This window comes from Sceloporus occidentalis, unplaced genomic scaffold (genome assembly GCF_023333645.1).
Source record: "Sceloporus occidentalis isolate IW3139 unplaced genomic scaffold, rSceOcc1.0.p SCAF_79, whole genome shotgun sequence".
Lineage (NCBI taxonomy): Eukaryota > Metazoa > Chordata > Lepidosauria > Squamata > Phrynosomatidae > Sceloporus > Sceloporus occidentalis.
The window spans coordinates 2,979,588-3,267,945 of NW_028317059.1; the positions used below are offsets into that span (position 1 = coordinate 2,979,588).

General features: G+C 38.1%; 15 protein-coding genes and 3 non-coding genes across 19 annotated transcripts; 11 read left to right on the plus strand and 7 right to left on the minus strand.

Annotated features, from left to right (window-relative positions):
• Window positions 1-4,911: 4,911 nt before the first annotated feature.
• LOC149285435 (matrix Gla protein-like) lies at window positions 4,912-7,868 on the minus strand. Its single transcript, XM_089495308.1, has 4 exons — window positions 7,808-7,868; window positions 6,197-6,232; window positions 5,597-5,669; window positions 4,912-5,053 (listed from the first exon to the last, which is right to left on the minus strand). The coding sequence occupies exons 1-4, from the start codon at window positions 7,866-7,868 to the stop codon at window positions 4,912-4,914; spliced, it is 312 nt and encodes a 103-aa protein (XP_089351434.1).
• Window positions 7,869-21,135: 13,267 nt separating this feature from the next.
• On the minus strand, window positions 21,136-31,339 carry LOC149285436 (endoplasmic reticulum resident protein 27-like). Its single transcript, XM_089495367.1, has 7 exons — window positions 31,240-31,339; window positions 27,132-27,223; window positions 26,875-27,012; window positions 26,279-26,395; window positions 24,522-24,647; window positions 23,397-23,594; window positions 21,136-21,177 (listed from the first exon to the last, which is right to left on the minus strand). Exons 1-7 carry the CDS (start codon window positions 31,337-31,339, stop codon window positions 21,136-21,138), a joined length of 813 nt encoding a protein of 270 aa, XP_089351493.1.
• A 1,839-nt stretch (window positions 31,340-33,178) lies between these two features.
• LOC149285437 (rho GDP-dissociation inhibitor 2-like) lies at window positions 33,179-35,812 on the minus strand. Its single transcript, XM_089495403.1, has 5 exons — window positions 35,632-35,812; window positions 35,091-35,174; window positions 33,904-33,980; window positions 33,710-33,773; window positions 33,179-33,378 (listed from the first exon to the last, which is right to left on the minus strand). The coding sequence occupies exons 1-5, from the start codon at window positions 35,810-35,812 to the stop codon at window positions 33,179-33,181; spliced, it is 606 nt and encodes a 201-aa protein (XP_089351529.1).
• An 11,057-nt stretch (window positions 35,813-46,869) lies between these two features.
• LOC149285438 (retinal cone rhodopsin-sensitive cGMP 3',5'-cyclic phosphodiesterase subunit gamma) lies at window positions 46,870-48,702 on the plus strand. The gene is made up of 3 exons (XM_089495409.1): window positions 46,870-47,015; window positions 47,739-47,779; window positions 48,626-48,702. The coding sequence occupies exons 1-3, from the start codon at window positions 46,870-46,872 to the stop codon at window positions 48,700-48,702; spliced, it is 264 nt and encodes an 87-aa protein (XP_089351535.1).
• Window positions 48,703-63,864: 15,162 nt separating this feature from the next.
• Window positions 63,865-80,502, minus strand: LOC149285439 (extracellular calcium-sensing receptor-like). The gene is made up of 10 exons (XM_089495368.1): window positions 80,300-80,502; window positions 78,297-78,591; window positions 76,591-77,418; window positions 75,507-75,734; window positions 75,020-75,159; window positions 74,668-74,791; window positions 73,337-73,828; window positions 64,908-65,135; window positions 64,660-64,783; window positions 63,865-63,887 (listed from the first exon to the last, which is right to left on the minus strand). The coding sequence occupies exons 1-10, from the start codon at window positions 80,500-80,502 to the stop codon at window positions 63,865-63,867; spliced, it is 2,685 nt and encodes an 894-aa protein (XP_089351494.1).
• Window positions 80,503-82,757: 2,255 nt separating this feature from the next.
• On the plus strand, window positions 82,758-82,830 carry TRNAR-CCG (transfer RNA arginine (anticodon CCG)). The gene has a single exon. It is a non-coding gene; the product is annotated as a tRNA-Arg (tRNA).
• Window positions 82,831-84,037: 1,207 nt separating this feature from the next.
• On the plus strand, window positions 84,038-84,110 carry TRNAW-CCA (transfer RNA tryptophan (anticodon CCA)). The gene has a single exon. It is a non-coding gene; the product is annotated as a tRNA-Trp (tRNA).
• Window positions 84,111-85,270: 1,160 nt separating this feature from the next.
• On the plus strand, window positions 85,271-90,464 carry LOC149285442 (olfactory receptor 5I1-like). The gene is made up of 2 exons (XM_089495370.1): window positions 85,271-85,357; window positions 89,487-90,464. The coding sequence occupies exons 1-2, from the start codon at window positions 85,271-85,273 to the stop codon at window positions 90,462-90,464; spliced, it is 1,065 nt and encodes a 354-aa protein (XP_089351496.1).
• Window positions 90,465-91,817: 1,353 nt separating this feature from the next.
• On the plus strand, window positions 91,818-91,896 carry TRNAR-CCG (transfer RNA arginine (anticodon CCG)). Its single transcript has one exon. It is a non-coding gene; the product is annotated as a tRNA-Arg (tRNA).
• Window positions 91,897-94,301: 2,405 nt separating this feature from the next.
• On the minus strand, window positions 94,302-126,351 carry LOC149285444 (inter-alpha-trypsin inhibitor heavy chain H3-like). Its single transcript, XM_089495371.1, has 20 exons — window positions 126,211-126,351; window positions 115,735-115,901; window positions 114,547-114,651; window positions 113,131-113,293; window positions 112,234-112,344; window positions 112,021-112,149; window positions 111,670-111,786; window positions 110,081-110,249; window positions 109,269-109,394; window positions 108,325-108,506; window positions 106,002-106,141; window positions 104,377-104,531; window positions 102,786-102,884; window positions 100,263-100,292; window positions 99,560-99,592; window positions 98,093-98,131; window positions 96,260-96,379; window positions 95,870-95,995; window positions 94,742-94,823; window positions 94,302-94,449 (listed from the first exon to the last, which is right to left on the minus strand). The coding sequence occupies exons 1-20, from the start codon at window positions 126,349-126,351 to the stop codon at window positions 94,302-94,304; spliced, it is 2,382 nt and encodes a 793-aa protein (XP_089351497.1).
• An 818-nt stretch (window positions 126,352-127,169) lies between these two features.
• On the plus strand, window positions 127,170-147,641 carry LOC149285445 (fibulin-2-like). Its single transcript, XM_089495372.1, has 13 exons — window positions 127,170-128,598; window positions 133,978-134,083; window positions 140,025-140,154; window positions 140,452-140,638; window positions 141,269-141,403; window positions 142,357-142,491; window positions 143,064-143,207; window positions 143,906-144,034; window positions 144,252-144,377; window positions 144,826-144,942; window positions 145,843-145,971; window positions 147,011-147,134; window positions 147,284-147,641. Exons 1-13 carry the CDS (start codon window positions 127,170-127,172, stop codon window positions 147,639-147,641), a joined length of 3,249 nt encoding a protein of 1,082 aa, XP_089351498.1.
• A 4,199-nt stretch (window positions 147,642-151,840) lies between these two features.
• Window positions 151,841-156,498, plus strand: LOC149285446 (BLOC-1-related complex subunit 6-like). The gene is made up of 4 exons (XM_089495373.1): window positions 151,841-151,871; window positions 152,618-152,772; window positions 155,166-155,249; window positions 156,373-156,498. The coding sequence occupies exons 1-4, from the start codon at window positions 151,841-151,843 to the stop codon at window positions 156,496-156,498; spliced, it is 396 nt and encodes a 131-aa protein (XP_089351499.1).
• A 1,883-nt stretch (window positions 156,499-158,381) lies between these two features.
• Window positions 158,382-164,853, minus strand: LOC149285447 (putative protein BRICK1-A). Its single transcript, XM_089495431.1, has 3 exons — window positions 164,736-164,853; window positions 162,660-162,742; window positions 158,382-158,408 (listed from the first exon to the last, which is right to left on the minus strand). Exons 1-3 carry the CDS (start codon window positions 164,851-164,853, stop codon window positions 158,382-158,384), a joined length of 228 nt encoding a protein of 75 aa, XP_089351557.1.
• Window positions 164,854-167,230: 2,377 nt separating this feature from the next.
• Window positions 167,231-177,960, minus strand: LOC149285448 (5-aminolevulinate synthase, non-specific, mitochondrial-like). Of its 2 annotated transcripts, XM_089495396.1 has the most exons (11): window positions 177,760-177,960; window positions 176,390-176,416; window positions 173,877-174,072; window positions 172,495-172,638; window positions 171,836-172,058; window positions 170,997-171,181; window positions 169,915-170,094; window positions 169,242-169,406; window positions 168,589-168,857; window positions 168,093-168,255; window positions 167,231-167,391 (listed from the first exon to the last, which is right to left on the minus strand). In XM_089495396.1, exons 1-11 carry the CDS (start codon window positions 177,958-177,960, stop codon window positions 167,231-167,233), a joined length of 1,914 nt encoding a protein of 637 aa, XP_089351522.1. The 2 variants fall into 2 exon arrangements, with proteins under 2 accessions (XP_089351522.1, XP_089351523.1); XM_089495397.1 differs by lacking the exon at window positions 176,390-176,416 and having other exon boundaries at window positions 173,877-174,051.
• A 20,660-nt stretch (window positions 177,961-198,620) lies between these two features.
• On the plus strand, window positions 198,621-213,382 carry LOC149285449 (POC1 centriolar protein homolog A-like). The gene is made up of 11 exons (XM_089495374.1): window positions 198,621-198,635; window positions 200,683-200,767; window positions 200,881-201,052; window positions 201,969-202,148; window positions 204,206-204,313; window positions 204,596-204,711; window positions 206,709-206,842; window positions 209,284-209,352; window positions 211,736-211,888; window positions 212,054-212,242; window positions 213,269-213,382. The coding sequence occupies exons 1-11, from the start codon at window positions 198,621-198,623 to the stop codon at window positions 213,380-213,382; spliced, it is 1,335 nt and encodes a 444-aa protein (XP_089351500.1).
• A 12,402-nt stretch (window positions 213,383-225,784) lies between these two features.
• LOC149285450 (dual specificity protein phosphatase 7-like) lies at window positions 225,785-236,026 on the plus strand. The gene is made up of 3 exons (XM_089495375.1): window positions 225,785-226,148; window positions 231,850-232,278; window positions 235,689-236,026. Exons 1-3 carry the CDS (start codon window positions 225,785-225,787, stop codon window positions 236,024-236,026), a joined length of 1,131 nt encoding a protein of 376 aa, XP_089351501.1.
• An 8,743-nt stretch (window positions 236,027-244,769) lies between these two features.
• LOC149285451 (large ribosomal subunit protein eL29) lies at window positions 244,770-247,046 on the plus strand. The gene is made up of 4 exons (XM_089495448.1): window positions 244,770-244,785; window positions 245,589-245,633; window positions 245,919-245,983; window positions 246,905-247,046. Exons 2-4 carry the CDS (start codon window positions 245,597-245,599, stop codon window positions 246,992-246,994), a joined length of 192 nt encoding a protein of 63 aa, XP_089351574.1. The 5' UTR covers window positions 244,770-244,785; window positions 245,589-245,596; the 3' UTR covers window positions 246,995-247,046.
• Window positions 247,047-252,120: 5,074 nt separating this feature from the next.
• On the plus strand, window positions 252,121-261,563 carry LOC149285452 (troponin C, slow skeletal and cardiac muscles-like). The gene is made up of 6 exons (XM_089495311.1): window positions 252,121-252,144; window positions 258,084-258,114; window positions 259,298-259,444; window positions 259,860-259,974; window positions 260,508-260,644; window positions 261,490-261,563. Exons 1-6 carry the CDS (start codon window positions 252,121-252,123, stop codon window positions 261,519-261,521), a joined length of 486 nt encoding a protein of 161 aa, XP_089351437.1. The 3' UTR covers window positions 261,522-261,563.
• Window positions 261,564-288,358: the final 26,795 nt, after the last annotated feature.

Here is a 288,358-nt window from a genome sequence, read left to right on the forward strand (position 1 = left end):
GGACAAATAATCATACAGCCATGCAGTTACTGCGCAGATCATATTTGGTTTTTAAACTGGTAATTTACTGTACAAATATAGCTTGGATAAATATATTTGTCAAGGATATGTTTTTAAATTCCCAAGAGATAGGCACATATCCACTTATGTTTCACTTTGCCCGCTAGTGACTGCATACTGCAACCATGCCTGTAGTTTGTCAGCATCTGGCCTTAAAGCACCAAGGCCAGTTTTTCCATTCCAATACAGTAGGGGTAATCAGTGTTCATTTCTTAAACCAAAGACGCCAGCAAAGTCTTCACAGCACTTCTGCATCACCAATCCCATGGACCTTCGATTATATCAGACGCCGCATATTGTCAAAAATAATAAGTAGTAAAAATGACTTCGTACATTTAGTGTGCATTACCTACATACTTATTCTTTTAGTAAAAAAAAGCTTTCTTTTTAAAGAATGGATTATCAGGCTTAATACAACATGAGAGTCATCTCTAGCAGTAGAAATGTTTTTGGTAATGTAATTAATTCATACCTTAGTGTTTTAGACTTTTTAAACTGTCAAAACTGACTTACATTTACATGAAAACATTATTATTAGATTCCTTTGTGCGATCTAGTGTGTTGCACTTTATTGCCACATGGTGGCGCAATGTATACACTAGACAGCTGGTCATTGTATAGTCTGGAGCATTCTTGTTCTCAAATCACTTGTAATGGTGAAACGCAAGAAAAACACACCTTCTTTTAATTTGATGGCCACTTGTGTCTTCTTATTGGAATTACCATAAAAACTGCACAATTTTGTCTACATTCTGGAAACTATTACAGGAAGTCCAATAAGTGACGGGCACACATTTTAAAAAAAATGTATGCTAAATTATACTGGAACCTATGGATTTCTATACGAAGCCCAGTGTTGTTTATGGGCTAGTTGGCCACAACATAATAAATAGACTGCTGTCCCACATAACTAAATAAATAAAATATTTATTTTAAGTAAATGTATAACAAAACTTAACTTTTTTAATTATATTATTTAAACTAACTTTTTTAATTATATACACAGTTGCAAACACATAGGCTCTAGGTTTTTTTTTTTGGTGAATGTGATGGTGACAGTCCATGGCAGTACTTTTGTGCTAATGCACAATATCACGTATAACACAGCGGAGGTATGTTTGCACATAGCAAGATGGCAACAGTTACAGAAACAAATAAAATACATATTCCATAATAGTATACGCACTCACGCCGACTCTAATATTGAATTGTTTTAATTGAAAAGATATGAAGATATATGATATATGAAAATGTAACAGCGACTCAATCTGCTTATAAAAATGCACTTGAGGTTGAGCCGGGGCTCTGCAAATGGGCTGCTTTGCCACTTCTAAAATCTACCCCCCCGATGGCTAAAAGGATTATTTATGACTTTGTAGTGTCCCCGAGCTCCTGTTATTGTAGCAGTTTCAGTCAAAAGAGTAGGCAGCACGATTGGCAAACGATTGATCATATTCAAGGAACCTACCTTCCTTAACAAAACAGTAGACGGAGAGCAACAGCAACGAGAGGATGATGAAAATCTTCATTTTTTAAAGTTATGCTTGTGTAATTCAGCCGCGGCTTTCAGATTTTTTGCTGTATTTCACCTGTTCCCGTTGCACGGCTTCGGCTCCTCTTATATTACGCATTATTGCATAACAGCTTTTATTCTGCCCTCATACTGCCAACATTCTTTGTACATCAGCTCATTTTTGGATGGGATATTTCAGGTCCTACTCTTTCCACACTCCTTTGCTAGTTCATAAGATCGGTGTTGTCGTAGGATTTGTTTTTCTATTACGCCTGTTTTCCAGAAAGACAAAAAGTATGCTGTGTTTAGGACACATAAAAATGAACAAGCAAGTTATATTATTTAACAAAGGAGGCGGGGTAATAATTAAAGGGGAATAATCACATTTCAATACATTTAACCCCTAAGGACGTAGCGGTACGTCCATTAAAGCATCTCAAGAATCCTCTATGGACATACCGGTACGTCCTGACCTTCTTGACATCCTGGGCTCCCCTCTGACAGCAGAAGCCAGCATCGCTGGCTTTCTGCCTCCCGATCTCCTGTAACAGCTGCCGGCGCGAATGCCAGAAAACTGTTACGCATCACTGCTGACGTCACCCGGAAGGTCATTGGAGGACAGGATATCCCCTGCAGGGTCTGTCTAGACCCTGCTGGGATATCAGATCGCTTCGATGAGGCACTGATCACAGATACTTTGATCTCTATGCAAGTCTGTGGGCACTTGCATGGTGATCACAGTATGATCGGTGCAGGGGGATCATGGTTTCTCACTCTTCTCACATGCTGAAACACAAACCAACACATGAAAAACACACAAAAAAGAAAAAAGTGTTAAAATAATACAATAAATAATAATAAACAATAAAGTGAGCTAAGTGATGTCATTGTGACATCACTGGCATTTATAACATGTTCAAGAGGTCTCTAAGAGGACCTCTAACCATACTGCACTCATAACAGTGCAATTGTTTTTAAAAAAATACAAAAATATCAAAAATTAAAAAATATAAAAATGCCCACGTACACAATTACACATCCATGCTCACACTCACAATTACACAACCATGTTCACACACATACAACTACACATCTATGCTCACACATATACAATTACACATCCATGCTGACATCCATTTATACATACAAACAAACAACCCCCACCCGCGCTTACTTCTCACCGGTCCTGCAGCCTTGTTTTCACCACAAAGTCACGTGACGTAGCATGACCCCAATATGCTCCTGTCTCCTCGAGCCGCTTCAAAATAGAGAGGGCAATTCCTTCCTGGAGCGGTGCATGTCTGAAGGGCCCTTTCTAAACTATTTTGAATTGGAACAATAGGTCACAGCTGCGAATGATTTATGTAGTGATTTTATAGGTATGTTAGCCTTGTTTTTAGTGAGGCAATCAATACAAAGTTAGGTTTTATACCTATTGGATTTGTTATAGGGAGTCCAATCATTCTGTACTTTGATTGTACTTTATCCTGGGTTTTGGTTACCCACATAGTTTTATTGGATCTCATGTTGATACTATTTTGATAATGTATCTCAAGGCCGATTTGAGATAGCAGGGTTTCTACTATTTGCATATTTCCCATTTAACATGTTAACACAATTAAGCATTAGAATGTAGGATTTGGAAAAGTGGAACATCTTGGCTCCCTTATATAAAGCAGTAGCTTTTTATTTTACTTGTTACATTTAATGTATTTCTTTTTTGGACTATATATATATATATAGTTCCCTCCAAATACATTTAGTTTAAAAAATGTTATTCTGCAAGAGGAATAAGTACTCCATTGTTAAAAATTTCTCAAGATAACTGAAAACAATGATAATGTTTACTTTGAAATGTGCTTAGATTTCTAATGTTTCCCAGAAATATTTGTATGCACTTCAGCTATTTATATCCGTATTGGCCACCTGCTCTCAACCACAAGGTTAAAATCTGGTCAAGGGTTTGCATATAAAAGAGGTTGTATTTTCCATTACATCCCAGGGACAGCATTTGATTACTGCTGTGAGTGGAATTTTAGACGTACTTTTCATGGTATCTACCAATATTTCTGCTTTCTGTCGGCATATGTTTATGTTGTATCTCATTATGCGCATCGCCATCAAGTACAGTATGCATATATGGAAACTTCCCAGGGTAGGCAACTTGGAGCTCTCCTTGGTGCTCTCTTCTTGAGCTCTCTTCTTGGGCAATGACATTGTATAGGTGAGATTAGCCCTAACAAGCCATTTGTGGAAGAGACTTAGATGTCAAGTTGAAGGAGTGGGCAGGGAATGGGCATGGCCAAACACTACCTCTATGCCCTGAGAAAGGTGAAAGTGACACAGAGAGCCGGGGAAGTAGATACGACGAGATCCAGCAGATTCACCTCTCTGCACTCGATTCACCTCCGTGAACAGATGACAAAGCAATAAGATGGACCATTTTGCCAAAAGTTTGAAGACAATTGGTTACCATTTTATTTGTTAGGAGGATAGAAAATGATGTCCAATATATACAGATCCCGTGATGTATGTGTAATGAATATGTTATTGGTCAAAATAGTTTTAGAAGAATAGCAAGTACACTTTGAACAAGATACCTAATGGGTATTAGGTAGATAGGCTTTCAGCCTTCATCTTGCATGTGTGCTGGCATGTACATTTTCTCTTGATTTTTGTACACTTGTGCCCTGTTTCAAATATATTCTGTGCTGGCCATTATTTTATTTTTGCATTATAGGGGTATTTGGACTTCTTTTTTTAAGGGGAGGAAATTCCTACTTGGTTTGAATTGCCACCGTTAAAGGTGATTCCAACATATCACAATATTAGTGGTCATTGGGGTAGGCAGGCCACATTGATGGATGGTTTCTGTTCAGTATTGGCTTAGTTTGGCTATATTTAAATTATTTACTACCAGCAATGCTAGAACAACTGCAAGAAGAATGCTGGAACAACAAGAACACCACAAGAATGCCATACAAGAACACCATTTCTATTGCCATCCTATTGGCTAAATTTTTTGGTTTGTTTGTTAACGAGTACCATTATTTATATAACACTTATTTCATTAGGTAGAAAAGCAGCCTTTTTATTTCTCAAAATAGAACTAGCCAAGAATTAACTTACACAATGTGATATCAAAGGAACATATAAAATAAATGTAACCGATTTTTCTGCCAAAACGGTCTTTCTTTGGCATCTGACATTACAGCGACATGCAGAAAGCTCAACAAACAAAAGAAAGTGCAGATACTTCATTCAAAGATACAAAGACTCTCAGCAAGTTTCAGCTCAAATACTGAGGTCTTGTTTTCTGGAGGGATTCTTAATAGTATTTATTTTTCCCCATTACGCTGTCCAAAATATCTCTTGTATGCAGCAGTGAATCCATATCGCATTGCGTAACGTTCACAGGGATCATAATCCTCACAGGTCTCACGCTGACGTTCCCGGGGGCTCTTGGCACGCTCACGGATTCTATAAAAGTTAAAAAAGAATGGATCAATGTTACTATATCTGGTATCTCAAAAGTAAAGTTATTTAAGGCAATCGGGCCCATTTAAGTCAAAAGGGAATGCAGTGCATCGTCTGACCACATGAGGCTGCTGGTGTACAACAGTATATGTAAATACTCATTCGAAACAAGGAGCCATTTTGCAATCTGTTGCCATCCGGCGTGGAAAGTTTTTTTTGATGTTTGCTTTAGAATTTTTGATAATATTATTTTTGGAGTGGGACCTTTCTTTGGGCCAAAAATGAAGACTGACGGCTTTGCTTGACAATGCCAGATGGCCTCTGAAAAGTATTTTTTTAAATCATTTTGTTATCGAATTGAACCCCTTGATATCCACCTCTCCTTTCCCAGAGAACATGTGATTGGAGGGTTCTAGGGAACAAATATATATCAATTAGAGAAATGTTCCCTAAAAATGTTGACACCTGGTCACCCTAACATGTTAGCAAGTATGCCTATGCGCTGATTACATTGTGCTAATATGGCACCTGAAAAATGTACTTTACCTTTCATTCATACGTATGTTTCGGTACTGTGAATTCATAAATGAGTTGGCATTTCTTGGGTTAACGAAAGGGTCTAGAAATATAAAAATTAAATTATGAAATTATCAAAACAATGTTTCTTATCTTTTAAGTTGTAAGTTAAGAAAAAAATACTTGCTTTCTAAGTTAATTTATAACAATCTAATATATATATATATATATATATATACACACACACACACACTATAGCTTCAGAATACTCATTACAAATGACTCAGCAGATACTGTTATATGGCCATATATTGCTTAGCCCGCTACTATGTCAAGTTACCCTAAGTTTGACAAACCCTATCTAATTCTTCATGCCAAATATTGCTTTCCATGGAGCTAAATGGTATTTAGAATGGTATTCACTGGGTATGCGCTGAATTCTTGCTTTGTTTTGTTTACTAAATCAAATGAAAAAGTATAGGATTTAGAAAAGTTGCACTACCACTTAAATATGATATGGTGGCTAAGAATATAACTATTGCATGAGTTTTTTTCATGAATGTTATGTTACGCACGTGCTTGTCTTATGGTACTAAATGGTTAACAAGTCTACCCAATATGTTATCTTACCGTATCGTTCATAAGACTCGTGACTCTCATATGAATCTGAAAAAAAGATAATTAGAAACAATAAAGCAACAAAGCAGGCATTGGTCAAAAGGTAGTCAAGTATTAGATGCAACAGCATTTACTCCATGATTGGATGATTCTCTTGTAATCAGAAGGCTCCTGGTATGGCATGGGAACGATGGATCTCCAAAGCATTTTTTTGGCAAAGGATATTAAGTTTGTCCGTTTACCACCATTTTTACCTTTTTTACACCTACCTAACCCAAGCCATGTTTACTTTGTGAGAAGCTCGACCTCCCCCAGCCCAGCCCTACCTTGCGTCTCAATGTAGAGTAGGACATCTAGGACAACATACCCGGGACATTCCAGATATAAATGTAAGCCTTTAGCACCCATGTAGTAATATGTGATTCCAATAAGCCGTTGGGTAGAAATCTCTAATAGCTCTCAAGCTGTTGTTAAACTATAACATTTTCATGATGCTTGGACTTTTATTTCCACAACAGACTGGGAGATGTTTGACTGTCTATGAATGAAACACTCCAAACATCTTAAAATAACATGTAAACTGTGAACGCCTATACAAAATTCTTCACCAATACAAATTAGTCGAATAATACGTTTCCTAGACACAAATTCTGTCACAAAATTGTTGCTGTTTTAAAGAAAATTTTGGTTCACGCCCGTAGAAGTATATTGTGACATAACATATCGACCCTATTACTTGGAGAATGTGCCTTGGGGCGTAATACATCTCTAGAAGTGGCTGCTGTAAACCGAACTATGTGTGAATAGCAAATAAGCCAGGCCAGTATTGCAATAACACTCCAAAGTTTATTTTCCTTTCATCTTAGATTTCATATATTTAGTAAGTAAGTAAAATCCCAACCTGAGCTAGAATTTGTTCTTGATCTGATAAATTTTGTGAAAGCTAAATCTTAAGACTTTAGATGCAGTGAACCATTATGGTCAATAAAATCCTATTACTTTGACTCAAAAAAGAAAAAAAATATTTTTTACTTATTTATTTGTTAAATGGAACTACATGGTATATGTGCGAGAAGTGCTATATAAGTGTTCCTGACTTTAAATAATGCTGGTGTATTTCCCTGTATTGCCTTTTGCCCATTAATAGAATTAATAAAGTGACACTGGTATAAATAGTGAACTGTTAATTTACTAAACCTGTGAGTTAAGGAAACTCCAAGTTTTGTGCTCAAGAGCTTATGAAAAATCTGCTTCTTTAATCTCTTCAAAAAAATTAATAATTGTCACAACATTAGTATGAATAATACAATTTGACCCTGTTCTGTAATGTGTAGCTTAGTAAGCATTTTATTATTTTGTAATACAAAACAATTCAGGAAAAAAAACACAAATTTTTTCATATATTTTGGGTATATTTAAATGTTTAGATATGTTTTAAGATGTGTAAAATCAATCCATGAAATGTCTATCTATGTATTTCTCTAAATATATGCATGTATGAGTAGGTTATAGTAGGAGAGCATCTCACCACGTACATAATAAAACATTAATATGATATATAAACTTATGTAATAATACCCATATCCAAACTAAAAGTCGGTCACTATAAAAAAGTTGTCATACCGTATGCAAGGGTCACCACGACTGCCAAGGCCAGGAGTACAAGAATTTGAAGAGCCTTCATTGTGTCTTCTTGCCTAGCTGTGTTCTTGTGTATCGCTTTGCTGTCAGAGAAAATAGTTTCAGCTGAGGAGTTGAATAGCTACAATGTATAAGAGAGCAGTGTTTATTAGTAGTGCCCACAGTTGGGATGGGAGGCACCGGGATTCCAAAGAGGTATGTGTTGGCACCGCTCACTCAAACCAAACAGGGCATAGGTGGGGGCATAGGTGGGTCATATAACGCAATAGGGAGAGAAGAAGCAGATGTCTTATAGACAAAAGAAAAAATGGACCTTGCTTTGCAAGAATTAGTCTCACAGCTCTCAAACTTGGCAACGTCTAATATATTTTCCATAATATATTGAACACCTATATGTGACAGACACTGCTGATTTATCCTAAGCTTTTTTTCAGTTTGTGGAAATGATCATTTTTCCACCTTAATGCTAATTAGAACTTTTTGTAGGATATTATATAGCTATACAGAGGTTTATTTGGAAAATGGCATGCCTTATATCCATCGTCAACAATCTAAATGTTCCTGTTATCTAGATGAAACTATAGGGGTCAGCCCCATAGGCGCTTTACACTTTATCACTTTATTGGGTTTCTATAGTGCTCAGCAACTGTCAGTTGGCCCATTGAGAAGATGAATCTCCTATTTATACTATGGAGGACTTTGCTGACCACTATAGTATATTTTACATATAACCTAACGTGGAACCCTGAGACATTGCATCATTCCCCATTGCTCAAAGAACACAGATCAATGCAGTATGGTAGATCTGGGGGCAGCTAGTAGTATTGCCCTTGATCAAGCATAGGTAGAAACCCCCATAAAGACATCACTGTTCTGCATCATGTTATTGAAATAGGCTTGTATTTTAAATGCAAATATCCCTGAATTCCTGGTTATTTATTTTCATCAAATGATCTAATGCCTTTCTGCATGCATTTGTCTAGATAACCCACAGTATTAGACTGGATCTCCTGTTTCCGTATAGGAAATTACACTTGGATTGCATTAGAAGACTTGCCTTTGGCTAAATCTAACTGAATCCAACTGGTCTCCAGTTTCTTTTACAGTTTGTGAGCTGGACTCATCTAGATTTGAGCAAAGCAGTATCCTTCCAGATGTTTGCTATTGAGATTCAATGCTTTGGAAGATTCAGTACAATTAACTTGCCTTATTGAACAAAATTGTGGATGTAACATACACTACACACATAGTTGTTTTAATTATATATTCTAAACACATAGTATATATCTGAATTAGTAAACATTAAAATGGCTCTGACTTTCAAGGTAGATCTACAGAATTGATGATTATTTCCCAAACTCCTAATATAGTATCTCTTATTTAAGCCACAATAGGAGTGCTAGAAAATACATGTTTTATGTACATTGAGCAGAAAGATACACTATTTATTGCCCCAAATAATACAGCTAGTCATATGTAAAAATCATCAAAAAAACTAGCCCTGCATTAGGCAGGATTCTGTTATCTGTGATATACTCAACATTGATTTGAAATTATAAATTTGCTAAAAAAATTGAGATTTTCAGATCAATACTGCATTTATTACTTATAATCAATTTTTAATTTCAAACCGAAACCTCTAAAGAAAATCAGAGATTATTTAATGAGCACTTCACATGTATTAGAGATTGTCATATTATACTCACCAAGTAGTCGGTGTCTTCACCTGTGTCACTGGTGAGGAGGTCTGGATGTAAAGTAGGTTGACATCCCTATTTATTCATCCAGACTTTTTCCACTCCTTCTCTTGACCTCCCCTTCATCAGCTTTGTTCCCTGGTCTTAACACATCATTTCCCATAGCAGGAAATCACAAACCACGCAGAAGCATGGACAACACATGGTCTCATTGGCTTCAGACCAGCAATATGATGTAAGGACAATGTAAATGGGAACCTAATTTCTAATGGAAGAAAGGAATTGTTGCCAGTAATACCTGATTAGATGCAAAGCCTCAAACAAGAGTGTTGGTTATCAATGAAACAATGTTGTATCTTTTAAATACCATACTATTGTACATAATCAATGAAACCGACACTGATGACAGACGACTGGATTAAAACTTAATGTGGAGTGGATTCCTACATGGTAAGGTTACCTAAGAATTCAAATCTACCTGGGCAAATTTGATTTCACATGTAAACATATTTGGAGTTTTGGTGATATTTGGCGTAAAGGGTGAGGGATTGCCTTGTATGGCATCCAACCCCGGTTGGACTCATCAGTTTGCACACAATGGGAGATATAACAAAGGGAGGAATTACTTAATGCTATGGGGTAATCATGGACATTTTGAATTAAGATGGCTGCGTATAATGCGGATTTCAAATATATACACATTCCTTATTTTAATATGTATGCAATATTACATGCATTTGTTTTGTGAGCTGAACTGTAAAATGTGGGATGTGGAAAGTGACAGATATCGTTTGTGGAAGTGTCACTGCTAGAAAATGAATTCTGGCCGTACTTTTAAAATGAAATAAACGCCCTCGCTGTACTACTTTTGGGAGTAGTAGGGATCATAGGGGCATCCTCTGATCTCCCCTGACTGGCGTCGGGCTAGGCAGGTAAGGTAGGTGGGTGGTTGTGTGCCTGGCTCACCTCCAACCCCACTCCACCTCTAATCATGCCACCAACGTAGATGCCCCAATTGAGACACCTGAAATGTTTGGGGGGGGTATGCTAGTAGCGTATATACAATATAGGGTATATGTAGAGTTTATGCAATATACCTAGCACATACAGAGCCTTGTAAATTATATTTATAGCATGTTATCGATTGTAAATCAGCTCTAGGAGATATAAAGATGTCTTTTTGGCACTGAATCTTTGAAAGGTTAATACTCCATACACAAGATATGACTCATACATTTTTCATATTGCACTGTGAGTAAAACAAGAAAAAGAATCACAAGACTTGAGGGAGGCTTGCATTTTTAACACAGGGATGTCTAGATGGAAATAATGTAATATCCTTTTGCTGTTTTGATTTCTTTGACGATTCAATTATTTTCATAAAATCTGTCACTTTTCCCAAATCCTACCCTTACACACAGTATAGTATACTAAATAAACACATGTGATGGTATTTCCATATTTAAATAAACAATATATATTTTGGGGGTTCCTGTTTTCTGAATCTACATGCTTATTCCTCCCAAAGATAAATAGACACATTTGCCAACAGTCATGGATTTGCCAGGACAGTCACGTGTTTGGGTCCTGTCCAGGCAAATCTGAGTCTGTCGGGACAAAAAAATAAGTGCCAATGCACTACCATAGGTAGCATTGTATTTAAACTGTGTAGGCAATGTGGGCCAATCCTTACAATGCAAAACCCAATAAATGCCATATTATCATATAGTGACAATGGATGCTAAATTATACAGGTACAATACTTTAGATTTTGCAGATATGACATTGTATTACTCTATTTTTTTACCACTTTACCAACATGATATTGTATTATTTGTTACCACTGTAGAATGATTAATCTTCGAAACTGATTAATTCCTCTTAAACTTATTTAGACATAACTGTATTTAAAACTGCATGTGATATATATTTACCGAGCAGGGGAAGCAATTTGCTGTGGTGCTTATCACTTCCTGTTAAACTGTGTTCAGGAAATGCTCTGAAGAGCAAGTGCAAAGGAAAATCATCCATCTAAGATCATGAAAAAAAAAATATTTAGCAAATTTAATTTTGTACAGTTATCCTGGAAAATCTAGTATTTTTTATTTCCAATTTAGTAAACATTAAGTCGTATTTTGTTTGGTTTATTGTTTGAGAACGATCTCTTCAAGAGACACAAGACATCTATAACATCAATAAGCTATAAATATAAGTAAGTTAAGGTTGATGTTAATAAAAAAAACCATTATTGACTCATCACCCTCTTTCCATGCTCCTCCACTGAGGAAAAACATGCCCACGGGTCTTTAGCCGTGACTCAAACATCCGTATCTCTGACTTGAAGAGAAGTTTACACTGCCTTCCATCCAATTCTGGCACAGTCCCTGGTTCCTGAAGGTCACAGACGGCATTCAAACAGAGAGAGTTGTTTATAACCCAGTTCAAGTCGCTCCTCCACCACCCTCTCTTCTTGGATCAGAATATTGAGGTGGAAGTTGCAGATGGAACAAATTAGAAGCAATACGAAAAAAATCTGTTTACCTTGTCTAATGAACGCATGAAACGCAGATAGGTAGGCGGTCTGTTTTCATACTAGGGCAGGACGTTTGCACACAAAGGGACTTTATGCAAAAATTAAAGAGAAATAATCATGATGTAAAAATATTTAGCGGATCTGATGTACTTCTTGTACTTGCCTCAGGAGAGAACATTGTGGCTTATATTTTTAACATATTTTAATGCCTATTTTTTTCTCTCTTTTTTTACACTGTTGTCCCATTCCCCCTTGTACCCAAAAGAAAAAAAATCTCTTATTAATTAAAATAAAAACTTATATAATTTGGTATGATTTGTGTGTACATAATTAAAACAAATAATATGTTTAAAAGGATATATATAAATAATTTATACTTTGCTAACAATATATAAGAAAGTAAACATATATAAGTAAGAAACAAATAAACAGATTTAAGGCTTAGTTCCATGAACAAGTCAAAAGTATACCATGCACATCCACATACCTCTAAGGGTGGCCGAATTGGGACACTCATGTTGAGGGTGAGGGTAATTGCTATCTCCTCTAGGTTTTCTGTGGGTTTCTGAACAGGATTTGCCATTTGCGTGTTGTGCTTTGTGTTGTTCTAGACTTTTATTCGTTAAGGGAACCTTGCTGTGATATCAGATAGTAGGGAGAACATGGAATAAAGCCTGTGATGCCAGAGGCAGAGAACATAATGTTCAGCAGTGCCAGTACCCGCATCGTGACTTGGACTCTGGTTCCAGGTCCACCGTTTGCATGCCTAGTAATTGTATCACAATTTACAAAGAATAGGACGGAAACGGGACTCATGTTCTACTTACTGGTTGTTCCCACTAATATATGTTGGCAACTATGATCTATCTTAAAGAAGCATTTCTGCCATCATATCGGCTTTAATAAATATAATATCCGAGCGTCACTTCTTACACTTTTTTGTTTGCTTGCAAATAAAGTGCTCCTATTGATTTCAATGGCAACGCTTTCCTACCAATGATTGGCTGCTTTAAGCAATAAACTGGACCTTTAAGACTGGTTCATGTTCATCCTTAAGAAATCTTTCCCTTGTGTACAAGCATCCTATATGGAAAATAAACAGATATTATGTTGCTAAATCTTTGGCATGCTTACAAAAATATTGTGCAATCTACTTTCATGAGTCCATATACCAAATCGAAAAACGTACAGCCTTTAACCACATGAAAGTAAAAGGACATGATGCCAATATTTTTTAATGTTATGCTGTGGGAGAAGAGAAGGAATTTACTGTACAAATGTTCCATGACCTGAAGGCTGGATCCAAGCCAGAGCCGAGGCATGCTAGATGAGCGACATTTTAACGAGAGAATTGGTTCCAGCCTTATCCTCCGTTTCCTAGAGTTTTGTAACCTGTTGTGTAATCAGTGCACTTAAAATTATCAATAACACCTTGTAATTCAGGCTAGAAAATAATATTGCATTAAGTTTATGTAGTAGATTAAATTATAACTGCAGTTTATAAAACATACATTTGCTCAAACTGAATGGATCACCTGTATGCCCGGAGTAAACCTCTCCTAATCCCCCTACTGCTTCTCTGTGAAAGAGTCTTATGGTAGCCCTTATGAAATGGGAGCATAGCCAAAACTGGCTAAGCAATACAGCTGTCCGAAAACATGTCTGTAATACATTTAAAAGGATAGGGGTTAATTTGCCGGTTCCACTGGGCTGTCCTGTTTGAAGAACTTGGGCTACTACTAGAAGCTTTCATATTTATTGGTTTTATATGTGTGCATTTTTTGCATTTTTGTCATTGTACTAGCAGAATACTTGGGTTGAGTAGAGCTGCATGAGCCAGTGCAGGCTTAAGCCTAACATATTCTTGCCAAAAATGAAGGCAACCTGAGCTAAGCTGGCTAGAATGCTTTTTCACATGCATGATGGAGTACATATTTTCTGCCCTTTGTGAAGTTGCTTTTGGGGAATTTATACATGATCAAGCCAGTATCTTATTGCCCGTTCAATGTACAATACCCTCTTGCTGTACTCTAGGTGCGATCTTTTTCCATAGACTTTAGTTTTGTGATGGCTTGTTGGCTAGTATTAGGGTATGGTTTTGTACCCAGAGGCTCAACCACTTGGGAAAAGACACAGCTGTCCAATAGATTGCAAGTCGAGGCAACCTCTGGGACAGGCTTAGCTAGTAGTCCCATCCTCACTCTGTGCCCTCCTAGGGCAACATGAGTTTAATTGAGATTACTGTCGGTTTAAATATAGAAACATGGAATTCAACATCAGATTATAACCATTCGGCCCATCTAGTCAGCCTAACTATGCAGTACTGCTGACGACAAAAAGGTTATAAAGGCCACCTGATACTTAAGACAGACATAAAATTGTCGGTTTCTAAATATTTTTCTGCATGGTATTTTTGTCTTTACAGAAATTCCAGGTAATTTTTTTTTACCCTTCTAAGAATTATTTGTTCTCACCACAAATATTTTTGAACTATATTTTATATTTGCAGAATTACTGGCTGTACTCCTTTTGACCTTAACTTATTTATGTGTTAAAATAATTTAATTTCTCAAATAACCATGTTTTAGACCATAATGACAGGTGTCAAAAGTCTCCAGGAATCCAAAATGTACTTGCTTCACTGGTGTACAAAGGGTTAAAATGTCTCAATTTGTGAACAGAATCTATAACAGCAAAAAATAACCAATGTACATGAACCATTTGTTTTTAAAATAAATTAAAATTAGCGAATGGCTGTTTTTATACTGTTATATACTCATAACATATTTGCGACTTTAGCCCATGCCATTATATAACCTATTCACCATGACCATTAGATATGTGCAAATAGGCCAAAAATGTTTCAAATGAATTTTCCGGTTTGTTTTTGGCCCATTTGTTTTCAGACAATGAATTCTGTTTCCTGCTCTCTCAGACTCTCACTCTTCACAATCTCATTTTAATTCTCTCATGCTCTCCAAATGTCTCCCTACCTTCTCTGCCGACCACTTCTGCTTCCAATCTGGGAGAGGACGTCACCTGAAGCTCCACCATTTTGACGGATATTCACACAAGGTTATCTTAGGGCATACTGGTGGAGCTTCCAGTGACGTCCTCTACCCTGACCCTTCAATCAGGGAAGATGATGTCACCGGAAGCTCCGCCATCTTGGCAGAAGTTCCATGGGAGGTTATGTTTGCAGAGATAAGGACGAAGAGAGAGAAGAATAATAAGATAAAGAACAAAGTACGCGAGACGTAGAAGCATAGCTGCAAGATACCGAAACTGAGCTGTGAGACACGGAAGTGGTCGGCAGAGAAGGTAGGGAGACATTCAGAGAGTGTGAGTGAAAGAGCCTGTGAATGTCGGAAGAAATGTCTTAGCCTTTTGCTTTGTTTTTATCCATTTCATGGGGGGGGGGGGTCTGGCCTTATTTTCAGAGATTTGTACAAATTGATAAAATCTGCAAATTTCATTACATTTGGAACTCTTATGAATCCGAATGCACAAGTCTAATGGCCACCGTACACATTTTGCAGCCCTTTTTTGGGGGGTTACAGGTAGATGGCACAGCCTTAGTGCTTAATACCACTCAATACATTTCTAGGGCTTCAGGACGCTAGGTTCTAACATTATAACCTGGCAATGTCCAATCTGGTGGGAAGCAGATGAAGAATGATCTATGTCCTGGTGAAGTTACATGGAGATTCTGCAGTATCCCTCCATACATGTGCAAGGAGGATATCACAAAAATGTAAAGCTGTCATATATATTAAAGTACATATGATCATTAGAGTGTTCATTTAATTTCTAGTGCATTACAGCAATGATTCAAAATAATGTATATGGCTCTGTTACAAATGTTAGATAACATTGCTCTTCTGTTCTGCAGTGAATGTAAGGAAAGTATCACGCACCTGGAAACTTTTAATAGGAAGAAATTAACAGATGCAGAATACAAATATGCCAAATAATAGACAGTGTTAATTGCCAGACTTTAAATCTGTTCCATGCACATTCTTTAACACATGGCTTTTGTTATTCAAAGTGCACAGTCCATGTTTAGTTCTATTGTTAAATCTGTACACGATGCTACAGAGTGTCACAGAAATGATACAGGGAGTCTGCCACCCATATGTTTAATAGAAACACATTGTGTTGTGTAAGGGTCTGCCGCATAAATTTGCTGACATACACGGAATTGAATGTTTCTTTCTGTTCTATTATAAGAGTAAACTTTTCCATTAAATGTTTCCATTTGCCTAACTTTATGGCTCTTTCCTCGAGGGTTCCCATCCTCATTTCATTGGAAAGATAAGTGTCTGTTTGTAATAAAACAGATGATCTAATCCATGACTATGTGATGGGAATTTATAAAACTTAATGGTACGCAGAGACCCCATATATTTATAAATAATATAGTATATTGCAATATAGGCACACGGAAAAAGACAGGCTATCATTATATCACATGACATGTTTAATTAAACATTCCCTGAACAAAATAAATGTGGCAAAATTTGGCATGATTAATGGATTGCCCAACCAATATCTTCTGTCTTAATGCCCCTCAGGTGACTAATAGATTGTAAACTCAGAGGAGCAGGGTATTCTCTTCTGTACCAGTACTTCTTGGTACTATGGAAGTATCAAATCATGTAATTATCATTTTTTATAAGGTTTCATAATTCAGCTACACATGGAAGTCCTGTTCTAATGTGATATTTTAGTGCTTTGAGTGTTTTATTCTACAGTGTGGGTAGAAGAGCACCTATAGACCCAGAGTTGGTATAGGTCCTATAATTTGAAACATTGCCATTAGGTTTCCTTTGAAATGATAATGAGAAGAGACATTGATGAATATCTTACTAATATGAACAACTTGCTATTGAATGCTGTAATATATCCCTAATGGTGTATTCTCTAGTCTAGTTAAACAAGTTGTCAAAAACCTGTGCCACCCGAAAAGTTCCATGAAAAATGTATCATGGATACATAATTCATGGATTATATGGATCATATTTTACAAGCTAAAAAGCTTTAACATTTTCTGTAGTTGGGATATGTAGCTTAGAAGAGCCACCTTTAACATGGTTGGGACCTCTCCCGCACATGGAGCTCTGGCAGTCAGATGACCAGATGTCCCGAATTATTTCTTTGCTCCCAGTTCCTCAAAGTACAGAATCTCCTTCACAACCACAAAAGCCTCATCCAGCAAAGCAATTTATTTATTGAATACCACTCTTACATTATACATTAGAAATAGAGAATTGAAAAAAATAACATAGGACTTTAGATGACTAAGGACACTTTAAGGCTAGCAGCTGCTAAATGACGTGCATGCTGTCACTGGCTGATAGACGAGTCCACATGCTACATTTGTATACTTTTACCAGTTCTTTTACACTGAAATATTTTTTTTTAAATTATACTGAAATCCCTAGATAAAAAGACAGTAATTAAAGGGTTATGAAAGGGAATCTATATCAATAAGATATTGTTTGATCCCTTTCGCATGGAATTGCAAAATCATCCCATGAAATAATGGGTGTTTTTAAAAAACTTGTATACAGACTATTGGCAGAATGTACAGTCCGACCAACGGCAGGCAGAGGTGGAGGGACCTCAGGGCATATGAACCAACAGGAAGGGAAAAAAAGAGGTATTTTGTTTTTTTCCTCTTCTTACCACACTGAAATCCAGCTAAACGAATAATTGATAACATGTTTACAGATGGCTCTTGTGTTACAAAAATTAAGACCGTTTAAAAGCTCATGCACATTTTTGCAATACACAATCCTGTTATGTAATAACCTAACTGAAGCAATTTGCAATTTATTAGGATAATTTATTGAGGTTATTTAAGATGCTTGGGAAAAACAGATATTAAAACATGGAAACTACGGACAGCAAAGGGTATAGTGTACCATTTTTTAACTGATGAGCGGCCCCAGGTGTCCGCCGCTAGAGGAGCGGGATCTCCCTCTAACCGGTTTAAAGTCAACCTAGGGAGCGGGGGGTCTGTTAATGCTCCCTTGCGATGCTGTTAATGCTCCTGCTCCCTTGCGATGCGCTCGGCAACTGCTGCTGTGCGTAGGGATTTAAGGTCATATTCCGGCGCACACTACCAAAGCCGCGTCCAGCGCCTTCCGCGCTCATTGCACCAGAAGGAAACAGAAGAAGAAGAGCCAAGAGGAAGAATGAAGAGGAGGAGGAGGAAAAGGAGCTGTAGCGGCAAAAGTGACAGTGACAGAGGAAAGGTAGGAAAACATTCAGTGAGAGTGGATTAGTAAATGTGGATTAGTAAGTGTGTGAGAGTGATGGGAGTTATGATGTAGCATGTACCATTGCCAATGTCTTGTTCATTATATAATTATGGGAGTTATGCTCTGAAGTACATCATAACTCCCATTACTATATACTATGCCAGACATTACATGAATATGCGTACGAGTATATGAATGAGTGAATGAAGGTTTGTGAATGAGTGTGATAGCATGGATGTGTAAGTCTGTGCGGGTGAATATCATGGCATAGGGAGGCTGTAATCACACTCCTATCATACCCAGGGAGATCACAATCTCCCTCTAACCGGCCCAACATTAGGGAGCACGAGGTCTGTCACTTTAGACCTCCGCTTCAGTGCTTCCTAATCACTACACGCCGGCAATATCCGGCGTATAGTAATGAGAGAGCACGGAAGCCAAGGTCTGAGGTGACACACCCCGCACTCCCACAAAAGGATGGAAAAGGATAGAAGATGAGAAAGGTAAGAGATGGGGAGAAATGGGTGTATGTGTATGGGCAGTGTGTGTGTAAGAGCAGTGTAGGTATTTGTGTGTTTGTAAGCTGGTGTGTGTGTGTGTGTGTAAAGGCAGGGGTGTGTAAGGGCAGTGAATATGTATATGTGTGAGTATGGACAGGCTTGTGTAAGGGCAGTATATATGGACAGGCATATGTATATGTGTGTAAAGGCAGCGTGTGTGGGCACGTGTGTGTAAGGCCAGTGTATGTGTATATGTGTGTATAATAGCAGTGTGAGTATGTGTTTATCAGCAGGTGTTTTGAAAAGGCAGTGTGTAAGGGCAGTGTATGTATATATGTGTGTGTGTGTGTGTAAAGGCAGCATGTATGGACAGTCATGTGTAAGGGCAGTGTATGTGTATATATGTGTTTATGGGCAGGTATTTGTAAAGGCAGAGTGTAAGGGCAGTCTTGCGTAAGGGCAGTGTCAATAAAATAACCTCTGTAAAAAAAATAGGGGCACAATAGACCTTTGCCTCGGGAGCAAAAGGAGCTAGCTATAGCGCTGCTCACAGTAACCTGGCAGTGCGAGAGCCTGTCACTCTGTCTCTGTACTTAATTGCAAACTATAAAGAAAAGCTTTTGAGAGTTTTCCTTTTGAAACTTTTTTCAAGTATTATGTTAATCCAATAAAAAATGTGTCATTGCATTCTGCAGTACTCTGGTATTTTTTACATCTTATTGATATATAATTAGTTTTTTCAGTGGCATGACTTAATGGTGGAACTTATTAGTGCCCCTCAGTTTTGACTGTGGTACCTTATATATGCCCCCCCCCATATATATTGTTCCTAGAGTCGCAACTGGCATTAGTGCACAACACAAGTGAGATAACTAAGATGTACATTTTTGTAACACCCTCCCTAGTTATAAGACTACATAAGGAATGGGGGTCCAGGACATTACAGGCAGGTGTTACATGACATGGGAAGACATGGTAATGTGGACCTGATACACAATGTCAAGTGCACTCCAGCTACCTGAATCAATGCATCCTAGTATGTTAAGAACATTTTCATTCATGACATTAAATATAATATATCTATATTTTGCAGAATTTAGTTTTTGTAACAACAACTTAAGCTTTTTCCAGCAGTAATAGGCTGGTAAACCATGATGGTTAAGACCACATCCCCTTGAGAAGGCAGATAGTTTAACAACTTTATAATTAGTGTGTGCCCAGCCACAATTTGGGCATATTAGCAAATAGGTCAGAGTCAACAGGGATTCAAATAAGAATTCTTGAAAAATGGTTTTGACCCCTATTTCTCTCTTAGTTCCTGTGGTCATTGGATTTTCTTGTTTCCTACAAATAATGCATCTAACTTAATGGTTCAAATGTGTATTTTTAGGCAGTTATTTTTATACAATACTTTTTTAATATCCTCAGATTTTAAGGACAAAAACATTAACAGACGAGGGTAGTAATACATTGGATAGCAGGGAATGAGGTGATTAATGAGGTAGTTATGAAGTACACAGATCAAGTATATTTTATCATTTACATAAAAATTCTTAAAAGAAATAGGAGTTTTTAGAGGTGACAAATGGGTCAATGTGAAGGAACTGAAGGGAATAGGAAAATAGTTCCAGAAATGTTTTACTAGCGAAATGTGACTGTATCCAGATACCAGGATTCGAAATGGAACCAAAACACGTGGTGTCCAGCCACATCTGCAACCAAGGGCAATATTTGTGACCTCATGTGACCGAGAAAAAGCAGCAAGTGTTAAATGTTTTAGGAGAGATGAACCAAATCCGATTATACATCACAGCTTTTGGCACTAAACGAATGGTTTATAGAACCACAAGAGAAGCCGTGGAGACCTTTTGTAGATCCGCATTGAACTAACACATTCTATCAATAAGCATTTACAAACTCTTTCATTTTACCTCTGGGCTTGGAGTTGAAAACTAATGATTCCTTTGTATAAATTGTAACAAAATCCCAACTAATGCACATAACTGATCAATAAATAGGTTGATCCATGTTTTTTGAGACTGCCTTTATGGATATAAAAGAGTTGACCCTAAAAATGTGCTTCATAGGCTTGCCAAAAAAGTGCTGTTAGACAAAAGAGCCTTTCCACCACTTCTGTATGATGAATTTATTATGGGGGGAATCCCACTACCATCCAATGCATATTAGATATCATTAGTAAACACTGGAGAGACATTTAGGTAAAATAAAATTGTATTTTAATACTGTATACACAATAGATATTTAAAATTTCCAAATGGATTAAAGGCACGGAATTGAACAATTTTAATAAATGTTACAGTTCTGTTTTTACATCATCTTGTTCTGATTCTTCTTCCTGAAAGCAATAAATATTAAAAAATAATTATAATTCATGTATTTGTATATTTCAGATGTAATTACATTGGAAATTATATATATTGTGTTAGGCAGAAATGTTGAATGCAAAGTTTCCTAATTGTTCATTTATATGCAATACATGTAAATGTTCGATTAAGCATTAGATAAATTCTTTGAAAACCGTATGATTTTATGTATATAGTAAATCCATTTAGTTTTTCATATAGAAAAAAACAAAATAAGGATATTCTTTATGTCAGAGATAATGCCAAAGATGTTACAAAAAGTTTCCAGGATCTACTTCCATGACCACAAGAGATGGTGAGTAATTTAGGTTCTTACAAACCCTGAGTTTTAGCCTAGATCTAATCTTTTAGCCTAGTCTAGACAGATTAGAGGTGGGCTATCAAGCCAGTGGGATGAAACGAGCAAAGCTAGGCAAGCCAGACGTTTAAGGAAAGACCTCACAAGTGTCTATCCTAATTCTCGCACACATTAAAGTCCTAAAAATAGCAGGGTTCTGAGCTGATTCACCCAGCTATTAGAGAAGTCCATTTATCTTATAATTATAAAAGGCTGCGTGATGAGCTCCTATAAACTGATATTTGGTTTACACTGCCAAGGCAGTATTGGCGATGGCCAGACAGCCCTGGCACAATTAAGAAACATAAAAAGTACAGCAAAATGCGTGGTTTCCGAATTTAGTGAAACCCATAAAATAATCAAAATAGTGGTGATTGTTCAATATGTGCTAATGCCTTTATAGGCATATTGTTTAACAATGAACTTAACATTCTTCACATGTACCTATCACACTTACTCCCTCTTCCAAATCTCCTACACTCCTTTTGCTTGTATCTCTAGCTAATTATTATTGCCAAAAACATGTTATTCTTGTGTACAAGCCAAACCTCCCTGCAGTTCCTGTCTAAGTTTATCTGCCAAGATGTTTTGGTCTTATATCTTGACCTCTACTTTTGAACAAAGGAATCTGAATGTCTGGAAGGGTAGCATAAAGAAGGATTTACTTTTCACGCCAGAGATGGATAAAGCACAATTAACCTTTCACTGCAGAGGTACAACTAACTGCATGCCTTCTGTGCTAATTCAATAATGAGTGGGTTGCACGAGATTTGATCTCATTAAACATGTTTTATTATGAGCCAAACCCTGTTAAGCATCTTCAACATCTTTCAAGGACTAAATGGCATATTCCCAGCCTCTACAACCTAGTATAGACACCATGCTAGTTGAGTAGAGAGAGTTTACAAAGTCCCCCCTCATTGTTCCTCCACACGGTGCACGTATGCAAAGAGAGGACCTGTCTTCTGATGGACAAAACTGCAATCAGATCACAACTGAATACATTTCCCAAGAGAAAGTCCCAAACACCAGCTTCAACACATTTTTTGGGAGGGCATCACTGGTGTTAACCCCTAGAGTCCACTAGAAAGCATGAGCCTAACGATAACCTAAGTGATGGGAATAGACAAGATCTTTTAAAACTATTGACTTTGTCCCCAGACTACCCACATGCCACATGGGCATACTTACTGCATGATTATTGATTAATGGAGGAGAGAAACCAAACTTATGCTTAAGTAACAGACACAGTAGACTAGTGATGGGTCCAGTGCCAAAGCTTCTAGCTGGGTAATGAGGAGGGTCGGACTATGGATAATGAGCAGGGGAAGCACTGACATTACTCATGGTGCACATTTACTGGGATCTGTGGTGGACAATTTAATCATGTTTTGTGGTCCTTCACAAACCTTGCCGCGGACACGGTGTCTATTCCTGATAACGAGATTGACCTGGCAATTAAAGGCCAGAGGCCAGCTAATGTTGTGAGTGCAGCCGACAGCTAAATATGACAGGCCACATGTTTTATGCTCGTGTAGGGTGTGGCCACCCAAATCTAGCCAGTGGCCACACAGCGCAGAACCCAATGTGTATCGAGCAATGAGCTTTCGCCTGGTGTGCCAGTCCAGACCTGGTAATTATGCAGTATATGCTTTCATCTCATAATCAAAAATAGAATTTATTCAACAATAGGTGAGGAAGGTAAAACACAAAGAACAGAACCTATAAACATGAAATGCATTGACAGCAGCACCATATATTACAGCTGAAATGTACAGTGGTTGTAATGTGATGGTCCCTCCATAATATGTCCTTCATCATCATTTAAAGTGAAATAATTTACTAGATACTTACAGTGCTTTCCCCAGACAAGAACCCAAGGCAAAATGTTTTCAAGTTTTCAGCCGTGAAATCATTGTTTGTCATAAGTCTTTTGACATCAGTTTCAGTGTTGTAAATTGCAACTTTGGGAAGGTCACTTGTTTTGAGTTGAAAATAACCCATAACTTTCTCATTACCCCTCAAAGCAACATTCACTTTCACAAACAGGACCTGAAAAGAAAAGCAGTTAATTTCTTAGAAATAGTAAAATAGAGGGATTTATTTGAAACTAAACTACACTTAGGACATTCTTAGAAGCATCAGAACCCGTTAGCGTTCAGAAAGGTGCATGAAAAACATTGTGGGGAAGAATAAAAATGCAAAAAAAAAAGGAATTGATGAAGCTGGACAAAGGACAATACATTTTGGGCTGTGTTAAAAAAAAATAAACCAAAAAATTAAAATAGTCAACAAATGGAAATTGAAAAGAAAATCATAAACCAAGGTGAAATGTCCAAATGCAATAGTCCAAAATGAACCGTAAGATAAAGTCCATAAATATTGGGATAATTACAGTTATCCTTGACTAAAGCTGGGGAAGCATCATCTATATTCATGTAAAAACATAAATTCATACATCCAAGATATAAATTATAGTGAAAAGGGTTTCTAAAACATGACAAGCCTTTGACGGATCTGTGCACAATGACAAAGTTGTCAGGCAACGATCTTGGGGCACATTCCCAACTCCGTAGAACTACCTTAAGTTCATCATTGGAAACGAGATATTTATCATAAAGGAGGTAACACTCCTTTATTTCACGTCATTTTTCCTATTATAGCATAAAATTGATCATGTGTACAGGCTAGTGACCAAATGCTGAGTGGAAATCCAGTGACATTGGTAGAATTTTTATTGTTTGATAATTTCATTGTCTTTAATTAATCTTAATTCTATTGGAACGCAGTACAACATTTTAAGTGTTTCAGAGTTAGAGGTTTTGCGTCTCTGTCCGTTTGCGAGTTTAGTCCATTGTTATTTTCTATGGCATCATAAGAAATTCAAATAGTTGTTTCCGTTAAAATTTTAGCTTTATCTCTATCTAAACTATCGGTAAATTGTTTCATTTTTGGAGAATAGGACTTGTCCTGGCTCACCTTCCCTTTTAGTTCCTTGGCTGCATCCTGGAATTCCTTCAAAACCTCATCTTCTTTCTCCATTTTTTTATCTACAAACAGAAGCAGATGGACTTGAACTTTGCTCCCCATTATTCCAACCGCTGTCTGAATAGAAACAACATAAAAAGACATGGTGAGAATAATGGAAATGTTAAGACGATTGTTATAGAAAATAAAATGTAGAAGCTTTTCACTGCTCTGATTGATATTGACAAATGTTTTAAAGGGATCTATATCGCAATTTCAATATGCTTAAAGGGGTCCAGTGTTTTATTAAAGTGAATTATAAGAAATGTAAAATTGCCATTTGGTGCCTTGGATGGTGAACCGAGGTTCACTTTCAGTCTCATATCTTATGCAACTCTGGGGTTTATTCATTAAAATGAGAGTTTGTAGGATACTTGTGATTTTAGCTCCCTCACTTTATTATTAAATACTAAGGGCCTTCACTGGCAAGTTCTCCAGCTAGAAGGGCTGACTTGTCCCTATATGATTTATAGTTCAATTTGTGGGGGGACTCATTTACTATACATCATACAGGGCCAGCCAAGCTCTTCCGGCACCAGAAGATCACTGAGGTTGGACATTCATAGCATATATGGAAGTCATGGAGCTGAAACCACAGATCTCCTGTCTACCATGTATCCCTTTAGTGAAAAGACCCCTTTTTTTGACACCCCTTTTTTCTGCTAGGCATTATCTTAGCCTATCAGGTGCACTAGAAGTTAAACTCAATATGGGGCAGGAAGTAGTAGGACTGTAAGATATTAAAACAACATGGGCAATTTTAACACAAATGCACAAAATATGGCTTTTTAAAAAAAAGAAAAAAAAAACTAAATCCCATAGTAAGTAAAGGTGTAGCGCAACAGACATTGAGTACAGTGCTTTATCACTACAAAGCGTTGTTAATAAATGTATACTTTTTACGATTGTGTTTAATTATATTAAAAGAAATCCACAGCTCTCTTTCCTAGTTTATAAATTATTTTCTGTAAATCTGCCAGCTGAGTATTATTACCCTGCCCCATATAACCCCTGGTCAAGTTCTAGTAATTTACTTGCTATTTCAGGCTGCAAGAAGGAAGTGGACAGAGCCGCCTTTTCCTACCGAGCTGTTGAAACTTGGTATAAGAAAAATATATAATATCTTTTTCTTTAGCTTAAAAAGTATCTGTCGTTTTTTAACATTTTTAAATTGGTCGTATTAAAATTATCACTGCATATAAATGTTTAATCTTAATTATTCATTATTTTTTTCTTTTCTAAGTATTATTGCAGTTGAACTTGAAAAAGAGAGATATTTTAATATATCATCATATCGGGGAACTTCCTAGGGTCGGCTTTCTGGAGAGCTCCCTTTTCTGGTGGGGGGGGTAGCTTAGTTATGGGTCTAGGAAGCCTTTAGTGGGGGAAGTGGTCAGGGAGTAGGAAGAAGGTGGACAGGAAGTGGGCATGGTCAAAAGTTACTTCCCAGAGAAAGAAGAAACTGACCAAAGACCCCAAAAATCACCCAAAGACTCCGGGTCACACCTGGAGAGTTACCAAGTATGTACCTGGTAAAATGTACAAAACATAGCAGATATTTTGTTAACTATATGCAATTTGCAAATATAATTGTTTTTCTTGTTTTTTTTTTTCCATCATTTACCCACTTTAACCTTTAGAACATAATTAGTATAAATATACTGTATGTTTTCACATTATTTATTGCAAGACAAACTTAAGAAACTCACCACTGCGTTGTATGGTGTCACCCATCTCAGCTCATTTATAGACAGAAAACGGTAGAGTTTAGCAGTATCAATCTCTGGGTAATCTTTTAATATTAAGTCATCTCTAACACTGTCCACCTGTAGTCAACACGGAAAAATCGTATGTTTGAAAGACTTTACCAGAAATAACATATCAAACAGTGGCAAGCTGGTTGTCTTCAACCTGGGGAATGGACAATCAAATGCCCCAGAAATATGGGGATCAACAACCCAATCTGTTAAACATTAGCATTACCCGGTGGACAGCATCATATAGAGGAAGCACAGAATGTTACTAAGAGTTTAATTATTAATCTGAGAACATAAATTGTTGAGCACCACATGAGATGGCAAACCATGTTCAACCCTGTTCAATGTAGGTTGAAACTCCAAGATTTTAATTGGGATGCTTTAATTATAATAAGTTGATTTTATTTGTATTGGTTAGTAGTAAAACCTTATAATTACTTAATGTATCTGCTTGCATATGGTATTCACTGCCTGACATCCCAAGTTCAAATTCTGATATTTTTTCTTTTCAGAAATGTCAAAAACACAGAACCCAGTATCTAATTTACCTGTCGGAAAAGAGACACCGAACTGCTCTCGATTTTGAAGTGTTTTAAAACGTCTTTGCTGGTGCTTATTCCAAATTCCCATTCTGGATGATTCTTAACAAGAGCTTTAAAGTATTCTACTTCGGGTTCCTCTAGATCCTGTAAATACAGTATTGACAAATTTAAATAAATATCAATATCATAGAGGGTTACACTGAATTGTTGCAATATTTAAGATGAAATAATGAAGCCTCATGCAATGATCAATTATGTTGTACCTTAAAAAAAGCAACCACGGCAAACTCATTAGAATCAATAAATGCTTCAGCAACAGAGATGTCATTGAGTGTTCTGGGCTCTCTGATAAATTCTGTAAGAGAGATTAAGGTAGACAATTATTAATGCATATCATGGATTATCATGGATTATGTATATATATATATATATATGTATATATATATATATATACATATATATGGAATAATATTAAATTGTCTATCAGTTGAAAAAGTTACTATTCAGCAGTAGTTTTTGGTCCATTTAAATTAAATGCTGTTCTAAAACCAGCTCTTCTGATAATGTATCTTTATTATTTAATGTTCAGTATTTAGGTATGTTACTTAAATTTATATTTTCCAGCCTGGTTATTCACAGGAGGCATGGACATTTCATACAAATTTTCCATCATTATCATAGTCTTCGAGTGAAGATTACGTTGATATTCTACTGTAAGGACAAGTTGGAGTATGCTTTCTGAGCTGCACTTTGTCTTTACCTCTATAATTTGTTTAGAATCAGGCACCTCCTCTGTAAAGCAAGTAACATGAATAGTCTTAAGGTCCCTTAAGGAAATCTCAATATGCTGTACTTAGGTATAAGAAGTATGATCGTCTAGAATAAGCTTACCACAAGGTGAAGCTGCAGCTCCAGAGTTCCAGGGTATCACCCCCCCTTCATGGTCCCATTTTCACACCACAACTTATAATAGCCATTTAGTGGCAGGAAGATGGTCCCCATAGGGAGGGAAGAGTCATGTTAAACCCCACGGAACTTAAGCATGAGTCAGAGCTGGTTGTTGGTGAGTATAGCGCGCATGTACTTTGTTAAGTAGGTGGTGTGTTCAGGCAAATGATGAACCCTACTGTGCATTTGCAAAGGAAATTTAAAGGCTTTCAAGTATTATATGATGGCCGACATGTCTGTTTAAAATGGGTGTTGTTTTGACCCAAAGTTGTAAAAAGGATAGACATGGACAGATATCTGCAAAACAAATACATTTTAATGAGTTTAGTGAGGTTTTTTTTAATGAGTACTCTGTGTGTGGCAGATAAATGGGATCCTTGTTATGGAAATACACATGTTATTCTAAGTATTATTAAAGTGATAACCAATTAGCTTGGTCTATACCCATGAGTGGCATTTTTGCCCCCAGCTGTATAATCACCCCTTTCAGTTATTGTTGCCACAAACTGTAATTAACAAAGCAAGCAGAAATCGTATTTGGCTCCCTCTGGAATCCACAGCGCTGTCCCATTCATCTGAATAATGATTACAATTATTTTGCAGGTTTCACTAGGGACATACTGTAACAGATCTGTTTATTCTGCCACCTGATGCTCTCATCACAGGGATTAGTGATGTAAAGAGAACACCTGAGTTCTAAGTATCCAATGAAGTTGCAAGTTCACATTGAAAATTAGAAAAAGGTTAGCACACACTGTATATATAATCAGTTTTTAAGTCACCCCAAAAGAAAACATGTCCAATTATACATACGCAGGAAAATGAAATAAAAATAAGAATAATCTTGTGCTTACTGAGAATAATTTTTACTAGCAATTTGACACCTACTGCCCCAAAATAAATGTGAGACTTATGGACACTGTTCTTTGCATGAAAACATTACAAAACATTTAATACATTGTGATATGTTTTGATTAGTGTAAACATATCTGGGAATTTATCAAGTGCAACCTGGAGTCTCCAGGTGAAGCTCTGCTTCACTGGAACCTCGGGTTAGTTTCTTCAATCTTTGGGCAGAGAAAAGGCATTTGTAACCAGGTTCCACCCACTTTCTGCTTACTCTCCACCCACTACTCCCTACCCCCACACATGACTAGCCCCACACCTCCAGAAGGTAAATCCTGAAGAGTTTCCAGGTGTGTGTGTATAAAGCAGTGTACTTTGTTGGCCTAGAAGTGCCACTGGTTATAGGGGACAGGCAGGCTATTCTCTTCTAGCGCAAGTCTCTATGTTTGGCATTTACATGATGTCATATCCATGTGTAGTACAAGATTCAGCCACAAGAGGGAGCAAATTTAGAGATATATGTATTTTCAGAAAATTGACTCTTTAGTACACCAGGATTAAAAAAAACTGACCATGTTAAAGGGATATAGTTTTTGTTGTAACTGGCTATAAAATATTTAACTTTAATAACTATATATATTTTTGAAACTTATATCTAATAATATAGACAGCTAGCAGGTCTCATAAAGTTCACAAAAGCAAACTACCATCTAACAACAAATATATTATTATGCTAGTTTAACTAGAAACAAAGTGTAGTATACTATTTAGATACCATTTTAGCCATGTGTTTATTTTTAGCCAATCCTCTAGATTGTAAGCTTGTTTGAGCAGGGCCCTCCTCACCTGTTGTCTCTGTTAGTCAATTTGTTATGTTACATGGTACTTGTTATGTCTTGTCTAGCCATTGTGCAGTGCTACGGAATTTGATGATGCTATATAAAGCAATAAATAATAAAAATAATAATTCCCAGCAAGGTTTTAAAAAAAAAGATTTTATCACAATAGCAACCAATAGAATGTTCATGCTGATTGGGTCATTCCATTGGTTGCTATATACCTTGTACCACAATTGCGTTAAACCTTAAAACAATTCTTTTCCCGTCCTACATTTTTATTTTAAATACAACTAACACTAGGACCAGCCACAGCATCAAGAGATCAACAAAATAGACAAATGTACACAGGTAAACCATCCCGTATATTAGAAACAGCTGAAGCAAAGTATAAAGTAACACCTCAGTAAGGGCTGGCACCTTCTAGCCTGGTGGGGGAGGGTAAAGCCACATGGCCCCATCAACCCCTTGGCTCTCTCAGTTACAGACTGGCACACATTTGCACACATACTCTTATACTTACACCCTCATGCCAACATACACAGTAACGCTAACACACATATACTTATACTAACACACACATACATGCTGTTCCAATACTGTAGCTAGTTTAAATCACACATGACCTGGTAACATTTGATAATAAGTTTTGATTAGCATTTTACACCTTTATCATTTCCAATAATGAATATGCCTTAAGGTACTGTTGCCCATAAAACATCAATTGTACTCTCTAGTATGCAAAAACACTTAACAGGTCTATCAGATCCATCCATTCCTCTGAAGGTTTAATCACACAAAACCAACACAAACTTTCTAATGCCAGCTTTTGTGTTACATGCCAATTAAGTGTCCTGTAATTATGAATCAAAATTATACATGATTAAAGAATTATTTCTAAGAAGGGTTTTGAAAACCGTTCCCGGGGGACCCAGTATATTGTGTTGGGCTACTGTGAACACCTCCACAGTAACCACTATTCTTTGCAACCACTACAGCTTCAGACTTCAGTTCATAAGACATGTATGACATATCTGAGGTCTACCACCCTTAGTGAAAACTGAAAACTATTTTTAGAATTCTTTAATTAATGGGTATTATGTTTATTTTAATTATCTTTAAAAGCCAGAGTAATTGTTCATTTATTCAGGGCCAACAGTTCATTGTTTGTCTTTTTATTTTGAACACATTGTTCTCATTTATATATAATTTGCATTGAATTACAAGAAGAACAAATTACATAAAGAGCAACTTGCTGACCTGTAACTCAAGGCTTTTGTCAAGGCAATTGAAAATGTCCAGGAGAATTTCAATGACATTTCTTAAGTCATAACTTAAGCTAATTACAGTGCTTCTGTTTCTAAATACAGTGCCTATTGATTGTACTTAGCTAGTGTAGGATACTGCCACCTTTATTATGATAGAAAGCTCAACAAAATTCTGGAACATATGGTTTGATATTAAATAGTATGTCTGAGTTTAGTATATCCATACAAGTTTTTGACATGCTTTGGTAACAATGCACAAACTTTGATGTTTGTACCAGTCTACTTACGTTTGATCCATACATTTGAAAGGTCACAAATCCACCTTTTCCAAAGGATTAGTTAATTGTAACTTTCCCATTTCTTATTAGTAGCTTTTTTTCTGATTGGCAAACCTTAATATCGTGAAGTTAATGACGCATTCATTTTCTATTTTTTAATTTAGAACCATAACTTTTTCTCTGTGTATGTCTTACCAGTGGTGATGGTAGTGTTTCCCACTTGCTCCCCTGATGAAGTCTTCAAAAGAAACATAAGCAGGAAAAAGGTTGAAGACCGTGCCATTATTTTGTCCATCTGATCTTCTGGAAACTAAGCTGAGCAGTGACTCACACATAAAAAGAACCTAATGCAGCGGGTTATTCGAACAAAAGTGAGAGAGGCCCTGAAGTATGGGAAAGCTCCATCTGCTCTAGATGACTTTGACCTCTATGATGCCAAATATAGGGAGATGCTGATAAAAGCCTTTTCAAAGCTGAGTAAAACTATGAATGGAAATGGTTGTTCTTTTCTCTCCTTTTTAAAATAAATACTAATATATATATATATATATATATATATATATATATATATATAATATTACTCTATTAGAAGCCCTTCTTGGTTTTCTTTTATCACACTGTCTTCAATTTAAGTAAATTAATAACCACTTAGATATTATAGTAAAGATTTATGTAAAGTGGTAAAAATTGAGACCTAATGTGTATAAGTTCCATCTCTTAGCTCTATACAAGAATTGGCTAAGGGGCTAGTTTTAAAGGTATTTGTAAGTTCCAAACCTATTCAGATTTGTTAGCAATAGCTTATGGCTTGAGACAATTCCTATTTTTGTAAAGTAAATAAATAATTGCAAATAAAATGCCATATTTATTTCTGATTTATCTCATGTGAGATATATCCATACCGGGAACTTCTAGGCTCCGGTCACTCGGAGCCCCCCCATTGCGGGATGCGGCCAGAACTACCCGCTGATGTAGCGGGCATTCCCGCCAGCGTCAGTGAATGTTCCCACTGATCTTGTGGGGCACACTATCATTTAAGGAGGAATAGGGCAGGGAGTGTCAGGACTCACCTATGACCCAGAGGATTCAGGCGTCAACCTGGGGAACCAGAGAAGCGTCGCTTCACCCGGGTCTCTGGGCGAAACGCAGAGAGTTCCCGCGTATGTATATATCTCCTTTGTTGCTAAGCAGTAAAGATTGTACTAGCATTGAAAGAAGTTTGAGTGCATGAATGCACAGTAGCACATTTTCCCACGTCATACTGAAACAAGTTAATAACATAGATTTTCATGTATATTTAGGGGGTGCCATGTAAGGTAAGTAGACTGGCTAAATTTCAGGCATGCCAATTATTTCTGTAACAGTAATTTGTTTATTAATGCCCACTTCAGAGACTTAATTAGAACCAATGTATTTTAATGAAATATCAATGCTAAAATAGCAACACAACATAAGTTTCCTATTTTTCCATGAAGATAAAGCAGAAACTGTGTTTCAAAACCCAATGTTTTATGTTCTTCTGATATTGTTATACAGGTTTATGCATACATATGTGCATGTATATGTTATGTGAATATTGTTTAAGCCACACCGATAGGAAGTTGTAGAATGTTACCACTTTTAATTCTGAAATGTCTTCTCATGTGCTATTAATATGTCTGTAAAAAGTAATACATTCAAAATCCAAAACATTTATTATATTAAAATCAGCATAGAATATATTATTCTTTTGTATTACAGATGGTATATACACATACTTAGAAACCCCCTTGGGTTGGCTGCCTACAGCCTTTATCTTCTGTTGGTGCGGTTGCACTTAGGGGTGTCATACAGGGTCAGGCTAGCTCTAACTAGGATTTAAAGGGATGGCAATTGGGCACAACCAAATACCTCTCCCCTGACGAAAGATTGAAGATAATACCTATGAGCCCCAAAGAAACAGCTCTTGACCCGAAAAGTCCAGATAAAACCTGGTGAGTTCTCAAGTATGTGTATACAATGCAGTTAATTGAAAACACAGTAAGCTCTGAGGTTAGGTTTTTTACAAGCAAGCACGATATTCATTTTGGGTTCCACAATACATAGGCAATAAACCACATCTAGGGATTTGGATTGTATCTTTAGAAAAGAGGGTTTATTCATTCCACTCCTTTCGAATGGACAGGTTCCATTCCCAAGTTAGATGATTATGATTGTCATCATCAGTAAAGAACGACTTATTATGGTAGGTTCCTCGAGCTAGCATGCCTTTTGGTGCCTCCTCCATGGGGGTTAAAAACTCATATTCTTCTGTTCTTGGTCCATAACTGCCCACCATAAATGTAGCTTTGGCAACTGTACAAGACAAACAAAGTTGGTTATCAGAGTGGACTTTTGTTGATTGCTCTGCCAAGGTGTATATGTATGGTAGTGTTAAATGGTTCACTTTTGGGTTTAGCCCAACTAGAACAGCCACGCTTAACAGAATATTATTAAATGAGATACTTGAATCACTTGTTTAGGTACTAAAAGACAGCCTAGCATAGAATGATATGATAACCCAGACGTGGCTTTTGGCATGGCCATTTCCTGGCTTTATCAATGTAGGGATACATAAACTCTGGCAATGGCATATTTATCAGTCCTGTTTAAGCATTTATTTGAATCTGAACAAGATAAAGGTTACCTTTTACTCCTGTTCTGTATGTGTGCTGTACATACTTTAATCCAGAAACGATCTCTTTGTTCACCTATAATAAATGAAAGCATAAAAATGTGTATATGTTAACTGGGATGGTTAAAGTAACTCTAGTTAGTGATACATTTTTAATATTTTCTCAGTGAGGAAGGAGCTCACAGAGTTCCACACATACAACTCACTTTAAAGTGGATTTTCACCCTGTATTCAACACCTTCTTTCAAAACGAATGTCTCCTTCTTTAAGTTTGTCAAGTCTCCTAATGAATAAAAGAATGGATTTTTTATTATTGAAAATTAGCAATTGTACAAGTTCTGTAATATATATATATATATATATATATATATTTAGAGTAAATAAGTGTTCAGTGTGGATATATTACGTTATTCGAGATAATGTTACTTTGTTCCAATTAATTCCTGTATTTGAGTTATCTTGTACAATAGTTTAGAATTCACATTTTCATTATACCGTACTAAGTAATTGTTGGTGCTTTCAGTGTAAGACGAGACCTGCCCATGACCCGTAGTTCATTCCAACCGCTTTTGGGTGCTGGTGCCAGGGAGTGCATATACATTTAACCAGAATCACTGCCCTTGGCAGAAGAGTGAATTTTTTCCTCATGTTTCCATCTGTTTCTGTTTTACCAAAAAATTGCCATGGGGTACACTGAATGGACCTCATGCCCTATACCTGGGGTACTTAAAGACGAGGGGTAGGTATTTTATTTATTATTATTATAATTGCTCTTGTTAAACTTCTCCTATACAACATAGAGTATGGAAGATACGGGCATGAGAGTGCTACATGAGTGATGAGGAGGATGGAAGGTGAGGGGGTCATACGTATGGCCTATGTCTCCTGAGAGGACAAATTATAAACCTTCTGCGCACAGGGCAAGGGAATATGGAGGACTTTTCTGTCCCTCCGTGGTTAGTAGGGGACCTCCTTTTTAAAAGCTTTTTATTTTTTCTTATTTTCAATGTTTTTTTAAATAAAATATTACTATTCTATTAACTGGGAAGGTAAAGAAACATTCATCTTTCCTCCTCAAGAACACTCCATATTTACATACTGGGTAAATTAAGTCATATATATTTTTTTTTGTTTTTAAGTCTCTTCAACTCTACTGTGCTGCAGTCAGGTTTGTGCAGGTTGACTATAGTTTGAGTCAGCCTAAATGTGAGCTGAAGTGGTGAACGAGTGCGACTGCAAACTCACATTCACTTATTTTTTGTAAATAAACCCAATAGTTGATGAGAGGATAATGAGCAAGGGACTGCGTAGATAAAAGTTTAAGAGTGGTAATCAAGCTGAAGCTGATACCAGAAGGTCCAGAACAGCGTTGTTCACATGGTTGGACACATACCAGTAAGGTCCATTGTAATTGGTCCCGGTGCGGTTTCACAAGCCAGTGTAAGACGGGTTACAGTCACATTTGGGGCATTTGGATCTGAAAAAGTAAAAAAAAACTTGCATTACTAAAAGAAAGCCACCACCTGGTGGATTAATCGAGCTCAGTTATCTGGATAGTCTTAAAACAATATAGCCTATTTCATAATAGGTCACATAAGCCCACTGGAAATTCAGAACAATCCAACACACATTTAACCATTACATACACATGTCACTGGTTAATTGCCGCTCACCACATTGCAGATACACATGTAGATGTATATTTCCTATTGATAATGTTGTTGAACAGCTGGTCAAGCTAGCTGTGGCTCAAACTGGACTTGCGCCTAGCGCCTGGCTCATCCTTGTTCATAAAGGATGGAGGAGTGCAAGCTTTCCCTTAGTATCAATGGCTTTACGCTCCCCTTATAGTCCAACAATTTGGGACAAAGTGCAAAGTAACAGCGTTTAGAGCATCTGTCCTGTCCACACTGGGAGTTATAGGCCATCCATACCTAATACCACTGGTCCATCTCCCAGCAATGATTTTTTATACTTGGCTAAACTCTCATCATCCTTGTCAAGCTCCTGAATTTCTTGTAGTGACTTTTGTGGTGGTGGTTTGTAATTCAATTTTCCATCCAATTCATCTTCATCGTCCTCAAGGTCATGAGCGACAGGGTGATCTTCTGTCATTTTTACCTGCAATAATAAAGGGAAACAAATGTGGTTAACCTCAGTGAGCTCCACATATAAGATGGACTTGTTGTATAGTTAATGTGGTGAACAAACAAAGGGACATTGCAAAAATAAACTCAACTAAGTATGATTGGAGTTGTAGTTTAAGTTCACAGCAGCTGGAATCCCATAAGAACCGTATCCCAAAAAGGATTTTGCAGCACATGTTGGAGGTGGTAGATAAAATAAACTCCCTGAGGACTACTAGAGTGCAGTCATTTCTGTTAAATATTCATGCTCATTAATTCTAGGTAATCTTCTAAAATCTCTTTAAAGGTGAGTGACGAATCAGCTCTACAGGCTTCAGTAAATAGACAGCTGGATATGTCAATATGGGATTTAAATAAAAATTAACACCTCTCTGGAATAGTCAGTGTTTCCATTTTAATGGGAAAAGGAAAGCAATTTAGTTTACTCAATTTTTTGTTACATTTTTCTAAAATCTGTAGCTTCAGCTGTGTATATGATCCAGCAGGAAGCAAGTGCACCGTCTCAATGCGTTTTGGACTAAGCACATAAGGTAATGGCAATATCAATGCTTTGTTGCAACGTGAGCAGAACCAAATTCCACCATATTTAACAAAGGCAACCAAATTAAGGATTGGTTTATGAATCTAACAAAGGCTAGTGGTTGCTATCTACCATACCTAATCCTCACATTGCATGTATTTGTATAGCGCCAGCAGATTCTGTATCACTGTTACAATAGGGGACAGTGAAAATAAGAAGTTAAGACATATTGGAAGGAGAAGGGGGCACTGCTCTTGTGAATTTAGAGTCTCTCAGCATGCTGAGCCCCATCTTGTTCTGGTTATAAAAGTGAGGGAACAGCTGGTTGTCAATGTTCAAGGAGATTACCACCAATGGAAGATTTAAATGTTACTAAAACTCTGGAATGGAGCATTATGTAGGGGTATCTTTTGATAACATGCATTTAAGCACTATCTCTTCTGCCCCCTCTGGATGCCTATACTGGCCAGGATGCGGTGGCCTCCTTACAAACTGGATTTCCCAGCTATGCTCAAGATGTATAATCATGGAGAAATGTTAGAACAAGAGGTCTTAATCTAAAACTAGAGGGTCAGAAGCTTAGATGGGAAGCTTACTGGGAAGATAAATAGACTCAGAGTAGAAGTAGTAGATGACAACACAGTGAGGGAATTTAAACATGCATGGGATAGGCATAAAGTTATCCTGAGCCTAAGACAAGAGCAAAGACTGATTAAGATCTAGGTTTTTGCCAAATGAATAGGCTTGATGGGCCCAATATTTTTTATATGTTGCTAAATTCTATCTTTTAATAGTGTTATTATAAATTATACAACTGTCAGGGCTGTCAGAAAAAGGCCAACTGACAATTATTGCAGTTATAGGCAGCTAAAACAGCAGAAGGTCGCCTCTTCCTGTTCTAGAGCCATGGTTTATCAGAACTGCACAGAAATACCATATATGGTAATGCTTAGTCAGGAACTTACTGAAGAGCTTTCTAACCCGAATCCAAAATCTCAAACAAGTTAATATTTTGCATAAAAAAAACAAGTTTGACAACTTTCACCCAATAACAGATGATGTTTGTGGCAGCCAAGAAGCAAAATGTTCTACATCTACACTATGTAGCCCTCACCTTGCAGAACAGATGTACAGCTTACACGCATAAAAATATTATGTTTCCATTTAGTATAAGGGGAACACAAAACATTGCAATAATTCCTGCCAATATTGCATGTCGATAATATCAAAAGTGGCAGAGAATAGCCACGCCATCAAGCTTGGCCTCGTGAGCTGTGACTGTTGAGTACTTAGTTCTGGCATTTAGCTAGAGATCATCCTATTAGTGGATCATGAGCAAATGTGATTAGATAAGAATTACCCAGCATAGCCTGAATATCTCCACAGTACATCCTGCTTTCAAAATAGCAGGGTGCAAATTATTGTAATAACCTCTAGCACCAGATCCGCATTCTGTTTGGGGCTAAGAGTGAGCACCGGACTTCGTATGTTAGACCTCCACCTTGGGACATTTTTCAGGTTAACATACAAAATATGAATTATTAAACATTACAATATTTTACTGTTCCTGGAAAAAACATTTATGAGAAATATGAACTTCAATAGAAGCAAAATCAAGATTCAAGTTATACTGCCCAAGAGCTATGATTCTCGACGATGGTATTTCTGTATGAAACACAACACTATTCTATTGCATGTATGCATGCATACTTTTTTAAATGCTAACAGGTGTATTTAGAGCTTTGCAGAATATAATTATAATCGTATAATTCTGTGCATAAACCCATTAGTAATTTAGGTCCTTCACGCGAAGAGTAGTTTTCTCTATTAACTTTGTATATCGGACTAGGATTTCAACCTTTTCTAAGAAAACAACAAAAAAGGGACAACTATTCTGCCAACATGCATTTATCATTTATTACTACTGCATGTTTTACTTAAGTCTCGATAAAATTGTGTATTGGGTTGTAAGTCCATTAATTACTCTAAAACCCCACTAATGACATGACTTGGATATTATTGTTGTACTTAGTCAGAGATATTATTCCTTCCCCTCACGTTATAATGTGCCAGAAATGATTAAGGCACAGTAAGTATACTAATGAAAAAGGTCAATGGCTTATTGTGGTTGGCACACGGTCTTCCACGAGATTTAATATAATACATCACATCTACATTTGTTTTTCTTAAAAATGAAATGACTAAATATAACAGCTTTTGCCATTATTTCTGCCTCTTCCCAAATTGCTGCCAAGATGCCAACTCCACTTTAGAATACAATGTGTTGATCCAGCACCATATGACGCAAGATCTGAGATCTGCATATAGTTGTGTTATAATCCAGACTCAATGATGGTGATCCAAAATATATCATTGCTTAGCCAACACACCAAGCAGAGTCCTGCGTTTTAGTGATAGGATCTGTCGTCTTACGCACTCAGCCTTAAAGATTAGTGCCACAAACACGAATATTTCACATTGTGCCACACTACTGCGACCATTAACTATTTCCTACCAGAACGTATGTAAATCGCTAGCAATTTTTGGGATAAAAGGACATTTACTCACCAAGCTCTGGTCAGTGCCTTTCTGTGCAGAAGAGACCTTCCTTTAATCTTTTTAGTTTGTCTGTCAGTTGAAAAGGGGAAGGAAACTGTTTAAGCAAACAACCCTAGTTCTCTCTCAAAACCACTTCAACAGGAAGTTCTTAGCATTTGCTACCAGTTCTGCTAAAGAATTTCAACAGACTTATCTTCTGTTCCAAGATATAATGGCAGATAAATAATACTGATACATTGTGCTTCAGTACAATAAAGCCTGAGGGGATTAACCCTTGTGCGTTGCTGGAGTCATTGTTGATAATATTAATAAGAAAAATAGATATTATTATTATTTATTGTTTTATATAGCGTCATCAAATTCTGTAGCACTGTACAATGGGTAGACGTGACATAACAAGGGCCATATTGGCCCAAGAGGAATTGGAATTTTTAGGTAATGCCATTTATTGACCAGGAAGGAAAAATGTAGAGTCAAACTTTTGGGACTTCAGAGGTCTGTTCTACATTCCAGCTAAGAAGAGACATCTAAGGTCCCTAAAGCTTAGGTAAGTCTTCAACGTTTTATGTTTTCATCCAGAAGGTGTCAACTTTGATTTAGGACACAAGATTTGATATGATTATAACTTTACCTGGGGCTAACTAGGCACCGGCTACACGGGGTCATCCCTTTTCAGGATGTCAATGGGTTGGCCTGCTGGCATTAATGGGCGAGCCTGCTGATGGGAGTGGGCTAGCCCAATGATGTTGCAGGCAATGCTAGCCCTCATATGCATTTTACATGTATGGGGTAGGAAGGGAAATGGGCGAGGAGTGGGGCATGCCTAAATGCCACTCCTGCAACATTTTTGGCAGAGACCCAGAGACCGTGCCTCCGGGTAAAACCAGGAAAGTCCCCAGGTGTGATTAGAACATTATAATTTGCTCCACAGAATTTCACAGAAAAAACAATGGCAGCTGTAGTCTTGGTTATGCATGTGTTGTGGGCCAAGTCAATTTTACTCTGTAAAATCTGGTACGTATTCTGGCCTAGCCAGACTAGCGTCCAAAGGGGAGTCATCTTCTGTGCAATTTTGGTGCCTAATGGGCTGGTTTGCGAGATCTCAGTTCACTATTTTACCTGGCCAATTATCCTACCATAGCTGGCAAAGCCTCTGTAGTACTGTTTATCTAAAACGCATGTGCTTCTGAGAGAACATTTTGATATGTTGTCATATCCCGGCACTCAGTATGGAGGATCAAAAAGTAGAGAGGCACTGACTTGGGTCAGGCCTAGACACCACGACAAACGAAAACACCACTGTGTCACCAGCAGTAGTGACAGATGTTATGAATACATTTGTTAAAACCTGTTAGAAGGACAGGTAACATAACAATGTTCTGGTACTGAACTGATGTACATTTTAGTCTTGCTCAAATATTTTTTAATAATCCCATACCCTGGAAATCTGAAGTTTAATTTTTAAGGACTGACCAAACAGGAATCGCTTCCTTTTTGAATGCTTGTATAAAATTAACATGAAATTATTTTAGATAATATAGAAAAGCATGTGTGCTGTAATATCTCTCCAAGGAGCTAAAACACCAAGGAGTTATTTTAAATGGCTCCACACTGCCATGTCTAACTAGCTACATGTGGACCTTTGCACATGTTGAGATTTCTGCTTTTCATTGGAATTGGAACTGTCACATTTGAGCAAAAGCTAAACTGCACACTGAAACCCATACATTGCGTGTTATTATTTATTTCCTGACAAAGGCATTGTCAGTGGATTTCATGTAGATTGTTGTCAACTTCCCATAATCCCTCAGTGAAACCTTTCTGAGTTGGGCCTGGAGTTTCGAGGTGAAGCATTGCTCTTCAGATCTCCACGCCACTCTTCTTTTCTCTGGGGCCTTGCCCATTCCCTGCCCAAGTCTCCTCCCACTTCCAACCCATTTAATGCTATCTGGCTTAAGCCACTCCCTTTTCACCAGCTATTCACCTGGAATATTTAGCAAACTACACATCTAGGGCAAGATGGCCACATACAGTACTCAAGAAAATATTTTTCTATTAGCACAAGAAGAGAGTAGTACTATACTAATTATAGGTGTAAGAATTATAATCAGGGATAACCCGCAATTATGTATTTTACATGATATGTTTAAAATGCTATTCTGGTAAAAAAAAAAAAGTGGTACAACCAGCATAGCAACCAGCATCCTGGTCCCTTGTTACATATTTATATCAGATTTAATTTGTGAAACTTATTAGAAACACATGACAGAATGTATTCAAACACAAATTTTTCTCAGTGGATGGACACTTTTTTAATACATTTGCTAGTAGTAGCTTTATCGAGCAGTTGCTGCTAATTCTAAACTTCAAATTACTTCCGGCTTGATAAAGTGTGCTTTCTGAGAGGGCTGTATAAAGGAAATGTGTAGTACTTATAGCCATGTATGCATTACATACAGGAAGTATATGTTACAAAATCATTGTACCGATTAGTATTCTTAGTTAATACAAAGCTTACGATAATATTATGTAGATATTTACTGTGAATATTCAAGATTTTGGGGTTAAAGACAAAAATAGTATTAAGCGGATGCATTTCAGCTTTCAATTGATATTTTGCACTGTAAAAAAAAACTTATGCAATGTTATTATGGTTTAATACTATGGGAAGTCAGAAATTGATCAAGTTCTTTCAAAAAGCTTTCTAAGAAGCAAAATATTCACACAATATAATTTTTGAAACATGAAGATAACAGCCGCTCGGCTAAATTTATATCTACAAAGTTTACATAAGCAGAAGCCAACATAAGTTGGTTGTTTGTGATCACTTATACCTGCACTTCATTGGTTGATGGCAAACAAGCCCACTGCTGGCGACCAATAGAGTCGCCCATACAGACTTTTAAAATCCTGGTGCCGCAACTTGGCCGGGGGAGACCCGCTCCAAGAGTTAAAGTTCCGTACAAGCGACCAATAGAGTCGCTCGTACAGACCTTTAACTCTTGGAGCGGGGAAACCATGGTCTCCCCAGGCCAAAGTTCCGCAGTCAGGAGTTAAAGAGCCGTGCGAGCGAATCTTTTTGTCGCCTGCAGGGGCCTCCGCTCCCGTTAACCCCTGCAATGCTGCGATGCATAAGGTAAGCCTTATGGTACTTTATATAAAGTACCTGGCAGGAGTGGTGGGCTTATGAGGGCCCCACTTGTGATCTTACAATCTATGGCAGTTGTAGGGGTAATTAAAACAAAAGGAGGGGGGGGAGAGGGAGTAGTAGCTCTTGTAGCAATAATTATGGCTAAGTGGTTTTAGTATAAATTAAATGATCAAAGGGGCGGGTTAGTGCTTGGCTTCAGATGGGAAGCTACAAGAGGCGAAAATAGGGAGATGAATAAGAGAAGATAGTTTGGCTTTAAGCGTCAGGTTATAGCTGAAGGTGGCCACGGGAGGAGGGGAACATTTGAGATTTGACTTGAAGCCAGTACAATCTTGTTGCAACATGTCGTGTCAGTAGGGTTTCCTGTGTGTGCACTAGCAGACAGTTATTTAACTGTAATTTTTTGATTGGTTATTACATTTTAGCATTTTGAACCATATGTTTTTGTGAGTTGTATCAGTGTGTCCGTGAGGTCATCAATATTGTCATAAAGAACCACAACAAATATAATTTCCCATACTACAGCTTTTACATTTTCAATGTCCATGTTGTTTGATGTATGAATGTTAGAGTGAGATTCCATGTATAAGTGTGTTAGAATAAGGGTGTATGTGTGTGTAAAATGGAGGGTGGATTAGCATGAGTGTATATGTGTATTCAAGTGTGTAAGAGTGTGTGTAAATACATGAGTATTTCAGTAACCGGAGGGACAAGGGGCCAATAGGGCCACTTGGGTTTATCTGTCCCCTGGGCTAGTAAGCATATTATAACAAAGATTGCACAGAATAAATGTGGAATAAGGAATATGTAGTGTTAATGTAATGGAAGAAGTAACAAGCAGAATTTCTGCGTCTAAAATTCCATCATACAAAATCTACTCATTTTCTTCCAATCATTTTCTTCTTGTCTTTAATGTCAACTGTGTCATGTCATTCAGATGAATTGGAAAGAAACAACTGCAGAGTTTTTTCTGCTAACACTTAAAGGGACATTCCAGACATCAAATGTACTTTAATCTATATGACAGTTGCGTGGCCCCTTCCATTTTTCATGCTGTCCATTTTGCACAAATGGACAATCCCCCATATGCATTTCCCCCTTTCGGAACGCTTTGTGGTGCAAGAGATATGTTCAGCTTAACACATCTTTCTGCATGTGATATACTTACCACCAGTCAGCTCCGGCGCTGGCTCGACAAACACTGCAGAAAGGGGTCTGTTCAGACCCCAGTGTACATTTGCAACAAGTGCACCCACTTATTTCAATGGGAACGCTTTCCTGTCACTGATTAGCTTTTGGTGACAAATGTTGGACCATGGAGGTGAGGGCACCTGCTTAAATAGGTTTTTTTGAAATAAATTTGGAATACAAACAATGAATCTTATATACAACATGAAAACATAATAAGTAGAGGTGGGCATAGCAAGCTGTGGCTCTACTCAAGCTGGAGTCTAAAATCCAAGCAAGAATCATACACTTGATATTAAGGATCCATGTACAAGCCAAATCCACACAAGTTTGCAGGCCAAACAATAAATGTGTAATGGTTATTATCTACCATCATGTTAATTTGTTACATAGTTCCATAGCTTTCCCTTGTCCATGATGGAGCCTGTGAACAAAGGCAGGAAGTTACATTTTAAATGTATTTTGATTTGTAATAAAATAATATAATATAAATTATGGTAACCAAAGGAACAAAGAGACAATTTAAAATTAACAACAACATTACCACATGTCAAGACATATTGGGACAGAAGGAGAAGGACAGCCCCAGTCTACTGGATAAACAATCATGTCATTTATGTTCTTTTTACAGTAGGACATGTGCCATTCCTCTTAAATAGCAGCAACAAGTTGTGTACATGTCTGTTAGAGACTTGACATTGCTAAGTCTGTTAATTGATTATATTAGGTAATCCTCTGCAAAGCAGATTAAAAGTTCCAGAGTATTTCAGTGGGATCAACCTTCAACATAATGTGACAAACCCACTGGAGAGTCGTGTCAGATCTTTCGACGCCTGCTCTTGTGAGTATGCCAACAGCAAAAATATTTATAAACTAAACATCAAATATCACACCAGATCACATTTATGATAACTTACTATTAACACTCTACTGTAGGTACAAACCCAGATTCCATGAGAGTTTATAGGGACTGAGGAGGCTACACAGACAACATGTCATCTGATGATCAGCATTAACATTAACAGACAGATTAAGGACCTGCACCTTTTGACACCGCTACAGAATTTTCAAATATTCCTGCTTTTTCTTGAAAAATCTGATGATGTGGTAGATATCTGAATGGTAAGGAAGATAATTTGCTTTGGTATCAATACTGGAAAAGTATGCATAGACAGCGGAAGACTGTTAAATGCCCGTGGCTTAAGGATTTGGGGACACCGCCAGAAGTCCACTAATAGCCAATGTTTTGTCTACCATAGACTGCACTTTTAGCAGCAGTTGCTCCATAACTGGATATTTTTACACACTTTTCATGGGCTACCTGTTCAGTATTTCCTAGGGAGTACTGGCTTTACGGGACTGTATTGTGTGCAACGGGTCTGTAGGCAATTGTGTTTATGGCTGTTGTACTGTATAGCCACTTGGACCGATATTGCTAGCCATCCCCTGTACGTAATGCACCTGATTTGGTGGCACATTACTGTATGGGCCAGAACGCACAACCAGCATATTTTCACTACACAGGTTTGAAGCTAGGCAATTTCTTCGGTCATCCTCCCATGTTAAATATTTTACAACTGGCTTCTTTTAATTGGTTGAAATTGAATTTTTTTGAACAGTTAAAAATAACTAGTGTCAATATGTCAAAGTGTATTGTGTAGAATGTGCTACAGAACAGATGGAGTTGGAAGGAAAAGGCAGAATAATCCACTCGCCAATCAGATTTCTACTGTAGCTAGAAACACAACTCTACATCAGATATCAGATACATCAGATCTATACATTCCTGTAAAAAAAGGTTGAAAATTAATAATGACTATCCAAATGTGAATAATAGGATTTACTGTATAGTCCAACAATAACTTCTGAGCTACAGGTCTTGACCCTGGATTTACTCAGCCTAATAGGCAATAGAAGGTCTTCTGATTCATAAGTGCAAAAGTTATCCTCCTATACCTAATACTGAGCATGTAGCGGGATTACATGGTTAAAATTATCCAGCAAATCCAAAACCCTTCTGACCTCTTGATTAAAAAGATGCAATGTACTGATTGAATGTAATATGACAAAAGCTTTAATTAGCGAGAGTGGGAATTAACTGAATCCAAGTTTATATTTTCTACTCACAAAGGTTATGGTTGTATAATGTAGGTGGAAAGTAGTTTCTTCAGAACTTACATTTTCAAGTTTTAACACCAGAAAGATTTGGTGCTTCTCATGAGCAAGCTGCACAATACAGTTGTTTGAACCAATTTAAAGTATACAATTATAAACAAACTAATAATCAGAGCAAAAATAATAACAAAATGAATAATAGTAATAGCAGAAAAAGAGCCTGGGGATTTTCTCCCTGTGGTTCCAGATCATTGGACCATAGGCACTCTTAAAACGACACTCAAAAATCCATCAAGCAATAATGTAAATGGAGTATCCAGAGGAAACATTAAATGTTGGATCCAATTAAAAGAGCCATCTGCTCATTTTAAACTAATCTGGATAAGCACCGTATAATGTTGGTTGCCGAGTACTGGTCTCTTAAGTGATTTATTAGGCTTTAAAAAACAGTATCTGCAGTTTCATAGGGTGCTAAATGATGCATTGAAATGTTACAATAAGTTGTTCTTTTTTAACCTTGTTACCTAATGCTTGAAGGGTTGTATCTGTTTTGGGACCATTAAACATTGTCCCCTCTGTAAAGAAAGAATGATTCCTTGATATAGTTAATTTTCATTTTCGATATCCCTCAACATTTCGCTATAAAACAGATATAAGGAAAACACATGGTGGCAGGTGATTTCTCATTCTAATATAAACAGGAGCAATTAAAGGGACAATAGTTTTGCTGCTTGTATTGCTTGTTTAACCCCTTAAGGCCAATGGGCAGTCCCTAAACCCATTGAAAACAATGCATTTTGAGCCCGTACATGTACGGGCTTTGTCATTAAGGGGTTAAAAGCGTAAAATGTTTGTTTCTACTGCTTGCTGCTACAAGTTTAATAATAATGGCGCAGTGACGCCTAGTGTCTAAAAGAGAAAATGCACTTTTAAAGGTTTACGGTTACATTTCAGAGTCAGCCCTGCATAATGCATAGTCCAGTAGTTTAGGGGACTTTCATGAATCCGCACTGGTTTAACCACTAGAGATCTCCTATCAGTGATCTCTCTTTTAACTAGCCCATTAAGTAGTGGTGTTACTGAAAGCCCGAGGCTCACTGTTATGCAGCTGAAGGGCTGCTGCCTTCCTTGACCTGTCACCCTAGGCCAAGGTCCAGTTAGCCTAGGTCACGATACATCACTGTATATGGTGGGTCTAAGCTTTAAGGGTCATATATTAAAATGTTATGGGCCAATACCACAGAGCTTATGTAGCAGAAGAATTAATGAGCGAGGGGTCCTGTAATGGTACAAAAATGCTTTACATAATAATGTGTATATAGGAAATTATATTTTTAAACTATGTTTTAATTTTCAATTGTCGTGGTTCATGTTGGAAGGCGAATATATTTTGAAATCTGCTGTACATTTGGCCTATTTGCATTCCTTGAGCATTATGTATTTCTTCTGCTCTATAGATATTTACATTTCCCACAGAAGAGTTGATTTGGTGATGAATTCTAGCTCTCCAGCATCCAGTGCGCTGGCTCCTATTAATACCCAGGGGGGGCCCACCACTCCTCGAAAAGGACCCCCTAAATTTAAGCAAAGACAGACACGTCAATTTAAGAGCAAGCCACCAAAAAAGGGAGTGAAGGGGTAAGTTTTTTTTAAGAATAAATCACTGTCCTATTGTTGCATATTATTTTTGATTGGTTTAGGCAGGCTTTGTAAGGCTGGGTAACAAGAAGGCCATAGGCCCCAAAACAATCTCAATTTTCAGGTTAACTAAGATATTAAACCGATTGACAAACTAAAATCACATGTTATATGTAGTGCTAACTAAATAATCTAGTACACTTTAACCACTTCATGACAAGGCTATTTCCCACCGTAAAGACCATTTTTTGCTATTCTATTCATATATTTAACCATAGTTTCCTTTTTTGTGTTTAGTCTGCCGAAACACATTATATATGAATAATATATTGGGGAAAAAAAGAGACAAATTGTATGTACAGCTCATATGTACATTTCTGTAAAATACTACTTACTATTATAATCCCAGTTTTGCTCAGGACCTCCTAAAGTCACAAATAAGAATGTATCAAGGACTTTTTAGGCTCTGTCACAGAGGAGTTAACTCTGTGTGGTCTTGTGAGGCATCCAGATGTCTCATAATTACTTACAATGGCAACCTTCAGGTGGGTAGATGAAATGAATTTATAAGAAAATACAAGATCTACATTTCTTTAATTCTGTCCTACATCACTATATACAAGACAATATTCAATGCTCACAATATATTTTTGGAACATGCTTCTAAATGTTTGCTTTTAGTCTGAGGCACTTTTCAGGATTATTCCAAATGTTACATTCCAGGTTTGGCGATGATATCCCAGGAATGGAAGGACTTGGAACAGGTAAGGAACCTTGGACCACTTTGTACACTATATCACCCTCAATCCCTTTAATATGTCACCTCTAGGGACACATTGCCTATCCCAATTCAGTGTACATTTATATATTTCATTATCACTGTGAAAAACAGTCTCTGATCATCTTTGAGTGAAACTGTGGTATAAATTCTTACAAAACCATGTTTGGAAATGCACAGATAGATGAGCATACATGTAGACCCCCTATCTTTTTTTAATACTGTTGATTGTTTATGAAACCAGGAAAAAAACAAACATAAAATATGTTAATAGTAACATATAATAAATGTATTTACGAAAAGTAAGTGTAACTTCACCTTCAATTCGTAATACGTCTTTAATAAATATGTGTGACCTTGTTCAGAATGGTGAAGAAGAATCATTATAATAGGCCACCTCGCACTGTAAATGTACATACCTAATACAGTGACATTATTAATATAGCGTAGTCATCCTGGTAAAAGTTAGCTGACCAACTCCTGTACCCTATTAGTTTCATCAAGATCATGAGTGGAAGAGCTATCAACCTTGCAATGTTCTACAATATCCGAGAATACGATACTGTGCAATAATGCTGAACTAGTCTGTACCAATCGCTGATTAAATCACATAGGATGGGGTAATCCATACATGGAAAGCTATTGGAGAGTAGGCACAAATGTAAGGAATTATCCTATATATATATATATATATATATATATATATATATATATATATATAGATATAGATAAGATAGTGGGTTGGGCACAGATATCGAATTCAAAGCCTAACGGCTAACGAATAGGTATTTACATTTTTCTCTTTTAATAAAATGTTGTTGTCGTTTTTCAGACATTACTGTAATCTGTCCATGGGAGGCATTCAATCACCTAGAACTACATGAGCTGGCCCAGTTTGGAATCATCTAGGAACAGGAGCTGAATCTTCTTCCATGTCATACCAATTGTTTAACATCTCTTAGAGTGTCTCAATGTTATGTTGGTGACAATGAACCAAGTATTATGTTATATACGGTATTTAATACTAGTATTCTTGTATACATGATATTTATCTGGATGCAAAGCTCTTTGGAGTGAGAGTTGTATTAGTCGGATCATGGTATAAAGAGAAAAGCGCCAGATCTTCCTTGGGAATAATAAGAATAGCTGTGCATGTCACTTAGTTTTTGAGAAATTGATGATCCTTAAAAGATGATCATGTTTTCTAGCCTTGTTTTCCTGATGAAGTACCCACTCAGTTTATTAATGTAGATTTGTAAATTATTGTTGTTGTCTTGTAATTATTTGTAAATGTTCTTACATGTACTAGGCTAAAAATGAATGTGCCATGTTCGTAAAGGGCACTTTTTTGTTAAGATCAAAATGTGTGTAGTTCCAATGAAAACCAACAGAATGTTTCTCCTGGCTGGTCCATATTTAGACCTTTGTCATAAAACCGCTATTCATAATTGACTTGCGCACAGGGTCTAAAATCATTTAGTTCCTTTCGTATCAGGGGCTTTTTTTTAAATTGGAAAATAATTGAATAGTCCAAAAACACATCTCTCTGTCCCCAGTCCTGCCTGTGCCACCTGCACCCACCCCATGTCTTGTATCCGCCTCCCCCCAACCTGCTTACTTAACTTCTCCAGACGTTTTCTTACCTCCTCTGATTTGATTGGCTGATACCGACAGGGAGGGGAGGTCAGTATGTGATGCAATGTCTTGCTGTATAGAAACAAACCTAGGACAAAAGGGCAGGGGCATGCAGTATAATATAATCCTTGCTTGTGTGTAGAGGTAAATGAATGCACAGCCTTCCTTACAGACACTGAAATGCTTAATTGTTATTTGCATATTAATTATCCTCCTCTTTAGATTTTTACTTTTATTTAATTTAACAAAGTTTTACTTAATGTAAGGACTTACTTTAACAAGAGGGTGGTGGATATGTTGAACGGCCTCATAGAAGAACTAATTTGACATCCACAAAACCTCTGACATTTTTATTTTTATTTACCTCATCTTTGCACCTCTGTGATATAATTTGGTGTTTTGGTTGAGATTTTGAAATATATTATTAAAAGTTTATTTTTAGGGTTATCTGTAATATGATTTTTTTTCAGTATAGATTCCTCTGGAATTGTCATGGTTAACTATAGCCTTTTTTTCTTTTGAACCCTGTCCTTGATTTTTTCCTGTGGGGTTTCAATTTACTAATACTTGATAAGCTGCACCTGCTAGGCTTATTGGGCTTTTAATGGTTAACATGTGTACCCACTTTGAACCTTCACCATATTTTCTGGGAATGCTGCCAAAAAAGCTAATTATAGCTTGTTAAGCATGGATGACCACAAAGGAACATCTTGTAATTACTGGCAACTGTCCCTGAAAATGTGTGAGCAGGAGAAATGACTTATCTATAGCAGGCAAACGAATGAACAAATTTAACGAAATTTCAGAGGTTTTGCCATTCATTTTTGTCAGTTTTGTAGGGATCGCAATCGTGTTCCAAGATTTGTACGAATGTACAAAACATGCAATTTTCATTAAAACTCATGTGCATACGAATCCAATTGCATAAGTCTAAATTCATAATTATGGCCCAGTGTATTTTGTGTTTTCATTTTTAGAAACTAATAATGTGAATTATTACAATTGCGTTTATTTGTATATACTGTTTATTGAGTGATAACTGTTATATGTTGTTTGTAGTAAATATTAAAGTTTGTTTAAGTACACTTGAACTTCGATGCTCCTTGGATTTTAAAAAGACAACCATTGTAAGAAATGAACAAGTGACAAAATACAAAATAAACTCTTGTCTTACGGAATACAGCCAATGATCCATACTCCTTCGATTTTGTGTGTGACTTTTTAGCATTTTTAATAGCAAAAAAAAAAATATTTCCAGCACAAACTGTATTTTTCTGCAGCTTGGGAACAACATTAAAAAGGTTAAAAGGACATTTCCAAACAAGTCCATCATTCTACAGTGAGAAAGATTATTCAAAAGAGGTAAACACTCAAGACAGCTGCCAATCTTCCCAAGAGTGGACGTTCCCTCAGATTCACCCCAAGGTCAGACTGTGCAATGCTCAGAGAGATCGCCCAAGAGTTACATCTCAGACTCTACAGGCCTCAGTTAGCATGTTAAATGTTAAAGTTAATGAATGGAATTATTTCCCATTATAGTGGCGATGGAAATTTGAGGGACTAGTCTTGCCAACAAGAGGGTTAGATTTCAATGTGATAGGATGAGCAGGGTGCAGGCCATTAATTATTTATCCTCCCCTTTGCACCCTGGTGTTGCACCGTTTGCAACTAAATGTTTGTTTTAGGTGTTCTCATGTGCTTGGAGTTGTTAATAAATTAGCTTATGCACTTTCTTGGCATCAGTGGAATCGCTGGACCGGTAGGCGTTTTCAGGTAGTCTTGCTGAAACTTCAGGGCAATGTGGTGTGCCCCAGGGTGTCCCTGGTGGAGTATTTGTGGTCATGACCAGCATGACCTCTTTGCTCATTCAGAAGGACGGTACCACATACCATTTTTAGCAGTGTTTAGGAAATGTTTGGTGGCCCTGGGCCTCCTGTGTGGAGAATATGGGACTCATTCTTTTAGGATAGGGGCAGCCACTGAAGCAGCTAGGTGAGGCCTGGGGGATTGATATCTGGACCCCAGATGTACGGGAAGGGGTAGAGAGAGCGGTGTCTGTGTTGGGGGTCAATAATCGACTAGTGGTTGCACGTGTGTTGCATATGTATATTGCCTGTGGCGGTTCAGCATGTGCCAGGGTTGGTTAAGCCCTTGGATAAGCATTGGTTGCTTTATATTAAAAAGGTGATGCAATATGATGATAAGTTATTCTAATGATATGCTAATTATTAATTTACAAAGTTTGGGTGTTTATAATGACAAATTCGTTTGGCTTGTTACGTCAAGAGTCAATTATTTTAGAGAAGAAATAAAATGTTAATCTAAAATGACGGGTCTCTGGTGTTATTTTTACATTAATGAGGTCCTTAGACAATTTCCTCAAATATTAGGCTATACAGATTATAGTAAGGTTAACTAAAATGTTGATTTTAATAAAGGAAAGGGGCAAGAATATCAGGCAGCCACTGTTTTGCTTGTATTATTATAATTATATAATAGAAAATATATAAAGTGTTGCGCAAAAAAAATAAATATTAAAATTATATAACAACCATGTGAATAATTTTCACCAAAAGATATATATATATATATATATATATATATATATATATATGATCCACCAAAAGATGTGAACACAGTGTATAATCCACCAAAAAATAATTAAAGTATATACTTATATTTCCAATTGTGTATATCTGACGTCAGGGCCGGCCTTAGGGGTGTGCGACCTGTGCGGCCGCACAGGGCGCCATGGTAGCAGGGGCGCCTGCCCGGCACTTAAATTAAAGCATCGGGTTTGTTTTGTTTTGTTTTTTTTTAAACTTTATTTAACATCATTCATGTTAAATAAAGTTTAAAAAAAACCAAAAAAAACATGATGCTTTAATCTAAGTCCCGGGCAGGGGCGCCCCTTACTCTCCGTGACTCCATCGCGGTGCCGGCATCTCATGTTGAGCGCCGGACTATTCCGACGCTCAACATGAAGTGCCGGCAGAGCGAGAAGACGGATGCCTCCCTCTCTCACCACAGGACTCCGGCAACAAGGTAAGTGAGGGGGGGTGTAGTTTGAAGGGGCAGAGGGGGGGGGTAGTTTGAAGGGGCAGAGGGGGGTAGTTTGAAGGTGAAGGGGGGGTGTAGTTTGAAGGGGCAGGGGGGGTGTAGTTTGAAGGGGCAGGGGGGGTGTAGTTTGAAGGGGCAGAGGGGGGGTATAGTTTGAAGGGGCAGAGGGGAGGTGTAGTTTGAAGGGGCAGGGGGGGGGTAGTTTGAAAGGGCAGAGGGGAGGGGTAGTTTGAGGGGGGGTAGTTTGAAGGGGCAGACGGGGGTCGTTTGAAGGGACAGAGGGGGGGTGTAGTTTAAAGGGGCAGAAGGGGGGTGTAGTTTGAAGGGGCAGAGGGGGGGTGTAGTTTGAAGGGGCAGAGGGGGGGTGTAGTTTGAAGGAGCAGAGGGGAGGTGTAGTTTGAAGGGGCAGAGGGGGGGTAGTTTGAAGGGGCAGAGGGGAGGGGTAGTTTGAGGGGGGTAGTTTGAGGGGACAGACGGGGGTAGTTGTCCGCACAGGGCGCCACAACGCCTAAGGCCGGCTCTGTCTGACGTTTTGTAATAAATATGTGTTTAGAGTTCCCCACAGGATAATATCACACTCACGTGTAGCATATCAGCTTGCTCAGACTAAATCAGGCATAGAGGGATTCCTTCTCTGGAATATCTCTCCTCCGTTTGCATATTTCAACTGGTTTCCGATCCGTATGTTGAGAAACTAAATACTGGCGGAGAGGTGAGATGTATGGTGCAGAAGATTTATCGTATAGCAAAGTGCAATGTGGTATCCTTACAGAAATATTCGTAGGAGTATATCTTGTTTCTCCAGCCTTACAACTGATTACAGTCCCTCGGAAATTTCTTTCCTAGATCTTTCAATTTACATTAATAATTCGGAACTTTGCACTAAAACACACTTTAAGAAAGTAGATGTAAATAGCTATGTTTTATTTAATAGGGGACATTACAGTCCATGGTTAACTGGCATTCCAAAGGGGGAGTTGATAAGAGTTAGACGCAACTGCACAGATGAGGATATATTTCAAGAACAGGCCAATAAGATAAAAAATTATTTCCTTCAGAAAGAATATCCACATAGTTTATTAGAAAAAACTCTGGAGGAGATATTTAGAATAGAACAAAGGGATTTATTACAACCAAAAATGGGGTTGATAAACAATAGGGAAGATATACCCCTAGTTTTCAACTATGATAAGTGTCATCAAGATCTTAAAAAAATAATAAAACGACATTGGCCCCTCTTACTAAGGGATAATGATCTGCAACAGCTACTTCCGGAAAAGCCCAAAGTCACTTTTAGAGGTGCACCTAATTTGGATTGCGAGTTGACCTCCAGTTACACCCGGCAAATAACAGTGGTAATCAACACTTTTTGAATAGTCAAAATGTTTTTTTTAAACGTGGCCGTTGTACCCCATGTCATGACACAGGTTCTAGGAGCAATGGGGCAGTGACCAGCTTTAACTCCAGTATTACAGGAAGAGAATATGATATCAAACACATGATAACATGTTATACTAAAAGAGTTATTTATTTATTACAATGTCCCTGCGGGTTGCAGTACGTTGGTAGGACTATTTGTCCACTCCATAAGAGACTGGACGAACATGTCAGGGCAATTAGAACAGGGAAGGAAAACCATTCTGTACCATTGCACTTTAAAGAACATCATGATAGTGATCCAAAACACCTTACCTTTATGGGGATCCAAATAGTTAGTAGAGATTGTAGAGGAGGTGATTTTGAGAAAAAAAATAGGTCAGGTGGAAATGAAATGGGTATTCAACCTTAAAACCCTGGCCCCAAGAGGTCTGAATCAAGACTTTGATCTATTCAATTTTTTAGATTAGCTTTTTAGATCGATTGGTTAATTAATTGATTAAATTGATTAATTTTAATTAAAAAACTTTTTTTTAAATAAATTAATTTTTTATTAATAAATAAACTTTTTAATAAATTTTTTTTTATATATATATATTTCTTTTTTTGTATATTCCTTTATTGATTTAATATTGGTAATAAAGATGTATATTTATTGTATATTTATGTGATACGTGTGTGATACGATTGGTGAGTGAATGGATATTAGATTCTATCCAATAAGATAGGTATAATCAATGTGATCTAAGCCATTGACTTCATTTAGTAGAGGTTACTGGAGTTCAGAATTGTTTTTGCAGAAGGAGAATAATCAGGAACAAGTGACTTAAAATCATATCATGAGCACTGAGAAAAACAACTGAGTGCACATGATTACACGAGGTGATCACGCGCTAGATTCTTCTAGAAGGTTGTGCTGCGGCTGCGCCAGCATGATAGTTATAACTGCGCAGAATCGGAAGTAGATATGGAGCAAAGCTTTTATATATATAATAGGGGGATTTCCAGAAGGAGTTGGGACTTACCGAAGGTTAAGCAGACGTGCTAACAGTGGTTTTCCCGGTTCCTCCTGCACAATCGTGATTGAAGTCCCCCGATTGAGGAGTGATGCTACGATATCCGGTGATGTATTGATGCTTACTCATAATCGATATGCTTAACATGCTCATGATACTATTTTAATGCCTATGTAACTAAGAAATATTGCTATAATAAAGAACTGATTTGTTTTACCTCAAACTGTCTCAGTATGCCTAACTAGTATGTTAGTGAGCGAGCTGCAGTCATAATATCGAGCAGGTAACACAATTTGTTATATATTTATTGTGCAATTGCCACTTATTTGAGATCATGTATAATACACTTCATATGTATTTATTGTGCAATTATTATTATATAAGAAAGTTAAACCCTAATGAAGCAACGTGTCCAGCAGATCCCACTGGTCTCCCTGTTCTATAAGTTAAATGATAAAACAGGGAGACCAATGGTATCTGCCGGACAAGTTATCAGACAAGTTACGGCACCAGGAGTTTAAAATTCTGTACGAGCGACCCTATTGGTTGATGGCAGACGAGCCCTCTGCTGACGACCAATAGAGTTGCTCATACGGACATTTAAACTCCTGGCGCCAGAGCTGCTGCGGTACGCGTTAACCCCGTATTAACCCCTTAACAGGAACAGACGAATATTCGCGGAATACAGTTACATCCAACTCTTAAATGTTAAAAGTAATTTAAAAAAAATAACTTTGGTATGCTAAAAGTTATAAAAGTCCTTTGAAAGTCCACTTTCTAATGGCATCCAAATATTGGTTGCTTTAACAGTAACTATATATATGATTGTATTCTATAACACAATAACCATTGTATAAACGGTAAAAACTAGTCATGTAATGTGTGTTATTAGATGAAAGGATATTTGAACTTTGTACGCACTGTTCAGGTTGTAATTGCTGCAATCACAAAACCTATCAGTTATGAACTCATTCCCTATGTTCTGTGAAGTTAAACATCTCAGAGGACAAAGGGAATTTCCCAGCACAAAGAGATCAGTAAACAAAAGAACGAGGGATTGTGAAATGTTTTCCATGATCTGAATAAGGTAATTCCTGTAAATGTTACAATGAGGAGTCTGTTTTACTGCAGGGGAAACATAGATGGGTCAAGTGGTTCTTATCTCCAGTTTCTGTGTTTAGTAACAAATGTTACTTAACCTAATGAAGCAGCACAATATTCCTGGTACTGTTTTCTATAGTTGCCATTATGAAGATCCAGGTTGAGTATCCATTATCCAAAATACCTGGGACCAGAAGGATAAGGGATAATTTCGAATAACGGATCTGTCTTCCCAACTCGCGTCCGCTTTGTTGTTCAGGATTCTCCAGATGACTTTATTTAGAATGGGTAGCGGAAGTGCTCTGGGGAAGCACAAACAATGGACTGGAAGTGCTCTAGGATCACGGAGAGAAGCCTGAACGATGGCGTGGCCAGCAGAGAGAATCCGAAAAACAGGTGGGAAAAAGATCTACTGACTACAGGGGAGGTCAGACACCTCTTTCTTGTACCCTCTCAGTCTTGAATAACCCTTATCTGAATTTCCCTTATTTGAAAAAAATGGATGATTTGAGATTTTTGGATAAGGGATACTCACTGGATTTTTTTAGCAGCTAGAAACTATGTACAGTGTGGCTTACGCATGCCAGGAGAAAAAAAGGCTAGGGGAGACTGGGAAGGCAATATATATTCCAGCATTTAGAACATAGTTACATAGTAAATAAGGTTGAAAAAAGACCTAAGTCCATCAAGTTTAACCCTTCTACCTAACCTTCCTACTCTTGATCCAAAAGAAGGCAAAGAAACCTTAATAAGCTACATTGAATTCTGCCATCAGGGGGAAAAAAAATCATCTTGACTCCAAAAGGCAATTGGATTTCTCCTTGAATCATGAAGCTCTAAAATATTAATGTTATTCTATGTATATCCCTGTATGGCATGCCTTTCTAAAAAATATCCAGACCCCTTTTGAAGGCATCTCTTGTATTTGATAACACCACCTCCCTTGGCAGTGAATTTCATACCTTTATTGTCCTTACTGTAAAGAATCCCTTCCTTTGTTGTCTATGAAATATCCGCTCTTCCAGTATCAGAGGGTGACCTCTTGCTCTTTGTACATTTCTGTTAATGTACGTCACTGAAAGAGCTCTTTATATCGGCCCTGCATATATTTATATAATGTGATCATATCCCCTCTAAGACAGGTGTTTTTCTAGTATCATTTTAACTTTTTTAGTCTCTTCATAACTATTATCTTCAAATCCCCTTCTTAATTTTGTAGCCTTCCTTTACACTTTTTTCTAGTTCCATAATGTCCTTTTTAAGGACCGGTGCCCAGAATTGTACCGCATATTCAAGGTGAGGTCTTACCATTGACCCTGTACAGAGGCAAGATGATATCCTCCTCCCGTGAATCAATACCCTGTTTTATGCATGCCAAAATTGTCCCTTTTTGGCCCTTGCAGCTGCTTGCTGGCATTGCACACTTTTGCCAAGTCTGTTGTCTACCATTTTTTCTAAGTCCTTATTGGTAGTTTCCCCCCGGGATATTCCATTCATAGGGTAGGCTGCATTGTTATTATTTTTACCATAATGCATAACTTTGCATTTATCTATGTTGAATCTCATCTGACACTTCCCGCCCAGTCCCCAACTCTGTCTAAATCCTCCTGCAAAGAAGAACCACAATGCTTTTGCAGCAGCTATTTTGCTGCCAGGTCTGATGTACATTCAAATGCACACGTTACTTTTTCTAATGAAAGAATTCAGAATTGAGTCCTGTCTGTAGTCTGATCCGGATTGGCTATTTGGTAAACTGGGCAAATGTATGGTGAGCTGGTCTGGTGTGTTGATATGCACATTTAAAGTACCAGAGCTGCTTTTCTTCCCTAGTCTGGCCTTGTCTATAGGTATATGTGCCAACGGGTTATGGGTCATGCATTTAGCTGTAGTTTAAAATTTCATTTTTACCTAAAAACCGGGGTGATATATTTCATTAAGAGCAACAGCTGCATTCCCCCATTCGCATTTTATAGTCTCAATCATGGGACTGCAAAGCGGTAAGCAGGTTCCACAATGCAGGTCTTTTCTTGGGACCCATCGTGCTGGGCATGAAGGTAAAGGGTGGGATTGTTGCAGGAAAATAGAGTGCGTACAACCCTGGGGAGAGAAGTAGGTCTCCACCAGAAAGGGGTGGGGAGTGGCCCACCTTTCCAGACTAGAATGTTGAGAGGTATGGGGTTGGGAGGTTACTATGTGGGTTGGAGGAATATTTTAACCTGTGGGGTGCTGCAAGGTTGGCTTTGTATATGTATGGGGCATGTTCTATGGGGCTATAGATCATGAGGATACTGGGAGAGTGGGACAGGCTCTATTTTGTACTTTCCCAAAAAATTGAGGATGTCACAAAAAGTAGGACACTAACAATTGTTACATTCCTGGCAAATCAGAATTGCTCATAACTAAGCTAAATGGTAACATTTTTTAGACATTGTGTATATTGTACCAATTTGTCTAGACCCGTTCCCATGTTGACTACAATTAGTTACATTACAGCTTTAACCCATATTACCATTATTATAATAAATAGAATGAAACAGCTCTTTTCATAAAAAAATATACTGGGCTATTATTTAAAAACAAATAAATAATAACCGAATACCTTATGCTGATACTGTCTGTTTAAAATATTTTACCAGCAATACATGTGAAAACTTTTTTCATATTTAATGAAGCAAAGGTGCCCTTGACTGGAATTAAGTTTGACCCAAAAATATGTTTTTCTGTCAACACTAAAAGAAAGGAAGGCGTGGAGTGTGCTTGCCGTTATTTTCCAGTGCAAACAAAAGCAGGCAGACGGAGGCTTTATAAAGAAGCATTAGAACCAGAAAGGCAGAATACAAGCAGATAAGCAGCAGTAGTAGCTGAAACATATCCCGCGCACTCAAGATGAAAGCATTTGTTGTCGTACTTATTATTGGAGCGTTCATCATCCAAGGTTAGTATATTATTCTGGGTATAGGGGTAAAATTATGATAAATGACATTATTGAAGTCCCTTCAACTTCATGTAACAGAGAGTTCCTCATTAAACCTAGTCCTAGTAATACAACCCTTAGTCTCTGTCTCATCCTGATTTTCTTTCTGTCTTTCTTTACTATTTATTTATACAGCGCAGTTTTTTTATATAATATTTATAGTGTTGTTTCTGTAGTTTTTTTCCCTATAAAGTTCTACAGTTGAACAGAAACTCTAATCCAAAATACATCACTGAAATTCTTTTTGGTGTTGAATCTTTGAGATAATTACATATGCACTGGAGAAATGCTAATGAGAAATGCTATGTAATTAGGTACTAGGCAGTCCATATACTAGGGACCATATATTTTACATATTTTATTGTAAGTTTTAACCCAATTTCTCCTTATTTTACTTTCATTTTCATGGCTGTTAGGGTTCTATAGTGATCAACCAACAAGGGGGGGGGGTCATCAGAGATCCCAGCAGGGTCTGGATAGATCATATGGGATCTCTACTTACCCCTTTAAGCGAGTTCAAGCCCACGTTCTGAGTGCTGTTATGCTTAATCAAGGACCTTAAAAAGCTTAAAGGCATTTCCTAATGTCATGAAGGGGTTAAGGCAATGGTTAAAGATAAACATATATTTAAACATGTATTTATTTTTACAGCTGATGCGCTGAAATGCTGGCAGTCATCATGCACTGGATCCGGCCCTTGTTCAGCAAGAAGAACACAAACATGTAGTGGAGCCGCAAACCGGTGCTTTGTTATGCTGAAAAGTTCACCAATCTGTAAGTACAATCATAAATTATCCCCACTGTGCCGTATTATGGCTTATACACGTCATTATCAAAGAGTGGCTCCGTCTGATGCAATATTCCAACCTGAAGTGTCACCTGGGCTTTCCATTTCTTCCGGGCTGTCTCATGATGCCTTGTCCAACAGCTTGGCTGTAAAAGAGTCCAATAACAACAACAGTCCAACAGCTTGGCTGTACTTTACATTTTACATTCACCATTTACAAAATAGTTGTACATCTGTGCTAATTAACACAAGAAAAAGCTGCCCGAGCAAAAGCTGTGTTTTAACTATATAAATAGTTTTGTTTACAATATACAATTTAGATCAAATAGTTATCGGAACCATTATTTATGTTTTTTCTCTCTCCCTCCTAGTAATATTCACTCGCGGATGTGCCACTGAAGCCAATTGTCAAACAATGAGAATCTTTGAACCCTCCACTCGGTGTTGTTCATCTGATTTGTGCAACTAATGCATATGACTATATGGAATATAGCAACATGTCTTCTATATACTCTACATTTCTTTTTTTAGGATAATAAAATGTGTTAAAAGGGAAATCTAAATGTAAAAATGAACACTTGCCTTACTTTTCGATTATCCTTTATATCACTGATGTAGCCAAAATTGGACATGTATATAAAAAGCTAGAAATGTCAGGATACTCGACGATAATGTTTTTGAGAATTGATAGGTCATTATCATGTTTATCATGTTATTATATGTTTGATTTATTTGCAGTGCAGCGACAGATTCTTATAAGATGCAACAACATTGTAATATTTAGCTTAATAATTCCCCAGTTGTTTAGAATATAAAACACAGGGAATGTTGGCATGTAATAATTGGTATTACAGAATATTTTATAATTAGTCAATTTCATATTATATCTTTGAAGAAAAAAGGCCACTTTCTGGAGAAATGTTTTTGCACAAAGAGGAAACTCTTTTTAATATACAGCCAAGAAGAAATTGCACTTTAAATGTATTGCATTGTTTGTGGAGCTGATTTGTGTTTCATACTGTTCCAATAAATCACTCATGTGATTTTTATGTGCCATTTCTTGAATGTACTTATTGTAGAGCTAATAAAATCCTGTTTGATCTAATGAAGTCACTTTCCCTATAAACCATCATAGAGTGTTCCATGGGCTGGTTTATTTGAGGCAGTATTATATGATGTGTTTGTCTATGCGACTGGGATAAGACAACAGTGTTGAAATTCACATATCACAAATATGTAATATTATTATTAGAATGTGTTAACAACAATGACAACAACATGTTCATTTATGCTGAGTTACTTCCATATCTTAATTTTTTCATCAAACTTCTTATTTGACTGTATTGGAATCTCAAGACAGTTGAGCAACATTGGTTGTACCAAGGACATAGTATTATACTACATACTATTAATGGTCATTGTCCATAGGGTTGTCTACGATAACATCACGCAACCACAAGTCAAAGGTACATAAAAATATCAAGTTAACCCCTCCTCTCAGGGATCATGTAGAGTACGCAAATATTTGTCAAGTTAAGGGTTAACACAACTAACCAGATTTGACTTTATTTGCATGCTCTCGAGAGCTAACAATTCCAATACAACTCACAGATTTACTAACTGATTTTAAGTTTTGCATGTTTTAGGCAAAACCCAGTTTGATGTGAATGCCCCCCACAATACACATCAACCAAGGAAGGGCCGACAATTACCCTCCTGTTTTCCCAATCCTTGAGGTGGGACAGAGGGTAATTAAAGAAACCTGAAGGGGTACATTGTCCTATCTCCCATAGCATCTGATATCTAGCAATTGTTTCCTGTTTAAAACCATGTTATTTGAAAGAATAAAAATATGCAAGGTCATTTGCTCCACTGGTATAACATTCTGTTTCTAAATTCTAATTGAAACCTAAGGCCTTGAGAGACTGTTAATTATTTTTTCATTTTTTTAAGGTTAACCTGCTTTAGTCAGCCTTTTTTGTAGACTTGTCCATTCAGATTTGTACAAATTTTAATTAAATTGTCAAAGGAAGGCAAACCTCAACAAAGCAGAGAGCTCTGATTTTTCATTTGCATTATGTATTTTTCAATCTCTCACTCACTCTTATTCTTTCACACATTCTCTCACAATCCCTCATACTCATTCACTTTCCTTCTCAATAAACTTTCCTGAAGCTATTTGAGGCTCCCTGAAGCAACTGAGAAATACCCAATCGAGTAGCAATTACGTAAATAATATCTTAATAAGTGACACCAGAATGTTTGGCGGCACAAGCTTCCACCAGTGAGCTGTTCAGCTGTTTTGGAAAGTTTCTCTGCCACGGGAGTTATAGGCTTTAGTATCCCACTGTGTTATGACTCCACATTGTGGATCGAACCTTGCCCCTCCAAAGATGGCCCAACCATGACTTTAGCTAAGATGGTCTTCCTTTTTCATGGTAGGTCTGAATGTGATTGCTCTCGATTTCCTGTCATTTAAACCAAATGAGGAGTTTGCCTTAAAGAACAAACAACAAAATATCTAATTTGTGCAAATATTTTAACCCCTTTTGTACTCAATCACATTAGATTATTTTTATAAACAAATGTTTGTTTCTTTAGATACTTTAATAGTACTATATTAAGGCAAACGTGTGTCATTTCATGCAGATTCTATCCTTTGTTGGTTTAGTTACTTTTTTCACATTGTGAATTCCCAGCAGAGAGAGATCTGCAAACATAAAAGTGAGATAGGGTTTCAAAGTATTTCCAGCAACTATCACAAGCAGAGGTCAGTGTTCAAGAATCTAAATCAATGTTCAACTTACCCAGTCTGTATACCACAGCGACAGCCTCTACCAGATAAGGATAATATCATTAATTAATCTTTATTTACTAAATATTTAATTTTAATATTGTATTATATTAGGTGTGTATGTCACTTTATCGTCCTGTATATCCGGAAATGTAGGGCAAAGCAGATAATAAAGCTAAACTAAAAAAAGTTTTTTTTTAATTAAAAAGGACGCTGATATTGAAAAAAAATAAAAAATAAGGATTATGCATTAAAAGAGAGAGTCCGGTGCAACTCCAAATAAATAAGTACTCCAATCACCATGCGTCATCTATGCGTGTATAAAAGTCTGGTTAATTCTTCAGTTGATGGGACCTTACATCTTTTTTTCTATGTTGGCTCAATACAATTTATCTTCTTTGATTAAAATTGATCATTTTTTCTTTAAAACAAAATCTGCTGTTTGCTAATGAATAGGTTTAATAAAAGGGATTGTTTAAAGAAAAGGATTGATAGAATACAAAAAAATTATAGTGTTGCAGAGTTTGAAAATAAGAAAAAAGGAAAGATGACAACCGCAGTAAATTACATTCCCAATACAGGCATCTAGTAGGAAGAAGGAGAAGGTTGAAAGAAGAAACAAACAAATCTCCAGACTAAGAACGGGAAAGGTAGGACAATTAAACGTTTATTCAGGCCAGTTCCCTCAAGCAACTTCACCTGGAAGGATAGTTTAGAGGAAGCCAGCCTGCTGCTGGTCTTCTGCATTTGCTTCCAGCATGTTATGGTTGATATTCATGCATGAGTGTATCCAACCCAATTAAATGTATCTTTAAATAATGACAAGTCAATTTTGTGAGTCACTAGATATAATCTTAATAAATGATTAGCTCATTTGGAATATTCCCAGGTATGATTATTGTGATAGCTAAAGCTCCCATATAGCCTAACATACTGTAAAAAAACAGATTGGATCCTTCATTGCACTCTGCCATCATAATATCTGATGTGGCCCTTGTGTTTAGCTCAGGGAAAGGAGGAGATATTGCAAGCCAAAGCAAACAGATGACAAACTGCAAGAACGGACAACAATAGATTATAATCATTGAGACCTTGGAATCAAAATGTTTGCCCATAGCTCCAGGTTTGGTGGACTTGAAGATCAAAATGACTGTAGTAGTTTTGGCCAGCATCCCTGAGACCACTATGGAAAAAGTTAACCCAAAAATAGTTTGACGCAATAAGCAAGTGATGGGCACAGGATAACCTATAAATATGAGAGCTGAAAGAAAACAAGCAGTAAGGGATATCAAGATCATATAACTGATGTTTCGGTTGTTGGCTTTCACTACTGGGGTTTCTGAGTATTTCCTGAAAATACACAAAACCAACAGAGTAATCAAGGAGAATGTTACAGAAGCTGCAGCTATAGCCATGCCCATGGTATCTTCATAAGACAAGAACTCAATCATCTTCAGTAGGCAGCCATCTTGATTTTTGTTGGGCCACTGGTCTTCAGGGCATTTTAAACAAATGGTTGCATCTAGAATAAGTAAAAAAACAACCCAAACTAATAATTCTGACAACTATCATTAGTGTAGTGACAGAATTAACAAACAATATACCTCAGGATCATCATATTCCAAAGGTTGTCAAGGAACCCCTAAGTATGGCTTAATATAACTATACATTAACTGTAATAAAGGAGAAGCGCTAATACAATTATGCTAATGTGGCTAACATTTAACGATTAACTTTAAATGACAATTAGAAAACTATTATTAGTATTAGCTTACACAAACACACAAGAGAGGGCTGGCAACTTTCATTGCTGAGGGCAAGCCAAGCTACATGGCCCAGTAATAATGCTGCCCAAAACACATTTACCAGGCAACGTCGTGCCCACTACTATGAACCACATTTACAGAGAGAAAACGTACAGAACGGATCCATTCATTCATTATCTGAAGGCCTGGTTGTTCTGGTTGCTATTTGTAGAATTACGACTGAAACATATCAAAAGGTTTTGACCCAAAACCTCTAAATCAGAGCAGCTCCGGGGTTACTTGCTCCATGCTCCCCTTGACAGCCCCCTTGTGCATGCACAGTTTAAGGGCCTAGGGTTTTCGTGGATGCTGCTTACCAGTCTCATTGGTGATTTCCCCAGCTGAACAGGGAACACACTGGAAGCAGCACACTGGCTCCCCCTTAATGGAGATTTTTCGATATCCTGGTCGACAACTTTCACTGCAGACTGATTTGGGCATCTACAAATTAGAAAAGTAGAAAAGGAGTAGGATTTCTCACATTCAAACATCCATTGCACACCAGAAACTGTTCTTTATCATATTTACTTCACTGAAAATCTAAAAAAATCACTAGTTAACCGACCTGTGTATGTTCTTGATTCCAAATTATAAACGTAATATCCAGACTGATCTGTTCACTTATTGTTGCTTGAGAATCATATTTCCCCACTTTTTTGAGCTGATATGTATTATCAGGAAATATCTGCAGATTCATTAAATCAAACATTGCTGGAATTTCCCCCATATCATTGAAGAATATATCATCTCCAGACTGGGTCTTGAAGTTCACATTTCTCAGATGCCAATAAATCTGTAAATATAAGAAATCTTGATCAGCATTTCTAGTATGTCTAGTATGTTACTTCTGAGGGACCATGTAGGAACAGATCTCTTAATCATTGTTATGATGCATGGGACACAAGATGGGGGACAGAGAGATAGAACGAGAGAGATAGAACAAGAGAGATAGAGAAAGAACGAGAGAAAAAGAACAAGAGAGATAGAGAAAGAACGAGAGAGATAGAACGAGAGATAGCGAGATAGCGAGAAAGAGAGAGAGAGAGAGAGAGAGAGAGAGAAAGGTTGATATACATTTGTACCTCCCAGGGCAATATTTTTTCTTTTGTACACATCCTGGAATCACAAAATGATTTGTCATTCCTATAGTCCAGTAGATCATGAAGTGCATAGGCAAACGCATATACTGCAAGATATGCCTGGAAGGTATAACTTAAATCCTCCAGTTCAAACAAAAGTTACCATGCCAGCTAGTTCTTCTTCCCCGGTGCATTCTTTTTTATTTCTGGTGGTTTGCACTTTTGAAGTTGAGTCATTTTTATACAACTCACAATCAAAAGCCATCTCCCAAAAATATTTTACAAATATGTCATTATGGTATTTTGTTGGATGAAGAGACTGGAGGTAATTGTCAAACCCAGGCAAAGTCTCGCTATGTAGGACCATCCCAATGGAGCCATTTAATAGCTGGGAGGAACTTCCTGAAAATACCCCTGGAATAAAGGTAAAACCGAGTGTGTATATCCAGATTTTCCCCTTCTTCCCTAGGACAGACATCATCTCCAGAAGTGGTTTCATGTGCATTTCTTCACAATAGACAACAACTGCAACAGCTGTAGAATTGCTAATTATGTCAACTACCCTTTTAATCCTTTTAGGAGAATATCGAAAATGTATTTTCTCCAAGAACGCAACACATCCATCATTTTTAGCAATCTCTTCTTTTAAGTGTTGACCAGCTAATTCTCCTAAATCATCATCTCTTGTCAAAATGCCAACCCATGTCCATCCAAGGTGTTTCAATAATTAGGATATTGCTTTGTCTTGTATATTCTCACTGGGTACAGTTCTCAAAAAAGAGGGAAATTGGTGTCTATCACTCAAAGTTGGATCAAATGCGCCAAAACTTATCTGAAATGAACATTAAAACAATCAACGTATTTATTGATTTTAATTGTTTCTTATCGTACAACTTTCTAAAATTGCTTTATGAGATTTTTTATATATAAAAATGTAATTTGCACATTTAAACAAATTGTCAAAACAGCATCTGAATAATAATGACTTACCGAATTGAGAACACTTCTACTGAAGAAGCCAATTGGCGAAACGCGTTTGGAAGGACTCATTTGAACTTTATTTATTCCAGAACCAGTGGTTTGTTCACATCTACGCAGTGATGCACTTTGGGTGCTTGGACTTAATGTAAGTTCTCTCCTTTTTTTGCTGGTCAGATTGATTTATATATATATATACTTCTACACTATTGTATATCCATATTTATTATTAAAGACATTATTATATTTTATTTTAGGTGTTTTTTTTCCTTTTATATATCTGCGCCCCATAATTTCTGTGTTTATCTGAATAACAACACTGATTTCAGATTTTTCAAATGTTTTGTCTACAGACAACCATAATTAATCTCTAAATAGAGTAGAGATCCTTCAATAGCTGCCTGGTATTTATCATATATTATCTAATTAACTATTTAAGAATGCTAAATAATTAATCTACAACTTTGCCACTACAACTATATTTTTGGAATATCAAGTTCAAGATATTCAAAAGAAAGACAATCAAATTTTAATATTATCATTTTTTTAAGGAAAGTCACCAGTTACAACTTTTACTATAAATTTCTCTTATGATAGCGTTTAAGCCAATTCAACCCTATCAGTAGGTACTGGAAGGTGTTAAAGCAGTATTGTTTTAATTAAATAATATGCTTATTCCCAGGCGTAATTTTGTCATATTCCTAAATAAATAATTCTATTTACATTTTTCCTAAGTACTTAACACTTAACATTTAACTTAAGTTCCACTTAAAAAGTTAATATGAACATTTATGTTTACATTTCCTTACTCTTTTCCATGTTAATTATATATTTCTTACCTGTGGGTAATTGCAAAGACTAACCAACCTAGCAATTGGAATAGATAAAGTTGACATGGAGTCTCCTACAATCCCAACAAAGAATGGCTCCTTCCAACTTTCCTTTGATGTATAAGTCGGTTCATGCTTTTCCCATAAAAGCATCATCGTTGCTTGAATAGCTCTGGACTCAGAAACACAGGAGTCAAATATATCAAAGCCCAAGGTCAAATTTGGCAAAATGTTAATATTCTGATTATTTCCTCAATTGCAAATATGATCCCCAGCACATCTCTGTAGTATCTGGTAAGAAAACTATAGAACCTTTGGTTAGAAGTGTTTTACAAAAGCAGAAATACTTTCTATGAAATGTTGAACACATTTATAATTATTTAATAATTCATTCTGTCCAACTTTGGATGTAGAAGTAACCCATTACTTTGGTAATTGACTTTCTAAGCCACTGTATTGGCTCGTCACTTTTAATTTCTTTCTTTCTGGCACAATAAATTGCATTTCCATTGTTTGATACAAGTTGGGTTGAATTATTTGTTTCCCCATAACAATGTCAATTGATAGCCACATCAGTTTTGACCAGTTATAAACATCCTAATGGAATAATGGACTCTGCTATCAAAGTTTTTTTTTCTAAATTACATATTATATTATTAATTATATTATATATTTTTTCACATAAATGACATAGATACATGCATTTTCTGCATTGTATGCTATTTCAAATGAATTATTCCTGTAAGAATTATAGCTCAGATATGAATTAAAAAAATGTATTGTAATTGTACATTTATCTTTAGAAAATAGGGTAAAGACAAATAATTAAAATAATAACCAATATCAGTTTGTAATCATACAATAAATTACATGAAAATGATAAATTATTAGGTTGAAAATGTAAGAATCTTCTGCGTTTTTGGTAGAATTGACTTACTCAGAGAGTAAAGTATTTCTATGGTGTTTCTGTAAGTTATTTGTGTTTTGATTGCCAGAATAAAATTTCAGCTGGGGCAATTGGGGCATTTTTATATCTTTTCATAAGTATTTCTGCTGGAATCAAGTTATTATTACTAACCTACCTTAACTGTATCAAATACAATGATTTTTAAACGTATAAATAAATTTTTCAGTATATAGTTTTAAAAAAGGAAATGTAACATATACAACTGTTTTGCTTTGATGGCAAAGTTGTATTTGTCTTCTACAAATATTTTATTCACCTTACCCCTCACAGGTGGCCGCCGGTGGTTTTTGAAGGTAGGTTACATAGGGTTGAAAAATCGTAGAATGAATTAAAGTGATTATTCCAATCACAATATCTCCTTCCTTTGAAAAAGAGTCTATGTTTTGTTTTTCCAGACGACACCCCGTTTGTGTAGACTCCTGGACAACAGCTATAAGTGCAAGGAACACAAGTACTTATGGTAATTTCATTTGGAGATCTTCGAATCTATCATGTATCATAAAGGTCATGCTTCTATAGTTAAAAAAGAATATTAAGATCTCCTAATCTTCTAAATATTTGAGAAGTGCATGGTGGTGGATGGAATCAAAGCATCTTGGAGCATGAATGTTGAGTATTTATAAATGTTGTATAGATAAGATTCAATAGGCTGGAGGATGGATTTGTGGCAACATAATTGAGGGCCATTTAGAAGGATGATTACAGACAATTAGTTTAATTATTTCAAAATGATTTTAAAAAACTATTTTAACCCTTGGGGGATAACTATTGGGAAATATTCTAACAAAGAACATCATTTATTTCCACCGCTGTGCTAATTTTGAGGGTATCATAGGTCACTTTAACAGAATTATGCCATGAGACAATACCATTCTATGTGAAGCGAGCATTAACCACAACTGGAGATGACTAGTCCTAGGAGATAAGGCCTGTGTAGATTTAATCGTCTGACATGATAATTGGCCTTCCTTCTTATGGGCTGAAAATTAAAACAAATTGTGAAACAACAGGCATTGGGATTAGATTTGTGGATTTAGAGCCTGTATGAACATATTCTATTATTTCTCCTGATAAATGGAAAGGTGCATGGTTCATAACTTGAGTTGGGCATATCAGAAAGGTCTGATATAGAAAAAACAGAGTCACCTTAAAGGACAAAAGGGGGCATTGCTCTTACCCTTGTCTCACTAGTACCCACCCACCACACCTGCTGCTCTAGGCCAGAATACACGACTGTTATTATTTTATATTGTAATCAGGAGGCCCAAATATACATCCAAGACAGGGGCATAACTAGAAGCCTCAGGGCCCCGGTGCGAGAATCTGTTAAGTGGCCCCCCAACCCAATCTATCCCCTTCTCTCACTATCTACCTCTCCCCCCTTCTCACTATCTACCCTCTCCCCCCTTCTCACTATCTACCCTCTTCCCTTTCTCACTATATACCCTCTCCCTACCCCCTTCTCAATATCTACCCTCTCCCTACTCCCCTTTGTAGGTCACTTACCGGGCAGTCCTGTGGTGGGGGCGCAAGGCCTCTGTCTCGCTGCGCACGGCTTCACTGCTGAGCGCCGACACCCAAGACAGACTCAAGCTCCTAACACTGCAGTCGGGGCAGCGCTGAGGCAGGTGGCGGCGGCTGCAAAGGAGACAGAAGGGCGCTGAGCGGTTGCTGAAAATGACCGCTCGGCACCCCTTGAGCCCCCCTGACTGGCAGAACTTCAGGGCCCGGTCGCAGTCACTGCCACTGATCCAAGATGTCCTTAACTTTTGTTAAAGGGAGACTCCAACAATCATATGCTCTTTAATGTATTTGATAGCTAGGAAGTCCCTTTTGGTCCATTTGTTTTCAAATAATTAATTACAATTTCTGCCATTTCTGTTTGGATGAAATTTGGAAGGCTTTTTCCATTTGGAAATAAAATTTGTTGTCTCTTACCCTTACTCATGCTCTTTCATGCTCTCTCCCACTCTCTCACGTTATTATAATAGGTATAACTGAACATGAATATATAATATACACAACTGAAATAACACTAAAATATGTTAAGATATACTGGTACAGAAGGAGAAGAAGGTCTTGAAAACAGGCAGATTTACATGTTACTATTATTATAACTGCATAAACCATATATTGCAGGTATGCTGCTAATGAGATCCCTTGTGAAATCCCCCATCGTCAGTATTTTGATATCCAAATCCCATAGCCTCATGAATATACACATGTGACTGTCCCATCTATTGTATAAATAAATAAAACCTCCTATCTTCCAAACTCTTGTTACTTCCAGCCTAACGTATTTTAGTTACAAATTATATTCAGTTTCATACATATAACTACATAAATATATATAAATATGTAAGTTCCAGCATTAATATTTCAAGTTTCTGTGTGATTTCAGCGTGTATGATTTTCATTGTTTTCCTCACCAGCACAAAGGTAAAGTTTTTCAATAATGATTATATTGTGATGTCATAATATGGTTTTGCACACAGTCACGCTGCTAAATGAGTACAAGTCTACAAGCTCAAAACATACATCCAATGTGTAAAAGACATTGCAATTATTGCCTACTATGTCACATATTACATTTTATTATTATTATTTATTGTTTTATATAGCGCCATCAAATTCCATAGCTCTGTACAATGGGTGGACAGGACATAACAAGTAGTATATAACATAACAATTTCACTTACAGAGGCAACAGGTGAATGGCATTAAAAATTTGAATTATTTGTAAAACAACCATACTATACTGTTTTAAACAAAACATCAGACAATAGTTCTATTGTTACATCAGACAATAGTTCTTTTGCCTCATCTGCTTCTCTCTTTTTTTCCTACCTACTATAGGAACTCAAACCTTAGTTCATCCTTTCTCTCCTTATGTTCTTTGGTGGCAAGTTAACTGCTAAATGGACATGAGAAATGTACAAAATGAAACTATGGATAATGCTTTTGTTCTTTTGGGAATTATAGATTTTCCACATCTTCAAAGCACACTCTTCGCTGTCCTTCTGATTGTTTACATCATGACAATGCTTGGGAATTTTGCCATCACTTGGATTGTGGTCACCAACTCTCATCTTCACAATCCTATGTTCACTTTCATCTGCAATCTGGCTTTGTTAGAAATGAGCTTTATTTCGGTAACAGTTCCTAAAATGTTAACTGATTATATAACAAAGAACCAATTGATTTCCTTTTATGGTTGCTTTTTGCAGATATATTTTCTCCATTTCTTTGGTTCCATTGAATGTTTTATACTGTGTTTTATGGCCTTCGATAGACTTGTTGCTATATGTCATCCTCTTCAGTATTCTGCATTTATGAGTCAATCATTTTGTCATGGAATGATAACCTTGAGCTTGATTATGGCATTCACGGATGCTGTTCTACACACTGCGCTGACCTCGCGAATACATTTTTGTGGGGCTAACAAAGTCTTGAACTTTTTTTGTGATGTTCCTCCTCTTTTAGTGATTTCTTGTTCCGATACCACTGTGAATGAAGTGATACTTAAATCTGCTGGGGCTATTGTAGGACTTAGCACTGCACTAATCACAGTACTATCTTATGCCTGTGTCATCACCACCATTTGTTCCATCAAGGCCACTAAAGGAAAATGGAAACCCTTTTCAACTTGTTCATCACATATTGCTGTGCTCACTCTTTTTTATGGATCTGGATTATCCACATATATTTTCCAGAGTTCTAGTACATACACGAGGGGCGGTCATATAATATCTTTGTGCTACAGTGTTATGACACCATTTCTTAATCCGATAATATACAGTCTAAGAAATAAGAAAATAAATCAGGCTATGGCAAAATCTGTTAAAATTATTATATTATTTCTAAGAGGCCAGGGTTGAAAAAAAAGGTGGAACATATATTTTATTTAATATATATTTTATTTAATTTTATGCAACAGTCATCAAATTTTTGTATCTATGTTACTGAAACAGAAAAAGGGGCACATCTACTGTTTACTCATTCTTTCACCAGCCCCCTGGAAAGGGCAACTGCATACATACAGCAGGGGGTCCCAAACACCCCATTTATTTTTATCCCAAGTACTTCTCTGGTTCCATGGGTGCTGTTGAATGATTGAAATAGAGGTACAAAGAATCTGAAGTAACCATGAAAGACATAAACTTCACTGTGTTAGGTTATACCATTTGATTTGCAGTCGTAACTGGCTTGCATGGGATTTCCCTGGGCCAAACGATCAGCATGACCTTAAATTTAAACTTTAACAAAAAAACACAAAGTGACCAACAACTAACAACAGAATCAACTGCAAATCAAGGCCCTAAAAATCTGTTGACTGGAGATGACTTTTAAAAGTAAGTACTATAAAACATTTTGTTCCACTGTTTATAGTAAACTGTTACCTATTTGTGATCTTCATTTAAAAAAAATGGCAATATCGTTGAATTATGGTATTCAAAGTGCTATTTTAATTATTATTTCTTAGGTTAATAGTAATTGTACATCAGATAATCGAAAAATAATGTTTAACGTATTTATTATGATAAGTATGGAGATACAATCAGCAGTTTTATATAATTCTATTCATTGTAAACTAAAATATTTTTAAATAAAAAAGGCCAGCAATCTTATCGAATCAATACATTTATCACTTTCTACCAATCGAATTTGTTTTCGATGTTAAGAATTCTCTAGTGTTCATATGAGGTCTAAGAATGATAATATGACACTTGGGTGCAAAAATACAGCAGAGGAGACCAAAGCTGGATGATAGTATTGCAAAAATTTCTACTGCGACCATATATTTGCCCTTAGTACTGACATAGGCTGGGATGAAGGATACCCAAACACTTGTAAAAACCAGCATGCTAAATGTGATAAATTTTGTCTCATTGAAACCATCAGGCAAATTCCTAGCCAAAAAAGCAACTACTAGAGTTAAAAATGCTAAAAAACCCAAGAAGCTCAGCATTATATAAAAAAATATTACTGAACCATCCGTACACTCTACTGTTATCTTGTCCCTGGATGCTTTCAAGTTAAGTTCTGGAGATGAAGGGTATATAATTACCCAAAAGGTACAAATCAGGCATTGGATAGTGGAACCAAAAACAATAATAGAATTGGGGATTGAAGATCCAACCCATTTTCTAAGTGAACTATTAGGCTTGGTAGCACTGAAGGCAATAACCACCGTGATAGTCTTGGCAAAAATTGAAGATACGCAGAGCGAAAATATAGTACCAAAGATAGCTTGACGGATGAGGCAGGTTATTGGTAACGGTCGTCCAATGAATAAAAACGAACAAAGGAAGCAGAGCAGAAGAGCCACCAGGAGTAAGTAACTTAGACTTCTGTTGTTGGCTTTCACCAGTGGGGTATCACGAAACCGAATAAAGATACAGAGCACAGAAATGGTGAGCACAGAACATGCTCCAGTGACACCAGACAACGCCATACCCAGCGGTTCTTCATATGACAGAAACTCAATTAATTTAGGGATGCATTTTACTCGATTCACATTGGACCACTGGTCATCTGGACACCTCACACAGTCAGTTGTATCTAAGTAAACAAGAGGATTTTTTTTAAACATATCATTTAGCATTCTATAAGCAGCAACATGATTTTCAATCTGTAAATGCCCATTAGGAAAGCTGTTATGTAAAAATAAATATATAAATAAATAAATAAATATTTTGAGACATAATAGATAAACTATTTCAATGCTATGTACCAATACATTTTAATGTGGGAATTAGAATTAGGAAGCTTTTTTTAATTTAATTTTAATTTATTTTTTATACACTGCTATTTTTATACACATCTATCCTACAGTATGGTGATAGAGGGAGGGGATAGTCTCATGATGGATGTTGTGGCTCTCCTTTTCTATAGCCCATCCCAATGAGTAGGGTATGGGGTGCAGGAGGTCATGGGTGGCTCTTATGTATTAAAGGATACTTTATTACCCCCCCCCCCGCATCACTGTGCGTGGCAAAGGGGAAGAAAAACAGTGATTATTGCCCTCCACCTGGTTAAAAGGGGGTTCTGGGGATCAGATGTATTGACTATTTGCAAGTAGCCACATTGTAATTGTATGATTCCCCCAGTAAAATACTGAATTAATACTAGTTTATCCATACTAAAAAACTATGTTGAGATTATCATATGCATGATAATAAATGCAATGCAAATACAGAGGCGCTCATTTTTGTGTTGACTTAATAGAGGATTCGTGTTCAGAAAATTGTTTTTTTACAGCAACAAGTAAAATGTGGTGTTCACAGCTAAAAACAAGTTGTTGTTTTTTCTGTTGTTCAGAGAAAAGGCTGGAAGTAATTTAGAATTATAACCATTACTTTTAACATATACAAATTGATGTAGGGAAAATCTTTTTGGAGACAAAAAGGAATGTTTTTACTTATAAAGCATGATGTATTATACAACAAGTTGGACGCTCACTGAACACACCTGTCTGATTGGAAATTTCTCCATCTGAACATGGAATACAATCATAGCAGCAAAAGGGTTCACCTTCACGTGGTGCTTTTCTGTAACCTGGAGGACAGCTGACAGAACACATGGAGGTCGGGACCTAAAAAAATATTAGTTTTCAGTTATAACAATGGACTTTCACTGCATAGTTTAAGTTAGAAAAAAAAAAGATTTCTTTAAACAAAAGTTGTTTTCTTTTGCCTCCTTTTCTTCTTGCTTTAAACAAAGCTGTAACTAGAGATCTCAGCGTTTGGGAACCAGTCAGTCGTTGCACCCTATTCTGATCTTGTTTCTACTTTTGTAATCAGAGTGAAGAACAGGGCATTACCTTTCTGTGACTGGAGCAGCTGTCCATCTTGCCCCATAGAAGTTACAGCCGCTTAGAAACCATAGTCCTCCACCTCCAAGAATATCATGAGATGGAGAAGCAAATGCATAATGCATATAAAATAGCCGCCAACTAATGAACTTATTAACAATAACATTCCAAAAAGAATATGATTCTTAGAAGGAACAAGAAACCAATCATTGGCTGTCTTCCAAAAGGTTGAGGAAGTTTACGTGCCCCTTTAAATTTAAATGTTCTAATACGTTCACAGTTATGACAGGTAGATTGTAATACAGATTGTCACAAAGAAATACGAACAAGCGGGACCTCTCGCTACGTTTCACCCATTAAAATCCAGATGTCTGATACATTGGCAATATGCCCAAGCTTAAGTTGCTGCTAACTTAGAGAATGTAAAGTATAGCTTAGCTACAAAATAAATACATAGTTATATATTTTAGTGGTTTATAGTGTGATGGTATCATACCTGTGTGTATTTTTCACCCCATAATATGACATTTTCACTTAATAAGAGTTTCTTTCCATTGGGTCCCCAGTCATCAAAGATTCCAATTTTCACCAGGCCACCTTTCATATCACCCGACACTTGCCAGTTCAAAACATCATAAAGTCCCTTAAGTTCACCTTTTTCATCAAAAGCCACCCTTTCTCCTGCTGTGGTCATGAGATTTACATGTTTAATGTAATAGAAAAGCTTAAAGGGAAAATTGGAGAAAGCACAGTATTAGAGAAATATTATATACAACTATAATCTAATACAATAAAAAAGTCTTTGTAATCAGAGGCTCATATTTCATAGCTAACCAATTGAGTGTTCCTACTACATTTACCCTATATGTGCTTTTAATAAATATGTTTCAATGGATTCAAATTAATCTCCAAACCACCCGTCTTAAGAAGATTTTTATGTAACAATGACATAAATGTGTTTCAGCTCGTTGGTGGGAAGTTTCAGTTTTGCGGCCAACCTAATAATTAGAAAATTAAATAATAGAAATGCTTCTTGTTGCTCTCAATGCCCTTTGGATAAATATTTTTTTCCAGAGCGCTCAATATTTTAAGATTTTTTTCTGACATCATTTTAGGATAATTTCAAGGAAAAGTAAACAAGAGATAAGAAAAAAAACATGGCAGAAAAAGGCAAAAGCAAGAATGCCTAGTATATTAAATGCCCCACATCCATGGAAAATATAGTAGATGCTGATCATAAATCAGTTGACATCATCTGTTGTTGGAAGTTGACATTCTAGGATTAAGTAATAAGGCAGAAAGAAGAAGGTCCTTAGTAATATACCAGAAACAATATATGACAGGGCAGGAGTATAAATATGGTAGCAAAATTTCATTTTTTTTATTTTTTCCACAGTTCTTTCCACTTTCAGTTTATGATATTTTAATCCTCCTCACTGCGACATTGAATGGAACTTTCCATCCAGCTATCCAGACCATTTGTTTCACTAATTAGTACCCAGAACATATTTCCTCATAACAGATATTCATACCCACATGGTACACGTTCCACAAATTGGGAACTAAATACAATTACATACCTGCCAGGGGTGAAAGTTGTCAATGTCTGCACATGTGCCATTAAAAAATGGCCCTTTTCCTGGTTCACAGAACATCATATCATGTATAGCATGTGCCACGGCATACATTGCATTGTACACGGAAACTGCTAGTCGGAAATTTGTTGTATCATACACAGAGCTATCAAGTTTCCTTAACTCTTCTTCGCCAGTACAAATGGATCCATGGGAGGAAGTATTGCTGACTGTATTATTTTCAGTCCATTTACAACCAAATACATGTCCCCAAAACTCCTTTATAAAAATGTCATTGGGGTATTTAGAAGGATGGATGCTGTATAGGAAATCTCTGAAGCCTGGGATATCTGAACTGTACTTTGCAAGACCTATAGTTCCATTTAGGGTTGCCCATAAATCTTTTTGGGAAAACACAGCTGATGGAAGCCAACTTCCAACAGCAATCCATACTTTTCCCAATATTTTCTCGGCAGTGACCGCTTGCAATAAAGCAATTAACTCTGTTGCATAGGCATACAATACAATGACATTGGCTGTTGATTTCTTTATAACACGGACAATATCTTCCACATTAGATTTACTTGGTATAGTGAATAATGTTTTGGCAAATGCAACACATATACTATTTTTTGCCATCTCTGCTTTCAATTTCTGACTGCCTTGATCTCCATAGTCGTTACTGGAGGATACAATGCCCACCCAGGACCAATTAAAATGTTTAATCATCTCAACAACAGCAACAGGTTGGGAGTCAACAGTACCCACGGTTCTCACAAAGGATGGAAATTGGGTTTTGTCAGCGAGGGAAGGTAGAGCTGATGCATAGCTGATCTACAGAACATGACATAATCAAATATTAAAAACATATGATACGTAATGTGAAATGTAGAAACATAGATCAAAGTATTTGTATCCTTCTTGTATTCGTAATCGGTCACCACGTTAGTTGCAAGAAAGACAACCATTAGCCATTTTTTCTTAGTCATATACATTTCACATGTTGGCAAGCTTATGTAAAATACTACCCTTCAGTTGTAGAATTTTGAAGCTTACAAAAGGGGATCATTTTACTTGATCAATCAATTTCATTGATGCCACCTGTGGTGTAATCTGCTTAAATAGAAACATAGAATGTTTCAGCAGATAAGTACCATTCGACCCATCTAGTCTTCCCAATAATATAATTCTTAGAAGATTTATATTATAGGAATAATAAGAATGCTGCCTGAAAAGGTCATACCGGCTTCATCACAGAAAAAAAACATATTCTGGACAATACCTAACTGACACATGTCACAGAGTGCATTTTGAGAGGATTCATAGGGTCCAAATATTTACTATATGACCAAAGGATGGGAAGATGTTTTTCTTCCAAAGTCAACAGAATTGTCCTCTTTTGATATTGCGAAATTTGACATTGCTTTCTGAAATACATCAGACGTACGCATTTAAAAGCTTTAGTTAGCAGACAATCATGTCACCAACAAAAAACTTGCTATTATTTACTAGATTTACTAGATAAAAAAAAACATATATTGTAGCATCTTAACATACCACACCTTCAAGCAAACAAAACATTACTTATTATATGTGTGACTTAATTATATAAATATTATATATTATATTATATCGTTTGACTGAATACGTATTTGCAAATATGTCTGAGAAAACATTGGTTTGGTTGCTTCTTTTATTTTTTTGCATCCTACCTGTGGGAACAAGGTGAGCCCAAGAATTCTTGCTATAGCAATGGAACCAGATGAAGGGGAATCGCCAACTACCGCAGCCCTCTTTGGTGGTACTGACTTACAGATGTAATTTGGGACCTTTGTTTGCTTGCCAGACAGGTAGCTCATGGCGCTTTCTATTGCAGCAGCATCTGAGTAACAGGAGTCATAAACTTCAAATCCTAGAGTAACGTTTGGTATTAGAAGTGAGCTTGCAGTTATTTCCTCAATTGCAAAAAGCATGGCAAGGACATATTGGTATTTCTCTGTGTAAAACCTGGGGAGAGAAATTTTACCGTAATACAGTTATAATAACAAATGGCTGACACATATAGCAGCCACAACAAATATAACGATTTTGTCTATATATTTATTTAGAAACCATTCAGCCCATCTAGTGAAGTGAATGTGCTCAAGGAGTGGATGCTCAATGATGACATATGCAAAACTATCAAAACTAATCACACCCTCATCCCTCTCTGGTTGAGCCTTTGGGTTTGTTTGACCACCTGGACTTGGTAGATGTTCAAAAAAGCGCTACACTAGCAATAGGTAGAATTCTTCGCCAAAAACAGCCACGTCCCATTGTGGTTGCATCCCCCTTTGGGTTTGTGTGGCCATAATGGGGGCGCTAAAGTCAGGAAATAATTACACTAAATGGAGTTGATCTAAATGCATTGAAAACACACAAAGCTCAGCCAACTGGCTCATATTATCATATTACTGACTAGTGACTGCTTGTAAAGGTTCAACAAATAGAAGAAGCAATCTCCAAGGGGGGGTCCTTATCTGTACAATGATAGTAAATAAAAGGAGACACATCTAAAAGGTAAAACCCTTGAAAGTAAGAAATGACATTTAAGCAAAAAGTCTAGTGAAAGAACCCGTTTGAAGCTGGATCTAAGAAGCCATCTTTCTGCATGGTTAAGGACATTTAGTATGGCTATTTTCCTGATGTAAAGACTCAGACTTTAATCATTCCGTGGTCTTCACTTAGATTCAGGTTACCTTTCTGCCTACCCCATGTATGTTTCAATTTCCATAATGTAGTACTGAGTACAGCTTTTAATGGGAGGCTTTTCCATTGATCTCCCACCCTATGTTTATGAATTGTCTGTATAAATACTTCACTTGCACTTGTCCCTCATGGAGTTGCCCCACACTGGGTCAAGATGTTATCTCACTTGATAAATTGAGTCAATTAATCAATGATGCTGTGCTATTCATTTAAAACCATCATGAATTTCTATACAACAAAAATACACATCATATATAAAGTGTTATGAAGTGTAACCTTGTGGTAGATAAGCCAGAGTTATTCAGAAACTGAATTTCAACTGTATTAGTTTGATTAGTCTTCTTTTAATAAAGTTTATTGGCTTAGTAAAGGTCCAACGTTTTGGCTCTCAATGAGCCTTTCTCAAGAATCATGAATGCTTACCACTATTACAAAATGAACAATATGAACAATAAAAGATTAAAAACAAAACACCTTATGCCAATTTTTTAGTTGTCTCTTTCTTCTCTGCTTCCTCTTGTATTTCCTTAGCGTTTGTGTTATTTTATCTTCATGTTGTACTCAGATCCATGTCCCGGAATAGTTTGAATACTCACATCAGCCTTTCATGTCTCTTTATCCTCCCATTGCGTTCTTTCATCTTTATTTAAATTATATTATATTATATATAATATATAATTATATTTAAATTACCCTCCTCTGCATAGATTTATCTAACTCTGTTTCTTCTATTTTCTCTTTTCCTCTTTACTTTTTTTTTTCCATCTTTTTCTATTTCTCCATCACACCACCCATCCTCTTTCCTTCTTTGAGAATCTGGCATTCCTTATTGCATTTGTTTGTTTTTTTCTGTACCTTTCTTCCCTCTTATATTCTAGTCTCTCGCCACCCTTTCTTTCACTCACTGTTTTCCATAAAGCATGTGTATTTACATTTTACTTGAATTACATATAAAATAACCACTTACTTTTCACATTTTATCCTTGGAGGTTTCTCGTTTAAAGTCAATTTCTGTTTTACAGTTTTCTCGTGTACAGGAATGAGTCCTCCTATGACAATATCTCCTTCTTTAACATAAGCAGGTAGAGGAAAGCCATGATGCTCACACATTAAAAAAGCATTCGAAACTTGAACCGCTGTAAGTAGTAGTCGCACTGTAGCAAGGATCATTCTCTAGGAGAAATGATTCAGAGAAGGGTGAGATAAATCATCAAAGCTCCTATTGAAATACAGTAAATGTACACTAATAAAAAGGTGGATACATGCTGATACCTATTCTAATCAGATCTGGGTTAAATAATATTGTTATGACATCATTTAACAATATGGCAGCATTTAAAATGTAAAATATTTTTTTCCTATATAGAATGGATGTAAAAGAGTATCATATGTTTCAGGTGATAGACACTTACCTGTTTATGAGAGATGCACTAATGAGAATGAGAAAAATGGCTCTTTTTTCTACTAGAAATAATAGTTTGTATTTTGGTTGCTTTATATACCACTGTTAACCCTGTGATATTCTTAGGAACACCCTACAATTAAAACAATTTTACCTTTGACAAGATGGGTTCAAAAAAACACTGCAATTGGTTTAATATCAGGGCATGATAATAATAGGGTAAGAGGCTGATGAAATGGGTGAACAGGAAAGATAATTATAAAGTTAAATATAACCTTTTGTCTAAAGGGAAAAAGACTAGCAATTTGTTCCATAATAATAATTAAAAGTGCAGATATACTGGTGTTATGGGTGGAAATGTGTGGTAATTCCTCACAACCCAGAAAATAGGACTGTTGACTAATTTATGAAATCGTATAAAATATATATGTGCAATGTACATCTTGATATATTTCTTATGTAAATACTTTTTTTGCATAAATCATATGTGCAAAGTAAATCTTGATCTATTTCTTATGTAAAGAGAGGGGGAAATCAAAACACAGCATGTGTCAGGGCCGGTGGCTTAATGGATAAGGCATCAGCTTCAGGAGTTGGGGATTGTGGGTCCAAGTCCAACCTGGGTCAGTTCATTTTCAGCATCTTGAAGAACCAGCATGATTTGTCAGATTCATGGCTTATGTACTGGTCTTACCCAAAGACAAACTACATTGTTAAAATAGGGATGCTGTTGTCAATGTCTTTTTAAAAAATGATTGCCATATTAATATAAATAATGAACAAGTCTTTTTAGATAAGAGTCCATCGTTATCAAAGGTTGACCATCTGCACCCATATTAGTCAGCGGTCAAGCCATCCCCACCAAGAAAATCAATTTAGAAAAAGTGTTTTGTTCAAAATAAAACATTTATGAAATATAGAAAATTTGCTATGTTTACAAAAAATAGCACAGACAGTCAGGCCTGGTGGCCAAATGGATAAGGCATCAGCCTCTGGAGCTGCGCATTGTGGGTCCAAGTCCCACCTGGGTTGGTTTGTTTTCAGCATCTTGTCAGATTCATGGCTTACATACTGGTCTTACCCAAAGACAAACTACATTGTGAAAATTATGATTCCGTTGTCAATGTCTATTTAACAAATGGTTGTCATCTTAATATAGTTAATGAACAATTACTCTTTTAAGAGAAGAGTCCATCATTATCAAACGTCATCTGCATCCATCTTAGTCAACCATGCACACCAACAAAATCAATCTTGAAAGTTTTGTTCAAAATAAAATATTTAAGAAATACCATATTTGCCCGAATATAGGCCACACTTTTTCCCCCCACTTTAAGTCTTTAAAGTGGGGGTGCGGCCTATATTCGGGGTTTGACGCAGGAATGCGCAATTCGTAACGGCCGACGCCCGGGACATGCAGTTCCGGGCGCGGAGTAAGCAGCAGGGTTAGGATACAGATCCCCCGCAGCGCTGCAGGGGACCTGCATCCTACTCTCCGATAAGCTGAGACAGCCTCCCCTGTCAGCACGTTCCACAGGGGGGAGTGCCGGCATGGGAGATTATCGTTCACCGGCTGCGGCGATGCGCGTAAACAACCTCCGCTGCCGGCACATCTGCAAGATGTGCTTTAAAAATCTCCCTTGCCGGGACATCCCATGGGGGGAGTGCCAGCAAAGGAGATTGTTAAAGCATATTGCATAGATGTCCCCCGCCAGCACCGCAAGACACCCGGGAGTCTGCAAGGGTAAGTCTAAGGGGGGGCACATCTTGGGGCAGAGTGGCAGCATATCTCGGGGGAGGGCAGAGTGGCAGCATATCTCGGGGGGGGCAGAGTGGCAGCATATCTCCCGGAGGGGGGCAGAGTGGCAGCATATCTGGGTTAGCAGATTCTATTACACTAAGAATAAAAAACTTTCTTTAAAAAAGCACCTAACTTTTAGGGTGCGGCCTATAATTGAGCCAATACGGTATATAAAATTTGCTCTGTTTACAAACAATAATATCAACCACCTAGCAAATGTCAGGCCCGGTGGCCTAATGGATAAGGCATCAGCCTCCGGAGCTGGGGATTGTGGGTTCAAGTCCCACCTGGGTCAGTTCATTTTCAGCATCGTGAAGAACCAGCATGATTTGTCAGATTCATGGCTTACATACTGGTCTTACCCAAAGACAAACTACATTGTTAAAATAGGGATGCTGTTGTCAATGTCTTTTTAAAAAATGATTGCCATATTAATATAAATAATGAACAAGTCTTTTTAGATAAGAGTCCATCGTTATCAAAGATTGACCATCTGCAGCCATATTAGTCAGCGGTCAAGCCATCCCCACCAAGAAAATCAATTTAGAAAAAGTGTTTTGTTCAAAATAAAACATTTATGAAATATAGAAAATTTGCTATGTTTACAAAAAATAGCACAGACAGTCAGGCCCGGTGGCGGCCAAATGGATAAGGTATCAGCCTCTAGAGCTGCACATTGTGGGTCCAAGTTCCACCTGGGTTGGTTTGTTTTCAGCATCTTGTCAGATTCATGGCTTACATACTGGTCTTACCCAAAGACAAACTACATTGTGAAAATTATGATTCCGTTGTCAAAGTCTATTTAACAAATGGTTGTCATCTTAATATAGTTAATGAACAATTACTCTTTTAAGAGAAGAGTCCATCATTATCAAACGTCATCTGCATCCATCTTAGTCAACCATGCATACCAACAAAGTCAATCTTGAAAGTTTTGTTCAAAATAAAATATTTAAGAAATACCATATTTGCCCAAATATAGGCCACACTTTTTCGCCCCACTTTAAGTCTTTAAAGTGGGGGTGCAGCCTATATTCGGGGTTTGACGCAGGAATGCGCAATTCATATCGCCCGACGCCTGGGACATGCAGTTCCGGGCGCCGAGTAAGCAGCAGGGTTAGGATACAGATCCCCCGCAGCGCTGCAGGGGACCTGCATCCTACTCTCCAATAGACTGTCCCCTGTCAGCACGTTCCACGGGGGGGAGTGCCGGCATGGGAGATTATCGTTCACCGGCTGCGGCGATGCGCGTAAACAACCTCCGCTGCCGCTGCAAGGGTAAGTCTAAGGGGGGGCACATCTTGGGGCAGAGTGGCAGCATATCTCGGGGGAGGGCAGAGTGGCAGCATATCGGGGGGGGAGCAGATTCTATTACACTAAGAATAAAATACTTTCTTTAAAAAAGCATCTAACTTTTACGGTGCGGCCTATAATTGAGCCAATACGGTATATAAAATTTGCTGTGTTTACAAAAAATAATATCAGCCAACTAGCAAATGTTAGGCCCGGTGGCCTAATGGATAAGGCATCAGCCTCCAGAGTTGGGGATTGTGGGCTCAAGTCCCACCTGGGTCAGTTCATTTTCACAATCTTGAAGAACCAGCATTATTTGTCAGATTCATGGCTTACATACTAGTCTTACCCAAAAATAAACTACATTGTTAAAATAGTGATGACATTGGCAATGTCTATTTAACAAATGATTGCCAACTGCTTGTTGTATTTTGACATACTCACAACTTCAAAAACAAAAAGTATCCTTCATTTGTCATGGCTGGTCTTCAATTAACATCACACAATAAGAAGCCATCTTAGTCTGCAGTCAAGCCATGCCCACCAACGGTTGACTATCTGCAGTGTAACTTTACAGGTCCATGTTAGATGAACAAAGTTAGGATAACAGCTTCTAAACATGTTTGAAAGGACCACTCAAAGCACATCAACTCTTCCACCAACGAGATTGTTGTATTTTGACTCAGTCACAACAACTTTAAAAACAAAAGGTATCTTTCATTTATCATGGCTGGTCTTCAATTAACATGACACACTAAGCAGCCATCTTAGTCAGCGGTCAAGCCATGTCCACCAACAAAATCAATTTTGAAAAACTGTTTTGTTCAAAATAAAATATTTAAGAAATATATAAAATTTGCTGTGTTTACAAAAAATAACATCACAAACTTGGCATGTGTGAGTCCTGGTGGCCTAATGGATAAGGCATCAGCCTCTGGAGCTGGGGATTGTGGGTCCATGTCCTACCTGGGTCCGTTTGTTTTCAGCATCCTGTCAGATTCATGGCTTTACCCAAAGGTAAACTACGTTGTGAGAATAGTGATGACATTGTCAATGTCTATTTAACAAATGATTGCCCTCATAATATAATTAATGTACAATCAGTCTTTTAAGAGAAGAGTCCATCATTATCAAAGGCTGACCATCTGCAGCCATCTTAGTCAGAGGTCAAGCCATGGCCACCAACAAAATCAATTTTAAAAAAGTGTTTTGTTCAAAATAAAATATTTAAGAAATGTATTTGCGTGTTTACAAAAAATAACATCACATAGAGGTTAAATATTTTTTGGTAAAAAAAAAGAAATCTTAAGAGTAAATATAGGTTTCTATATATTTTTAGAATATTTCTTATTAGAATCAGCTCAACACCAAAAATAGAATACTCCAAATAATAAATTCATACTTATTATCAGTAACTTTACGAAGCTGATCCAGATGACGTAATGGAGGGTATTAAACTCCTGCAGCTAGCCAAGCCCCCTACATTGACAAATGAGCAAAGAGTTTTACTGAATGCTCCAATACAGGAGGTGGAGGTGTCATAAGCCATTAAAAGACGGTTCCACCAGCTATTTTTATCAAATCTTGTGACCACACCTTAAGGGTTTTTTAACTGAACGTTTCAATAGCTCTCTGCTGGGAGAGACAACCTTCCATACTCTTACCACTGGAAGAAAAATTCTCCTTCTTAACACAAACTAATGGATAGGGTTGACTCATATCGACACATCACATATTAAATTGCTGATGAAACTACTGGTGGATAGACTACAGGAAATCCCTCCTCAATTGGATTTGTTCTACCAACACATACACCGACAGATCAATCACTGAGACCAGAAACGCCATTACCATCGTTACTGCTGATCTCTAGGGGCGATTTATCATAGGCCTTGTCCTGGGATACTTCTCCTTTTCAGTCTTGGGTGAAAAACCCTCATTTGCATGATGGCCGGGCAGGTCACCCCTTTACTTCTTGGAGAGGATTGGGCATAGGCTCAAAAGGGGCTTTTCTAAAGTTGAACAAAATCTGGGATAAAAATAAATACCCAAACATACCTTTGCCTATATTTACATACTTTCAAGCAAAAGGTTATGTGGAATCCAAGATAATGACTGGTGCAACCCCCTAGATAATTGTAGTTATTCCAAAAGTACAATTTACGGGATACTACAATTAAAGTGTTGCCATAAAGATTTGTGGGGATGTCCGAAATATTGGTTAACACATTTACCTCATTTGCAAATACATAACGTTTACAAGGCAACCACGGAATCCTTAAGACTTATCCCTGCCTCTCTGTATCATATAATAAAATGTGCACTATGCCTATTTATCCCCAGTGAGGTTGTTTAAGATGCTTTACTCTGAAAATGACAATTGTCCAAAATGTGGGAAAGGGGCAGCAGATCCTTATTACTGTTTCTGGACATGTGGTGTTTTAGGATGCTTTTGGCAGGCGGTCAGAGACTTTGGTGTACTGATGGGGATATCAGTGGTGGATATCACACCTGAGTTGGCAATATTGGATTGGATGGGAGAGCCCTATAGGGGTAACAAGTGAGAGGTGGGTATTCTGATAGCAGCCGCACACAAGGCAATACTGCAACAATAGGTTCATGCCTAATTAGAAGAATTTAGAAGTCTTTAAATCAAAATTATTTTATACAATGCAAATGGACTGGCTGGAAGCCAGCCTAAATAAAGAAAAAAGGACTAAACATAAGATTTATTAATATTCAGCCAATTTAGATAAAACAGAAGACGTTTCAAAATACAACATGGTATTGTGCAAGCCTTATAGCTAACAACCCATCTATTCAAAAAATCAATTTAATTGGGCCTTACACAGACTATGGCAACTCAATCGAATGACACTATATGACTCTTGACGGTCAGGTGGTGGGGGTGGGGGTGGGTTTTGGTTACACCCTTTGTTTAATGTTTTTTCTTTTTTAGTTTTGTTATTTGGGATGCTGTTGTTGTTGGGTCTCTCCACATGGACTGAAGCTGCTATAGTGTTTGGTATGGGATGGTATCTGTGGGGAGGACAGAAAAAATGGTGGAGGAGGACAGAAAAAGGTGGAGATTAAAAAAAAAAGGAAACTTCCTCTGTAATATCACATCTATGTATGACGTTATACTGTAATGGATGATACTCTGTATTGTTCACAATAAAAACAAAGATTGTGTATGTGAGGTTGGATCAGCTATCCCAATAATCAGATTATTTGTATGGGATTTCAATATCTCTTTTAAAACATTTTAGCAAATTGTGTAACCTAACTACAGATAAAGCAACACAAAGATTTCAAATGATAAACTGTAACTTCGTCAGCAAAGTAATACATTTTTTGGGGGGGAGGGTTCATTTGAAAATTATATAATTAGCAGCGCAGTTAATTATTGTTTACCCTGTATAATTTGCACATGGTTCTTGGAATGCTTTAGAGACAATGTCCCAAATGCTTTAATGATTTATATATATATATATCTGTGTGTGTTTATGTTACCAATGTAGAATTTAGTATACTTATCAAATCTATGGGCAAGATGGACAGAAATATCTGATTTATTTGAGTAAAACACAGATTCCATTAAAATAACATCATCGCTTTTCCTTTAGATTGAACAAATGGTATGTTGAAAATTGTTTTGATTTTATGAAATTATATGAAATAATACAAGAAACATATAATCCTTCTTTTATAGCACTGTATATTATTAGACTCCTTATAGTTTACATATATTATGTTATACATATTATGTGATTGTTGGCAGAGATATTGCTGATCCCTTAAGAATTGTATATTCTAGCACGACGCAGGTGTGCAAAATGAAGTTAAAATGCTATTAATTAAGTCTATTGCGTGTAGGTGAGGAAATTGGATACATGTGGAACAAAAATGTTAAGTCATACTAACAAATGAAACTATTTATATTGTTTTCATGTTTTCAAGCCACAAAATAGGCAGGTACACATCTATTATCTCAATAAAACTTAAGTGCATGTTTTAGTATAGACATATAATTTATAAATATTACAATGTACTATTTACATAATTAATATATGTGTACATATTTTATCTAAAAATGTATTTTTAAATCCCATACATGGCATAGTGATTAAGCCCTGGGAAATTCTGTAAATTGCTGATAAGTAGGGAAAATGTAAATTGACTAAGAGAAACCAGTGGAAATGACTGAAATCTTATGATAGTAAAATAATGTACCATGTGGAGTGAAACAGAAATACACAGTCTATTCTATATAAATATATGAGAGCTGAAAAATTGTTATTCTGGAGTTCAAAAAAACAAAAGCTTTTCCACGGGGTGTTAATGAATAATCAGTCAAATAGAAGGGTTATCATTAACTATGCACCAAATATTATATATATATATATGTATATATAAAATATATATATATATATATATAAATATATATATATATATATATATAAATATATATATATATAAATATATATATATATATAAATATATATATATATAAATATATATATATATAAATATATATATATATATAAATATATATATATATATGAAAAAAAAACTCTAAAAATTTGAATAGTTACTGTGTTTTTGCAGTAATCACTAGCTATTTCACAACTAAATTATACATGACTCAAATGCAGAGGAATGCATATTGGTTGATTATAAAGAATGCATTCCATTACATTTAATGTAAAGAGCATCAACAAAATTAACAATAACAAAAGAATTGACAGCATACAAATTAACAAATATAAATGCATGTGAATGCACATTTCTACATATAGAGAAAAGGGCTCTTAGCATAAAGTCTTATCAGCAGGTTGTATGGATTAAGAAACAGAAGGAGAGGGACTGCTTTGCGTGAGAATGGTTTCATTGTAGTGAGGGTGATTTGGAGAAGGCAGTGGAGATCTCGAAGGTGAGAAAGATGGTTTCTTTCAGAATGCAGGTTGTGGTACTAGGAGGCCAGGTTGAATGCATTTAAAGTTAGGAGTTAAATGGAAAATGGAAAAAAATGGATGAGTCCCGCATAATAAGGGAAAAATGGGATCCTAATCCTAAAAAAAAAAGCAAATGGCAAGAAGTTATAACAGTTGAGTAGAGAATCAGGCCACGGACAAATTTAAAAAGTGAAGAAGATGGTTTTGAGGCTAATTGTTGAAATGGGAAGAAATACGGGATTGCGGTGTTCTTAAAGTCTTGGCAAGTACTTATTTCCCTTGGCCCTTTCTTTCCTTGGTAGCTACATTTCAAAACATTTTGAGTGAATTTTAAAGGTGAGAACAATGAAAGACAAAATTTCAAGTATTTATTGGCAAAGTGTACATTTTTATTCACACAACTATTTCTCTGCACAGAGCAGATGCAGATGTTGCCAGGGATAAACTAATGGAGATTTCAGACATAATAAAGTACTGTAAAACAGTTGTTAGGTAATACATATTTTTTGTACCCCTTCAAATATAAAAATGCAAGATTTTGATTATATAACTAAAATTAAACCTCCATCTTTCTATAAATATCAACATCTATATATTTCTATCTCAATCATCTTTTGAAGTCCTTATGTTTTTCCATTACTTTTCAATTCAATAATCTGTATGAATTATATAATTTTATTTTTTTCTTTTCCATGATTTTCAGATGGTCATTTCCTCCCCTCTTTTTAACTCCAGCCAACAAAATGTTCAGGAATTTATCCTCTCCACCATCTCTGTGGTGTATGAAGTCCAAATACTTCTCTGTATCTCATTTACTATCATCTACGCTGTTACATTTTTTGGCAATGCCATCATTATTTTAATTATACAATTGGATATCCGTCTTCAGACTCCAATGTATTTTTTCTTGACTAACTTGTCTTTTCTAGATATATGTTATTCCTCTGTAACTGTTCCGAAATTGCTGGATATCCTTTTTGTGGGAAACAGGAAAATTTCATTTTATGGCTGCATCTTGCAGATGTATTTCTTCCATGTTCTGGGAAGCTCAGAAATGTTTCTTCTCGCTGCCATGGCTTATGACCGTTATGTAGCAATATGCAACCCCTTACGATATACTGTTATAATGACAAGAGCAGTAAGTGTACCATTGGGTGTCAGCGCCTGGTTAGGAGGTTTTACGCACTCTACCTTACATACCGCATGTCTTCTAAGACTTATCTTCTGTGGACCAAATATCATGGATAACTTCTTCTGTGATGCTACGCCTCTCATAAAATTATCATGTTCTGACACAACCATTGATGAAATTATGCTCATTACAACGCCTGGTATTCTGGGACCTTCCTGCTTCATTTTAATTCTTGTTTCTTATAGCTACATTGTCAGCAGCATTCTGAAAATAAACTCGATGGAAGGAAGATACAAAACATTTTCTACATGTGCCTCTCATTTAATTGTGGTTTCAATTTTCTATGGTACTGGTATAATTGTGTACATACAGCCAATGTCAGTCTATTCATCCGCAAATCGCTTTGTAACAGTGTTCTATGCCATTATAACACCCATGTTAAATCCAATTATATATGCCTTAAGAAATAAGGAGGTTAAGGGAGCATTGGGAAAATTATTGTGTCAGCAGAGACGTGTACAAAGAAGTATACAAAGGCAGAACACCTGATTTTTTATTTATAAAAAAAAAAATATTTCTTTTTTTAGAGCACAAAGGCTGTAATTCATATTTCATGGCATATTAAATAACTATTTTCTAGTTCCTTTAAAATTATATATATATATAAATATAAATATATAAATTATATATATATATATATATATATATATAATAATGATAGGTGTCATGTCAAATAAATAATAAAGTGTGATTTCTGTGTTTTGATGTAACTTGATGTCTGTATGGGAGTTGGCGGGACCAGTATCTCAATACAGGAACTGACCTGTCTGTGTGAGGGTGCTTCCTTCTACACTCAATATTCCTATTGTCCCCTAATATGTTTTCTTCCTTCCAACTAGACACCTCATCATCCCTATTTTACCAGCTCTGGTCGGTAATTGTCAAAACCACAAACTCATAGAATTGGGTATTATAGTGAGGTAGGAAAAAAAGAGTCCATCATGGGGCAGAAAAAAAAGAGTTTGCATCATGAGGCAAAGTCTAGTCTGTCCAGCCTAGGGAAAAGACTGGGGTTCACAGTATAGAGCAAAGTCTAGTATCCGGAGAATGGGAAAGAGTCTAGCATCTCCTGGATGGAGCAGTGTCTACTGTCTCAAGGAAAGGGCATAGTCTAGTATACCCAAGACGTGGCCCAGACTGTTGTGCCTAGTGCCTCATGGTAAACAGTCTAGTGTGCCCTCCGTAGTGAAGCGATTAATGTTGTTATAATGAGGCTGATACAAGGTTCCCTGGTACAGGGCTAGTGATGGAGTATGCTTGCATTAATATCAGATACATGAGTGATCTATGTGGCCCAAAATGTGGAGATGCTAAAATGAAATGTTATTATTTAAATTCACCCAAGTAATAGTAGCTAAAAACAGATTTCAGTTAAATAAAAAACTTGATTGAAAAAAACATCACAAAAATACATACTAAATTTCAAATTGACATGTGCGTTACACTGCATTAATCTGATATTACTGGTGAGACATTGCATGTGGAACTTTGTAAATATCTGAAATAATCTTTCCAGTCCCACTAGTTAATTCATCTTGATTGATGTTCATAAACCAGCATTCTCTATCCGGATCCAGGTCATGTGGAGTAATTTCTCAATGACAGTGGCAGAATGGAGAGAGTCTGTATACAGGAATTAGCAAACAACATTTGAGAAAAAAAAAAGAAAAGGACCACTCAAAACACCTCAACTCTTCCACCAACAAGATTGTTGTATTTTGATTCAAAAGGTCCACCAACAAAATCAATTATGAAAAAGTGTTTTGTTCAAAATAAAATATTTAAGAAATATTTAAAAAATTGTGTTTACAAAAACTAACATCAGACGCTCCAGACATGTCCGGCCCAGTGGCCTAATGGATAAGGCATCAGCCTCCGGAGCTGGGGATTGTGGGTTCAAGTCCCACCTGGGTGGGTTTCAGCATCTTGAAGAACCAGCATCATTTGCCAGATTCATGGCTTGTATCCTGGTCTTACCCAAAGACAAACTACATTATTAAAATAGTGATGACATTGTCAATCATATTTAACAAATGATTACCATGATAATATAATTAATCAACAATGAGCCTTTTTAGAGAAGAGTTCATTGTTGACCATCTGCAGTGTAACTTTACAGGTCCATGTTAGATGAACAAAGTTAGGATAACAGCTTCTGAACATGTTTTGAAGAAAAGGACCACTCAAAGCGCCTCAACACTTCCACCAATGAGATTGTTGTATTTTGACTCACTCACAACTTCAAAAACAAAAAGTATCCTTCATTTGTCATGGCTGGCCTTCAATTAACATCACACACTTAGCAGCCATCTTAGTCAGCAGTTAAGACATGCCCACCAAAGGTTGACCATCTGCAGTGTAACTTTAAAGGTCCATATTAGATGAACAAAGTTAGGATAACAGCTTCTAAATATGTTTGGAAGGACCACTCAAAGCACATGAACTCTTCCACCAATGAGATTGTTGTATTTTGACTAAGTCACAACAACTTTAAAAACAAAAAGTATCCTTCATTTGTCATGGCTGGTCTTCAATTAACATGACACACTAAGCAGCCATCTTAGTCAGCGGTCAAGCCATGCACACCAACAAAATCAATTTTGAAAAAGTGTTTTGTTCAAAATAAAATATTTAATATATAAAATGTGCTGTGTTAACAAAAAATAACATCAGAGAGCTAGTACAGGTCTGGCCCGGTGGTCTAACAGATAAGGCCTCAACCTCCAGAGCTGGGGATTGTGGGCTCAAGTCCCACCTTGGGTCGGATTGTCTTCAGCATTTTGAAGAACCCGCATCATTTGTCAAAATCAATTTTGAAAAAGTGTTTTGTTCAAAATAAAATATTTAAGAAATATATAAAATTTGCTGTGTTTACAAAAAATAACATCACAAACTTTGCATGTGTGAGGCACGGTGGCCTAATGGATAAGGTATCAGCCTGTGGAGCTGGGGATTGTGTGTATAAGTCCCACCTGGGTTGGTTTGTTTTCAGCATCTTGTCAGATTCATGGCTTCCATACTGGTCTTACCCAAAGACAAACTACGTTGTGAAAATAGTGATTCTGTTGTCAATGTCTATTTAACAAATGATTGCCATCTTAATATACTTAAAGAACAATGAGTCTTTTAAGAGAAGAATCCATCATTATCAAAGGTTGACCATCTGCAGCCATCTTAGTCAGCGGTCAATCCATGCCCACCAACAAAATCAATCTTAAAAAAGTGTTTTGTTGAAAATAAAATATTTAAGAAATATATAAAATTAGTTTTGTTTACAAAAAATAACATCAGACACCCCAACCATGTCAGGCCCAGTGGGCTAATGGATAATGCATCAGCCTCCAGAGTTGGGGTTTGTGGGTTCAAGTCCCACCTGGGTCACTTTGATTTCAGCATCCTAAAGAACCAGAACCATTTGTCAGATTCAGGTCTTGCCCAAAGACAAAGTTATAATAGTGATGATGTTGTCAATGTCTATTTAATAAATTATTAACATAATTTAATTAATGAACAATGAGTTTTTTTTAGAGAAGAGTCCATCGATATCAAAGGTTGACCATCTGCAGTGTAACTTTACAGGTCCACGTTAGTTGAACAAAGTTAGGATAACAGCTTCGAAACATGTTTTGAAAAAAAGGACCACTCAAATCACCTCAACTCTTCCACCAACGAGATTGTTGCTGACTAAGCAGCCATTTTAGTCAGTGGTCAGGCCACACCCACCCACTCCTATTGTCCCCTTATATGTTTTCTTCCTCCCCACTAGACACCTCGTCATCCCTATTCTACCAGCTTGGGTCATTGAGTTGACAAAACCATAAACTCATAGAATTGGGTATTGTATTGAGGTAGGAAAGTTCTGAAAGTCTCCATCATGGGGCAGAAAAAAAGAGACTGCATCATACAAGGTTCCCTGGTACAGGGCTAGTGATGCTAGTGAGAGAAGGTAAGTGTTTCCTAATACATTATACAGGAAAAATGGTGCAGTATGCTTGCATTTATATCAGATACATGAGTCCTAAAATGTGGAGATGCTAAAATTAAATGTTATTATTTAAATTCACCCAAGTAATAGTAACAAAAAAAAGATTTCAGTTAAATAAAAAGCTTGATTAAGTGTAATATATTGACACTGTAAATACGACAAATAAAACAAATGCAATTCATTTCTATAGTTATTTTTATGAAGTATGCTAAGTTATTTGCAAATGGATTAGTCTAGTATGTTAAGAATGAAAAAATTATATGATTTACACACAAAAAAAATTACAAAAATACATACTAAATTTCAAATTGACATGTGTGTCACACTGTATTAATCTCATATTACTGGTGAGACATTGCATGCGGAACTTTGTAAATATCTGAAACAATGTTTCCAGTCCCACTAGTTAATTCATCTTGATTGATGCTCACAAACCAGCATTCTCTATCCGGATCCAGGTCATGCGGAGTAAATTCACAATGTCTTCCCCTAAAATAAAGTGGCAGAATTAGCAAACAACATTTGAGAAAATAATGACATATTTTTCTACTTCAAAACATCCTATTTCACCTATATATAAAACCTATATATGTCAGTGTGACACCATGCCATTCTTTCAACTATCTACAAATTACAAGCGCGTAACAAATTAATTTTTAGTATTTTATAGCTTGTATCCTTAAATGACAACTATCAACATTATTTGAAAAATATATAGTATAGATATTGAAATATAATTATGACAGTTATATTTCAGAATACAGTGTATACAAATATTTACCTTTCAGCAACCACAAGACCCTCTTTTTTACGCACAACCAGAACTGTGTTTGTCGGCTGAATAAACTGGTTAAGTAGTTGACCTGCAAAAAAGAAGTTCATATTTAGAAGGTCACATCTTACTACAGAAGTTTAACCCTTGCCATGTACACATAATCTGCAAAAGATAATATAGCCATTTCAGGTATATAGTGGTAGAAGAGGTAGAGAGATAGATAGATAGATAGATAGATAGATAGATAGATAGATAGATAGAGAGATAGATAGATAGATAGATAGATAGATAGACCGATAGAGAGCTACAGTTGCTAGATAGACTGAAGTGTACACTGCTGTACCAAAAAGAAACAATGAAACCAAACAATTAAATTGCAATACATACTCAATAAACCGGTAGTGCCATTTAAAAAAGTATGTTTTTTTTCCACAAATAAAGCCAAACGATGTGGATTTTCCATCATAGAAATGATTAACGTTGTGCCATTCTCCAATAACACAGTCATCTTCTTTCCTTCTGTTTTCATAAATCTACAAAACATGATAACCACACTGAATCTAGCATCTGGCATCCTCGATAAGGTGTTTCCAAATATATATAAATATGTATACCTACCTACTGATTAATAATGTGAGAGCCTGGTTCAAGTAGAGCTAAATGGCTATGACAATTTGGTTAAAGAGTTGTGGAAAATAAATATAAAATTACACAACACTGAGCGAACATGTATGTAAAAAAGTTTTTGATAGACCTCAGCAACAAAGAGCCCCCACCAAACTAGTTAAAGCTTGCCCCAAGACCTTTTTAGTTTATTCTCTTTTAGAGAATCAAGAGGAAAACTGAGGTTCAATTTAGTGTTTCCAGCAACTACATAAATCAAACACTCTATGGTGATTCTGGCATCAGCTGCAAAATAAAGTTACAATCCAATAATTACCTTTATTTTGTATTTGCGTATTATAAGTTCTAAAGGGCAAAGCATAATGTGTCCTTCTTATCAGCTAACCAGTCATACTTTATTTGTATTTTTAATTATAATGGTGCTGGAAACATTAAGGAAAAAAAAGATCCCTTTAAAAGAAAATATTTACCCTTCCTTTTCGAAAGATGATGTCCACTCATGGAATTCACGTTCGTCTTTTTCATTTTTTAGTGTAATATTATCCAGTGTTATTTCAACTTCCAGCTTATTCTTAATAAGTCCAAATCTTTCAAAGCTTGTTTTATTTTGGGACACTTCTCCATTAAATGTAAAAGCTGTGATATTTAAGATGAATGATACACAAGAAACAATTTACAAACTATTAGTAAAATGGATTTGCCAATCACAAATATACTCAAAAAAGAAAAAGTAACACAATGAAGTGTATAGAAAATGACTAAACATTTAAGTGAACAAATATACATTATTCACACATTTGCACATATTCTTTTAATAGAATTAACGCTTGCTAGAAGCAAAGACAAATCACTATGGTTTTTTACCTTTTATTACGTGGTTAGGTCCAAATGTTTGCCTACCTTCGTGTGCATTGTGTAACAGATTTATAATGGTAGTTTTCTCCACATCAATTTGAAGACATATACTTTTTTCAACCAAAGGGACACGTAAGACAACATGGTTATTTTTGCAATCTGTGACTAAAAAAACAACAACATTTTAATGAATAAAATAGCCAACATATTTATCTTCTTTTATTGATTAATATATGCCCATTGTACAGCGCTACGGAATGTGATGGCGCTTTCTAAAACATCAAATAATAATAATTTTAGAACATTCTTATTTTATAGATCATTCTTATATTCCTTAGGGTTTTCATGTTGGAAAAATGTTATATGACCAAATACTTTATATAGATTTTCTTAACCCCTTAAGGACAATGGGCGGTCCCTAAACCCATAGAAAACAATGCATTTACATGTATGGGCATTGTCATTAAGGGGTTAAATATTAAAACTGTAAAATCCTTGATAGGATAGCATCATAATAAAATTAGTTTTTCAAGGCATGGCATGGTATATTAAAGGTTAGAATCTTCCCACAAACATGCTAAAACACATAACAAATTACCAAGTGAAACAGTTTACATACAATAGAAATCAGAAGTTGTCATTGCGAAGATAAGGTCTATAATACTAATATTCTACCTCGAACAATTAAACATATTGTTGAAATCTGTTCAATATGGAAGAATTTCACTAAAACTGTTTTCAGATTTTTTTTTAGAGGATTTCCCTTCACATTTACCATATGACTTTCGAATAGACTGTAAAAAGTGCAAGGCACTCTTATTCTTCTGTGCCAGTATGGCTTCATATGGGTTTGTCTTATTGTCAAATTGTATACTGTCAGTCGTAATGGTACTATTAATCTTTATTGTCGACCTTTTAATATCGCACTAGGGAGTCTGCTGGAATTGTAACACATGTATTACACCGACCGGTCAACTAACACAACCATGCTCTTATCCATCCCATGTAATGTTAATGAACTTTGGGAATTGCTCTACATAAACATGTTAAATGTTCACGTTTTGAATATTTTTGCCAGTCCTACAATCATAAATGTGAATAATTTTTACTTACATGGCGTCTGTTGAGTTATGGTATGAATAATTACTTCAGCTTCTGCTTCAAAAGGAATTATTAGAGATGAGATAAGGAAGTAAATTAGTGCTGCTATTTGTGTAAGCAAAACATAGAATAAGTTGTTTCTGACTCCTAGCATAATTATTGAATCCTTACATTTCAAAAATATATAATATGCCTTTGTTGTTAATTACTAAGTAGATTTTTTTGTGAAGTTATTTGAGCAATAAAACAATTGTTTGATTTAAAAGTAGAAAAAGACTTATAGCTGCCTGCATCCTGTATCTGGGGTGAGACAACTTCACTGTAATATGGGAAAAACATTAGGAAAAGCAATTGGATGAACATTTCAGTAATTTGCTCAATTAGTGTGTTTAGAGATAGTGTAACAATGTGGTGGTCTCAAAGGATTCAGCTCGTCCCACTGCAAACAATTCAGTGGTAGATCATTAAAACTGTTTTTGTAATCAATTTTGTATATTCTAAAAAGAACAAACACAGGTCCTGCCATTTCTGTCTTGAAAGTTATTGTGTTCATTGTACAGTTGAAAAGAGCAGAGAAGGACAAGTGCGCAATTCCATGCAACATTCCATCAAAGCCCAGCCAAGAGGAGAACGTTTTACCTTAATGCACAATCCCACATTTTTTAGCAACTGGGGCAACTGTATAAGTAGTAGGTAGCACAACTCCAAGAAGAACTGAGGAGTCAGATAACATTGACTGTTAAATATATGGAAAGAAGAATTATACATGCTGCTTACCGGTAGTCTCTTGAACAATTGCAAAAGTACCCGACTCAGCTAGAATGGATACATGAATGACAGTAAATAAGCAAAGGAAGCATAACTTTATCATTACTTTAAAGTCAAATGTTCTAGATTCCATGACACTTTTGTTCTTTTAGTATGGTGGTTGTAGTATGTTAGCATTCCCCGTTATTAATTTGGCAAAGGGGTAATTGACCCATCCTTCACTAACCCTGTGTCCGGTGGGCATCAAACAAACCTTGGGGCACTATAGACCCTAAGTATTCCCCCTCCACTATCATTACTTTATGGCTGGGTTGGCGAGTTGTTTTAAAGTGACATTAACTATGGGAGGCACTGACTCCATCCTGTACATCCGCCTCATCTCATGCCCAGTGGGATTGGTGACAAAACAAAATATCCTTGGTAGCATCTTCGTCTGTCTTCACCCTCTAGGGTTGAGGTTAAAATGCACAGTCAAATAAAAAAGAGTCCCCAACCCCTATATAATTGGGTGAGAGGGTAGTTAACACGTCTTGAAAACCTTTAGCGAGGAATGGACTCCATTGCATGCCCCTTACTCTGCCCCATTCCTGATCCCGCTGATGGTGGTGAATATGTTTTCTAGTTATTTATTTTATTTGTGGTATTCTCATAAAATTTATTTGAATGATTTAAATTATTTTAAGTACTTAGGTTTACCTCAATAATAATTGAATACGTTTTTCTGAGCTCCATAATCTTACATCTTACGCAGTTACCTGGTTATAGTCATACACATTAACTGAACTCTACATCCCTTGCGTTTATCACAATTTTACATATCACATATGATATTTAAATATTTAAAAGTGGCCCTCCTTCCCCCTTTGCTAGCTCTGGGCTTTAAAGTTGTTAAGAACCTTCCCTCCACTTTCTACTTGTGGGATGAGGGGTAGTCACTTAAGATATTTAAGATATTCAGTATGTGATGAAATTACAAAACAGTATCCATGCATAAAAGGAGGTCATGGATATGACTGCTACCCCCGTTCAGTGAAAATGTATGTAGTTTCTTACTTTTGTAAGGTTCAGCGGTCACTGTAAGTATTTTTTATGCTAGAACTTTTTTGCAGATCAGAAAACAATATATTTAGGTTACTGTTAACTTCGTTTACCCTCCAAACAAATCATCATGTGATTATCTAGATAAGTCACTGTTTTTAGTGGTTATATTTCTAGTTTAGTATATTTAGTTTATAATAGTCACATAAAATGTATTTCAATTATTTAAATTATTTTAAACCCTTGGCTAAACCATTGTATGATTTTCAGGTCAAGTTGTTTTGGATTCCATAAAACTTATTGGTTCAATTCATAGAAATGTATTGTGCGACTTCTATTACTTCGTTATCGCAATTTTACATATCACATGTAATATTAAGAATATTCACGACCATAATCATTGTGATTAACCAAATGTTAAAAAAGGATAACACTTACCAAAAATGTAATCATCAGCAGCATTTCCGTAACCTGAAATGAAATAGAAAATTACTATAAAGCTTCATTAAAGTTTGATAACTAGATTTTAACATTTTAGAACTGCATAATACATTATTATGTATAAAAACAATAATACATTATGGAGAAAAAGACTGCATGGATAGTGCCTTTTTTTCCCTAATTACTCTGTTTGACCACTAGATTTCACTAGCCCCATATTTACTTACATTTGTACTGATATTGCAACAGGTTTGATGTATATTAGATATTTTTGACATTTTTTATACCCTTACTTGATTCTTTTACATTATTATTGCACTGTTTTTTGTAATTTGTTGTACATTATTTGGTCAGTCTGTACAGAAATATAGTTGTTTTTTCTCACTTTTTTTTTAAGACTGAGATGATTTTGTTCACCTTTTTTTACACATGATTGTTAATTGAGATTGATCTGTATATAAGAGACTGACCTTTGTATTGCACTTTTATGGCTTGAGAAAAACCCTATTGGGTTAAACGTCGCTACTCGTATGGAAATAAAACTGCACAGCACCTCATGACTATTTACGCAGTTAACTGGTTTAATTCATAGAAATGTATTACTTCTTTATAGCAGTTTTACATATCACATATAATATTAAGACTATTTACAACCATAATCATTGTGATGAATCAAATGTTAAAAAAGGATAACACTTACCAAAAACGTTATCATCAACACTTTCATAATCTGAAATGAAATTGAAAATTACTATAAAGCTTCATTAAAGTTTGATAACTAGATTTTAACATTTTAGGACTGCAGATAACATTAATGATTTATGGGGAAAAAGACTGCATAGATAATACCACAATAGGCCTAGACTAGGATAATCCACTGTGTATATCAGTATACATTATGAAGGGCAAACACTGGTGAGGTTCCCTGCAAGAAGCCCTTATCCCTTTATAATTCCTCAAGGCAAGGCCTATTTTAAGGGAAAATTCTCACTGAGCATCAAAACCAAAGTTGTTTGCCAAGAACAAGTATGCAGTATGAGTGTTTATTATTGTATTTAATTAAATATTATTATTATTATATAAAATAAATTTTTACTTTTTTGCTCATATCTAATTTCCTATAAAAAAAAATGATAAAATGAAAAATTGAACAAAAAAGTTTTCTAACTTTTAATAGAAAAATCTTTTACTCATCCAAAAAAGCTAATGAAAAAGCCTGCTAAATAGATTATACTATTTGTCCTGAGTTTAGCAATATGTTTTTATGTTTTTTTGCTTTTTTTCCACTTGTGGAAAAGTACAAGTAGCATTTCGCTATTTCAAAACCATTTTTGAGTGTGTTCAACAACATCTCCTGAGTACAGTGATAACACCAATGCATGGGTTTGTTTGGGGGTTTAAAGGCCACATTTGGGAAGCTTTTTTTCCCCCATTTTGGTCAGTCAGTGCCTATGCCCTATCTTTGAACCCGGCCACTCCAATTTACCCCATCAAACCATTGATTTTTTTTTTAATTAGACACTTCTTTATTATTTGAAATGCTTTTACTTTATCTATTTGCATGTCAAGATTTTGGGGAAGATTTTATTTATTTTATTATTTTTCGGACTTTTTTTTTACATTTTGCGGGAACTGGATGGTTCCTCTGATGCATAATTATTTTTAAATGTTACCATTTTTTAAAAACTTTTTTTACATATTTTTTAAATATTTTACTAATCACATTGTGATTAGAAAGCTGGGCCCTATTGACTTGAGACAGAGCAATGGGTCTAACGCAATAATAAAAAGAAGCAAGGACAGAGGACATCCCTGGTGAACACTCCTTTCAAGCAAGATGGGCCTTGAATTAACCCCATTAGTAGAAATCACAGTGCATGGCTTAGAGTAAATATTCCTAAAGAATCCAAAAAATCTGAATTTCAAAATCCTCACTATGTGTGTCCATGCAACAGAGTCAAAGGCTTTATGGGCATCTAGGCTAAGTAATGTATAGTTGTGTGGTTGGGTTGCCAGAGTTGCGAGCATGACCGCAGTAAGCGCCTTATGGATGCCTAGAACTGGACTACGCAACCATATAAAACCAATCTGTGTAGCAAAAAGAATATGAGGCAAAATAGAATGTAACCGCATAGCTACAATTTTGGTAGGACCTTGATGTCAGTATTTAGTAACGTAATGGGATGATAAGACGTTACCGATTCCACGTCGCTGCCAGGCTTTGGGAGTAAGATAGTTCTAGCCTCCAATAGGGAGGAAGAGTCAAGCTTATCAAAATAAATGGCATTATATAAAGTAGCTAAAGTGGGCACCAAATCTGCCCTCGTGGATTTATAAAACTCCGCAGAAAACCCATCAGTGCCCGAGGACTTGGCGTTAGGAAGGGACATTATGGCACGGGACAGTTTTAAGTGTGATATTGGAGCATTAAGGCTGTCACGCTGTTCATTCGTAAGTTTTGAAAGACCTGTCCTCTGTAAAAGCGCAACCTCCTGGGAATAATCGTCAGGGCGAGACCTATAAAAGGATTGATAGGAGTCTGCAAAAGTGTCATTGATTTCCCCTGGATCTGTGACTAAGCCCGCAGGGGTGCGTAATTTAAGAACTTTAGGCAGCGGCCGCTGAGCCCTAGCAACACATGCCAGCAGTTTACCTGCCTTCCCTCCCCACTGTAAGAAATGTTGTTTAGTGTATTCAATTTAGCTTTTTCTGTGAGAAATTAAGGTTCTCGCAGAATTGTATCGCACCCTGTCAACGTCAGAATGTGTGTGGAAAAATTGTGCCTGACTACTGGTCAATTACCCCAACAAGGCCTCGTATTTCTTATTCCATTCCAATTTGCGTCAAGCAGTGTATTGCATAATACGACCCCTCATGACCGCCTTAGAGGTATTCCACAGTAATGGTGTAAAACATTGTCGTCAAAAAAATTGGCCCAAGACGTTTTCAAAAATAGTGTGAGAGTTATTATGAAGATAAGAGGGGAAACGTCAGCAGTCTGGGGGCAAATGGCCCAGATAGTGTAAGAGAAATTGGAGCATGGTCTCTCAAAAGGGTGGGGTATATCTTGGTGTCCCTAACTATGTGTAGAAGGTAGGCCGAAGTCAGTATGTAATCTATACGCGCCTCAGAATTGTGAACATGAGAATGATGTGTGTATTCCCTCGAGTCGCCGTGTAACAACCTCCAAGGGTCTCTAAGGTGTAAGTTGAATACTCAATACCTGAATGCGCAATACCCTGTGAAATCTGCAAGTGTATGGAATTAGAGGAAGAGTCTAGCAAAGCATCCGCCACGATCCAAGGAGTAAAGCTGTCATCTGCTAAATGTTCAAAAAGAGAAACAAAAAAAAGTGATTCATTTATTTGGTGCATTAGGAGCATATACATTCACCAATTTAAGTTTTATGTCATATGAGCGGCCATGAACATCTTTAAAAAATTTCCACCTTGCCATCACGTACGATCCGCAGCCTGGCCAGATAAAGCAGTGTGAATTTTATGTTTTTGGAAGCCAGTTCCTTACAGAGAGGTGTAAATTCTCTTCTTTTAGTTGATAAATGTACTGAATAATCTTAAAAATTCAAAATAGTGTGCCCCTGTCCGGTAACAGCAACAAAGATTTCACCAGAAATCCCTTATTTCAAACTTTGTCCCTGGAAAGTGCTGCCCGGCAGTATGTAGGATGTATATAAAACAGACAATCCAATTTATTAACCAGGGTCCTATGAGATCTCTGCCATGATTAACGAATTGTTTGTATGCATCCTACATACTGGCAGGCGTGCTCTTTCTATACCATGTGGAACATGCCTGTCCCTGAAAAAGTGTTCCAGAAATTAACAAAAACAACTTTAAGTGAATAGCTATAATTGCAAAATTAAGGTTTAATTTGCATCATTGGAAACAAAACTCAACATCAGCTGTATTTAAACTGGGCCATTAATTAACGTATATATTATAAAATGAATTCTAAAAGAGAGCCCTACCTACTCCCACACCTCTAAATCCTCCAAGCCGTACAAAGGAATTGACTGAGCTCTACATCTATATATATATATATATATATATATATATATATATATATATATATATATTAAGATTTGTTTGGGCAACATTCATAGTTATAATTAAGTAAATGTCAAAATAAAGTTACAGTTGGCTTACGTTTTAGAAACTGAAATGAAATAGAAAATTATTAGAAACTGAGAAAGTGCCAAGGGATGACAGTCAAACAATCTTGAAATACATATTTAATTCTTCATGTTACATTTATTTTTATTCACATATGTTAGAAATTTGATTTTAAGGTTTTAAGAACTGAGATTAAACCCATTAAAAACCAGGGAATAAACATTGCATGGATGATTTCCCAATCCCAAATTACATAAAAAAAAGTTAAATCCAAACTCAGTCCTCAACTTTTTAGACACTTATGGATATGGTAGGACCCCAATGTATGCACACAATGTTCTTACAAACATGTTAACATCCAAACCTTTTCTCTTAATTTGTATTCTGTATTTTACTACAATAGTTTATTTTACACACATGTTGGTATGATGCCATTTTGTGATGTTTAGCATGTGTTGTGTTTCTGTGTAATGGAGCTCAGTAGGCCCATTGAGCAAGGGAACTGGTTACTAGGGCTAGTTTTGGTAGAGGAAAAACAAATGAAGTACTGGAATAACCACATGGGATAGGCAATAAACATCAAACTTTTTTTTTAATTATCTGTCATACATTAAATAAGATTACACTTTGCTGGTGGTATAAATTTATAATTATATGTAAAATTTTCCCCTAAATTCTTACCTTTTTCCTTTGGCTTATTTGCAACAATTTTTTTATCTTCATCTTCAGAAGTTGTAACAACCATAGATGTAAGAGGAGTGACAAAATTGTATTTCAAGGACAGGTTCAGGGCTCTCTCTCTGAGATTCTTTTTCTCTTCACCCTCAGCTGAAATTCTAGAAGTATTGTATTAGTGTGTCAATATATTTTTGTCGAGTCTCTTATCCTTGCAACGATAAACTCTGTAAAAATGTAACGTTAACTTAATTCCAAAAATAGAACATTGTAACATAAAAAATTGTGCCAAAACTAACTGAGCTGGATGTCAGCTTGGGTTAAGCAGCTCTGGAATCTCAATGACATCCGCAATTGCCTATGGTCACACAGTTCAAACCTGTGATGGGCCTCACAGCTGGTGGGCCAGCAGATGCACCTCAGCAGGTGGCAATAGAAACATTCTGACGAGGAATAGTGAAAAGGTCTTGGCTTTTGGCTTTGGTAACTGGCAGACACAAAACAGGAGACACAAAACTAGTGCAGCTACTTCAACTGTGTTGAATGATCATTGTCTGAAACTAAAGAATCAGACTTTAAAGAATTTTCAGTTCCTTTTTGGCCCATTTGTTTTCGGGGAGAGTACGTCAACACAAGCCCACCATTTTGGCAGAAGTTCCCACCAGGTTATGTCCGTGGAGATGTGGACGAAGATAGCAGATTGAAGACAGAAGAGAAAAGAGAAGAGAAAGGAGAATATAAAAAAGTAGAACAGTATCCCACTATATGTCAGCTTCATCAACTGATTACACTAATCTTACCACTTAATACCATGTACACAGAAGCAATGTTTTAATAAAACATCATTAAGTATAATTCACTTTACCGCATTATGGTACAACCGTGATTAACACCTTTCTAGTGCTCCATCCTATTATGACAGAATATTTGTGTTCTATCACCCTGTACATTTATATATATATATATATATATATATATATATATATTGGACCTATTTCCCCATCCCTTGTTCTTCCTCTATACAGTTTCATTCAGGGCCGGCCCTACCATGGAGCCGACTGGGGCAATTGCCCCAGGCGGCACTTCAGAAGGGGCGGCACTTTTCCGCCCCAAGCGTTTTTTTTTTGTTTTTTTTGAAGCGGAGGAGAGAGAGAGGGGCACCAAGTGGTTTTCGCTTACCCGCTCGGCGCCCCTCTCTCTCTCCTCTGCGGCGAGTTTCCCTGTTCGGTCTCGGTGCCGGCTTGTAATGCAGAGCGCCGGAAGTGACGTGACTTTCCAGCGCCCAGCATTACAAGCCGGCACCGTGGCATCACAGGGAGACTCGCCGCAGGACTGTTTAAGGGTAAGTACCGGTGGGGGGGGTAGATAATGCCGCCCCCCCCGGTGTCGGCGGGGGGCGGCATTTTAAACTTCGCCCCAGGCTGCGTTAAGTCTTCGGCCGGCCCTGGTTTCATTCATATTTCCATGGGGGGGGTCGGAAATGCCCCCTCCCCTCCACACTGTGGACACCCATGTGACGCCATGTGGCACTACAGGTTTTATATATATAATGGGATATAGCTGCTGCCATGGTGACAGTACATAATAGCAATAAATAATATTTTACTAATTTAACGGGTAATCATACATACTCTTCATTTAGCAGCTGTTCTATGGTCAGGTAAGACCAAAGTCTTTCTGTGAAATCTCCAAAAATGTAGCCTTGCTCTCGATGTGTACAGTCCACATCTGTTATATTTGTTTCCAAGTTTACTGAAAATTTGTCTGAAGCCTATAAGGAAATTGGTTTACTGGTTAATGTACTGATTATTATTGCTTCTGTACAATGAAGTCTGTCTTCCATAAAATATGGCATACCCATGTTTATTGCCTTGAATAGCATTGATCTAGGGCTAGTGGAAAATATCATTATCATCATTCAAATGCTTAACAAAAAGTTGTTTTGCCAAATAGCATAAATAGTACTGGGGGCATGAAGGAGAGGGGTCCTTTTTTTTTAAATTCGAAATTATATAGGTTGCATATTTTCAGGGATGTATAACACAAAAAAGCAGTTTTCTAGAGAGGCATGTTATTGAAGAGTCTATGATATAACCATTGACCCAAACACCCACTGTCTACTGCTTTTACTATGCCCATACTTTCAGTGATGCTGGAACATGAGCTTGGACTTTAAGTAAGACTAATAACTCATGTTTTGCAAGCTGGTTGTTAAGAGACTCACTCCTTGTGCAGTGACTTGTGCTGTTAGTATCTCCAAATTGTTATTTCCTATATGACCTGCGACAATGATTTCAGAACCTTGGTAAGAATGTCTGAATCTGTTCTTTGTTAAATGTTCAACAGAGTTATCCAGATATTCTAGATGAACATCCAAAAGCACTGGGTATGCCACTTCATTGTAGAAACCCTGTAGGGTACAAACAGAAGCATAAGCAAGTCTTCCTTCTCAAGATGATTAATTGAATTAAAAACACTGGTCCTTCATTGACCCCCAACATTTTAACCTCATCACACTGTTATTTCATTCAGGCGCCTTCCATGTCAAAAAGCTTGCCCTGTCTCATGCAAGGATTAAAGTAAGTACAGCTTTCCACAGCTCCCTTTCACAAATCCCTCCTTTGAAACCAATAAATAGTTCAAAAAAGGCCCTTCCGACCTGGACCAGGTCAGGATGTCCCTTTCGAAACAATTCTGAACCGGTGCGGGGTGACAGGACCGTATTGGGGTCATGTTGCATCACGTGACTCTACCTTGAAGGCTACTCGCATAGTGTGTGAGCAGCTGGACCTAAAGCTGCAGGAGTGGGAACGAGGTGGGGGGAGGAAGAGGGTATGCATATTTGAATTCTTGTATGTTTGAATGCATGTGAGCGTTAATGTGTATATAATCATGAATGTCAATGTATAAGTGCATGTGAGCATTAATGTTTATGTAAAAGTGTGTGAGCAAGAATGTCTATGTATATATGCGTGTCGGCATGAATGAGTTATTGTGTACCACCATCAGTGCCTGGCTCAGAATAAAGTGATGGGAGTTAAGGTGTAATGCCTATCTCTATATACTGAGCCAGGCATAGCTTGTGGTACCACTGTCAGTGTCTGGCTCAGTAAGAACACTATAGTGAACAGCATAACTGCCATCCCTATAAATTGTATCATACACTGAAGGCTGTACAGCATAATAGCCACCATTATATACAGTGCCAGACATTGATGGTGGCAATAATACTGTACCATTGTCAATGTCTGGATCAGTGTAAATTGATGGCAGTTATGCTGTACCACCATTATGTACCAATATGTGGCCCAATATATAGTGATGGGATTTATGCTGTACCACATTAATGTCTGGCCCAGTGTAAAGTGATGGCAGTTATGCTTTACCACCGTCAATGTCTGGCACAGTGTACAGTGATGGCAGTTATGTTGTACCACTGTCAATATCTGGCACAGCATATAGTGATTACAGTTATTCTGTACCACCGTCATGTCTGACTCAATATATAGTGATGTCAGTTATGTCATAGCAAATATATTTACTTTTAGATTTTTCAGAATGATTTTCTGTATTTATATATTTATGATTAGAATAACTTGTATTTTTCAATTGCTGCCCATATTATTTGATATTAATTATATTTATATTCAAATTGGTTTATACTGTTTAAAAGTTATCTTTTTTATTACTACAAATATTGAAAAAAAATATGAGGGGGTGTGACTTAACCAAGAAGAGATGCAGTCATAATAGGGTGTGGCTAAGGGAGGGGCATCACCACAGGGGGCATGTGATTTTTTGTTGCTCAGGGCCCTGGATGGTCTCAACTTGTACCTGTAGCTATGTATTACCCTGTATTCCCCACTGTCTTACTTTCAAAACCTAATAGAAACGTATCTTGGAAACAAAAATAACTGCATTTAAAAACTTTGTAAACCACCTAATTTTGCTCACCTGTAACTGCAAAGCAGCATCCGAATCCTCGTATATTCTCCTGGCAAGACCTCCATTTTCCTGAGACAATTTCTCCAAAAAATCATAATCAAGATCATTGCCAAAGCCCAAACAATATAATGTAGCCTTGCTTTGAATGGCTTGTTTAACATTTTTCACAATAGTATTTAAATCGGTGACACCTGCAAAAGAATCAGAAGGAACCACTTACCATCAACTAAGAAAAAGAATGGAGCTAGTTTGGTGTGGGCTTAAAACATAGTAGGCTATGATTTTCTACAGGTACTAGCTGAATAGCAGTATTCTAGATTGTAAGCTTTGTAGGGCCCTCCTTACCCAATTTCTGTAAGTCTTATGTTACTTACTATTTACTATGTCCTGCGTACCCATTGTAAAGGGCTGATTTTCATGGCGCTATATAAAGCAATATAATAAATGCACATTTGTCAAAGGTTAGCTGGAAAACTCATGTTACTTACTTAACATCTTTTCCTATGTTGGCTTAGTAAAACGTATTATCTTGCAGGAGCTTTCCTCCCACAGTTGAAAGCATAGCATTGTCCAAAATGTCTTGGTACGTTGAAGGGGACATACCAAGACTTACTGGACAACGCTATCCTTTCAAGCTCTACTGGAATTGGCAAAAGTTGTCTATGCATTTAGAATGGAATGTCATAGAGTCCTTGTTGGTGTAATGGTCAGGTGTCCCAATACTTTTGTCCACTATAGTGTAGTTTTGGGAAGCAGTTGCATAAGTTTCTTTGCAGAGGAGGTGGAATCTTAAACCCCTTGTGAAAACAAGCAATCTTAAATTGAGCAAATGTGTGTGACAGTTATTGTAAGTCACGACTTGGACACTAGGGTGTGTACTGTGATAGGATATTATATTTATATTGCATATTTTCCTGCTTACAATGTTGTAATGCTTGTGTAAATCTGCTTACCATCAGTTGGGTCTCCATCTGAGAGAAGAATTATAATTGAAGTGCTTATTTCAGGTAACAGCTTTTTTTCTGCAGCATTTCGGAGCATTTTCTCTGCAGCCAGTAGTGCTGCGTTTATATCCGTGGCTAAGAATTAAATAACAAGTACATAAAATATAAAAAGTTGGGAAGGCTTTGACATTTTACAACCAACTTATAGGGAAATATGGAAGTTGCTTTAAACAAGTAAAATTCTACCAAAATAAATAATTTATTATATAAGTAACTGACGCAAATGGAAAGTTCCAATACTGAGCCCATTACTTGACTCATTTTTTTAAATATAACTAATCACAATTCCAATTCTCCTTGCACAAGCTGATAAAGTTATCCCTGTTCTTATGACAAAAGGTACATTTGGTGTATTTAAGTTATAAAAAAGTACAAATTAAAGATCAAGCCCTATCATATATAATACAAAGTAAATTGTGTATTGTGAAGTGCTTTCTTGGGAACACCTAGTTAGGCATGGATGTATTTTGGCTGATAATGCTAATAGTTTACGAGCAAAGCATATGTTACCAATTGATATTATTAACTATACATATTTTGAAGTGACAGGTTGATACCATCAACATCTATGGGGACATTGACTGTGGAGCAGTACAGACCCTCACCAGGTACACACACTACCACCCATGCAGTCATAATCCTCTCCTACCCTTAGTTTGTAATTGTCCATACTGTGCTACTACTGCCGCAAACACCCAAGATCTACAACTAATTTCCATTTTCCGTTATAATATGAAAATAAAATTAATTAAATGCCTTACCTCCTTGCGCACTGATCTTTTTTACAAAGTCTTTTGCTTTTTTAATGTTAGTTTTTGTTGCTTTCACTAAGTCTTCCTTCCAATGGTTAATTACGCTATCAAATGTTAAGATTCCAAAGTGATCTTCCTCAGGTATATCATCCAATATTTTGTTGAAAGCTATAATTGTCTGAAAGAAAAGAAAAAATTAACCTTCAATATAGGTTTAATAAATTATGATTTTGTGTGCAATTTGTTCATATTGTTTTGAATTGTCCTTGAGAAATATTGTTCCACCAAGAGCAGAAATGGCAACTATTCTTGAGTGTCCCCATCAACATAAATCTGTTCTTACCTGACCATTTTCAGTTTACTATGCTTTTTAAAATAAATACTCAAATCATTTTGATTTAAAAAAGTAAACTCCTTAGTTCCCCTTCTTTCTCCATATATCCTATATTATCAGCATCGGTTAATGTTGTATATTCAGAGGAAGGACTTGTCACTAGAGGGGTACCTCAGGGATCCGTATTGGGACCTGTACTTTTTAATATTTTTATTAGTAATATTACAGAAGGTCTTGATGGTATGATATGTCTTTTTGCAGATGATACAAAGATCTGCAACAAGGTAGACATTCCGGGTGGAACAAGTCAAATGACAAATTACTTAAGTGAATTAGAAGAATGGTCGAGAGTGTGGCAGCTGCATTTTAATATTACAAAATCATAAAATAAATCACTTGGTACATAAAAATCCCAAGGCAGAATATAGCGTTGGTGACATTGCGAAGTGGAAAAGAGGGATTTAGGGATAATTATTTCTGATGACTTAAAGGTAAGCAGACAATGCAATAAAGCATTTCTAAAACCAAGCAGGATGCTGGGCTGCATAGGCAGAGGCATTAGTACCAGAAAGAGGGCCTCACCTAGAGTATTTGGTTCAGTTCTGGAGAGCCAATCTCCAGAAGGATATCGACAGATTGGAGAGAGTTCAGAGGAGACCTACAAAAATGGTAAGTGGTTTGCAGGACAGAAAATATAAGGAAAGGCTAAAGGATCTTAATATGTATAACTTGGAGGAAAGAAGAGAGAAGGGGGATGCAAGAGAAACAGAAATGGATGCCTGGGCAAGTTGTGGTAATAGGGGACTCTATTATTAAGAGAATAGACAGGGTAATCTGTGGTTCTGAACACAGCAGGCAAATTGTTCGCTGTCTCCCGGGTGCCCAGGTTTGTCATGTTACAGGCAGAGTGTACAGATTATTGGAAGAGGCTGAAGAAGATCCAGCTGTCTTGGTGCACATTGGTACCAATGGAAATGATGAGTCCTAACAGGTAATTTTAGGGATTTAAGGAGAGTAAGATTTGGAAATGGACCATTCAAGGAAGTGTTTTTAGAGATACTACCTGTGCCATGCACACTATCAATAGCCAAAGTAGGCACCAGCCTAGGGCGCTGATGTACGTGGGGACAGGCAGTCCAGTCCGCTGCATTGGAGGCGCCCCTACACAGATTCGCTGGAGGAGCAGGGCCAGTTGGGGAGATCGTCTGGGAATCATGAATAATAGCTGGAGAGCCTCTAGTTGGAAGGCCAAACTGTAAATTACCTGTTTAATCTTCTGCCCATACATTGATCCACTACGGTCGATAACAAACACTACATTCTTTGGCACATTTTTAAGACTTTTTGGGGCGAAGTAATGCACAAAATATCCATTTATTATCTGCAATTAAAAGTAAATATATACAGTATTAATAATCAAACCTGGCAACCTCCAAAAAAAACCATACACATACAGTAAAGATACAGTGGTTAGAAACATTGCATTTCATTAAAGCAAACATTATTTTGCAACAAAAGAATTAAACAACACTGATAATTTTGTGTTATTTTTAGATGATTTATTGTTCATTTTTTAATGTTGCATGTCAAAGCAGTTACATTCTCAACAACGTACCTGTATATTTCCACCCGAAACATCCCTGTTAACGTCGTATTTTATGACAAAGTCACCATCTAGTACGGTGTCTGAACAATGTGGACATGTGCGCTGTTGGTCCAGTGTTGGTTTAAATTCAATACGGGCCTAGAAAATGGAAGAACAAGTTTTGATCCCTTTTTTTAAAAAAAATCAGTTTGATTCTACAAATTTTTTTTTTCTAATTTTTACCTTGTTTTCTGTAAGATCAGTTTTAAGTATATCTGTTAATTCATTATTAATGAAAGTAGCATCAGTCTTCAGAAAGCTAATACCTTGGGGCTCAATGATGTCCACGTTTATCTGTAACATAAAAAGAGAAGAAAGCTAAATAGCAAATATTTATTTACAACAGGGGCATCACTAGAGGGGCAAAGGGGGCTGTAGACCTGCATGGTTCAGTGGACAACACTAAACAGAGACTCTGAAGCTCAAGTGCAATTCACCTCTAAGTCTCTAAAATGAACTTAGCGTCTCCAGTACTGTAGCTGTTTTGTAATGCATTATAATAATATTTTGGGAGTAGTGGCTGATTACAACCCCAACCGCTTTGCTGGAGATGCATGTTTGGAATTGTAGTCCATTGTAGGATAAGCGTCCCTCCGTTAGAACACAGCGTTTAATATTGATCAACCCTATCAAAAATAATATGTAGTGCCCACTGATGCTCATTAATGGGGAAATATTTTTTTAAGAAACTGCCAAAGAAAAACAAAAAACCAACTAAAAACCAGCAACACCACAGCTTGCGTATAGTGAAGATCCTCAGAGTCTGCTAACTCCAGGCTCAAGTTACTAGTCGGCCTTTGCTTTAGACCTTTTTGAAAGCTTATAATGCCCCTTATTTACATTGCAACATAGAGCATATTAATTATTTATAGTAGTATCCATAACAAAATAATAAGTTGTATTAAAAATGTAAAATATTAAATTTTTTATGTTTTAGGCGAAGGTAGATAAGGACTTATGTTGCCTTTGTCTATTAGATCAGAAAGATTAGCTGTTCAAATTATATTCGAAGCTGAAGACAGGTCTTCTTACAGTATAATTGATGGCCAATTACATTAACATAAAACATAGCATATTTACCTGAAAGCTTTTCACTAGCTGCTTAGGCCTGACTTTTAAATTATATTCATATTTCCCCAGATAACGCTTCAGCAGTTCTTCATAAACCAGCTTAAAGGTTGCGTTTGAAAATCCAGCTACGTTCACAGATATTTTAAATTGTTCCATTTTTCGCCCTGTAGACCTAAAGATATGGTGTCACGTATACATATTTGCATATACAGTATAAACAACATATATATAAAAACTATATTATTAAGCAGTGAGTCAGAACAAAATGTATGCGCTTAATCAAGTACCCATGAGAGAGGTTTTGTAGAGGGAGAGTAGGTAGAGTGATCACGGTTCCTGGAGTAAATATGCAATGAAGTCCAGCCAAAAAACCCCTGTGACATAGTACCTGAGCCATTAATCTCTAATGGAGTAGTGGAGCTCTTCCAAATACGTATTCCACTGTACCCATCCAATCGTTGAAGAATGGAATATGTCTCCTATTCAGGAGATTGTTATCAAAGATGTGGCAGTGGTTAACAGGTGTGGTAGCACCAAGCAATTATTTTGCTACATAGGCCAGTTAGTGTAGTAGAACAAAACTCAGGAAAGAGAGTCCACCATGTCCAAGTTTATGACTTAATCACTGCCAGTACCATGACCTGAAAGGTTTAAGCAAACTGCAGCCTCACCATATAAATTTGAGGTATAGAGTACCACCTCCAGTAAAACTGTTTGTGGGTTGGCTATATATAGTGGGGTATAACCTAGTCAATGGTGTAGAAGATGTCTTCTAAGTAACAACATAGGGCCCAACTTTGTGTAAACTGGAAGACCTTCTCCCGCTCTGCTTTGGTCAGTGGAGTAGCCCTTGAGGTAGTAGGGTCATCCATGGAGTAGGTAAGGAGGGTATAAATTATATAGGTAAGGTGGGCCATAATGTCACTTGCCAATCATACGAACTATAAGGTTAAAAGGTCTCTGGTGAATACATGGTTGTCTGGCTTATATAGTGGTTATCCAATGGTATTGGTCATTTCAGCAGCACCCCAAAATCTGAATTTATACAACTTTTAGGGTGTGCTTCCTTTTGTATTTATTTGTATCTATATTGTCATTTTTAATATGTCAGCGCTCTATAAATAAAATGTAATGTACTGAGTTTCTATCATATAAGGACATAAGCTCTGCTATAAAGCAATTATCACTGTGTGTGACGTGAGAAATGAGGTGACATCCATATATCACACAACTACATGGTTCAAGCCCCAGGTTTAAAGATAAACTGAAACTTACATAGCAATATCAACTGAAACAAACTTCCCTTTTAGTGCCGCTGTACCATACAACCCACTGTAGCCAATGCTCAAAAAAAAATAATATTTATTTCTAGCTAATCTACTTCTGTAAGATAAGTTGTTTTATTTTTACATAAGAAATACCTACTGAACCAGTCCAGCACTTTGACCCCTGGAAACAGCTTTGGAATACTGCATCTTTGCTGTAGCATGTTCTTTGACTGTACCAACATGTGTGACACCTTCAACGGTCCTTAGAAATAAAGCATATATTTCATTATTAAAAAAAAATGTCTGGTGACATAACAAGAGGCCATTCACTAACACTTGAGAAAAGTAGTGTTCAATATAAAGCAGTGGAAATGATTATTTATATTATTATTAATTCAGTACTTCCAGAGGTTACGCAATCAGAACTGATGTCAATATTATTGTGAAGAGGACTTGATTAGTTATAGCTTGTTGATCCAATGTGAAATCAGTGTGAATGGAGTAATTGCTCCGGGAGCACAAATTTATCTTTGCACGTGTGCTCAGTTGAAGAAGTTGCAGGAAAGCTGAGAGTGTTGGATCTGCCTGTGCCCCGATTCATGACCGTTTGTTCCTGACACGTGGTCCGTTATCGTGAACAAGGTGATGATTTTCTGCAGAGCTACTCAGAACCTATCATTAAATTTATATACTCATCATGTCTTTGTCTGTAAGCAAACATACAAAATCAGCAGAGGATCAAATATTTTTTTTTGTCACTGTATATATGAACTTAAAATGTCTTTTGTCTAAAAAAAATTATTATGTATACATATATATTATATATACATAATAATTTAACAACATTTAACATTTTTCATTATCCTTCATTTTGGCAAGAAGCTGCCACTGAGAAGGCAAAGATTGTTTTTTAACAACAAAAAACCCCACAAGAATAAACATGTAGGCAAAGTGTACAAGACTATAAAAGAAGATGGTTATAGCCGAGTACTTAAGTTCATAATTAATACCCTCTAGCAGTGGTATAATATTCGACACAAAAGGTACATATTCTGTATATTAATTTTGTATTTACAGGCATTACTGGTGAGGTCATATCAGGACTGCATCTCCCATAATGCTCTTTCAGCTCAGCTACTGGCTGAGGAGGATGGGAGATGTAGTCCTGCAGCAGCTGAAGGGCTGCAGGTTGGACACCCTTGTTCTAGAGCATGAGGCCTCCTGGGAAGGCAACCTAGAACACTAGAAGGTATCACTGCCCCATCAGCATTTTCTTGTTTTATAGCATTTTTTTAGAAATCTAACCTTAACTGATTTAATACAATAAAAGTATTAAGACGCTCACATGCTGAAGTTGGTGATAAAGGCAGTTTTAGGAAGTTCCACATGAAAAATTGCCTCTCGGGATATATTCAACTGATTGTAGACTTCGGTTGTGATTTTAGTACGTGCAAAACGAGATGTTATTTTGCAATCAATATGAAAGCTGTTGGCAATCACCGCTGCATCTTTCTAAAAAAAAATCAACCAACAAGATACAAAATAAATAGTATGATTCAACATAAAATACAAAATAGCTTTTCCATGATCATAAGTGATAATAAAATCTACTTAATATACTAGTTTATTAAAGTATGAAAAGGCCCACAATATCTGTTACTTTGTTGAAGTTGTTAAAAATATTCAACAGAAGAAAAGAAAAATAAATAAATAAATAAAAAGGGGGAAAAAAACACAAAACAAAACAAAAAAAATTCAACAGAGTAGCGTAATATTAAGGCTATAATAATGTCCTTTTAGTGTCCCCGTGTAGTACCGAATTTTTTAAGGAAAAAAATCTATTTCTTACAGCCTTTCAAATTAAATGAACTATAACTATGGCCGCATAAGCTTATTATCTAGGACCTCTGTTCAAATAACAGCTGAAGCTTGTTTATCGGCAGCTTCTACTCATTTCCAGTATCATAGTAATCATCAATTATTTCAGATTTTCTCTAATGATTTTTATTTATTCGTGTAGTATTTTGAGTGTCATAACAAAATGCACTTTTGGCACAATATGTATGTTCTAAACAAAGTTCACATTTCCTGCATAATCCCTGTATTGGTTTTTGGCAAATGTAGAGAACAGTTTTTAAACATAGAGTTAAAACTTAAAATACAATTCTGCTTTTCATTTTTTTCTATTTCTTTTTTTCATTTTGTAATGCAGTTTTACATGGAACGTATTTATATCTTATTCACCATTTATACTATAATAGGAAAAACATTAAAGGAAAATGACCATTAACACATTTTGAACACATACCTTACTTTCATGACTCAGGCAAAGAACAGATAAGTTTACAAGAAATAAAGAAAAATGAATATAATGCTTCATGATCTTCATTCTGAACTGCGAAAATTGTTAAGTTGTTGGAAATACACAAAGCTAAAATGTTAATAAATAGCTTTTAGATTAATAGGTAACATTTCTCTGGAAGTGTATTGTGAAACTTTAGTCAAACTATGCCCCCTCCAAGAAATGTAGATATTGGAAATGAATTTTGGAGGGTTAGAGTAAAGATAAGTAGATCAATATGTTTCCTTCACAAAAATTGATAGGTAGGAATGTAAAAAAAAAAAAAAGTGTAATTAACGCAGCGTATAGTAACACATATTATTATTATTTATTGTTTTATATAGCGCCATCAAATTCCATAGCGCTGTACAATGGGTAGACAGGACAGGTAACTCACCTGACCAAATTCAAGAGAACTCAACTAACTAAGCATATAATAACTAAAAATCTGGTTGATATTGAGTTGCTGTCAAATTAAAAAAAATTAGCATTATGTCAGGTCCAGTTGAAATCAACAGCTCTCAGGTTGAATAACCTGTTTGATTTATGAAGAGTTTGACCAGTTCTGGGACAGCTTCCATCCACCTGATAAAATGCATGGAAGTTTCAGCTGATCAACTAAACGTCCAACTCTGCTTCAATCAACTCTTTGTGCATTTTAAATAGTAAATGGGGAATCGTTCGCAAGATAAGTTTTATCAGGAAAGACTAAGGGATTTCAATATGTATAGCTTAGGGGAGGGAAACGAGAGGGGAGATGTGATAGAAACATTTAAATACATAAAATGATTTAACAAAATACATGAGCAGCAAAAAGAAGAAATGGGCAGGAGGACAATGTTTAAAAGTTGCTAAAGACAGATGCTTAGAGGTAAGGTAAGGACATGTTATGTTAGAGTGGTAGACACAGTGAAACAAATTAAACATGTTTAGGTGTGACATCATGGCTGAATATTAAATAATATTAATAATGTGTATATGGAAATGACAAACAGTGGGAAATGACAAACAGTGAAAAACTCTCTGAGGATGTTAGGGACTGCCATCAAATTGCAGATGCCGAACTTGATAAGCATTGCATTTGGGCCAGACTATCAGGAGCAGCAATAGCGTCTTTAGCTTTGGGGCCACCCTAGGCCCGACCTAGGAAAGCGCTTCCAGGACCCCAGGGCATCAGGAGATGACATCATTTGTCAGCCTGTTTTAATGAAGTCTATTGAGGCACAGCCCTTGTACCTGTCACATTGTGCAGTAGGACATGGGGAAGCTTGAGATGGGGAACCTTGAGAGGGACTGCTGTCCCTTGGACCTGCTGACCTAAGCTGGTATCTGTCACTGAGGAGCAGACCAAGGAACTGAAATAATGTGTCTAGTGCAGAAATAATTACACACACCACCAGACTCATAAGAAAATAAGTACCACTATAAGGGGTTTTGTTCCACTACCATCTTTGGCGCTCCCACATTTTTCATTATTGATGCGTGCAGTGGTCTTCAGATTATTTTTCATTATTCATGCCAGTAACATGCAAAGAACGCAGTGTATAACTTTGCCACTAGGTGTCACTTTCCAACAAAATCTGTGAGATTCCTTAGGAGAGGGTTATTTTCCCCATGTCTGCATTCCTATGGCAGGCTGTCTCAATTACAAATGCCTAGTTATTATTAATTTTTAATAACAGAGACATAAGAAAGTTGGATAAAAATCAAAGAAAACAAATGAGAAACACCATCTGGGTCTGTTTACTAAGTTGAGTTGTCAGTCTCAACTTTAGTTGGATTCCTTCTCATGCTAGCAATCATAAAACACTTATATACTCACTAACATATATATTTATCAAGCTAATTTAGAGTGTATTTTAACATTAAATTGTACAGGTTACAGTAAACAGCATGAGAGCTGAATGACAACTCACATTTCCTCTCCCGAATCTCCCAAAAGTTAAAAATTAAGTAAAGTAACTCTTTAAAGAAGCACAGGTCCCCTCTAGAGATCCCCTCACCCACCTTCCACCCCTTTCATGTGTCCTTCCTAAATACTCTGCCCTTATCTTCGGACCAAGAAATGAGCCCAGTCCAAAAGTAGGCCTAAAAAAAGACTGACACTTAACAAAAAAACTGAGAATTCAATGTGAGCTCTGTGTCTTGGGCAAAAAAGTCAATTTACCTTGAATGATTGTGTAATGTTAAATAAATATTTTCTAAGCATTTGGGATATCTAAAGAAAATGTTTTGCTGCAATTTAAACATTTCACACCTTCACCCTGATGGTTGAAAAGTACATATTGTAAGCTCATTTGAGCAGGGCCCTCTTCACTTGTTGATTCTCTATTATTATTTATTAATATTATCTTTTATTTATATAGCGGCAACAATTTACGCATCGCTTAATACAATACATATATTCAAGGGGTCTGACAAGACGAGAATTGACAGACTAAGACAAACCGATACATTAGGTGGAGAGAGCCTTATAACCTTGAGGGAATGGGGTGACAAACACAAGACACAGAGAAAGGGTGAGAGGTAGTGTGGTGGTCGTATCAATGACAAGGAGGTTCTAGCAGCTAAGACGGTGCGGCTTCTCAGAAGAAGTAGGTTTTGAGATGCTTCTTGAATGTTGGGAGGGTGAATGCTGAAGGTTTGGTGGAAGTAGATTCCAGAAATATGGGGCAGGCTGAGTGAAATCTTGTAGACGGGAAAAGGAAGAGGTGATAAGTGAGGAGGAGAGCCTTAGCCCATGGGAAGAACGTAATGATCATGTTGGAGAGTATTTGCTTATGAAGGTAGAAATGTATGGAGGAGCAGTGTTATGGAGGGCCTTATATGTCAGTACCAGGATATTAAATTCAATTCTAAAGGTAATAGGGAGCCAGTGGAGGGTTTCACAGAGTGGGGAAGCAGAAGAGCAGCGTCAAGCAAGGAAGATAAGCCTAACAGCAGCATATGTCATCTTCTTATGTCATATACTACTTGTTATGTCCTGTCTACCCGTGTACAGTGCTGCAATATCTAACTGCACTATATATAACACAATAAATATTAATAATAACCAGCATCATGATGTTATGTATTCCTATTCACAAGCCACTATTGTTCCCGTATTCCCATATATTTACCCAATACTACTTTCAATAATTTGAAAACCAGGGGAAATTGGCATTTATTTGCATAGACGTTTGTTTGGAGCCACTCTCTCCTTTGTGTGCATATTCACAGAGCACTTAAATCGTGTCAGCTGTCCTTAATTATCCTGTGTACTCCTAGCTCAGACATATTTTCTGTCTGCCATTGATACACATGCCTTAGGTTACCCTCAAATAGTCAATGGTGCCTGGATTTGTTAGATAACATAAAAGCTTCAATATTTCACATAATTGGTTTCCTTGTACGTGTAATTCAATCCAAACTGAAACTGAACAGATGCTATATGACGTTCGTTCAAAATGTTAAATAAAAGGATACATTATGCCAATGTGTTAATGGTAAAACACAACCCAGTTGGTAAAATAAACAGTGCTCCTTACATCCGTATTTACTTGGTGATTCTACATGGCATATGAATTCTGAAGGCATTTCTCAAACTCCCTTGGAATTTTGTTAACTTTGTTAAAACTTGTTTATGTATTTAAACATTTCTATCAAATCTCTCCCTTATTTTCTCCAAGCTTTACATTTTGTAGAGGTTCACTAGAGGATAATCAATCCTTAATGTTTAGGATGAGGTAGGAAAGGTTAGTAAATTGATGCCTTATTTTAATGAGCACAGCCAAACAAGAGACATAATGTACCAGCATAGACTTTCTCATGAACTTAAAAAAGATTTGGAAGAAGGGTGTATGGCAGGTCATAAAGTGGTGTCTTACAACAAGTTGAGCATTTGGAAAAGTACCAGTTCCAATTAAGTGTAGGACTGGGGGACATCTCAAGCTGGATAGTAATGAATGATGCAATGTGTGATGTCCATGGATAATATATGGGTTTCTAGTGTGTTAGGCAAATTTTGTCTTTAGAACCTTGTTTACTGCACCATGTATTTCATTATTAACTCTTTTTGCCCCCCAAGAATATGGTTAAACTTGTACATTTGTAAGTACTTCCCTCAAGGGAACCCACAACACTGTGATTTTGTTGGTGAGAGGCGTAGACAGAGAGACAGACAATGAGAGAGACAGACAATGAGACCTCCACTCATTATTCTTGGTCAGTAAGTAATTCCCACCTAGGCTTCCCATATGAGTTGGGCCACCAGAGCTGATAATGTGACCTTTGCAGTCACGCCTGTGACTTCATATAATGGCAGAGAAGTTTTCATTCCAATTCGCACATGTAGAATATCACTGAGATCAGTAAAGTTTTGAAGGTTACTGGACATCCAGACTATATATTCTTTGAGGTCCATTTACTAAACCTCTAAAAAAAAATAAGGGGGAGATGAAAATTAAATTAATAAGAAACCTCATGACATTATTAAGACCATGCCTTAAATGTTTATATAGTACACAGCACTATTTTTGGCCATAACACATAAAAAGGACTTTAAGGTCTTGGAAATAGTCCAGATGCGTCCAATAAAATTAATAAAAGATATGGAAAATTTTACTTATGAGCAAAATGGTAGCCAAATGAGGTTATTTCATAGTAGGTGTGTATGAGGGCATACTTTTCTTTTTGGTATGTGAATATTTTTCTTTTGAAGTTTAGTACAAATAGAACTGAATTTTTGAGGCGAGCATATAAAATATCCCTTTCTTTTTTCTGCATAAGTGCTTAGCAGTTGGCACTTGTAATAAGCTGAAACCTTGCCAGGTAGGGGGGGGGGGTGGTACTGTTAAGAAGTAGTATCTCAAATTGGGTATATGCTCGAGTACAGGCAACTTTAGCCCAGAACATTTATATTATTAAGATATGCAACAACAATTTGACTAAACAGCAAACACTGAATATGTAAACTTCAACAGGGTATATGGATAATCTAAAAGCTCTGGATATAAACAGATTTAATTCAAACGTAAAAAAATGAATACAGATTTAGCTATGGATTATTTTCCAATCGTTTTGATAAAATGTACCGGTATATGACAAAAATACAATTCCCTTTTCAATTTCAATACTGATTCTTTTAGCGGCAAACAAAGCGCGAGATGGTTGACGCAATTTTGGCGTTAGCAGATGAAGTACTGTCCGTTGTCCATTTTGCCCTCTTCACTGTTCTAGACTGGACCGGCCTGCCAATGAAGGGGGGCTCTGGAACTTTAAGGCCAGCGGCCACCTAATCACATAAGTCCAGCAGAACACCAGGCCTGGTTCTAGAGTTTAAAAAACTGAATATGGAACACACTATTCAAAGAATTCACCTTGTTACACACCAACCCAAACATCTCTTTCCAGGTTAGAATCATGGGAAGTGGCACGGTCATTCTTAATGTTATTGCTTATTTTTTTCCAGTGAGTGAAAATAATATTTTTGAGCAGATGTCCTAATTTAGGATCTTTTGGGACATAACATCATCCGCAGCTGTGAGCTAGAGCTTGTATAATTGTTCCAGTCTTTAGGACAAACCAGTGAAATGGTGATGGATAACTCAGCTGCACTATAATGTATCCTGTTACGTCTATTGACAGTTGTCATAGGCAGAATTTAGATAAAACAGCGAAGTGCATAAAACGACGTCATTAAATAAACAGTGATATCAGATAAAGCGGGCAACAAGGAGGAAACCAAAACTAATCTCTGCTTCCACAATACTGTATTATGAATCGGTGACAGCAATTGTTTTAAAAATAAACACATTTTTTTAGTTATACTACGGTTTTCAACTTTAGTTGCATTACATTAGCACAGTCATAATTCACTACCGAAAGTGTGAATATTTACCTATAATAGCCATAACAATAGTATATAACAATATACAACGGTCATATATTTATATCATTCTTTTAGGAAACGAATGTAAAAACTTACTATGAATTTGTTATATTGAGGATTTATTTGTTCATTTTTTAAATTTTTTAAATATCAAAAAGAATCATTAGTTAAAAATACCCCTCAATTTATGTAACTTTAAATTAGCATTGGGATGGGTGCTTTATTTTCACAATATAAGGAAGTAGCCATTTTTTTTCCTGCTGTGCATCAGCGGATTCCATAACTTTCCTGCCCTCACGGTACAGAGTTCTTTCCTTTGGGGAAGCTGAGCACATTTAAAGTGACCACATTAATTAAATATATTAATATTAATCTTGTATTGAATATGATGTTCCAGCTTACACTGGATATCTCATAGTGGTAAATAAATTAGGAAATTAAACTCAGGAAATTGAATTCAAAGGAAAATAAATCTCACCAAAGGGTGTTCACAGTGCCCAAAAGTTTCGTAAGTTTAGAAGAATACCAAACCCGTCTGTAGTGAGTTTCCTGTGCAGTTTAAAGAGATGTTGATTAGTATAATAATGTTTGACGCTTTAAAAACATGTGCTTGATGCTTTCTACTAAATGTTTAGTGCTGGTCTGGTACACAGTTTTTCCTCCTTTTAACTCTACTCTTACTTTTTAAACCACTTGCGTTTTACAAAATAGCCTCCAGTATCTTAGATTCCTTTTACCCCACCTTCTTTATCATAGTAATTCTATTTACCCTTTGCAATTAGCTCTCTCCAATTATATACCCACCCTTTCCCTAGGGCAGCTACCTTCTGGTTGCATCTTTCATTTGTTAAATATGGCCCTAAATTCTGTGTATGTCTACAAACAGCATTCAAATTTGAAGTATGGAGCTCAGTTTTCCAAAATAGAGCAACTGGGAAGAAGAACAAAAGGAAGATAATCATCTGTTTGCTTACAACTTTATAGAATTTGAAATTCTCTAAAACCCACTTATACTCTATAGACTGGTTGGATTTCAAAATCTGCATGCCACTAAATCAGATTGTTACAATGTGAACTATTCTTTTCTCAACATGCACTGTAGGTCCACTAGGGTGTCATTGACATCCAAAGGGACAAAGGTGCTACTGGACCTCGTTGGAACAACCCTGTCCTTGAATTATACAGCAAAGGCATGGTGAGGAACAGTGACGCTTGAAAGGGGACCTCTTGAATTCTTGGACATAAGACTGTAGGTGAGGAATGGAGCCTAAAATAATTAATTTGCATGTAGAGCCACATGGTGATGTAACAGTAGTCTTGAAGGCTATTACTTTTAATCTCTATATTTGCATGCAGTTCTGCTAGTACAATATACAGAATACTTAAAACTTCTACATTTAGGTTGGTAAACAATTAGCTTTCTAGACAAAGAAAGGGTAATGTAAGTGGAATGGTGGGATATAGGCAGATGACATTGAAATATCAGGAGAAAATGTAACACTTAGTAGTAGGTAAATTATGCATAATATACATTTAAAATAATAAACTGCAATATATATATATGTATATACTGTATTGCAATAACAACTAAAACCGAGACAGATTTGGGGATTTTTACCTATTTTTATAGCAGTGGTAAAGCTGTATTTCTACAATTACACATAACTCATGACCAAGCATATTGTGGATCAAAAGGAAACAAAACTAGACAAAATAAAGACATTTTCTGTTCTTGGAGCTTAATTATTCCATAAATGTTCTACAATCATTGGAACAATTACTTTTCAAAACCCTGACTTCTAATCCCAAAAGTTCTCAAAATATCTGTAATTCTATGCTATTTTCTTAAAGTATCTAGGGGGCAAAAGTAAATTCACTTTATCATACACATATGGTACTGTTCTACTCATATTACAACACAGATTCCTTGCTTTCTCCCCTCTCTGGACAAAATTTTCATGCTGTGTCTGCTCAGCTCAGAAGAAAGACATACAGCTGAATGCTGCTTCAGTTCAACAATTTAGTCTGAATTTCCAGGTGAGTCATCTTAATTTTAACAAAAAAAACCAAACATATAATTATTAAAATTTGCTTTATTGAGTGTATTTCTACAGACTGGGTTAATTTATTCCAGGAGACAGATTACTTTTCCCGACTCCTTTATAACTTTTTAAATGTTCTGACTTTAGCCTAGCTTGTATTGATGTAAATTGCAGAGAGTGTAAGATGTTAATGTAACCATGTGTGCATTCTTTAGGGTATTCTAGAATGCAATGTTTAGTGCAAAAAAGTCATTTCATCCCAAGAGTCTATGAAAAATGTACATTTTAAATGTCTTATGACTGCGTAAGGCTATAAATAAGGACTATACACAGATGCAAACATTTAAAAGAGACGTGTGAATTCTTATAGTCATTATTTTAAATGGGACTGGATTAAATGCCTAAAATAAATGTATTGCTAGTTATTGAATGCCAATCATTGCATAGATTCCAAAGGAAACTTGGATGAAATAATTATTATTATAAATAAAAATCCATTCTTTTATTATAAATGTTATTTATTTTTAAATCCTACTTTTTTTATTGCAGTCTTGTGCTACATCTATCTCTAACATTTAGTCCAGCCTGCAGTGCCTTCTGTTTATTTATTTATTTACTTACTTATAGCAATGTATATATCATGAGAATCCTTTCCAGCATTATTCTTACTAGATATAAAAATATTACAAAATAAAAGTTTTTAATGCAAGAAAAACCATATACATGGCTTGATAATGCTAGACTTTGATGCCAGGCTACCCTTAGCACTATTGCTAAAATCATATATCAATAAACAATGGAAATTGGCAAAAGGGATACTTTTGCTTTAGGGGTGTGGTTCAAGGCATGGCTAGGGGGCTTTTATGTGTCTTTGTGAACTATTTGTAGCTGTTTATGAAACTGAGTTAGGTATTTAGAAGAGCAACAATGTACTTTTTTACACTATTTAATTTATAAACATGTTCTAGTGTTTTATACACATTATACCCAGCAACATTCAGCAAAATGGGACATCAGGGGTGGAAAGAGGGCAGAGTGTGTGTCCTAAATAGAGTCTGTCCCTGCTAAACATTAGGAGGTAGGAAGTAAAGGGTTTTGTCTGTTTCAATTATATAGCCCATGTGTATTGAGAATAATAAGAGGCATAGTTCTTTTTTGGCTAAAGGGAAATGCCCTCTCCTGTTGTATGGGCTGATATTCACTACTGTTATCTTTTAAAACTCCCTATAAAAGGTTGTGGTTGTTTTATCCAGCAATAATATATTTAAATACATATGGTCCTAATATTTGCTTTAGCATATATATATATATATATATATATATATATATATGGCATTCTACATTGTATATTGTTGGGGGGGATAGGTTTTTGAAAGTATTTTAAATGAGATTTTACTGTAAGGCTATGATTATGAATGACCATAATTGTGTTCCACAAGAGTGTCAACATACCAATAAATGGCAACATACAAAACTAATACTCTAGAGATGCAGTCTTTAATCATTCTCAATGGTATGGTGTATTTAAGCGGAGTGGTGTCCCCCAGTCATTTCTCAAGACCAACCCACCAGTGACCCTGTGACATGTTTCTTCTGTGCCGATTGCTGTGACTTGACTTTATACGCCAGAAGAATGCGTGGTATTGGATATAAGGTATTACAGAGGCTGTGGCCGGTTACAAGGAACCAGTTCATTGATCGGTGGTGCATCGGGGAGGCCTATCACCTAAAAGGGTGATGCCTCTAGTAATAAAGCAGAGGGGCTACCACGTCCCCTAGAACAGTCATATACATCACTGGTCACTCTAATCATATGGGTCCAAAACTAATGTTCATACTGCAAATTTAAATTTATATCTCTATAAAATGCAAGAGTGATGAAATTGGCGTTTAAAGTAATGCTAAAACAAATGACTGCAATCAATTAGACATTAATCAAGCAACACACATAAAACACAATGAAAGATGTTTCTATTATACTGACACCAGCCGTTGTATCAGAACAGTAAATTTTGTTTTCTTTAGACTAGGGGACTAGACTGTTCCTTTAAATGTTGTTTTTGAAGCACTTGTCACTTGAAGAACTGTTAGATTGCTATCTTCATATCTAACTGCTTTTCTTGTAGACCACAAATGTGGATTCCAGTTTTTGTGTATTGGAGAATCCCTCAGTTTTTCTGATAACAGCCAGAATTGGTACATGGTGTCAATTAATCAAATTTAATGTTAGAGAAACATTCTGGGGGGATTACTACATGTGATGTTACTTTCATAATCACCTAATTGCCAGAGTCTATTAAGATGTGATGGGGACAGGAAAGCAAAAGTGTTCTGGTATATATATAGCCTACAGTCTTCATTGATGATTTTTTTTTTTGGTGGAAGTGGTTACTAACTTACTATTACTAAGATTAACAAAGTTGATTCTTATAAAATACAAAAGTTACCCTTCTTGATTTATTCTGTTTAGGCTGAAGTTACTCCTACTTGAGATCTGCAATATCTTACGTTGATGTATATGCCTCAGAATGGTCGCTGATCTGCACCTAGACATCCACCGGGGCTTCCTAAGCTTTGCCATCCTAATATTGACAGGCACCAAATTAGTCCTGGCCCAGAATGATTGTACAAGCGTGGAGTGCCAACCGCTAGTAAACTGCATTGAAGAAGTGAAGGAGGAAGGCTCCTGTTGTCCCACCTGTGCACAGTTTGGTTGCACATGCGAAGGATACCAATATTATGACTGTCTGAATGTTGGATTTAAAGATGGCAAAGTGCCAGAGGGAGAGTCGTATTTTGTTGACTTTGGAAGCACTGAATGTTCTTGTCCTTCTGGAGGTGGAAGAATCAGCTGCGACTTTATACCATGCCCTGAACTGCCTCCAAATTGTATTGATATCATACAACCAGTGGATGGTTGTGTTCAGTGTGGTAGAATAGGGTGCACGCATGGAGATGAAAAATATGAAGCAGGTTATACTTTCCATATGTCTCTCTGTAAATTTTGCCATTGCCCAAACACTGGAGGAGAGTTAATGTGCTATGACATTCCTGATTGTGACTTGGAGCTGGACAATAGCACTCCTCATACAGATACTCTAGACAGTGACCTAGATAAACAATATGATTATCCATACAGCCATGAGCAGGATTCACTAGAACTAGCAAACACTGAATTTGTTGAAAAAACAAATAACTATAAAAGAAATGCAATGCTAGATGATTCCATTTTGGATTACGATGACGACATGGATGAAACTTTACAATCTTTGCCTACAACAGTGCAAGCTGCTAAGTTAACAGATTTCACAACAACAGGTAACGAAATGCATCTTTCCTCCGAACGTACAAGACTTGTAATGTCTGATGTTACAGTGCACACCACAGAAAGCAGCACAACAACTGCATCCACAACTTTAACAACAACCACAGAAAGTTTGCCTACAATAAAATCAACAACAGCTACAACACCGCCAATGACCGCATATAAAACAACAAGGGCACCCACAGAAACCTCAACAGCAAGAATGACAACATCAACAGTGATATTGACAACATCTAAGGGTAGTGATGATGAAATAACCGCAACACAGCCAAATAAGCAAGATGTTATGGGATCTCACAACCAAACACAATTGATGCCAAAAGAAGAAGAATTCCCCAGTGTATCATCTCCAGGAAACACCACTACTAACAGAGAACTCGGGAAATTGGATCTACAGATTAACAACGAGAAACACACAATCTCACCATTGAGTAAATATGTTTTCCCTGAAGAGGAAGAAAGAGGAAGTATGACTTTAGACATGAAATCTACTCCAGCATCTGTACTTCCAATTGCTGTAGAAGAATCACATAGCCAAACATCTCTGACGGAGTTAAATACACATCTCACTCAGGATTTAGACAAATGGGGCTTACCCAATGACATCTTAAATAACTCAAGACCATATGAGGGTAAGATCTATTCATTTTTCTCTGAAATGTAATTTTAAAAAGAATTTGGGTTTTAATTGTTCCACAAAATTTAATTATCCAAATTAGCTTGCTTGTCAAAATTTTAAGAACTTGGTGACCCTTTTTCCCCTAATTTCAATAGGAAACATACTATTCATTATTAGCAGGGCTTGCCAATTGGAAAGAAGAGTATATTATTATGCTAAATAAATATTTAACCACACTACATGCTAATGTAGGTCTGTTCTGTAAAGAAAACCGTTCTTCCCATGCAAAGGAAAGGGGGTACAGCATTTCTTCCTTGGGCTGGGTGCTTAAAATAAAAATTGTGAGCTATGGAGAGTCTGTATGTATCTCAGATAGAAGCCTCACTCTCTCTGTGGGATATCAGACCAAAAGCATGTTATGTCTCTGCATCTTTGGCGGTGCGCTGAAGCACCTGCACACAGGCCACCATAAAATCAATTTAGCGCCCTTTGACATCCTATCTTGTAAATCCTCTTCCATATGCCAAACGGCCTTATATTGCTTAGCCTGACATTATGTTGTGTTAATCTATGCTCACCCTTCTTCCCCAGAGCACCCCATGGTATCTCATGTTAAATAACTACAAATAATACCCTTGTACAGTCATTCAAGGTAGGGATGTCGGAGTGGGTGGGTGCAGAACACCAGTGTGGGTCATCCAGAGACTGGGCTCCATCCAGCTCTACTGGCTCTGCCCCTGTAATGGGGGTTACCTTGCCTTGAATTTTACAAATCAAGCAATGGAGCATGAGACCAACTTTATGTGGTTATTTGGTCAATCCTCCTCCCACCTAAACCAGTTCCATTTGTTTGTAAATAAATACTGCAGGAATTACGCTGAGAAGTTGTGTGATTATTTCCACATGTGTGCATTGTGCTGTCTACCAACTGAAGAACATATGTGCACCACACTGAGGTTTCATGGTTTCACTTGCAAGACCTGTAATAGCAAATATTAAAAGGTGTAAATTAAAAAAATCAAAATTAAAAAAAGGTCCCACCTAAACAAACTATTAGCTGAATGTTCTTACATGCTACAAAATTGCTACATTTTCTAAATATTTCTTAAATATTATTTTTCTATGACAAAAAATGTATGGAAATAAAATGCATTCAAATATTTAATATTTATACATATAATACGGTAATAGAAGTGCAATAGAGATCAGAATCTCCCCAGCCGTAGCAGAGCGACGCAGAGTAGAGCCTGATCACCCAATCATGATGTCAATGACATTAAAACAATGTGTTTTCGATGCAGTAAAAATGCATTTTACTCGCATTTTTTAGATTTTCCCGCCTCAAGAATTTTAAAACATGCATATCTATACATACAGAATCTTAGACCTTAGTTTAATTTTCCTTCTCCCCTGCCTGTACTCCCTGGAGCACAACTTGTAGGAACATTTCAGCTCATCTCGCAACAAGTTATCAGTCTGTTGTCATGAAATCACTCAAAATATTAAGATGCCGTTTGATCCACCTGCACTCTGGGGGAGATCATGGAAAACATATAGTATTAGTGGGAGCCAAATTGAAAACATCTGCAGAAGACATATGTATTATAATTACATTTTTGTAATGTCATATATCCATAATAAACTAACCAGAAGTGATATATAACTAGAAATACCTTCGCCACCAGGACATGATGTGAGTCATTACTGGATAGTATACGTAATGATCCCCAGCATTGTTGTAGGAATTCAATAGTCAAAGAAATAAGTATTTGGCTTATACCGTAATTTATGAGGGTAGTTTTGAAAATGTAAGGTTGGAGGTAAAAGAGATAACATGCACGTCTGTATTTGTTTGTTTCTTTGTCCTTTAGTTTTCAACAAAACATTCATGCCAAGTGCTCTTCTATAGGTGCCATTTTCCTTACGGCATTAAAGCAATCACCGTAATTGATGTACAATGAGGTTTTCTTAATTATTCTTGGCTACACCTCGATTCATCTGACGTTCAAGACGAACGATGGACAAAAATGATTCAGCATTGAAACATAAAATGTGTGGTCTACAGTCCTGCAATTGTCTTTGCATACCGTCAGTAGTAAATAGTATCCTTGCTAATAATAGTAATGTTATGTGACATGTACTTCCCCTGAAGTGGGAGCTCTGGACAGACTCATGCAGATCAGTGACAGATCCAGTTAGGTCTCAAAGCAGTACTGGCCCCATAGCCAGTAATTACGTCAGAAAGTCTTCCTAACTCTAACTTTCTTGTTGTCCTCCTAAAACTGTAATCTGATCTACGTGTCAAGCTCCTAATCGCATATAAATGATAGCAAAAAAGGGAATCTCCAGAGACCCTGATGTATGATTTCCCCTGAGGGACATTATTGCGTGACCTGATAACTTAATAGGTCAAGTATCTGGAGTAATGTGTTACCCCACTTGTGGTATCTTTGAAGGTACATGTCATTGTGGAAGGGGGCATTAAGACTCAGCTCCTGGTGTTGTTAGGTAAATGCAAATACCTTGGGGGTTGATATTTAGTAATTTTAGAAATCTTATTACCAGCCATAGATGTATTTACCTCTTCACATGTGTCTGAGTCATTATTTTTCTTCTTGTAAGTTTTATTGCTCATTCCAAAGTGCACGTCTTGGCACTTGAAACTGTACATTCCAGCACTCTTAACCCAACACAATTTGCAGTAAATCCAGTAAAATGACAAAAGTGGTAATTCTAAATGATCCTTCAATAAATTATTTATTACCTCTGTGCCCTAAACCTTTTTTTCTACTATGCAAGTCAGTACTGTCACAAAGGGAGCATAACAGCCCCTACTGCGTTTGCAAAAATGAAAGGAATAATTAAACAACATTAAAAAAAAGACAAAATTATGTCCCAGTTCTAGTGGGTAACTATGATGAAGTGATGTCACAATTCTCACACCTTTGACTAATAAACGACCCAGTCACAGCCTGTGGTGGAAAAGATGACAGGGGTTGTACTGAGCAAAAACAAGTGGATGTCACCTACACGGACTGGCTAAAAAATAAATAGATTAAATAAAGTCTACAGCATTGAGGGTTTACCTGTCATGTCTATGAAACTAAACAGCGAAGACTAAATGCTCTTTCAGTGCTCTTTATAATTGAGATGGCAACGCTGCAGAAAAATTGCTCTTTTGGAGATGGTTTGCAGAAAAACATCACAAGAGACACTGACTTTCCGGCACAAAGTGCTAAATAGGGAGCTGTCAAGAAATGGCAACCAATGGAATGTTTTTGTTGACTTCTCCATGTTAAATTGTTCTTTATAGTTAGGGCATGAGATATTTTCACACCATGATGAGTTTAAACGTCCGTATTGTGATGGCTGGTACAACCACAAGCAGAATGTTGGGTAGGTTATCCTAGATATCCAAGGCCCTTCTACTATCACATGACTGTGCTTAACATCATACATTGTCCAACTATGCCAATGGTTCACCAGTTATATGGACCATGTGGCCATATCTCACTGTAGGAAGAGATACCTGGGAATGTACTGGCAACACAATTTCCACTAAAATAAATATCATGTGAAAGTGAAATATTAATTTTAGTTCTCTGTGGTAACTTGTATTATCGTGTTCTTAACAACATGTTTATATTGGCCATTCGCTTTCCTCTAATTTTAATTTTTATTTACATTACATGTTTAAGAAAATACTTGGTTGGATCTTTGCCCTGCTTTCATAAAAAAGTTGTGGTTTTCTTTCCACGTTTCTAGAAATGGACACCAAACTACGCTACAGTTCAGAAATTCAAAGTAATAACATAGTCAATCATCTCGGATAGCATACAGTAAAATCATACAAAAATTTTAGGTATTTAATTATGAGAAATCAAAGAAAAGAAGGAGAATGAGAGACAAGGAAGACGCACATGGGGTTCTTACAAAGGCAGGAACTGCTGGCAAACTGAGATGTGGTTTCAAGTCTAATATAGTTCCATAACTGTTACAAGTAACAATAAACTAAATGAAATAAAGAAGCCATTTATAAAAAAGTATCCCTTCATATCAAGACTGTTATTGCGTCCAACATGTAAATAAATTCCTAACTTTATCTGGTATCCAACCATAGCTCTGCCTGGTTCTTCAAACTCATCATGAAAGTGAAGTTCTCAAACTTTGGGGACTCCTCGAGAATGAGAACTCGCTGCACTCTCTACCATGATATATCCTCCGCAGGACAGCCTGTACAGAGATCAATCTATATTGTATTATTGCAATTTATTGACCTTTTTTTAAATCCTATAACCAAATAGTTATCATGTTTGAAAGAAATAAAAAAATGCAGTCTGGTTTAAAAACATCTGTCGAAGCCAAATATCACTTTTTTTTCTACCAATCACTGGGGCTTTGTAATCACTCCTTATGGAATAAAATCATTTTTTATAGAAATCTCTCTTCTTGAAGTTACATCTGTTGGTTCACACCAGTTATGGAATGAAGCCAGTCGGCTCAGTGATGCACGGTAAAAAATGTTATTTGCTTGTAGCTACGGAAATATTTGAAGTTAAAATACAGGTCTGGTCTAAAGTGTTGCTTGGGTTTTTATTGAGTAGGGTGCACCGCTAAATACATTTGGCTCAGTTGCCAGACCTGATGAAGTCATACATATTGTATATAAGTATTTCAGGTGAATTGAATGCTAGTTTGCAGGCAAGTTAAGGTGAGATCAACTTACCGTCCTCGTCGAAATGGGGAGGCATGATGTCATTTTGTAAATATATTGGGTTTTATAATATTTTTGTATTAATTTGGGATGCTCTCGCTATCAAACTGAATCAGAGGGGTTTTTCACATTTCTAGTTCTGAAATTAATAGAATCTTTAGTTGTGACAATCATGTACATTCAGAAAATAAGAGGCCCGAATACTGGAGAAGGATTCACGGGAAAAGCAGTATGCAACAACGCTTCTCTGTCTGCAATAAACTGTTGGTTTATTTGTTTGTATCATAAAAAAACTGATCAAAAATAACTGTGAAGCACATTCCTTTGTCTTCTTTGTGTCTAACAGGTACTTTTGTAGATTAGAAATTGTATACAGTCTCCAGGAGGTTAACATGACCCCATCTGGAATTCAATATGGGAGATTTGTTGATTTTTTTATTACTCAACCAGTTAAGTTGAAATGGACAAAGCTGCTACACTGCTTATGTGATAGCCCTTGGGTTACTAATGATAAGTGTCATTTTATATGTTTTTTGATGTTTAAGTGGGAAGAGATAATCACTAATGGTCCCCAAGACATTTCAAAGTGGCCCTCATGCTGAGTATAAAAGAGATCACATTTGTAACCGTAAAAATGTTTGTTTGTGTTTTTTTTTGTAATTTGTGATTATTTTTCAGGGTCATCAAAAGATCTAATTGAAACATGCTGTACAGAAGGTCAACAATGGTCTATAGACAACGGGGAGTGTGAAAATATGCCTTCAAGTGCATCTGAGGATTGCAGGTATCCACCCATCTCATTATGTATTTTCTTACGTAACTATTATTTGGGGTTAGTTTTGAATGCTAATAGAGGTGGTCGTTTTCTATGCAAGACAAAGTTCTCTGTGCCAGCCTATGGGAGGTAAAAAGCCAAGCCATGGGAGGTAGGGCTAGCCATGCCAGAGGTCTGACCGGCCACAGTTAGTGATAAAGTTATGAGAAGTTGGTAGAACCTCCTCACTATCTGGAAACCAAAGGGATAGTCTTAAAAGTCCAGCAACCGCCACCTTCATGCCTGGATCATCAGGGGCAAATCCAAAATGCCCCCGGTCTGTTCATTGCTACCACTTCACATGGTTCTGCAGCTGTTGTTCAAATTACAGGTCATATGGCTCTCTTGCAAAGGCGAAGGCGGTCTGGCACAGCAGTTGAATATCCTTTGTTTATCGACATTCATGCACAGTACGCGCTACAACAAAACTTTGTAATGTTGTACTTTGTGTAAAAGAAAGGCTTAAATAAAGCCAGCTTGAAATATTATCCAAAATAATTGTATTTTTTTCCTTAATTTCGAAATTAGTCATGGTATAAAAGGGAATTTGGTCCAAAGTCTCTTTTGAAAGCTCATTTATATGTTTCTGTGTGTAACAGGAGGAAATTAGATTAACTCTGTAAGTTTTGGAAAGGTATGTATTTGAATTTATTGTGTTTTCCATTTGCAGATATTTTAGCTCGTAAAATGAGCGAGGTTTTGGATTAAATAGAAATTCCACCCAAAAGTCTGTTTACTTAACGCTCACAATACAGCACGAAATTATTAGTCATGCCATATTTTTTTTAACCTAAACATGAGTTTCAGGACTATCATTTAATGCTCATAGGGTAATCATCTGTTCCTTAGCAGATCTTAAAATTAGGTAAATACAACCTCAGATGAACAACAACACCACATAACATATTACATTGTGTCATGATTTATTCAACAAAATTAAAGCCAAAATGGAGAAGCCATGTGTGAAAAACTAAGACACCTTTACTGCTTCAACTGAAATAAAGATGCTAAATAGCAGACAGGCGCTGCTAATCTAATGTCCTTGATTAATTGATCATCAGCAAGAGTGATCACCTCTATAAAAGCTAAAGTGTTTGCAGGTTGCTGGTCTGAAACATTCAGGTGTGTTCCCAAGACTTTAGCAATGATTAGCAATGATCTTAGAAAAGTAATTGTTGCTGCCCACCAATTTGGAAAGGGTTATAACACAATACCACTTTAGTATTGACTACGGCAGTATTGACTCTTATAATAATATATTGAGGGTTATGTAAAACAATTATATATCTACACAACTTATTCTATATAATAATGTGTTGCAAACCTGATCTTTTTCCAGAGTATTTGTGAAAAAGTAGCAAAATCCAGAAAAAGGCTTAAAGCTCTGGCAATTTCCTTTAAGGACATTAAAGCATTCTCATAAATGGTTCAGTATTTCAACTAAATTACATTTTCAAACCGGAGGGCTATTGTAGACATTATCTATGTAATTATGTGTCTGATAATCCCTTCCCGCTTAGGATATGTTTGTATAACAAGCCAGACAGTGAGAATACTTAAACAAATGTTGGGCAATATAATTATCTCTTTTTTTTTGGATAACACACATTCCTTTCTTCATCTTGATTGATGATATCAACTTAAGACTCACATGCCTCACCCATTATATCGTCAATACAGAAATCCCCATGTAACTTTCTCCATGCACTCTCCATGCTCTCATCAGATAATGGGATATGGGAACCGGAATATTTTTTTTCTCAGGGGTGGAGTTTTGGAGTCATTGGATCTGTAATAATGAAATACAGATGTATTCCACATTTTTGAACTTTCATAATAGCTTCCTCATCTTTTAAAGTTTATTAAAGGATAAATTAGTTTTGAACACATGAATACATTCTGGATTGTGTCATGTACACTTCGAAAAACATTAAACGTTGGGAATTCCAGCAGACAATTTGTTTCTGCCTGTCTGCCTGTAGACAGATTCGCCATCAGAAAATGTTGGGCTCAATACTATCACAGAGCCTCATCCTAATTCCCCTCGCGTTTCTTGCATCTATCGATGATCCAAACCCTCAGACCTTGCTTGTAGTATCGTTGATGTTAGGGTAACGTGGAAGGACTACATGTGTGATACTGATGTACCACCTATACCCCTATGATGGAAGCCCAGTGAGGAGGCAATAGAGGAACATATAGGAGCCGAAATACTTAGGAGAGGCTATATCTCCCCAGGTCCATCTAATGATACTTTACGATCTCCTGCATAATCCAACTATTTTAACCCCTTAAGGACAATGGGGGGGTCCCTAAACCCATTGAAAACAATGCATTTTGAGCCCGTACATGTACGCGCTTGTCATTAAGGGGTTAAGATACGAAACATTATAATGTAATTGCTTATTTTTGCAAAGTAATGTTGCTAAACCAAAACTTTGGAAATGTTATCTTAAGGTATGACTTCTATAGTCCTAAAATAATATAAAATTCCTGTAGGGTTTTCTTATCAAGCGATACACTTTTTTTTTTGTTCGGTTTGATAAGAAATGTCAAATGACGCAAGCGCTAACTGCAAGCAAAGTTTCCCACTGCTGGAAAAACTCAGATCCTGTTTCTTTGTGTAGCAATCGGTGATAGACTCGTAAGTGACTTCCACTTTAAATAAGCGATTAGAAGATAAAGGTAGTAGTAGTGTTTCCCAAATCTACTTTGTCTTAAGTGTTTTATCCCAAGGCAAAAAAAAATGTATATCTTTTACTGAAATTATGTTGAAAAACACTGCAATCTTGTTATTCTTTTTGTAAATGTAAACATAAGAAGACACATGACATTTAATTTAGTAAACTAAGAAAAATGTGTATTAAATTATTTGGTGGTAGAAATTCCTGAAATCTATGTGTATATACATGAACAAAAGTATTAGAACACACAGTTTGTGAAATTACATCCCTGGTAGATTTTCCAATTTCAACTGTAAGTAGTATTATTGGATAGTGGAAGCGTTCAGGATCAGCAGCAACTCAGTCATGAAGACTGTTCCGCAGTCTGGTAGGCGAGCCTGGGTTTGGTAAATGCAAGGAGACTGTTACCTGCCTGGCTGGTAAAGTTTGGTGGAGGAAGGGTAAAGGTATGGGGCCGGTTGGGCTCTTTACTTCTAGTATAAGGAAATCCTAATGTTTCAGTATATTAAGAAATTTTGAAAAATGCTATACTTCCAACTTTGTGGGAACAGTTTGGGGTTGGATGATTTTGGTGTGGAAGAACTTGACCGGCCGCACAGAGCCCTGACCTCAATCCCATCAAACACCTTTTTGATGAACAGAGATTGTGAGCCGGGCCTTCACGTCCAACATCAGTGCCTGACCTCACAAATGCTCTACTTGATGAATGGGCACAAATTCGCACAGAAACGCTCTAAAATGTTGTGGAAAGCCCTGCAAAGAAGAGTCAAAGCTGTTATAGCTGCAAAGAGGGACCAACTAAATAGTAATGTCTATATATTTAGAATGCAAAGTCTTCAAAGTCCCTGTTGGTGTAATGGCCGGGTGTCCCAATACTTTTGTCCATATAGTGCATATGTATACTGCTGACTATTGGGCCCTATATAAAAAAAGCCACATCTAGCCAGTAGCACTATGGGCAACCAATTGAGTATGCATTTGCCCTGAAGCAGACCCTTATTCTCTAGGAGGCTTATAAATAACATGAACAAAAGATTCCATCTAGGGTCTTAGAAACCTTTTGGTTGACCCTGGTCTTCATCGTGTCTTGCTTGACTGGGATATGGGAACAGGTTTGTGTTTTGGGGTAATTATTATTTGCATGAACCAAAATAATAAAGTAAAATTGAGTTCTTGCCCCATTACAGGTACAAATATGTTCTCCCAGGGTAAATGAATGCCTGTCTGTGTCACAGCATCCTGCGTTCTGTGCGCTGTAGTAATATACAAGGGGTGTTTTTACCACGACACACTAGACTTCACAATTATTTCGCTTGTTGAAAAAAACAAGCACCCATATGTTTCAAAGGAGACCACCATGGGACCCCAAATCACTTTCACTTGTCCAAACATATTAACCTAATTACATTTTAACACCAATCCTGCCACGAAAACAGAACTTCATTAAGAAAGCATTATATAATAGATGCTATTTTATTTAAAAATAGCAAGACTAAATAGTACATTACTGAAAAGTATATTTTTTTCCCTATAGTACCCCTGTCAAGTCCACCGGGACCATTACTGCACAGATAAAAAGCTCATTTTAAGGAATACCTTTTAATTTGCAGCTGCAAACTGAGCTGCTAGAATGAAGATTTTCTTTAAAGGACACATGGCACCGATGCAAACGATGACGTTAACAGCTGACGATGATGTTAAAACTAGTGGAAATGTCCCTCTTGTTGGTACACAGTGACAGTTGAAAGCTTGTGGAAAATGGAAACATATTTTTTATACTAAGATCTCTATAAAGAAGAGGAATAAATAGGGGGGCTCCTCAGAACTGCTTCATCAAATCAATATAAATATAAAATTGAGTTTTACAAGCAGGCTTTGTAAATGACACAAAACGGAGACATCATTGGGTTCAAAAAACGAAGTGAAAGCCATGTCCAATAACGCTGCATAGAATATAAAACAGAATAAATATTGAGTCTTCTGGAAAGTTGTACAGATTTTTTCTTGCCAAACTTATCTTGGAACAAAGAAACAGGAAATATAGTGGGCCCCGGATACACAGCATCAAAGAAGGGGCCGCATGATCAGGCCTGGATCATGCTAGGGGGGCATGATCATCTCATGGCTAGTTTGCCATAGGTCAAGGGTTTATGGTGGGGTGGGGTTAAGGGTCTTTAAATGGGGCTGCTTTTTCTCTGATCCTCTACCATTTTCTTTACAACAGGAAGGAGAGGCAGAGAGAAGCGTTTCCCTCCCACCCTCCCTGTGTTTTTTCTGATGGTTCTTTGGTGTGGCGGGGAACTGAGGTTCCCGTCAGGTTTTATGGTTGGTTTATTCATGGTACGAGGTGAAATTGTCGCGGTTTTCATCCGAGGTATGGAATCTGTGGTTATTGAGAGTTATGGTGGGCCTTTTTTCCACGGGCAGGGTCCCATGGGAAAGGGAGGGCCTTCGTTTACACCACGAGCTAGTGCGGCTTTACGGCTCGTGGTTGGTGTACGCGGCAACATGTTTGTGTGAGTCACCTGTGATGAGGTATCGCTGTAAAGTCACTTAGTTGTCGCACGGTCGGTGGTTGTAACCTCCTTGATTCTAAAGGGTAAAATCTGGCGTACATTAAGATTGGAGGTTACACAAGTTGAAGGAAATGTATGTTTTAAAAGTTTGAATAAAGTTTTACGTGTCACAGTACTTTCCATAAATAAAACTGTGGCCTTTCAAAATCGAATTGGTGTCTGTCGTTATTTATTGAACCTATACTCTCAACACAAATGTATCTAGTGCCTTGATCATGTAAATGTGAGCCCTCTGGTAACATAAGGTGTTTCGTTTTATTTCTGTTTAAGAGGAAAAACTCCAGAACCGTCTGTGAAGTGTTATTATGGTTCAATGCAAAATAGTAACTGAGTTGGCCCAAGTAGTGGCGCTACATTAGGGCACATGGCTTCATAAGCCAGCTTCAGCCAGAAAATACATTTATTGGGCGATATAGAAAGAAGACAGGTGTGGTTAAATGTTATCCCAACTCAGATCCCCACAAAGCTACCCACAAAGTATTTAATTTATTATTATTATTATTATTACTATTATTATTATTATTATCTATTATTATTATTATTATTATTATTATTATCTATTTAAGTAAGAAGGGTCTCATAACACACTTTGTTTCCTATGCATGTCAGATATTACTGTACATTGATCTTTGGCAATTTAATGTATTTCAGGCTGGTTAAAAAGCAGTGCTGTACATCTTACTTAAAAGAAAATACTTGCATTGCTGGAATGGTCGCTGCAAAAGAAGATGGGATTTGTTTCCCCGCTGAAAACGATATGTGTGAACGGTCTTATTTCAAGGCAAGGAGCTCAATTATTTTTTAACAATAATTCACACAAAATAAACTTAGGCTAAATTAAAACAACTTGCATAAAATGGAAAGATCCTCTTAAAATTAACCTGTTGCTCAAGAGATGCCGTATTTAACACAGAATATACTTTTGGGAAAATAGCCCCACATTTGGTAAAAACAATTCTAGTAATACATTTAAACTTGAACTTGTTATATAATAAAATGATGAAATTATGAGCTTTCCGCAATAAGATGATTATTTATATCAACAAAAATATCTCATATTATATATTTCTCAATATAGCTATGTTGTGATTGTTGTTCTTTGGGTCTGAAACTAAGAAGAGAAGGACATTCCTGTGAGTCTAACCTAAACCTTGGCTATCCTTGTAACAATATGATGATCTTATGCTGCAACGGAGAAGAGCAATTGATTGCCCCGGATATAAATGTGCCTCTGAAACCTGAACCAACACTAACACCTAAAAGAGGTAACCTTGTATGAAATCTGTATTCCATGCAGTCCACTTAAATGGACACTCCATCCATCATATACACTTTAACATGTAAGATAGCTGTGTCCCCTTTGAATGAACATATTTCTCCCATTGTGAAAGTATGGAGAAATTCTGCCCTTTGCTGTGTGTTTCCCGTCTGCAGTTGCTTACCAAATGCACTATAATCGCTATAATCACTATAATCAGCATTCTCCAGCACTGGCTTGCACAAGGGTCCCAAGGGGTCTAGTTAGTGCACCTTGAGAACTGGGTCAGGGAACCATATATCCAAATACCAGGTTTTCTTCTCTTAGTAAACAACATGGAAGAGGGTGGCCAAAAGTCAAGTAATTGCTGAGGGCAGTAAAAACCCTAAATAATATAAGGCCGGTTTTCAGGGAAATATGTCACGTCTCTGTCCTTGGAAGGTATGGGAGAGATCATAGAAAACTATGCTTAAATTGCATCTGTAAACCTTGAAAAAAATAAATAATCCTTATTTTAAAATATGGGGATTCTACGTTTGGGGTCCAAGCTTCTGTAATATTTAAGCAGTGCTGCTTGGTCTTTTATACTGTACTCCTGTCTATGTTATCATTGTTTTACATGTGTTTCCAACTGTAGATATTGATGAATGTGTTCAGAATAAACACACCTGTGTGAAAGGTGAACGTTGTATCAACACAGTTGGATCATTTGTATGTATCCAAGAAGTGATGTGTGACACTGGCTACACATTAGCAGATGGCATCTGCAAAGGTAAGTAGAAAATTACCTTTTGGCATTCTAATGTTTTTTGGAATCTAATTTCTGCACTTCCCAGCCAGTATCCGATGATACATGTGAAGTGTCTTATGCTGATTCTCCATCTTTGAATCATAATTATTTTCATTCTTTCCATGAATTATACAGGGGGGGCAAGGGGGGGGGGGGGTTGCAGTGTATGTGTGTATATGGGCAGATGTGTGTAAGAGCACTGTAGGTGTGTGTAAGCTGTTGTGTATATTTGTATATGTGTGTGTAAAGGCAGGGGTGTGTGAAGACAGTGTAACTGTATACATGTGTGTGTATGGGCAGGCATGTGTATGGACAGGCATGTGTAAGTACAGCGTATGTGCATATGGGTGTGTTTACGGGCAGGTGTGTGTAAGGGCAGTGTGTGTGTATATGTGTATGTATGGACCGGCATGTGTAAGGCCAGTGTGTGTAAGGCCAGTGTATGTGTATATGTATGGACCGTTGTGTGTAAGGACAGTGTGTGTAAGGCCAGTGTATGTGTATATATGTGTGTGTAAAGGCAGTGTATATGGGCCGTCGTGTGTAATGGCAGTGTATGTGTGTGTTTATGGGCAGGTGTTTGTAAAGGCATTGTGTATGGGCAGTGTTATGAAAGGGCTGAGTATGTGTATATGTGTGTTTATGGGCAGGTGTGTGTAAGGGCAGTGTCAATAAAATAACCTTTGTAAAAAATAGCTGAGGGGGCCCAATTTTCCATTCTTGCCTTGGGCGCAAAAGGAGCCAGCTACGGTTCTGCTCACAACAACCAGACAGCATAGCCTGTCGCTCTGTCTCTGCAGTTACTGTATATGTAAACTATTACAAAAATTCCTCTCTTTCTTAGGCCTGAAAGAACTTTTGCAAGCTTGTCTTTTAAGTATTATGTTAATCCAATAAAAAAAGGTATCATTGTTTTACATGTGTTTCCACTCTAGATATTGATGAATGTGTTCAGAATAAACACACCTGTGTGAAAGGCGAACGTTGTATCAACACAGTTGGATCATTTGTATGTATCAAAGAAGTGATGTGTGACACTGGCTACACATTAGCAGATGGCATCTGCAAAGGTAAGTAGAAAATGACCTTTGGCATTCTAATGTTTTTTGGAATATACCGGTAATTAGTACACTTCCCAACCAGTATCTGATGATATTTGTGAGGTGTCTTATGTTGATTCTCCATCAACATCAACAGCTTCTCCAAGTATTTACGGGCATAACATGTGTACAGTCAATAGTAATAAAAACAGTACAACGTAGACATCACAACACTCAGACTGTGTCGTGGTACAGCACCAGGGCTGGCCCAAGACGTGCTGCCTGGGGCGAAGTGTGAAATGATGCCCCCCCACACACTTCACTCCAATTGGGTAAGCCAAAATTATCAGGGAACTCGTCTCTTTAGCCTAGAGACATCATCAAAAATATATGGTTAGATAGTCTGGAACTTATGACCTTGAGGACCAAGGTCCTTACTGGAGGAATGACAGAATGTTTCCAATATGCACTGTCGATTCTTAACAGGATCCAGTCCCCACTCCAAGAAGATAATACTGGAGCTGAATTATCAACTAAGCATAACATCCGCATCAATATATGTGCAACAGTTCATAATCTACTCTTATTTTTTTTTCACGCAGATATAGATGAATGTGCAGCCACACAAGGTCCATGCAAACAAGGATTCAATTGTCTGAACACCATGGGATCATATGTGTGCCAGAAAAAACAATTGAATTGTAAGAGAGGATACAAGTCAGATGAAAATGGAACAATATGCCTTGGTAAAGTACTTTTTTTGAAAGTGCGGATTTTTAGGGTTTGATTAGTGAGTAAGTCAGCCTTTTGTTAAACATTTTGAACCGCCACAAAGAGACAGGAACGCAACAGGGTCACGTACCTGACCTCCGCAGTAGAAACTAGGCTGCTCGCACAGTGTGCTGGGGCACTTACAAGCAGGATACCAAGATGGTACTGACAAGCTGTTTGTCGGCTATGATGGCACTGATGAGCTGTTTAGGGACCAAGAGATACTCACAAGCTGATTGGGGGCAAAGATGGCATTGTGGGAAATGTTGCTTGGTGATGTTGGGGGCCCTGGGGCTATTTTTGACTTGTAGTTTCTAGTTACGCCCCTGACTATGAGTTTAAAAGGCAGAAGCCATTGGTCTTCACCTCACCCACTATTACGTGACATGCTTCACGTACTATAACATTAAGCTTGCTGACTTTGCAAGAGGTCATCTGGAGTATGTGTTATGGCACTTGTAACACATATGTTGATGGGAATTCATGTCCATGAAAAATGTCACCCAGTTCACATAAATGACATAATGACACTCAGCTCATTTAGGGAGTAATGTTATGGTCTCATCTATTCAGATGTCCGCATGCATTACCCACAAAATTTTAATTTTTACCGTCTACTTTTGTCGCTAATCCAAATTTTGTATTTATTATTTCCATATTAACATTTTTTTAGATATTGACGAGTGTAAAACTGGTGCACATAACTGTTCCAACGAGCAATCCTGTTACAATCTACCTGGGACGTATCGCTGCGACTGCAAAATGGGATATCGCTATGACTCCATCAGAAAAAGTTGTATAGGTTTGTGCCATTAATCTAAATATTGGTTTCTTATTTTTATATTTAACAAGGTTCTTGAGCAAATTAGCGAATAGTACATTCTCCAGCTATCTTATACTCTGATTCATTATCTTACGACTGCTTTATGTTGCAGATCCTTTTTTATTATTATTTGAATGAATGTGATTGAAAGTTGAAAATTAGTATATTGTTTAAATTCTTATATTTGTTTCTCCAGATATAAATGAGTGCTGGATTTACCCGGGACGTCTTTGCCATCATACGTGTGAGAATACTATAGGGTCATACAAATGCTCCTGCTTTGCTGGCTTTCAGTTAGCTGATGATGGGAAGCGTTGTGAAGGTAACAGTTAACTTATTGTTATATTCTTGTCCAGTAGGTTTTTATGTTAAAAATGTGTCTCGTTGTTGTTTTTGTTTGTTTAACCTTCAAACATACCTGCCATCTGTCTTGAGTTTTCAACGATAGTTCCTATCTTTAGCCAGTATCCAGCATTTGTCCCAAGTTTTTAACTATGATCTTAACAATCAGTGAAGGTACGAGAATTTAACTGCTTGTTTAAGGCTATCATATTGTCTAATATAATTAGTTAAATAGTTTCTAAATTAGAATTAAAGCTAGAGATTGACCAAAGTTCAATCACACACCGCACTCATAAATGAGTTTCCACTCCTCTAGGTTCCTGACCGATTCCTATATGAGAACATTAACAAGGAGACAAAGCTGAAACATTTGTGTAATTATTATACTGTGTAATTTCCCTTTCAAATAACTTCTGAATTTAAAACAGATGTGAACGAGTGCGAGAAAAACCCATGTAACCAGGAGTGCACTAATGTTTATGGGTCCTATCAGTGTTACTGCAAGGAGGGATACAAGTTGGGAGTTGACGGCATCTCTTGTGAAGGTAAAGTAAAATGTTTATGACTCCATGATATACTCACTGCTGGATTTCAGTATTTGCTTCATTTTAAGTATTAATAGTAATTGATGGGATGACATAACAAGCTGGAATTTACTAATGAATTATATTAGCAGAAACTAGAGAAATCAGATGTTGGGTTATTGGGGGAAAAGGTTGGGGAACACCACCTTCTAAGGCTTTTGTCTATACTTGAACAAAATTAGTTACAGCATTGCAACAAATATATCAGCCCTTAATAAAAGCTCAAAATGGACTAAATTATTAATAATAAAATACAAGCCAAGTTTGGAAAGTACATCAATATAAATGATAAGGGAATTGATCTTGATTGCGGCTTGGCTAGAACATCAGCTTCACAAATTGCCCTACACATAAAAGCCATGCTCCTACACCAAAGCCATGCTGGGAGTACATAACCTGCGGATAACATCTCTTAATAGATTTGGCTAGAGGATGAGTTAACAAGCATAACGACCACCATTGTATCATGGCCCTCTTTAAACCTAAAGTGGCCCAGGGCAGGTCCTCCTGTTCCACCTCTTCCCCACCCAGTGGCGCCGGAGGAGGCATATTGCTCTCAGCAGGTGGTAAGCAGGATTCAAAGGGGGAAGAAGAGTGAGGTCCGTGCCGGGGGCTGCACAGATGTCGACCTCATCTGTGGTGTGGTGACGGTTCGGGAGGTATAAGAGACAGGTAACCCTGAGGCCAGGTTTCACAGTTTATTGTAAATAAAGAATACTCTATGGTTTTGGGGCCAGTAAAAATCCGGCAGTACTGTATTACTGAAGCAGGGTTGCACCTTAGGAATGCCCTCTATTTACAAATTACGTTTTTGTCTCAATTTACTTTGAAATTTCTTTGTGGTTTTTTTTTGTTATTCAGATATTGATGAGTGTGTTCAAGGCCTTGGAAGCCATTGTGTTTTCGCCTGTGTAAATACACCTGGTAGCTACCAATGCGCCTGTCCTGAGACGGGATACACCAAGTCAGCAAATGGATTATCATGCAAAGGTAGGGGATTTAGTTGATAAAACATTACAAAAATGCAGCACTCAAGTAACTCTTCATGCTCACATTCTATATATCACTTAAAACATGGCAGATAAGAATCTTTCAGCCCATCAGTCTGCCTGTTTTTCCTGGTGTAGACCTTAATCAGTCCTTGATCTTGTCTTATATTCAGGAGGGTTTAAATTCCCTAACTGCATTAGAACATACCGCGTCTACTGGGAAGCTGTTCTACTTATCTACATTACTTCTAAGAATCCATTCGTCTGGTTTTAGATTATGGCCTCCTGTGCTAAGACTTCTCCTTTGAAATCAACTGCCCTCCTGTGCTTTGTTAAATTGCTATACGTATTGAGATTCCTTAGTCTTTCCTGGTAAATTTTCTTATCCCTATGTCAAAAATACCTAGTCTTAAACCAAACATTTAATGAGGCTCTCAACCTAGTAAGTAGGAAAATATGCAACGTCCTTGGCTATATGCCAGACTTTCCAACACGTACAGGAAATATGCAATGGGGATTTTAAGTAGCGTGTAGACAGCAGAAATTGGGTGGGACGTGTAATATTACTTTAGCATATGGGATACATTGCATTTATATGACGCTAGGAAATCTATATAGAATATATTCTTTTAGTGCAGCAAACACATTCATTTGAATCAACGTATTTAAGTACAGAACTGTTACTTATAATTCTGAGTGCAATAACAGCGACATAACAATAGGTGTTCTAGGTGTAGCCTCTACTGGGCCGTGTTTCCCTCTTCTGGGAATCCACATTGTTAAGGGGTAAGGGTAGCCCTGGACAGCCGTTAGTAGGAGGCAAGTATGAAGGAAGTACTGTAGGTAAGAAAAAGGACATGACCCAACAACGCTACCTATCCAGAGATACAAACAATGACCCCAAAATCCAGGGGAAGCAGCGCTTCGCCACCAGGGCCAAACCCAGAGTGTTCCCTGGTACGACCATATCTCTCTGAGGGTGCCGACTATGTTGCGTCTTAGTGACTATTTCAAAATATGTGGGTTTTTTTATTTTTCAGATATCGATGAGTGTGAAATAGGAACACATAATTGCACATCTACGGAGGAGTGCTATAATGTCCATGGCAGCTACAAGTGCCTGTCTTACGAGTGCCCAGAGAACTACAGAAGGGTTTCAAACACGTAAGTCTCTTACATTTCCAGAAGACTTTTTAATTAGACCAAAACTTGCTATATAAAACAGGACATGTTGACACCATTTAGCAGTGTGTTAATGGAACCCCTTGAAGAAAATCTCTCCCCATTTCATGTATTGTGGATTTTTTTTGCAGGCAATGTGAAAGAATCACCTGCTTCAATTACCAGGACTGCCAAAATACCCCTGTACGAATCTCTTATCATCGACTGAATTTTCCAGTTAATGTGATGGTCCCAGCACAGATTTTCCGTATCGGACCTTCACCTGCGTATGCTGGAGACAACATTCTAATGGATATTAAGAAAGGAAATGAAGAAAACTATTTCAGTGCTAGAAAGTTCAACCCCTATACAGGCATACTCTATCTTCAAAGGCCCATCAAGAAGTCCAAGGATTTCCTGTTGGATGTTGAGATGAAACTGTTTCGTCAGGGGGTGGTCACCACCTTTCTTTCTAGGATCTACATATTTATTACCTCCCCTACTTCCTAATATCTGCAGGTTTCTCTTACAGTTTAAGCATCAGGGACTGATCAATGGACACTACGTCTAATTCATGTTAAATAACAAATCTACCAAACCAGGTGGACCAACCAAAACCTTGTTCATCGTTTCTCCACCTAAGCACAAAAACATGTAAAAGTAAATTGGTTACTGTGTCACCCAACTAAATTAACTAATCGATTACAAACAATGTGGAAGAATTAAAAGGAAATATCTATTAGGTACTTGAATATGGCCTTCCCTGAGAATAACCTTGGTAGGCATTGTAGCCAACTTTAAGTGAAAATATAAGATTCATGTAAAAATATTAATGTATGGTTTTCATGCGTCTTAGTAAATGAATCTTTATATTTTTATGTTTTATTTTATTTAAATAGAAGGCAAAGTTTTTTCTTGGTCATGCCTTGGTCATAATATTTACATTCCATATTATGTATTTTTAAGAGGGTTTATATAACCGAAAACTTCCCAGGGCGCCAGCAGGCCAAGTGAGGAGAGGGTAGAGTTACCCGCGGGTTACAAATAGATGGGACTGGTGGAGTCCCTACTTTACCAGATATCAAAAACTGTTCTAGCAGCCCATTAATAAATGGTAGGACCCATGGGCCATGCCATGGATGCCCTAGGCCAACCTTGGAGAATTCCCAGATGAGAAAGCCATAGTGAGTAAGCAGCGGGAGCAAAAGCTAAGCTCCAATGACATATATATATATATATATATATATATATATATATATATATATATATATCAAGACTAATTGTCCAGTAACAGCTGGGGATCTACATCTGACAGACCTGTCCTAGAACTTATCATTTTTGTAATCAAGGATATGCTATAATATATAGAATTAAAGAAAAATGAACCAATAATAACACCCAAGTATATTTTTTTGTGTCGAGGCAAGGTTTTATACAGTTCATATCTTCCCTATTGATTTTACTCAAAAACATATGTTATATTATAAATGTATGCAATAAATGATCCATTTTTCTATTTTTTTTAAAGTACGTGTTAAGGAATATGTAACTACTCTCTGTCCCACTAGTTTTGCATGATTCTGTGTGTGGTACATATTTATTAATGTCTAACTTATTCAAATAAATGTAACATTGGCTATATAGTCAACGTAACAAATTGTACTTTAATTCTAATTCTCGCAACAAGATATTGCTACTAATAAGTAGCAGATTCGAATTCTTGGCATACAGTTCCCTACAAGCACAATAGACATGACAATGAAGGGGTCAACCTTCAATATACTTATGCAGCGGTATCCTACTTTCCTGGTCTATTTAATTCAGTCTACCAGGAATTAAGCTAAAGTTTTGGAACTCAAGGAAAGGTAGCTGCTTTGGCCTCAGTAGATGCTGGTTATACACAATAGTGTCTGGAAACTTCCTAAAGTATGCTACCTGAGGTCTCCCTCTTCTGATAAACTGGCTTCCTTGCCCTCAGGTGTGGCTAGCCATGTGGTGGGTGTGGTCAGCCATAATGAGCAGTGCTAACTACCTGATGGGTGTAGTTTGCTGTGAGATGGGCAAGCCCCACATTGCACTAAATTGGGAGTGGAAATGGGTGGGGAGTGGGGGAGGAAATGGGTGGTGTGTGGGCGTGGTTTAATATGTCTCCTTTCTCACAGTTTTGCCCTAAATTATAAAGCCACACCCCTGACCACGCCCTGGTTCAAAGATTGTCCAGGAAATTGCTCGGTAAAAGGTGACAAGGACCTCATACAATAGTTTTTGCTTGGAGTCCTTCAAATCCTACAACCACACCAGTCCCGGTGATGTTTTGCATGTCATGCTTTTTAAACATTGGAACTTTTATTGTTCAGCAAAATGAAGCATTAGCTGTGTTAAAGGAATTATTCTTCTGCTTCTCAAAGTGTGTTATTTGTACAGCTCGGCTCCACTGGGTAAAAGCTGCCATGTAATCGCTAACATACGACACAAGGTGGTGACAGATTAACATTCATTTTATATCCTTTATAAAATCATATACGGATTTTGTAATTCAGAATTAGAGAAATTAACCCTTATACGTTAGGTTTTATGAGAGCTTGCGGCTGCTACGTGTTCATTTTAGCCGTATTATTATGGGGTTAATGTTCTGATGGCTAGATGCGCCGAGATCAACTGCATAGAAACAAAAACCTGAGCGTTCTTGGAAGAGAAACTCTGTGCCGAGCTGGTCTTCCTCTGCGAAAAAGAAAAAGGCGTGACTGGTCCATGTTTTAGCAGACAAGAGTCTAGCGTTATTAGCCCTGGCTTACACTTTGTTCATATTTCATGATCACAATTACATTTACTTTAGGGTGACTAAGTCATTAAAAGTAAACTCCAACTCCCATTAGCACTATAATAGCTGGGTGTAACCTTTAAATTATTCATATGGATTATTTTGTGAAAAGAATCCTCATCACTCATGATTCATGCCATCTAAGTAATCAAGAGTGTGCATGCTCCAAATGTAACACTTTGTAAATGCATCGTTGGGAGAAAAAAAACAAATATTCATCATTCTTAGTACCCAAGGTCTAAACCCTTCCCAGAAATGAATCTTTAACCATGTAAAAGAATAATAACTTTTGGTGGGACACAAAAGCAGAAACTTTCTATACAACTGATTTTTTTGTTCAGATTTTCTGTTGTTTTATGTGAATAAATCTTCACATGAAAGAATAAAATGACAGATCTGCTACAGATTACAATGAATGTTTTCGTGAAAAGACATCAAGTTTATTATTATTTATTGATTCAGTAGAGTCACATTAGGGTCACATCAACCCTATCCATGTGGGTCCCAATAGAGTAACCCCATTAAGTGGTTTGCTTGATTTTGTAACGTGGCTAAGGGCATAGTTATCAGATAAGAGTTTGCCAAGATTGTTTATGTGACTTTGTGGATTAATATAGAGGTGCTCTCAAATTTAGAAAGAAAAGGAAAGAAACTAAATATGCCACAAAAAGTACTTTATTAAGCACAATGGTGAAGAAAAATCAATATATATATATGACAGAAGAGCAGAGAATGCAGAAGAGATCACCAATGTTTCGACACAAAATCATGCTTTAACTCCGTCAATGTCTGCCTCAGTATATAGTGATAGGATTTAGGTTGTACCACCCTCAATGTCTGGCTCGGTGTATAGTGATAGTAGTAATGCTGTTCCAATATAATGTCTTGCTCAGTATATAGTGATAGGATTTAGGTCGTACCACCGTCAATGTCTGCCTCATTGCATTGTGTTAGTAGTAATGCTGTTCCACACCAATATATTGCTGTGTATAGTGATAGTAGTTATGATGTTCCACTGCAATGTCTGCCTCAGTATATAGTGATCAGATTTATGCTGTATAACTGTAAATGTCTGGCTAAATATATAACGATAACAGTTAAGCAGTTTTAAAGCGAGAATGTGTGTGTGGGGGTGCCACATACAGGATCCGCCCCAGGTGTCAAATACTTTAGGTACACCCCTGCATATTAAATATCCAGGATAGTGGGTCAAATGGAAATGGGGGGGGTTGCAGAATGACACCAGAGAAATGTACAGACCTCTCAGCTATGATCCGCATTAAAGGGCATATAATGGCTAGAATGCCCCTTTAATGTATTTGAGACATCTGGAAGTAGAAGAAGGAATTCAATAAACAGGATTTGACAGCAGATAAGACCCGGTGGAGTCATCTTTTATCCATTTGTTTTATTATCATGATTTTATTTACAAACAATATTTTTGCTGTTTGTAAACACGTGATTGTGACAGTAACGATACATTAACTTCCCCTCCTGTCTCTATTCTAACGATCTAATCCTAGAGTCCGGGGAATAATCCACAGACACGCCCATTAATGTCGTTGGATCCTATGATTGGCTTGCAGGTTCGTCACTTCTGATGCTGACATTTCCTTAATGGTGGGCGGGCCTATGGCGAGTGACAGGGCTGGTCACCCAGTGCCTGCGCGCTGAAACGCAGGGGCTGCAGACGGGCGTCTGGCGTTGGATGCGTAGTAATTGCCTGTGAGGAGGCCGGTTGCTGAGGCCGCAAGCTTCTAACCCTGAGGAGTAGTAGCGGGTAACATCATGTAATTCGACCAGGAACCCTTAGACTGGAGCGCTGCCAGGAAAACGTGCTGCTTCACTTGCCCTTCCTTACGTCACTGCCCTGTACGTCGCTACCAGGATGAGCTCTAGGCGCGTCTCGGACAGGGAGTGTAAGTCCGTGCTTTGCGTTGTGCGCCCGCGTAAGGTAGGGCTGGCCATTCAGTGGCTAAGCCCAGAGTCGTGTGAGAATTAACTAAGGGGCTAAACTGCAGTAGCTGGTTCATATAAACGGTGGGGGAAATAGGAAGGCCTCAGCTGCTGCTGCACCTCTTTGTAGGCTAGACTCCCACCTGTTCCATACACCGTGGTCCATTGGTTTTTTTTGTAGCAACTTATTTGTCAAAAGTAAATGTTTTTTGGGTTTTTTTGCTTTTAACACGAATGCTAGCTCATAGAGTCAGTGTTTGAAATAAAAGCGTGATAGACTGTCGCATGACTGATGTAAATTTACACACCTTTTAGTATGTAATACACAGTGATGTGAAGACAATGATATGAAACTGCAACTCTGATGCCAACTTTCCTGTGAATTCCCTCTCTAGTAATACATTAATAAAAGTAGGGTAGTAGCAGCTGCAGCCCTGTTGCTGTAGCTGTTGTCCTCCTCCGTGGCCGGAGATTCATGTTGCTTGTTGGTTGCACGAAGCAGCCAATCACCTTGGGGGTCTGAATAGATCCCGGCAGGCAGCAATTCTATATTCGATTACGAGAGATGTGTTTGGGCGAAGATAAACCGTGCACGGAAATAATGGGGGGAGCGACTCTATATAAGGTGGTCTGCAGCATCCTTCTATGCATTTGAGTAAATAATCTCCATTTCGAACGCATGATTTTGTCTTTTTTTTCACCTTTACAGCTGATAACAATCTACGCCACCAAGCGTTACACAGAGGCAGAGCGGATATCCCTCCGATAGACCCAGAGGTTCTGAAGGATTTGGAGATCCTCACTCAAGATGTAGCCCTAAAAGTAGATCAAATGATGAAAAGCCTTAATGGTACAATCCAGAACGTAAGTATTGTTTTCTTGTCTTATTGTTATATAAGCAGTACTGTATCTCATTCTGCCATATTTTAGTTTTGTTACATCAATCATCTGTTATTCACTGCTTTTTATAGAGCAGCAGCGGATTTTGTACAAAATCGGCAATATGAAAAACGTATATTACCGTATTTGCTCGATTATAAGACGACCCTGATTATAAGACGATTCCCCCAAATCTGAATATTAATTTAGGAAAAAAAGAAAAAGCCTGAATATAAGACGACCCTATAGGAAAAAAGTTTTACCAGTAAATGTTAATTCATCTAAACTATTTTTTTTTTAATAAAAGCTATGATTGAGAAAAATATTTTGGTTTTATTTCCTTCTGTTTTCCAACCTGCCCCCCAGTTATGCACATCTGCCCCAGAAATGCCTTATACCCCCTATATGCCACTGTGCCCCATGATATGCCTTTTAACCCTATATGCCACTGTGCCCCATGATATGCCTTTTGACCCCCTATGTGCCACTCTGCCTCCAGAAATGCCTTATACCCCTATATGCCACTCTGGCATTTAGAGGGTTAAAAGGCATATTATGGGGAAGAGTAGCATATAGGGAGGTTTAAGGCATTCAGGAAGCAGAGTGGTGTATAGAGGGTTAAAAAAGGCATTTCTGGAGGCAGAGTGGCATTAAGGGGGTTAAAAGGCATTTCACACAGCACTCTGCCTCCAGAAATGCCTTATGCCCCCCATTTAACACTCCACCGGCGCGGCACCGGTGCAGGGAACTCTGATCTCCGACAGCCGGGGAAGGTCTGCGCGATGGACCTCCTTCCTGCTGCAGCAGAAGTTGTCTACGCGAATCGCGTAGACGTCTACACGCTGCCCCGGCTACACACAGGGGACTCAGAAGTACCGGTAGGGGGGGTAGACAGGAGCAGCTGCGGGGGATCTGGATCTTAGTCGTCTCATAGTCAGACTGTTTGAGGTCTGATTATAAGACGACCCCGATTATAAGACGAGGGGTATTGCTCGTCTTATAATCGAGCAAATACGGTAATATAGAAAAGCATAAGACATGCTGGCAGAGGAGGAGATTGTCCCATTCTGTCCTAATATTTTTCATAGTAATTTTGCTTACTTTCAGCCTAGTACCCTTAGATTTCTCTGCCCAAGTGCCCCATATTTGAACTTTACTGGTTGCTTATAGCTGTTTCCTATTATGGCTGAAAAGGCACACTGGAGCCATCATATTCACTTTAATGTATATTATAGCTATATGGGCTGTTTATATTTTTGAGATATCCCTATTGCAAATGTATGGAGAGATTCTGCAGAATCCCCCATATGCATTTGGTATACGTCATATACTTGTGCAGAAAGAATACCCATTGGTTTCAGTGGGAGCATTTTCCTTGTACTGATTGGCTGCATCAAACAGCCAATCACTGGCAAGAATTATTGGACTACGGAAGAAGATTGCAGGAGCAGGGCTGCAGATTCTACATCACGTAGGTACCTACAATTTTTCATCCCAAGTTTGCAAGTGCTTTTACTCCCAGTCTCTCGCGCTCTGACAAACTCAATCACTTTGAGAAAGGAGCTTAGTGGGGACCATACCATCTCCAGATAGCTCTTAAGGACTTTGGCTGTATGTTTGGGGTCATTATCATGCTGCATTAAATGTGGGACCAATCAGATGCCTCCCTGATGGTATTCCATGATGGATAAGTTATCTGACTGCCCTTCCCAGCATTGAGGAGGCATTAATTTCGACCAAATTACCTAAACTTGCGAAGCTCCAGCCCTTTTGGCGAATAAACTGCCTTCTGCTTCAGCCAAATATTTCAAATTTTGACTCATCAGTCCAGAGCGCTTGCTGCCATTTTTCTGCACCCCAGATCCTGTGTTTCTGTGAATAGTTGAGTCGCTTGGCCTTGTTTCCACGTCAGAGGTATGGCTTTTTCGGCTGCAAGTCATGAAAACCACTTGTGACCCGACTTCTCCAGACAGTAGATGGGTGTACGGAGAGCCCACTTTTTTCTGTCAGTGCCGAGCTGATTTCCTGCTGGACGTCTTCTGATTGTGAAGGGAAGTAGGCATGATGTGTTTCATCATCTATACTCCCTTCCAGTTTCCTTGGCCGACCACTGCCTCTGTGGTTCTTAATATCGCCTGTTTCTTTTTGTGCTTTTTCAAAAGAGCTTGAAAACAAAACATCTGGAAATCCCTGTCTGCCTCGTTGATGCAATACCTTGTATATATTTATATAGTGTTAACGCAGCACTTCTTACAACCCATACGTTCAGAGTATGACTACTAGAACAGACTAAAACTAACAGTTACATTTGGTAAAGAGATCCCTGCTTGCAAGCTAGAGGTTGTAATTTAATGGATTCTGTTCCCATATTGTTGTAGATGACGGCTCTTAGCGTTGGATACATTCAAACATACAGAGATTCCGTGGATAGCCTTGGAGAATCTGTGGATATGAGTATCAAGGTAAGTAATTACACTGATACATGGACAACTTAGAGCAAAATTAAATAATGTGCAATGTACACACGTGAATCCAATTAATTATTACTGTGTAACGTGCTGCAAAACACGGGTCTTCAACAGGTAGTTCCGAAAGCTGGTCTTAAGCGACCACTGAGTAGTTTTCAAACATGGCATACCATATCTCCTGGAAGAGTGGTGTATATATTTAATTTAGCACTGCTAGCTCTTAGAAAGAAATACAATTAAAGTGGTAGTCTCATGAAAAACATATTTTTCTCCATGAGCATAAAGTTCAGTGCTATATACAGTAATGTAGGTTGGCATTGACAAAAAAACCTGGGTTTATATAATTTTGTTCCAATAAACTTGGAGACCCGGTGACTGCCATTGCTGTCAGTCGGGATATTTTGTGTGGCTTTCTCTACTCCAACACCACACTGAACGGATTCTTTATGGCAATGCTATTAAAGTCCGTTCCTCCATAGATTTTCAGAGTGTCTAACTGGGTGATTAAGCTGTTCTATTGCTTACCACAGGCAGTATTATAAGGCGTCGGGGTGTCTAGGAGATTGGGCTCAGAAAAACATATAAATGACTAATATGCAGCTGCCTGAAAACATTATATTATGCAAAAACTAGGATTTTTCTTTATATTCCAAGCATAAAAGCATTGGTAAAATGTCTCCTTAAATTCTCTTGATTTAGCCTCTTGCAGAGGTGGTAGAGGCTGATGCAGTGGGGGGTATTTAAACATGCATGGAATAGGAATAACAAGCCCACGGCTGGTTTAAATCTTACTCTTTACATCAGTAAAATTATGCAGACTAGAAAGACCAAATGGCTCTTATCTGGTGTCTAATTCTGTTTCGATCCGTATATTATTATTATTATAGCAGCTGTCATTAAATGGATCGGAGACCACTGGTTTAATTTCCCTTTTTTTCTCTCATGTACAATATTCTTTTTCATGGCCAGCCTGTAACATTTTAGTTTTTTATCCTAATATTCCCATAAACTCTAGTGGATAAGGTCTATTCCTTTACTTTCTCCATGTACATACAATGCACGTATGTTCATGTATGCACACGTTTAACTCTTAATATGTATGTCTTTGGATCTTCAGGGAATGTATACTCTAATGGCTCGATGTGAAGAGTTGGATAGATCCATGCAGCCTATTCAAGCATTGGCCAAGCAAATTCGGGAAATAAAACATACTCTGGAGTTGTTTGAAACATTATGTAAATAATGCATCTGTGTGTTACTAGCCTTATTTATATATTTTTTAATCAGATAATTAAAATACCACTGGGAAAAAGTTCTTATGGTGTAATTTCATTTTAACTTGTGAAATAATTCTTATAAACCCTTATCGATTTCTGACCTGTCCATTCAGTTGGGGGAACCCATATTCGGTTGGGAAAACTTAGGGAATGTCTGCTCATATAAACTCTATTTATACGTATACCTTGAAGGAGGGAAGAGAAAATTTTAAATACTTAACAAAGGGGTTTAACAAAGTAAAGGAGGAGAAATATTAGAACATGTGGTCATAATCTAAATCTAGATGTAATGTTACAACGTTTTACCTTACTGGGAGGGCGGGTAAATGGTTTAACCCCTTGATGACTATTGACGGTCCGAGCATGTCGTGCACTAGCATCCAGTTAGTGACAATTGACGTCATGGCTTCCAATTGTCCAAGGATAGAAGCTTGAGGATGTAAAACTGTAACGTTTATGTCGCATATTTAATGCAGTTATACATTTTCTGTAAGCACTGGCTGTGTGTGTGTGTGTGTATATATATATATATATAAATATAAAGCACTTTCAAGAGATGGTCAGCACTCCAGGTCTTTAAATCAACGATTTTTCTTTATTCAAACAAAGTTAACGTTTCAGTCATTTTTGACTTTCCTCTAACTTCTTCCCATAAACCATTTCATATTGTAAATGTTGGGCGTAATTTAACAAGCTATGTTACACCACTAAAATATCTTACTCCACTATTTGCAAGGAATCTTTAAGACAGGTGTCCTGGGTATTGTAACTGTTAACCACATGACACCTTTTTGTTGGGAATGGAGGCAGGGTCATCGTAAAACAATATTTTAAGGACCAAACAGCTAAGGTTCACCAGACACCGGGTCATGCAGTAAGTAAAACGGAAACCATTATAAACAGGGAATTTACTACAGGACACTGCCCAGGTGAAACAACAACCAGAAGATCAGCCTCCTCCACGTCATTGTTATAGAGGCTCTAAATTACTTTCATATAAAAGCGGTATCTGCCTCCTGTGGCAAATAAAGAAGGTGGATACTGAGAGCACAGGGATAGCAAATAAAACCAAAAACTATATCTGTGGATCATTTTCCATTTTAATTATTGGTTGTGTCTTAGTTTTTTTTTTTATTTAAATCTTTCAGCAATTCTGGTTTTATCCCCAAAAGAACTAAGTTATTTTGAGTGAACCTTTTTATATATGCGATAATTATTTGATTATGATCTTTTGCTAAACAGCAGAATTTCCAATATGTCTTCCTTCAGCCACACTATTTACCTTCTGGACGTCACATTAAGACTGTGTGGTTTGATCCTTTGCATTAGGAATATTAACTTCCGCTCTTCCCTCTCCCTTTAGCTATGGGTCTTACAAAACTAAATGTGAAACCGGAAAAGTACAGATTCAATTTTTTATTTTTTTTTTTAATTTCAACACAATTGAGAAATCTTTAAACACTGATGCAATGGAAAAAAAAAAAGGTATATAATTGGCACATTTATCAGTCCATCGTTTTCATGTTCCAAAAGTCAATTCTGTTTTACTAATAAAAAGCTGCAGAATATTGTACAGAACAGATAAAGCTGTGGGTTACATTCTCTCTATACAGTGGAATTCGGCTCATAAATCAAAATGATAGAATTCAGGAATGAACAAGCAGAACCTAGATTACAAATACTTGAGAACATGACGTACTTTCTCATTGTAAAGGAATGAAAGTGAAGTCCACAGTAAGTTAAAGATTTTTTTTTTTAGGCCTAGGTGGGGACAAAAACTGTCCACAACATATTTTATATAAAATATTTCAGTGTGAGGATTGCGGCCGTTGCGGCATCGTCTTAAGTTCTATGTAAGAGTTTCGCCTTTGGTGACCTGAAAAAGAAAAACGAAATTCTGGTTAGGTTTTTTTTTTTTTTTTTTTAAAGGGACATAAAGAAAGAAAAGACGAACAAGGAACGTTAGTGCCATACAGTACATTTAACGTGAAAGTATGCTAGGACCCCCCCCACACACAAAAAAAAGTGGTTACTGCAGCCATTATATATACAAGTCAAACGAGGGGTGCTTTTTTATATATTTTTGGAAAGAATCTGACGAATGAAACAAGACAATGGACGAACAGTCGGTAGCAGCGTGGCGCATGCACATGCAGAACCCAAATGGACAACCAGATATGACCATCTAGATGAAAACGTATCGCTATTTACTATACAGTATAGTGGGATGGGGCATAAATAAAAATTAAAAAAAAATTCAAATTCTAAATTGAACATATTGTGTGCTGGGAGAGATGCAAGCATTCCTATAGCGCTCTGTGTGTTAATAAGATGGGAAACAACATGAAACACAAGTCATTTTATTTTGCGGTAATAGAATCCGGATGATTATAAGTTTAATTATCACAAACACTATTGTTATTGTCAATGTGAAAGTGACATATCCAACTTTTGGAAAGCCCCTCAACCTGTATAGCACAGCCATGATAACGTACTCGGTTTGTATAAGAAATGTGTAGCATATAATATTGTACTATATATGATCGTTAAAGGGGGTTATCATTAAAGGAACAGTTCTGCAAGTTCTCCCCGTTTTAATCTACCACTCTGTGGTATTTGATGGATATCTAGGACGCGTCCTGTTTAGTCTTCTGTCTACCAGGCTAGTGATCCAAAGGCAAGGATGGATCACTGGGTTCAATACCAAGGGCAGCTGCTATGGAAGAGTTTTTAAAGAGTCTTTGCTGAAGCACCAACATTGCCAGCTGATAAATGTGACTCAGCAGCCACCAGGTAAGCGAACAAGCTGTATTTCCCAATGGCATTTTTATTTGAAACCATACAATATTCAAAAAACAACCGATGTAATGTGAAAATAAACAATCATAGTTATCCGTCATCCTACGATGCACAGGCGTAGGATCTGAATCAATAGATATGCAAGACTGTAGAACAGAACAGAGAGCCGCTGTCCCTGAAAAGCTGGGATCTACATTTCTTTTATATCGGTACTAAAAAGAATGCAGAAACTAACGGCAAACCCGGGTCTATTCACCAAAGGGAGAGCAGGTTTCTCCAGCAAGAAGGGTTGGGCTGACCCTGTATACAACATAATTCAATAGGTGAGGAGACGCATTAACTTTGTATTGCCCAGGGCCAGCCAAGCTCTTCCTGCAGCAGAAGCTCACTGGGGTTTGGCGTCCATAACGAATAGTGAGCTCAAGAAGTTGGAACCGTGTCTCTCTTACAAGTTCTCCTGCCAACGTTTCCTTTAATCAATAGACCCCGATGAATACGAATCATTACCTTACTCATTGTCTTCTTCATAGAGTGATACTTTGTCAGTATAAACAGTAAAAAGGTAACCCTCATTTTCCAAAGATCTTACCTTACCCAAACCTGACTGATCTATGGTACGAGGACCATGCTGGTCATACTGCCCATGTCTGCATCCCACCAGACCCCAGGTGTCGGCTCACACACACCTACCAAAGTGACCAGCGTGATGTATAGGTCGCATTATTTACCCTCTAAAGTCACGCTATGTCACATAGGTACTTTAACCCCTTAAGGACAATGGGCGGTCCCTAAACCCATTGAAAACAATGCATTTTGAGCCTGTACATGTACGGGCTTTGTCATTAAGGGGTTAAAAATGGAGATGAAAACGTAAACCATAAGAAGAGAGTTTGGACAGGTACTACATTCATAGGATAAATGAAGGCTAGATCACAACGTGTTAGCGTACAATCAAATTTTAATGGACAAACCCTACGGTTTACAACACTTATAATACAACTTGAAAGGACTCAGGCCTTAGCTGGCAACATGTCTTCTTAGCAGATTTAATATGACATCATGCATATAACACTCATGCAGCACAACAATTATTCTGCAAGTCACCATTCCAGAGGGAAAGCATAAAATAAAGAGGAAAAGAATGTAAGAGTCTGAGGGCAGTTCTGTGAAACACCAACAACTATTCGTACATGCAAAGAAGATTATATCCTCAGAAAGATCATACAGATATTTGCCTAGGCCTAGTCATTTTTATACTTTAAAAGGGAAATTATTATGCAAATATTAAATTGCAATATAGTAAAAGTAAAGGACGCCTTTCGAAAGTGATTCACGCGGCTGGCACCAATGTCTAACGTCTGTTCGGTTATATCTTGTTTCCTTGTATCATCCATGGGCCAAACGGTCTGATTTGCACAGTCGAAAAAATAATTAAGTTCCCTATTCTGATGTCACAGTGTTAAAAAGGCCAACCTAGCTGGGCTTCTCCGGTTGTCTCTGTATAATACACAGCCAATAACAGGAGCTGAAACAGTCAAGCCTCCTTCGATTAGAGAATACACCCAACTGTGACATCAACTGTTAAAAGCAAACAATATTTGCAAGCAGCATTTTTATGTTTGGTAAATATTAAGAGGTGGGAGGCACAAGCAGAGCCAAATCTAGGGGTAAAGGTTCTTCCTGTTATAAATAATACAGTACTTAGGGCTTTTGCATGGAATTGCACGGTATAATTTTAGTCAGTGGTTACTGATCCTCAGCTTGATGGAGCAGTTAAATCTGGAGATCAGGGAGGCAAACTGGAGCTTCTAACAGGGCTCTGTTTGGATCCTCAACTGTCCGCTGCCCTGTGACAGCTCACCAGGCGGTTCAGGTATCTCCATGTGCTCATGTGTACATGCTCTGGGATTACACACGCTACATGTTGAGTGAACAAGGGTTTGTGAGGTAAGCCTGTGACACTTGAACCAGAATACCCTACTTCAGGAATGTCAACTTAACAAAGAAGTGTGAGATGTTCAGAAGTGACCCAAGTAAAGTTGTAATGGAGCAAAGAAACCTGCAAATTCAGGTACAGTCAAATGCGAGTCAACTTGCAAACTACAACTCAACTTCCCAGGAGAACACAAGGTGACCCAGAACTCCATCAAATCCAAAAGCATGGCCAGACTTGATGACCTGCTTGCATGAGACAGTAGTTCACAAAGTCCTTCTCAAATTCTTTGACTCGACACACTGCTGTTCGAGGTGGTTTAGTTGAGTTAACTTCAGCGAAAAGACAATTGTCTCTTCCTGGAAGGCTAGATTATGGAATAAATGACGGAATTCTATTGGACATAGCCTAGCAGATACAGTGACATAGTCTAAGAAGTCCTTGCCTGGTCTTAAATTCAAAGGTAAAACGAAAATAAAACAAAAAACCCCAAGATAACCCAGGGACTCCGAACCATAAAGTGCATCCATACCTTTTCCATATCAAGAACAAACTCAAGATACGTTCATAACATAGAATTTCATTATTTTCAATTCTATTTACATGATAATATCCCTTATTTATATCCCTATTTTAAAAAAAAATAGCAATATATACTGGTAATTTAATGTGATTATTAAATGAGCATTATCCTAGACCATAAATAAAGACATTGAGATGCAGAATTCGGTGTCTCTTGATAATGAAATGCCAATGAAATACGGGATCGCTTAAGTAAAAAGGTCAAAAAAAAAATACTTCAAATCATGCAGCAAAGTAGAAAAAGGAACTGTGTTAAAAAAAACAAAATAAATGTAAAAATGGCAAAAAACATGCAATTATCATGTGAGGAATAAGATGAGAGGGCAGTGGTTCAACTATATATAGGTTAAAGCAACTGTTTATTAGATTTGGTGTAGTTGAAAACTGAAGATACCCACAATGCTGTTGGATGATAGGACTGGTAGTCTTCATAAGACTTGGGTGGCCATATGGAAGAAGAGCAGAAAAGACTACATAGCACAGGGATAGCGTATCAAAGTTAAACATCAGAATATGACTTATTATGATCAAAAAAATTGGCTCGAGACCAGCTCAAGCGTTATAAAATTACACAGGTTCCTGGTCCAAAAGAAAAGCCCCCTGGATGGCAGATGGGGAAATAGGAGTCACTTGTGGGATTAGTTACACCAGACTGGAACACAACATCAAACGGCAACGGTTAGATGAAGCTTCCAGGTGTGTAGTCTTATGAAGACTACCAGTCCGATCATCCAATAGCATTAAACTACAGTTTAACAGAAAATATTTTTATATAAAATAAAGATATTAAAAAGATAAAAATTCATGACATACCCTTGCTTCTATGTACTCGATTCGTCTTTCCAAGGCTGTCAGCTTTTCATTTAAGGTTGCCAACCGTGAACGACAGGACATATCTTAAAGGAAGTACAGTACACATATATAACATTTTTAGACTCAGAAGGGATAGGAACATTTTATGGAAGTATAGATTAAAATGCATTGTAATAAAGAGACCCTCCAGTGTCCCAGGAAGCCCCCTGAGCAAGGAATGTATATGAAAGTAGTTTTGATCTGCATTCATTTAACCGGCACAAAAAAAGAAGGAAAATACTTACCTTAGGGAAAAGCTGCAGCAGCAGAGCTACAACAGAATGCCGCCTCCATGGTCCGGCGTTTTGTACCCTGATCGGCAGCCAATCAGTTCAGTAAATAGGAGCACTTTCCGCATGGGGGGGTCTTGTTAGACAACCCCCTCCAAGAATGTTCGCCCAGCCAGTTAGTGCCAGGAAAGTGGAAATCAATGGAAGCGATAACCATGAAGTGTATGTCTGCAGCGCTGCTAGAGCCGAGTATATCACAGGCAGGGGTTGTGTTCGGCTAAGCATATCTCAGACCCGGAGAATCGCCGGGTAGCAGGGGGGATGCACGCAGCTATAAATGAAGTTACCCAATAAATAATAACATTTTATTTGCGGTTGGTGCTGTCCCTTCAATTCAGTGCTGAAAATAACCACTATTTAAATCAAGCTCTGATGGGACTTGGCATGTGAAATATTTATTCACCGCAATATACACAGTTCAAACGTTTGGGGTCACTTAGAAATTTCCTGTATAATAATAATAATAATAATAAAAAAAACACTAATTTTGGCCATTCACACTTTCTTTACTGAGGGTGTTCTGTGCCCAAAATTCTTACACTTTTTCAGCATTTTTCCTTAACCATGATTCTCCTTTTTTATTTTTCCCTAATGTCCTAATGGAAGTCACGCGTGATCGCACAAGACTTCCGCCGTGGGGATCATGAATGGCGATTCCCGGTGACGACCTCTGGTGTGAGGGTACGCTCATAGAACACCGTGAAGGTTTTAAGGAGTTAAAAAAAAAAATGAAATCGGTTAAAAATATTAGGGGTTAACGGCCGGGGTTAATGTTGTGAATGACTATTGTAGCTGGAAACGGCTAATTTTAATGGAATAGCTTTGAAATTATGTTGCAGCTTGAAGTGTTTTCTTGTTTTCCAGGAAACCCGCTAAGTGACCCCAAACCTGTGACCGGTACTGTTGGATAACCTGCAGCATGCAGTAAGAAGCGACTCTGGATGTTAGCAGAATGATTAGGTACCTAGGAAGTTGACTATTCGAATAAAATGGGGATCTATGACATAAGCGTTTGTGCTTTATGGATATCTGATGTTTTGGAGGACGAAAAAAGGATTTATTTGTTAAAGGGAGAGTTGTGGTTTCAGCTCCTTCACTATTCATTAAGAAGGGCCGTAGCGGGCAGGTTTCGTCGGTGTGAAGGGCTGAACTGGCCCTGTATAAAGTATAATTTCACGGGTGCGCCTACTTCTCACTGATTTACCTATACATTATACAGGGCCGTCCCAGCTCTTCCCACGTTACGTGATATCACAGAGATGATATCCAACTCTCCCTTTAGTAAATAAGCCCCAAAGAGTACGGGGACACGTCACATATATCCACATTCTCAGTACGCCAAATTATTCTAAATCACTAAACTAAAACACGATGGAGGAGGCGACTAATTCTACTAAAACACTAAATACCTGCTAAGCAGTCACTGGCGGTTTGGGCGGCACGTTTACTCTCGCGCTTTAACCACTATAGCCAGTGAGTGTCAGCTCTTGTGCTCGTTTCAATCAGTTTTATTTGTAACACATACACAGTTATTGATCTTTGGACAAAATGCAAACCTATTGGCTGCGCTACAGTCCTATAGACTCCCCTATAGACTGGCTGCCATTCCCGTAATGTTACAATGTTTCATTCCAAATCAATAACACGGTTCCTGCTTCCTCTGCGACTGCACACCCTATAGGCCCCACATCCTGCTATTTACACTATTACCCCGGCCCCTCCCACCCTGATTTCACGCCATCCTCACCGAAGGAGTTGAGGAAATCGGCGATCTTCTTAATGCTGCTGGTGATCACCTCGATGTACTCCCGGTTGGCCCAGTCCTGATGGATCTCCCTCTGCACGGGGTCCTCCTGGCTGGCCATTATCTGCCCGTCTTCGCACGGTATCAGCTGGACTGTAAGGGGAAGGAGGTGAATGAGCACTGTGGAGCCGCCTACTGGGCGTGTGAAGCCGGTGACATTACCAGCTCAGCCCCGGTAGTGATACACTGAGCGTCATCTTTGATTCGGGCAAGGCGCATGGTCGCGCACTCATGACGTGACAGGAGCCATCTTTGAACCGGACACTGCCAACGCTACATATAGAGAGAGGCCATCTTTGAGTTGGGCAGCAAGAGTACATCTAATATAAGCTTTCCAGTTTATGTTATCCATCATTTTCATGGATTTGTAACTGCAGTAATGTTTGGTTTTCACTATGCTTTATTCTAATTTCTTATTAATGGCCATCAGTGAACAGAAGACAAAAGATTGGATTATATATATATATATATATATATATATATAGATTTTAGCAATTTCATACCTCCCAACTATGCCTGCTCCAGAGGGGAAGTCCCTCTTTATAACCCAAAGCTCTCTAAACAGGGTATGAGAGTATCACAGTGATAATGCATCCCTAAAAGGCACAATACTGTGTATATAAACAGCAGAAAATGTGTTACACATTGAATTGTGTAAAACTAAACACATTATTCTAACAAATTTACATACAAAGCATCGGTAAAACCCTAGCAACGCTCTTTGAAACAAAAGCCTCGACTGGCAGCCGACAACTTCTTACAGAAAAAGCCCACTGGGCTAGGCCCTTCAAATGTATTGCGGTGACATAGACAATATGTTTAACTCCAGATTTAGCGCATACAACCCTATGATTCCATTAACTTTGGATAGGAAAACTTTGATGCGTTTGTCCAGCAGAATTTTAGAACAATATGTTTAATAAACTCTCAAGGCCTTCTAGGAGTCTCCTTCAGTTGCCCGCAGAATTTCAGCAGTCTATATCACTTTTGGCCAGTAGGTGTCAGTTTGCCCCATTGATCCTACCTACAAAATCTGAATAAAAATAAATTCCAATTTTTGTCTAAAATTCCGTCTGCGATATGGTTTCAATATGTAATTAATAGATTTAGTGAAGGATGTATGCATCGCCAAGTGTAGAATATTATTAAGGTTAGCAGCAAACCTTGTAACCCTAATAATTGACTCATGAGACTGAAATACAATCGTACAGAAATCTCGTGGATTATATTCCATGGGAACAGGGTGTGGGAACCATGCAATCATATACTCCGGCTGGGATTAGTGTTAAGAACATCTGATGGATTAAAATGCTTTCGATATGTTTGGAATTACCTTTCGGTTTTATAACGCTCGTGAACTATACTGTGAACACCATAGTTAACCTCCCTACAATTTACAAAGCACTGCATGTAACACATATGTTTAATAAACGGAGCTGTTTGAAATACATACAGGTTGACTGAACATGCATTTAAGAAGAGTACATTTCATGCCGTGTACTGTGAACCCAACGACCCTCAGGAAATCTTTGGTTTGGGTCGTATTCTATGTTCATATTCTGTGACACGGGACCAGACTAGTAGCGTGGCAGGATCGTGTTCGATGAAGCACCAGCGTAGATGTCTATTTGCATATCAAAGTATTTTGTCAGTACTTATGTGAGGTACACGTCTTGCCACTGATTGGCTGCTTCAAGCAGCCAATCATTGGCAGGAAAGAGCAGCCAGTAAACGCAATTGAAATGCTTTCCGCAAGGGGGTCTGAATGGACCCCCTCCCAAAGTGCTTACCAAGCCAGCGCTGGGACTGACCGGCCAGAAGTTTATCATCATGTGCATAAAAAATAGAAGGGGGTGGGCAAAGGGGCAAATGAATAATCCCCTCATGCATGAGCAGAAGGGACACAACAGAAATTTAAAAGGATTTCTCAGCTTTCATAGGCATTAACAATACATAGGATGGCTGGAGTGTCCCTTTAAACATGTATTCACGGAAGGTGCCATTAAAGCTTTTTTTTAAACCACCTAACCTAAGGTAATCTGAATATAGTCAAGAATTCCCCTTACCTACGTAGTTGTACATTACAAAGCATTAAACAGATATAACATATTGGATGTGGATGACATGGAGAACATAGTATTTATTTATACACCAGACAACAGCCCCTAAACACCTCATTGGGGTCCGTTTCCCTTTTTAAACCAATGCTTCATTTGTGAAATGTTTATTTAAAAGAATACGTCACAACCATAAGACTAGAGCGACCGGGTTTATTGACAAATAGTGGTTTTCTAATACAACATTTAGAATGAAAGATACGATAATAATAATATCTCCACAGAAAGGGTAAAGTGAAATTACGTAGCCCATCTGCTTGTGTACTATATAAATGTGTAAATACATTCTTTTTTTTTTGACTAATTAAGATCTAGGTATCGTCAGGCACGTGCAGATACCACTTTACTTAAACCCGAAAAATAGGATTTCTCCCTTTCGCTCATAACCTCAAAGTGCAGCGGCTGTCTGCAGAAGTTACATTCTGCGGTAGAATGAGGTTTTAATTCCAAGCCGACCTCCTTCCAGGTGATCAGAAGCTTCTCTGCATGAAGATAGATATTTTAAAACGTTAGTATAGTGAACAAAAGCAGTACATCAACATACGCGAGTTGAAGGGCTGTATCAGACCTAGATTGCTATCATGGGACGTTTAGGGACAGGAAGTATTCTGGAGAAATAGACGATTACAAAAAGCATTTGTGGTTCATTCGCCGATAGTTTAGGAATGAGGAAGCCAGATCCGTTATCATGCTTACACAATCAGGTGTAAACACAACAGGGAGCGCTGTGGTTTCAGCTTCCTTGTTGCACTATTCATTATGAAGGACCAACACAGGCAGGTTTCTCCAGCAAGAAGGGCAGAGCTAGCCTCACATAAAGTATAGTTCAAAGGTTAATAGACCTTGGAGAAGCCTTGGCGATTTAAGTATAGATCGTACAGGGCCAGCCAAGTTCTTCTTGCAGCAGGTGCTCACCAGGGTTGGACCATCATAATATACAGTGATGTCAAGGAGTACCTTGTAACTACATGACAGAGTACAGGTTTAAGGGTAAATAAATGGTTTAAGCTTCTAGATGTTGATTGACTACAAAAAAACCCACCCCTGCACTTTTTCTATATTTGGGGAATTACCAAAATTGACAACTGACCGTTCCCATAGGTCTACGTGCACGATTTACTGAAAATGGATACAGAATCAAACCACAATCAGTTTTAATGCTCGGAGGGGAAAGAAATCTTACCCAGGAAATAGGCCATCATTTGAGGGTTGTGGTGAGGGGTGGGTGCAATCCTTAAAAGTTCTTCTCCACGTGGAACGGTGGGATAGTTAATGGCTTGAACATATATATCATATTTGCTCATCAATTTATCACAGATTTCGGTATTTTTGGCAGCATCTGCAACCTAGAAGAAAAAGCTAAACATTACAAACACGCCACTACTTGGATATCGGAGAGTTTGTGTGTAAAGGCCTAAATATTTGCTTTTATCCATTTCAGCCCTTTAACATACACATGTCCCACGCAACAGAATTATCTACATAATTGGAGGGTCAACACCAGCTGCCATAAAAAGTGGGTATTTGTGATAGAATTCTACACACTTACCAACAATTACATTTCTTTCATTGATCTTAACACCTGAATTGGGCACTGGATGGAATGACCGATTTTGCCTTGTTATTGACAGATCTAAAGTGGAACTTTTTACGTAAGGAGCTTGAGAAAACAAACTTACTCTGATTGGGATTATGTGGCTTGGACAGTGCACCACCGGGAGACCAGCATCCATAAGCATCTGTCTCAGCAGTTTAACGTTCCGCTGGTGCTGCCGACGGAGAGCCTGACCTTCTTCGCTCTTCAAGGTCTTCACAGATGCAATGGCACCAGAAAGAAGCATGGGTGGTAAGGACGTGGTGAAGATGAAGCCCGCGGCATAGGATCGCACAGTGTCTATCAAACCATTGGTGCTTGCAACGTATCCCCCAACGCAGCCGAATGCCTTCCCTGGTAAAAGCAGAAAGGAACTTTAGTATACTCCGAAACTGTTAATGTGTGCATTAATACATGCAGCAATGTGCTAAAGATCATTCTGAAAGTCTTGCGTGTATGTGGCCCTCAAGGGATGGAGTATGGAGTAGTGCCAAGGTAAAAAGATGGACAGCGCTAAAATGTGTATGACACATTCAAATTTCATTCTTTCACATATGCAGAGGAAATGAGATTCTGTAATTGGATTAAACGCTCTCCTGCCAACATACATTGAATGCAATCATCATTATCTATGGATGGAATTCTCAGCAGAGCAGCTCCTTCAACAAGCCCCAAAAAGTACACATATACCGAACAAGTCACACAGTTTTAATTGACTAGGTTAAGGTTTGCTCATACCTAGAGTGCCTGAAATTATGTCCATTTTACTCATGACACCATCTCGATCTCCTATCCCACCCCCTCTTGCACCATATAACCCGACAGCGTGAACTTCATCAACAAATGTAATCGCTCCGTATTCGTGGGCCACGTCGCACATTTCCTCCAGAGGACAGACGGCACCTGTAAAAGGTAACAGTGCAGACGTTTTTATTGTGCAATGAAGCAATATACTCAAGTAATCAAATAAAGATGGCAAGGTGGGTGTACACAACAATAGAACAGAAGGCATTGTTTAAAACCTACAGTCCACGCCTCACGTATTCTGACTTTTAAAACTGTGAAGTAGTTGGGATATTAAGAACATGCAATTTTTATCTCCCTCACTAACACAAAATCTTTTCATAAATTTTGGATTCCATGAAATTTACCGAGGGTTGTTTTTTGGGTTTTTTTTAGCCCCTTAAATCATGGAGCTTGGAACTACTGAGTCTTTTAATACTTCATGTAATTAATGTTAATTAATGTTAATAAGGGTACTTGCAAAGAGAACAGACATTCAGACTGTAATGTTGTATTAGATTATGGGAAACCAACATGTTCTAGCTTATCTGAACTTGATCTACAAATCTTTGTAACAGATATTATTGTATTTTCTTTTCCTTCTTCTTGCTTAAGAAAAAGCCCTTACCATCCATGGAATGGACTGTTTCGAAGGCCACAATCTTGGGGGTGGACGGATTAGAGTTCTTCAGAAGGTCACGGAGATGGCCCACATCATTGTGACGAAAGACATATTTGGGCACCTTGCTGTTGCGGATCCCTTGAATCATTGAGGCATGGTTCCCAGCATCAGAGTATATCTCACATCCTGCATTTAGTAGGTCAAGAAGACAATGCGATGATTAAAAAAAAAAAAGCTCATTTATTACAAAACATGTTGCAGTAAAGCTTTAGAGAACACTTTATATAAAGCAGACTTACTATGAATTATTTCCATATATCTTCATCCCAGGTATAAATTATATTTAACCCCTTAACGACCGCCCATTGTCCTTAAGGGGTTAAAGATGCCCCTTGCACCCATTAAGAAGAAAGCTAAGTAGCAGTGTCTTGGTAATATGTCACTAATATTGGGTTATCAATCATTAAGTAAAGGGATCTGTGTGTGCGAGGGCGAGTATAGTAAATTCAATTCCAAATTTCAATTCTACAGCTTTTTTTTTTTTTTTTTTTTTTTTTTTTTTTTTATTACCCGGCCCCTGCCCCCTTAGATTAGATCTTGAAGACCACAAAGCTATATGCATTCACTTTCTGGAATGTCGAGAAAAAAGTTATAGAAGACATACAAATACACCCCGAAGATCTGAGTTCTTTTGAACCAGGATGCGGAAACAAGGAAATCAATTTATGATATGTAGGTAGAGAATAAAATGGAAAGCACCGCAGTTGACAAATAAGGAAAATTAAATTAAATAACTAAAAATAGCAGAACACAACAGGGAACTTCAAACTTGTAATTTTCTTTCTTCCTTGTTCCGCAAGCAAATTTACCAATACTGAGTATTTACATAACATTGGCCCCATATGTAATAAGAGACACACCTTGTGAAGTGTAGCAACTAAAACCAATGTAACATATGTACCCACTATGTTAAACTGCCTACAGTTTCTAGTTGGCTCTAACAACCCAGTCCTTAACTGACCCGATAATTATGATTCGTTTTGATCAAGAGATCTTTTTTTTTTTTTTTTTTTTTTTTTTTTTATTACCTGGTAACATTTTGGCCAGAGTGAAAAGTGTGGAATCGTTTGCCACAAAGCATGAAGAAAACAACAAGGCTGCATCTTTCCCATGAAGATCGGCCAATTCACGTTCTAGATCCACATGAAATTTACTTGTCCCGGAGATGTTCCTGGTTCCACCAGCTCCTGCTCCATGGTTCTTTAGTGTTTCCCTACACAAAAACATTTATATTTGCAATTATATTTTCAACACACGTCTTTCTTTTAAACTTTCTTTGTGTCAGACAATATAAATTAAAACAAAAGGGGAAAAAAATACTGCTTGGGTTTCTCCATCACCCTAGTTGTTCCTGTACGCAAGTCTGTAGGGGCTAAACCTGCACCCCTTCTCATTCTGATTTAATCAGAACTGGTTTTAATAGGAAGCCACATAGTGTTTCAAACGAGTTGAAGTATGAGAGGGCATTGAGAGAACGTCGGCAAAGCAGTGACCGAGATTACAAAGCAAATCTCATAGTGAAAGGCCATGCTTTGTAGAATTAGGCCACCTATTCCATTACTCACGTGGACTGAAAGGACTACATTTAGGTCAGAAAATAATGCTGCCGTCATGTCAAGTTCACTCATACACAATGTTAACACCGTTAATCACGAGAATGCAAAAGATCACACTAAGCCTCTGGAACTGGTAGCCACTAAACAATGTAAATGGAATATTTGGCGCTGTCCTGCTTAGCGAATAAAACATGTAGCTAAGTAACAAAGGTTACGTTTGCTTTGTTGCCCTAGACAAACAGATTATATATAAAAAAAATAATAATCACAAACGCAAGAAGTTACACTGTTACAGACCATGAAACACTTACATAACAGCTTCGACAACTTTAGGGTGCCGGCTCATTCCAAGGTAGTCATTGGAACACCAGACGGAGACGGTTTTCTTACTAGTCAAAGTGTCAGAATAGTCGTCAGCCATCGGAAAGACCTGCGCGCGTCGATTCACAGTTTTGAAGACCCTGTATGTATGGTCACTTTTTTTCTCTTCGATTTTCTTCTCGAAGAACTTGTCATACTGGAACGTGCGTACAGCTGGAATACGGGGGGAAAAATAAGTATTATGAATCACAAAAGCAAGAGTCACCTTAAGTATTTAACGTCACTAAAGATAACTAAACGCGACAAGAGACGGTTAGTTGGAAGTTGCAGAGTGAACGTTTCTGGAGATACCCTAAGAACACGACCCTTTTTCTTTTTTTCCTCTAGAAGCACCGAAGACATGTAAGATGAGAAGCACTCAAGACATGCAAGCTTCCACATCATTAGGACAGCTTAATTAGGTACAAGCAAGCAAAGCCAGTAGGGAAGGATGACCCAGTAAGATAGGAAAATCTGGAATATTTAATTACAGACTTCCATCTAATTACAGTCAGGTTTCATTGACATTAATTAATTACCGAAGCAGTGAGGCAACGCACGAGGCGTAAACGCCCTTTAGTAGACAGAATATAAGATATGTAATATTTACATTTGGGCATGTTATCCTGAAGAAGGTGGGAGACCAGCTCTGGTTTCTGACTAAGCACCTTCTCTTGGAATTTCTCCAGCACGTTAATCTTCTTATGCACGTTGGCCGTCCCTGCTCCAGACTCTTGTGCCGGATCGCCGAAATCTAAGGAACAAGCAAAAACAAACAAACACTTTTATAGGACGCCGTTTGTATAACTAAATATCACCTATATAAAATCCAGGGATCTCGTGGTCTATTTATACGGCATTAACAGCTAGTAAAAACAAACCGATATAACCACAAGACACAAAAACACCTAGCTCTCCCCATATCCTCACAATAAATTTGCTTATAAATTCAAAAATAAGTTTTTAAAAAAAAAAACAAGTTTAATGCATTTTATTGGCCTGTAAACAGGAAGCGCCGATGCAATGTTAATTTATTGAGAACCTGTGTCACAATTTCCTTGTAACAAAGGAGTGATTCAACCTAGGATACGTGTAACATGTTGTAACACACAATAGACTTTCTGTATCCTCCTTAGACTAAAATATAATTTGGGTTCTTAAAATATTATCACAAGAAAGCCTGTAATCTGCCCCATCACATTAGTCGTGTCTTTACCTTGAAGCGATCGTGTTTTTTTTACCACCTCCTCTAAAGGACATAAAGATCTTAAGACTGTAAAATACAGGCCTTAGGATGAAGACACGTAGCAACGAATCCGAAAGCAGATGCCGGGTATATGTGACGCTGGGTTCTAAGAGCTAGAGTCAAGTAAATGAGATGTTCCACTTACTCTGTTGAACTTACCACTGATGACTTAAAATGCTCAAAGCTTACTAAGAACATTTTTAGCCATCACCTTTGTTGATCTATATTATTTCAAGTGACTCAAAGGTTTATTCACTAAAGGGAAAGGAGTTTGCAAGAGAGTTTTGGTTAAACTTGAAGACTTCATTTAGGATTATGAAGGGCCGGATTATAAGATTTCCTCAGTGTACCTCACCCACTGACCAGCTCAGTCCTTCTTGCTGGATAAACGCATCAGTTTTGGCCCTTCATAATGCATAGTAAGTTAAGAACATAACTCTCCAGCAAGCTCTCCAGCCAACTCGCCCTTTAGTGGACCCAACACATTGGAGCCCAAGAGGTGGTTGCTGTAGGGTTTATGTTGCTCCTATACATTTAAAAACCATGAATGGAGTGAGACTCGAGTGATGATTTGTCTAGGTGGAAGACCTTTATCAAACAGCACAGCTGAACAGTTTTGCAAAATGCTGACCAGAATAAAATTTACGCTCCACCGATTAAAGTTTTGCCTGACCAACAGCTCCACCAACATGTGGATTTCATTTAAAAATCTCCAACCAACCTATTATTTACAGTACACAACATACCTTTCCTCATCGTCTGCATTTCACGCACATCCTCTTGTAACGCAAGGCTGGCCTTCCGGAAGACGCTGCTTTTTTCGTGGCCCATCTCCGCTGCTAGAAAAGGGCACTTAGACGCGGCCTGGGCGCTCGCGGGTCCCGCGTGATCTGCTGGCGGCTGGATGTTGGCATTAGGCAGCTCTGAAAGAATAATTTGTTTCTTTTGTTAGCACGCCACGTTTAGTGAAAGCAACCAAAGCACAAAGCGATACGTTTATAGGAGCCGCGCACGTCTGCGTATACAGCGTCGGATTTATAAAATCAAAAGCTTTTGCCGTTTTAGCAAAAGCAAATATTTTGCCCCAAAAGGGAGGCCTCTTCGATATTTAAATATGAGTAGGACAGTATGATATCTATGTTTATACAAATATGTACACATCCTGTATTGTGATTACAGACAAAATAACATGTATAACGTCAGAATAAACAAGGGAAGGCATAATTTAAAAGATTTTGCAAACAAGGGTCACGTGGAAAGCCACATTTCCCAAATATTGTAATTTTTTTATTTTTTTTTTAACACAAGTAACAGTCTCTATACTTGGATTACAACATTGACGTTGCTCCAATATACAGCTTGCAATATGTTCCTTCTAACTGAAATCTGTTTGTGCTGCGGTATCATAATGTCGTTAACGGCAGTCACCACAGTCCATAACTAGGTTTTAAAATCCCAATTTCCTCCCCAATTGTACTTCTCCCTCTGCAACACGTCTGTTATATTATCTCACCCGTCTAAACTTTCATTAGAATAGATCAGAGACGAGGCGGATCAGCACGTATTCATTGCAGACGTTTTCTCTATTTTATTAAATAAATATAATCTGTTAATTATTCCAAGTCAAAAAACTGGGTTGACCTGAAGCTTCGTCACGTTGACTCAGCAGTCTCCCTGTTTACTTTATTAGAGCTCAAGGGTTTTATTTGTTACGGGTAAAGTTCAGAAATCGAGTTGGCACAGCTATTGAAAATGATAAGCCCATTCGTCTGGTTAGATAATCTGGATAAGAACGGAACGAAGCACTGGATGGGCAACAGAGTTGGTATCCTGGTAGAGGAAGAGTTAAAGGGTAACTAATTGCCCTGAGAGGCTGCTTTCAGCCACACCTCGCTGGGTGTAAAATGAGCTGAGCCCTCACCTTTCCTCTAGTTTCAAGGGTTTTATTCTCTACGGAACTCGATTCACCTCTCAGAAAACACAAGTGACCTTGCAAGGTTGGAATCAGACCTCTACAGAGACATTTCACATCAACACGATACAGGCGCCATCAAACCGGTCCTCTTAACGGTTTATTCCCAATGTCCCCAGCACCCGATTCATTTAACCAATGAAACGGACCTGCTGATTGGACAATTCCACCGGTTGCTGTGGCAATAATTTTACTCTTCAAACTTTGCCCCAGATTTGCAGTTTTTACCTTTGGTTATGAAATAAAACATTTTACCAAATCTTCTTTTAGTACCGATAAAATAAATACATGTAACAATAAATAATTTTTATATATACAAACAAAACCCACATACATAACACAATAAACTGATTACAAAAAAAGGAAATAATAATAATAATAATAATAATATTAGACACAGAATAATGTAACTATTCGCTTGTCTGCTACTCCTAATTTGTACTAAAGGAGTGTCTTTTTAGCAGTTTTTCTTCAATTATTTGGATTATTTTTATCCTATATTCATTATTATAATTATTTGAATATATATATATATATATATATATATATATATATATATATATAATGCCCAAAATATAATGTCCAAATGTCCTGATGAAAGTCTAATAAATAGACTGAAACGTTGATTGGAAAACTGCAGTTTCTGGAGTGATTATTTAAAGAAGTCCCTGGAGTGCCGGTAACTATTTTTGGATGTTATATATATATATATATATATATTGTTTTGTGTATCATTATTCTGTGTCTATTTACTTCTTTGTAATCAGTTTATTGTATTATGTATGTGGTTTTTTTATAAACATTAAAATTATTTATTTTTACATTTTTTTGTTTTGCTTTTATAGGTTCTTCGCATCTCTTAAGGAGTTTTCTATTTTCAGGATTAGCCGCTTTGCTCTATATTGGTTGTTATCCATCTTTAAAGTTCAAATTTCCTCCCTTTATATGGTTGGTAATTATAAAAATGTATTTCTTCACATATAATAATTGATTAGTAATAAATCATTGGGTGTTTTATTCACGAATTAAGCCGTATCTTTTTTTCCCAGCAGTCTGTTCACCTTCATTCTGGAACGCAGACGATTGACTTGGATTGAAAAGTTTTTTTGTGCTTTTATTCATAAGCCATTCTATTAAATATTTTAAGGCAATTGGTGCTTTACTGAAACAATACACTAGACTGGTAATGTCTTGGGGCAAAATTCTAACAATAATTGGGGGGTTTTGCCTTCTTTTGGAAAGATGGGTAGTAGGGTTGAACTTGATGGGCATAGGTCTTTTTTCAACCCGAATTACTATGTTACTATCTTGAACCTGCAAACATCTGTCCTATTGAAACAGCTACAAATGTTTTTCGTTCTGTAGCTAGAACCCTCCTACCCAATACATTTGCAGCAGAGGCTATAAAAACAGTATTATCTCTGTCTTAACAGTTATTAATCCAATTCAAAATAACCCAAGGTTGATCTAATCTGTACTTTACAGAGCAGAACATGAAAAGTTCAAGGCTTTGGGTTTTGAAAATCAAAGATAAACACAGAATTGATTGTACAAAGTCAGGGTCATTTTCACACCCCAGCTGTCCACAAAAGTTAAAAGTCAACGATTCTAGTGGATAGTGGGAGTTGCAGTCCCAACGTAGATAAAGCATGCCTGCGAATGAACGAGAACATTCCCTACAGGATGAGAAGCTATCAGTAATTTACAGAACGGTCCAAGGCTCAACGTCGAAAGGGCAACAGAAAAAAAAAGTTACTGGAAAGCAAAACAATTTCCTGTCATTTTTATTATGGCTCCATGATGATAAATCGCAAGCAATCAGGATACTTATTCTCCTATCTGTTAGTGATACCAGCTATTCTTTCAATGCCCAAAAGCGATTGCCAGCCTGTGGGCCCAGAACTCTAGTAGGTCTTTCGGTGAAATCCCAGAGTCCATCAGCAGGTCCCTATAACTTTCACAATCACTTTGAAGCAGTACCCAAAATGATTCATTTATCTGTGATCATCTTGAGAGAGGCTTTAGTACAGAATATGCACTGAAAGGATCACTAAAGGTTAATTGTTGCACAATATATTTGTTCATCTCTGTGTGTAAAATTCCATTATCATTACTCGTTTCTGGATTAACTCCCCCAATTTTCTTGCGTGACGCTGTCAAAGAGGAGTTCCCTAATGTAGCAATAGGTGAGGATCAAAAACAACCTTTGTCCTTTAAGAGCTTAAGACACCAGGCGATAACTTTTATTAAATATTAAAATAAACAACAACCCTAAAATCATGTAATAGACAGGCAGGCTACTCTATAGATCCCTCTCTATAAAACATTCCAAGGTCCCATTAGCATTGCAGAAGCACTCGGGGGGGGGGGGGGGGGGTTGTAGTTGCACTACAACAATATTGGATATTTTAAATAAAAATATTTTCAAAAAGAAAATAAACTCATTAGCGGGTGAAAGGAGGCTGAAAGCGCGCGCCACATGCATTTCACCCGTATAGATTCTGGTTAGTAATAGGCGGAGGAAAGAAGGATTAGAGAATGATAACAGAGATATATGTGTGGGGGCAGTTTAAGCTATCCAAAGCACTACAGGAAGGAAAATATGGTCATACAATATTAGTAGAGAGAAACTTCCAGAATGGAGTACAGATCAAAACCTTACTCTTGGCATCGGAAGACGTCTCCTTGACCTCCTGGCGATGTACAGCGGAGGTGCTCAACGGGGCACTTGACAATGGCTTGGAACTCATCATCACAGGGCAGTTCTGTGCGTACGTAGTCAGCGACTTGCCAGCTTTCTGCAGGAAGGTCTGAGAAACCCTGGCGAGGAAAGGACAGCGACGGACGATGGTCTCCATTCTGATCCAACAAGTTTCTGTAACAAAAGAGAGGAAAACTGCGTATTACAAAATGTATCAGGCCTTAAGAGGACATGGGGGGGGGGTTATACCGACTCGGTGACAGATTACTAGTCACTCAAATCAACAATTTCAGTACTTTGTGAAACGATAATAATGGATCAAGACTTAACATACTGCCATTTAACTAACGATTACATTTTTATTCCGGAAAATAATAATTATAGTATGTAATATTGGCAAAGTCACCTGACTTGCCCTTACAATGTATGTAAATAATATTTAGTCCTTCTACACAGGTGGAAATTGTGAACATATATATATTTCTAAAAAAGTCTGTAAAAAGAAAAGTGGGGAGAAAAATGGAAAGTTCCTTTTATATATATATATATATATATATATATATAGTTATATACTGACTTGTTCAGAATAAAATTATTATTATTATGAACACTTATAGACACACTACTAATACACATAACTTGTCTTATTATTAATGCGAATTGCTCAGCGCCCTCACACAGGACGGTATATAGTTGTGCTTCCCCTGCCGTACATCCCGGAGAAACTTACTCGCAAAGGTGATGACAGCCAGCTGATGTAACTGAACGTTGGTCCTCCGGTCCGATCTCAGTACTGCCCGAGCTCACGGCAATGTCACCTGGTAATGAAAGGTCTTCCGGCCGATGTCTTCCCAGACGGTTGAAAGGCTCTGTCCCTCTATTGGCTACAATGAAAGTCCTTCCCTCGTAACCGGCCAATCCTGAGGCTCTCTGCTGTTGCGAAACGAGGTGATCCCGCCCATTTACCAGTGACCATTTTTTTTCTGAGTTATGCACGCGATTGGAGACGTCATTGAGTCCCCCTGTCCACGCCCCCCTCTCCTTCCCACACGTACTGGAAGAGGGGGGTTAAAGACCCGGTAGCGTCTGAGGACCCTGATTGAGGAAGGGCTCTTCAAATGCCAGCCTCTTGTTGTAGCAATGCCTTGGTGTAATGTACCCAGGGGCCAAGGGGAGTTTTAGGGCAAGGACACAGAATTCTTGACCTATTTTGACGCACCCAAGACGTAGAGGGTCCAGCCCTGCTACGGAGTATAGTAGGTGTGGAGGATGTAGGGGGGTGGAAACGTTGGCATTACTGACATCTTTGGGGCAAGAGGGATAGATGCCTGTGGCACTGCAATCTGCCTGGCAACAGTGCCCCTGCGTGGCCCCCCGATTCCTTTGATAGAGTTGCAGGACTGGATCTCTGAGTGAGTCCCAGGTGCCAAGAGCCTGAGTTACTACCACAGACTTATGGCTCACCTTCCGAACAAATGCACGCGAGACAGACCGATCCTAACTGATATTTAGTCAGCTGTGTTAGAAATATAGAATTTTAATAAACCTTGATAATCCGGTATTCATTCTAATTATATGTGTCCGCTAAAGGCGAGCTACAAAAGTATTAATAGTACCACATATTCGAATGCTTAAAGGGGCAATAAAAGGCTATAGGAACTTGCCAAAAGTTGTAAGAAGCTCGGACTGCGGAGGAGGCAGTGTGTTTCAGCTCTGATGCTGCAGCTTCTGCTACAGGTAAGTACTTTAGGTCTGTGTATGGAAGAGGTTATTGCTACCTGGCTGTATGCGCACGTTGCCACCAAGGGATGCTTGTACCATGGGATCATTTAGGTTACCTGACAGAAAACAAATCAAATCGTATTCTGGTCGCAAGTCGGTGGGGCTGCATGGGACGGTAATCGGTGCCTTTAAATGTCACTGATTGTTACAAATGGACTCTCGGATACAAGTGTGTGTATGGAAGGGGTTAAATTGTATAGTCAAAAGCACAACACCCAATTAACACATTTTATGCACACCCTGCTGATGAGACATTTTTGTGGCATTCACCTATCATGGAACATATATTTAGTTTGTTTTGGTATTTGTTATTGGGCTACAAACCTTTTCCATTCTCTCCAAAGGGTTTTCACAACCCCCCGGGTGTAACCTCAAACAGTGGTGTCTGGAAATCCGATAATTTACACCTTATATTTTCTTTTCATTTTCCTCTGGTTAACATGAGGGCTACAGTACACTTGGCAAGGTCTACTCGATTCCAAACATCTGCCAAGGTCAATAAACAAAGCTTTGAGTAGTTCAGATCAGGAGAAACTCAACCACCTATACAAGTTCTTTGTTCTGCATGTGGAGGATCCAGGAGTAGAAAGAAGTGGAATTGGACCTGTCTTAACCCCTTAACGTCCATTGATGGGTAAGGCATGTCACGCAAAAAGAGGTGACGACCAATGACGTGCCTGGCACGTCATTTCATGAAACAAGCTTAGAAAGTGATCTACGATCGGTTTCTTCGCTTAAAAGGTTATGCTGTAATGCCTCGATGTCGAGGCAATTGGCAACACCGAGATCGGCATCAGGGGCCATGTCTGGCCCCTCCCCGCGGTGTCAACATCTGCCATACACTGTATGGCGGCGGACACCCATTTTAAAAGAGTGTGAAAAAAATAAATTACTACCGCAAACTTTGGCAAAGGCTGGTGGTAGAATTAGTGCATGGAAAGGGTTAAAGTACTAGCGTTTGAAAAACCTTGGGGTGTCTAGTTTTCAAAAATATATGGTTTGATCGGGTCAATTGAATTAGCCGGCTTCAAAAATGGCCCTATTAGGACACGGGGGCAGTAGGACCAGATGTAAAAGTTCCAAGTTAAAAACTGCTCACTTCCTAAATGTGGCGTTTTGCCTCCCAAACAACCCAACAAACCCAATGCATAGGGGGTATCACTGTACTCGGGATATATTGCTGAACACATATTGGGGTCTTTTTTGAAAGTGACGTGTACAGCAGATATAAATCCATACCTGAAACTCAATTTTAGTGATAAAAAAACACAACATAAATTACTACCACAAAGTTTGACAGAGGGTGGTAGTAGAGTTAGTGCATGGAAAGGGTTAAAATACTTTCATTTTCAATACCTGGAGGTGTCTAGTGTTCAAAAATATATGGCTTGATGGGGTAAATTGCATTGCAGCTCTAAAGACACCCGAAATGGGGCAGAATGACCAGATTTGGAGAAAAAAATGGTTTTGAAATAGCAAAAGGCTACTTGTACTTATTGCCCAATAACTTGCAGCAAAAAGCAACAAAAAAACCCATAAAAACATTGGGTATTTCTAAACAAATAGTAGAATCTATTTATCAGGTTTTTTCATTAGCTTTTTTGGATTAGTAAAAGATTTTTCAAATAAAAGCGAGAAAAAGTTTTTTTTTTTAATTTTTCATCATATATTTTAGTTTTTTTTTTATAGGAAATTAGATAATATGAAAAAATGGTATCCGAAGAAAGCCCTTTTTGTCCTGAAAAAAACAATATATAACTTGTGTGGGTACGCAAAATGAGTGAGGAGGAAATTACATCTAAAACATGAGCACCACAAAAGTGTTAAAACAGCCTCGGTCCCAAAGGGTAAAAAAAACAGCCTGGTCCTTAAGGGGTTAAGAGTTCCATTCCCAATTCAGTGCATTATTATTATTATTATTATCATCTTTTATTTATATAGCGCCAACAGTTTACGCAGCGCTTAATACAATACATATATTCAAGGGGCATGACAAGACAAGAATTGACAGACTAAGACAAACCGATACATTAGGTGGAGAGAGCTCGGCTCGCAAGCTTACAATCATGTGGCATCTTTAGGACACGCACGTGGCCTCGGCCTCCAGAGAGTGTTGGTTCACCCCATGCACCCAGATGTGGCTCGGCTCCAGCCTCCTTGTGTCACGCTAAGGCTGGTTTACTCATGCTAGGGCATTTTTCCCTAAACATAACTCCAGAGTTGACTCAGCTCAGGATAAATGCAGGGCCGGCCCAAGGCAAAATGCCGCCTGGGGCGAATTTTAAAATGCTGCCCCCCCCTTATCTACCCTTCCTCTCCCTCCGACCTTGCCGCCCCCTCCTTATCTACCCTTCCTCTACCTCCGTCCCTGCCGCCCCCCCTTATCTACCCTTCCCCCCCCCGCCGCCCCCCCCCCCTTCTTGTACTTACCTTTCAGCAGTCCTGCGGCGAGTCTCCCTGTTCGGTCTCGGTGCCGGCTTGTAATGCTGAGCGCCAGAAATCTTCCGGCACTCAGTATTACAAGCCAGCACCGAGACCGAACAGGGAGACTCGCTGCAGAGGAGAGAGCGAGGGGCGCCGAGCGGTACTGACAGCGGCGCCCCTTTCTCTCTCTTTCTCTTTAAAAAAAAAAAGAAAAAGGGGCGGCGAAGTGCCGCCCCTTCAAGAGTGCCGCCTGGAGCGGTTGCTCCACTCGGCTCCATTGTCGGGCCGGCCCTGGATAAATGGAACTTGCATAGTAAGTTTTTAATTCATCGAGATGCACCAATGTTTTAGGTCCCTTTTTTTTTTTGTTTTATTGTTTCATATTGGAGTAGATGACCATGCAATTTGGATATTTGTACTATACACATACCCAATTTGCTAAGGAAGAAACTTCAGACATGAATGTAACTTTTTTGTATCACTTTATGTAGTGGTGTTTCTCAGCATTGTCCAGTATGTTGGATGCATAACTGAGCGACTGAGTTGAGACAGACCACATACACTAGACAGCAATATGAGAACATATCCTGGAAAAAAAATGGCCAATGAGGTCACATTGCATTGGTGGTGTGATGCTGCTGTTAGGACTGTCCCAAATAATTTCAAACATTTGGCCACTATGATATTCTTATTATTGTGAGCACAAATAAAGTAAGGCTCTCTTGCCTTTGTGTAATCTAACTTAAATTCTTGCATTTATTCTTGTATTAAAAATTGCAACATTTATGTGCTGTTTTTATTCTGGCTTTCTGATGTCAGCAATATTGTTACAGAAACTAATAGATTTGTGCATTCGTACGAATTGCAAATATACAGAATTTTGGTAAATTCAGGGATTCCAATGAAGCCCCGAAAACGAGGACAGACTCGCCACAAATTGGCCGAAAATGAAGCAAAAAGCTCACATTTTCTCATTCACTCTCTTTCTGGCGCTCTCTGAATGTTTCCATACCTTCTTTACGCATCTTCTTCATCTTCTCCCTTCTCTGTTCTATCCTAAATCCTTTATCTGGTATCAGTGAATGTCAGTGATGTCCTCTCCCCCGATTGGAGGATCAGGAGAGGATGGCACCACTAGCAGCGCCATATTACCCTCAGCTGGCGCTTTTGGCGACGCCCTTTTCCTTCGTTTGGAGGGTCGGAGAGGACGTCACCGCAGTACGGCCAAGAAAGAAGATACCAGATTAAGGATTGAAGATACCATAGAATAAAGTAGAGAAGATGTGGTCGGCAGAGAAGGTATGGAAACATTTAGAGAGAGAGTGAGTGAGTGACAGTGTAAGAGAGTGAATGTGGGCACTGGGTAAAAAATGTTGTCCCCGAATTTAAAATGCCCCGTAATTTTTGGCCGAACTGAATGAACAGAGAATAAGATTTGTTGCCTGAAAACAAATGTGCCAAAAACAAATCGAAAAATATGTCCAAACTAATTACGGCCCAGCAGGGGTGCCGTAAAGATGGACGCTGTATCACCTCGAAGGACATTTAAAGCATTTTCTAGATCAGTTCTATTTTTGAACACTGACACCTGTGCTAGACACGTGCTTTTTATTTATGCTAATTGCATGCTGGCTATCAAATGCATTTAAATTACATACTTGTTTGCAAGAACACATTTGTCTTCACAGATCCATGCATATTTCAGCTTTTTTTGGCAGGATAAGTACCTCTTATTAAAACCACAAAGGAACGTATAGTATGACATCAGATGCTTTTGGCCAAACGTTGGCGAGCAATGGAACATTCCTTCCCCTGGGAAATACCCTGGATTATTTTTAATTTTAATATGCCAGTATGCTTTATAATAACCTTTACATTTCTGTTTGATGCAATACGATTCTGTCTTGAGTCTTGAAGTGCTTCCTCTGTGGTGGGTTATACAACATTTTCTTCACACATTTTCCATCGCACAAAAAAAAACAGCCCAACTGATATCCTATCAGGGATGGGGAACGTCTGGCCTGGGAAATCATTTGTTCTTGCCCTGCCAAGGCAACCACAGGCATCCACACGACCACCCATGCCATCTTTAATGCGAGGCAAAAGGGGGCAGCGATCGTGGTCGCAACTGTGACTGGGCCCGCCAGTCTAGGGACCCTGGGCGATCACTTTTGCAAGGGCCCGCTGCTTACCTGTGCGTTGCTTGCACACTGTGCATAAGGGTGTGGGAGGCAATGGGGCATTACATAAATCAACAGGAAAGGGAGGGCTGTCTGGTGGGATAAATACACAATGTGGGGCTGTCTGGTGGGATAAATATACATTGTGGGGCTAATTTTAAAGTTAATAATTTTGTATGGCCTGCGTATGATGTTATAAATATCCAAATGGCCTTGGCAAAAAAAAGGTTCCACACGCCTGTCCTAAATGATCAGTTCTACAATTTCAAAAATGGTTAATGAATGAGATGTCAACCTCTCCAGAACCATTTATGTGACCAGTATAGTCCATAGAGGATGTAATTCATCAATTTTCATCTGGACCGAATGTAAAAGTTTTATTCTCGTAACTTTCATAGTCATTTGTTTCCTGAAAGCTCTGAGATATAATGAGTTAGGCGGGGCCCCTGTGAAGGTAATGATCACACTTTCTCATTCTTTCACCTAAACATAATTGGGCATTATTGAACAAGAATGCCTTCAGGAAATTACACTAAGTGCAAGAGGGGAAACACTGGGGTAATTTCTATAGCATGTTACTGGCAAGGAAAAGAGAAAAACTGAAAAGGGTCAAATGAATGTTTTTTTAACAAAATTTGTGGACATAATGCACACAATCACATCATAAACAGTGGTGTACACTCCATGTATAAATGTTGGCAAAACTAACTGCCAACAGCTGTGGCAGTGTCACAGCTGCAACAAAAATTTGTATAAGGGTTGGTAATTTGGTATACACCTATCATTGTGTTAAACATTATATAAACATATAATTTCAGGCATATTTTGTGCCTGTGGCCTTCAGCTAACCTACAAGACCACCAAAGAAAATCCATCAGGGAGGTGGTCGTATTTTTCCTGTTTATCTTCTCCTTTTTCCATTTCTCCTAGATGTTCTGCCAAGTATGACCATTTGAAGGTTTTAAAAATAAATGAGATAAGGCAAACAAAAATAAAAAAAGGTCATGGGAATATGATGTGAGAGATAAAAATATATTTTTTTTTCATCAGGACAGGCTCTTCCGAAGATATATTGTCATGTTTTGCTATACTTAACCAAAGTCAACAAAATCAGTTGTCAAGAGAACAATTCACCTCAAGGCCAATGCGAGGCATCAGTAACCCTAAGCTCACTCCTATAGTGAAACTAAGGAACAGTGATGTCAATTTTAATAATGGCTACCAGTTTCATTTCTACGTGAAACACCCTCAGAGCTGCTTGGCTAATAGGGCTAAGGTAAAATCTAAAAAGACCATTTGAGTGATAAGAAATTATAGTATAAAAGCAAAAGCAAAATTATATGAATCATCCCTTTTAACCAGATGTGTTCCAGAAGGAAAAGACAATGGTTAGCCATGCATGTCTCAGACTTTGGCACTCACTGATTTAATGCTAAACATGCTTCAATATACAAATTTTCTCTTTTTTGTATCTTGATGAATAACAAATAACCTTTATTCCGGTTTTCTTCTGTTAGTAATCTGATGCAGCTACATAACGCAGTAAACTGTGGGCAGAAAGTGGGTCATAGAGAGACTCAGAAAATAGGATATTGTTATAGTTGTTAGGACAAACTAGCTCTTTAAATAACTGACCCAGTCTATGGAAAGTGTGCTGAATATTTCAAATCTGATATATGGATTAACCGAGGATGGATGTCCTTACCCCAGCACACTTGATATTCAGATGGGAGTTTTTCCACCCTATTGCTCCTTATTGGTGTCCTGAATTTCTTAGGGAATGAGGAAATAATATGTAGACACTACAAATACGTGGTTACATCTCTCCCTGCGCATCTGGGTTAGGTTAAAAGTTAGTCTCGAAGCCCCACTGGCCTGGTCTCCCTTCTCTCTCACCTGGGCCGCAGGTGCATGGCCCCAAGGCGGCCAGTAACACAACCCCGCGGTAATGGAGACACTTGCATAATGATGGCCCACGCGGGTCCCCAAAACTAACTCCACCAAACTACCAGTCATACGTGCAGGCTGCCAAACACGCTAAGTGTGGGCGCTGGGATATGACATCATATGACAGATATTTCCTGGCACGCAGACGTAGCATGTTAGGAATTTGAGGGAGCAGAAATGTTGGCACGGGCCTACCCCTCTTGAGCCAACAAGGTAAGCTGTGTGTGTGTGTGTAAAAGTCTAAATAAGTTTGTTATTGCATGTTAGTAAATGTGTGTAATTATGTTACTGTGGCTGTAGGTTTATTATGGTATATGTGTATGTCAGTGTGTGTAAGTATGTTAGTCTGTGGATGTATGTTAGTGTGTGTACAGCTGTGTGAAAAAGAAAGTACACCTTCATTGAATTATATAGTTTTTCATATGAGGACCTAATAACAATCATCTTCCTTAGCTGGTCTAAAAGTTAGGTAAATACATCCTCAGATCAACAACAACAACACATAACATATTACACTGTATCATACAGTATGTTAGTGTGTGTGTGTTTTACTGTATTTTTAAGTATCTTAGTGTGTGCATTTTACTGTGTGTGTGAGTATGTTAGTGTGTGTAGGAGGCACATGGGGTTCCCAACTGTACGTCTCTCAGGGACGACCTGGCATTTTTGGTTCTGTAAGGTGTGCTAATTGGAAGAGTGGAGTGAAGGTTGGAGCAATAGACTGGACAATGGGATGGACATAGGGTGGACTGGTGGGAGGGGGATTGGGCCTAGGCATTAATCCTGTACTGGGTCCTAAGATTTCTGATAGTGGCCCTGAATGTTTCACAGGCACCACTGCTTTCCGTAACCCTTGAAATGTACACCAATGTCCAGGGGCGTACCTTGAGTATTTGGCACCTGGGGCGGATCCTGTATGTGGCACCCCCCACACACACACCTGCATAGCTTCTACCGTTATATACCGGCGCAGACACTGAAGGTGGTACAGCATAACACTTACTGTTATCATTATATACTGAGGCAGACATTGACGGTGGTACAGCATAACACCTATCACTATATACTGAGGCAGACAATGACGGTGGTACAACATAACACCTATCACTATATACTGAGGCACACATTGATGGTGGTACAGCGGAGGGGGTGCAAGGCCTCTGTCTTCCAGCTCTGCCACTGTATGGAACAGTATAGAGTGATGGGAGTTATGATGTACTAGAGCATAATTATATAATGAAAAATACATTGGAAATGGTACAGCATAACACCTATCACTCTCACACACTTACCAATCCGCACATATACCAATCCACACATATACCAATCCACACACATACCAATCTACACACATACCAATCCACACACACACCAATCCACACACACACACACCAATCCACACACACACCAATCCAGACCTACACCAATCCACACATACACTAATCCACACATATACCAATCCACATATATACCAATCCACACATACTAATCCACACATACCAATCCACACATATACCAATCCACACACATACCAATCCACACACATACCAATCCACACATACACCAATCCAGACATATACCAATCCACACATATACCAATCCACACATATATCAATCCACACATACCAATCCACATATATACCAATCCACATATATACCAATCCACACATATAAATCCACACATACCAATCCACACATACTAATCCACACATACCAATCCACACATACCAATCCACACATACCAATCCACACATATACCAATCCACACATACCAATCCACAAATATACCAATCCACTCTCACTCACTGAATGCTTTCCTACCTTTCCTCTTTTCTCCTTACAGCTTCTTTTCCTCCTCTGCGCTCCTCTTCTTCAGTTCTTCTGTCTTCCGGTTCAGTGGGCGCGGTTTCAGTGTTGTGCGCCGGGATCTGACAACAAATCCCGGCGCACAGCAGCTGTTGCCGCACGGATCGCAAGGGAGCGATATCGGAGGTGTTAAACAGACCTCCGGCTCCTTTGAGTAATTTTAAGCCAGGTTCAAGGGTTGAACCCGGCTTAAAATCACTCAAGGGAGCCGGAGGTCTGTTAAAGACCTCCGATACCGCTCCCTTGCGAGCTTGCTCCTCCACCGGCGGACATTACTGTCCGTCTCTGGAGGGGTGCCGGCAAGTTGGCACCCCCCTGATGAGCGGAACCCGGTGCGGACCTCCCCTCCCGGCCCCCGCTAGGTACGCTACTGCCAATGTCCTTGCAAGGAGACTTTGTCTTTCTCTGCAGAGAAGTTACAAGGGCTCATGAGGCAGGGGCCCCACCTCAAGTTGTTGTCACATTGACTTCTGGAAGCTGAAGAGGGGACAAGGGCATTACTGTTAGGTAGCTCAACAGTGGGGCAGCTGAAGTTATGTTCCTGCTGACAAGTACCCAGCTGAGGACACACAGCACAGATACTGAATGTTAGTTGTCTCAAAGCCTGGTTGTTATGAAAATGTTATTTGATTAAGATGAGGTAACTTAAGAAACTGGTCCAGCTTGAGACCCACAGAATAGATGGTATTCAGACTGTAAGAGCAAAGGGTGCAATTGTGACCAGAGTCTTTAATGGGGCAACAGTTCTGAGCCTCACAGACCGCTACTCCTTATAGTACAATGGAGAGTCCCTTAAAACCAATTGCCCATAGAAATGAACTATGTGCATTGCTGGTAACATCCCAGGACTGCTACCCCAGAGCTCCTGCTACACATGGGATGTGGGGGTGAGACTAGCACCACGGTGGCAAGGAGACTGGATAAAGCTGGTGCAGTTAGTAGTCAGAGCCTTACACATCTCCCCCACTCAGGGATCAACCCAAAGAATTCATGGTGGAAGGAGTATACTTGATTGATTGCTGTGTGGTCTAGTTGATTGGTGTGAGGTTGAAGGAAGATATGTGCCTCCAATTATAATTCTATTTTATTTATTTAGCACCAACAGTTTGCGCAGCACTTTGTACAGTACATACATTCACAGGGTATGACAAAGAATGCCAGACGAACACAAGCCAATACATTAAAGTAGGCCCTGTTTACATGGGGGCAAATTAAGGCACCTTGATATGACATCATATCTGGTGGCCGGGTTCAAGACAATAACATTGGCCACAGGGGAATAGAGACAGACACATATGTATCTGCTTTCTCACACTAGACAACCTGGATAAAAAAGTGTTCCTTTTAGTCTAGTGTAAAGCATCTTCAATCCATATGACATCGACCACCATACTGGTGGTAACATTTTATTTCATGAAATTGGCACTTTATCGCTATTTATTTTTGTGGGTGGATTTGCAGTTTGCATCATCCAAGTCTTTGTGAACACTTATTTTATTAGAAACAATAAAAAAGTGTGATAAAGCTATCAAAATAATATAAAAGCTGGGAGAGCAAATGCACAATAAACGTTTTTCACAGGTCAATGTGTATCATATAAGATAAAGAAAAACTGCTGGTTGTAACCCAGAAATATAACTGCTGCCCTGTCCATGCCACCTTGTTCTGCCACCAATCCACAACCACAGTAACATACCCAAAGTAACACTAACTTGTACTCTTTGACCTGTACATTACTTTCAATATGGCTTGCATGTTGCACAGATGACTGCTTAAAGCATTATGAGTTTCCAATGAATCTCATCAATCATAATCCAGTAACCATAAAATAAAACTACGTGCATATTGAGAATTAAACCGGAAATAGTAGGACTTGCTACAGGTAGATGTTCCACTTTGATGGTTACAACATATTCTAGAGTTTGGATTTTTTCAGGTGGAATGTTCACAAAATAGAAGCATGATGTGCAGAAGCAGTTAATAACTTTATACAGACTCAAAGGGTCATGTGACTGTACTCCCGGAAGCCAGCAAATTAGCGTGACTAGCACAACGATCAATAAATTACACACACTGTACAAACAGGGTATAACTAAACAGATAATAAAACAAAGTTCTAGAATAGACTATGGTGATATTGAACATGATGCCTCAAGTTCTTCTCTTTGGTAATATTTTGGCATAAGAGGCGCCATGTCTTGGCTTTGGAGAATACTGAAGAACTTATTGCTGGGCTACTGATTGGGGTGCTCAAGATCCCCTGCTCCGTCTTCATGTGCAAGTTTCTGGTGAAACTGTCACCAAAAGGGTTAATTCTGTTAGAGAAACCTTTGGTCCACACAGCAATGCAAAGGTGTTGCCCAGTATCATATAATATTTGTGTGCTGCCAGTATTATCCAAAAAAAAGGAAACTGGCAATAATTATAATAATTATTGAATGCAGCAACCCCCTCCCAGCAGCTAACGTACCAAAAGTACTTGGATGAAGCAATATTTACTGGTGCCTTCCTGTCCAAGATTACAATATTTATCAGTTTATGTTGCGGCATTCATAAAAGAAGCAGATAATACTGACAGCTCTAAGACTTGGTGTACCACCAGGGCTGATTTTCAACAGGGTCACAGCAAGGTGAAAAGCGTGAACCTTTTGCGGACAACCTGTCTCTAAGGACGACTTGGCAAGGGTTGTATTTGAAATACGCCAATGTCTTTCCCTGCATCACTGCTGTGTACTCTTCAGTTTGCATAATACTTCAGCAATCCTGGGTCATTAGAGAGCAACATGTGAACCACTTTTATTACCTAATCAGCACACGTGATCCGTTCACAACGAGGTATCAACCATATGCATTAAACAGAGAGCATCCGGGGACGTTATAGGCACCCTGCTGCGGTATAATCTGGTTTAGCTCTGAGGTGGCAGAAATAGGAAGCAACAGCCCCTGCCCTTCTTTATAGAGAGCGGTTTAGCCATAGCTCAGTTGGCTGGTTCCAGAGATCAGAGGTCTCCCATATAAACTATTAGGGCGAAGTCCTATCGGAGTAGGCAGGATGGAGTGTGCACATTATGGGGCAAATTTAACCTACATGTTGGCAGGAAAATGGCAGAAGTGGCCGTAACCAAATGTCACTCTAATACTTGGAGATTAAAGTCTGTAACACTTAGCCCCGGGAAAGCAGTGTTTTGCCAAAGAAGATGCACAGCGTGAGAAAGAAGTACTAGATGAGCCCCATCCACAGAGTAAATTGGGGGGGCGACGACTCATAAATTGCTCCTCGGGGTTAGGGGTGCTACCTAGTCCAAAACTTCTCATAGATACGTGACAATTCCTGTCCACCAGCTACGGGTTTCTGAAAAAATGATCTACAGTATATCGGTCTATTCAATAAACCTAAAGATAAAGTCACTCTTGTTTAAATTCTGCAAACCCGTTTCTACTGAAATTTAACTGAAAACAACAGTCATTGATTGGTTAATTATTGTCTGCAATAAAGAAGGAAAAGGATTCTGTTTAAATAGCAATAGGGGGTTCAAAAAGGAGAGCCAGCAACTCCACGCTAGCACAGATCAAATGGAAATATACCCTCTGTGTACTTGACATGTTTAAAAATGAAATACTTTATTGAAAACATAGAAACTTGAAGCTCCAAAATAAATGCAAAAGAAAGAAAACAAAGCCAAAAAATACAAATAAAGCATAAACAAAAATATGTAAAAAACACAGAAAAATGAGGCTCACGGGATGGCAGCCTCAAGCTCCCCTGATGTTTCGACAGATGCCTTTATCAACTGTTGCCATGGGAATAAGTGAATCAATAGACCCTTTTCAGCGCCTTTCTCTGGTTGAATGGTGAGTAGCACTTAACGTTCTTTTAAAGTGACTGTCACGCTCCATGTGTATAAAGGCTGCATATTTTCTTGAAATTTAAATAAAATTAAAAAAATGGCATGATGCACCCTTTAAAATAAATAAAACATGTTATCCTGTATCAATCAATGCCAAAATCGCATTTTAGCCACTTAAATTGTTATACTGGTCTTATTATTACTCATTTCTGGAACCCAACACTGCCTTTTAATAAAACAGTTTCCTTTCTTCAATGGTCTTACCTAATCAACACTTACCTAACTATTTTCTTTAGAAGTCTTTATTTGTAACTATTTCTTCATTCTGTAATTCAACATAGGACCTATGAGATTATTGTAATTATTGGGTTACAATAAACAAAAAGAGGTAATGAATTACAGGTTTTATTTCGGGCCTTTGATGTTCTTGATCAGTCTTGCATGGATCTCAAGAAAACACAACCCATTATGGGTCTTCTAAACCATTACTTTTTGTTAATAATGTTAAACGTTTCTCGTCACATAAAACTTGGGGGAAAAGTATACAGTACTTGGCAAAATATAAGCCTAACATTTATATTATTATAAATTAATGAGCAGAAAATGTTTATTATAATGTGGACTTAAAGGTGCAGTTCCACTTTTGTAACTAAATGCTAGTTAGACACATGGACCAAAAAGAATTTGAAACTTTGAAAAAAAATTTTTTCGTTCTCATCGTTTTGTACAAAATTCAGACAGACAGACCTACAAAGTCTAGATGTCATGCCCATCCCCAGGTCTCCACTGCTCTGGTACTGCTCACAAAAGCACTAGTGGCGGGTACGGGGGGGAGGGGGTGTTCTCATTATTCTCACCTTGCCTTGCTGTGCTACTGGTATTTAGCTGGTCCTTCATTCATACCTTACCCCTCTTGTCTCGAGTCCTGCTCCAGTATACTGACCTCGGCCTGCCTTAACAAAGATTCTGCCTTGCTCTTCTGTACGCCGTTCCTGCTGCTCCAGTGCCATGTTTTTGTACCCATCAAGAGCAACTGCTTGTTTTGCATAAGCGAAATGCCCCAACTATGCTTAGTGTATCTTAAATGTATTACCCCTTATTGCATCATGACTTCATGAGAAGTTTTTAATGGCACTTGGGCACATTGTTTTATAACTATGTTAATGTACCTCACTAGGAACACATATGACACTTTTGGCCATCTTTTTTTTTCATTTTTCTCAGTCACTTTAATTAACACAAATGCTGGTACAATGTAATATTTTAATAAATAAACGATAGAATGCTTCTGCTAGACCCGATCAAGCTTTCTGTTTTTCTGGCTGGTGCCATTTAAGAAAACTAATTTCCAATGACTGCAGCCAGATGTTTTTAGCTCTGTGCTCTGTAAAAAGCCAGTCCCATTAAATATGGTCCATGTAGAATTTAAATAATTAGGTTATGCAGTGGGGGATGGCTTCAACTTAATTTAATCATCCAAAGGATCGTTAGATCAGCTTTGTGTATAGAATGATCTGTATATACCGAAAAACTTCAAACATGTGGATAGTGTATATAATGGGGTGCTGTACAAGATGATTTCCCCATTTTCAGGGTACAGTGACACTAATCACCCTCCCCCCACACACAACCAAATGTTCGTTCAAATCCTTTTGCTTACCTTGAACTTACCTTAGACTTAAGAGGATTGGATTTCAAGAGTAATTAGCTTGTTTTGCTTATTTTTTTATCTTTTAATGCCATAAAGGGTGTTTGCCATAGTCTGTGGCACTATAACCAAATTTGTTTTATTAAATACTCCCCTTAAAAAGTAACAATGGGGATACTAAATATAAGTTATTCGTTTATGGTGTGTGTGTGTATTTCAGAAAAAAAAATGTTTACTTCTGCTTCCACTGTACATTCTGCCATGTATAGTTGTGTGAAAAATAAAGTAAACTCTCCTTGAATTCTTTGGTTTTATATATCAGGACATAATACCAATCTGCTCCTTAGCAGGTGTACAAATAACCTCAGATGATTACACTGTTTCATGATTTATTCAACAAACATAAAGCCAAAATATAGAAGCCATGTGTGAAAAACTAAGTATACCTTATGATTCAATAATTCGTAGGACCACTTTTAGCAGCAAATTGTTTTCTGTATGACTTTATCAGACTCTTGCATCGTTGTTGAAACATTTTGGCTCACTGTTCTTTACACCGTTGCCTCAGTTCATTAACATTTCCGGACATTTGTTTATGCACAGCTCTCTTAAGGGCTCCCCACAGTGTTTTAATTGTGTTGAGTTCTGTACTTTGACCAGGCTTAGTGCAACACCTTGTTTTCTTTTTCAGCCATTCTATTGTAGATTTGCTCATGTGCTTGGGATCACTGTTGCAAGTTCTGCCAAGCTCTAGCTGCTGCACATCTGACTCTAGAATACTTAGCGATACAGAGGACTTTATGGTCGACTCAATGACTGCAAGGTTCCCAGGTCCTGTGGCTGCAAAACAAGCCCAAATCAGCTTGGAATCATACAAAAACAATTAAAAATGTCCTGCAAAAAGTTCTACCATTCCATGCCTGAGTACTTGTGGATGCACTCAGGGTCCATCCCATTTTACCCAGGTGTGATCATATCTAAGACCCCAAACTGGTGTCTTTGCTTTGTTTTGGTTATTATTCCTGCTTTAATGTAGTTGACTCAGTTAAGTATATCCTTAAATAATGACAAGTCAAGGTTTCCATAAGGACCAATGTTAAACACTTTTTTTTAACCCCATTTTGGAACCCCCATTTTTTTCAGGACAAGAGGGGCTTTCTTTAGATACCATTATCTTGATCAGCTCATCTAAATTACTATTTAAAAAAAAAATGAAAATACATTTTTTGACTTTTATTTAAAAAATCTTTTACTCATTTACATAGACTAATTGGAAAATAGGTGAGATTTGTACTGAGATTGTACTGTAGTTATAGGGCAATAAGTACAAGCAGTTACTAACTGCTATTTCAAAACCATCTTTTTAAAATCCCCATTAAGAAAGTTCTTCATATGCTAATCAGGCTGCGTTTCTTTACCATAATTCATAATTATGTTTGTTATTAGCAAAGGTGGGGTACTCCAATTGGCTGTGCCACCCATTAATTGCCTTTCGGGGTTTGCCAAGAGCATATATAATGGTTGCTTTTATATCAGGGCCTTTCCCTATTTAAGTGTATTAAGGTCATCTACCTGGTGACTGGTATCAGGGATTTATTCAACATGGCACCATCTACAAAAGGATGAAAGAGCCATGTATGGGTTCACGACAATTATGTGTATGACATAAAGTCCGGAAGATTTCACATTCAAATGAATGATGTGCCCATCAGTGTAGGAAGCATTTAGAATTATCCATGTCTGGTGGATCCGGAAGTAAAGGACGGGCTTTGGTAAATGACTACATATTTGTAAGGCACACCCAACATTTGACCTCTCTTCTTGCATAATGCAGACTTATTCAGAAACACATCCCAACAATGTCCTGTAAAATGATAAAAATATATAAGCTGAAGCCAGAGATCAATGTATTTGTTAAAATATGCAAAATATCGTATTCTACTATCCAGCATGATGAACTGAATCATTTGCTTATAGCTCAAATATTACTGATTTTCTAAAGGGAACAGGGTTGCTAGACTGACTTGTCCTTGCTGAAAGTGGGAGCTAAATAAATAATTATCTTTTCTTCTTAACTCTATATTGTTCAAATTGTTTATGAAAATGACCTGCATTCAACAAATAAAGTGAACTGATTGATACATAATAACACAAGAAACAAGGCTGCTTACATGAAGGAAACATTTGTATCAAACTTATCAGAGAGGGGCCTCTGGCCCCTAGATTTTAGCAAATGTCTTTTAAGACTGTGTATGTGGGGGTTACCTATAGATTCCATGAGTATGACACTACTTTAACTGTATACGTTCCCATGAATTAATAGCTATGCTTTCAACTGAAAAGCTTGGCTACCACCCTTGGGTGGGTATACATGATACTTCTACCGCATTTACTAATGTAGAGATGGACCCTAGAGAGAAACAGTGGCATCGCTAGTGAGGGCTACTGGGGCTGAATCTCAACCTCATAGCCCCGAATGGAGTCTCCACTCCCAAAGTGGACTCCACTGCTATCAAATCTGCCATGGGCTCTAGCCCCGGATCTTATGAAGACCATGTCAAGAAATTAGGTCTATCCCCTAGTCTGTACTAAAAGCCACATCAATCCTTAGTAACAGAGCTTTTACACAGTTTACAGCCAAAATGCCTGTTATCTGTACAATACAGCGAAAGAAAAAAAGAACATGCAAGAACAGAAAAAAAAAATATTGATACTTAGTGGCTCTTTAAAAGGATGTATCTTCAGTTTAAAAAAAGCAACAAAACATTAATATGGAGAGAAAAATCATAACATCATAACCTGAATATGCAGCTCTCAATGGTTTTTAAACTAAAGAATGCTTAGCAATGGTAATATTTTATTCTAATAAATGCAGAGCCCATGTCTTCACTTGTGGTGACAGAGCGCCCTCTACCATGTCATTTTATTGCTAACACCGAGTACCAATCAAATAGTCCAACACCACCTCCTCTACATTTGTTACTCAGGAATATCACCTGCTAGAGATCTTCAGGTACTATAACTGTCCATACATTAACTGGCTAAAACTCATTTCCCGTTAAGGATAGTTGCTGGGACCTGTGTACCTGCAGTAGGTTAACCTCGCCGGCCATGTGTTCCATGACATACAGTTCTACACATGGCTGATCGGCACAGGTAACGTGCAATGTGTGAGATCTATAACTGGGTAACTGGTTTCTTTCATGAGTTTATCCCACATACTTAAGGAGCAACGGCTCAGCAATAAGTGAAACTTATGTGTGTCCAGGAAAAGCGCGGCTAACATGGTTAAGCTAACCAAACTTTGACAATGATACAGCATAACTCCCATTACTCTCACATACTTAATAATGCCTTTTCACACTCTTTCTAAGTCTTCTGTCACTGTCTCTGGGCAGTTCACACAGACTGTGGGCGCGGCTTCATTGCTATGTGCCGGCATATGACATCAAATCCCAATTGCTAGCATGGATAGCAAAGGATTAGGATCGGAGGTCTGCATTAGTAGATTGTAAACTCGCAAGAGCCAGGGCCCTATTCTCCTATGTGATTTTTAATTTCTACTGACTGTAACAGTCTACGGAATCTGCTGGCGCTATATAAATTTATGTAATGTCTGGCTCAGTATTTAGTGATGGGAGTTATGCTCTACTGTAGAGCATAACTCCCATCACTATATACTGAGACATACATTAACAGTGGCACAGCATAACTTCTATCACTATATACTGATTAAGACATTAACAGTTGTAAAACTAAACTCCTTTCACTTTATACTGAGCCTACCATATTAATGTCTGCCTTAGTATATAGTGATGGTGGTTATGTTACACTACCGTCAATCTTTGGCACAGTGAATAGTGATAGGAATTATGCTGTACCACCATCAGTGTCTGACTCAGTATATATTGTTAGGAGCTATTCTGTACCACCATCAATGTCTGTCTTAGTATATAGTGATGGCAGTTATGCTTTACCACAGTCAATGTCTGGCTTAGTATATAGTGATAGGAGTTATGCTGTACCATATCTGTTAAATAAATGATATTTATTTAAACTTATTTAATTTATTTTGAAGTTTTATTTTTCAGATTTCTATTTTTTTCCAGTTGACAGTTCACAAATTTGTGCAATAAATATTCTTGTCGACATTCATTTTTTTGTAGGTGTCCTTACATTTTAAAGTGTGGGTGGGTGCCACATACTCTAGGTATGCCCCTGAACCTAACCTGGAGAGCGAGCCTAGCTCAACTTTAGAAGGGACACTCAGCAAACTGGGCTGAGGCCTGGCTCAAACTCTGCACCGTGGGCCAGCTACTGCACCTCTACATTTTATCTCGTTCATATATGCGCATTGATTTAAAAAATACTATGTAATGCCTTTCTAAACATGCCCAAGACCCATTCATATTGCGCAACAGTTTAAATTGCTGTTTGGTTTTAGGAAATGTGGTTAAAACCTTGGTGGTGAGAGAAGAGTTTATGGAGACTTTTTGCAGTTTTGTTATGATTTATTAATAGCTATTTTCATAACAGAACAGTGTATTTTATTTACGCAAATGTATTTTATTGTTTCTCTATACATTATTGTGTCTTTTAGGGCTAAAATAAAAGAGGGACATAACCTTAGAGGGCTTCCCTATAGTGTAAATTAGGGTGGTCTAATGAAATACACTGTTTACTCATTGGGTCATGGAGGGTTAACTAAACACCCCACACTACACTACGCAGAACACTGTCCCTTTAATCGCGACGTCCCAACATGACAACCCACCTCCCTTCTTAGCAACCAAGAACACGCCCCTTCAGTGCATGCCTGCTTCCCTACATATCCCCGCCCACAGTCCAGACACCGCCTACGGCCTTTTCTAGCAGTTACTTCGAGCGCCGAGAGAAGCGCGTTGACGTCATTAACCCCTTCCTGGACGGGGCGCAGCGTTAATCGCTTCTAGCGATAGTTTCACCCGTACGTTGTGCCTACGAAAGGGTTAACAGACCAACGGCGGCAGATTCGGATAGGGCTGCGGGCTGGTAACTAAGGGAAGTGGTCAGCCAGGCTACGGAGGGGACACCGGCCAGCAGCTGATCGCACATTCACTCGCCTATTGATCTATCTTCCACCATGATGGGGCAGCCGGTAAGTCACTCATCATTTAATTCTGTATTATTATTATTTTTACTGTATTGTAATTATTTTATTACTTTGTAACTTTTTTTAATATTAATGTGCAGTTAACCCTGTGTTTCCTGTTTTGCTATTTCTTGCACGCCATAGGTGGAGGCCACTGTGCAGCTGTCCAGTTGTTAGCAACTATAGCTTTAGTTATGCTCACAAAGTGGATTAAATGAAATACCGCTGCATCTGGCTACAAGTGATGGGAGTGTAGTTCGTTGGCTGCTGCTGGACTGCTTCCTGTAGTCTCTAAAGCATTTATTAGTAGGCACGCAGGTTACCCAACTGTTAGTGACCTACAACTCCCACGTTTCTCAGCCAACCATTGGTATTTACTGGCTGAGGCTCTTGGGAGTTGCATTTATCAGCGGGCAATGAGCTGCTGGTTATCGAGAAGGATGGGTTATAATGGTAACTATGCAGGTCTTCAATATATCAGTATTTTGAACATTTTGGAATGGCCGCCAATGTCTGAAAATAACGGAAATTGTGCAAATGGGGAGAATAGAAGGATCACAAAATGGATCCCATTATTTAATAAACAGCACATATCATATGTGCCTGCGCTGATATGTTTTTAAGCTGATGATGAGACATAAAATGGCTTAGAAATTTTCAACGCTCGCGGGCTAGTGTGTAATATAATAGGTCGCCTTTGTGTGATTCCGTTAAATAATTGGTCGCAATCTGTTCATAAAATACTCAGGGGAGGGAGGGGTCCGGAGGAATAACAAAATAAGCGAGTGTGATTTATTTATCCGGTAAATATAAACAATGTTTGTTGGGAGACGTAAACATTTAGAGAATTGTTTACAGGCGTGTAGTATTTTGTAAACACCGTCTGATTGGAGAGATTTGGTACATCGTCTTTATAGTGGACAGATTGGTCCAGGAGAAGTCAGTCTTTAGTGAAAGGTGAGAGCTCTTATTGGGCCAACATAGAAACAGATGTGGAGTCACAAGCTTTTGGGACCCCTGAGGTCTCTTCTTCAGAAGCCCATGTAACTTTACATCTTTATTGACTCATCTAGACCGTGATCTGTTGCACAAAGAAAAATATCACTTTACAATATGCCAAATCTGCCCATAATAATTCCAAGCTCTAGAAACAAATCTCACATCGCACCCCAGATCACTGTTTATTGAATCGACCCCAGATGTGTTGGGAAAATTCACCAACTTTATACATCGGACCACAAGCACCGGTGACCAAATTTTAGGGGTTGATGTCGTGAGATGTGTTCCTCAGTTAGTATTCCTGGTCTATATGCGGAAAAATAACTCATTACCGTAGGTTGTGCCGCCATAGAACTGATCTCCCACTACACCAAGGGGTACAATGGCTTCCTTTACACCGCCAGATTCTATACGAGGTCTGATCCTACAGCCACATTGGCTCAATAAATGATAACTTCAACTGGGTTAATACAGTTGTATCCATTAATGATTATTTCTACACCAACTGGAACATCTACATATAGGTTCTAGAAGAACCGATTCAGGCAGAAACATTTATGATATCCCCTGCACTGCATTATTTATCATCCTGACTTCACACGTGGTGGACCACATCAGAAACGTCACCTACAATGACGTTATTCAAAGTTTAAGAGCCCATATAGGAAATATACGTCTGTAGTGTCACTGTTTAACTTGCAGTATCTATAGTGTCACAGGAGGGCGCCATGGAGCAGTAAGGATTTCAAACTGGCATCCATCCGAAATATCCTGTATATAGTTACGCCGGCGGATAATAAATGGTCGGCTAATCTTAGCCATCCATTGTGCGGGAGTGCTAAAGTTTTATGAAGTAATACTGTAAAAACTCACATTGTTCTTGTTCTAGAGTCACCAGAAGCGTGATTGTGTATTCCAAGCATACAAAAAGTGATATGTGCTTCAGTTTTTATTAGCACTCTAATGTACAGCTAGATAGAAAAGTTCCAAATTTTGCACTATTTACTTAAAAACGTATTTTTGTTATTTAAATTTTTTTCCACATATCTTTTAGGATGATCCTTCCCTGGAAAGGCATTTTAAGGGCCACAGAGATACAGTCACCAGTGTGGATTTTAATCCAAACATGAAGCAACTTGGTAAGTTTAGAGGCTTTCACGACACAGCACATGTTCTACCAGGACGATCTGGAATTCATTAAAATGTGAGATTGTCCTGTGTTTTAGTTCTATTATTTCTCCTCTTTTTATAGCAAGTGGTTCTATGGATTCCTGTTTGATGATCTGGAACATGAAACCTCAGATGCGAGCGTATCGCTTCGTTGGCCATAAAGATGCCATCCTGTCCGTGGAGTTCTCACCTTCAGGGCACCTCGTAGCCTCTGCATCCCGAGATAAAACGGTCCGTTTGTGGGTTCCTAGTGTGTAAGTATAATACGTGTTTAATTCCTCTACTTTACCAAAATAACCTATTCTTCCTTCTTCTGTTTTAAAGGACACTAACACACGTTCCCTTCTTATTTTATCTTTAATATTAGAGTAAAACAACCTTGATATTGATATTATAACAGCTCTTCTTTAAGTCTTCACTGCAGCTGATGCTAAACTACAACTGTCACTATCCTCAGCCAGTAATTGGTTGGGCTCATACAGGCTGAGGATCATTGGAAAGGTAGTTGAACAGCCTAAGTGCTACATGATTGCTAGTTTTGCTGAACTCAACTGAGTAAAATCTCTTATGAAAGGAAACCGTTTAAGCAAATCTCATTTTTAACAGAGATAAACAGACATGGGCCGACACATGATAAGTTGGCAGCGGTATAATCGCTAACCAATTGTTTCGCCCTAAAATTGAATTCACATGTCTTCTTTCTCTAAGATGTGGCTCTAGGAAATGTAGTCATGTGTCCATTCTATGGAAACATCAGTACGCCCAATTGGTAAACTTTTTCTCTGATGCATGACTCCACCTAGAACAGAGAAATTTTTACAGATGAAAATATTTTTTTTTATCATTATCATCACAAAAAAATGACACTTTAAGTGGAGCACCTTCCCAGTTGGGGAATGGTTAGAGAACATCTTGAGGGCCCCAGATGCCCCAACGTGTAGCCAAACAACAGACCTTAAAGAGTTTGTAGACATCAGTTACTTTCTTGCTTTGGTTATTGATTAGTCACTTTGACGTGCCCTAAATTCCTTGAAAAGTAGACTAATGGTTATCTTTCTTATGCATAAGAACCTTATCACAGTTGATTGTATAAACAGGCAGAAGATAGTCGGATCATTTTCTGGTCCTGAGTTTAACAGCAGTTGTATCTTTTTTTTTTTTTTTTTCTAGAAAAGGAGAATCCACGGTGTTCAAAGCCCACACAGGAACCGTCCGAAGTGTTAGTTTCTCCAGCGATGGCCAATCCTTGGTTACTGCTTCTGATGACAAAACGGTGAAAGTGTGGACTGTCCACAGACAAAAGTTTCTGTTCTCTCTGAACCAGCATATAAACTGGGTGCGCTGTGCCAAGTACGTATGAGAGGCTATAACCATGTTCCATGTATCGTGGCTAGACTTATCTGGAATGAAAGGGAAGCTACAGTGCCCCACGTAGCCCCACAATTAAAGAATGCAAATGAAAGTACTTTCTAAGTATTTTTAAAATGAAGTCTTGTAAGGTAGGGTCCTTGTTAGCCCCTTTGGTGCAACCATCACTGGGGCATGGCTAGCAGAGAGAATAGAGATGTCTTCTACTAAATGTTTCTACTACAAGTCAAGGGGCCGAGAGCCTGGGGAAGAAGGCAAATGAACAAAGGAGGATTTCGATGATCCCTCCATGCCTTTACAACAGAGCTTATTGTCTGATTTGTGCATTTTGCTAACAGAGGTGCAGTTTCTGGTTATTGGGTTTTCTTTTGAACAAATCCCACGTATTCTGAGGTCACACATGTGCACCATCCCCACATAAATTATTGAACATTGTATGTCTAGAAGCACACTATTTCTGCAAGTTAAAGTGGCTAAAAGCTCATAGTTACAATGGAGTTTGAGTTGGCTCCGCTCCGGAGAACCAATACTGACGCAACGTAACTACCTTTCTGGATTTAGCAGTGATTCTAGTTTTTCCTTGAATTTTAACCCATTATCTTGTGGAGCGTAGTGTGGGTTGTAAGTGGGTCCTAAACTGACGTGGTCAAACAGCCCCTAGGTGTTTTTAGCTAGGATGGCTGTATGGACAACCTTTGAAGGTTTGTCTGGCCAAGGGATGTTGGTGAAGAACTGTGCCTTAGAACCAATGGCTTTCTGATTCAGTGTATTTGTCTTGACCCAGCTAACCTTGCCAAGGTCATTGAAGTGACTATGAACATCAGATTGGTGTAAGATGTGTACATCTCCCTCTTTGATCAGCATTTGCAGCTGCCAGCATGCCAGTCTGCCCTTCTCATATCTGACATTTTTTTTGTATACTAACCAATTTCCAGGAAAACCAGATAAAGTAACTTCAGATATTTACATAAATTGTAAAAGAAAACATCTAGCTCTTGAACGTTGCAGTAAGTAGCAATTACTGAAACATTCAGTTCCACCCCTTCCCAAATAATTATAGCCAAATACTCCTGGGCTGTAATTATATCCTACCACACATGTGGCTCGTGAGCCGACATGTTTCCACACAGCTGTTGGCGTTATGGGTAAAGATGCATGGATTCCATCAAACCCTTATAACTATAGCATAAAAAGCTGGGTCACAATAATAATAGAAAAAAATCAAACTGGTTCAATAGCGTTTAAGATTTTAAACAGGGTCCCAGGGAGCCCCCCCCCAAACAATGACTTTGTAAGTATTTTCATATGCCTTCTATTGACCTACAAAAATAAATAGAAAAATGCTTAGCTTAGGGAGAAGCTGCAGCTCCCTATATCCTCCGTGGTTGCCAGTCGGTGGCAGGAAAGTGGTCCTACTGAAATCAAGGGGAATGTTTACCAAGCATGTGCACAGGGGTCTCGTTATAATCGACTGGCGATAAGTATATCATGTGTAAGGAGATGTGTTCGGCCAAGTACACCTCCTCCACAGCAAAGTAGCTGGGGTGTAGGGAACGGGGCTAACAGATATGGGGGGATTCTGCAGCATTCCCCCCACGCATTTAAAAGGGGGACACCATGAAGATTTAAAGGGACCTCAGCTATTATATGCATCAGTGTGGATACATAAAATCTCCTCTTCATATACTTACTTACCGATTTTTATTTTTTATTATTATTATTTTTTTTTAACTCGCTGTATTTTACCTACAACTTGGAATAGACTCCACTCCTTTTCATGATTGGTTCATTTTTTATTTTTATTGTATTGTCATTTGTTACTGATACAGAATTTTGGGGAGAGAACAGCATTTTTGTGTGTTAGCTATATTATGTTCTATGGTAGGTATATTGTAGGTTTTACAATGGATTTAAATAGGTATTAAGTACTTAATTCTCTATAGCCTTTGCCACTGTACATAAAAAGGCTAAATCATATCAATATATGTGAAATCACACCAACGCCTATATAATTCCATGATTTTTGTTCTCCCTGTTAGGTTTTCTCCAGATGGAAGACTCATCGTGTCCGCAAGTGATGACAAGACCATAAAACTGTGGGACAAAACCAGCAGGGAATGCATACATTCTTTCTGCGAACATGGAGGGTACGGAATTATGTTTAATTATTTTTCATTTGCACAGGGAGCAGCCTGGGAGAAAATTGGAATCACTGCAAAAAAAATGTTTTCATTCATATCAGATTATTGCTATTATGATTTTTTAATGTATTTTATAAATATGTAACCTATTTTCAAAACACTATTTTTTTTGTTGTTGTTTTAAAAAGTAAATATTGCAGTGAATCATAATGTTTATGGGCATCCGCAGGCATCCCCCTACCGGATTATAAAGCGGCCAGGCATTTCACCCTACCTTTTGAATTGCAGGTTTGTGAATTATGTTGATTTTCATCCGAGTGGTACCTGCATAGCTGCTGCGGCAACAGACAACACCGTGAAGGTGTGGGATATTCGGATGAATAAATTAATCCAGCATTACCAAGGTATGATGCGTATAAAATGAACTGCCTGACTCCACTTCTGTTTGGCCTTCATTATGTTTGTTCACAAAGGCACTAATTATTATGTTCCGTGTACATTGCTTGTTCTGAACCGCATCAATGCCTCATTCATATCCTTTACTAGAGACCTGGTAATACTATACAGAGCTTGAAGTCCATTGGGATACATTGAATTCCAGCTCACCATAATGTTTGTCGGCAGATAAGAACCATTTGGCCCATCCAGTCTGCCATTTCTCCTAATGTAAAGACTCCAAAGTAGAGCCCTGCGTGGGACTGCTTTTTTAATCCCGCCCGCTCCCGCAATGTGGGTGTTCCGCTCCCGCCACATTTGTGGCCAATCCCGCCGGCTCCCGCCCACCTCCTTACCTGAACTGCAGATTTCCCACGCAGTCCCGCAAGGCTGCCCTCGAGTTGTTCCCTCACAGCATCTCTTCTCTTGCTCCGCCCAGGAACAAGGCGGAGTCACGGGAAGTGACGTCACATCACGTGACTCCGTTTTGTTCCTGGGTGGAGCAAGAGAGGAGACGCTGTAAGGGAGCAGTGAGAAGGCAGCCTTGCGGGATTACCGGGACCCGCAGGTACAGTGCCTGACTGCCCGCGCCCGCAACTTTCATGGCGGGACCCGCGGGACCCTCCTCGCAATGCAGTCCTCTACTCCAAAGTCTTCGGTTCAGTTCCTTCACTATATTAGCCTCTAAGAAACACTGAAATACTGACAGCCAATGCCTCATTAATATGGGGCTGGAATTAAATCCCAAACAATTCTAAACTAAACAAAAGAAAATAAGAAAAATCCGACACGCGTTTCGCTGGCAAGACGCCAACTTTCTCAGGGGAAGCATCTTGCTAGCGAAACGCGTCAGGTTTTTCTGCTTTGTACTTATTAAAGAATAGGGCGGCTCACTCCGTTTAGGAACTGATGCCTCACTGGTGATTGCGATAACTGGTTACGCTATCCGCAATACTTCATAGCAGTGTAACCACACATATAATTATCGCTTTTTAGGCAGGACTTCAATGGGGTTGAATGCAAACCATACTATATCATGCTCATCCTACCCTATGCTTTATCCTGAGTTTATTTCTCTTTACCTTTACAGTTCCTCCAACCCTTCACTAGTGAGTGGTGCTAGTTTAATGCTTTTTTGGGGAATTGATTCATTCTAATTGTTTAATTAAAGGATAACTTTTAGTTAATGTTCTTATTGTCCTTTGTTTGCCTTAGAACTGTATTAACCTCTGCTACTTCTGCTGGGAGATGTTTCCACTTATCTACCACCCCTCAAAACTATTTGAACCAGAATATTTTAGCCCAAATAACATATTCTTATCTCTTAAACCACTCATCCACCAGTCACATTGTGGAGTGCCAACCCAGGCAAGCTTATCTTGCGAGAATGTGTAGGTCAATTGGCGGGTCTACTCTTTGGAAATCCTACTGATTTAACTATGCATTTTACAGGGCTAACCCAGTGACGTTGCAAGAAAAGATAACTGGGGCTGGCCGTTCATAAACTATGTGCTCTCGTGCCTTAGTGAATAAACCCTATAATCCCATTCCCTGAGCTAAGATGTTTGTTCAATGAATTACTGGCTAAAACAGGGGTGTCCAACCTGCAGCCCTCTAGCTGGTGCAGGAGTACATCTCCCATAATGCTCTTTGAGCTCAGGGGCTGGCTGAGAAGGATGGGAGATGTAGTCCTGCAGCAGCTGGAGGGCCGCAGGTTGGACACCCCTGGGCTAAAACATTTAACCCTTTCACCAACTGTGTACTCTGGCTTCAAACAGCTGCCCCATCTGCTGCAAAACTGGGCAGAGATGGGCCTTCTGGGCAAATGGACATCCGATGCGCCGTCACTCAATGGGCTGGTAACGCTATGGAGGTCTTTGTCCAGCGGGTCACCATGTGTAATGCGCAGACAGAAAGAGTGCTCGGTGTTGAATGTTCCGTTTGACTTTTGTTGTTGTATTCGCAGTGCACAGCGGAGTGGTAAACTCCTTATCCTTTCATCCATCTGGAAACTACCTCATCACCTCTTCAAATGACTCAACCCTTAAGATTCTTGATTTACTGGAGGGTCGATTACTATATACACTTCACGGCCATCAGGTGAGGGGGGTGCTTTGCCTCACATTATTATATGTATATATAGTGATTATTTTCATACTGTATAACGTTGCAGAAGAAAAAGTCCTAAAGAGCTGTCCTACTTTTTATCTTTTACCTCTGCCTTTGTACGCTGCAGTCGGCTGACAGATAAGTGAACAGGCTGCTTGGGTTTCACTTTACAGATCCGTGGAGAATGTGGGCATGACTGCCCCTTTAAATGGAATCCTATTCTCACTTCAAGCCAACAAATCTTTTTGTAGTGTAAAGACAATTGAAAGGCTATAAAGAATGGAAACCGTTGTCTGCGTACTAAAGTGACCAATTTTCGGAGACCCTTAACCCCTTAATGACAAAATGCATTGTTTTCAATGGGTTTAGGGACCACAGGTCCTTCTAGATCAAACCATTTTGGGATGGCTGACAACCCCAAGGGTAAGCCATAATGGTTGCCCGAAAAACAAACCTTCCCATCTCCCATAATGCTCTTTCAGCTCAGGGGCTGGCTGAGGAGTATGGGAGATGTTGTCCTGCAGCAGGTTGGATGGCGACAGGTTGGATGCCCCCTGCCTTAGTAGGTCATGGAGAACGTTTCACTGGCAATAAACTATTGGGGGTGGGGGCTTCCAATCCATTGCTGTAAGGTCCAGGATTGAGCTCTGTTTGTGACAATGGCATGTTGGCCCCCTGCACATACTAATGTGCCATTGGTTCAGAAGGTGCGGGGCCGAATAGATGGGGCTTCAAGGAGAAACGGATGTCTAAAAAATTGTTGCTTTAGACATCTAGGGTTTTTCCCCTTTCATTCCTCTTCCTTTTACGAGGCTCTAATTCTTGTTTGTACTCCAGTAATAACAGTTTTCCCATAACTTTGCAAATAGTTCTGTATAGCTTCCCAAGATTTCTACTGTGGTCACAGTCACGTTACACGCGTGTCAATCTGTAGACACGACTTTGGGATCATTTCATGAAAATACAGACAAAACAAATTAGGAAGCTTTTCTTGTTACTGTATATGTACATACGGTATATATTTTCACACAACTAAATAGGAATGAGGTATAAATAATATATATATATATATATATATATATATATATTAGAGAGAGAGTAGAGGTTGTAGCCGTATTAGTCCAGTGGTGTCAATATCAAATAACAGATGGAATAAGTATCTTGTGATAATACCTTTTTTATTGGACTAACAGAATTTTGGAATGACAAGCTTTCTGTTAGTCCAATAAAATAGGTATTATCACAAGATACTTATTCCATCTGTTATTTGATATATATATATATATATATATATATATATATATATATATATATGATGTGTGTGTATTAGTGCATACATTACCATTGTGTAAAGCTAACGGGTTGAAATAACCAATATTTGACACCCGCCAGTTTGTTTTTGTTCTCCTTTCTTAACGTTTTTCTCACGCCAATGTGTCCTTATAAGTCCAGATTTCAATATTTGTACATCCACAGATATTTTTAACCGCTATACAGAGCTGCCTGCGTGTATAGTTTCCATACATAACGTCAGTATGCAGGGCTGCTCGTACGTGCCTATTCACATGTAGTAAGGACACCGCAACTCATTAACCCCTTTGCTACATACTGTAAAAGTCGTAGAAGAATTTATAAAAAGGCTTGTTTATTTTTTATCCTTAACTTTCCTTTACGACCTTCCTTTGTGCGCCTTCGTTTTGTATCACTCTAATCTGTCCTGAAGTTTTGTCCCCTTTCCTCGCCCACCCTCACCAATGTGCATAATTTAAAAAAAAAAAAACCCCCAAAAAACACACACACTTACCTGAGGTAGAAATTCCAGCTGACGTCGTCCTCTTTGGTCACACGAGTCTTGCCACTGATTTGTTGCTTGAAGTAGACACTCCGTGGGGCGAGAATGTTCGCGTGGGGTAAAGCGGTCTATTCACTAAAGAAAGTTATCAAGACGGTGACGAAGGTTTTCAGCTCCTTGACTTCACTATCCATTATGAAGCTCCAACCCCTGTGAGCTTGGCTGGCCCTGTGTAATATATAGCTATATCTGCAAGGCTCAGAAAATACATTTTCAGATGTTCAAACCATAACTCTTTTGCCAACTCTCCCTTTTGTTTATATTATGCACTTTTTTTGCTGCTCCTGTTTTTATTTTGCCGTATTAACAGTTTTCTTCTTGCAAGTAAAAAAAAAAAATTAAAAAAAAATGATATATATATATATATATATAAGCACTAAACTCTTTAATATGTTCTTCATTCTTCACTAATGAGGTAGTTTGGGCAGTAGGTTTAATTTGCGTAAAATATTCCATTGATTACTAGTAGCTCTGCCCGTGCTGCTGCTGTTCTATTTAAAAAATAATTTTTGTTGTGTAATATGTTAATCTTTTGTTTTTGCGTGTGAAAAAAAATAAATATTTTTTTCATTGCTTACAGGGTGCAGTTAGTTGTGTCAAGTTTTCAAGAGAAGGAGACTTTTTTGCCTCTGGTGGGTCGGACGAACAAGTAAGTTGTTACTTTGCTGGTAACTTGTGTTTAAAGACACAGTAAATGGTTACACTCAGCAAAATAAACTCATTTAATATATACTCATTTAATATATATATATATATGTGTGTGTGTGTGTGTTTCTTTCTAGGTATCTAATGAGTAATTTTCCATGATGTGGCATTGTCTCAAACGTAATAGCAGCTCTCGGTTTACAAGCTGTTGTTCACGATGTTAAGTAACCGCATGAGACGCTCCCACACCCCGTCTAGTATCTTCTTATCTCCTGATGGTCACTGCGGTGGGGGAAAGTTTATGGTTCTCCAGGGCTTCTCACTAATATCTGAAATCTCTAGTGGACTACAAGTGCTGCGGTGCAGCGGCACATTTACCTTAGGGGCTGCCCTAGGCCTATGTGCATACCTGGGAACTCTGGCTCCAGCTACCCAGGCCGGGAATGAACTATAGAGGCTGTCAACCATAGTCGGCCTAGCCCAAAATATGCCACTTTTGTGGTTTAATGTTGAGGGGCAGTTAATTCTTAAAATATTTTAGTAAATAGATGGAATACATAAACATCACACATTATAAATCCAAATGAACCCCTTATGGGCGTACCAGTACATCCAGGCAACCCTTGCTAAGAAGGCCCATTAGGATGTACTGATTTTGTTGCAGGGACATCTCCCTGCCAATGCACAGCAGATCAGGAGATCAGACTCCCCCTGTCAGCAGAGCAGGCCGGCCAATTGTGTTTAACGGTGCTCGGCACAAGCAAGAGTACGCTGTCACAAATAGAATGCCTGACACCTGCCGAAAGGTCACTGAAGGACAGTCGAGACCCAGCAGGGTCTGTCAATGCCCTGCAGGGATCACCGGTTGCGCCCCCTGCTGGCTGATCGCACACAATGCAAGTCTGTGGAGCCCTGCTTGCTGATCACAGTGTGATCAATACAGGGAAGATAGATGGAACAGAGAGAGAAGTGTTTTTCCCTCTTTCCACAAGGGAAAAAGTAAAAAAAAATAATATATATATATATATATATATATTAAACAAAAAAAATAAACGGTGGCATTGTAGTCCCTATGCATATTGCACTAGTAACTTTACAGAAAAAAGCACTAATTCTACCCTAGCACTACATTTAAAAAGTATAATCTCCCCCCATTTAATACCCCCAAATCCCTAAAGCCAAAAGTATTCAAAATAGTACCCTACAGTGTACAATGTAAGAGATGTATGTGGCCATCTAGAACATAAAAATATGTATGTGGGGTATGTAATTAGAATTGGTAGCTTTAGATGGTTTTAATATAATATCCCTTACTCTTTTGGGGTGAATGGGTTAATAGAAGGAATAATGTTGTTTTCCATTAACATACATGTCGGAAATACTGGACTGGTTTGCTAATTTTCAAGTTGGTTCGTGGTTCTTCACCACGGAAACTGGCGGTTTAACCCACTGTGTGCCACATCCTGAAGTGTACTGTATTTTTGTGTGATTTATGGGTCGTTAACAATATTTTTTTTATATTTACACCTTTAAATTATTTTCTGCCTATTTTATTTTTAAAAACGGGGCCCAATGATTCTCAGAAATAAATTAGTTGGAATCTATTAGCCGTTTTATCAGTGTTTTGTCTCGTTTTCTACAAATAAGATAATCGTGGGACATTTTGTGTGTTCGGGTAACCTGATGCAGTCTGTTTATGAACCTGACAAACGGTGTCCTTGTAGTTAATTGCCCTTAACGTCTCAAATTGCTTTTCTCCGAATCCACTGTGCAATATGTAATATATTTCGGAGCACGCTCTTTAGCCAGCGCAGATTATATATAATATGCCGTTTCCATACGAGTGCTGTGCGGAGATTGTAAAAGCTATATGTTGCCTCGGGCGTGAGATACAACGGAGATTACTAAAGTTTCATTCTAACCTAGTGATTGAGGGCTGCACGGTCTTTTGTCGCAATCTAATTTTAAATAATTGAATAGCACGTTTATAATTAATTAAGGACGGCCAACATTCCTGGCTGTCGTCACAATCTGGGCCTCAGAGATTCTGTGTCAACATGGAACACCCAGGTTACTTTGTGGCACATGGCTTATAAACCCTAAATAAACATGGCATTCCGTAATGACATGGGGAGCTTAAAGGGACAGCAACAAAAAAGATGGGGAACAGAACAGATCATCGCTGCTTATATTAAATACATAAAATTTCAATATTTTCTCTCTCTCCCCACTTATATTTTTTATTTAAAAACAATCACAAGAGAAAAAATATTATTATATTTTTTATAGCTAAGGTCAATATTTTACCTAATTACCCATTTTGTTTATTAATAAATAAAACTCGGTTGCCCTTCTCCATCTTAACAAATGTTCTTTTTCATTTACAGGTAATGGTTTGGAAAACCAATTTTGATTCAACCAGCTATACAGACTTACTCAGCCACAAGCAACACAATATATTTGTTAGCGGATCAGATAGCAAACCAGTGGGTCAGCTGAAAGAAGCTCGGCAATCAATCACAAATGAAGACATATGTGAGGTCAGGTGTTATGGTGGTTTTTCCCTTATTTTATTGGGCAGATTTGACTTTGCTTTTAATAAAACCACGTAAAAATATTTATGTAGTTGAATAAGGAAGTTATTTTTAGGTCTAACTTTTGGCTCATTTTGAACTGCTTTAACATTGACCATGTTTTCCCAACAGTCTGCTGACCTAAGGTCTCTAGACACTCATTCCATCGTTGAAGAAAGAGGTCCTACTACATTACAAGGTGCTACTACATTAAAGTCCTATGCCCCCGAGTACCAGAAAAACTCAGGAGATGCGGGTAATCTCCACAACATTACAAACACCCTGGAACATATTGTTGGACAACTAGATATCCTAACCCAGGTAAAGTTAAACAAATTATGGGGAATGATCTAAAAATATAATACAAGGACCCTCTCATAAGTGAAACCTGCATAAAAGGTAATATGCAACAGGGTTTTTTCCTTTTTTTTGTGGACATTGGGAAGTCTTTATAAACAATAATTGTGTTTTAAGTTCCACAATGGAAAGATTTGGAACGTCCCTGTTGACGTCACACATTTAGGTTGTATACCAGCATAAAGTCCTAAAGACAGAATCGAAAACATTTGTCAGGTAGCCTTCATTTGTTTTTAGTTGCCCGGCCACGTGGGATTTGCCAAGTGTAATTCACAAGTACTATGAAAATATTTGCTCCTATAACAAGCTTGAGTAAAAGTGTCAATTGCATCAATACAGGGAACTATTGCTTGGAACAGAGCGTAGCTGTGTGTCTGTCCCGGGAACCAATGGGCCCATATAATGGTATAATATAATAATTTAAATTCCAAATGGGACAAGGAGATACAGATTGCTTAAAGTATGTTTTTTAACAAAAAAAAAAACTGTCTTGCAATTTTATAATGTCCAATCTCCATAGTGTCATTAATCTTGTGGGAATCACTATACCAATCGGTGTGATATGGAGCTGATAAGTGTAGAGATTCCTGTTAGTGTGGAAAAGCAGCTTTAATTAAATTTTTAGGATTTTTATACGTTTCTCAGCATCTGGCTCCTTAGGTACGGAACTTTTTTATGGGACGGCTGCTCTCCTATGGTGGCAGTTTTCTTGTATACCTGGCTCTGTGATCACTGCTGATTTTACTAATGTAAGCTTATTTATGCTATCAGTTTAATAAATATCACTCATATTGCTGTAAAAATTGGTTGTAGTCTGTAAAATGTGGATATTACAGTCTTGGTTTCTGCCTGTGTGGAATATTCTGGTGGCCTTTCCAAGTAACCATTTGTTAAAGTGTACCTTATGTACAAATAATAGAGGATAATTCATGGTGTTGCTTTTGAGAAGTACTCATTTGAGGTTTTTTTTTTCTTCTTCCTTCCCCACAGACTGTAGCCGTTTTGGAACAGCGACTTTCCCTAACAGAAGACAAAGTAAAGGAATGCATTGAGAAGCAGCAGGTTGCTTTTTCCCAGAGCCACAGGGATTCAAAGAAGCCGTAGTTGAATTGTGGAAAAATTACTGTATATTTATAAATTTTGTATTTTAATAAAATTTGAATGTTTGTCTAAAAATTTGTATTTTTTTTTTTTAGTCTACGATATAATTTCATCTTGAAATGGCTTCACTAGGGACAGGGTTAATCAGCTGTTTAGGCAGGGCACATAGGGGTAGGCTAGTGCCACACTGGCTTGCGTTGGAGATAAATTAGGTGACTAAACAACATTGCCCCTGCCTGGAGAGGAAAGTAACCTGGAGACCCAGGAGAAGCAATGCTTCACCAGAAGACTCCAGGTCCCAGATGTTTCCCATGTATGTACCCCAGCATGAGATACATGAGTAAAATCATGCGAGTACTGAACACAATGACATGCCATCTTGCAAAAAACATCAAGACTTAGTGGTCTTTAAAAGGGGAACTTTTTAAAAGGGGAACTACTGCCAGCACAGTCTGTACAACCTTGCGAGCAGTGCCCTTCTAACATAATGTATCAGTTTTTGTTAGTCTGTCAGTTCTACTTTTGTTATACCCTTTGAATGTATGTATTGTAAGAAGCACTGTGCAAATTGTTTGCCCTATATAGAGAAACGTTAATATAATTATTACATTCCTGATGAAAGTCAAATAAAGACTGAAACGTTGACCTGCAAAAGAGGAATCTGTATTTATTGGAAAAAGACCTGGTAACTATCCATAGACTGTGTGTATATTACTTTACCTAGCACCAGGCTACTACAGAATTGGTTTGGAGTGCAATAGCATATTATTGGTTTTGTGTGTGTGTATATATAATATATATACAGCCATTCAAAACTTTTGGGTCACTTGTTTTCATGCAAAACATGGGCATTTCTAGCTGTCACAAAATTGCAAAGGGGTTTTCTAATAATCAATTAGCATTTTAACTTGGATTAGCTAACACAATGTGCCATTGGAGCACAGGAGTGATGGGAGTGATAAAAGTCCTGTGTACGCCCGTAAAGATATTCCATAGCTGTAGCCGTTTCCAGCTACAATAGTCATTTAAAACATTAACACTGTATTTCTGACCCATTTAATATTTTAATAGATATAAATTGCGTTCCTTTCAAAAACAAGGATATTTCTAAGTGACCCCAAACTTGTGAACGGTAGTGTATATAATGGGTTTCCAATATGTGTATTGCTTATTTTATATCTGTAAACGCCATTTAAATTAGAATGGTTCGTGTACTGACCAAGCGATTTTGTTTTTTTTGTATACTAATGTGGGATAAGGATCTTGTAAACATAACTAAGAAAGAAAACTATGAATCAATAAAAGAAAGCGAAATATTTTGGAAGTAGATGGAAATTAAGTGAAAATCTAACAATCTTTTATAATGCTTTTTTATTTAACTAGGGGACCTTTATAATTTATTTTCTTAAATGCGTGTTCACTTTCTCTTTAATAGTCGGCCAAGTTATTTTTTATGCCATTCTTTACAAAAATGCAGAGAAACCACAAAGATCTACTATTTCTGGGACTATACAGTTCTTGTGCCTCTCTATGGTCTTTGTGTGTCCGTAATTGGGGCAGACAAGACCTACAGTTGCCGGTTATACAGAAAATGGAAGCACATAAAATGTTTTACCTGCTGAACTATAGTATCAAGAGTTGCATACGTATGAAACATTTCAAGAATGATATTCCTTTTGATCACAATCAGTTTCTATGCAGCAATACCTTACATCTGATATTTTTTAATTCACAAAAGTATTCTTGCTAAATCATTATCACTGTCTTGGTTAATTGTGTGTGGGTTATTGAGACATCAGTTTATTCTTTGCATCTATGTCAAGTATGAGCCACACGTTTGTATTTGGTAATAGCCATGTGACACAGGAATCCAAAATATGTGTAAGTGTGCCGTCTGAAGAATTGGAATACACATTAATTAAAACCAATCAGACAGGGACCAGACTTTATATAGATGGAAAATCCCACATGTATAGATTAAAGCCAACATTTGGCACATGTTTCTCCTGGACAAACTAATGACCTTTCTCAAAAGCTCCATATGTATATCCTTGAGGAACTTGGGATCTTTTTATGGCTGCATTTCCTACTACCGAAAGATCCCACACCCTTTGGTATTCTAATAAAGAATTGCCACAGGACCTAAGCGCGCTTCTCATGCAGATGGAACGTCTAATTTATGACATGAACAACTCATCTTAGCCATTCCTCCTTCCACTTCTTTTAGCCCCCATTACCCTTCTGCTATTTGGCTCCAAAACCATATAGGTTATGTCTGCTTCTGTTTGTTCCTTTTTTTTCCCCATTTGTACAGTTTGTGAGCTTGTAGAAGAGCAGAACATTTCAATTCATGTGAAGTGACAACTGCGCTGATATCCTTCTTCTGGATTGACTGATTTGGCCCTTGATAAAGGTGCTGTTCTACTTAGACAAAATACCAGGTGTAGCCTCTAGTGTTCTGAGCAAATAGACCCTGCCAGAAATGCAAAATGTTCACCTCTCTTGTTATTTGATGAGTATACTGTCCCTACCAGGCCCGGACTGGGCATTTGACAGACAGAGCAAAAGCCTGGTGGGCCCCTCGCCATCAGAGCCATATGGCCAGCAGCTAGATATTCCCGGCTGCACGCTACTTCAGCAAATCAGCCGGCCGCTGGACTTAAAGGGTCCGGGCCGCTCATGATCAACAGTCTGGCCCAGGTCACTACAAAACCCACTAAGGAATAATGCATATTAAAGTACTTGGAAAATAGTTGGGGGCAGGGAAAGGGTCAAATGTATATGAGGGGATTCTGCAGAATCTCCCTCTGAATTTGCAAAAGGGAAACCTCAAAAATGCAAAGGGACCACCCAACTATCATATTTATTAAAGTGCATATAATGTCTGGAGTGTCCCTTTAACTCCTGGTCAAGAGACTACAGCTCTCTGACTTGCTAAACATAATGAAACCTTGTAACAACATATAAAAAATACATTCCAATTTCAAGCAAACAATTGGCTATTCATAACCATTTAAATTGGAGAAGGATGGATAATACTGCATATGTCCAGCTCCAACAAGACAATAAAAATATATTCTAAGATATTTGAAAACAATAGAACTGTAGTTTTTTGCAATGTAACTAGTAATACAGCCTTTTACTCTGTAGCAGATAAATGATTCTGTTAGACCGGTTCTGGGAGATCAGTTCCAGCCATGCTTAGAGTGAGATAGCAAATGGAGGGATTATAACATCTATTTTCTTAAGCAATGTCTTTATTATTACTTGAACATTTTGGGTCTCAGTAGAGTTGTTTTAAAACCAACATTAGTATATAAAAATCAGTATTGTGACGTACAAGGAAAATACCCCATAGATTATTACTTTTGCAGATACAATCAATCGAACGTATGAGTTCCCCCAAGGCAGTACATATAGACTGAGGACAACATGGTGGAAGTAACCAATTGCTTTTAAAGCAGCTTTTAATGCACATACTAAACATTAATGAATGCTACCAAAAGTCAAGCAAATTACCACCTTGTGTAAGCAAAAATAAACATCACCACTGACCTACGTTTAGTCCTGTATTAATTTAGGATCTCCTTCACCGTGAAGGCACCTTCTTCAAACTCAGGACTCCTGAAGTCCTCTTCGCTCTGCTGTAGATCCTGACCAAGATCTCAGAAACCTTAAGTGCACTCAATCACCTTCAGCTCTTCTGCATTCTGTATGGATTATTAAACGGTCTCTAGAGATTTGTCTGTGCACTACAGATTAATAGGATTTGAGAACCATAGTCCGCTATAGTGGACAACCTAAAGTAAAACAGTGCTGGTCTATGCACGCTCATGAAACGGTTTTGTGAAAATGATCTCTGTAGGTTTAATCTACCGCTGTTTTTTCTAGATAACATTCAACATATAAGCATTGGTGGAAGTGCAATTTTCAGAGAAGAGGAACTAGATCACAATAATATATACCGGTAGTTTCAGTGGATTAACCTTACCATCTTCTCAGTAGAGAAGCCATCTCAACAGGCCAGTCTGTTGAATTGACTCCTTAGCCATGATGACTACATTCCATTGACCTCAGTGGGTTAATATGATTTGTAAAACAATCAGACTAAGTTATTTTAGGAATCCAGCTGCTAGTAAGCTGTGCAAGAAGCTGGCAAGAATAGCCTCCTTGGAGAAATGACATATGCAAGTCAGTAGCCAATATTTTTGGCCTAAATAAATATCCCACTGAGCCTGTCTTAACACATACGTTGCTTTACTACATCTGCCAAATATCTTTTCTGTTCTGCATCTGGCTTATGTTATTATACATATCAAACTTGTTAATTCCAGAACATAAATGATTTACATGCTGTGTCTGTTCTACCACAAGAACCTTTATTACCTTCAACAATTACTGTATATATATATATATATATATATATATATAGATATAGATATATATAGATATATACACAGTATATATATGATATATTATATTCAGCTGCTTGTCACTAAATACCCTCACTTTAGATATTTGGGATATTTGAAGAATCCCTGGACGACATTACTATTACTACTTTGGGTTCATGGAAAATATCTTAAAAGACACTAAAGATGACCCCAGTGAACTGATATGTTCTCTATATTGGCTGCTAGCTGCTTTTTATTTAGTATGTTACTCTCTGATGATAGTGGAAAATCATATTGTACATTTTTTTTTTAAATTTAGTTTGTGTTCTTCTGTTACATTGCTTTTAAAGTTATGCCCCTGTATGATGTAATCAGTAAATCATTTACAGGGCTGGACTGGCCTACCGGGAAACCAAAAAACTGCCCGGTGGGCTGTCCGTCCAGGGGCTGGTGAAACAGCACTGGGTTAACAACCACGGTCACTGGGGTCACCACCACTTACCGCTGTGGCGCTTGCATGCTGTGTGAGCAACCTTTCCCCACCCAGGCCACAGAGGAAGCTGCAGGTGAGGTAAAAGGGTGCAAGAGGGAGATGTAGTAAGTGAATTAGTAAGTAAATGAATGAGTGAATAAGTGGGTGAATGAATGCAGAGATCAGGCTGTTTGGGGTAACAATGGCACAGGCAGGCAATTTGAGGCAAAGACTGCACAAACAAGCTGCTTGGGGTCAAAGCTGGCACTGTAGGACTTGTTGCTTGTGAAGTCGGGGGGCGGGGGATACTTATTTGGTCCTTTTAACACTTTTGGTTCCTCTGAGTTTAATAATAATGTGGTATTCGGTTCAGAAACACTGAAGTAACCAGGTAACTTACCTGGTGCACGCATAATCAAAGAAGCAATTATTTCACACATTCCTGTTGCATTCAGTATTGAACACAATGGAATTCTGTCCATTCAATTATCATGCTAACCTGGGCAGGCTACCTACAAAGCATTGTAATAGATTCGCTAGATGTTGCCACAGCAAATGCTATGGATTCTCTTATATTATCATTGAAGAAAAAGAATGCTAAAAAATTGAGCATGTCTGTTCATTTAAACCTACTGCAGCTGCCCATTAAAACCATAATTAGATTAACTATTTTTCCCCCCATATGCACCCAGTACCAGATACACCGATCAGCCATAACAGTATTACCACTGACAGGTGAAGTGAAAAGTGAATAACACTGATAATCTTTTATCATGGCCCCTGTCAGTGGGTGGCATGTATTAGGCAGCTGGTGAACATTTCGTCCTCAAGGTTGATGTGTTAGAGGCAGGAAAAATGGGCAAGCTTAAGGATCTGAGTGACTTTGACAAGGGCTGAATTGTGATGGCTAGATGACTGGATCAGAGTATCTCCAAACCTGCAGCTTTTGTGGGTTGTTCCTGGTCTGCAGTGGTCAGTACCTAACAAAAAGTGGTCCAAGGAAGTAAAAGCACCGATGCACGTGGGGGGCGGAGGCTGGCCTGTGTGATCAAATCCAACAGACGAGCTACTGGAGCTCAAGTTGCTGAAAAAGTTAATGCTGGTTCTGATAGAAACAAGTCAGAACACACACTGCATGGGAGTTTGTTGTGTATGGGGCTGTGTAGCCTCAGACCAGTCAGGGTGCCCATGCTGACTCCTGTCCACTGCCGAAAAATGCCTACAATGGGCACAGGAGGATAAGAACTGGACCACGGAGCAATGGAAGATGGTGACCTGGTCTGATGAATCACATTTTCTTTTACATCACGTGGATGGCCAGGTGTGCGTCACTTACCTGTAGAACACATGGCACCAGGATGCACTCTGGGAAAAAGGCAAGCTGGCGGAGGTAGTGTGATACTTTGGGCAATGTTGTTTGGTTAACATGAGGGCAGTTTAAATAATCTAACCTGCCGAACTCCATTAAGAAGGCAAGCAGGCACCTCCTTAACTTTTCTGTAATATTAACCTCCGCCAACTTGGTTTTAATTTCTAAAGAACTGCGAAACGTGATGGCAGCTTATAAATAATAACCATTAGTTTACCCAACCCCGATAGAGATGGTGACTATGAGCACACGTGGAAGTCTCTAGTTTTTGTTTTCTACTACCTGCAATGACTCACAGAAAGTCTCTCACCCTCCCTTGTACGCTGCTAACACCCATCATGCCCCAATGACCCAGATGAATGAGGCAAAGCCAGCAGTCTCACATGTTCAGGCTTGAGCATTCGTTGTTCTTGTTTCAAATGCTTCATTGACGATTATATACCATGAAAATCTAGAAACTTTATGTGTTCTGTCTCGTTGGAGGCTAAAAAAGTTTAAAAGCAAGTCAAACTTTTCTAATTTGGTTTGTTAAGTTTCCCATGGCAGATGTGAAAAGTAAAGGAAGGGAAACTTTTTAGAAGGCAAAGCTAGAATAAAATGATCAGGGTGTCCTTTAGCAATGGCCTACATTTTTGTACGGTATTACATGTATTTTAGTAATTTTACAGTCACAAACAGCCAGTTTGAAATTCAATAAAGATTTTACTCTAAATGTGAATTGCCACACTGATCACAAATAATACATTTGTTTAACAGCAAGAATCTTTTTAGTCCTCTGCTTCCATAACATTGCATTGGAGAACCCCTCAGCCCTGGAGTGCCCCTCAGCCCACCTCATTACCCTTGTTGCACAGGAGAAGGCCAATAGCTGATCTCCTAATAAATATGGCCATCCTTACTGGTTCTCTTTAATGTTTATGTGTCAAAGGGGACTTCTATAAATATAGTACAAAAAGTGATTTTAACTTTTTGATGGAACCCCTATACCTGGTGCTGATAGCAGAATGATGTCCCAAATTTGTTGTACACAAAAAACGCTTATTATGGCTACCATGGTTTTTGTAATAGATTTTAGCTCTTGTAACAATGCTTGTAAATGTAACCTGACTAACCTGTCCACTGTTGGCCAAGAGTGATATTTGTGTACCTTGGACAAAATTGATGTGGTATTGATAACCATGGAGTACTTACCTTTCACCTCCCTCTATAAGTAGTCCTAGAGGCAAGTGTCTAGGAAACTAAGATCAGAATGTTGTTAGAATCTGTTGATAAATATAGGTATAGGAATGAGGAGGGATGAAACAATGGGGGCATCCAAAACAAGAAGGTCCTGTATCTGTTTGGTTCATCAAAGTTATATGTTGTTTTTTTCATTGATGTGTTGTCTGCTAGTAGAGTAGACAAAAGGCCAGACTGAGGATTTCTAGGCCGCCCTGTCGCTTTAAGGCCAACGGACGCCAAATGATGTAAGTGTGGCCACAGGCGTTATACACTTGGCCGCACATTACGTTTTTAGACTCTTACAAAGGCTCAAACCTCTCAGAATAACATCATTTTCCTGTGTATGAAAACCTCACACTTACGCCGAAAACCTTATTTTTATGTTTCGCAACATTAATAGAGAAGTTACTCTGCAAGCAGAAGCATTTCTGTTACAGCTACTTCCGAAGGAAATCAGCAAGTTTTGTGTTCAATGAGATCAAGAAGAATGAAAGACAGACACTTCTCATATTGAGAGCTGGGTGTATTTAACCATAAAACCAAAAGTAAACCAAAATGTTAACACCGAGGCAATTCTTGGACCTTTTGACTAACCTCTGCATGTTTCTATATCTGTCCTAGAGGTGGTGAAGTAATAACTTTTTTGGCATGATGCCATGACAGTCCTTCAGGACAGAATGTGATTGAAAAGACTAATTTTGCCTATACTGAGCATGTACAATGTTGGTGTACCATGGAACAGGAATTTGTTAGAATGGGTGGCCACTGGGACCGTAACCAACCACACCATCACTATTGACAAGTACAATGTCATAAACAGGACCATTAGAAACTTGGGATCCAAACTCTAGAAATCCACTTTAGTTACCCCACTTGCCATTTCAATCGCCTTTTAGCCTTTTCTTGAGCTGTCCCCTCTTGTTTTTCTCATGACCCCTTTTATTTTAGAATTATCTCTCTTCTTTGTTCAATTGACCGATTTGCTTCCCATGTTAATTTCATCTTCTTCATATGCATTTCCTTTCCCTGTGCCATATTCCTATTTTTTCCTCCATCTGTGGTCCAGACCCATTTCTCTCAAAGTAACATACTAACTGAGGATGAATACAGACCTAAAGTTCACCGACTTCATTACACATCCCTGTTTCATGCTTTTGATCCAAAATGTGGAAACAAGTCCTTCTTGATTCCAGATTTCTTAATAGGTCCAAAACTTACCTGCATTTATATTCACGTTATATGTATATTCATGTTTGCTAAAAGAGCATCCAGCCCTTATCAATTAAGGAAGCAACTTCATAGTGCCATGTCTGTAGAAAACGGTTCTATTTTCTCTGTAAAGCACCCTTTGTCCTGTTGTGTTCTTTCCCAAAGTCTCATGGCATGACCCTGGTTCTCCAGATGTGCCCATTGCTCCGTTCTCAAGTATCTCAACTAAGTAGGCCAGACGGTCAGTAGAGCATCAGTATGGCAAAATAATAAGTATTCTAACTTGGTCATAACCCATGATAGTAGCCCTTAGGAAACGGTGAAAAATATACCCCAATAGAGACTTTTTGCCCCATAAACGGTGTTCTTTGGTCACTAATATGCCACGGCTGACATTAGGATTTGTCAAGACCATTAGGAGAATGCAGAAAGGTTGTCTATGAATTCTCTGGAGTTTGTTGACTGTGACGTGACTAGATTGTGTAAGTTCTGGTTAAGAAAGAAACCAGCGTCACAAACAGACAAGATGTTGCATAAATCCAACACACGAGATGAAGAAAACAGAGGAAGCCATTCCCAAGCAATTGTAGTGTAGTGTTGGTAAGTAGAGGGGTTGTTCATTTATACTTTAAAGCAGAGTATTCACAAGAACTCGCCAAGCCAGGAGGTCAGGGTTCATGGTGTAAAATCTGCAGTCCTAAAGAAGTCATAGCTATATTATTTTTGGTTTATAGTTTAAGCACCTGCATAATTCCTGTGTTGGATGTGTAATGAATGGATCGACCTGTAAAAATGGCTAGAACAAGATTACCCAAACGCTAAACAGTAACTGTAACTAATGTAACTAATAGTCAGTACACCTTGACTTGTGGAAACGAGTTCTTTCTCAGATAAAGCTTAATAGGATAAAATGATCTTTTTCTCATTGACATAAATGGAATTATAAATTGGGGACAGACAGCGGGGATGAATCATGCCCTTAATATTTACTAAAACACTTGAAGAGCCTAGTATGGATGTTTGAGATGGACACAGCCTCACATTCCAACCTAATAGGGATTATATTGCACCACCACCTGCAGGAGTTCCACGCGAGCAAATTATTGTAAGGTCTCGTGGAGGAAGTCCCATAGGGAGTAATTAATACCAACATCTCACCACACCCTGTGATCTGATCCAGACTGACATTAAAACCACTTACAAAAATAATATAAAACTGGGCAGCCAATGGAATTTCACGCTCCAGCATATGGGATTTCTAAAACGAAATGTAGAAGGCTAACAATCAATGCTAATGCTGCTTCTTCCTGTATCAATCCCAAATAATGATGGAGCAAAGGGCCGACCTCTAGCTGCATCGTCTAGCTGACGTCCTACGTTATGGCAGTTCCTGCTCTAGATTATGATTCTGAGCTGTTTTCAGCTAGAACCCACGGAAAGAGATAACATTTGGGTTTAGGAATCATCCTTCAGGTATTCATTAACGTGTCTGGGACCAAAGCTGAGCTCCATAATACTGCGCTGTATCTAGGATAATAGCCTAACCATGACTAGAACATTGGCCCAGACAGTCCCACCATTCATTCAAGTCAAGTGTGACTTAATGCGCTGCCCCAACAGCACACAGGGCATTGGGTCAGGGACCCTTTTAAACTCAGTTACAGTTGTTTTGTGGCTTGACAAAATGTGGGACAACCCACAACCTCAACATGTTGATGTCCCCTGAAAACAGTCACTAACAAAATAACACATTTTGTAAAAAAACCAAAAACAACTATTGCTGTGGTTAGGGCATATGGTCGGATGTGGTTTCACTTGGAAAATACTTGATTAATTGCACTTAAAGTATTCAATTAAAATCAGCAGATCCATCATATTTCCTCTTAAAAATACCAAAATGTTTAAGAATCTTATATAGTTTCTATGGCAACAACCCATGAATGCATCTTGTGTCACAAGACAACTAATTGTTTTTGCCCCCCCCAAAAAACTTGATATGAATAAAGAATTATTTCTATGAAGGGTTTGGGGGTTTTTCATTACAAGGGAATTCATTAGATGTTTCTCATGCTGTATTAACCATTAAAGGGACACACAAGTGTGCCATGAATCCCTAAGAAAGAATATATTTTCAAGTATTTAGCAAGTACTGCAAACCGACTTGTTTTAACCTGAAAATAAATGTCTTATACTATGTCTCTGCAGACCAAATGTTTGTGCTACTGATTGGCTACTTGAAGCAGCCAATCAGTGGCAAGAAAGAGCTCCCTTTTAAGTCAGTGGGAGCGCTTGCTGTTCAAATGCACATTCTATGTGTGTTTGTATGTTACTGCGTGTGTAAGCACACACATGTATGAGTTATTGTGTGTGCACATGTAGAAGGAGCTTGGGGGCCCTTACTGAGTCTAGCAGAGGGGCCCCGGCATTTTTTTTGTATATGGTCCATTTTAATGTTGTTAAATTTCTCTCTCCCCCTATTGTAACAACCCTATGAAATCTGTTGGGTTCTATGAATAAATATAATGTCAAGTAATAATGATTGACCAGTTGACATTTGCAGACCACATAAATGGTTTATTTTAGGACATATTTGGGTTGGGAAACCATTTTGAGAATAAAATATATCGTATTATCAGTTGTTTATTTGTATATTTATTATATATGTTTATTTGTATATTAGTAGCGCACATATGATTAAACACATGGAGACAGAACTGGTTAACTCTTGGAGATGCCCAAGATAAGTGAACTTGCTAGCTGAAGTTAAAGGGCCAGTCTGATGTCCCCCAACACCCATAATAGCAGAATGAATATCAGGTCATTTAGCCGGGATGTAGTCATTCATATTTTCCTGGGAATGCCTAACTGTCATGTGACACAAAATCTGGCACTAATAGGTTGTTTTAGCAGAAACTGAAAAAAAGCTTCTTACAAGTTGGGTGCTTTAAATCGATTCAATGTAACGAATAAATTGACAGATGTGTAAAGATTTAGCATATTAGAGAATGCAATGGAAGCTTTAGCTGGTGTATTTCAGTGAAATACTTAAAAAATTACTTTTTGGGGGCCAAAATGACATGGTTACGGTTCTCAAGTAGACTTCTCAGCCTGTGTGTGATAGGCTCACCCGACAGGTTGGGTTACCTTCTGTTTCACCCCAAAAAATATACAATGAGTTGGTTTTGGAACTAAAAAGAAAGTTTTCATAAGTTTAGGTTCAAATGTGCTCAAGATCAGAGAGGAGGATGCAATGGAAAGCATGAATCATAAAGAACTGCATAATGTACAGGGCAGATCAGGAAGTCCAAGTGTGTTTATTAAACTAAAAGCCCTGCATGTGATCCTCTCCCCGGCAGCTCTGGGATGCCTGCCATGCGCGCTCCCGACCCCAGTGTTACACTGTGCTGTGGCTGCCCTTGCGCGTTCGCGAATGGGATGTTGTAACTTCCACTAGTTGCCTGCGCCGCCTCCAGAGGGGAGAGGGAGTGAGGAAAGAAATAAAAAAGACACGAAGTGACTGATAGAGTCCAGAAGGAACTCAGGATCCCAGGATGTCCGGGGGCCAGTACGCGACTTGGCTCTAATAAACCTGCAGCCACACACTCTCCTTTGGTCCGGTGGGAGGCGAGGCTGGACTTCGGACTCCGAAGCGTGGCTGAAGGTGGCCCCAACAAGTGACAGCCGCAGGGTTCCGCGTTCTCGCTCGGTGCGACGACCGTCACCCCATGCCTGCAGGGAGCATGGCGGGGCCGTGGAAGAGCGCGGAGTGGCTGCAGGAGGAGCTGCTCGCCGGGGGGAGCTCCTTGCTGCTGCTGGACTGTCGCCCCCAAGAGCGGTACCAGTCCTCGCACATCGAGGCGGCCATTAGCGTCACTATCCCCAGCCTGATGCTGCGGAGGCTGAAGAAGGGTAACCTGTCCATCCGCTCCGTCATCCCCAACGATCGGGACAAGGATCGCTTCGCCAGGCGATGTAAGGCGGATACCGTGCTGCTGTACGACGAGTCCACCCAGGACTGGCAGGAGAATAACTCGGCCAGCTCCGTACTGGCGCTTCTACTTCACAAACTGCGGGAGGACGGCTGCAAAGCCTACTATCTTCAAGGTAAACATCTGTGATGTACAATAGACCGCCACATGCGGGGGGTTAAAACTGCTGCCCTCTGCAGATGCCAACCCCTATTAAGCAGTGCCAGCCCACCTGTCCTTATCGAGATCGGTATTATAGCCGTTAAGGCAGTCGATAAAATAGCCATAGGTTACTATGTTGCCAAACTTAATAACATGTAGCCGTATAGGGAAGGAGCTGTACTTACAGGACCGCAGTCAACATTTCCGGATCAATAATACCCTATTATTAACTTTTAATACCCTTATTGTCCTGTTAACCCTATAAGTGTCATGTGGACTGCTGTGAAGACAGAGGAGGTGATCATTTTTGAACTTCGTGCTTATTGGAATTTAACCTTTTGTTTAATAACCCCCCCAATATCATTTGGCAATGACTGGTAGTTAACCCTTTCATTAAAAGAAGGTTGGGGGAGTATACATTTACCTGTAATGAATACCGTATCTGCTTGATTATAAGACGACCCTGATTATAAGATGACCCCCTCAAAATCTAAATATTAATTTAGGAAAAAAACCAAAAAGCCTGAATATAAGACGACCCTATAGGAAAAAAGTTTTACTAGTAAATATTAATTTATGTAAACAATATTTTCATATTTAATAGAAGCTATGATTGAGAAAAATATATATTTTTTATTTCCTTTTATTTGCCAACCTGCCCCCCCAGTTATGCACATCTGCCCCCAGGTTTGCCACTCTGCCCCCAGAAATGCCTTATACCCCCTATTTGCCACTCTGCCCCATGATGTGCCTTTTAACCCTCTATATGCCACTCTGCCTCCAGAAATGTCTTATACCCTCCTATATGCCACTCTGCCCCATGATATGCCTTTTAATCCCCTATATGCCAGAGTGGCATATAGGGGGTTAAAAGGCATATCATGGGGCAAAGTGGCACATAGGGGGTTAAAAGGCATTTCTGGAGGTATATATATATATAATTGCTAACAGCAATCACACTCCTATCAAGCCAAGGCAGCCAGTACATGCTGGAACCTGGGGATGATAGGAGTGTGAGTACAGCCTCCCTATGCCATGCTACCACCACTACCCCCCTTACACATCCATACTAACACACACTCATTCACAAACATTTAAATACTCATTCATTCCATTAATCACACATACTTGCTCAAAAACCCTCCCCCACCCCATTACCTGAACTGCAGATCTCTCACTCGAAGACTTCTGCAGGGGCCCGGCTGTGCGAGCAACTTCTCTGGCCCCGCCCCCAGAGGAAGGAGGGGGAAGGCAGAGTTATGTGACACTCTACTAGCTTCCTGTTCTCCTGCTGCTCGAGACCAAAGCACCGGTAAGCAGCCTGGCCCCAGCGGACATTTTGAGGTCTGATTAGAAGACGACCTCGATTATAAGACGAGGGGTATTTTTCAGAGCATTTGCTCTGAAAAAACCTCGTCTTATAATCGAGCAAATAGGGTACGTTTTGGGGGCATTATGTTGAAGAGAAGAAGCAGATGACCCTGTAGGCTTTTAAACTAATTGCCAAGCCAATTCACTTAATGGTCACCTTCTTAGTGATCTTACATACCTTCTTACTCGGTCTCCTGTTAATTTGGGAGTGTTCTGGCTTTTTCGAGTGTAAAAATATGATTAACTGTTGTAAACGTCATCGATATATTGACTTTTCTTCATTAAAGCCTTATGTGGAAATGACTGAAAGCACATTGACATCCAGTGCGGTTATAACATTATAAGATGTGTTCTTTTCTTCCTGTGACTGGATGTTAAGGATCGTTGATATAATCATATAGAGTGCAGATCGAATGCGTTGTAGAATATTATTACAGGGGTGGTTTAATGTCCCAGGCAACTATTACAAATAAGACTGCATATTAAAGTTCTTTTTCTAAGTACCTTAATATGCATTATTGAAATAAGTACCCTGGGTAGAAGTTGCAGCTCCCTAGATGTAGTTCCATGCCTCCTTTGTGGTCTGAAGTACTCATCACTGATTCGCTGCTTGAGGCAGCCAATCAGTGCCAGGAAAGCATTCCCTTTGAAATAGTTCTTTACACTAGACTTGTACAAACAGACCAAAAATGATTTAGACTAATTTTTTGTTTCGTTTTTGGTCCATTCGATTTCAGTTTCCTGCCAATTAGTTTCTGAAGAAAATTTGTTGTTATTCAGTCTCATTTACTCTCTCATGCTTCTTTACTCTCTCTCACACTCTAATTTACACTCTCTCACGCTCTCTCAGAATGGGTCCCTACCTTCCCTGCTTCAGTCCCCCTGTCTCCGTGCCCAGCAACTACGCTTCTTATCTTGCATCGTCTTGTTTCTTTTGTCTTCGTCTGCTTCTCCCTAGACAACAGGACATGGACATGATCTCCAATTAACTACCACAAAATGGCGGAGCTTCCGGGCACATCCTCATCCCCATTTTGCAGAAGTTCACAGGGAGGTCATGTCCCTGTCCTGTTTTCCATGGAGAAGTGAATGAAGAATGAAGACGTTTTGGAGCATCGGGAGAAAACAGAAAAGAGAATACCGAAACAAGGAAGACAGAAGAACAAGAAGATGCAAGATCAGAAGTGGAGCTGCGTGGAACGGAGATAGGGGCACATAATTAGTCAGCACAGAAGGTAGGGAGATATTCCAAGAGGCAGTATGAGAGAGTGAATGAGAGTGCGAGAGAGCGTAAATGAGAAAGTGGGAGAGGTAAATAATCAACAAAATTTGGGGAGGTCTTGTTAAATCTCCTCACAATGTTCACTACGTCAGCACTGGAGCTGACTGGCAGTAAGTATACCATGGGGCATACCTTTCAAAAAAATATAACACACACAAAAACGACATCAATACAAAAAATTGTGGCACATGGGGACACATGGTTTATTTTACTATCAGAGGAAAAAAGGTGTGTTTTGGCACTTTAAGGATTAGTCAGAATGTGTACACACCTTGTGTGGGAGGCATGCTTCTTATTCCAGTATAGGCCATATAGAATCAAGGTGCAGTTAGTGGTTTCCTTTCTTAAACTTGCCAAATCATGTCGTACTTGAGTTAGGATCTCTTAAATTTTCGTATCAAATGCCTTTTTCATTTTAATCCACCATTCTCTAGTGTCTTTGCCCTCATGTCAGCGTTCATCCTATAAGGTTTAAACCTCATAAATTACAGAAAATAACTAGCGCTTTAAGATAAATGGATTTCATATGAAACGGGAGGATGAGAGTTCAAGGTGGCTCTGGGGTATATAAAAAGTTATGAGACTATTTATTACATCTGTGAGATATGGGGGTAATACGTGTGGCATAGCGACCTAGAAGAAGAAAAAAATCTCACTTCTGATTGGCTCCCTGTTACTTTCAGCCAATCAGAAGGCAGCAGCTAGTCCTTGACCAGAAAACGTACACATGAGAAAACAATGACGGCCCCGTCTGCAATAAAATAAAGCAATAAAACCACCCAAGCTTGATAATATTTACCTACAGGTTTAAACTTTATATAAGGTGCATATTATTATCTCGTATTTATTTAGAGCCAACCCTTTACAGTACAAAACTAGAACCGGTACATTAAGTAAAGAGAGAACTGCTAGCAATCTTACAATCTAGAGTAAATACAAAGTATATTTCTTTACATTATCAAAAATATAAATTCTACTTCAACATCAGCTGTTCTCTCGTATAACACGAAAGATCTGTAAATACATGTTCATAATTTAACCCCTCCTCTAGAAATTCTGTGTTCTGTTCTCCAGAGGGAACGCAGTTCTGGATTAAGAACAACAGATTTGGATGCTGTCCAGGAAAATATATTTTTATCTTTCTTCCCCAGTTTGTACCTTTCAACCCTGTGTCTGGCGGCCACATTTTGCACACACATACCCCCCTGGCACCTAAAGAGTTAAGCCAGGCATTTACACGAAATGTTTTAGGATGTGTATGGTTTGAAACAAGATGGATGAACTGCTATATTGTATTAGGACAACAGTATGTGCAAACAGGAAAGCGAATGGATATAAATATTTACTAAATAGTGGAACACGCCATGCACGGTAACCATTCATGCTGATACATGCCTGTATGGCTCTAGTCTTTCACCTTTGGGAGTTTTCTGTGAATAGGTTGTCTGCCCCTCCCCGCTATTACCTCCGGCATTGAGTAATGATCGCTGAACCAGAGCTTGAGCTGAGATCGGTTAAAGGGACAGTAACACTACAAAAAGGGTAGCATTAGTATTTGTGCTTTTGACTCACAAAAACTAAGCGATATATAGATCACAACTTTGGTAAATGGAAATAGTCACAAATTTGTCAGGATCCCTTTTCATAGATCATAAGTGAGCAGTAGTGTGCAATAATAAGAGTTTTTTTAAGGACAATAATAAAATATTGCATAACAGTGTGTGGGTTTCATAGCTGCAGCTTAGTAAAGGGGCCAAAGATCCTAAAATGCATGTATTGATTTGATCGAGGGGTCTTTATTACACCTGAAAATATGTGCATTCTGTATCTGTTCTGCCACAATTTGTATACATTTTTGTTCTATTGAGTTATATAGTTACATAGTTAGATGAAAAAAGACGTGTCCATCAAGTTCAGCCTTTCCCACATCTGTTTGTTTCTTGCTGTTGATCCAAAAAAAGGCAAAAAAACCCAGTTGTGGCTCTTTCCAATTTTGCACAAATTAGGGGGAAAAAATCCTTCTTGGCCCCAGAATGGCCGTCAGATCTCTTCTTGGATCAAGAAGCTGTTTCCCCAAGTTATGTTGCTCCAGCACTGTAGTTGCTGTTAGGAGTCATAGAAAGCAATGTTTTGGGTTTAGAGGATAGGTACCTCCAAAGGAAAACAGGACTTGAGCGATAGATTAGACATAAGTGGTAACACATTCCAGGAGGGGGTGAATGCATGTGTCTGCTACAATATATATAATATAAGTGAAGGTTTTATCTGAGAAAAGCTGCTTATAGATCAGTGACCGATTGTCAGCTTCTCTTAAATGTTAAAACACACCCTACAATCGTTACCTGTAGGCAAGGGGTTGATTTACAGAAACTGTCAGCTTTGCATACCTGGTTTCCATGTTAACAAAAAAACCCCCAAAACCTACATGTTGCCGGCTGATCTGTGGATAAATCATCTTACCAGTATGCAGAAAAAGATGATCCCTGCTTACATACAAGCATCAGACATCATGTTGTGACATGCTACCCCTACATCTGTCAAAGCCTCCATTCCTCATCTATAAATACATTTAAAAAGCACATATTTTTTATAAATATATATATTGTGTACCCTCATGTGTAAACTACATGCATGTACGGCTACATATCTTGGATATATTTGCAAAGTGGGCAGTATGAATTGCTTAACTTGCCCTGAAAATATAAATTTCCCTGGGTAGGCTTTTTAGAATGTGGTCACCTACATATACCTTTTGCCAAACCAGAAATATTGCCCATGATTCCCAGATGGAAAAACCTTTTCTGAACCCTGGCACTCAGTAGGTTAATTCTTGCCCAGACAGCATCTTTGTTGCGCTTCATTTGATATAGAGTTTCCAACTATAGTTTTGTTGTAACGTTACACATTACACAATTTAACAGAACCTTAAAGTATATTGCTTATCATTTTTTTTCAGTATTTTGGATTTTCCTTTCTCCTTATTTTCTTCTTTACCATTTTATTTTCTTCTCCTTCTCTTTAGGTGGATACAATACGTTTCAGTTGGAATATCCGGAGCTTTGTGAGCCAGGCCTTGATAATTCTTGCCCCGGTGAACCTTTACCAAGCCATGTACTTGGATTAGGAAGTCTCAGGATAACTTCAGAATGTTCTGATGGTGAATCGGACCGTGAGACAAGCAGTGCCACCGACCCCGAAGAAAGTCCGATTCTCACAAACCACTCAACCTTCCCAGTGCAGATATTACCCTATTTGTACCTTGGCTGTGCAAAAGATTCTGCCAACTTAGATATACTGGGGAAATATAATATCAAATACATCCTCAATGTGACTCCTAACTTACCAAACATGTTTGAACACAACGGAGAATTCAAATACAAACAAATTCCCATCTCTGATCATTGGAGTCAAAATCTCTCACAATTTTTCCCCGAGGCCATATCATTTATCGGTAGGTATTATGGTCCATCTAATTTACAATAAATGTGTTCTATGGTATGTTTCCTGTGATAAGGAAGGAAATTCTGGAGACCCCATCAGAAGGATAATTGAGAGAGCTCGGCAAAGGGCGACTAAAATGGTGAATGGTTTGCAGGATAAACATTTTCACGAAAGACTAAGTGGTCTCAATATGTAATGCTTGAAGGACAGAAGATAGTAGATATAATAGAAGTATTTAAATAGTTAAAGATACTTAACAAAATACAGGAGAGAAGTTTATTCCAAAAGAGGAGGAAAGTTGGATGTTAGAATGTTACGATGTAATGTAAGGAAGTTTTACTTTACTGAGAGGGTGGTAGGTAAGTGGAACAGCCTCTCATCAGAATGGGTAGAGGTCATTACAGTGCGGTAAGTAAATGTTCATATGATCATGAATCTGAGAAGATAAGGCCAAGAACTGATAAAGGTTTGAGTCATTACAGCAGGAAGAAATAAACTGGATGGGCTGAATGGTTCTTATCTATTGTCCAGTTCGGTGTTTATTTGTATACTGTCCATAAATCTTTGTGACCTACCAGGCACGGATAGGAGTAAGTGCAGAAAATGACTAATTGTGGCTTTTAAAGAGTGACTTTTTGGTATTCATTTCTTCCTCTTGTTAAGTTGATATGTTATATTTGCATACCTAGCTTTTTTTGGCAGCTCTCACCTGGTTGGTGCTTCTGTGACTTTTATCATGTATAAATCACGGTCCTAGTTGGTAGAGATGGTTTCTGGCCAAAAACACCACAGAGATAAACTGCCAATCCCAGTGAGGCTTAATTTACTCTATGGTTTTTATGTCAAAGGACTAACGACGTCCGCCCACACCATGACGATCTTTATGACACAGGAAGTGGAGGCTTATAAAAAGTTATCTTCTCATATATCTCACTTGGAAATGTTAGGAAAGGACAAAGTACAGCATTGTCATTTTTGAGGAAGTGACACAAAATGAGTATGCGCCCGAGCTGAATTTAAGGTGACTACGCACTGGAAAAAACGGCCTGTCTTGTGGGCTAAGGTTGTGCAAGGAAACCGTGTTTCTAGATTTTGGTTCGTTGCTCAATCTCCTGGCGCAGAAGAGGTTAAGCTTTCTGGATCTGTCACATGGAACAATTCCAACAGGGTGTGCTGTTACTGAGCGGCTGCTGCCCTTTTTTTTCTTGCTCTTAAGTGGGGAAGTGTCAATAGACATAGTGAGATACGAAGCATTTCAATGCACAAGCCCTAAGGGATCTTTTGCAACCGACATGAATCATCTGATTGTGAAAGAAACACCAAATACGAGTCTTCTATGTTTTTTAACCCCTTGAGTGCCTTGTGTATTGACCAAGTTTTTCCACTGCACATGTAAAGGAGATGGTCATATATTATATAAATATGCTTTATATGAATTAGCGTCCATTGAGTTCCATCTTCTGTTTGCGATCCACGTCCCCATTGAACCCAAAGAAATATAACTTGTTGACTGGTTCAGGTTCTTGAGCTTCTCAACAAATGATATTTCTGCTGAATCCTGTCTGACATTTAAATACTAGCCTAACGCGTTTATTACACTGTCACATATTTCATGATATAGCTTACAATTTTATTAAACAGTACTTCTCAGAATTCATATGCTGATAACAAAGCCTCCCACTCAAGGATAATCCCATCAGTTCCGCCATCACCCATGACTTACCCTCAAGCCCTTATAAATGTTGCCAAAGATTGTCTGCTGTGTTTCCTACACACTACCAAAAGCCAAAGTGTGATGTCCTTGACTTAAATGGCTTCTGGCAGATCACCAGGTTTTGGTGTTAACTCTTTGCACACCTTACACTGACCAGTACATTGCAAACAATGCGTTGGCTGACTTCATAACACCAGTTAGATCAATTTATTTTTGACTTAAAGAGAGAATTCTTCTAACTGATATAATGTTCTTGTTGTCCGGTGTAAAACACCCATATGGATCATCTCTTTTCTTTGTTAAAGACCTGTAGGGTACAGTATAATGTTTTCTAGACCTCGCACAAGCACATTGTGCCAACGTAGAAATTAAAGCGAGAGGGGGAGAGGATAGGGAAAGGAAGAGAGAAGGAGAGAGACAGAGAATCCGCAAGACATGACGAGGAGTGAAATTATTCCAAATTATCAATGAACTTTCGGAGTTACAAGTTTATTTGATCTCTGTTCATAAAGTTATGGAACGCTGGTTTGGCAGCTTTTTGAATAAACTGTCAGATATCTTTTATAAGTTTTACTATTCAGGAGAGAGGAAACAGACTTGTCACGTGATTATCTTGCAATTAACACAAAGAGAGTGTGTTATAGTTTGAAGTAAACATTTAGGCTAAATTGGATATTGGTACATAACTAAATTATTTTTAGAGTTTACTACCTCTTAAAAAAAATATATATATTTATATCCAAAATATTAGTGAATTTAGAGGTTTTACGTCCATAGAATGCCAGTTGCCAGAGTTTACTACTTATTAAAAATAATAATAATAATAATAAAAAAATATATATATATTTATTTACAGAATATTACTGAATTTTAAGGTTTTACGTCCATACAATGCCAGCTGCTGGGTAGTTGGATCATACAGTGATTGATTTGTGTAGCTAAATGCGGATATATGTTCCAGCTTAAGCCATTTTTATCAGGGGTCAAGTCAGAGGAACCAACCAACCAAGTGGTGGCCCATCACCCATATTAAAGGTATACTATAGACTGACATTTTAAAGCCAAGACTTATGGGAAATGCTTGAAACAGGGTTGTGTTCCTTTAAAAATACATTTTGCAAGGGCGCAATCATATTAAATCAACACTGCAATGCACTTTGCTCATAATTTCTAAGCATTCAAAGGTTGCATAATATTACACTTGCTGTATGTAATTATATTGCTTCATTTACCTGACCAGGTAAATACGCAGTTAGCATAACTTACGACTAATGTTGAAAGTATCTGCTCTAATTTATTAATGAAAACACAAACGCTTATTAAGATGCACGTGGATTATAAATTCAGTTCAAGTTCTGTACTGTGTATTTTGATGATAACCATCTTGTTCAGCGGACTTTGGCATTGGACTTCAGTAACTCAGTGTGTCAAAGTTAAAATGTTTCCATGTCTGTATGCAAACAAAAAATTAATAAAAGGAAATATATATAAAAGATATATATATAAAGAATAAAATTATATTCTTCTCAAAAAGGGGCACTCATACTCATGATACCCTTTCTGGAGCCTCACAATCCATTGTGGGAACATGGTCAAGAATAGCCTTGGCATTATGTGTGGCATAAGTGGGCACTAGTGGTCAAAATTTTTATATTGATGGTTTCATTGGGTTCAAGCATATTGACTCCTTTTTTTTTTCTTTGCAGATGAGGCTCGTTCAAATAAATGTGGGATTTTGGTTCACTGTCTAGCGGGCATCAGCAGGTCTGTCACGGTCACGGTCGCCTACCTTATGCAGAAGCTCAACCTGTCCCTGAATGATGCCTATGATTTTGTGAAAAGGAAAAAGTCAAATATTTCTCCAAACTTTAACTTCATGGGACAGTTGCTCGATTTCGAGAGGGCACTGGGAATAAAAAGTCCTTGCGACATCCGCTCACCAACCAACCAATTGTTCTTCACTACACCGACTAATCACAACCTTTTCCATGCTGGACCGCTTGGAAACAACAGGATCGGCGCTAGTGGATTGAAATTTTTTTGAGTGTTTGGGAGAAGAATGAAACATTGCAACATTGAATGACATCGCCCAATGAGAGATGTATTGTCTGCCACTATGATCATGCTTACTATGTTATATATTAGAGAACTAATAAGTGCCAACCTAGTTTAAACCAGAATTGCTCATGTAACAATCATAATAATATTTACAGCTTTACTCTTGTTTTAATTGTGGCATATTTACTAAGGGTCAAACGGTAGACCGTAGCTGATATATAGGGCCAAGCATAACATTCACCATTGATCTACTTTTTCTGTTTAGGGCCGATGGCAGAAATTCTACTTTTTTTTCTAGCAGGGCTAAATGTATCCCTAAGTTATTTTATTACTGAGCATAGCATTTAGCAAGCAAAGACTTCTTTTATTTGCTGGCTAAACTTTCATAATTCTAATCTATCATTGCACTACAGAATGAAATTATATATTTGTAATTCAAAAATGTTATTCTTGCATTTTGTATATTAGCCTTGCATGAAGGGGTCACCAACAGTGCTTTTAATAGGGATGCAGGTCCACCTTCATATTGTAAACACAGTTTAGGTAATAAAGCACTGAAACTTATATCCCAAAGCCTTAATAAATATGCCAACATCATTGTGAATGAGAAGGGCTGGTTCAACCTCCAAAGCTTCGAGCAAGTAGTAGCTGCCCACCCACAGAGCACTTAAAGGGTTAAAGTACATAATGTAAAGTGAGTTTTTATATATATATATATATATATATATATATTTTTTTTTTCTAAAAACAGCATTCTAAAAAAAAAAAAAGGCACCGTATTACCTGCTATTCAGGTGACAGAAAACAAATAGTCAGATGATGCTTTCCATGTGAGGTGATGGGAATGAACGGTTTATTATGTACTAACTATTGAAATTGTATATTTTGTCAAATTTATATTTTCTCCGTGTTGAAAAAATCCACTGTATATTTTTCTGTTTTTAAGAGCCAAATATGTTTTGCACAAATGTTCTTTGTAAAAAAAAAAAATCTAAATACATATTTTTGACAACTGTATATTTTAAGATTAGGCTTTTTAAAAATCACTTTTATGGTTTATGAACATGTTTGCTAAGGGCAATTGTATATAAAAACGGAAAGAAAAAAAATATTGTAGTGTCTGAATTTCATTTTTTGTTTTTTTTGTGTATCCACCACTCTACTCTAAAAACCCTTAATAGAAAAAAGTAAAACACTGATTTTTCTGTTGGTACCAAAATTGTGTTTGAGAATTTAGAAAATGCTTTACAAGAGCCGAGTTCTGCACCTAGTTGTAAATATCATGCACATGGGCAGCTATCTCCATAGACAAACTCCAAGAGCTCATGGACTTTACACATGGCACTGTCATGGGATGCCACCTTGGCCACAAGTCAGTTTGTTAAACTTCTGCTCTGCAAGGTCTGCCCCAGTCCATTGTAAGTGATACTCTATATGGACAAAAGTATTGAGACACGCCTCTTAATTATTGAATTCGGGTGTTTCAATCAGACCCATAGCCATAGATGTATAAAATCAAGAACCTGGCCATGCAATCTGCATTTACAAACATTCGTGAAAAAATATGGGTCGTTCTGAAGAGCTCAGTGAATTCCAGCGTGGTACTGTGATAGGATGCCACCTTTGCAATAAGTTAGTTTGTAACGTTTCATCCCTGCTAGATATTCCACAGTCCACTGTAAGTAGTATTTTTGGAAAGTGGAAGCTTTTAGGAACAGCAGCCACAAAGCGAAAGACCGCGTAAAGTCACAGAGCGGGGTCACCGAGTGCTGAGGCGCATGGTACGTAAAAGTTGTTTATTCCATAGCTGAAGAGTCCCAAACTTTCTCTGGCATTTATATCAGCACAAAACCTGCGGCGGGAGCTTCATGGAATGGGCTTCGATGGCAGAGGAGCTGTATGCAAGTCTCACATCACCAAGTACAATGAAGGGTAATATACATCATACAAAGACATTTTGGACAATGCTCTGCTTCCAGCTTTGTGGGAATAGTTTGGGGAAGACTCTTTCCTGTTCCAGCATGACTGCGCCCCAAGGCACAAAACAAGGTCCATAAAGACATGGTTGGATGAGCGGTGTGCAGGAACTTGACCGGCCGCACAAAGCCCTGACCCAAACCCCACTGAACACCTTTGGGATGAATTGGACCACCGATTGTAAGCCAGGCCTTCTATTACAACATCGGTACCTGATCTCACAAATATTCTTTTGGCTGAATGAACACAAATACTCGTACTAACATTTTGATGTCTTATCCCACTGGTCCTCTAGTTACTGCCACCGATGTGTAGCCGAAAGGAAGCACAGGCACAGAGCCGATCCACGCAGATTTGATCGGACACTAATTTGAAAATGGATAGACACCTACCGTTTTTAAGCCAGGCACATCAGCTTGTATGTAATAAAACTCGTTAGATTTTCATTCATTCGGACAATTCTTCACAACATTAAATACTTTCAAGTGGAACTCCTTTGCCTTTTATTTAATTAAAGATTGTCATGCCAACAAAACAACAGTTTAACAATGCAGACACCCATGTGCTGATAGCAACAAAGCATGGACTTTGTACATGGATTATATATTAAGCTGAGTGGTTTTGTTGTAAAGGTTGAGTAAAGTATGTCTGATTCTGACATATATATGTCGGTAGTAATACCATTGGTTGATTTCTGTTTCGGTTCATATTGTTAACTTTTTGTTGACTATTATTATCTCGAAAATGCTCCTAGTCTTTAGAAATCAACTGGTTTGGCCCTTCTGAAAAAAAATTTGAGTATTTTGGCTGTACCACAGATTAGATGTCGTTTAGAAAATGTAGGTTAGAATAAATAAATGTGCAAGCAGTGCATTTAGTTTTATGTGTTTTTATCCCTTTACTGTTTCTTGAGCCTGCTACTACTAAGCAATAGCATTTGTCACATATTTATAAATCATTAATAGCGAAACTAACAGTTGAAAATAGGAAGGAAAGATTATGTAACAACATGCATACAGAGGTTTTGCACTTTGACATCAGAGGTTACCAACATGCATGGATTCACTGAAAGGAAACTGTAGGTTGGATGAGTGGTGTGCTGGGGGTCTTAGTTCTAAGGTATCAGCTACATTATATCCAGTCTGCTGGGAGGGGAGGCTTTCTGCTCTGCGGAAGTTGCTACATTGTGTCTGACAATAAAGAGACAGCTATCCGGCTTCTACTTTAAGAAGGGGCACTAGGCTATTAGAAGCAGCATTCTCCCTCTATAGAGCTGGTCAGAGTATTCAACTGGCAACCAGTGTGACCATTTAAGAAATTGGTGACGCTGGTCATATACCGGCCACTTGGCAACCCTGCCCATAGTTTATCTCATAGTAATGTTTCCTGCTTCCCTGGGTCGTTCCACCAAAGTCATGAGACCCAGTGGTATAGTCTCAACCAGGCCAACTAGGTCTAAGGCGGCAGTCCCTCTGTCACGTAACCGGGGACAAATTGCCCTATTGGATAATCAGGCTCCCCTACATGCCAATTTTCCTAGGGCTAGTTGTGCACACTGCTTTAGCTGGTTATATCCCATCACTAAGCATAGCAGATGGTGGCTGGTGGATGGCTGGGTCAGGCCTAGTGCAGCATCCAGCCAAGGCATTGATATTAACGCCAGTGGAAGTTTGGAACTTTTCAGCTATGGAATCAGCAGAGCGTTGGCAAGTTTTACGCTCCATGCGCCTCAGCTTAGAACATTTCCTGGTCATCTTCATCTGCTGATGGTGACCAATGGTGGTCAGGTGAGGGGGAGTAAAGCTCAAATACCCGCTAGCTACTACTCAGCAAGTATAAGTTTATAACACAGTATTTGTATGGTTGATTGTAGATTATTGTTTTATACGTTCTAGTGGTTAACATACATAATGTTGCATTACATCACCCCACTGCCCTACAGCCTCTAAGAGTGGGCTGGTCCAAGTTGGATCGGGCCTTTTCAAGACTGGGGTTCCTTTATTATCATTTATAGATGCTGTTCCAACAAATACATTTTAAAGATCTGTATTTTTACAAATTCAATTTTATGTATTTTTCAGTTCCTACCTTTGTGTCACATGACAATTCAGGCATTCCCATCAACATTTATGAATGAGACAAAGTTTTTCACGATGAAATAATTATTTCTGGAAGGTGTTTGGACCTTCAACAATACTAGAAATTGTTTCTAATGCTACATTTATTTATAAAAGTGCCGGAGTCGGTGAACAACCCTTAAATTCTGAGATCTGAGGAAAGTAGGACACCAGGGTACAAAGGAGGGATTTAGATCTAAGAATCACTCCAGAGAGGGACATTAGGCAGGCATGATGAACTACGTCTATAATTAGTGCCCAAGAGTCCACCCATACCTGCGCTTAGGCAACAGGAAGCAACCTGTTTCTGTATGAAATTCCACCGTACATGAGAATAAGTACATCCTCCCATATAAACAGAGTCATTATTTACTTAATGGCCCACATCCAGCCACCACCTCCTTTTGGCTTGTTCTTCTGTCCCATATTAAAAGATCCCTTGCCCAATCTACTTTCCGGATCTGTTCCTTTCCTCTAGACTAGAAGTATATTTTTAATCATGTAGTTCTGTTTTTGTTTTTTACTTCCCAATGCCGGTAATCAAGAAGGTTAAATATTTACCTGCATAATAGTTGAGCACTGTGCATGATGAGAGGACAGGCAACGGTATGTTTCAAAATGTACTACCCCTTAAGTTAATGCAATACCCCACCATAAGGTAAACATCCCTTTGGCTAATGAAATAAGCAGTCTACTCTGTGAGGACTGGTATACTGCTTAATACCCTCACCCTAACATAAAATATGCTAATTGCCCTAAGATGGAGACAATAGGCATTATATGACAATGAATGGAATGGTCCACTCTAGCAGATAAATCTTTGCATAAATACTATATACCGTACATATGCATTTTATTATATTTTACTTGGGAGTGGTGGGCTTCAATTTTGAATCTGACTTTGTGTGGCGCTTGATTAAAAGCCAAACCCAACTTCTTTATGTGCTGAGCTGCATAATCTATATTTGCAGACTATATTTGTGATCTGTGGATCCAGCTATCTGGTGAGGTGAGCTGCTTAATCTTTTATTAAGTATTCACTCAATTATCCACTTTCATAATCTTTTGGATCCAATACTTTTCATTCTACATTTTAATAAAATTAATATTGCTGTTGTTAAATTTACAATATTGTCTTTAGTTGAAGTTGATACGTTTTATAGGGCCAACATAGAAAAAGATGTAGAGTCACATATCAAGCATTTTCCATGCATCTGAAGAAAATTCCTCTTAGGTCCCACTTACCTGATGATCCTGCTCCATGATACCAGATCATATGGGCCATGAATGCAATGCTTTGGCCAAGAAGTCACCTGACACACTCAAATAACTGGACCATGAGGTGCCTAACCCCTTATAGGTACTATGTGTCTATTCCAGACATGCATGCCTACCTACTCTAGTTTTACCTGTAGTGAGATTAACTCCCTTACCTGAAGACAGACCGGGAATAAAATTGACCTGGGTATTTCCACTATTGTCCCAACCACACAAGGAAATTCTCATGTCCCATAAATGAACACATAAATGTGGCATCAAGGACCAGTCATAAGGTACTTGCCTTGTGTGTACTGGGCAAAGGTGGACCTTGAACACCTGGATAAAGCATGGGTTTCTAACTCTCCTCATGCCGTATCTTTATTTACAGAGATGCCTCAAAGTGGGTAAGTGGTTCCATTGCCCAACTTCAGTGGCAGCCACTCATTTTGTTTTTACCAGAGCCATGCAACCAACTTTACTATGACAACGTTTATGTCCTTCTCTACGTAGATGATGATTTTTTGCCAAGGACACATTTCCTGATAAGTAGGCTTTAATCAACTACATTCTTCATCTCTTGTCATCTCTTGAAGAACACTTCTTTTATTCACTCCCTGGATTTAACACATCCCAATGTTATTCCAAAGAATTGTTACCGTTCTTCTTGTGGAAATCAGTTTATTGGGTCAGACGGGCTATAGTAACATAACATTTTAATTCATTTCATGTGTCAATGTATTGTTGCAATTACTGTAAAAGGAAGTTATGTAACAGAGGAAGTTAAAAATGTTTCTGAAGATGTTTTATTTAGACAAGAGCTGATGAAACCTTCTACAAGCTGATTTTTAGTTTAAAAATGGATCAGCTTGTCGCATGTTCAGTTAAGCCGAGAGAAAAAATATTTACAATCAAAAAACCTACAGAGCCTACAGATTCTGACTAAGAAGGTGCACTTTTAAACCACTAAAAGATACACTATACCTGCAATACTTTTCCAATGCTTTTGGCATTTATCTACTAAAGACCTGGCATTTTTCTCTATCACTTCTACTTGAATTTCTTCTATTTCTCTTGACCTCTTCCAAAGTCCTCCCATCCTTGATCCTTTGCTACTGGCCTGTTTGGAACTTACTTCATGTATCTCCCATCCATATGTCTGTTCCTGTTTATCATAACTCAATGTTTTATTTTACATTAGGCTTCTTAAAATCTGAATACCAACTATCCTTATTCGGTTGAGGCAGTCATGACAACTGAGCTCATATACCTCTGACTAGCTGTCCAAAACCCCCACAGACTGGCACTCCATGTCATTATCTGTATCGTGGTGAAACTGGCTATTTACATGGCCTGGGTGAGTAATGTGGGCAGGGTATGATGTAAAGAACACAACTTCTACTTACTGCTAATGATATCACTGTAAAATTCTTGCCGACGGTGTGAGACAGAATGTTAGCAAGTGTGTCAAGGTCTTGGTAAAAGTAATAAGCGAGACATAAGCTGTATTTAAAAAAAAATGTACAGCTATTTGCTCCATCTGTTTATATTTGTAGATTACATTTTTAACCATGTGTCACGGACACCTCATTTCCAAATAAAATCATTTCCTAATTTTAGAAATAACAGATTAGTTGGATTAATGAAAACAACATTCCATTGTGAAATCAGTTTAATACTAGAGGTGATGATTTGGTAGGTTACTTTAGTACTTAATGAGGCTACCACATTTCTAAACTTACCCAACTCGTAACATAAATATAACACAGAGTTTAACGTTTCACTAAATACCTTTTGTGGTTAGAACTATTTCCAATTTACAGTCAACACAAAAATGTTCTTTATATGTCACAATTACTACTCACCAAAATGTCATGTACCTTTATTAAATGAATTCATTGCTTTTCCCAAATATTTTATCATTTTATTTCCAATAAATAAAAAAGTATGTATATTGGGACACATTAATTGGTTGGCAGGGATAGAGACTACCTCACGGATCTCGGCTTCAAAGTGTTGGGAGGTATCCACATGGGAGATGCTGCAACAGCATTGACTGCAAACGCTTTCACAGCTTGAAGGCTAGTCAGGGGGGACGAGAGGATCTCTCCAACGAGTCCGTTATCCCCACTGACGGAAAAAGTGGGCTGGAGGACCTGCCTGGAAGGACAGTGCCCTAAAAATAACAATGAGTTGGCTGTGAGGTCAAAGCTATGTGGTATATGTAATTGAGTACTGCATTTCAAATAATAATCATAATAATAATATAGTAATAAATAATGCACCCAATATGGAAACACATGTAAAAGAGGGTCTGGCCCTTTGAGGAAACACCACGGAAGGCACACGCTCCCAAGAAGCAAGCGGCACTCAAAATCCATGGACTAAAAATCCAGTTGACAACAGTGATAAAAATATATATCTCTGTCATGTATCGGTTGACACTCCAAAAGGACACAGAGCTGTACATGCTTAACGAGTTAGCATATGAGCGCTTAATCATAAGCACTCATGTGGAGTAAAGCCTGTCGGAGGGCCGCAGCCGCTTAAGATATAAAGTGTGACAACGGGAACTGGGAGGCATGTCTAGGTATTAGAACCCCATATTACGTGAACACCATACCCGGAGCCTTCCCTTCTGGGATGTGGCCAGGACTTCACACTGATATCAGCGGGCGGTCCGGTGACGTCGATGGGAGGTCCCGCTGATATTGGTGGGCGGCCCCGCTGAGGTTAATGGGAGTTACCGTTGATGTCAGGGGGTGGTCCTGCTGACATCGGAGGCGGTCCCGCTGACGTTGTGGGAGTTCCTGCGGATTTAAAGGAAAAATGGGTGGGGAGCGGGGCGTGTGAAGACCCCGCGACCCAAAGGATTCGGGTCTTGACCCGGAGAGTTCCCAGGTACGGTGAACACCATGGGAGCAGACATATTAACCTCCTTTTCACGGGATTTTCATAATTATCCATCCCCATTAATTATATGTACCAACTTGTTAAGTTACTGTTGTTCATATGGAATATAAAATTAACTAATGCACTAATGCTGCTCCTTTTTGTTACAGCCTCCATGAAGCAAATGAATTTCTTTCTTTCATTCCAAATATCTTCAACACAGTTAAACGGATGCATTAGACAATACAATAATATATTTATGATATAAGCTGCCACTGCAGCAGTCTCCTTTGAAATATAAATACGGTAATAATAATCGTGATACAAGTGGTCGGGGTGATGGATCATCTGTCATTTGTCAAATTCAGAACCCGGAACCTTTGTTCGCAGCGGTCCGTTCTAGGTGGGAAGTGTATGCGGCGCACTAAAGCGAGTAACATCCCGGCGTGCTTTGGGAGGCTTCTTTCTCTTCCGGTTTGTGAATCTCGCTGTAGGAGAAGCGGTGAGTGGCGGCTGTAATGGATGTTTTCTTTAATCCGATGCAATCCTTATTTTCTGACAAGTTTAACAATACACGTTTCCCGACGGTACAGTGCCAGCTCACCGGGGGTCTATAAACCGGGTTTGTTTGCAGGTTTATCGGGGTAGCTACGGTTGAAATTAGAGTTTAGATACTAGCTCCCAAGTTTACGTAGCGGCCTTAGCAGGACTTTGGAGTTAAATAACATTGTTAATGCAACGTCAAACCTATTGCCTTTAAAATAGGGGATTCTGTATTTTAGCTTTGGTTTATATTATAAAACACGTGATTTAATCAGGATATATAATACGTATTCAGTGCTGCTGCCATCACAGCTATTACCCCCTTTCCTTTGCCCCTTGGGTTTATAGCTATGTGGGATTTGTTTGCAGTGGAAGTTGAGGAATTGGTAAGCAATGGCCATGATATTTAGAAATAAACTGAACAAAAATATCCACTTAATTTAATCTTGTCTGTTACTGGTAGCGCATACATGGTGATGTATATTGGCTTTATGTGCTATGCCAGTACCATAGTATATAATGTCATATCACATCATGTTGCTGGAGTACCATTTAGTGATGAGTTTCTTTATACCTCATTACTGTGGGTGCTGGGATCTTCTGTCCACTTTATTGGATGTGTGACTTAACCAAGACATTTCAAGCATTGGTAGTGTTGCTGTCCCTCTCCTTAATACATGCAACTATCTGGCCTTGTATACAAATTCATAGATTTATTTCCATGTTTCAGTTATTAAATGCTATTTATGTTCTATTAAACAGGATTGATCATGGCAAAGTCCAAGAATCACACCACTCACAACCAATGTAAGTCAAATATTTTGTCTGTTTACTCCCTTGTTGAGTATATACCCGCCACTGAGCTGGCATCGCCATGCATCCCAGCATTTTATGCTTACCCTGTTGTACAGTGTTGTGCAATCTAAAAATGTTAATGTGTGCACTGTAGCAATAAACATTCCAGACTATATGTTAATATATGCTTGAAGAAAGATAATTCTAATTGTTGCTCATTAGTGTCATGCTACCTCCTTGTTTACTGTAACAGGTATGTCTAAATATTCATTAAGTAACTTTTTTTTTTCTCCATAGCTCGTAAATGGCACAGAAATGGCATCAAGAAGCCCAGATCCCAGAGATATGAATCTCTTAAGGGGGTAAGTGTTCAATGTGCACTCTATAACATCAGCTTATGTCCATGCTACCTGAAGGAACTTGTGCCAAAATAGCTATTTTTATAGTAGTATTGGCAGTGCACAGCACTTGCTGGTGGTAGAATTGCATGTGTAGTTGTATGTTGCTTGTTGATATCCCTTGGCTGATCAGTTGTTTGACAGAATGGAGAAAAACAATCCTTAAATCTTCTACTTAGTCTAAAAGTTCTACTGCTATTTTAAAATTGGCTTATAAGATGGGCCATAAAATATGCCTTCACACACTGACAAATTAACTGTGATCAAGTACACAACTGTGTTTTGGGCTATATATGTATATATAATAACAGTTAACAGGCCTAAAACTTTGTAACAACTGTGTGTGTAATTTGAATGAGCAGTTGCTCAGAATGCAAATACTACTTGGGGTTTTTTGTTGATGAATGGTGCTGTATGTAAAAGCAGGAAACAGTATTTAGGGGCAGGGTTTGTTGTTGCCCTCTAGTCTTACTGTGTTATGTGGCGCTCTGCTAGTTTGACAGTATAAAGGTTTAATAGGATACAGCAATACATCTTGGCCCTTGGGGTATTATCATCAACCCAGCTTACAGTTTGGTTACATAAAACCATTTTGCTGTTTGCTATGAACAACATTGAAACAGCATCTTAATTGGGGGTATTGGTCCTTGTGCACATTGGAGGACACTTTAGATATAGTAGAAACATTTTAGCGGCTAACTACTGCTAGGGATATTTACATAATAACCTACGTTGATGCTGTTCTAGAAACGAGTGCCTTTGTAGGGGGATAACTCGTCCTCTTATTGTGACAAAAGCCCTATGCCCCCTTCTAGACTTCAATTATTTTGCTAACATCGCTAGTAATGTAATTGTAATTTTTTTTCCTTTTGTTTTCCACTTTAGGTTGACCCTAAGTTTCTGAGGAACATGCGCTTTGCCAAGAAACACAACAAGAGAGGACTGAAAAAGATCCAAGCAAACAACTCCAAATGATCACCTTTTGTATATATTTGTTGGGACTCTAACATCACAATCTTTACTGTTCTGTGCCCATAAGTTTCACTTAAGTGAAATAAAACAGTTGAAAAGCGAATATGATTTCTTTTTATTGGGTCCAGGTTGTCCAGTGATTCTTGTCATCCTTGTATAGGTTATTGCCCCTCTTCACTATGTAGCAAAACTTGGTTTAAACTACAATGTAACAAAAATGCCACATCCTTAAAGACTTCCAGAAGCCCATCAGCTTCCAGTAGAGGCATCTGCAACTTAACAGAAGTTAAACAAAAACATAATGGGAGGGATAATCATGCATATCCTAAGAAAAGGATGTTGAGGTGCTTTCCGCTGCTATGTAAATACTTGGAACCCTTGAAAAACAGCCCTATACCATTATCTTTCCTCCACCTAACTTTGCAGCAGGCACTATGCATTTCATTAGGTAGTGCTCTCCTGTCATTCACCAAACTCACATTCGTCCATCAGACTTCTAGATGGTGAAGCTTGATTGATCACTCCAGACACCTCATTTCCACTGCTCCAGAGTCCAGTGACGGTGCGCTTTCCACCACTCCAGACGAAGACTGGCAGGGGAGGGCTGGCAGCCTGGGGTGCAAGTCTAGTCAAGTGGCCTGTTGCGCCACCGAATCAGCACACCATCAATGCCCATCTTTTCCTGATTTTCTAACGCATATTGATGTAATGTGATGGGACGGAGTAAAATAATTTGTTTAATATATTAAAAAACAGCTAATCTTTGTAACAATTTTTTTTTTTTTAAATATGGAAAAATTGGACCCTAGGCATTTCCTTGGGCCCCTGCCACACTGACCATTGATTAGGGGAAGACTGAGAGAGTCAGTACAGTCTTCCCTCCTCCTGACCCTACTGTGACATTGAGAGGTCCTCTCCCCCTGTAATTATCCCCAGAGTCCCTTTGTCCCTCATTCACTAAGCCACACCTCTCTTGTACTTACTCCCTGTAGTTCAGGTATAGATCAAATAAACAACACATGTAAACAGCACGTGTTGGCATAGAGAAGGATTCTGTTTACAAATACGGGCAATTCAGATGCCAAATTAACTTGTTCTGGTGTTTTTCATCAATACATTAAGGAAGCGGTTCCCTTCTAGAAAAAGTAACAGTATATAGGGGTGTAGCTATTAAGCAATGATGATTCAGTTGCATCTAGAGCCAAATTGTTTTAGCTCTTACAGGGGGTTTTAGTTTAATTCTGCCCTTTTGTAGAATATATATATATACACACATATATGTATTACTTTTGTTTATTTCAAGTCAGTGCCAGGTTTGGTTGAAGAGATATGTGTTTTTTTCTTCAAAGTCCAGAGTATTAGTGTTTGACCCTAAGTCTCTGGGTTTTTGCCCCGATCTCAGGGTGAAAGGGCAGATTCTGGTCATACAGTCTGAAACTGACTCCATCCTGTTCTACCCGGGTGTGGTCATATCTAAGACCCCCCCATTGGTGTCTTTGCTACAAGTATATTGTGGTTAATATACCTGCTTAAATGCAGGCGACTCAATCGAGAGTATCTTTAAATCATAATTCAAAGTCAAGGTTTCCATGAAGACCACTATTAGAGCCATTTTAACGAGTCACTACATGGAATCTTTATGATGGGGTAATAAAGGGTGAACATTTCTCAGGGTCAGGCATGATGACGTCTGACTTGTTTAGGCCCCTTTGTACATTTAGAGCCAATGCCCCAAATGCATGTATCCGTTATGTCATTTCTGTATGTCATCTTGTTATATTATATACTAATTGTTATGTCTTGTCTACCCTTTGTACAGCACGGCGGAATCTGATAGCGCTATATAAAATAATGGATAATAATAGTAATAATGTCCGTTGCCTCTATTGAAGTAGCAGTAAGTAGAACCATTTTTTCTCTGATTGGCATACCTGGGAACTTCTGAGCTCTGGCTACCCGGAGCCTTCCCTTGCGGGACGTGGCCAGGACTGCCCACTGACATCGGTGGGCGGTCCTGTGATGTCAGCAGGAAACACCCCCATTTAAATGGAAAATGTGTCAAGACCCGGCACCCGCGACCTGGAGGATTCTGGTCTTGACCCGGAGAAGCGGTGCTTCACCTGGAGATCTCCGGGTCACACCTGGAGAGTTCCCAGGTATGCTGATTGGGTAGTCTCCTTATATTGAAATATACAAAGAAAATAAATAATAGTGTATTAATAAAACTGTTTATTTAAAAATGTTTTATTATACATTGCTGTACTATATGCAAAAACCCTGTATAATGTAGAAGGCATATGCAAACTAGGATGTCCATGCAACAGTGAAGTATTACGGTATTTCACCTAGAAGACTTAAAGTACGTTGAAAAAGGTTCATGTTTTGGATTTGAAGGTACATGAATGAGATATGTTTCTTTTGTTTGACTTGTATTTACTTTACTGCAAGTTCAGAACACCTATATGGCTCATGCAATTCCAGGCTTGTGCTATGATGTGTATAATGCAAAGACGTGTTTAATGATTGTAGGCTTCCGAGCAGTGGCCTCTTTACATAATCGGTTTGTCTGTCTTCTAGTTTTGTTGTACCCTTTGAATGTATGGACTGTATGGAGTGCTGCGTAAATTGTTGGCACTATATAAGTAGATAATTATAATAATAATGTAACGGGCATACGCTAATGATGGGAAACCATGTAAAGATTTAAACTTACTTTGTGTCTGTGTGTGCATGTCTGACTCCCTCTAGAATTTATAGAATACTTTGGAAATTTTGAACGTGTATGAATTAAGAGCAGGATTGTTTTTAGACATGCTTGCATTGTGTATTTTGTTTTCCTTACTAAAATATTAGAATTTATTCCATAAGCACATGTAATATACACAGTGAACAGTAGGTGTCAGTGTAACTCGGGACTTCCTGTTGTTTCACCTGTAAAGAACTGAACTCAGCTTGTCTTGTTGGCAATCTCCTTCTTTACTAATTTTATCATCATAATCAGGCCAAGACTGACCACCTGGCACACCAGGTGAATGCTGGCCAACAGGAGCAAACACGCAATGGCTGCATGTGTCTGACCGCACGCTATGTCAACGGCTGGATGTGTCTGGCCGCACGCTATGTCAACGCAAAAACAATCCGGGCATATCCAGCCGTTGCCCACACTTACGTCATCAGACGGCTTCTGGCCTTAATGTGCCAGGACCAACCTTGCCATTAGCCTTAGCCTAGGGATTGTATACTGCCATAGCTGCCAATACAGACCACTGCGCCAAACCATATAGTGCCCATCTTATGATCCTGGGGGTACATTTCTAGATTCATTGTTCACACTTTCTGCTGAGAAGTAAACTGGTGTTTTAGTGCTGTGTCCCTATTTTTGTTAGAGTTGCCATTAGTCACCAAGCTTGCAACTTAGTATCTAAGGGGTATTCACCATTTTGCCCGGCCTACCTGTCCTTCAGATTAATTGTGGCACAGCGTGCCAGATTACTCTCTTCTCCATCTGAGCTGCAGTTATATAACATTTTGTTTGTTTTTACTTGTCCTAACTGACAGTCTTTGACATGCATGTCTCATTCGTTAAGGTAACCTGGGTTTTCACTGTAACTCTAGCCACAGCAGATTATAACTCTTATTCTTTTACATAAAGCACACTAGTCATGTGTGTGTACGGGGCCCTGAGCTCTAGGGGTCCCTGGTGCTCCGAGCTCTAGGGGTCCCTGGTGCTCCGAGCTCTAGGGGTCCCTGGTGCTCCAGCCACATGCAGGCAGTCTGGGTTACTGAACCTGGAAGATCGGTGCTTCTCAAGGTCACATATAATGCTTTCATTATATATGGGAACTTCTCACGGTTGGCTTCCTCTCTTCTGAGGGTGTGCGTTGGAGCAGGGGGTGAAGATACGTGTACACAGAGGTTGGCTTTGCAGATATTAGTCTTTAAAGCAATGGGGAGTGGGCACTACATAGGCAGTAGTGGGAGGGCGTAGGTGGAACCTGTGCAAGGAGTGGGCATGATCACACACCACTCCCATGCCCAGTGATTGATAGTTTAGGTAAAACTTTCCAGATTTGGTCATCACATGAGCCGGTACTATTAGCACAGCACCCATTCTGTGTTGGGTTACAATGATGTCACCTTCTGTGATAATGCTGTTCCCAAACAATGGAGGATTATTTCTGTAGCAGTAACAGGTAGCAGCAACAGAGCATGAATATGATTGATAGTCTGTGTGTTGTATATTTTTATTGGACTCTTGTGCTGGTGGCCATTACATTTATCCTTCAATGCAATACAAACTATAGGTGTTTCAGACAAAAGTCACAACACAATGGGAGACTAGCAAATGTCACGCTTACTGATTCCTATAGAAAATGTTCTTAGAAATTTGGTCTTGAGTGGGTAATGCACAAAACGTTATTCCAGTGCAAAGGTTGAAAAGTGGGCTTATCACCATAGCAACCAATAAAACTTTGTTGAAAAGCCCAGACTGGGAATGCCTGGTGGGCCGTTGGCTCTTATTGTCAATACTAGAAATGCCCAGTCGCACGCTACGCGGGTATGAAGGCATTGCATTTGGCCTCTCATCTCTCACCGGTGGGCGCACTTACATGATTGGCAGCTGCCGGCCTTAAAGTGCCGGTGCCACCTTGTCTTTCCCACCAGTCCAGCCCTGTTGGGGGGCGGGGGGGCACTTTTCCGTAGTTCCCACGGTGATAGGACTTGCCTTAGAATCACTTTGTATATGTAGCCCCATAGCTTTTAAATATTTTCTATTATGTTTTGCAATTCAGTAAATATTATATTAAATGAATCAAAATATAATAAAACATATTTATAACTCAGAGAAATGAGATCTCCAAAAGGAAATCTACCGTGTAGGATCCACTGTGTATATAAATAAACACTCTTGTAAGTGGGAGGTTTTAGTCTTTGTTGTTTTCACAAGGGGATGAGGATGGAAACTGTTAATAGATATCAGTAGGGTGATGTGGTCTTCAGGAGGAGTGACCAGTGAATGACACTTTAAGAGGCTCCCTTTGTCATGTATAAAAAGCAAGAGCCTTCGCAATCCCCTCTAAGCTGCACAAGTTCACCTCTCTGGAGCTCTTACCCAAGCATCACTCACCATGGATGATATTTACAAGGCAGCGGTATGTAGCACATTATTTACACTAAATCGGATATGGCCATTTCTAGACAATATATACATTTATTATTATTATTATTTCCTTTAAGTGATTCATAGATTCCATTCTTTTTTGTTATAGATGTTTATGTTATAGGTTTCCATACACTTCTAACAGTTTCTTTTATTACTATCTTTTCGTCTCGGATTGCAAAAACCCCCAATTTTCTTCACTAATTTAATATTATAAATATAATAATGACATCTTAGGATCAATCTATCTATACCTTCAACTAACGCAAGTTCAATGCACACTCCTACACCATTGTATGGTTCCTGAACCATTAACATATTTTAGAGGCTCTTTAAATATATATTGTTTCGGAATTTTCTTTGATGTTTTTTTAAATTGCAAAACTTATTATATTTTATTCAGCCAAAGAGTTTATCAAAGGCTATCACACGCAATACTGTATTTGACTTTATATGGAAGTGGTATGCAGGCACAGACCGACATATACATTTGACATGTTACATACACATTTACATTGTAAATCAACATCCCACAAAACCAGATATGCCTGGCACTCAGACTGGCTAATGACCTTCAAATCTCACTGACCTGCACAGCAACTGACTTGTGAGATTGTAACAAGCTGACTTGTGCGACACACCAACCAAGGCAGGGGTAGGCACTGCTTTTCTTTGTGAAGGACGTTGGACTTAACGTTTCTGTTCTACCAAAACTTCCCCAGTTCTAAATTTTTAACCATGTAAAATATTGCCTAAATCCTCTTTTTTTCTAGGAATGCTTAATTATCATGTGACACAAAAGCAGAGACTGATAGGTTGCTGCTATAGAAACCAAAACACATCTTAAAAGTACCTTTGTTGTTTTACGGGATCAAACTTTCAGATTAAAAAAGCACAATGACCGATCTGTTAAAGCCTTTCTGCTTAACATGAGCTCCACTAATGGTCTATGTAAGTGAAACAGCATCTTAAGTCCTCCAAGCCCATTTCAGCAGTGCCCTCTTCACCTTTTGTTGTCGTAGGTCCAAATTATTATGTGATACACTCTTTGTTATATTGTGTTTATGTTTACCCAATGCACAGCACTGTGATATATTGCAACATATAAGACCTCCATAAGCTTTTTCATAGACACTTCTAACTTCTGTCTAAATACAGGTACTTTGCCTACCCCCCCACACAGAAGTCAATAGCGGATAAAGATGTTTTTTCTAAAGAAAAAATACACAAAAGACACATCTGAGGTCTTGAAAACCTATGCAACACTAAATTTCTTCTATGAATAGCCTGGCCCTCTTTTCTTAGATTTAACGTAACAGCACCCATTGCTGAGGGATCCTGCCAAGTTCTGTTAGCGTTGTCCATCTTGCTTGTCCATCATATTATATTTTGTCAATTGTATCACAGAGGCTGTAGCAGAAGACCCTGTTCATATGGGTGATTGCATGGTAGAGGTAGAGGGTGCACTTAACCCTCCATGGAATTTTGGCATTCTAAAATTCTGTAGTCACCCACAGTCTTCTGGTGTCCCATGTAGTATGCTTAGATCCACCTTATATGTTTTCAGGTCAACATTAGTAACTTTTATTTAGTGCTTGTCCTCAGCTAGAACATTTTCTGTGGATGCCTTTGCTTATACACAAGTTATTTTTAGGGGTTCACATTCTGAAGGATGGCATTTATTACATGACCAGCCCCACATACCATAGATTTACCATTTTACAAGGACAAGCGTGTGGTTGGTTGAGTTAATGATGGATGGACTATTAACACCTGGATAAATATGGGGCTTTAAATAGTGAAACATCTATACCTTGTTTTCAGCTTTCAGAATACACAATGAATATTTGAATGTGATTGCCACATCCTCCATTTAAAACTGTACCTCCGTAGTTATTCTTATATATATATATATATATATATATATATATATATATATATATATATATATTCTAGTTATTCTCATGCTGAAGTCCACTACTGAAAGACCTGTTTATAAGGGCCAATTTGGCAACCACAGGGATACACACTTCTCTATGGTTAAAGCAATAACCCAGGGTTCACTAAAACAACAATGAAATCTAAAAGCACAAATCTGAATTTTATGTTATCTGCAATTTATGGTTCACTGGTAATTCAATAATGTTAAACATTATAAAAGGTATAACATAAAAATATATTAATTCCTTCCTCCTAATTTCCATTTTATGTAAATTATTTTGGAAATCATTCATTTTGGCTTAATTTAGGTTTAAAAGATGCCGATTAAGCACTTCATCATGACGCCGTCATGATTTTCCACTGTGTTTATAAGTACATTTTCATCCGAGAAATAAATCCAACGAAACATGCCCTTTTAAAGCCAAGTTCTTAAAAATAACAATGCATGCCTGTAGGTTGATTGTCTATAATGCAACGATGCTATCACTTTGTCTGAGCTCCATATAACAAGAATGATTTGAAGTCGAGGAATGTGCCCCTGCTGTCTGCACTTCCATTCGAGATATAAAGTGTATGAATTCTCTTGCTATATATAGTAGCATGGATTGGAACAATAGGCCCGAGGAACAATAGAAATGCAGACTTGGATACCCAATGGCATTATTCAGAAACAGCTGGTTCATCCATGAAATGTCACACATAGCCCTGGTTCTAAATAGGGAGCATATTTTTGGAATGATTGGTATATGGGGCATTATCAGAGATGAATGACCATGATGGACCATGATGGAGTGCTGGGTAGTGAGATTTGCCCTCTCATGCAATGAAAATATTGTCTAGCAGCCTGCAGATCGATCCAATGCGAGATACTTACCTTGCAGGATGAAGAATTTCATCTATCCTGTTAAATTCAGTTGTTACTTTGTCAAATCCTATATTTGTACACCAAATAACAGTGTTTCCAAATTAAAATATTTCCAGTTTATGCGTATGCCACGGGAGCAGCCATTTTAGCTTTCCATTCTTTATAAAGTTACCGCTACTCTTTTGAGGAAGCTGAAATAACTACTTTTAATCTAAATAATATATCGAAATGATTACACCGATAAAACCAAAGCACGTTCGCTATAAGTAACTGAAAATGTCTGAGGCAGACCTTTCATAATGTAGTGTCAGTCCTAGCGTTCCAATTAATATTTCACAATCATAATCGGTGAGACTTTGCCATAGGATACAGCGTGTGAAACATTGGAGGATAAGTCATTGCCTGCCTTGTAGGTTAATGTAGTATTTGATATGTAGCTTGCAGAATAACCAAGCTATTAGTATCAATTTTAGAACAATTTGAAGGCCTCCATAGAATGTCTAGCTCACATTTATGGCTCTTTTAGTGTTAAAAGCCACTGCGTAGGGTGCCACAGCACCTGTCACACGTGGTTGTCCACCAGGAGTCAGTGAACCTAAAGGGCTTTCAAGACCAGAATGCCATTTATCAACTTAACAGATACATCCTGCTAATAAGACCAACTGTGATTGGTCCCCAGTCCGGCAAATATCATTATTGACATGATGGACAATTGGTGATCTGTCTATCTAACATATATAGTAGCAAGCTATTAAAACAAAAGACGGAAGATACTCGGTATTTCACAGAGATGACAAGAGATGTCACCCACCCCTAGAGACGTCACCCACCCCTTGTCAGTTTTGTTACCCAAAGGTGGCAACTCCAAGCCATGCCTACAAAAGGCAATGAGCAGACACAGCTAAATTTAGATTGAATTTCATGATTCAATCACAATGCTAATACCAGTGCCAAACATAAGTGTTTGGAGCAGATAAAAGGCCTAAGGTTTAAATGCCAGCTCTGTAGAGATACAGGGAACAATCAAATACTTTATCTTTCTCTCTCCTACTCCTGTATCTAGCGGCTAATTATAGACTACATGCAACTGAGATCAGGTTACTTCAAACCTACAAAAGTGGCAACCGGCATACGCTTCTAAACTTACCCAGAGCCCCATGAATCTCGGTGTGAAGGCCAAGACAATAAAATACTACAGCTGTTTTTTTTTGCTTTTTAAATCCGAATACTCATGACAGTCAGAATTCACATTGCTCTCTAAAATGCAAAGAATCGCCAAGTATCATTCCTTTGTCCATGATTGGATTTAGATCTTTAAACATCCTTCTGCGCAATAGGAAAACCACAAACGATGTTCTTTTTCTATCATAGAAGGACTGTCCATCTATCATAGAAGAAGGGTCTGTTTTTAAGACAATTAGGTATAGTATAAAATGAGAAAAATAATTTACATAGATTTATATGAAATGATTTTGTTTTTGTGAGTAGGTCTCCACCCTGGTCATTTAAAAAAAAAAAATACACACTGAACCTTAAAAATAGAATTTTCAAAGAATGATCATTGCATAGATAACAATGAAAGAAAGAAAAGCACAATTAGAAAAATAAATGTAAAATTTAAAGAAAAAAAATTATATTAAAAAAATTAGGTAAAATATACTATAAAATATAATAAAAAGTAACATAGTCTTTTTTTAGGCAACACATTTTTGGGGTAAATCCTTATACAATGCAATTCTACAAATAAGTATTTCATGTAGTTGAATGTACAGTTTATATCTCCTTACACTCTTAAAATATAGGTAATTCTGTTATCATACATTCTAAAAATGACTCCAATGATCTGTTATCTCTGAATGTCTAAGTGGTATCTTTACATTGACACAGGTACAGCTGCTGTATCAGTAAAAGGCTTTATATGGTGATTTTTATCATTTGTATTTTACAATACATTTTCATCTTTACCAAGAAAATAACGATGGGCCAACATAAAATGGACCATTCAAAGGAGTTTTCTAAAAGGATAGGAATTAGTACACCTTTCCGAAATGTATATTAACTTTGTTTTTTTTGCTATCCTGGGCTAAAGTATACTGCCATACAAAACCAGAATTGGGTGTGGGACAGTGTCCCAAAGCTAAGCCCATTGCAGTTGGCTTCTCCTGCACTGTGTTTGGGTCTTTGCACACATCCAGAAGGACCTGCACAACTATGAGTATGAGTTTGTCGGAGCTCAGCAATAACTCTAATCCACCTATCTGTGGGGTAGAAACTTGTAGAAGATTAGTAAAATAAAATGCGAATGTTTTTGTAGAACATTTGGTAGACTAGTCATTTTTCTCTGCTCAAGTTTGTTGAAGTGTTTCTAATTCCTTCTTCTATCTAACATCAGTACTTGGTATGTGTATGTGGGAAAGCATGGTGAATGGCAGTGTTTGAAGGATTTTTAGAATGTAAGCGGGCGCTTCACAGAATCAGGCATATACTCCAACACTCGTATAAGAGTGCAAGTATTCCAAGGACTTTGCTTCGTCCCGATATAATATATCCATCAGGAAAAAGACATCGCACACCTCTTCAATGAAAATGGCAGTTTATTCCTGCATAAAGCAGAAGACATTTCGGTCTAGAATAAAGGAGCATTTTCATTGATGAGTTATGATATGTCCTTTCTCTTCATTTAACCGTCTGGAAATGTTTTAATATCCAACATTACCTGGGATACGAGCCGATCAATACAAATTTATCAGGGGAAATGTGTTTGATTTGACTACTCTTATCATGTTCCCATGCAAAACAGTTTTTTTTTTTTTATAATAGATTTATCTAAGTGTATACAAGTTGAATAGTATTTTGTTTTCTATATTATAACACTGCCTAGCTACGGTAGTCTATATTTCAGATAGAGTCTGTATTTCAGTTTTGTTAATTAGCCTATTTAAACTTTTTATCTGGAAATTCTACGTATAATATGAAAGGTATCAATGAATGTATCGTGTCTTAAAAAATTAATTAAAGTGTGAACATTATTTATGCGTGTACCATATTCTAGAATGGAAATAATTCTTTTAACTGTGATGAGTCAAGAACCCATTTCATTCATAGATTTCTTGTCTTCCTTTCAGGTGGAACAACTTACAGAGGAGCAGAAAAATGGTAAAAACCCCTCTAAAATATCAAGCGTATATTTTTTTTATGTATTACACTTCTTTTTTTTAGGTCTACTCATTAAAATGGCAATTGCTGCAGATCCTTATGTCTTCCTTGGGCAATTGCTCCCCCCAAATGTCTGCATTTGCTAACTGGCCTAGTGTGGCCATCATAAGTACGTTTTCCACCTCTGTGAAAGATCTGTAAGAGACTCTAAACAGAACACAAACTGCTTGAAATAAATGATGTTAATAGGATAGGCAGTGAACTTTCAGGATTTGTGGAACATAACACAAATAACCAACAAATATCCAAACCAATTAACCTTCCATTATGTCCCTGTATTAAAGTATTACGAATATCTGGCAGAGGTTAAATATAAAGGGACGTAACAGCCTGATGAAGGACAGCCCGTCTTTGAGACTTAAGTCCCTCTGTCCATATTTCTTGCTTGGATGTCTCTCTAGAATTTTTTGCAAGGTATGAGCATATTCCAGTGTTCTTCAGCCGTAGAATACACATTTTTACTCTATTCTTTCTCAACTATATATATTTTGTACTCCCCAATAATTGTCTGTTTATGGCCACTTGCATTGTTAGGAGGTATGGACCACTATGTAGTAACAGCCAATGCCTTTTTAAAATCCTGCCATATGGAAATGTCTAATTTTAGTTTTGCCTAACCTTGAAACTAACCTCAGTGAAGTAAAAGGCATACAAAGTATCTCCTATTGCAAGCATCTTGAGAAGTACTTACATTACATACGTTCACCATATAAGCAGCTGTATATATTAGAGAAGTTCTTTAAACATGTTTTCTTCTGACATTTTTCAGAGCATTGCACGAAATGCATCACAACATGGTCCTCATACACTTGATTTATATGCATACATGGAACTAACCATACTACACATTTATCAGAGTGTCTTAAAGCAGATCTGCACAAATCTAGTCCTCGAGGGCCGTATCTCTGCCAAAAAACAAAGGTTTGATAGATATTTAATGGAGATGCCTGTGCTCAAGTTGGAATATTAAACTATTGGGGCCTGTTGCAGGCCCTCAAGGACTGGAGTTGTGCAGCCCTGTTTTGAAGTAAATCCAATGCAATGATAGGGTTCATCTTCCACAAAATAAAGCCTTCATCTTTGTTCTTAAGTGATTGTACATTAATTTTTTCTTTCGTGACAGAATTCAGGGCAGCTTTTGATATTTTCGTACAAGATGCAGAAGATGGCTGCATCAGTACAAAGGAATTGGGAAAGGTGATGAGAATGCTTGGTCAGAACCCCACCCCAGAGGAGCTGCAGGAGATGATAGATGAGGTGGATGAAGACGGTTAGTATTTGCAACAGTTTTAGCACTTTCAATGTTCAATAATCATAGTTCTAGGGTTTATAATATTATGTTTATATATATATATATATATATAAAGGGGCTATTTAACTGGTCTTAAACTGGATATTCATATTCATTGGACGATACCATTGATTGCTATAGTGATAGAACCACTTTTCACATTTTGCACCAAAAGCACTTTTGCACAAAACCACCTTGTTGACATCTGAATTTCTCATTCTATTACTCATATACTTTCCAACACCCTGTTAACGTAGTAAAACAAAAATGTACATGGCTTTTAATTAAAAAAAATATCTGCATTACACCATTTGTAGCTGGAATTTCCTCTACAATAAAGTATATCTAAGGTACTGCGATTGGGATGGTACTAATTAAAACATTTTAACCTCAGGGAGCGGCACAGTAGACTTTGATGAGTTCTTGGTCATGATGGTCCGGTGTATGAAAGATGACAGCAAAGGAAAATCAGAAGAAGAGTTATCAGACCTATTCCGGATGTTTGACAAGTAATACTATTGTATCCAATATAAAAAAGAAATGTTAACTGAATTATTTATACTCTTGGTTACAAACTTATGAACATTCTTGTTTAGTATTTCCAAATCTAGCTATGCTCAGTTATTGCTTACACTAGACTTCTACAAAAACATTCATTTTCAGTACAGCAGAACAGTATTTCTATTTTTAACCCATTCACATCATTTTGCTATTCCATGCCATCATAAAGTGTTCTTTAAAGTCTTTCATGATAGTTTAGAACATCATCTATGTGCGCCACTACTTGATGCTTCTGATTGCAGCGGACTGTCTAGCAAAGTGATGACAGCCAGTCAGAGTCATATGATAACCAAGCGCATCAATCACGTGTATTCATATATAACGGATTGGCTCGCATTATCAGAGTATATTACATAACAATTTGGACTTACAGAAACAAAAGGTCAGGAGGGCCCTGCTTAAAAAGAATTTGTTATATGCAGGTGTTTATTTTCTCAGGTAATATGAAGACCCTTTAATAACATTTTAACTAACTTTGCAGAAATGCTGATGGATATATTGACCTTGATGAGTTAAAGATTATGCTGGAAGCTACTGGGGAAACGATCACTGAAGATGACATCGAGGAACTGATGAGAGATGGGGACAAAAATAACGATGGCAGAATTGATTATGACGGTAAGTAACAATCATGTCTTTATTTGGAATGTAGGAACGCATCCACAACTTGGTCAATCTAAGGCCAGCTGGAAGAATTCACTTTAGTTGGCATTGGCTTATGGAGATAACCCTTTAAGTATGTAGTATCATTACAGTCTAGATTCCATGACCACTCACTTGTTTTCAGACATGTAGCTGAATCGCCATCTTGCATTTTCAACCCCTTGTTAACACCAATTATGATGTAGGCAGCTCATTGAATGAAGCTCAAGCTGCTACAGACCAGAGCTGTTATTTAGGAGGCCAAGAGGACAAAGTATGAGCAAAATCCACAGGCCAAGGGTCTCAGTACAGGCAATCTATGAGGTAGTCAGCGTGTCTTTTTTGTGGTCGTGTATGAGTTTGTACCGGGCTTGAGACACAACCTATCATTGTTCCTGAAGGAAAGAGTCTGGATTAGACTACTTTTGTTTAAGCAAAGAAGAGACTGGATTGGGCATGACTAATCAGCTTTGGCCAGCAGCTGCCAAATGATGTACATGCGGCCGCCGGCTGGATATGCAAGGCTGCACATTTCCATAACATGACGCCACGCGTATCCTGCGAGCGGCCCCCACACTGCCACTGGAGCAGCAGTACCAGTGAATATTGGACCCTACCGGCTACTGGCCCACAAGCCTGTTTAGGTGTTTTATACACCATTTAGTCACAGTATAAAATATGTTCAGATATCAAACGCTAAAGGCTAGTAGCATTGTCTAGAATTCCAACTTCGACACGTACATCTTTGAATTAAACGAGTGTAAGTTGCAAAATCAGTCACATTTAAAACTAACACATTGTTTATTTCTGTTTCTTTGTAGAATTCCTGGAATTCATGAAGGGAGTTGAATAAATACGAGATTACCGCAACAAATATAAGCACCCTCTTGTTTCAAGATTTCTGGACTAAATCCCAAACTGCATCCAAATAAAAAAGTGAAAAGCGAGCAAAGAAAAATAAAAGCATTTTCAGATTTATCAACTAACTTCATTATTTTCATCCCGTTTTAGCTCTCCTCTTTTTGCAATATTGTCTTGGGTGACGCATCTCTGTACCTACTTCATATGTAGGAATTTATTTAAATTTTATATTGTATTATAATTACCATGTCGGTCTGCAAATATGTACAAAGATGTTTACTTCTTAACCCTTCGACAGCAAGAGGGTTGAACACTATGTTACACCAACAAAATATGGCGTGGGTTTAATCATTGGCAACAAATGATAATCAGCATATTACGTGGTATTAAAATATTCTGAACAGCTAATAAACCAATTTGCAAATATCCACTTTGACGTTGTCTGTTATAATTTACGTGGGGAAAATATTTCTGAACCGTACATGAGTGGAAATGGCATTTCAGTACAAGGTGGACTTAGAAAAGTAGAAATATGGTCCCTGGTAACTCAACCTGATAAAGTACCAAGATATGGCAACTATGTTATATGGAAACTTGAATTCAACACCTTACTTAACATAAAACTTTCCACTTACTGGGTATTATTATTATTATTGTTATTAAGGTTTTAGATAAAACTGGGAAGATAGAAGTTCCAACCAGGCTGAATTAACATCATGATAACGTTATCTACTAAGTATTCTTTACTGATGACCCAACCATACTCAACAAATACACACTATTGACTGAACTCGGGTTTTAGTGACAAGATCCCAAAACGAACCTGAAGAACAAGTGCCTAAAGTAGGCAAAACTCAACTATTAGTATACTGTAATGTGTGTATTGTTTTGAGTATTGCTGGGTAGTTACTGAAGAATCCTCGGCAGATAAAGTCAGCAAGATGGAACAGGCAAGGCTCATCTATCTGGTGACCAATGTATAACACACACATATGTCTATAGAAATAAACACATGAGACTTTCACTCTGGTTACAAACAGATTATGAATAAAAAAATAATACACTATATGAATGACTTGGTTCCTAGAGATATCATTCATAAACCTGTATTCTGTCATCCTGCATTTTCTCCTAGCAGGTTGATAGCAAATGAAAAGAAGGCAGAAGCAACCATCTCTTTAGAGTAAACATTCTGCAAAGCTTGGAGACTTCAGCATGTAATATAAGAGATTAACCAGGTCAACATGACCCTACGCCAGAATGATGGTGATGATGACTTTAGTATAATTGTGGAACCCTGCTATAGGTTGTGTGGTGTTACCTACATGGGCTTCATCTATAATCTATATTGGATGGGCCAAAAGGTTCTTATCTGCCGTCACTTTCTATATCATGTATGACACAAATACATGTATTGGATACAAAGGGACAGGGGCGGGAGTTGTTATTTAGTTTTTGTAACTCTTTTAATGTTGTTTATTATATAGGGAAAATACGTTTTCCTAGGTGTGTAAACTAGTCAAAGGGTCGTCAACTAAATCTAACTACAGCAAATATAACTATGGTTTCCAGTTGTGCTGTGAGTAACTTACCTGCCATGGACCTTGCTCTGGTCCCCCATAAAAACTGTATTAAGGGCCTGCATATATAAACTACGGCAGTTGCTCAGAAATAAATCAGCATTCTAAACCATTATTTATTACATTTTTAGGTATTTCTCTCCTAATGTAAATATTCATATAACGGACTATAATTTCTGTAGAAAGGTATTTTTTTGTATTAAAATAGTCCTTAATTCATAATGCGAAAAGTATGCAAACTTCTCTCTAGAAGGATTTTGTATCTTTGAGTACAATTTCAGGCTTTACATCTGCATAAGAAACATATGTGCCCTAATAAAGACTTTTAATATAAGATTAAGTATTTCTGATTTTGAAGCTTTTTATCCATTTAAGCAATTCCTTAAAAAATTCCTTTTTACATTTTAATACACATTGTGAGTTTCGTAAAGAGTTTTTTTTATGACAATACCGTCCAGTTTTTTTTAGGAATATAGAGGTCTCATCCTCCAGCTAGTTTTGACATTTAACACTTCTGTGAAAGGCAAATAGCCACACGTGCCTTCTAGGCTATTGCTGGGATTGGCGTGCTAAAAGAAGCATGTCTGGAATGGTTTGTGGCATGACTGTGTTTAATTACCGCAGTCTGAGATACATTTTGCTAATGAACACCACATGGAAAAAAAACTAAAATTGACTTGAATTCTAAACATAAATGTCCTCACAAAGTCATAAGGCATAAGGACAAAGGATGTATTAGGTAAAGACAAGAAGGTTGTCAGGTTTGGTTTGCTTATTTTTTATTAATAATTATATTATTATTTGTATTCATATTTATTCTTGGTTTAAATAGTGGAACGGTCTACTGAAAACCATCTACCCCCCGTGCCATTATTACTTTGTGTTCAGTTTATATTTTATTATAGAACATTTTCTGAGGGTGGGTGACCGTCATAACATAAGTTTATGTTTTACATGTGCATATCAATAGAACTACATGAAATAAGCCTACAAAAAGTTAAAACTGGTAATGTAATAACATCTCTGGGTTTTAGAAACATTGATTTTCTTTAATCTCATTACAGTATGTAAATAAAGGTGAGAGTATTTCATATTGAATTCCAAAATGTAAATGTATCAGTAAAGGGATGTAAAATAGGAGGCAAATGGGTAGTTATTACCAGTCTATGAGTACTATTGGAATTTAGTCAACTGACAACCGGTCTTAAATCTTTTGCTATTTGGATAGTATTGGTGAAGCTCACAGAAGTTATGGAGGTATTGGTTGAGATACAAAGTTGTGCACCCTTTTATTAGATGAGATCAAAAGGATATAACATTATGGTTGAAGGTTATGGTCCCAACTTGTTTAGGGGTTTAGTCTTTTCCAGCTACCACCAATTCTCAAAATAGGGGGTGTTGGAAGTACAATGATAGCCACTGTTTGTGGGGAACGACTTCTAAGTACTAGCAGAATGCACCAGGTGTGGAGGAGCTCACCCAAATTTTATAATATTTTCAAAAGGGTAAGCACCTTAAGTCAGGGTCAACTAGTAAAGGGTCAGTCTCCATTGAACGTAGCCGCAATCCATTTGTGGCTTCTTAGGTATCTGGATCAAGAAGCTGCAGAATTGTTATATGAATGTTGTGGTTTTATGATTCCTGTTTTGATGGGGAAATAAAAGGTTTTGTTGCTTTGTTGTATCTCCTTTGGGTGTTGTGCCTAAAAAAGAACAATGGAAAACCACCTAATATATCATTTATATTTTCCAAAATGTAATTTTGTTAACGATGATATATCATTGAGAAAAGTGATTCATTTGGTAAAAGAGCCAGGAACAGAGACCATGATGGCAAAGGCGGACACAGAGACAGCCTTTCGTTTACTTGTTCCGCATGTTAATGTTTAAAGTATTGTTTAATAAATAAATGCTGCGGAAAATTCCATTTTGGTGTCCTGAGTTTTTATTTATATTGGTGGGCAATATAAGGGTCATGTTTTGCCCTCCCTTGTTTTATTCAGATTTGTCTCTAAAATGAATATTTACATGGGTTAGAAAAGTATTTTTATGGATATATATTTATCTTAAAATGAAAAAAATATTTTGATCGTGGGGTGCTTTAAAAGACTATAGGCATGAAATGCATTGTAGACGCAGGTCAGTGGTCTCAGCTACCAATATGTGGTAGCAGCACCCTCTAGTGGTTCGAAGTTGAAAATACTTTAGTTGGCTTTTGGAACGTCATAGTGTACTAATTCTGCTGATATTAGAGTACACCAGGGGAGGGCTGGCAGCCCAAGGCCTGGGGGGCAAGTCTAGTCAACTGGCCCATTGCGCCACCAAAGCGGCTGCGAGCGACATTGAAAGCGGCTGTCGTGCGGCAGTCACTCCACCGGCGCCTAATGAAATCAAAGCGGCCGGCGTGCACGCACCGCGCCGCCCAATGGCACTCCTATCATGCCAAGTCAGCCAGTACATGCTGAAACCTAGCTAGCTGCCCCCCTTGTGTATTGATGGTGCCAGCAGTATGGGGTCTACACATCACTTACAGCCACCCTGTACCAGCATGTACTGGCTGACTTGGCATGATAGGAGTGTGATTGCTAACAGCAAGCACAGTCCCATCATGCCTAGGTACCAGCATTTACTGGTTGCCTAGGTATGATAGGAGTGTGATTGCAGTGTGGACGCCAGGGCTGGCTTTGGGGTATGCAACCTGTGATTTATGCGTGTAATTTAGGGGGTTTTAAATATACCTTTTAATTACGTGTTTTTTTGTGAATTCCAATTGATCTATACCTGCAAAGCTGGGGTTGTGTGTTATTCTGTAGATCCATATCTGCTATGCTATGTTTCCATACATTATTTATGTATACCTGCAAATACAGGGTTAATATGTCTTATTCAGTTGATTAATACCTGCAATGCTGTTTCCATGTATTTATTTGATCTATACCTGCAATGCTACGTTTCATATACTATTGTATACCTGCAAATACAGGATTTGTATGTCTGATTCTGTTTATTTGAGATCACAAGTGAATTTCAGTTGATCTATACATGCAAAGCTTGGTTTGTGTGTTAATGTGTTGATCTATACCTGCTATCGGCAACTGGGGCTAATGTTAATATATATGGGCAGCAGGGGCATCAATACACAAGGGGCAAAAACACTAAGGGGGGTATAAACGACAATACAGTGTAAAAAATCCATCCTGATGTAGACGTCTGTGACGTAGATTGTGTCCTGCTGTTTTTGGTTATCAGTGTAGCAGAGCCTGTCCTCGGTGTGTGTGTGTATAGGTGTTGGTGTGGCAGAGCCTGTCCTGGTGTGTGTTTGGGTGTTGGTGTGGCAGAGCCTGTCCTGGTGTGTGTGTTCGGTTGTCAGTGTGTCAGAGCCTGTCCTGGTGTGTGTGTGTGTTTGGATGTGGGTGTGGCAGAGCCTGTCCTGATGTGTGTGGGTGTCTGTGTGGGAGAGCCTGTCCTGGTGTGTGTGTGTTTGGTTGTTGGTGTGGCAGAGCCTGTCCTGGTGTGTATCTGGGTGTCGGTGTGACAGAGCCTGTCCTGGTGTGTGTGTCTGGGTGTCGGTGTGACAGAGCCTGTCCTGGTGTGTGTGTGTCTGGGTGTCGGTGTGACAGAGCCTGTCCTGGTGTGTGTGTCTGGGTGTTGGTGTGACAGAGCCTGTCCTGGTGTGTGTGTCTGTGTCACAGAGCCTGTCCTGGTGTGTGTGTCTGGGTGTCGGTGTGACAGAGCCTGTCCTGGTGTGTGTGTTCAGTTGTCAGTGTGGCAGAGCCTGTCCTGGTGTGTGTGTCTGGGTGTCGGTGTGACAGAGCCTGTCCTGTTGTGTGTGTGTCTGTGTGGCAGAGCCTGTCCTGGTGTGTGTGTTTGGTTGTCGGTGTGGCAGAGCCTGTCCTGGTGTGTGTGTCTGTGTCACAGAGCCTGTCCTGGTGTGTGTGTCTGCGTGTCGGTGTGACAGAGCCTGTCCTGGTATGTGTGTTCAGTTGTCAGTGTGGCAGAGCCTGTCCTGGTGTGTGTGTCTGGGTGTCGGTGTGACAGAGCCTGTCCTGGTGTGTGTGTGTCTGTGTGGCAGAGTCTGTCCTGGTGTGTGTGTCTGGGTGTAGGTGTGACAGAGCCTGTGTTGGTGTGTGTGTTTGGTCATCTGTTTCCAGGCACTTAACTTACAGTAGGAATTATTTAATTTATATTTATCCATAAATAAAATGTCCTCCTGAAGTTGTAGTGACTTCAGGGGACAAAACGTTACAAGGCCCTGAAATCATTTAGTGGAAAAGTTATTTATTGTGTTATAATATTTATTTCAAGGATTAGTCGCACTCAATTGTGGCTTCAGGCTTCCCATGTTGAATGATCAAGTATTATTTTAGCCCAATAACAAAAGTATAATTCCATAGCATATTACTTTTGGAAATTATTAATGCCCCCCCAGTTTGACTGTGGTATCTTGTGTGCCCCCCTATATATTGTTTCTAGAGTCGCCACTGCATATACTGTATGTGGCACCCCCCACACACACTTTAAAACTGCATAGTTTCTATGGTTAGGCAAACATTGACAGGGGTACAGCATAACTATTATATACTGAGGCACACATTGACGTCAATCACTGCCTATCACTCACTATACATTGAGCCAGACACTGACAATACTGCACTACAACCCCTATCACTATATACTAAGCCAAACATTGATGTGGTGTAGGCCTACCATGTCAGTGACTGGCTTAGTATATAGTAGGGATGCACCGAAATGAAAATTCTGGACCTAAACTGAAAATTCAGCATTCACTTGGCCAAAACCAAAAAAAAACAAACCCAAAAAACTTTAAAATACTTTATTAAAAGTAACTCACCAAAATTAGACTAAAATAAAATCAACAACAATATGAATTAATGTATATATATATATATATATATATATATATATATATATTTATATATATATATAAAATTAACAGCAATCACAATCCTATCATGCCCAGGTTCTAGCATGTGCTGGCTGACTTAGCATGATAGGAGTGTGATTGCTGTTTGCAATATATATATATATATATATATATAATTATTCTGTGCAATAAAAGTGTTAACACACCAAAGTTGGACCAAAAAAAAAATTTGATAACAGCAATCACACTCCTATCATGCCTAGGCAGCCAGTATATGCTGGAATCTGGGCATGAAAGGAATGTGATTACAGCCTCCCTATGCCATGCTATCACCCAACACTTACACATCCATGCTATATGAAACCCTCATTCACAAACATTGAGCATAACACCCATCACTCTCACACACTAGCCACTCTCCCTGAATCTTGTCCTACCTTTCTTCTGTCACTTTTCCTCCTCCTCTTCGTTCTTCCTCTTCTTCTGTGTCCTGTCCTTCCGGTGCGGAAGATGGTGGGCGTGGCTTCAGTGTTTTTCTCAAATCCCGGCGCACAAATCCTGACGCACAGCCACAGTTGCCGCGCCGGCACCCCTCAGATGAGCGGAATCCGGGGTGGGCCGCCCCCCGCCAGGTACGCTACCGGCACGACGGCCGCATTCAATCCAGCTGCAAACTAAGCGGCTGCGTTGAATATCCATCTGCCGGCCATCCGGCCGGCCCACCGGCCCGGATTCAGGGCGGCCTGGGGGGCAATTGCCCCCTGGCCCAGCCCGCCCCTGGAGTACACATTAAGAAAAAGAGGGAAACAATTAAATAGGTTAGGGGATGTGGTATTTGTTATTTTATATAGCAAAGAAATATGTATTTTGAAGCTAAAAACACCCTCTGTCCATTTAGTGGCATACAGTAGCTTAGAATAAGTTGCCCAGGTAACAAACCCTCTTAAATCTAAATTTAATTTCTAAACGTACCTGGTTCTTTTTCTTTAAATGCAGTTAAATGCTAATAAAGTTACTTTAATTAACCAATGACATGACATTATAATTTTTTTTTTTTTTATAATTTTATTATAAAATATTATTTTAATATTACACTTATAATTGATAACACCATTGATATTGAATTATTTGGTTATGTTATGTTTATATTTCAGACAACAACTTATTTCCTGATTATGCTTCCTTTATTATGTATCTTTATTATGTTTTCTTTTTTATTTCACCCAATACAGTTTATATACATTTACCTGTAATCATATTAAAAAAGCTTTAAACCGTGTCCTTGTATTTAATTTGAAAAAACAGTAAACTTATAAATATAATTTATTAATAGTTTAACAAATAAAATGTAAAGCTAGGAAGTAAATGGGCTGCAAAAAACATTAAAAACAACCTTAAATATAAAAACAGTGATACAGTGATACAGTGTTCAAAATCAGATCTCAGAATAGCACAAAAATAAACCTTACGCCCTAAAAAGGAAACTTATTCGGTGTTCTAACGTATGTGAAATTTATCAGAATGTATTAATTTGTTGGGATGCGGCAAAAGTATGCGAAAAATAAAAATCTCTGTAAAAAATGCATATTTAAGGAACATCCCAGGTTGAAAAAAAAACCTAACACCTTTTTCCAAAAGCAAAGTGAAATATCTTTGGTTGATATGAATATAAAGAAAATACAGTCCAGCATGCTGTCCCTGGTGAGTCGGAGCAGGTAAGAATTTTACTTAGCTTTATGAATAAATCATGATTAATGTACTGTGACCTTTTCACCAAACATTTTACATTGTTTATCTTAAAACCAGACTTGCAATAAACATTTAAATCTTAAAAAATGCATTTAAATCTCTCTGCCGTGCTTCTATTATAGAGATGATGGAGCTGGGGGTATGGAAGAAGAAGCAAGCAGAACATTCTTCTAATGTACCACAGTTTTGGTCTTCACTTCAACCCCCAGAGTTTCCGACTCAATGGGCAGATTTTCCAAGTCACATAATCAGTAGATGATTTCTCTATACCCTTAACATAATGATAACCGCATATTATTGCTAGGATTCAATTATTCTCAGTTCTTTTTCCTAGGAACTACACGACTGAGCATGCAGGCTTGAGTGAGGAGAGTCTTGAGGACGATTATGAAAAGTCAAATATTCTACAGGGTCTAAGGGTGAGCGTAAGTGATTAGGTAGCAGCACATCAGATGCAAACGCTATTGTAACAGCTGTAATATGTCTTATACTTGTACCTTACTCAGCGATACGAAGAGCGTATACCCACATAGTTTGCCCAAGAAATAACAAACAGCATATGGAAAAACTATGTAAGTGATTTTATTTATGGATATAAACAGATACAGTCATTCACACCAATGCTGATTTAACAACTCTTTACAGGAAAAATGTAGCAAAATAACCAGAAGGAACTTGACAAAGATATCTAAAGAACCAAGAGCAAAGGGAGACTTAAACCTTGGTTAATTGGCACCTTTTTAGAAGGATCTATGACTCAAAAACCTTCTAAGTGCTGCCTTCAGATCCTGATTCCTCACACTGTAGATCAGAGGATTTAGCAAAGGGTTAATTATAGCGTAATTTACAGACACCACTTTGTTTACAGTAAACATATAACTTGTGGAGGGGACAAAATAGATGAAGATAATGGAACCATAGAATAAAAATACCACGGCAAGGTGAGACGTGCAGGTGGAGAAAGCCTTCCGCTTTCCATAATTTGTCTTTATTCTGATGAGAGCGAGGAAAATACGCATATATGGAAGGAATGTTATAGAAAAGGCTAGTATGCCAAGACCTCCACCTAGAATAAGTATAACTAGAACATTCATATAGGTGTCTGTACACGAGATCTGGAACAAATGGGGAAGGTCGCATAAAAAATTATGAATAGTGTTGTAATTGCAGAATGTCAGCCTTAGGGTACACAGTGAATGTATCAAGGAGTAAAGTAAGCTAAAAGTCCAAACTACAGATACCATCTGAGCACAGACTTTCCAAGACATGATCTGAGTGTAGTGCAAGGGGTGACACACGGCAACATATCTATCATAGGACATAGCTGCCAGCAGGAATATTTCACAGGTGGGAAAATAAATGAAGAAAAAAACTTGGGTCATACAAGCAGGGAAAGATATTACATTTTCGGTGGTGATGAGGTCATAGATCATCCTTGGTGCAGTGACTGATGAAAATGATATATCCAAAAATGCTAGGTTTCCAAGAAAGAAATACATTGGGGTGTGAAGCTTGGGATCCCACATGGCCAAAAAAATAATGAGGACGTTTAATATAACAGTCATTGAGTAGATGATCAGGAACAAAGAAAATAGAGTATATAGGATCTGTGGATAGTCTGATACCCTGGTCAGGAAAAATGTTGTCACTTTAGTTAAGTTCCCCATTGTTTCATGGTAGCATTCCGAATTCTATGACATTTTACAATAAAATTTACCCTCACAAACACAGTTCGGTGATTAAGGATTTATCTGCCAACCCCTTAAAAAAAACAACATGTTACACAACGGACAAAATATACTGTGATGGGCATAGCCTTCTGCTCCACAATTCCCAACTTAAACGTCTCATGGTATTAATTAAAACCAAGTAATTCATTATAGTTTCAAAATACCATTTATTTTCATGGAATAAATGAATAATTGGGTACAGGCTGAAATGACATGTAAGACCAAAATATATATCAAAAGTAATATTGTTTTTTAAAAATAATAAGATTTTAATGTTTGTTCATTATTATTATTATCCCATTATCAAATGGTTTTTTTTAACTTTAATTTTTTATCTATGTTTCTTCATAGAAATACACATTCACACATCTCTATAGAAGGTTCTGAACAATTAGTATACATACAGAGAATCTGATTAACAGCTGCTTAATTTAATAAACATGATTAATCATATGAGTTAGAGCCTTTGAATCGTCTTTAACAAATACTTCTATAATTCCATTTATTCATTCATTCATTCATTGATTCATTCACACCAGTTGTATGGAAAAAAGCTTGTTCAACAAGGAGCATTAAAGGAGGTCCACAGCATTAAAGGTCCACAGCAGAAAGATGTTAATTGACCAGAAAGGTAATTTCCCATAAGAGGATCCTTAAAGGTCAAAATATAATAAAAATATCGGCCTGAGCAGCATGTAAGCTTGTCTGCTAAACTAGATGTTTTTCTTTTAATTTATCATTCAGAAATCTTGCTTTTCCCTGTAATTATATACCAGCACCAGGCAATACATCGAACAGTTTGGGCGATGTAAAAAACATGTGCTAGATCTCAAATTTTCACCACAGCCTTCTTTAAAAGCAGTGCTTCATTATGTTATAATTATAATTTATGATTGATGGTATCGGTGGCTATATCAAAAAGGACAAGAAATGAAGAAATAGCATTTATATAAATAAACATTTAGTTAATGAAGTAATGTGTCTGTTTAAGTCAGATTTAGCCTCTGCTGTAAGAGCCAAGGAGACCAAATATAATATATATTTGTCTATATTAGAATAGACTGCATAAAAGTACTTTTCCATTTCATATTTATATGAGATTTGATTGTTAATGTTAAACTTGTACCAAAAAAGAATGTCTGGTTTCCACCAATACCTTGCCAAAATATGGATATTTAGTTATAGATCATCCTTGGTGCAGTGACTGATGAAACTGATATATCCAAAAATGCCAGGTTTCCAAGAAAGAAATACATTGGGGTGTGAAGCTTAGGGTCCCATATGGCCAATAAAAAAATGAGGACATTTAATATAACAGTCATTGAACAGATGATAAGGGTCTTTGGATGGTCTGATACCCTGGTCAGGAGAAATGATGTCACTTTTGTTAAGTTTCTCATTGTTTCATAGTAGGATTCTGTTTTCTATGACATTATAAGATTAAAATGTACCCTCACAAACACAGTTTGTTTATCCCAATTTTAAGGATTTTGCCAACTCCTTATATAAAACAACATTTTACACAGCGGACAAAATATGCTGTGATGGGCTCCACAATTCCCAACTTAAAAGTCTCATGGTATTAATTAAAACTGAGCAATTTATTATAGTTTTAAAATACCATTTATTTTTATGCAAAAAAAAGGATCATTGGGTGACATTCTAAAATGACATTTAAGACCAAATTATATATCAAATGTAATACTGTTTTTAAAATAATAACATGTTAATGTTTGCTCATTCTTAGTATGCCATTATTATTTTTTAAAAATGTATATTTATTAGTTTTCCAATTATAAAAATACACAAACACAGAATCTGATTTACAGCTGCTAAATTGTATAATACATGATTATTCATATGAGTCAGAGCCCAGATATCGTCTCTAACAAACACTTCTGTAATTACATTTATTCATTAATTCATTCATTCACTCACACCAGTCGTATGGAAAAAAATGTACAACAAGGAGCATTGAAGACGTTAAGGTCCGTAACAGAAAGATGTTAATTAAAAAGAAAGGTCATTTCCCATAAGGGGATCCATTAAGTTTGAAATAAATTAAATAAATTGGCCTAGGCTTGAAACGAGAAGTATTCTTGTATCGAAGGGTACATCATAAAAAAAAGATAAGAAAGGAAGAAATAGCATTTGTATTATTTAAGAAAAACATTTAGTGTATAAAGTAATATGTCTGTTTAAGTCTAAATGTTGTCTCTGATATTCGAACCAAGGTGAAAATATTTTTCCATTGAAAAGAGATTTGATTGATAACCTCTAATATCTTGCCAAACATACTATTACAACTGAGAAAATATGGATATTTAGTAAAATATGCAAATGTTTGCTCAACGGAAGATCTAAATGAAAAATAAACATTTGTTGGCTAAGATCAATATCTTGTTCAAATAAAGATTTGAACAATTCTATTGCTTTTTGGTTTGAGATTTTCGCAGTCCTGCCAGGTAGGTAAATAGTTGCCAATGCCAATGACAATCAGAAACACATTTTCTACCCTTTTATACTAAATTAATGGTCTTACTACAGAATATATGTTTGGGCAATAAACACAAATCAGCCGTTTATGAGAATGTGGGAATTATCACTTGTGGAAGATTTGGGGGCACGAGTGGAAGTGGGTGTTTCTATTAATGGGGAATGTAAGGTTTCCATGATTACTCAGGAATTAATCCATTCATAGTCAGGCGATAATTAGGTGAATAAAAGGCAGATCACTATAGAATCCCATCTTAAAGATGAGTTTACTTGCAGCTAGTCGAGATCCGCATTATTACTAGGCATTAGGAGGCAGCCTTGTATCTTTATTGTGGATTAGTTTATTTCTAAGTTAGATCAGAACTTTTTAGGCAGAAAGCAGGTGGCCAACGTTTAGAATCTTTACAATTATCCAGAGCTAGCCAGGAATAATCCTATGAGAAGGCAGCTTTGCAACTACTTAGCTGCTTTACAGCAAAATGCTACATATGTGTCTACTAGCTAATTTACACTAAGGCATTCCAAAGTGACTTTATTCATCTGAAAGCCATTCTCCAGGCTAAACCCTCTCTGCTAACACTTTTAAAAGAAAAGTAATACCTATTACTATAGGATCTATATACAATTTTCTTTCCCTAAGTATAGTGGATAATACATAGAAACCAGAATTGATTTTCAATTTTTCTTCCATATTTTACGCTTTAGTTTGTTTTTCACATTTTCATTGTTATATATTTTCATAAAGGCTATGTTGTATGAATCTGTATGGAATATTTATGCATGATTTGATTTTATATCACCATGTGGATTAGCCCCATTGGTATTCTCTCAATTGTGAAGCTCTTTAAAAAATATTTAATCTACAATAACCTAACCCACTTTTTCTTCTAACGTTCTGCTTGATTGTAATTCAGAGTAACTACATCACTCTACTGAGACTACCCTCTTTATAATTATTACCGGTTAAACAAAAAGTCTTCTCCTTATATATCCTCTTGGACATCTCTGCAGTTGCTGTCGACCAACCCTTTCTCCTGCAAACCATTCATTCTTATAGAATCCCTAACATAGTCCTCTTCCTGATTACACACTATCTCTTACCGTATCTTTAGTGTGGCCTTCTGTGGCTCTTTTTTTCTCTCTGTTGTATCCCCAGGGCTTAGTTTTATTCTTCCCCTTCACTCGGACAAATAATCTTTCCTTTTGGATACCAGAACCACCTTGATGTAGACAACACGGTCATCTACCTTTCTTTTCCAGACCTGTCACCCACTCTTTTAACTAACCTCTCTGAAACAGTTGGTTAGCCCCCTGTTTCCTTTGTCCCGCATTCCAGATTTACCCATCACCATTCACAATCTATTTAATAAGTTTGCTACCTTCATACCTCATATCCAGTCAAATTCATCCTTCCACACAACATACTGCTAAAAAGCGGATTAATTATCCTATGTCGTGCATATCCCTACTAACTGGTGTCACCACCCCAATCAATACTTAGTCCGCCAGACTAACTTTCTTATCCCATCGCTCTTTATCTCTAGCCCCATTCTGCCAGTCCCTACACTACTTCTCTACTTCTGTCAGGCACGTACCTGCCGGCAGCAGCCTGCACCCGCTGCTCGCCTCCAACAGGGAAGGCGCCGACGAACGGCAGGGCGTCTGTCCGTTCATCGCCGGCGTCCTTCGCGGGCTGTGTTCTCCGGAGCTCCTCTCCTCGTGTCCTCGGAGGGAGCGAGGTTCGCGGGTGCCGCGGTTGCAGGAACGCCGAGGTGGGGGGTGGTGCTGCAGCATGCTGCTCTGAAACCACCTCCCTCTGCAGTCCGTGGGGAAAGAGACAGAGGGGGCGGGACGGAGGCTTTTTATACAGGAGGGGCAGTGCTCTCAGCACCGGCTCCCTCACTGAACTGTATGAGGGGTTGTACTGTGGGCGGGTCTGTAGGCGTGACGCGTGACGTCACGCCTGAGATCCCTATAAAACACCTGAACACCATCATGTCAGTGCTCAGATATTCTGAGACGCTCAGTGCATTACAGAGTGTCTTCAGTTCTGTGCTCCTGTTCCTATAGTGACCTAGTAACCTTGCCTGATTGTTTCCTGAACTTGACCTTGCTGAACTTGACCTTGCTGAACTTGACCTCGGATTACCTACTGACCTTGCTTACGGATTGCTGCCTGAACTTGACCTCGGATTACCTACTGACCTTGCTTACGGATTGCTGCCTGAACTTTGACCTTGGATTCCCTACTGACCTCGTTTGCTGATTGCTGCCTGAACTTGACCTCGGATTACCTACTGACCTTGCTTACGGATTGCTGCCTGAACTTTGACCTTGGATTCCCTACTGACCTCGTTTGCTGATTGCTGCCTGAACTTTGACCTCGGATTGCCCATTGACCTCGCTTATTGATTACTGCCTGAACTTTGACCTCCGTTTTCCTATGGACTCTGATTTTGATTTATAGTCTCCCCTGCATATTGGGCTCCTCCTCCCTTCACACCACAGGTGCAAGTCGGCGCCTGTCAACTTCTCTATAACAAGAAGTTTTTAAATAAGATACCTATGTTCTAGGTGGGATATCCAAAAAAATGTGTCAATCCAGCTTTATAATTTGTTCTTCCAACTTTGCCTACACCCCGTGCTTAAAGTTTATGTATTGCAGTGTGTCCCGCATTGATGTCCTTAACAGCAAGACTGGTTGGGACAACTATCAGAATTCACAGTTTCAGCCATGTAAAAAAATAATGTTCCTTTAACTTTTTCATTTGTCAGATTCTTTTTGTCATTCTTGATGAGCCAGAGAAAACATTTTACTTTCACTCCCAGAAGTATACCTCTTCCCGTAGAGCTTTATACCTTGTTTATTCCCTTCTGTTTAGTAAAACTTCTTTAAATATGCTTCTGCTGTTCAAATAATCCCAAAAGGCTTCATAAAATGTATTTCAGCAGATACGCCACTGTCCATGTTTCTAATGAGTCGGAAAGAGTTCATTTCAAAGGTATGGATAAGAGATGTAAGTGTTGTGTCTATTCTACAGACAAATATTGTTTGTTCCTATATTCAAAACTGCTCTCAAGTACCACCACTTTGCAAATTGTATGATATAAGTTTGATCAGTCAAAGTCTCAAACATTATGTTAAGTTACCTGGCTAATGAAACAGTAAATTGTGTTTGTGTGAGTTTAGATTTAAAAGACGGTACTTATCTAGATGCCCACATTAAAAACCCAAAAGATCTTCTGCCTGCTGGTGAAGTCTTATAGAGAAAAGCTGTGTCTCACTTGCTCTGGGACTTAAATCCCATGCACTAAAGAGATAGTTTCCCTAAGTAGCGCCTAAGCCGCATGTCTTTAAAGAGCATACTACATCTAGTATGTGATCAACATGCGTTTTTATTACAACCCGTAATTATTTTATAGCTTCATATTGAACAGGGGTCAGGTATTTACTAATAGTTTAAGTACATATCATGTACATGTACTTGAAACCCATTAAAATAAATTTGACATAAACCTTTTTTTTTGTAATTTAGCCAAACTTCAATAGCACAAAAAAGTCACTTGTTATAATATTGTGTTTCTAACAATGGCTTCTACTACAATCACGCACTCCAACTGATTTCATCTCCATTGGTTCCAGTTCTCTATCAGTGGCATGGGAAACCAGACAATTTTATCTGAGTTGGTTCTATCCGGACTGTCTGATGTTCCAGTAATTCAGCTGATTCTCTTTCTGTTCCTTTTCTGCATTTATTCGTTGACACTGACTGCCAACCTTTCCATCCTTCTGCTCATTTTACTTGATTCTCACCTTCACTCTCCCATGTACTTTTTTCTTGGAAACCTGGCCTGTTTAGACATTTTCTCCTCCTCCATCACTACTCCACGGATGCTTTTTGACCTCAGCACCAAGCATAGGATGATATCTGTAATAGCTTGCCGAATACAACTCTACTTCTTCATCTTTATTCTTTCCACTGAAATCCTGTTACTTGCTGTAATGTCCTATGATCGGTATATTGCAATTTGTCATCCCTTGCTTTACATGCAAATAATGCATTGGCAGTCCTGTGCTCAACTAGCAATGGGAGTTTGGGCTGCTGGTTCCATTTATTCTTTGATACACACCCTTTGTACCTTGAGGTTGGCATTTTGCCGATCAAACATAGTTAATAGTTTTTTTTGTGATCTACCCAAGTTGTTCGAGATTTCTTGCACTGACACCTTCATCAATATCTTGTCTGTATTTATCTTGGGTGCTTTTCTTGGAATAATCTCTTTAACGATTACTTTTTTCCCATACATCTATATATTGCTTACTGTGTTGAAGATTCCATCTAAAAACAAGGGACTTAAAACTTTCTCCACATGCAGCTCTCACTTAACTGTGGTTTTTATTTTTTATGGCGCCCTTTTTTTCAACTACTTTCGCCCAATCACAAGTTTTTACTATACTGCTGACAAAATTGTCTCTGTGTTTTATACCATAATCACCCCTCTGTTAAATCCAATGATTTACAGTCTCCGGAACAAAGAACTTAAAGCGGCTTTGAAGCGAATTTACAAAATGTGACATTGTGTTTTTAAAAAACATATATATATATATACATAGTTATATAATGTCTCTGTAGGATATGCTATAAAGGAAATTATTTGGTCATATACTGGAAATTTGTTTAATATATGTTGCTGGATAATTCTATTACAGGTATAAATAATATGGTTTAACAAGTTTTTGGTATTGAACTGTATTGGATTAAATACAGATATAAGAAGTTGGTTACTAGTTGATGTTTGTGCTATGGTAATTTTGTATTCCTATATTTATGTTCTTAGGGTTTTATTTCTCTTATCATTTGTTGTTATCAATTGTAAAAATTTTATTATTCTTATAGTTGTTCAATTCATGTTTTTTTTCCTTTTCTTTTGGAGATCTCATTTTCTTATTTTTTTTGTTTTAGCTTAAATTCTCAGTTGCTAAATTTACATTTTGCAAATGAGAGGGGCATTTATGATAGGTGCCATATTGCTCTTTTAATTTTGTTACATACTATTTTGGCCAAGCTTTAGCTGTTGGAAAGATGGCCTCACATTTGACTCATTTGCCATGTTCTTTTTAGAGAGAAGAGACTTTCTCGTGGCAACCCTTCCGAACAAACCACACTAAGGCTAGGTTTCCACTTGGTTTTTTTTAGCTACAAACGCCCATAAAAACGCCAATAGCGCCACCTGGTGTTTTTTTTAGTGAAAAAACGCAGCAGCCAGATGTTAGCTGTTCTTCAATAGGAAATCGCAGAATGCCATATCCACTTGGCGTTTTTCTGTTTGGCGTTTTTTCAGTCCTCTTTGGCGTTTTTCTGCTTTTTTGGGCTCTGTGGCAGTTTTTCAAAATCGCAGCATGTTCACACTCTGGCGTTTTTTGCAAGGAAATCTTGGCGTTTTACTCCAATAGAAGTCTATGGGAGAGAAAAAACGCCATGAAAAAGCCATGTGGGTTTATTGCCTTGGCGTTTTTTATGGCGTTTTTTCCACAGTTACAATGCAGAGGATGGACCCGGTATCTGTGTGTCCTACGAGAAATAGGCTGGAAACAAACAGTTTCACACAAAACAAAGTTCATATTGAATTCTACACCATTTGGAACAAACACTCCATTACAAACAAACATACGCGACGCATCAACTGGATCCTGCGTGCCAAAAGCAACAGCAAACAATTTGCACCATCATTTGGGGCCAATCTTCCTAGAGGAGCAGACATTCGGAATAAAGCATGCCTTACAAACCACAGAAAAGTGACAAAAGGGTCCGCCGGGGTGTTTAAGTAGAACTCTACCAAGTAAATGACATCAGGGGGCAGATACTTGCCATTTATCCTAATCCCTTTTAGCTGGGTGAAACTTCTAACTTGTAAAGGCTGGAAAAACTGAAAAAAAGCAATTTCCACAGAAAGGCTAAAACGCCAGAAAAAACTCCAGAAAAAAACGCCAAAACGCAGGAAAATGCAGTGGCAGTCTTCTTGGCGTTTTTCATCAAGAAAAAAAACGCAGGACAAAAACCCAAGTGGAAACCTAGCCTTATTGAGTCTTTTTTTTATGATACTGTCATGAACTTTAATATTTCACATGCTACCTTAGGCCCGTAGAGTCTGAGATGTAACTCTTGGGTTTTCTACTTTTGAACAATCTTTCTCACTGTAGAATGATGGACTTTAAATTGTTTGGAAATGACCTTATAACCCTTCCCAGATTGATGATGTCTTTCTTCTTTGGCATTGTGAACATACACCTGAATGCTCCAGACCAGTAAACTGCTAAAACATCTGCTTTTATGGAGGTGATCACACTTGCTGATGATCAATTAATCAAGGGCATTTGATAAGCAGCACGTGTCTGCTACTTAGCATCTTAATTGCTATGGAAGCACAAAGATAGTACTTAGTTTTTCACACATGGCTTCTCCATTTTGGCTTTATTTTTGATGAATAAATCATGACACAATGTACCGTATTTGCTCGATTATAGGACGACCCTGATTATAAGACGACCCCCCAAAATCTAAATATTAATTTAGGAAAAAAACAAAAAGCCTGAATATAAGACTACCCTATAGGAAAAAAAGTTTTACTAGTAAATATTAATTCATGTAAACAATTTTTTCATATTTAATAAAAGCTATGATTGAGAAAAATATATTTTTTTATTTCCTTTTATTTGCCAACCTGCCCCCCCAGTTATGCACATCTGCCCCAGGGTTGCCACTCTGCCCCCAGAAATGCCTTATACCCCCTATTTGCCATTCTGCCCCATGATGTGCCTTTTAACTCTCTATATGCCACTCTGCCTCCAGAAATGTCTTATACCCTCCTATATGCCACTCTGCCCCATGATATGCCTTTTAACTCCCTATATGCCAGAGTGGCATATAGGGGGTTAAAAGGAATATCATGGGGCAGAGTGGCATATAGGGGGTTAAAAGACATTTCTGGAGGTATATATATATATAACTCCTAACAGCAATCACACTCCTATCACGCCAAGGCAGCCAGTACATGCTGGAACCTGGGGATGATAGGAGTGTGAGTACAGCCTCCCTATGCCATGCTACCACCACCACCCCTCCCTTACACATCCATGCTATCACACACACACTCATTCACAAACATTTAAATACTCATTCATTCCATTAATCACACATACTTGCTCAAAGCTGTGGTGTTGACTGATCTTTGATCATGAATAAATTAAGATATTTAAGCAAAACATATATCTAATATCATTGGGCAGTAAGAGCATGATCTGACTGATTATTGTGGTCAGCCTAGTTTATATAATGGTATAGACGCATACCATTGTCTCAAATATCTTTGTATGTTGTAGCATTAACGTTACCCTTTACTGGAACTAAGAGGCCTATTGTAAATCATGACAAACAGCCCCACTATTGCTCCTCTGCCAAACTTTACAGTAGGCACTATGCATTCCGATAGGTAGGCTTCAAACCCATATTCATCCATCAGACGTCAAGATAATGAATTGTGATACTGCTCCAGATAACTTGTTTCTACTGCTTCAGGGTCCAGTGGTGGTGTGTTTTACACAACACCAGCCGACACTAGTGATCAGCTGATCAGCCATGGAAACCCTTTTCTGTGCTGAAGTTGCTTCCAGAGGCAGTTTGGAACTCTGTAGTAAGTGACATCCTGCTCTGGGAATGAGCATGATCTACCTCTACATGTCTTTTTTTAAATACATGTTGTTTTATAATTTCAGTAGATCTCTAAAGCAGATGGTTTAAAAGCAAACAAAAAAGTAACTGGTATTGTGTTGCTTTGGGTTTGTAAACATATAAAAGCTCGGTTACTAATTAAATGTTTGTACGCTGTTAATTTTTTATATTTACTTTTTATTTAGAGTTTTTTCTTTTATCATTTGTTCTTTTTTATTTTATTTTTATTATATTTGTTTATTTTATATTATGCATTTTTTCCTTTTCTTTTGGAGGTTTCTTTTGCTTTTTTGCTTACTTTCTTTTTCATTTGTAGCTTAACTATACGGTCTACAAATAAGAGGGGCATTTATGATGCCATATTGTTCTTTGAATTTTCTATGTTAAATACAAGAGTCAGTTTGGTACACTATTATATTAATAAAATACTGTAATTTTTCTGATGTAATGATAATAATGAAATAAATTAGATACATTTTGTATGATTAGTACATAACAAGTTTGAATGATTTGTCCCTAGTTTCAACATTCGGCACTAGTCAGCCAAAAAATATGTTAATTTATCCTATCACATGTACAAAAAAAATCATCCAAAATAAAATCACGAAAGTCAAGAAAATTTGAAAAAAAGGTTGTTCCATATGTGTGGCTGAATGAATTTTACTAAGAAGAATATTAGTACATTAATTTCATGATATAGTACTGTGACGCATTGTAACTGCAGAACACATACTCATTTTAAGCAAATATTTTAATATATATATATAGTTTATTATTTTTTTATTGATTTCATATAATTAATGTAGTGACATAGAATAAATGGTTCTTTCCCATAAAGCTGAATCATTGATTTGTTCCTTTCCTACCCTAATTATATTTAGGCTATTTCTGTTGTAGAGATTAGTCCCAAAAGGTTTTGGAAAGAAATCTATCAATAGCCACACAGGTGTGCACTTTGTATGAATCACAGTACGAGAGATGTGTTTATGACCAAGGTATGGAACATGGTGCATATATTGCTAAGATGTTACTGTAAAGAAGATAATTGGGGTGAATACATTGTTCTATAAAACATCAGCAAGGATCAAAGCCAATGATACATTTATTATATGACTAAGGAAGCAAGGCTTGTTGAGTGGTGTTGAGGGGGACGTATCCCTACGGTTTTGATCCCTAAGCATAGGTGTTCCTTGCATTGGTGTCAAGATCATACCAACTTTTCTTTTCTTGTACATGTGCCCTAAACAATCTCTAGAATTCATTATATGTTATTAAAAATATTTGCTTAGACATAAGATTGTGTATCAGTAAATCACGGGGGAACTAGTGGCTTAGATTCACTATAACCGGTTAAAGTTCCTGAAAATTGAGACCCAAGGTCAGCAGGAGAAAACAGGCAGACTAGTTGGGTCGAATCGTTATATACTGACAAATCCCGTGTTTCACTTTCCATCCTTTGAGGTTTTTGTGCATCTTTCGGTTTATTACTTTACATTCTTCTAATATTACATGGAAAACCAAACGGTAGTAACAGCTTTATTTCTGTCAGGACTGTCTGATCTCCCGGTCATGGAGCTGATTCTTTTTTTTGCTCTTTCTTTGTGTTTACTTGATGACACTGGTCGTAAACCTTCTTATCTTTCTGCTAATTTTAGTTGACTCTCACCTTCACTCCCCAATGTATTTTTTTTCTTGGAAACCTAGCCGGTGTTCCTCATCTATTACTACCCCACGGATGCTTTTCGACCTTAGCACCAAAAGCAGGGTGATATCTATTCGAGCTTGTGTTACTCAAGTCTACTTCTTCATTTTTGGTGTTGCTTCAGAAATCCAATTACTTGCAATAATGTCCTATGATTGCTATGTTGCAATTTGCCATTCGCTTCATTACATGCAAATAATGCATTGGAAAACCTGTGTTCAGCTAACAGGGGCAGTTTGGGCAGCTGCTTCTGTATATTCCTTGATACACACACTTTTTACACTGAGGTTGACATTTTGTGCATCAAACACAGTCCATATTTTCTTTTGTGAACTACCACAATTGTTCCAGATTTCTTGCACTGACACATATATCAATGTGCTGTCTGTTTTTGTATTAGGTGGTCTTCTTGGACTTTTTTCTTTAATTATGACTTTCTTCCCATACGTCTGTATATTGCTCATAGTTTCATTATGTTTCTCAATCAAATTTCTAGGGCTGCAACTAACAATTATTTTAATAATCTATTAGTTGGCCGATTATTTTTTCATTTAATCGGATAAAAAAATGCATTTTTAAAAAATTTAAAATGTAATAAAAAACGTACAATTTACACTTTCATCTCTTTATTGCAATGGCCTCTCTCTATTCACCTTCTTATTTTACTGACATAATAATAAAAGCTACAAGAACCCAAACACGGTGTTTCTCAAACTAGGTTTTAATACAAAGTTATTAGTAAATATTAATTCATATGTTAACTATTTTTCATATTTAATAAAAACTATGAGAAAAAAGCCTTGTTTATATTTTCTTTTATTTACCAAACTGCCCCCAGTTTTGCACATCTGACCCCCAGCTTGCCACTCTGCCCCATATATGCCAGATTCCACTGTGCCCCCTGATATGCCTTATACTCCTTATATGCCAGTGATATGCAACAGAGCCCCCTGATATACCTTTTACCCCAGATATGTTTTATGGCCCCCTAATATGCCTAATATCGATATGCCTTATACCCCCTATATGCCCTGAAATTCATAATACCCCCCATACACTACTATAACTCACCCATACACCACTCTGGCTCCTCCCCTCCCATACTCCACTTTGGCTCCTCCCCCTCCCATACTCCACTTTGGCTCCTCCCCCTCCCATACTCCACTTTGGCTCCTCCCCCTCCCATACACCACTTTGCCTCCTCCCCCCCTCCCATACACCACTTTGCCTCCTCCCCCCCTCCCATACTCCACTCTGCCTCCTCCCCCCCTCCCATACTCCACTCTGCCTCCTGTCAGCAACGGAGGTTCACAAGACACCAGGGAGCCGGGTAGAGAGGCAGAGTGGCGTATGGGAGGGGGAGGAGCCAGAGTGGTGTATGGGAGGGTGGCTCCCATACACCCCTCTGACTCCCCCCCCTCCCATACATTGCTCTGCCTCTCTACCCGGCTCCGTTGCTGACAGGCACTTTCACTGCAGCTTCATAGAAGCCTCAGCGTAAGTGAAGGGCAGTAACGGAGGCTGTCTGTGCGATGCAGACCCCCACCGGCTGACAGAGAGGATGATTCTCTGTCAGCCGGTGGGGGTCTGCGCGATGGTCCAGGGTGGTCCAGTGATGTCAGGGGCGTTCCTGCTGATGGCAGCAGGAAACACCCCCGTTTAAAGGCAATATGGGCGGGGAGGGGGGCGTGTCAAGACCCCGCGACCTGGAGGATTTGGGTCTTGACCCGGAGAACCGAAGAAGCAGAGCTCACCCGACAATCTCCGGGTCAAACCCAGAAAGTTCTCAGGTATGGTCATGAGTTCCAGAACACTGAGATATGATGTCATGTTCCACTAGTCGGGAAAATACTGTGATCTTCCCAGCTGGTCCATGACCTCCACCACTTGCAAGGGTGAGTCAGTGGGACCAGGCTTGAACTGGCCATCTGGTCCACTGGGCAAATGCTCAGTGGGCCACTGGCCAATGGTGACTCATAATGACCCGATCTACTGCTCTAGCGATGAGCAAGGTCCTACAGTGTGCAGCCGGCTCCTGGACATGCCTCGCAGCATGCCACGTCAGCATGAAAACGTAACATGTGGCTGCACATATGAGTAGCCTGGCCCTGAGTGGGACAGAACTTCAGTCTGAGAATTATCCCTTCCTTTTTGGGATTTTTGTGACTAATATTCAACCAAACATTCCTGTAACTCTAGCATGTTTTGGTTTTTGAAACAAGGTATTTTTTGCAGCAATTTCTGTTGGCAAACACAGAAGATTCGTTCTGCTCATTTGTGGTTCTATTTTGACATCTTGTGGAAGTTAGAGGTATTACCTCTGAATAGAGGAGAACGACTCAAAATGTTCTTTTATTCACGTTCTTGGACAGTACAAATACAAATACCTGGAGAACGTCACAGGACTAGACTTAACGCTTGATGGGTTTCACACTTTAGGTATTTTATAGATTTGTACAAACTTATTTTAACGAAAAATTGACTGTTTCGTACATTCAGATGAAAATATGTTCAACGTGGGTCATTCTGTTAAACATTCAGAGCCCAATAAATCTAACAGGCGCTGTTTACTAAGTATTGGCAAATGCAAACTTCACAGGAAACAATGTTAAAAAAAAATCTTAAAAAATCTCAACAAAAACACCAACTTACATTTAGGAGGAACAAAGATGAGGAAAAGTAAAGATCACATGGGTTCTGTGGACCTCAAGTTACTTCTACAGGGAGGCTATTCCACATATCCACCACCATGTGGACCTCAAGGTTCTTCTGCTAGGAGGCTGTTCCACAAATTTACCACCCATTAAAAAGAAGTCGTCCTTACATTAAGTAAAACTTTATTACATTAAATAAAAATATTTGGAGGAGCATAGCTAGTATCCAAATGACAATTAACCATTTCAGTGTCAGTAAGGAAAGCTGTGCATTATTTTACCTCTACAGCGAGGTTTGTATTATAGTTTAGAGCAGCTTCTATTGCAGGCGCTGCACGTGCAGGCGCTAGCAGCATGGTCTCTTGCTTGAGAAGGTAAGTGAGCAGGGCGAGGGGTTTGCACAGACAGGATTGGGGGACAGAGAGAGAGAGAAAGAGATGTGTTTTTGGCCCTGAATTTTCATTTCTGAATTAAAAAAGCCAAATTTTATCCAAAACAAAAAGGCAGAAAACGAAAATCATTGTCCGAAAACAAAACGAAAAAATGTGTCTTAAATGATTTTTAACCTTGTGGACAGGTCTAGTGGAAACCTCCTCCTAATTACTGAGTTTAGGTGTTTTAGCCTCTCCCATTGCTAACAGGGATACAAAATCAAGCACCTAGGCATGCCATCTAGAGAAACATTGCCGGTAGAATTAATCGTACTGAAGAGCTCAGTGACTTCAAACATGCCACTGGCCACCATTGCCACAAGTAAGTTTGTGAAAGTGTTATTACTGTGAAGTGGAAGTGTCTATGAGTAACAACAGCTCAGCCATTAAGTGGTAGGCCATACACATTCCCACAAAACATGGCCACTTGGTGCCACTTGGTGCCGAAGTGCATAGAGCTTAAAAATGCCCTCAGGATTTGGCAGATGCCAGGAGAACGCTACCTACTGGAATGCAGAGGACCTACTATAAAGTTTTCTAGAGGATACTTAACCATGGGGGGTGAAACCCCAACCCAACTTTATCCCCCTTTTTTCCTCTGCATAACCATTACCACTGACAGGGGAAACAACTGGGGTACGCCTATCAGTCTGGGGTCATCTGAGGTCACTAGAGAAAGCATCCAAGGATACTACCAACAACTGACTAGAATATGAAAGTAATCACTACATATGTTTCTTTTAATACAGGGTGTCCTTCTCTTGAGCAGTGCCTGTACCGGTCTGCCATCTAGTGGAGTGTACACTTACATTTTCATGATTCATCAATACTCTGTAGCAAATAGCTAAGATACAGAGTTTCTATATTTGTTATCTTTGGTATCCAATGACACAATCTCATTGTTAAAACAAAGGTTGGTTTTGGTTCTTAATGTAAACCTATCAGCAGCCGGGGGGGGGGGGGGTGTTGCTGATTCTAATCAGGGTACAACGCGGGTAATTTAAAAGGGGGGTCCTGTTGCCTGCGTCCGTACAAGAATCCCCTGATGACACAGTAGATAGGGCTGTGTAGCTTTTTAGATAAACTTGGCTAGACTATGGCAGTCCAGTAGTCTGTTAGTAGGTGAGGCACGAATGTACTAGGTCCTTTACTTAAGCACTAGGGATAACATTTGGATAGTCTTATATACTGCCATTTACAAATTCATTTAGTTAGGGACTGCTTAGGCATTTCATATGTATAATTATTTTAGGGCATATAAATAAATGTTAATTTTTAGAGCTAGGATTCCTGTTGTTTGATTTGGCATTCCAGTAGAAAAAAAAAACATACAACATAAAACAAAAGTGCACAGTGCATGGATATTTGTAAAATGATGTGAAATCTCTAAAAATGAATACATAAAAAGTGGGTGTGAATCACAAGTGTATGAAAAAGAGATATATAGACATAAAACATAAATGAGCCTCACATAGATAGTGTCTTGATTCCACCCAAAAAAAAACAAAACAAAAAGAAACATTAAAATAATGCAGACAATCCGGATCTTTCAAATGAAATTGAGACACGTAAAATATTGTCACACTCACAAAATAAGCTCCTATAGCCCCAGGAGCATTGTGAAGCTGCATATGAGAGGCATGCTGGCTGACAGTTGCTGAACTTGGAACACTTCCTTCCCAGGTACTGCCCAGCACCCAAACTGGATGCATAGGACTTGCCATCTTTGTCCCCAAACAGCATGTCTGTGCCATATTTGTCCCAAAACAGCTTGTCTGTGCCATCCCTACCCCCAAACAGCCTGCCTGTGCCATCTTTGCCCCAAGCAGTCTGCTTGTGTCACCTTTGCAAGCAAACACTTATACATCCATGC

What these genes read in the sequence shown, in the direction of transcription:
- LOC149285438 (XM_089495409.1), top strand. Translation starts at nt 46,870, where the DNA reads ATGAATTCTAGCTCTCCAGCATCCAGTGCGCTGGCTCCTATTAATACC. An exon ending in CCAAAAAAGGGAGTGAAGGG is followed by an intron (nt 47,016 to 47,738) that starts GTAAGTTTTTTT and finishes GTTACATTCCAG; the next exon opens with GTTTGGCGATGATATCCCAG. An exon ending in AATGGAAGGACTTGGAACAG is followed by an intron (nt 47,780 to 48,625) that starts GTAAGGAACCTT and finishes GTCGTTTTTCAG; the next exon opens with ACATTACTGTAATCTGTCCA.
- LOC149285450 (XM_089495375.1), top strand. Translation starts at nt 225,785, where the DNA reads ATGGCGGGGCCGTGGAAGAGCGCGGAGTGGCTGCAGGAGGAGCTGCTC. An exon ending in CAAAGCCTACTATCTTCAAG is followed by an intron (nt 226,149 to 231,849) that starts GTAAACATCTGT and finishes CCTTCTCTTTAG; the next exon opens with GTGGATACAATACGTTTCAG. An exon ending in CGAGGCCATATCATTTATCG is followed by an intron (nt 232,279 to 235,688) that starts GTAGGTATTATG and finishes TTTTCTTTGCAG; the next exon opens with ATGAGGCTCGTTCAAATAAA.
- LOC149285436 (XM_089495367.1), bottom strand. Translation starts at nt 31,339, where the DNA reads ATGGACAAAATAATGGCACGGTCTTCAACCTTTTTCCTGCTTATGTTT. An exon ending in AAACACTACCATCACCACTG is followed by an intron (nt 27,224 to 31,239) that starts GTAAGACATACA and finishes TCTCTCTTACAG; the next exon opens with AATTTATCAGAGAGCCCAGA. An exon ending in CCAAGGAACTAAAAGGGAAG is followed by an intron (nt 23,595 to 24,521) that starts GTGAGCCAGGAC and finishes TTTTCTTTTCAG; the next exon opens with GTCCTGTTTGTGAAAGTGAA.
- LOC149285448 (XM_089495396.1), bottom strand. Translation starts at nt 177,960, where the DNA reads ATGGAGACCATCGTCCGTCGCTGTCCTTTCCTCGCCAGGGTTTCTCAG. An exon ending in AAAGTTGTCGAAGCTGTTAT is followed by an intron (nt 171,182 to 171,835) that starts GTAAGTGTTTCA and finishes GTTTTTGTGTAG; the next exon opens with GGAAACACTAAAGAACCATG. An exon ending in TCTGGCCAAAATGTTACCAG is followed by an intron (nt 170,095 to 170,996) that starts GTAATAAAAAAA and finishes TACTAAATGCAG; the next exon opens with GATGTGAGATATACTCTGAT.
- LOC149285444 (XM_089495371.1), bottom strand. Translation starts at nt 126,351, where the DNA reads ATGCACCACCGATCAATGAACTGGTTCCTTGTAACCGGCCACAGCCTC. An exon ending in AAAGATCAGTGCGCAAGGAG is followed by an intron (nt 109,395 to 110,080) that starts GTAAGGCATTTA and finishes TTTAATTCTTAG; the next exon opens with CCACGGATATAAACGCAGCA. An exon ending in AATTGTTCAAGAGACTACCG is followed by an intron (nt 96,380 to 98,092) that starts GTAAGCAGCATG and finishes TTGTTTTTTTAG; the next exon opens with TCACAGATTGCAAAAATAAC.
- LOC149285449 (XM_089495374.1), top strand. An exon ending in TCCAAACATGAAGCAACTTG is followed by an intron (nt 200,768 to 200,880) that starts GTAAGTTTAGAG and finishes CTCTTTTTATAG; the next exon opens with CAAGTGGTTCTATGGATTCC. An exon ending in CAAATGAAGACATATGTGAG is followed by an intron (nt 211,889 to 212,053) that starts GTCAGGTGTTAT and finishes TTTTCCCAACAG; the next exon opens with TCTGCTGACCTAAGGTCTCT.
- LOC149285445 (XM_089495372.1), top strand. Translation starts at nt 127,170, where the DNA reads ATGGTCGCTGATCTGCACCTAGACATCCACCGGGGCTTCCTAAGCTTT. An exon ending in AGCAGATGGCATCTGCAAAG is followed by an intron (nt 142,492 to 143,063) that starts GTAAGTAGAAAA and finishes TTTTTCACGCAG; the next exon opens with ATATAGATGAATGTGCAGCC. An exon ending in AAATGGAACAATATGCCTTG is followed by an intron (nt 143,208 to 143,905) that starts GTAAAGTACTTT and finishes ACATTTTTTTAG; the next exon opens with ATATTGACGAGTGTAAAACT.
- LOC149285437 (XM_089495403.1), bottom strand. Translation starts at nt 35,812, where the DNA reads ATGACAGAAGATCACCCTGTCGCTCATGACCTTGAGGACGATGAAGAT. An exon ending in AATTACAATGGACCTTACTG is followed by an intron (nt 33,981 to 35,090) that starts GTATGTGTCCAA and finishes TTTATTCATTAG; the next exon opens with GAGACTTGACAAACTTAAAG. An exon ending in ATACAGAACAGGAGTAAAAG is followed by an intron (nt 33,379 to 33,709) that starts GTAACCTTTATC and finishes TGTCTTGTACAG; the next exon opens with TTGCCAAAGCTACATTTATG.
- LOC149285442 (XM_089495370.1), top strand. Translation starts at nt 85,271, where the DNA reads ATGGAGGGTATTAAACTCCTGCAGCTAGCCAAGCCCCCTACATTGACA. An exon ending in TGAATGCTCCAATACAGGAG is followed by an intron (nt 85,358 to 89,486) that starts GTGGAGGTGTCA and finishes CATGATTTTCAG; the next exon opens with ATGGTCATTTCCTCCCCTCT.
- LOC149285452 (XM_089495311.1), top strand. Translation starts at nt 252,121, where the DNA reads ATGGATGATATTTACAAGGCAGCG. An exon ending in AGATGAGGTGGATGAAGACG is followed by an intron (nt 259,445 to 259,859) that starts GTTAGTATTTGC and finishes TTTTAACCTCAG; the next exon opens with GGAGCGGCACAGTAGACTTT. An exon ending in TGGCAGAATTGATTATGACG is followed by an intron (nt 260,645 to 261,489) that starts GTAAGTAACAAT and finishes GTTTCTTTGTAG; the next exon opens with AATTCCTGGAATTCATGAAG.
- LOC149285447 (XM_089495431.1), bottom strand. Translation starts at nt 164,853, where the DNA reads ATGGCCAGCCAGGAGGACCCCGTGCAGAGGGAGATCCATCAGGACTGG. An exon ending in CGATTTCCTCAACTCCTTCG is followed by an intron (nt 162,743 to 164,735) that starts GTGAGGATGGCG and finishes ACTTCCTTTAAG; the next exon opens with ATATGTCCTGTCGTTCACGG. An exon ending in TCGAGTACATAGAAGCAAGG is followed by an intron (nt 158,409 to 162,659) that starts GTATGTCATGAA and finishes TTTCTTTTTCAG; the next exon opens with GTCACCAAAGGCGAAACTCT.
- LOC149285435 (XM_089495308.1), bottom strand. Translation starts at nt 7,868, where the DNA reads ATGAAGGCTCTTCAAATTCTTGTACTCCTGGCCTTGGCAGTCGTGGTG. An exon ending in CGTGGTGACCCTTGCATACG is followed by an intron (nt 6,233 to 7,807) that starts GTATGACAACTT and finishes TCTTTTTTTCAG; the next exon opens with ATTCATATGAGAGTCACGAG. An exon ending in AACATACGTATGAATGAAAG is followed by an intron (nt 5,054 to 5,596) that starts GTAAAGTACATT and finishes TAACTTTTATAG; the next exon opens with AATCCGTGAGCGTGCCAAGA.
- LOC149285446 (XM_089495373.1), top strand. Translation starts at nt 151,841, where the DNA reads ATGAGCTCTAGGCGCGTCTCGGACAGGGAGT. An exon ending in GCGCGTCTCGGACAGGGAGT is followed by an intron (nt 151,872 to 152,617) that starts GTAAGTCCGTGC and finishes TCACCTTTACAG; the next exon opens with CTGATAACAATCTACGCCAC. An exon ending in TTAATGGTACAATCCAGAAC is followed by an intron (nt 152,773 to 155,165) that starts GTAAGTATTGTT and finishes ATATTGTTGTAG; the next exon opens with ATGACGGCTCTTAGCGTTGG.
- LOC149285451 (XM_089495448.1), top strand. Translation starts at nt 245,597, where the DNA reads ATGGCAAAGTCCAAGAATCACACCACTCACAACCAAT. An exon ending in TCACACCACTCACAACCAAT is followed by an intron (nt 245,634 to 245,918) that starts GTAAGTCAAATA and finishes TTTTCTCCATAG; the next exon opens with CTCGTAAATGGCACAGAAAT. An exon ending in GATATGAATCTCTTAAGGGG is followed by an intron (nt 245,984 to 246,904) that starts GTAAGTGTTCAA and finishes TTTCCACTTTAG; the next exon opens with GTTGACCCTAAGTTTCTGAG.
- LOC149285439 (XM_089495368.1), bottom strand. Translation starts at nt 80,502, where the DNA reads ATGATCCTTGCTACAGTGCGACTACTACTTACAGCGGTTCAAGTTTCG. An exon ending in ACAACTTTCACCCCTGGCAG is followed by an intron (nt 75,735 to 76,590) that starts GTATGTAATTGT and finishes TTTCCCTTTAAG; the next exon opens with CTTTTCTATTACATTAAACA. An exon ending in GGGGTGAAAAATACACACAG is followed by an intron (nt 75,160 to 75,506) that starts GTATGATACCAT and finishes ATTGTTAATAAG; the next exon opens with TTCATTAGTTGGCGGCTATT.